General features: G+C 47.2%; 4 protein-coding genes and 1 pseudogene across 10 annotated transcripts; 3 read left to right on the forward strand and 2 right to left on the reverse strand.

Moving 5' to 3' along the window:
* Positions 1 to 7210: 7210 nt before the first annotated feature.
* On the forward strand, positions 7211 to 59929 carry CAPN5 (calpain 5). Of its 3 annotated transcripts, none has more exons than XM_041730212.1 (13): positions 7211 to 7312; positions 23749 to 23972; positions 30485 to 30616; positions 44810 to 45018; positions 48836 to 49028; positions 49821 to 50014; positions 50672 to 50749; positions 52330 to 52525; positions 53149 to 53271; positions 54503 to 54699; positions 55623 to 55738; positions 56291 to 56427; positions 57404 to 59929. In XM_041730212.1, exons 2-13 carry the CDS (start codon positions 23808 to 23810, stop codon positions 57584 to 57586), a joined length of 1923 nt encoding a protein of 640 aa, XP_041586146.1. In that variant the 5' UTR covers positions 7211 to 7312; positions 23749 to 23807; the 3' UTR covers positions 57587 to 59929. The 3 variants fall into 3 exon arrangements, with proteins under 3 accessions (XP_041586146.1, XP_041586144.1, XP_041586145.1); XM_041730210.1 differs by lacking the exon at positions 7211 to 7312 and adding an exon at positions 8314 to 8466; XM_041730211.1 differs by lacking the exon at positions 7211 to 7312 and adding an exon at positions 8476 to 8612.
* Positions 30624 to 38165, forward strand: LOC121476316 (olfactory marker protein). Its single transcript, XM_041730213.1, has one exon. The coding sequence runs from the start codon at positions 35904 to 35906 to the stop codon at positions 36393 to 36395; it is 492 nt and encodes a 163-aa protein (XP_041586147.1). The 5' UTR covers positions 30624 to 35903; the 3' UTR covers positions 36396 to 38165.
* A 1921-nt stretch (positions 59930 to 61850) lies between the features above and the next one.
* MYO7A (myosin VIIA) lies at positions 61851 to 146801 on the forward strand. Of its 5 annotated transcripts, none has more exons than XM_041730369.1 (51): positions 61852 to 62216; positions 64218 to 64281; positions 79448 to 79561; positions 84826 to 84978; positions 92582 to 92599; positions 94012 to 94196; positions 94722 to 94843; positions 94924 to 95066; positions 95338 to 95451; positions 96839 to 96992; positions 97444 to 97520; positions 98138 to 98257; positions 99032 to 99174; positions 99876 to 100086; positions 100590 to 100725; positions 102459 to 102565; positions 108474 to 108611; positions 110321 to 110479; positions 110872 to 110964; positions 113189 to 113283; positions 114491 to 114575; positions 115179 to 115397; positions 115757 to 115864; positions 116708 to 116917; positions 117293 to 117496; positions 117722 to 117910; positions 118389 to 118478; positions 119892 to 120019; positions 122099 to 122225; positions 122912 to 123031; positions 123580 to 123753; positions 124586 to 124813; positions 126153 to 126323; positions 128287 to 128404; positions 129166 to 129292; positions 130430 to 130599; positions 131508 to 131698; positions 132375 to 132499; positions 133106 to 133263; positions 134212 to 134365; positions 135595 to 135750; positions 136491 to 136596; positions 137723 to 137836; positions 139101 to 139188; positions 139371 to 139477; positions 142736 to 142921; positions 143359 to 143475; positions 144540 to 144623; positions 145513 to 145632; positions 146213 to 146350; positions 146438 to 146801. In XM_041730369.1, exons 2-50 carry the CDS (start codon positions 64264 to 64266, stop codon positions 146300 to 146302), a joined length of 6564 nt encoding a protein of 2187 aa, XP_041586303.1. In that variant the 5' UTR covers positions 61852 to 62216; positions 64218 to 64263; the 3' UTR covers positions 146303 to 146350; positions 146438 to 146801. The 5 variants fall into 5 exon arrangements, with proteins under 5 accessions (XP_041586306.1, XP_041586303.1, XP_041586302.1 ...); XM_041730370.1 differs by having other exon boundaries at positions 61853 to 62216; positions 117734 to 117910; XM_041730372.1 differs by lacking the exon at positions 143359 to 143475 and having other exon boundaries at positions 61851 to 62216.
* Positions 146802 to 148191: 1390 nt separating this feature from the next.
* On the reverse strand, positions 148192 to 261329 carry GDPD4 (glycerophosphodiester phosphodiesterase domain containing 4). Its single transcript, XM_041729910.1, has 16 exons — positions 261312 to 261329; positions 259844 to 259947; positions 247685 to 247778; positions 245066 to 245125; positions 237585 to 237683; positions 237420 to 237513; positions 236541 to 236618; positions 235618 to 235763; positions 235150 to 235232; positions 215601 to 215757; positions 206747 to 206968; positions 205656 to 205810; positions 180335 to 180482; positions 175205 to 175287; positions 174421 to 174470; positions 148192 to 149041 (listed from the first exon to the last, which is right to left on the reverse strand). Exons 1-16 carry the CDS (start codon positions 261327 to 261329, stop codon positions 148788 to 148790), a joined length of 1845 nt encoding a protein of 614 aa, XP_041585844.1. The 3' UTR covers positions 148192 to 148787.
* On the reverse strand, positions 224923 to 227947 carry LOC121475932 (annotated as a pseudogene).
* Positions 261330 to 264862: the final 3533 nt, after the last annotated feature.

Consider the following 264862-nt stretch of genomic DNA (forward strand, 5'->3'; position numbering starts at 1 on the left):
GGTGTGGGGCAGGGGCAACAGCCCTCTGAGCAGGAGGGGAGGGTGGAGCTCCACGGTCAGGCCTACCTCAGCTGCCTCACAGTTCCCCTTCCCTGTTCCCTTTCCAGGCCTCCCACCCATTCAATTCCAGAAACCCACCTGGGTGCCCCCGAGCCCCTGGAGGCTGCCAGGGGAAACTGCCAAACTCTCAGCATCACAACCATTCTTAGAGATGTCCCCTCTCCACCCTGGGACGATCATTCACAAAATTCCTCTGTAGTGTTGGTGACCCTCTTCTTCCCTCCTGTCCAGACTCAGCCTGACCTTTGAGTAATGAACAGGCTCATTAACATAGTTTTCCCAGTAGAATAGCAGTCTTTCCACAAGGTTGATTCTGATGCTCCCAAGAACCCAGAAATGACAGTAGCTCAATGTCATCCTTTATTCTTTACTCCTGCTTTCAAGAGTTTGAAGCAATAGAGTAGGAATTTTGATTTGAGTTTTTTTATTAAAGATTTTATTCATTTATTCATGAGAGACACACAGAGAGAGGCAGAGACACAGGCAGAGGGAGAAGCAGGCTCGCCATGGGGAGCCCAATGGGACTCAGTCCTGGGACTCCTGGATCACACCCTGAGCCAAAGACAGATGCTCAACCAAGGAGCCACCCAGGTGCCCCTGGATTTGTATTTCAGACAGTTCATTCAGCTGCAAATGAAGGGATCTGAGGGGCAGGAGTGGAGCCTGGGGAGAGTGAGGAGATGGGGAGCAGGGGAGCAAGAAAGTACCTGACCTGAGAGGAAGAAAGGAGTAGTGAGAGTCCAGAGGTCCTGGCAGGCGGAATGGGCAGGGCTTGGAGGTTTGGAGTCTAGCAGAAGGCATGGAAGGGAGGAAGGCTGGTTCGGGTCTCACCCAGGAACTTCAGCTTCATGGCTTGGTGAGGAGGATCAAGGTTCTTATGAAGATACTCTGGACTTTTTGGGGAAAAGTCTGTCAGTTCCTCAAAAAAAAAAAAAAAATACACCTGGAGTTACTTTATTACCCAATAATTCTATCCCTAGGTATATATCCCAAAGAATGGAAAACATGGGTTCGTACAAATCCTCGTAGGTGAATGTCCATAGCAGCATTATCCACAATAGCCCCAAAGTAGAAAAATGTCAAAGACCCATCAACAGATGAATAGATAAGCAAAAGGCCCTATATACACACAGTGGAATGCTGTCCAGCCATACAGTGGAATGAGTACACTGATCCATGCTACAACATGCATGAGCCATGAATACACCCTGCTGGTGAAAGCAACCAGCCACCAAAGCCACCTAGCCTATGGTTGTATTTATGAAATGTCCAGAAGAACAAATCCATGAGATGGAAAGTGGTTTGGTGGCCACCAGGAGTTAGGGGGAGGCATGGGGAGTGATCACTAACGGGATGATGAAAATAGTCCGGGATTAGATCATGGTGATGGCTGCACCATTTTGCAAATAGACTAAAATCTAATAAATTTTACCCTTCCAAAAGGTGAATTTTGTGGTATGTAAATTATATCTCAATGATACACATTTACGAAGATACATTTGGAAACAAAGCACTGTCTCGAAGTCCCTGCTCTCCTGTTCCCATCCCTGTGCTCCACTCCTTCCCACCTGCCCCTCAGGAACCAGTCTCCACAGACTCATCTGTCCTTCCTGTATTTCCTTTGTCCAAATGAGCAGATCCCCTGTGTGTGTTCTTATATTCTTTTCTTTCTGACATGAAGAGCAGCATACTATACAGACACTCTTTTGGCCTTTGCTTTTTTTTTCACTTAACATGTCATATCATTTCAGAGATCATTTTATTTTATTTTATTTTATTTTATTTTATTTTATTTTATTTTATTTTATTTTAAGTTTTACAACAGCAGGGACTGCTTGATGGCTCAGTGGTTGAGTGTCTGCCTTCTGCTCAGGGCGTGATCCAGGAGTCCTGGGATCAAGTCCCGCATCGGGGTCCCTGCATGGAGCCTGCTTCTCCCTCTGCCTGTGTCTCTGCCTCTCTTTCTGTGTCTCTCATGAATAAATAAATAAAATCTTAAAAAAAATTTTTTTAATGGTAGTGGAAGGGAAGGTGGGTGGGGGGATGGGGTAACGGAGACAGGCACTGAGGAGGGCACTTGATGGATGAACTCTGGGTGTTATATTATATGTTGGGAAATCAAACTTTAATAAAAAATTTTTTTATAACTGCAAACTACTTCTTTGTATGGCTTGGCTATAGTTTATTCAGGAGTCTTCCATGTGTAGTAGATTGTTTCCAAGATTTTGCAACTAAAAGTAACAGCTTCAATGAAAAATATTTTGCATATGGGTTTTCACATGGCTGGAGGCCTGTCTTCAAGGTAGATTTATGGAAGTGGAGTGGCTGGGTGAAAGTGTAAGTGCATATTTAATTTTGTTAGGTATTGCCAAAGTTCTTTCCAGAGGGTTGCATCGATTTGCTTCCCACCAGTGATGGACACAAATGTATTTGAATGCCTGTTTCCCCACAACCTTGCCAACATGATGTGTGCAGTGTTTTTCATTTTTTGTCAGTCTGACAGGTGAGGAGTGGTATCTTTCTCAGAGTTGTTTCAATTTGCCTTTCTCTAATTCTGAGTGTCCTTGAGTATTTTTTTTAAAGATTTTATTTATTTATTCATGAGAGACACAAAGAGAGGCAGAGACACAGGCAGAGGGAGAAGCAGGCTCCTCACAGGGAGCCCCATGCAGGACTCGATTCCAGGACCCCGGGATCACACCCTGAGCCGAAGGCAGGTGCTTAACCACTGAGCCACCCAGGAGTCCCGAGTATTTTTTTCTACATGTTTGAGGGCCATTTTTTCCCCCAAGATTTTATTTATTTATTCAAGAGAGAGAGAGAGAACCCATGAGCAGGAGATGGAGGGGTAGGGGTAGAGGGAGAGGGAGAAGCAGAATCCCCTGAGCAAGAAGCCCAGCTTGGGGCTCAGTCCTGGGACTCCTGGGATCCTGACCTGAGCAAAGGCAGATGCTTAACCGACTGAGCCACCCGGGTGCTCTTATTGGCTATTTTTAATATCTTTTTTGGTGAATTGTCTGTCATGCCTTTCCCCTCATTTTGCTATTGGATTTTTGGGTTTTGTCCCTCAACTTTTAAGAGTTCCTTATGTATTGGGGAGATCTGTCCCTTGTCTGTTGTATAATATTGGAATATTTTCTTCCAGTTTGTCACTTGTCTATGGACTTAGTTTATGGTGATTTGGAAAGTTTTTTTTATTTTCATGTAGTCAAATGTATCAGTCTTTTCTTTTATGGCCTTTGGGCTTTGAATCATCATTAGAAAGCCTTTCCCAAGATGACACTTAAAGAGGAAGTGGCTCATGTTTCCTTCTGGTCCTTGTATGGTTTCAGTTTTAAACTTAGAACCCTAAACCATGTAGTTTATTCTTTTGTTGACTGTAACATATTGATCTATTTGTTTCCTTTTCCTAATGGTTACCCAGGGCCATTTATGACAAGGTCCATCTTTAGTATGTAACAAAGATGCATCTCAAATCACTGGGGTAATGATGTATTGGGGTCTTTTTCTAAATTTTTTAGTCTCTTGCAATTTGTCTATTCACCCACCAGTACCACCCATTTTTAATTACAGAAGCTTTTATTGTTTTAATGTCTGGTAAACATTTTTGTTAAAAAGCTCTATGTCCAGTGTGGGGCTTGAACTCAAAATCCCAAGATCAAGAGTCCCATGCTTGACCAAATGAGCCAGTCAGGTGCCCTGACATTTTTAATGTCTAGTAAACCCTCACAGTTTTTCTTTTCCAGTAGTTTCTTACTTGCATGTTTGTTTTTCATATGCTCTTCGGCATCAACTCATCTATCTTCATTAAACAGCTTGCCATTATTTTTAATGGGCATATTTTTAATTTGCATCGAAGTTGCCAATTCACATAGGGAGAACTAACATCTTTATACTGTTGACTCATCCTATCTAAGAGCAGGGTATGTCTTTTCAATCATTCTTCCTTAGTGTCTTTCAAGAATGTTTCCATTTTTCCTTACGTAGGTTTTATACATTTCTAATTAAATTTGATCCTAAGCAAATAATCTTTTCTGTTGTGATATATCATAAATAGGGTTTTCTCTACCCTTATGTCTTCAGTTTATTATTTGTATATATAAGGGCTATCAAATTTTATATTTTAATCTTGCTACTTTACTGAACTCTTTTACTATTTAAATTAGTTTTATCATTGATTCTCTGGTTTTTCAGGTGTAACATTATGTCATCTGCAAATAGAGATAGTTTTATTTCTTCTTATTGTCAGACCTCCAATTGATTTCTCTTGCCTAAATAGCACTAGCTAATACCTGTGTGGGATAGTGGTGGAGCAAGTGGCCACTCTTGCCTGGTTCCTGATCTTCATGGAAATATTTCCAGTGTTTCTTGATTAAATAAGATGCTGGCTCTACGACTACATTTTATTATTTGAAAAAGTATCCCTCACTTCCTATTTCACTGGGTATTTTTATCATGAAGGGTTTTTTTTTTTTTAACTTTTTTTAAAATTTTATTTATTTATGATAATCACACAGAGAGAGAGAGAGAGGGAGAGAGAGAGGCAGAGACACAGGCAGAGGGAGAAGCAGGCTCCATGCACCGGGAGCCCGATGTGGGATTCGATCCCGGGTCTCCAGGATCGTGCCCTGGGCCAAAGGCAGGCGCCAAACCGCTGCGCCACCCAGGGATCCCCATGAAGGGGGTTTGAATCTTCTTAAAGATTTTCTTGGCATCCATAGAGAATATTATACGGTTTTCCTCTTAGATTCATTAATATGGCACATGCTTATCATGGGTTCACTTATATCCCCCAAATATGTTGAAGTCTAATCCCCCAGTACCTCAGAATGTAACCTTACCTGGAAATAAGGTTTTGAAAGAGGTGATCAAGAAATGAGGTCATTAAGGTCACTAATCCAAAAAGACTGGTGTCTTTACCAAAAGGGGAATTTTTAACACAGAGATGGTTACACACAAAGAGAGAACACATGTGAACATAAAAATACAGATCAAGGTGTTGTGTCTACTAGCCAAGAAATGCCAAAGATTGCCCGCCAACCACCAGAAGCAAGGAAGGAGGCACAGAACAGATTCTGCCTCACAGAAGGACTCAACCCAATGACACCTAACCTTGGATTTCTAGGCTCTGGAACTGTGAGACAATAGATTTCCGTTGTTTAAGCTGCCCAGTTTGGGGTACTTTGTTATGGCAGCCCTAGCAAACCAATGCTATTAATGGATTCTCTAATGTTAAACCAACCTTGTATTCCTGAAATAAATGTCACTTGGTTCTGGCTGGTTCTTAATAATATCCAGGATGCTAACAAAGTATAGGCAATGTGTCAGAGAGGCCTGGAATTCCCAGCAACTGAAAGGTAATCTTGTCCTCTGTGTCTGCTGAAGTCCACTGTGACCCTCTCGTTTCCTGCACTCTCAGGAGACTGCTGTTAGCAACCACTCCCAACCTGAAAGTTCTGAATGTCTGACTCATCTCTCTCCCTACAATCCTTGGCCCATAATCCATCCTACAGCCCCCTGGCTAGATTGGAGTAGGGGAATTGGCTGACAGGGTTATTTGAATATCCGCCCCCTCCCACACCCACTCCTCAAGCCGAGGGGCTTCCTTTAGGTTTCTCAAACAATAGCTAGCCAATTAGATCTGCTGAGATTTGAAATAAATTATTACTGTTGTAAGAGTTTCACCTGGGAAACCTTGTAACACAGAGATAAGGTAACACACAGTCCAGATAAGGATGTTCTGGACTGGGACAGAGTAGATTCTGTGTCTAGCCTCTGGTATGGAGCCTGCAGAACTATGGAGAGGGAAGTGGGTCAGCTTTGGGTGACAAAGGACTCTTCCAAGAGGAGTCGAAAGAGCTGCCCCATGGAGGGAATGAGGTCCCAGTTATAGCGGGATGCAAGCAGAGATTAGTTAGCCAGTCAACAGGTCTACAGAGGTGGCTTTTCCCTGGAGGAGAGAAGAGGAGGAGGTGGAGGAGAAGAGCACAAGAGTGGAGTCAGACAGGGTAGGTGTGGATCCTAGTTCTGCCATTTCCTACCTGTGTGGCTGGGGCATCTCCCTGAGGCTCATTTCTGTCATCTGCAAAATGGGCCTAATGAGGGCTCCTGCAGAGGAGGCAGGCCCAGTGATGGCACCATTCGATGACTCAGTTTATGAAGACTGAGTACCACCAGAGCATCATTGGAGCCGCACCCCTTCCTCAAGCTTGCTGGGAGACCGGGTTCTTCCTGGCTTGTCTGCAGACCATGCACGACTGCCCCCTCAACAAGAGCAGGGCTGTGCTCCCCCTCACCCCCAACCAGGATGGGTGCCCTGGACCGGCCACTGTCTCTCTCTAGGCCTCTTTCCTCATCGGTCAGAGAAGGCAGAAACTGCCAGGGATGGGCTCGGAGTGGGCCCTTGCAATTCTGACCTTCTGGAATGCCTGGGCTTCTAACTAGCCATGTCTCTGCTTCTCAGGACCCAGCGTCTTCACAAAAATTTGGTCTGGATGAGCGTAACATCACCTAAACTGTGCTGAGCACTTACTCTGAGCCAGGGAGCCACTCCAGGGGCTTTACAGGGATGGCCCATGAAATTCCCACAACTCTGTGATATGAAGGCTACTCCACTGATTTTATAGGGAGATGACTGAAGCAGAGAGGTTAGGTGGCTTGCCCAGGGTCACACCGCTGATGTGACAGCCCAGGCAGTGAGTCCAGAGTTCATGCTTGGAATCACCACCTGACACTCTTCTTGTGGTCCCCACACTCTGAAAACAAAAGGGGGACCCAACATCCACTGTTTTTGCAGGCTGAGGCAACAGACATGACCCCACACCCTATATGATGGGGCCGGCTTCCGCCTAACGACTGGCCTTTATCCAGTCCTCACACATTTCTGCCCAAAGCCCAGTGTACAGACAGGAAAAGGGATAGAGGACTGGCCTGGATCACTCAGCCAGAACCCGCAGACTGAGCACCCCGCTTCACCAAGTATGACCGTCATCCCCGCACCTGAACCTCAACCTCACGGGGAGGCCGAGGCTCCACCGCTAGCTCTAAGAGGCCGGGAGAGAGTACAGCAGAGCCAGGAAAGAAGCACAAACAACAGGGTGGGAACGCTCGGGAGGGGGGTGTGGCGTCCAGCGCTGCGGTGGGGGTGGGGCCTGGTGATGGAGGCGCCGGCACTGGAGGCCCGAGTAGCAGCACTTGCCTCCCCGAGAGGGAAGGAAGAGCCTTCAGACGGCCGCAGAGCAGCTCCAGCGAGGTTTGGGGGCGGGGGGGGGCCTCGCGAGGAGCACGGGGTCCCGGCAGGCTGCAGCCAGGGCACGGGCCGAGCCGTGGGGTACTGGGGCACGGGTGAAGGAGTCAGGCACAGGGGCAGTTTGGGAACATTGTTCTGTGGGAGGCCGGTCACGGATGCACATTTGAAAGTCTTCCTAGGCTGGGTCGGGACCGGGGGGTGGGGGACGGACGGGGGTGGGGAGGTGGCGCTGGAGCTTGCCTCCAGGGTGTAACGCCTGGGGAGCCTGGGACCGAGACTGCGAGGTGGTGGTGGCCCCGAGTCGGGGTGCCCGAGAGGTTAATGAGGTGATTAACCGAGACTGAGAACCCGGTGAGTGGGCCGAGTTTCTCCATCTGCACAGTGGGCTGGCACAGGCCTGGGATGCCCAGACCGGGGAGGCGGGTCTCCCCGGAGCCCCTACTGTGCCGGGTGGGTCACTCACACCTTCTCAGCCTTGCTCCAGAAACATGCCCCTGCTGCGGCAGCCCCGTTACACGCGCGGAGGCTCAGTCCGAGCCCGGGGCCAGCTGTCAGGGCCTCTGCGCGAGCCTCCCGGGGCTCTCGGTTCCCCACCCTCGTCCTGAACCTCGGCGGAGGGGAAGGCACAGGCGCTCGCCTCAAGTCCTCTCCCCGGCCCCGCTTCGGCCTGGCACGGCTCGCCCCGCAGGATGCACGGGCACGGCTCGGCGGCCTGCGCGCCTCCCGGGGCTGACACACGACCTCGGGCAGACCTGGCTCGGGCCTGGCGGGGCGCGGAGGGCTCCCCGAGATGCCCCAGGGCGCACGGCCGAGACTGGGAGGGAGGGAGGGCGGGGCCCGATGGAGCCCGGGGGGGCGGGCCGCGCTGGCCCCAGGCCCGGGCCACCCGGCGGGAGCTCGGCGGCTCCCTCCCTGCGGGCTCGCCCGCGGCCCCGCGCCAGTCCGCCTGCGCAGCGATGCCGGCCGCCCGCCCCGCTGCAGACCACGCCTCTGCCCCCGAGTGGGCGGAGGCCGCGGGGCGGGGCGGGGCGGCCGCGGCCCCGGAGTGCGAGCGCGAGCCCCCCGCCCCGGGCCAGCCGCAGCCGATCCCGGCCCGAGCCGGAGGCCGGCAGCTCGGGGTGCGGTGCGCGCGCGGTGCCCTGCGTCCGAGCCGGCAGGTAGGAGGCGCTGCGCGGAGGGAGGCGAGTGCGAGCGCGCGTCCGCGTGTGTCCGGGCGTGTGTGCGGGCGTGTGTGCGGGCCGGTGCGTGCCCGCGGAGACCAGTCGGTGCGCGGGGGCGCACCCCCAGGCGGGGGAGGAAGGAGGTGAGCGCCGGCCTGGAGGCCCGAGGCGGGGCGGGGCGAGGCTCCGACGGTCCCCCCCAACCCCCCCGCGGCCCGGGGCGTCTTCCACCTCCCCTTGGGTGGGCGCTCCGGAGCCCGATTCTTAGTCCCGACGCGCTGAGGTTTACCCCCGGGACCCGACTGTCCCTTCTCTACCTCCGTTCCCCTTTCCTGTTCTCTGCTCAGCCCTCGGCCATCCGCTCAGTTCCACCTCCCCACCTGGATGTGCCCCCCGCCTCCCCCGCCGCGGAAGCTTGGGGAAGCGGCAGGGCCGAGGCCAAGGCCGATTCCCTCACCCACCCTCCTCCCAGGTTGGATAGGGGCCTTTTTTCTGGGCTGCTGAGCTTGGGTGTGTCAGAGGGGGCCGGGGAGATCTGGGAGAGAATGGATCTTGGGCTTCTCTGCCTCCAGCCCTCAGAGCTGGGGACCCGGGGACACCTGCCTGGGGTCCAGAGGTGAAGTAGAACAGAAGATCATGAAGAGGTGCCAAGTCTGCCCAGGTTTCATTTCATGTAGTGGGATTGAGCCCCTCCCAGCCCTCCCTGGGGTGAAGAGGGTGGGGCAGAGGGCTAAGTGAGCTCCCTCCTCTCTCAGGGCTGCTGAGCTAGAATTTGAACCTGGGTTTGGCTCTCAAGTCAGAATCTTCTTCCTGTAGCAGCGTTGGAGAGCAAAGTGTGGAGGTCAGCTATTCCTAATATTCTAGGGAGGGAAAAATCTGGGTGGACTTCCTGGAAGAGAGGGGTTTGTGGGTAGGGCTCAGCCAACCCTGAGTGTGAGGCCTCCTGGGGAAACCACTGTGTTCTCTTGCAAGGATTAAGACCTTTCAGCATCTTTGGGACTGGTCCCTGCTCCGGTCCCCAGAGCCCTGGGGTAGGGGTGGGGAGGCCTGACTGCTTTTCTTGGCTGAGGGGACTGGGCAGGGTGGGGTGGACCCAGCTGCGACTGCTTCAGGCCAGGCCAGAGCTGGGTGCCAGGACAATGAGGTGGGGTCATTGCCCCGGGAACTTCCCTTCTGACTGGTGAGGAGGCAGTTGGGGCCACAGATAAGCCCCTGCGCATGCGCCTAGTGCTGGAGCCCAGGGCAGAGACCTGCCTGGGCGCTGGGGGAGATTTCCCTGCAGATACACCAGTGCTGGGTCTCAGAGGGTGAAAAGTTCGCCAGGCAGAGGAGAAGGGGCAGAGCAGGTCAGGTCTAGGGAAAAGGCATGGAGGTGCGAAGTGGAATGATAGCCCTGTGGGGAGGGGGGACATCAGATGGTCAGATGTGCATCTGACAAGTGTCATCCAACTTTGGCTCTGTGTTCACTGGGTTACTGTGGAGGCCAGTGAGGAGGAGGCCGCAGCCGGGAGAGGCGCTCTCCCCTTTCCCCTGCCTCTCCTCCGCCCAACCCCCCCTCCCAAGGCCTAGGTTTGGTACAGGGAGGAGCACCTGATAGAGATTCCAGAGCAGGGGTGGTGTGCATGGCAAAAGGGTTGCACAGAGACCCCTTTCAGAGGGACCCCGTACAGAGGGAGAGTAGGTCGAGGAGCCCTTTCTGAGATGGGGCCACCACTGGGGGAAGGCAATGAGATGGACAGTTGGCTGTGGGAGGACTGTGGGGCAACATCCAGGACTCTGCTTCCAGGCCTTCTGGCTGCTTCTGCCCTCACCGCAGTCTCTCGGGACAGCCCTGAAGCCCTGGTCCCCAAACAGCAAGCAGGCGCCCTTGAAGCCCTCCGAGGGCACAGGAAAGCCTCTCTCTGCCACTTCTCCTTACCTGCAGGGCCTGTCCTTGTATCCAGGCTTCTTCTCTGAGACTGGCTCTGCCCTTGACTGTGCCCAAGGATAGATCCTGCCTAATGACAGGGACATGGGGGCCGACCACGTTTAAGGTAGACCGTGTCACCGAAAGGGCTATAGTAAGTGCAGGTGTTTGATAGCCATTATAATTAATAGTACAGCTGATCCTTGAACAACATGGGTTCGAACTGCCGGGTCCACTTGTACGTGGATTTTTTTTACAGGATTATACCGTAAATGTATTTTCTCTTCCTTATGGTTTTCTTAATAACACTATCTTTTTTCTAGCTGAGTTTATTGTAAGATTGCAGTATATAATGCATACAGCGAACAAAATATGTGTTAATCAACCGCTTATGTTATTGGTAAGGCTTCCGGTTAACAGTGGGCTCTTAGTAAGGTTTTGCGGGGAGTCAAAAGTTATATGTAGATTTATTTTTTTATTATTTTTTATTATATTATTTTATTTTAAAGATTTTATTTATTTACTCATGAGACACACACACACACACACACACATACACAGAGACAGAGACAGAGACATAGGCAGAGGGAGAAGCAGGCTCCATGTAGGGAGCCCGATGTGGGACTCGATTCCAGGACCCCGGGATCATGACCTGAGCCAAAGGCAGATGCTCAACCACTGAGCAACCCAGGCGGTCCTCCTCAAGTGCTCTGAGTGCCCTTAGGGTCCTTTCTTCCAGCCCTCAAGCCCCGCCTAGAGACCTCTTCTGCCCCTTCCTGCCTTGCCCTTGCTGCTCAGAACAAACAGTTCTTGGCTGGCAGCAGTCCCCCAGGCCTCACCTTTAAGGACCGCCCCCCACCCTAGTTTTGTAGCTTCTCCTCCCTGGGGTGAGGATGAGACCCTGGGATGGCATTTGGCTGGGCCAGGCTACCGACTTCCTTGGCCTCAGGGCCTACTTTTCCCTGCTCACTAAAGGCAAAATGGGTTCAGTCCCTTTGAGATTTTAATCCAGGCTGTTGTAGGAAGGCAGCCCTCATGCTCCAACACAGGAAGCTAACGGAATGTGAGCCTTTGCTTGCCGCAGCTGTCTGAGCTACTGCTCCCCATTCTGCTTGTTCAGAGATGTTTGCTAGGGACCCCAACTTTCTCGGGGCTCTGGGGTGTAAGGGCGCCGGTGGTTGAGGCTGTGGTGGCCTGTGGTTTTCTGCCTCAGTGGGGTCTGTGGTCTTGCAACCAGAGCAGACAAAGCCCATCCATTGGTACTCAGCTAACCTTCCCTGGGGGGGGGGGGGGGCGGTTCAGGGGGTGGCCACAGGGCCTTGCGTCCTGGGGGACCAAATGCAGAGAACCCGCTGACCTGATCTGCCTGCCGCTGCCCAGCCAGCCCCTGCCCCAGTGCCGCCTGCTGCTGGGTGACTTAGGCCAGTTGGGGTGAGGTCGGTCCTGAGTGGCTTGTGACCAGTAGCAGGAACTAAGACACCGAAATTTGGGGTGACTTTGTTTTACATTGAAGTGATTCAGGGTGTCATAACTTCTTCCTCACTTGCTTGCTCACTCATTCACTCCCTTGAACTGGAGAGAGGTGCAAGGCCACACACATGCCTGCCCATGAGCTTCTCCAGGGTTAGCGTTCGTTTTCTCTTGCTGCAGTAACAACGAATGCAAACTTAATGGCTGAAAACACCACCATCTTATTCTCTGACAGTTTGGAGGTCAAAAGTCTGAACTGAGTCTCAATGGGACTAAGATGGTATTCGCAGGGTGGTTCCTTTTGGAGGCTCCAGGAGAGGCTGGTCCTCGTCTCTTCCAGTTTCTGATGGCTGCTGGCATTCTTGTGACCTCAGGACCCCAATCTCTCTCCTTCCGTTGCCCTGTTGCATTGTCCTCTTCTGGGCTCATATCTCCCTCTGCCTCCCTTTTATTTATTTAAGATATTATCTATTTATCTAAGACATGGCGAGAGAGGGAGAAGCAGGCTCCTTGAGATCATGACCTGAGCTGAAGGCAGACACTCAACTGACTGAACCACACAGGTGCCCTCTGCCTCCCTTCTATAAGGACACCTGTGATCACATTTAGGGCCCGCCTGGATGATCCAGGATAATCTCCACAACTTGAGACCCTTAAATACATAAGTGAAGTCTCTTGCTGTAAAAGGTAACATTCTCAGGTTCCAGGGATTAGGACATTGACATTTGGCAGGGGGCATTTATTCAGCCTGCCATAGGGACCAATTGCGGTGTCACTGCAGGCCATTCTGAGAGATCTCCTTCCCAGGTGCCCATTGGCCATTGGCTTCCACCATGTGGCCACACTCAGCATCTGTCTCCCCCCAGCCTAGGAGCTTTTGTGTGCAGAGCCTAGGGTTGTGGCACTTCTGGCCCTAGAGCCCAGCCTGAGACCATAGTAGCCAGAGCTCAAGGATATTTGGAATGTGCTGGCATGCCCCCACAGGTTGCCCCAGTGACCAGATCCCATCCTGCACCCAACAGTAGGTTAGGCCTTTCAGAGAGGTGCACAGCTCATTGCAGACATTCATTCAACAAACCCAGTGCTGTGCATGGTCACTTGATCCCCACCATCATCCTATGAGGGCTGGGTCCTGGTGGGAGCCCCATGTTGCAGATGAGCAGGGTAAGGCCAGTGAGGCTAAGTCCTGCCTCGAGCAGAGGTGTGAGGGGAGCTCGGCCAATAGAGCAGAAGACCTTGGTTTTACAGACGAGAACTGTGAGGCACAAGGAGGTCAACTGTCTCCCCATATGAGGATGAGGATGAGGACCTGGACGGGATGTGCTGAGGCTCTACTTCGTCCTCAGGGTACTGGAGACTGCCATGGGTGGGAACATGACCTGGTGCAAGCAGTGCACCGATGCTGCAGGTGCTGCTTACTCCCTCTGCCTGGAGAGGCAGTTGCCGTCTGAGGAGGTGATGTGGGCCTCCTACTGCCCCCAGGACACCCCCAGTCAGAGAGCCTCTGGCCTGCGTGCTGCGGACCCTGCCTTAGTGTGGGTCACTGTATCCTCCCTACAGCCAAGGCCATGCCATACAGGCCCTGCTTCTCTCTCGGTGGCTGTTTCTGCGCTCTGGCCTGTGTGCCTGCGCCCTGGCCTCCACTCCGCCTTGCCGTGAGCCATGCAGGAGCCCGCCTCAGACCCCGGCACTCTCCCCAGGACTCCGCCTGGCTTTCAGGACTATCATAACCCAGTCTGGCAATGTTTCTATGCTGGTCCCTTCTTCCCTCTTCCTCTCCCCTGCACCCCATCCTCCAGCCTTACCTAAGTGTTTTCTTTTTCCTAGGGTGTCCCATCTTCCTCCTAACCTTCCATTTATACCTCTTGAAATCCCAGCCCCCCACTTTGAGATCCTACTTTGATGCCTCCTCCTCCATGAGCCTTTCATGCTCTGTCTGAAGGAATCAGTGCCCTTTTGGAGCAGATCTCTTGGCTTGGTACTGGGGGCACTGTGTCTCATCCACCAGGCTGACCTCCTGCGTGGAGCTCTGCCTGACGCATCTGCCCCTTGACCAGGCACAGGGCAGGTTTGGGGGCAGGTTGGAAGGGAAACACCCACTGAGCCGAACTCCCAAGGGCTGATGAGCAGGTCACTGTCTTTGTTTGAGGGAGGGATGGAGGGCCTGGCGGAGCGGGACTCTGACATGACACAGGCCCCCGGCTCGGTCTGGAATGCAACCCTTTCCTCTCTGAGCCCCTTGACGTCATCTGCAGTGAAAATAGCACAGCTCATTTGTGAGGCTGAGCAGGAGCTTGAGCTAGGATTGAATGTCCGCTTCCCTGTCTGAGAAATGGGTATCATTTCAGCAGGTTTCCAGCTTGGGCCTTGAGGGGCATGTGGTGCTAGAAGCATAGCCAGCCTGTTCAGGAAGCAGGAAAAGGTGCTGTCCCAGTGACAAACCCAACAGATTGAAAAAGGCAAGGGGTGTCCCCTTCCCCCGCCATTCAACCTACAGGCCAGAGAGGGCAGGGTCACATGGCACAGGGGAGTCAAGGGGGCTTCAATTACCTGATCAATCTCGTTTTGTCAGGTGGTTTCCCTTGTGGGGAGTGGGCAGTGCCTTTGAGCTGCAGCTCCGAGTGTTACCCCCACCTACCCAGGTAGGACAGGAAGCAGCCCCTGTGGGTGGTGCTCAGCTGCACCTGCCCCTCTTTCCAGCACATTCTCCACAGGTTGTGGTTCGGGATTGGGAGCTCCAAGGTAGGGTGACAGCTGCCCTGGTCTCTCAGGATGCAGGACTTTCAGTGCGCAGACCAGGGGGACTAGCTGCTTGCGTGCCTGGAGCCCATCCCCTGCCCAGGGGCTGCTGCCTCCAGGAGTGTGGCTTCTTCTTGTTCCTGCCGTCAGCCTAGCAGGTCCCAGGCTGCGGGGTCCCAGGAACCCCCCTTGTGGAGGGTTCCCCTTTCAGGTCTTCCTGCTTACTGAGATTCCCTGTGGAGGGACCCACGGCCCAGTGAGGACCAGCTGTGGGCAGGGGCCTGGGGACTCAGCCAGGACCACACAGAGAGCCAGCCTCAAAGCTAGCTTTTCCCTCAAAGGCACTGCTGGGGGTTCGTCAGCACCCCGGGCCCAGAGAGACAGAGAGACCCTGTGCCCCAAGTGTGCCCGGCCCTGCCCTCCAGACCCCCCAGTTTGCGAGCATTGGGTGACGTGGTTGGGTTTATGTGTTCGAGAGATCACTGCAGCTGGGTGGGGACTGGATCGGACACGGACACAGTCGGGGGAGGGGAGTGGAGAAGAAAGACAGGATTGCCCAGCCCTGGTGCCAGGCCGCCTGGCGTTGCTGGAGTGACTCACTGCGCCCGGCCCCCGGCCCTGCTGCTGGAGCGGGAGTGTGAACCCGAGCGTGAACCCGAGCGAGCGTGAAGCGGTGGCCCAGCTCCCCTCCCCACGCACTCCCTTCCCGCCCCACCACACTTTCCTCAGCACCTAGTACACGCAGGAGGCCAAAATACAGCCCCTGGAGCACAGAGATAGACTCCTTGAGCTTGCTGGTGATACGGGAGCTTGGAGCTAGAGGACAGTGGGGCGGGCTGTGGGATGAGGGGACGCATACATCGACAAATCCAAAACCATGCAGGGACGCCTGGGTGGTTCAGTGGTTGAGTGTCTGCCTTTGGCTCAGGTCGCGATCCCAGGTCCCGGGATCGAGTCCTACATCGGCTCCCTGCAGGGAGCCTGCTTCTCCCTCTGCCTGTGTCTCTGTCTCTCTCTCTGTGTCTTTCATTAATAAATACATAAAATCTTTAAAAACAAAACCATGCAGGCAATCAGGTGGTCGCCAAAGCCTGGGGCTCTCCCGTTCAGCCCCTCCCCGGCATCTGGCCTGGCCTGGTCCTCGGCCACAGACCCTTTTCTCAGCATCTGCCCCTAGGTCTCACCCCTCCGCCCCACCTGGGCTACCCTCTGCCCTCAGTAGGAGCCCCAGCCTGGCAGCCTGGCATCCCAGCCTGGCAGAGCTGGTCCTGCCAGCTTTCCCCGCCCCCGGCTCCACACCCGGGCCTTCCAGCTGTTCCTCGGTGCTCTCCTGCCTTCCCTCCATCTGGAGTGCGTCCTGGCTGCTCTCCCCCTGCACCACCTGCGGGTCTGGCCTAGCCTTCAAGCCTTGCTCTGGTTCCATCTTGAAGAGACACCACCGTTCTTCCTGTTGCTATAAGCCAGCCTGCAATGTGCCTTCCTCCGGGGAGCACTGACTGCTGAGTGCCTGGCTTCATTCATCGTTTGTGTCATGTCTGTCTGTCTGTGCCTTCCTTGCGACAGCCGTGAGGATCTGACCCTCCTTGTCAGCTCAGGGCCAGCCCAGAATGGGTGTTAGCGAAGATCTGCATGTTGGCATTGTCTGTGTCCCCTGAATTATGAGATGCAGCTGATCGGCCCATCCCTGACTTTGTGGCTGGCAAAGGGGAGGGGGCCCTGTGGCTTGGAGTGGGCTGTAGCAGGAGGTCGAAGATGGGAGATGGGGGGGCTTCGGTTGCTGGGCCATGGGTGTGGGGCATCACTGGCTGACATCAGCTGGCACCGGATGGAGCTCCTCTGCTGGGCCTGTGCTGCATCATGGACACCCACTGTGGCATGTGGGGAATCACAGCTCAGAGGAGGAACCCCCAGCAGGCCTTCCTGTGGGCTCCCTTTAACCCCCACAACTGGCTGCTCACCAAGAGGAGTTGAGTCTCCCTCTCAAGGAGCTCAAGGATCTGCTTGCTTTCCATTTACACGTGAGTCTGTCATTTCGAGTCCCGTGGCCTGCCTTCTGGTTCTTCTGCTTCAGTCTTATACTTTACTAGTGCATTCTCCATGTGGCAGCCAGCTGGGTCTCACATCGTTCACCTGCTCAGCACCCTTCTCACTTCTCCATCACCCAGAAGGGACCCCGGTCTCTCGCTGGTGTTCCAGGACTGGGCTCTGATGAGCCTCACCTATGACCTCTTTCCCACCACCCCCTGCCACCCTGGGTTAGCCCAGCTCCTCGACCTGAGCTCCATGCCTGCGGTCGAGATTGTCTTTTGGGGTCCCCAGCTGGTACCCCCTTCTCAGATAGGAAACCCTGGAGGTGTGTGCCTGGTTGGGGTACCCTTCCCTTGTGGGACCCTCTCTTGGGTTGGAGCACTCCTGGTGTCAAAACCACAGTGCTCTGAAAGGAAGAGGAAGAGGCTTGCAGAAGGGCACACAGCCCGAGTGTAATGAGGCCAGGCCAGGCCCCAGCCCGGGGCTCCTTCCCTGCTCCCCACCCTAGGTTGTCCCACCCTGGTGCCAGGCAGAACCCTCCAGGGCTGTACTGTCCAGCTTGATGGGGGCCCAGGACTGGCAGGATCGGGGGCACTAGCTTCAGCCAGCCCTTCTGCCCAGGGCACTGCACTGGCTTTTCTGTTTAACATTTTATTAAAGCATAACTGCCCCGTGGAACAGTGCATAAATCACAGGCACACAGCCCAGTGACCGCACCCTGGCAGCCACCACCCAGATCAAGAAGTGGTATTAGCAGATCCTGGAAGGCCCCTCGGGGCCCTTGCAGTCACTGCCCCAAACATAACCACTCTCTTTTATTTATTTATTTATTTATTTTCCCCTGTCTCTTGTTTACCATAGATAGGTTAGGCCTGCTTTTCAATTTTATATAAACGGGATTGCTGTATGGCTTCTCTTGCAGATGGTTACGCTTGGGAACTCCACCTGTGGCGTTGTATGGATCAATAATTTGCTCATTTTCATTGCTGGATACTATTCCATCGCAACACCGTATTTATCCTCTTTTGTTGATGGACATTGGGGTTTTTCCTGATTTTCAGCTGTACAAACACTACAGCGATAAACGTTCTTGTATGTGTTTTCTGGTGAATACGTGCATGTGTTTCTATGCAGTATATACTTGGGAGTAGAATTGCTGAATGATGCATTTGTTCAGATTTAATAGGTATGTCAAATGTTTTCACAAAGTGATTGTACCAATTCATAGTTCTACCCCTGGTGTAGAGGAGCTGTAGGAGTGTGTGTGTGTGTGTGTGTGGTGGTTTTCACTGTAGCCATTCTGGTGGGGGCTATAGTGGTATCTCATCAGGGTTTTATTTTATTATTTTATTTTTTTAAGTAGGCTCCATGCCCCTGTGGGGCGTGAACTCAGGACCCTGAGATTAAGGGTCATGTGCTCTACCTGCTGAGCCAGCCAGGTGCCCTTCTTCCTGTGGTTTTAGTTTGCATTTCTTTGACGAATAGTGAATTCAAGGTCTTTTTTTCTTCTTCATTGGCCATTTGGACATGCTCTTTTTCTTATGTTTTCTTTAAAAAAACTTTATCATTTTCCGTTTTGGTTAGATTTGCAATCTATGTCGAATTGGTTTTTGTGTATAGGGGTCAAGACAGATGTTTCCGTATGGATAAACCAGTCAACCCAGCACCATTCAAGGAAAAGACCGTCTTTTCCCCAGTGCACTGTGGCATCATGTTGTCCACCTGGTGGCCTTTTTTCTGGACTTTCTCTCCTGTTCTATTCTGTTTCATTGGTCTGTTTGTCTCCCCTGTGCTAGTACCACACTGTTTAAATTATTAGAGCTTTAAGATGGGTCTCGTTAACTGCCAGTGTGACCCACCCGGGTCCTGGACGGCTGTCCGCCTCCTTCCTCACCTGCAGTCTGCCCCCCCAGGGCTCTGTGTATGGCAGAGGCCCCGCCTACACCACTGGGAACATCATCGCTTTCTTTAAATCAACTTTCTTTTTCCTTAATATTTCTTAAAGGAAACCGTGCATCTATTAAACAGAAAGTCAGCATTACTCTCCACAAGGCAGCTGATAGAATCTTAAAAATAAAGTAAAAACAGCCCAAAAGTCCATTCTCCGCCAGGTGCTGATGTGCTGGACATGAGGCCTCCTTCTCCTTTGTCAGGTGGGTGGGCAGGGGCTGTGAGGAATAGAAGACCCTCTAGACCGAACCGAGGTCCCCTTTGGGAAAGTCCTCGAGAAAGAACTGGGTGGGTAGAGGCTTTCTTACTGACACATTGGAGTACCCCCCGAAGGGATCATGCTGTTGTTCCGGGACCCTGCTTTGGGAAGCCCCGGTGTGATACGGAGTCTAGAAGCTTGGGATCCAGCCAAGAGGCTGCAGAATTAGGACTCGTACCTCGAAGCTCTCATCTATAAAATGGGACTAAACGTCTCTCTCCTGTTCCTCCCTGGCTGTGGTGGCTGCAGCATCCAGGGAAGGCTCAGTGGTGTCAGCCCCCTCCGGCAGTTGGGTCAGTGTGACCTGCTGCAAGATGAGCCCTTACCCCACCCTGTGCACAGCTGGGCGGTCCACACCACCTCCCGCAGGCCCAGGAACAGCAGACTAGGCCACGGCCTCCTAGAAGTGGGTACACAGCATTTCCAAGGTGAGGACAGAGAGTCTTGTAGGGCAGGCCTGGAGCAGATGCCACTTTCTTTCCCTGTCACCTGAGAAGCTACAACCAGGTGGCTGACAGCCACTCAGAGTGGTTAACAGCTCACTTGAGGACACACAGCGTTAAGTGGTGTGGTCAGGGCTCAAGCTCTCATCTGACTCACCTGCCAGATAACTGGTTGCTCTGAGCTTCCTGGTAAGCACTCTCAGGCCCTTGTTCTGAGCCAGGTCAGCAATCCCCTGCTCAGTCTGCAGGCCCCACTGTGCCAGGCTGGGTCTGAATTACCTTGCACTTTCCTGCCTCTGAGACTTTACTGGAGCTGTTCCCAGCTCTGTCTGGAATGGCCTTTCTCTCAAGAACAGCCGGCTTCTGGGACCAGGCCTTTATGGAGGCCTCCTTGCATCCCTCTTGCCGGAGTCTCAGAAATGACATATTCTATGCTGCCTTGTGTCTTTTGGCCACAACAGATCATGGAGTTCCTTGGGGACAGGAACCCAGAATTGTCGTTATCCTCCTGGCAGGGGTGTGGAAACATGACAGGTGGACCCCCGACAGCAGTCCTGACCTCCCTCAGAAGCACAGTGCATTCAAGTATACACTTTTTTTTTTTTTTTTTTAGGATTTTTAAATTTATTTATTCATGAGAGACACAGAGAGGCAGAGACACAGGCAGAGGGAGAAGCAGGCTCCATGCAAGGAGCCCGATTTGGGACTCCAGGATATGCCCTGAGCCAAAGGCAGGCGCTCAACCGCTGAGCCACCCAGGCGTCCCTGTTCAAGTATACAGAACGCGGTTCCATATGGCAGTGTCTCCTTTGATCCTCCCAGAGACCCTGGCATATTAGCTCTTTCTTTCCAGACAAGGACCATGTAGACCAGAGAGGTGATATGGTCTCTCCAGGGTCATACAGCTTAGGAGGACATTGGGAACTAAAGCCAACACATCAAGAGCTGGAGAAAGGGCTGGCTGCTATGAAGAAAGCCTGGGCAGGAGCTGTGATGCCCCCTGGGACAGCAGGGGTATGGGCACCCACTGGTACCCAGCCAGCAGGAGTGGTGGTGGGGAGGCCTGGAGGCCTGGTCCCGCAGGAATGGGCAGCCCTGCCTTCAGGGACGCTGAGAGCTGGTGTGGCTCTGGGCTCTGACACAAAAAAGCTGATCCCTTTGGTGGTCCCTGCCACTCTTTGAGTCTGTCTCCCATCCAGAAAGGGACTCCAACCTCACCTGCGTTGGCTCTTTCAACACAGATTTGCTTCTGCCCCAGTGTTGGACCCTGGGGCCACAGAAAGTAGCTAGAGGGGGCTGGCCAGGTCCTACATGGGTGGGGCACGATGTAATGGGTATCATCACAGGGTTCCAGGACTGGAGGGGGCAGGGGCAGGTGGGAGGGAGTCCTTGGGCTGAGCTTCGAAGGGTGACCAGGAGTTCTCCGGGAATGCATGCACTTGTGGAAGGAACAGTGTGTGCGGAGGCCCTGAGTAAACAGCTGTAGGGAACTGCCAGGGGCTCTTAGCACCAGACCTTGGCAGGGAGAATGATAGGGGTGGGGTGAGCTCGGCAGGGGCCCAGGGAGGAGGCGGGCTGAAAGGCTAGGAAGCTCAGACTTTCCCGTTAATACCCGCTCACTTGCAGTGTACCCTGAAGACGTTCAGAAACAAGAAGCGCCAAGCACGGTGCTCCAAGCTCAGGCCCAGAGAGAAGAGCCCCCGGGTTTGGAGGCTGGGCTCCTGACTCCTGGTTTAGCCACAGCCTTAAGTGGTGATGCCTGCAGCTACTGGGAGAGGGCAAAGCTCAGAGGCTCTTGGCTCTGTGACCCCAGTGGGTGGAGTGGGAGGTGACCCTGGGGCCCTGGGAAGTGAGAGGGCAGTGCAGAGGTGCAGTGTGTGCAAAGGCCCGGGCTGGAAGAGCCTGGCCTCAGTAGGCCAGGGGCAGCCTTGCTGGCAGGGGTGCAGCTGGAGAGGTGGCCAAGCTGGGGCAGACCTTCAGCCAGCCCTGGGTCCAGCCATGCTTTCCTGTCTCTGTCCCCACGTCCCTTCTGTCCGCCTGAGAGCAGAGCCTCTGGAGCGTTCACGGGGTGTGGCCGGGAGGGCTGCGAGAACCCTCCTTCTCCCCTGGTCTGGGTGTGCAACCTTGGCCAGCGTGCTGCCCCTCCCTGGGCCCTCTGCGCTCTGGACAGGGAATTGCTAGAGCTGATTTCTGGGATCCTGCTTTCAGCTTCTTTGATATAATTCCTGCAGCTTTAATTGCTTCCTGAGCAGGCCCTCCCGGAAACTGTGATGCTAATGAAGCTCCCTGGGGGGCTGTGTGCCAGAAGCCCGGGGCTGGCTTTCCAAGCTCTCCTCTTCTTTTTCGATCAGGCCTCCGAAGACTGGAAGGATGGGGGAGAGGGGCAGGGTTCTGGGCCTTCCTGACAGAGGGAGATGGCCAGAGAGGTTAAGCGGTTGGGCTGAGGTCACACAGCAGCAGAGCAGGCCCAATGTGGATGTGGGGCAGAAGGTGAAATGACCGTGTGTCCTGGGCAGGCAGGGACCGTGAGTCCTCCCTGCTCTTCCTGCTACCCATGTGGATTCCAAACTCATCACCCTCCTCACCTCCTTCCCTCCCTGCTTCTCACTTCCTGTTGAATCCCTCATCTTTTCCTTCCCATGAATCTGGACCAGTCAGGGTGTGTGGCATTAGCCACAGGGTCACCGGGCCAAGGTGGAGGCACCAAAGGATGTGTGTTCAATCCTAGACTCTGCCATGGGACGTGGACAAGCCTCCCTTCACTGAGCTTCAGTTTTCTCTTCCAAAAAAATGGAAACAATGAAAGACTTACCCAGGGCCTTTTGCAAATCCTGCACACAAACTTCTTGCCGGCTGCTTTGCATATGGCAGGCGCCAGAGGGATGGAGCTTCTCTCTTGGTAATGAGCGGTGGCCTGTCTCCTCTTCTCCTTCCGCTCCCTCTGGCCTCCTAAGCAGTCTTCTCAACCTTTGGTTCATTATAACGGCGCCTTCCAGTTATTAAAGCAACAGCATTCCCATTGTGGAGCTGAGAAAATGGGGACTCAAGAAAATGGGTGAGTCACTTGTTCAGGGCCACACAGCAGGTGAGAGGTACATTTGGGGTTGGCACCCACATCAGTCTTGCTCTCGGACTTGTGTTCGCCCCAGAAGCTGGCCTACCTTGCCTTCGGGTCCCTCAGGGGGGCTGAGAAGTCAGGGCCTGTGACCTGGTGGGCAGGCCCCAGGGTGAGCTGACCCAGGGGGTGTGGAACTCTGCCAGCACCCAGCTGGGGTCTCAGATACAGCGGCCGTGGGTCCAGATGCATGGCCATCTGAGCATGAGTCAGGGCGACTCCTGTGTCAGGCCCTGCCAGCTGCTGCTCCCCACCCACCCCCTCCTCCCAAGGCCTTCCTGGCCCTCTCGGTCCAGGTCCAGTCGGGCCCAGCCTGAGTCCCTGTGTTTGGTTAGCACAGGGCTACAAGCACAAGGGGGCGCTGCAGAGGGGCTGCTCCTTCTGTGTTGGGCTCTGTCGGGCTGCATGCTCTCGAGGGACGAACCAAGTGGACCCCGCTCTCTGGGGCTTCTGATCTGATGGGTGCTTTACAGCCCCGCTTCCTGGGACAGGAATCCAAGGGAGGTGTGGAGGGAGAGGAGGAGTTCACTTTGGGACTGGGACCCTCACAGGGGTGGGCGGGTCAGGGGCCCAGAAAAGAGGTCCAGGCTGAATACGGGGAGATGGGGTCATCGGGGAGATGGGGTCATCTGGGCAGGGAAGGCGAGCAGAAGGGAGGGAGAGAGGGGTCAGGGATGGGAGATGAGAGTGTTCAGGAGTGAAACTCCGTGAAGTCTGGGAAGCCATCAGGGAGAGTCTGTTGCGGTGAGAGATGGGGAGGCCACCGAGTGAGGGATGGGGCGGGGGGCTCAGGGAAGGTTAGGTCACTAGGATTAAGGAGCCATGAGGAAATGTTTATTCCAGAAACACAGTGAAGCAGGCGGTGCTTAGGGGTGAGGCTTGGAATGAATGTGAACGATGGCCAAAGGGGGGCGCCCTCCACACGGGGCTGAAATGTGCTTTCAGATTAAGTGGGGAGAGTGTGGAGGAAGGAAGCTTGGACGCGCGTGGCACCAGCCAGGGAGCTGCTGAGTGGGCTGCAAGTCCGACCCAGTGCTAGGGGGTCTAGGGAGGGCTGGTGACGAAGGACGGGGTGGGCGGGTGCGGCCAGGCAGCCCTGAGCGCCTTGTGGTTGAGTCCTTGGCCTCTTGGCCTGCGGGCTGGCATCGCGTTCGAGCATCAGAAATGAGAGAGTTCGGGGTGCAAAGTCAGGTCAGTTGGTTCCCGTCCTGGCCGTGCATGGAGCAGCTGCGCCTCTGAGCCTCAATTCCTGGCCTGGGGCAGGGTGAGGGTGGCCACTTCACAGGGCTGCCGGGCAGGGGCACCCATGGGTCACCTGGCTCAGTAGGCCGCAGAAAGTGATGATCTTCTCACCTTCCTGTCCCCCCAGGTGCCCCAGGAGCCACCTGCGTCCCCGCCTAGCTCTCCCCTGCGGGGGCAGCCGCCACCATGTTCTCGTGTGTGAAGGCCTACGAGGACCAGAACTACTCCGCCCTGAAGCGGGCCTGTCTGCGCCGGAAGGTGCTCTTCGAGGATCCCAACTTCCCGGCCACCGATGACTCGCTGTACTATAAGGGCACCCCGGGGCCCACTGTCAGGTGGAAGCGGCCCAAGGTCAGTGTCTGGTCACAAGGGGAGCTGAGGCGAGCAGGTCCAGACCCACTCAGTCTGCAGGGGACAGGGCGGTGGCTGGTCATCCTGAGCTCTGGGGGGCTGCTCGGGGTGGGGGGTCCCCCTAGATAGGGAGCCAGAGAAGGGGGCCCTCATCCTGTGACCACCCCTGCCCGGCCAGGATCTTGCCCTCTGCCTGGGCCTCAACTTCCTCATGGGGAAAATGGGGCCCTCTGCCCTGCCACCCTTCTCCCTGAGTGGTTTTGGGCTAAAAACGAGGCAAATGTTTTACTGTACTGAAATGTAGAGTGACATTTAAGCATAAGCAGTTTGCTTACATATTATCATAATGGTTTTGAAATAGTCATTTGCTGTAAATGAAAAGTATTTATGATAGTTAATCGATAATAATAATAGTAGTAATAAATAATAATGACATAGGGTTGTTGGGAGCATTAAAAGAGATGGCATGTGAACAAGGCTGGCAGCACGCCTGGCTCCCAGTACAGGCAGTGTCACCATTACTCTTGAGAATGGTGACTCCATGACATTTCTTTGGCTGCTTCCCCCCCACCCCCACCCCCTTGACCCCACAATCCCGGCCTTGGTCACCAAGGCTAGACTGTGTTAAACAGAGTTGTTCAGCCTCGTGATATGATTCCAACTTCTTTAACCCCAATTCCCAGGTGTGAGAGTGGGTGCCGCCGGGACCTGGGTGACCGGGTGGCTGCTGGTGCTGAGTTGGTTACACAGGAGGGATGCTGGTGCTGGGTACTGTGCTGTGCCCTGCCACCCAATAGTCAGAGGAGGCATCTCAGGGTCGAAGGGGGAGGAGGCACTGTGTGGAAAAGGCAGGAGACTTTGGGACCTGGAGGGAGCATAGGGAGTGAGGGAGCCTGGGTCCTGGGGTTGGTGGGGCTTGTGTACCCTGGGCAGTGGGAGCCCCAGGGCAGGGGGCATGAGGCTATCGGCAGGGTGTGATGGGCAGATTTGTGTTTTGTGGAATTCCCTGCAGCTTCCTAGACATTTGGGATTCAGTTTTCTTGTTCCTCTCCTAGGCCATGATCCTAGTCTCTTCCAACTCAGTCCTGTGTATTTCCTTGGACCGAGGTACTTGCCCCGATGGCCGAGGGAGCCGGTAACTGAGCCAGGCCGGGACCCCGGAGTCCTGCCTGCCCTGGCCCTCTGCCCGACAGCTCAATTCTCCGGAACTCCCAGGAGCCTCCTGGCCTGGCCACCAGATTCCTGCCTCTCAGGCCCCCTGCCCCCACGCCTTCCTCTGTCTCCTTTGTCTGGCGGGTGGGGAAGGAGGCCAGCCTCAAAGGGCCTTTGTGAGGCCTTGGGTGTGTGCGTGGTGGGGGAGACACTCGAGCTCTCTGCCTCCTGCTCACCCTACCCCCTTGCTGCCCTTGTCCTGCCCTCTTGCCAGCACCCTTTTAGATCTGTGGTTCTGGGAGGAGGCTGGCGAGGCATGGCTGGGGAAGGTTGGGTTTTGTGTGGTGAGAGGAGGAAACACCCCCCTGCCTGGACTCAGTATCTCCCTGCTGTGTGATCCTGGTGGAGTCACCTGCCCTCTCGGGGCCCGTTTCTTTCCTTGCCAGTTCGAGAGTCCTGCCATGTTGCCCGCTCCCTCACGGCCTTCCTCACTGGGTTGTGGTGTCTGGTCCTTTCTGGACCCTGGAAGAGGAGGAGCAGAGCTGCCCCTGCCCTGCATGTGAAGGCGGGTGACAGACAGCTTGTGGTGATTGGTATTGACAGGGAGATGTCTGAGTGCAGCCCAGGGGTGGCAGAGAGGGGTCAGTTCTGGGTTCGGGAGGCAGTTCAAAGCCAGGCCACATGAGTGGGGTGGGGTAAGGAGGTGACAGTGCGGAGCAGGGTGTGATGGTGGGTGGATGTGGACGCAGTGCTTGCTGGGTGGTATGGGGCTCGTGTACAGGGACAGGCCCTCACTCAGCTGTCAGGATGGGAGGGTTCGGGGTGTGGGGGGCAGCTGGTGGAGCAGGAAGTCAGCCCGGCTTGCCTCAGGTGGGTGGGGCGAGGCCAGCCCAGCGGGTGACCATTAACTCCCAGCTGCTTGGTCCTTGGCCAGTGAAATGGAACTTTGTCCTGAGGCAGCTGCGTTTCTATGGAGTCCTTCCTGGGGCCTGTGACCTGCCTGTTTATAAATAGAGCAAAAAGCTCTTTCCGGTCATGCCCTCGAGAAGGCCACCTTCATTTCCATCCCAACTTCAGCCCCTCTTATCAGATTGGTCAGTATCGTGGCCTCTCTGTTCTTGAGGCTCTCCTCCTCGGCCTCTCTCCCTGCTGGCCTCCCTTTGGCTTTCTCCCAAAATGGAATGAGAAGGCTGGTTTTTGAGCCAGATGGACTCGCCCCTACCTCACAGGAGGGTCTGCGGAGGCGTGACCTGGAACAAGCCGCGCCCCCCCTTGGCCTCAGTGGTTGCATCTGTGAATGGGGAGGCTAGCTCTTGCTGACCACGGTTTCTGGAGGTTGAAATGACTTGAGGTGTCTGTGGCGTCACCTATGGGAGGCAGATGACAGACCGGCTCACTCTCTTGCCCACCCACTCCCTGTGAGCCCTGTGGTGGGGACCTGGAGCTGGCCCTGCCTGGAGAGATTCATCTCTTGTGGACTGTGGGTGGGGCTGGGCCTCGTCCACCTCCTTCCCCACCCAGGGCACCTGCCCTAGGCCCACACCCTCCTCCTTCCTCTGGGTTCTTTGTTTTTCTGTTTTTCCAGTTTGGTAAATGCCTGCTGGCCTGAGAGATAAGAGAAGGAGGTTGTCAGCATGACTCAGGGACTCCTGACAGTGTAGACACATGAGGGGCTTCCTCCTCTCTCAAGCCCAGGCCTTGGCAGGGACCCCTTTGCATCTCTGTGGGGACAGGGTACCCACTGCCCCCTCCAACAGGGGGTTCCCTTCTGGGCACATGCTCAGGTCACCTTGTAGACTGGGATTGCTGCGGGATGAGACAGGGAGCACGGGGTGGCCATTAGTCCCAAGAACCTGCCCTTTTTTCCTGTCCCTGGCAAAGGGACTGCCTTCTTTCTGGGCCTTTTGCCAGTGGGTGGTCGATTCCTGCAGTGGTCTTAGATTCCAGGAGGGAGGTGACGGACGAGCAGGGTGGGAGAGGAGGGCAGAAGGTGCCCTGGATCCACTGTCCTGCTGCATGCCTGTTTGTACACCGGGCCTGCAAACCTGAAATTCTTGTTGTGCCCCGGAGGGAGATGGTTCTGGGCTATGTCCTGTGTCTGGTAGAGCTGGTCTGACGGGCTGAGGGGCTGAGGGGTGAGAGGTGATAGCAGGCGTAGAAGGCCGTGCCCCAGAGAGAGGTACCTGGAGCAGAAGAGCTGTCACCTCCCAGCCCTGGGGTGGGGCTTGGTCCAGGGCTCACAGCAGATAGATACTTGTCCGGCCCAATCCTGCATGCCACTTGGCCCTCCCTTGCTCCCAGGGGTCCAGCCCACAGCCTCACAGAACCTGCCAAGCCCTGCTCCCAACACTGGTAGTGGGCAGAGTCGGGCCTGGGCCCTGTGGTGGGGGTGACCGTAGTGTGGACAGAGGTGGAAGGGATCACAGGTGGCCAGGAGCCCAGGGGAGTCAGAGGTGGCATGTGTCTCAGTACTGTGGCTGGATCCCTCTTCAGGTGAAATTTGGGATCCCCATTCTTTCTGGAGACCTCCCTCCCCACCGGCTCTCTCCAGGCCTGCTCTGTTGGCGTCATTACCTCCAGGCAGCCCCCTCTGATCTCTCCCTGGCTTCCTGCTGTCATAGCTGTGCTCACATGGAGGATCACAGTCAGGCTCTTCCTCCTCAAGGGCTGTGCCCTCAGGCTGGGAGCTTCCCTGATTAGCTCTGTGCTCTGTGCCTACTCGATAGCCCAGGAAAGATGATGATGGAAGGACAAACGCAGGTCTTGAGATCCTGGCCCTAATGGTAGGTGAGGGTCTGGGCTGCCCCTGACTCCTCAGTCTTGTTGCTGTGTAGCGAACACCCCTAAGCTGGGCTGAGGACAGGTGCAGGGGGGTTGGAGGAAAGAAGGGTGACTTCATCACTTACAAGTCCTGGCCCACCTGGATGCTGTGGGGCTGACTGCCTGAATTTGAATCTCACTTCACCTCTTCCTCTGTGGCCCTGGGCAAATGTCTTAACCTCTCTGTGCCTTAACCTCTGTGTGCCTTTCCTCATCTATAAAGTGAGGAGACCAACAGTACCCACCTCCCAGGGTGGTTTTGCACAGAGCTAGGCACACAGCACGTGCCCACTCTATGAGCTGTTCCTGGGACTGTTCCATTCAGGGTGTCCCCAGGTGGCTGCTGGACTCTGGGGTAGGCCTAGGTCTCACCAACGTCAGTGCTGGCAGACATTGTCTCTGCTGGCCGTGGCAATACGCCCCAGACCGCCACCTCTCTGCTCAGTCTCCGACTAGAGGCACCTGCATCCCCATGGGGCAATGCCATGCCTGGACCCTGGGACTCCTGACTCCTAAGCTCAGTTTCTCTTTGGGGGCCAGAGAAGTGTCTGGTGCCGGTGTCCTGTTCTGCGTGGCAGGTCCAGGCTGGAATGGTCAGACCTGCCCCATAGGTCTGCCCTGAGAGGGCCTGCTCGGCAGGGAGGAGGAGAGCCCTAGTCAGGGAGCCCGGCAGACCCGGGTTCTATCCTATTGACCATGTGACCTTGGGTGTCACTGCCTCCTCCTGGGCCTCAGCATCCTCCTCTGTGGACCAGTAGACCATCATGGCTCTCCAGCACCTTGGCTGGGAAGATCTGAAGGGGTGGGGTACTAGGGGGTCACCTCTGTGGGCCCTGGTGATGACAGGTGGTGGCTGCCTCTCCTTCCATGGTGGGGGTGCAGCTGGGGTTCTCCAGATACACAGCGCCCCTCCACTCCTGCCCTGCCTGTCCTTCTAGGGAGGCAGATGTCAAGTCATGGTTCTCTTTGGCTCTGGTGCTGGTCTGGGTGCTGGTCTGCGTGTGGGCCAGGGCCAGGGCCAGGGCCAGGGCCTGGGAGAGAAGATAAGGAGGGCGGGAGGGAGGGAGGCCGGCTTCTTCCCTTCCTACTTCCTGATAGCGCGAAGGCCTCTCAGGGTCTCCAGCCTCGCTGGGTTCCTGTGACCTGGGGCCATATTACTCAGACCCGGGGCACGCCACAGTCGGCTATGGCTACGGGAAGCCACCTTGTGGCTTGGCTCTGGGCCACACCCAAGTCCCATCTGGAGCCATTCATGCCCTCCCGGGAGCGATGGCCTTCAGTCTGGCCCCCTCCAACACTGGTTTTCCCAGGCACAGGTGGCAACAGGAGTCCCAGACGCCTTAGTGAGAGCCCATAGCCCTTTGCCATGGTTTCCCTGCTGAGTGCCCTGCTTCCATAACCTGAGTCCTTACACAGCCCTGCAGGGATAATGACCTGCTTCCCTGGCACAGGTAGGGACGGGGAGGCTGAGAGGGGTTGAGCCATTGGCCTGAAGTTGCACAGCCCATAAATGGGAAATGGGACTAATTCAAATTCCATCTTCCTGACTCTACTACCTTCTATTTGGCTGCCTGGGGTAGGACCTCAGGAGCTCTTTGTGGTGGGACCAGCTGATGGGGGAGGCAGACCCAGTTGTGTGGGAGGCGGGCTGCTCAGCCTCTCTGGGCCTCAGTTTGCTCCTCTGTACAGTGGGCACAGTGCCCACCTGTCAGGATCCTGGTGAGGATGGCTCATGGTGCCATGCCTGGCACCTGGAAGGCCTGTCTCAGTGCTTACCACCTTCCACCTCAGGGTGCAGCTCCCTCTCAGCTCTGTGGATGTAGATGCTTTGGGACATGGGTGGACACATGCACACCTCCGGCAGAAGCCCGGACTAGAAAGGGGGAAGGGAGCTTCCCTTATGCCCAGTCCTATCCCCACTGTCCCCATGGGCCACACAAGAGGCACCCTGGGAGCTCTGCTCGGACTTGCTTGCTATGTGCCCTTCATGAGTCACTGCCCTTCTCTGAACCTTCATGGCTTATCTGTAAAATGGAACAACAACCCCACACACCTCAAGTGGGTCGAGGGTCCAATGAGACAGCCTGAGGACGTGCCTCCTTGGGGCCCAGCATGGTCAGCTCCCTGCTTCTCCCCTGCCTTTGCCACTCATTCATCACCTGTGACTTTGTTCTTTCTTTCCTCCCTGCCCCCCACTCCTTGCGACTGGGGACCCCTGAAGGGGGCTGGTGTGGGCACTGCGGGGCTGCTACTGCTGCTGGAGGTTGATGGGCACTGACCTTTTGCTGGTTGGGGAATACCACAGAGGGCAGGAGGAAGGGGGTGCCCCAGGGCCAGTCCCCCAAGCCCTTCCACAGCATCTGTTCATCGTGGAAACTGTGGCAGAATGGCTCTTTAGGGGAAGGGAGCGGGGCCCTCCGGCAGGCAGCACCTGGCAGGGAGCTGGGTTTGGAGAAACCGACTGGCCTCATGGGAGGTGGGCAGCCTGCAGGAGGAGAATCTGCACGCTGACAGTGAGGTTCCCCTCGGCTTCTCCGCAGGACATATGTGAGGACCCCCGCCTCTTTGTGGATGGCATTAGCTCCCATGACCTGCACCAGGGCCAAGTGGGCAACTGTTGGTTCGTGGCGGCCTGCTCTTCGCTCGCCTCCCGGGAGTCACTGTGGCAAAAGGTGAGTCCCGGTGGTACCCTTGCTGCTGGCCGGGGGCCGGGGGTGCAGCCTGAACTTGCAGTTATGGCTTTATGAACACCTGTGCAGGGGTGGGGGGGGCGACACAAGGGCTCCCCGCACTGGCTGGGCAGCAGAATTGCTCCCCTCCCTGAGCTGCCAGCTTAGCATCTCCAGGGCTGGGTGCTGGGCATGTGCATAGCTCCCAAGGGGATTCTGATGTGTCCCCTCCCGAATACTGGGGACTCACAGTATCCCTGGAGCCACTTGGCAGAAGAGGTACCTGTGACATGTGGAAGCTGCCTGAACCATGCAGTGTGAAGACACCACTAATTGGGGCTCAGGAGACCCCGGCAGTACTTGCTGTATAGACTTAGCCAGGCCTCATCCTTAGCTTGGCCTCAGTTTTGTCACTTGTTCAGCGGAAGTGGCCCAGCCGGTTTTGTTTTGTTTCATGATTGGGGGTTCCCAGGGCTAATGTTCTGGACCAGCGCCAAGGCTTTAGGTTGGAAAGAACTGGCTCTGGTCGCAACACTCCGCCCTCCTGTGGCAGCACCCGCGGTGCAGCCCTTTAATCCCACACAGAGCTCCCCTCCTGGGGAGGCGGGGAGGTTGGAGGAGAGGCTGGCCTGCTGGTCTCCAAAGAGTCATCTGTCAGGACTGCTGGGTTCCTGTGCTGGCAGATACCAGTCATTGCCCCCTGCTCTTTCCGTGACGAGCTAGCGGCAGGGTCTACAGACTCTGGGCATCTCAGCCTCATGGCTTAGGTTGAAGCCTCTGCCTCACTATTTGGTAGCTTTTATAATTCGCTCTGGTTACTCATCTGAAAAACCGGGGTAGGAGGGTAGCTCCCTCTCAGGGAGTTTGTTAGGGTAAAACAAGACACTATTCTCGAAGGGCCTTGTGCAATGCAGGGCTCAGTGAATGGTGGCTGCATTACCGGTTAATGATAATTAATATTCATAGAACATAATGAGTATTCCCAGGCAAGCAGGAAGCATCCCTTAGCCATCAGAGGGAGCTGTGCCCTTAGCCGAGGCTGGAACTGTGCTAGGTGCCCTACTCTCCGGTCTTCTGAGCAGGGGTGTGACCTTTCAAAGCCACCCCAGGGTGAGTATCCCTGGGGTCTGGCTGCTGATGGTCCTGTGGGGACGTAGGTGCTGGAGGGCCCTCAGCAAAGATCACTGCTGTGGCCTGTAGACGGGGGTGGTTGTAGGCTGTCCAGGCTGGAAGGGCCTCAGAGAGCTGCACGTGGGATCATTTCACTCATGGGCCTCGAGGGCCAGGGAGGGGTGGGGCCAGTGCTGTTCTCTGTATGTGGGGGTGTCCTTGCCCCCCTGTCTCCAGGCTTCAGCCCCCTTCTCTGAGCCCAAAACAAGGTCCCCCTGCCTTTGTTCCCATCCCCAGCTAGGTCGGGGCTCTGTCTGGGGCAGACAGTGGCACACAGGAATCCTGTGGAGCTGGCCCTGTCCTTCCCACCCTTCCCCCATTTACCTGTGGTCTCTCTTTGTGAGGTGAGCTCCCCATGGGCAAAGCTGGCTCTGTCTTCCCATTGAGCCCAGCAGGATCCTGGCACAGAGAAGGTTTAAGAAAGTTTCGAAGACAGAGCACCTCCCCAAATTGTTGGGCCCAGCCGCTGGCCAGTAGCGCCACCCTGGCCTGGCCCTCCTACCCTATGCCTCTTGGGGCCTTCACTGGGGCCAGAGCCTGGCCCAGCATGTCCCCTCCTGGGGTTGGGCTCTCCCGTCATCTGTGGGAAGGAGCCCCCGCCTGCTGAGTGTCCTGTCCCGGGCCTGGCCTTAGGCAGTGCCCTGCTGCAGCTCCCCATCTGGTGAGTGGAAGAAGGGGTCCATGACCTGCCGGCAGGAGGACCGTCGTTGACGCAGTGGCAGATCTGGGTTTATTTGTCCCTGGGCTCAAGGATGTCCCTGCAGGATGTCAGGGCACCTGGTCTGACTGGTCTGGAAGTTTCAAGGGCCTGGAGGCTGATCTCTGGGAGCCTGGGTCCCCAGGAGGCCTGAGCAGAGCAAGTTACTCTTGGCTAATTGCACCCTGCCTCCCAGAGCTGCTGTGGTGACAGCTCCTGGGTTCTAGAAGGAGGTAGGATGCCCTGGGGAGCTTGTTACTGTGCCTCCTCTCCCCTCCTGTCCCTGCTGACTGAGCCCTGTTTGTTGTCACCCCTCACTTAGGGCCTGTTGCCCTGCAGGGCCTCCCCTGCCCCGCCCTGTTTTCTCCACAGAGTAGGGGTGCTCAGCCTGAGCTGTGCTCCCGCCCACCACCCCCGACCTTACTCCAGGGATGCTGAACCTCAGGATGCTGGTGCATGGTGCCCTCGGCACACATACCCCCTCCTCCAGGAAGCCACCCCTTTCCCTCTAGTTCTTGATGCAGCCTGGGGTTGATGGGCATAGGATTTGAAACCAGCCAGACCTAGGTTTGATTCTGGCCCAGGCCCCTTGTTGTGTGACACTGGGCAGGTCGGGTTCCTTCTCCTGGCCGTGGTGTAGACCTGACTTCTGATCCCCAGAGCTGTAGGAGGATGAACGGAGCCTGTGGTCGGGGAGGGCAAGCCTGTGGCATTTAGTGGCAATAGACTTGTGTCAAATCCCTCTCCCGCCCCACCTCTGTGTTCCCCACCTGTTTCTCTGTTCTACCAGACATCTCTTGGCCGTGGGCACCCGCCTCCTGTGGGACCCCTGGTAGGCCATTAGGGTCTCCCCATCCTGATTGTGCCTTCTCTGAGGGCGGGACCGTGGACTTCAGGTGACCGAGTTTTGTGGACCAGAAATCAGGACGTGACAGTGAAGTGGAGCATTCACCATCAGGCCTGGCTGGCCCAAGCCAGACCCGAGGGCCGCTGTGCGCTCGCTCACCTGCCGCCGAGGCAGATCCCTGCTCCGAGCCCTGGGCGCCCCAGCCGAGCACAGGAGGGGAGCAGAGCGGAAGTGAGTGCGGGGCTGTCTGAGAGGCAGTGTTGGGGGTGGCCGGGCTGGAGGGGCACCCGGTGGCAGGGCTCAGGCTCTTTCTCTTTTTTTTTTTTAACTATTTTTTTAAAATTGGAGTTCGCTTTGCCAACATATAGCATAACACCCAGTGCTCATCCCATCAAGTGCCCCCCTCAGTGCCTGCCACCCAGTCACCCCGTCCCCCTGCCTGCCTCCCCTTCCACCACCCCTTGGTCATTTCCCAGAATTAGGTGTCTCATGCTCTGTCACCAGTTCCATTTAAGATGGTTCCTGTCTGTTAGCTACAGAGCAGTGCATTCTGCCCTGGCCCTGAGCACCAGCTGTGCCCGGCACCATTCCAGACACCGGGGACCCACGATGTGGACGATACTATGTCACGTCAGGCTTTCTTTAGCTGGAAACAACCAGTGTTACGGTGTGCTCTAGCATACCCTTCTAGACTGTTTTTCCAGTTGGGGCTAAAGAGGCATTTGCTTTGCGTTTCAGTACAGTGTTGCAATCACATATGCAAGTTTGGGACCTGCTCTTCTCTATTCATTCCTATGCCAGGCTTTAGGGGGTCTTCCCAAAGTGTCCAGTGGCCAGGAGGAGAGCTGTGGGTGGCAGTGGGCCCAGCCCCTCCTGCAGCCTCCTGCCCCCTCGGGCCTCTCCTGCCCTGCCTACCTGAGCCCCAGGCCCTGGGTGACATCCACCCTCAGCCTCCTCCTGCAGGTTGGCAATGGCCCACGCTGAACCCAGGCTCTCCCCAGGGTCGTACAGCCCCTGGATGTCCCCACGGGTAGAAACCGAATGCCTCCCCAAGTGTCCTGTGGATCCAGAGATGGGGCAGGTGTTCTCGCTTCCCTTCTGGCTGCTTCTGGACCACACCCTCTACTTGGAGACCCCCACGGGCTCATGCCATTGGCTCCCATGATGTCCCCCCCCCAGTCCACCCTATTGCCACCCCCTGTGAACTGGCTCCCACCCAGGCACCAGGGGCTTGGCCCCTCCAGCTGCCCTGCCTTTTCCACCCCTGGTGCAGCTGTATCCCAGGGATGACCATGCCCCTGTGGCTGACATCCTCCCCTCATCATCCTGGCCTCTGTTCCTGTTTGGGTCTCCATTAGCCTTTACCATCAGCTGCCTCGGCCTCCTGCTTCCATGGTGGCCACAGCCTGCGCCTACATCTGCCCTTCCTTCAGTCGTTCCACTGTAAGACAGTTTCCCTGACCTCACCTTCCAGGGGTCTCCCTTATCCTGCACTTTTTTTTTTTTTTATAAAGATTTTATGTATTTATTTGGGAGAAGGAGAGAGGGAGAGAAGCTTGAACAGGGAGTGTGGCAGAGGTAGAGGAGAAGCAGGCTCCCCACTGAGCAGGGAGCCCGATGTAGGGCTCCATCTCAGGACCCTGAGATCATGACCTGAGCCAAAGGCAGACACTCAACCAACTGAGCCACCCAGGTGCCCCCTCATCCTGTGCTTTGACATACACCTGCCTCTTGCATTCATTCATTCAACAGGCATCTTCTGAGGGCCTCCTATATGGCAAGCTCTGTTCTAATGCTGAGTTAATTTAACAGTAATTCCTCAGCCATGTTCTCCTCTCCTCTGCCCCTGCAGCTACAAAGTGAAAGGTTCTGGGAGAGTCAGGCAGCTTGACATCTCTAATCCTCTTGAATGCCCTTGGGGGATTGCCATGAGTGACCCCCCAGAACTGACCTCAGTCAGGGCTTGAGGTGTAACCTTCACAGGAACGGATGCTCTGTTCCCATTGGTGACCCCCTGCTCATCAGGTAGCCCAAGATCCCACTGACTGATTTAGCCTCCATCTAACAGTTGACTGTGCTTGTGGTCCACTAGACCCTTCAGATCGTTTTCAGTTGTTACACTTTGACCTGTGCCTCTGTCCTCTTTTCTGTGTGTGGCGTGTCATGGCAGCTTCCTCTCCCACTCCCAGATACACTCAGATAGTTCAGCTCTTCCACTGACTCCCCTTCTACTGCCCCGGGCAGCTTCCCCTCTTCACAAACAAGCCCTTCCGTGGTAGTCAGGCAGTCAGGTAGCCAGGGCGGTTACCACAGCAGTTGACATCAGCAGAGTGTCCCCGAGGAGCCTGTCACCCTCCTGCCCGCCTGCAGTGCCTCCGTTGCTGCCAGTCGGAGGAGTAGAGAGGAGGCATTTGGGGCCTCCCACCCCCTTCTTGAGGACTGGGCAGGGCTGGGGAGAGCCGGTGGCCAGGAGGGGAGGGGCCAGGAAGGCGGGGCATCCTTGGTGGCCTCTCGCCCCGTGGCCAGGCCCTGGCACACACACTGGGCTGCAGGCAGCGGCGCAGCAGCACCTGGGCATGGCGGAGGACGGGCCGAAGCAGCCGCAGCTCAGCATGCCCCTGGTCCTGGACCACGACCTGACCAAGCAGATGCGGCTGCGCGTGGAGAGCCTGAAGCAGCGCGGGGAGAAGCGCCAGGACGGGGAGAAGCTGCTGCGGCCGGCCGAGGCCGTGTACCGCCTGGACTTCGTCCAGCAGCAGAAGCTGCAGTTCGAGCGCTGGGACGTGGAGCTGGACAAGCCGGGCAAGGTCACCATCACGGGCACCTCGCAGAACTGGACGCCCGACCTCACCAACCTCATGACGCGCCAGCTGCTGGACCCCGCTGCCATCTTCTGGCGCAAGGAGGACGCCGAGGCCATGGATTGGAACGAGGCCGATGCCCTGGAGTTCGGGGAGCGCCTGTCCGACCTGGCCAAGATCCGCAAGGTCATGTACTTCCTCATCACCTTCGGCGAGGGCCTGGAGCCTGCTAACCTCAAGGCGTCCGTGGTCTTTAACCAGCTCTGATGGCAGGTGCTCGCTGCCGCCCCCTCCCCGTGCGTGCCCACCTCGTCCCCTGCCCCAGAGCCCTGTTCCTCCGGGCGTGTGTGTGTGTGTGTGTGTGTGGACATCCTTCAAGCTGCTGGCCTGTACTCAGCTTGCCTGGGACCCCCCGAGCCTCCATCCTTCTTCTCCTCCTTTCCCCGGTGCTGGCGCTCCTGCTCACAGGAGGGGTGTGCAGAGGCCCTGTAGTCTAGAAGCTGCTTCTGCTGGAGACCGTGGAGCCCTGGTCGAAGCTCATATGGGAAGATGAAGGAGCCAGGCGCATCGGCCTTCTCTCTGCTTCTTGTCCAGAGAGAGACTCAAAGAGACCAAGAGAGACAGACACAGAGAAAGAGACATTCAAAGCACCAGCCATTGGGTTTCCTCTGGAGACAGAGATACGGACAACAGAGCAGCCTCCTGGGGAGTCCACAAATAGGCATTTACTGCCCTCCTGGCCACAGCGCCCTTTGCTGAAGTCTTGAGGTGAACAGTGAGCCTGAGAACCCAGGAAGGCTCTGCTCCCGGCCGGGCCTGGAGTGGTTCCATGGTGCCCCAAGGGCCTCAGGACTTCAGGCAGCCACAGGGGTTGAATCGGGCAGTGGGGAATGGCTGGCAGGCTGGAGGCTGTGCTTGCCAACTCTTGCTCTTCTGAGAATGATTTCAGGAGGAAGAAGTGACAGAGAGGGAGGGAACATGTAAAAAAGTTACATAGAGATGTATCTCTCTATACGTGTGCATATATATTGACAGAGAGCCCTATATTCATGCGGCTGTTCTAGAGTCCCTACCTGCCCCGTGAGCAAGTCTGATTTTAAATGATCTGTTATGTAGCTGCCCGGCTGGTTCATGGGTGACCCTAAGTAAGGGCTTGGTCAGGATGGCCTTGGGGAGGAGGTCCTCCTGAGCTGAGAGTCTTTGAAGTTCATACAGCGAAACAGGGAAGAGCATAGTGAAGGGGTTTCCCTCTGCCTAGGGAAAGCTGGGTAGAGGGATCCAGAGCCCTGGAGCTGGAGACAGTAGATTCCTTGGGGCCTCAGGTGTCCCTGCTGGGATGTCAGGTTTTTCCAGCGCCCTGGGTGGGGAAGGCACAGGCCAGGTGAGTCTCTTTTGATGGGGGGAGGAGGGCCCTGGCCTGCCTGGCATGAGCTTCAGGAAGTGCCCCCAACACCCCGTCTTTAGGCCAGCCCTGTTGCTTTTGTCAGGAAGAGGCCCAGGACATTCTCCTCGCAAAGCAGAGCCATCGAGGGCCACAGGCTCCTGTGAACAGACATGCTGAGACAGAGGGTGGGGGCTATCCCCAGGGGCTGGGGCTGCTGGGGGGGTGAGCCCCCACCCTGAAGGCATGAGAACAGGAGTGGGCTGCTGGAGTCGAGATTCTTTAGGTGGGGATTGGCTGTGGTCCTTTCTGACTCTTAGCTCTGGGGCCTGTTTCTGGGATGGGCTTGAGGTCCCAGTGTTGCCTGCCTGCCTTCTCTGCTGACATTGAGGGGAGTCCAGACCCCTGGAGTTGGCCCGGCCCTTCGCCTCTCTACTAGACCTCTCCCTGTGGCTCTGGGGACCCTCTTGGTGCAGACTGCCTGTATCCCCACCCTGCGCCACCACATCCACCCCATGCATTGCGTGTTCCCAATAAAACCTCTGTGCCCCCGCCTCGTGGTGTGCAGTCTCTCACTGTGAGCCACCCTTGCTCCTTCAGGAGTTTTCTCTAATCCCCTCGGAGCCCTGAGCATCCCCTCCTGGGCCGTCTCCTGCATCCGCCCCCCCCCGCCCCCCCGGCTGCTTTCAGAGATGAGGCCTAGAGCAGTCAAGACGGGCTCATGGTCCAGATATCAGGATGGAGTTTATTTTATTTATTTATTTATTTATTTATTTATTTATTTATTTATTTATATTTTATTTATTTATTCATGAGAGAGAGGCAGAGACATAGGCAGAGGGAGAAGCAGGCTCCATTCAGGGAGCCTGATATGGGACTCGATCCTGGGACTATGGGATCATGCCCTGAGCCGAAGGCAAAGGCTCAACCACTGAGCCACCCAGGCGTCCTCCAGGATGGAGTTTAGAACCAGGTCTCTTAACATCCAATCTGGGTACTAACATCCCTGACAGTTTTTTCCCCAGTGGCCCCCAGACCAGCCTCTGTATGGAGTGTGGAGCCATGCCCGAGGCCACAGGGAGATGCCATCTGGTCCTCCTCAGGTGGAGCCCCAAGGGGAAGGGTGAGGAGGTACTGTAGTCTCAGGTCTCCCTCCCTTGTAGGGTGGCTGGGCAGGAGGTGGATGGAACAGGGGAGTGGAGGGGTGAGGTAGGGCTAGGCCTATACCCGGGTTTATCTTAGCCTCTGTTACCAACTTAATACACGTCCTAGGGCAGCCCCAGCCCCGTAGACCAGGTAAGACTGATGTTGCCACATCACCTTCGTGCCCCACTAGACTCTTCTTAGAGCTCTTTCCCCTTGTCATCCCTCTGGAGCTCACTCAGTTTTTGGACAGAGGATGAGGCTATCTGCCTAAGGTGTGGAGTGTGGAAGGACCAAAGGAGTGGGGAGGCGGGAACCAGGCTTTGGATCTGTGGCCCCCTGGGATGAGCAGGGGCAATGTCCCACCTGTCCTGAGGGCCCAGGCCCGAGTAAGGCCAGCTTCTTCCTGGTGACCAAGATCAGGTCCTACTTCAAGGGCCGTGCTTGGGGTTTTGCTTGGGAATGACCCTTGTTTTGAAATGCTCCGTGCAGCCAGGTCTCAGGGTTCCCAGCCTGCACCCCAGAGCCCTTCCCAGGGCGCTGCGGCCACCTTGTTTCCCTTCCCTAAGCCCTGCCCTTCCAGCCACAGACTCCATCCAGTCCTGAAGATGCCTATGGAAGGGGTGGGGGTAACAGAGCCCAGCCCTTCCACCTCTGCTCTCCAGCCCAGACTGGGCCAGGAGGAGTGCAGGGAGTGGGAAAGGAGGACCATTTTCCATGGAACCTACAAGAAGCCAGAGTGAAGAGACCTGTCATCTTCTGAGCTTCTGCCTCCCATGGAGGCAGCATGTGTGGTGGTGAGGGGCCTGCCACTGACCACCCATGTGGCCCAGGGCAGCAGGAGCTAATGATGGTGCCTCCCACAGGGCCTGTGAGAAGTTACGCGAGTTAACATTAGTGAAGCACTCAGAGCCTCAGCACCCTCTCCATTTGCTCGTTGTGACTCTCCCAGTTACCTCAGATACATGGTCTTACTTTCAGTTATTCTGAGAGGAACCTACTCACAGACTAGAAGCACAGGATCCAGAGCGGGGAGTGAACTGCTTGAGGTAGCACAGCAGCCCAGTGCTTCTGGAACAGGCAGTGTCAGGGCCCAGGCCTGGCTCTGGTTGGAGAGTGGAGAAGAGGGCATGGCTTCTCTTCTGCCATCATCACCAGGCTCAAAATGGCCCAGCTAAGGGGATCTTTAGCCCTCACGGTGTAACTGGGGTGCCCAACAGTGGGGGTCCTGCTGCAGGGGTCTCTGAGCATCTGGCTGTGCACTGTGAGCAGGAATCCCCAGGCCCCTGCAGGTGCGTCATGTCCTGCTCTCTGGGTGGTGAGTGACGGGCCTCTGTTCTCTCGAGGGTGCGTGGAGTAGGGGTGGGGGGACCAGGCTTCCTGGCCTCTTCCCGTTGTAGCATCTGAAACCCAGGAATTTGAAGCTCTTGGAATCAGAAGCTAAGAACTGAAAACTTCAGGTGCTTGGAACCAGGGACTCTAGTTGGGGACTCACCTCACCTCCGGGGTAATGCAGGAAAGCGCCCCCCTGCAGCCCTTCAGCCCCCAGCCCTGCTGGCCTTATGCAGAAATGCTTCCAGCTGGCCCTCTGGTGTCCCAGGCAGAAATCTGTGGAAAGCTCCTTCCCTGAGCCACACCTACACACACACTGACACGTACACGATTCCCGTGTGCATACACACATACACTGATGCTCATACACATGCATGTTGTGCACACCCACAGACACTGACATTCATGCACTTGCACACTCACATGAGTGTGTCCCACTGGCTCAGTCCCAGGAGGATTTGTGGTGGGAGCTCTCCAGGCACTGGGGCCCCCCAGCACCCCCCCAGCGCCTGAGGTTTCTGGGCTGATTCTGCAGTGGGTGCCTGGGGCCTCTAAATCCCACACAGTCCTGGCTTTGCTGCGGACCTGCGGACTCAGCCCGAGTAAGTGTCGACTGTTCAGGCCTCTCTTCTCCCATCTGCACAGGGCGCAGTTGTTGAGGCTTCTCCTGGGGAGGGAGGCTGACCAGGTCACCTGAGCTCCCTGTCAGCCCCAGGGTTTGCAGACTTGCGTGAGGGCACGCACGGGTACTGCGTTCCGCAGCGGGGATGACCCCTGACACGTGCACAGCCGTCCACAGCTAGGGCAGCACCCCGAGGCCACGGTCCATCCTGGCCTCAGCGGCCCCGAGCAGGGGAGGCAGATGCCCATGCTGAGGCCCAGAGTGGCGGCCTGGTCAGAAGTTAGGTCCGGGCCATGCAGTGTGGTTGGCCATGTGTCCAGTGGTGGGGACAAGGTCGCCAGCCGGATGGGGCCCCGCGGCGGCTGGCACTTGAAGACTTCCTTCCAGAAAGACTTGGCCTTGGGTGGAGCCGGCCTCCCTGTGCTGGGGGCGGATCTGAGTGTGAGTGGGGGCTCAGCCCCTCCCTCCAGGAGCTCCCCTCAGTGATCAGGGAAAGAGCCTGGGGAGGGACTGCCCCCGGGAGGAGAGCCCTGCAAGCTGCTGCTCCGCTCGCCCTGGAGGGATGAGGAAGGGGACCGTACCCGCTAGGGAGCCACACGTGCAGAGCCGAGGTGGCCTAAAGTGTCAGGGCAGAAGGTTTGCGTGGGGCCTGAGGTGGGAGGCCGTGTCGGAGGGTGAGGCGGAGACAGCAGAGCCCTGGCTGTGAATGCCAGGCTGGTGGCAGTGGGGAGCTGGTGGCTGTGGGGAGGCGCCTCAACTGGAGACTGGATGGGAGGAGAGAGATGGCTTAAGGCCATCCCTCCGCAGCGACTCAGCGACCGAGGCCAATCTGGTTTTCTCATATCCCCCACTACGCCCTCCAGCAACATGTCATTTCATCTGTAAATATTTCTGGACACATCTCTGGATAATAAGCAGTCATCAAAACCAAAAGGAAACAAAAAACAAAATTCTATAACCGGAATCCTATAACATATCTAAAATCGTTTCACGTTTCACAGTAGTTCCCCTATAGCATCATATCCAATAAGAGTTCTGGTTTCCAATTTCTGCCATAAAAGTGCATGTTTTATAGTTTGTTTGAAGGTCCACAATGTGAATAGTTTGTTTCCTTTCACTGTTTGTTTCCTTGGATTTCTTTGCTGAAGACACCCGTCCGTCCCTTGGTGTTTCCAATGATCTGGGTCGTGGGTTGTTCGTGAGTTCTCTGTACCACGCATTTCCTGTAAGCTCGGACTTACCTCCAGAGGCTTCCTAAGGTTCAGATACAAATTTTTTGGCATAACTGCTTCATAGGAGACATTGTGTACTTCTCTCACTGGGTGCATGATGTCTGGTCATCTTTCTTTTTTGTGATGTTAGAAGCCATCTATGACCGTTGGTAAATCCATTATTTGTTGATGGTCATAAAATACCGAGAATCTGATATGCTGGTCTCTTCCTCATATCTTAGCTGCAGCTCATCTCCAGATACAAACCTCCCTTCATCTGCTATTGGTTACCCGCTGGTACAGTTTATAAAGAAAAGGCAGGATAAATCCTGATTCTTTCTCTTAATTTTCCAGTTTTAAAAAAATGAGTTGATTCCCAGCTGTCCTCCAGTAGTGACTGGTTGTTTTTTTAAGTATTGTTGTGGTCTCATAGATTGGAATATATTTGATGTGTTGCCATCCTTTGCAGTAATTATCCTTACAGATGCTGAGCTTAGCCCATCTTTGGCCAGCAGGAGCCTCTTTGGGTTGGTTCTGGAATCCTCTGATGTGGCCCGAGGGTCTGTGGTTGCCTCTTTGCTTCCTGGTATGACTGGATGTAGTGTGGGAAGGTTTGAGTTTGTGTGCCTGTGTGAGCAGGCACACAAACTGTCCTGGACAGTGTCATCCTCACCTAGTACCCTGCTGGCAGCAGAGGGGTTGTGGGGTAAGAAGCTGGCCATGCTGGGCCCTCCAACCACGATGTAGGAGGGAAAATTGGGGCCCATCGGGATCCCTGACTCAGGATCTCCAGGCCCTAGAGCCTCATTAGCTGCTTCCTGAGCCACAGAGGGTGTAGGGGCACACCCTGGGTTTGGCTAATGATCCTCCTGCATCCCCAGCAGTACCTCCCAGAGCCCTAACTATTCTTCCTCCCTGCCCAGTCCCCATGCAGTCCAGAGCTTTCAGAGCAGGAAGGAGCGGAGGAGGGTGCGCTGGCCAGCCCAGTGTGCTGAGCTCGGACTCCCTATCTCTCTGTGCCCTTGGGCAGCTCCCCATTCCTAAACTTTCCCATCTGTGCAGTGGGCATGTTAACCCACCCTACATGTGCCCTGTTTTTGATACAGCCTTTTCTCTAAAAGCAAAGTGGCAGAGGGTGCTAGGGGCTGGGACTTTAGAAAGCCAGCCCGGGGGTTTTAGAAAGGACACTGAAAGTGGACCAGCCAGTGTCAGCCCTTGCTGGGTTCCAGATGCTGTGCTGGGCCCTGAAGCCCTGCGTGTGAATCCAGCAGCTTCCCAGGATTGCCCTGAAAGGCAGTGCCAAGGGGCGGGGGCAGGGGCAGGAGAATCTGTGCCCGGCCCCGGGCAGGCCTCTGCTGCTGGCAGCATGGCCCCCTCTCAGTGGTTAGCATTTTCATTTTCTTGGTCTCTAGTGTCTCACTGGGATCATTTGTCTTTGCTGACATCCTTGTTGATGGTAAGAGGTATGTAAACAAAAGCCTTCTTAATGAGTGTGGTGTTTGGGGAATGGCTTTTGGCTGAAGTATCTGTGCTCGGGCTGGTCTGGGCCTTGGGATTTACGCCTCCTGATGCATCTCTGGCTTCTCAGCCTGGATGCCTGGGTGCACATCCTCATACCTGAGGGTGGTTTTCTCCCAAAGGGAGCTGCCTGTGGCCCCACCGGGTTCAGCCCTACTTGGTCCCATGTTGGGAAGGGCCAGCAAGTCACTCTGACTCTAAAGTGAGGGGCTTTCCCTTCTCTGCCCCCGCCTCCTGTTGCCCAGGTTCTCCTCGTCTGCTTGGGGGATGCCTGCAGCCAGCTCTCAGGACACCTGCTAGGAGGCTGTTGCTTGCCCTCTCTGAGCTTTAGGATTTTTTTTAGCTATAGAGGAGGGATGGATGATAGTAATATATGCATGGGGTTATTGTGTGAATTAAACTGAGATAAACTGTGGCAGTCACCGGCGTGGCACCTGGCGTGTCTGAGATGTTCCATAAATAATACTGTTAGAGACGCAGTCAATGCCTATGAATTTTAACACCTGTTTGTCAAGCTCTGTCTCTGGGCCAGGCCCCAGATTAGGTACTGGGTGTAGAGCAGTGACCAGGCCTGAGGAATCCCTGCCCTCAGAGAGCTAACATTCCAGGGATAATAACAGAATTGAACACAGTGACACACACTTGTTTAATTTTAATTGTGGTAATGGTCCCTGAGGAGAAGTGCCAGGGGATGTGAGTTGGACAGACATGGGTCCTGGCCTAGTCTGAAGGGTCAAGGAGGGCTTCCAGAAGGAGGAGGCATATCCTAAAGGGCAAATGAGAATCAGCTGGGTGAAGAGGCAAAGAGCAGGTCCAAAGTTCCTGAGCAGAGAAAGAGTCTGGAGCAAGGAGCAGGAGGTGAGGGGGCTAGAAAAGCCAGCTTGGGAGCTGGTGGCAGGGAGGCACACATTAAAGGTTTAGGCCTCACTTCCCAGGGAAGTGACATGGTGGGAAAGATCACTGTGCTGCTCTGTGGGGTGAGGGCACATGTGGGGCTGACGCTATTACAGCATTCTGGGGTGAGGAGATGGGGGCTGGGCCAGGCTGGTGCCAGGGGACAGACCGGAGATGGATTTTAGCAGAATGTAGGAGATCAGATTGGCCTGTTAGGATGGAGAGAGGGGTAGGGAAGGGGCCGGTGTGGCTGCCCCGAAGCCAGATGGGAAGTGGGAGGAATGTGATGTATTTCTGAGGGGGAAGGATGCAGAGGGAAGCCTGAGGAAGGGAGCAGGAAGCTCCCAGAATCTTAGAGTGACAGCTGGCAGGAGCCTGAGCCTAACTGCCACAGAGAAGGGAAACTGAGGCCCAGAGATGAGAAGCGTTCGCTCCAGTTCCACGCTCATTCATGGCAGAGATGAGGATTGAACCCAGTATTCCTTTCCATTCTGAGTCCCTCGAGGCATGCGCCCCCATTTCCTCAGGAAGCCAGCTGTGACCCGCCTTGTGTTCCTGTCCTGTTCCCCTCCCCATCCAGGTCATCCCAGACTGGAAGGAGCAGGAGTGGGACCCCGAGAAACCCAATGCCTATGCAGGCATCTTCCACTTCCACTTCTGGCGCTTTGGGGAGTGGGTGGATGTGGTCATTGACGACCGGCTGCCCACAGTCAACAACCAGCTCATCTACTGCCACTCCAGCTCCCGCAACGAGTTCTGGTGTGCCCTGGTGGAGAAGGCCTACGCCAAGTAGGTGCTGGCAGCGGGCCGGCGGGTGGGTGGCCAGACTGGGAGGCTCGGCTTATGGGCTCCGCATGGGTGCTCCTTTAGCCAGGGCTCCTGGCACAGAGCGGGGGGGCTGCCACAAAGTCAAGCAGTATGCTCAGCGCCTGGGAACCCAGGGCCTGGCCTGCTGAGCCGACACTGGGCAGGCGGAGACCTGGACTGAAGTTCTGGTACCTGGTGTCCAGCCCCTCAAACCAACCCACGTAGGGAGGAAGAGTTTGTCCTTGTTCTACCTGAGAGGGCAGAGCCGGCACTCACATTCGGGTCGGTGGTATTTTCCCACAGATCTGAGCTGCCAAGCCCTCCCTGGTGGCCTTGCTGGGGACGTGGCATCTCAGAGTCTGGGCGGGTGGTGCCCGTTGGGCTCCCCCCTTCTTTCACTTATCCATCCGTTCTACATCCCCACCAACTCCCCTCCCGCTGTCTGTCAGGCCCTGGGTCCCCAGCACAGGCATGAGCAAAGGTTTGCTGAGCTAGCTGTGGAGGGCTTTGGGGCAGAGTGACCTGCTCAGGCCCCTGCGGGTCGGGGGCAGGCCCGGCGCAGGAGGGCCAGTGGGGTCAGAGACCAGCCCACCAGCTCTGTGGAACCTCTCCCTTGTTCCTCCCCCCAGGCCCCTCTGTGGGTCTCCTCGGACTGCTGTGTGTGAGTGTGTGCGTGCATGGAAGGGAAAGACCAATTAACTTCCAACATCAAAAACAAATGCAAGACAACTGGACGAAAGCAGATCTCGCCCCCTGGTGGTAACTGAGTGTCCCTTGTCCCGCAGGCCCCTCTTCCAGGAGAGCCACTCGGTAGCCTCTTGGGCACTGATCTCTAGGGATCGGCCGATTCCAGCTAGATCATATAAGCGGACTTGTACAATATCTACCCTTTCATGCCTGGCTTCTTTCACGTAGCATAATGTTTTCAGGACTCATTTATGTTGTAGCATGTGTCCGTGTGTCCTTCCTGTCTAGAGCTGTACGGAATTCCATTGCATGGATATGCCACGTTTTGTTTCTCCATTCATCTGTCGAGGGACTTGGGTTGTTTCCCCCTCGGGCTACTGCGAATGTACTGCTGTGAACATTGGTGTGCAAGTATCCGTTCCGGGTCTCTGCTCTCCGTTCTTTGGAATATACACCTAGGAGTGGATTGGTGGAGCTTAAGGCAGTTCTGTGTTTAAACTTTTGAGTGACCGCCAGACTGTCTTCCACAGCAGCTGTACCATTTATCCTTGCTTGCTTTTTCATTTATTTACTTTTAAAACTGTAAAATGGGTGGCGCCTGGGTGGCTCAGTCGGTTGAGCATCTACCTTTGGCTCAGGTCATGATCCCAGGGTCCTGGGATCGAGCCCCGTATTGGGCTTCCTGCTCAGTGGGGAGCCTGCTTCTCCCTCTGCCTGCTGCTCCCCCTGTTTGTGCACTTGTGCGTTCTCTCTCTGACAAGTAAATGAAATCTTAAAAAATAAAATAAAATAAAATGAATGCATATCTGTTATAGCAAATCTAGAAAATGTAGAAACCCCAGGCAGAAGGTAATAAAGGCGCCTGTCGCCTGTACTCCTGCGTAGTCTTCCAGGCCTCTCCACTCCCCTTCTCTGTTGGGGCCACCTGAGTTAACCAGGCTTCCCCCCTTCAGGAACCTTCGTTGCCCTCCCCTCCGAGGCCCCAGCCCCCACTCCTGTCTCCCTCCCTGTGCTGCCTCTGTTCTCTTCACACCCTCCCCACCACATGCAACTCTTTTAACGTCTTTGGTGGCTCTTTTTGCTTGTAGTTTACCTTGCAAAACCCACGTTGCTGTTTTGTGGGAGACTGCAAGAGACAGATCAGGCATAGATTTTCAGCTTATGTAATCTGTTTTGTTATCTATCCCATTCTGCTGTTCACATTCACATTCAGCACTGCCTTTAAGACCCCAGCCGTTTCCCTAACATTTATAGAAGAAGCCACTGTTGTACCTTTAACACCTGGTGTGTTGCACATAGTAGACAATGGTTTTTATTTTTTGTTTTTTAAATTAATTAATTTTTTTTAGTAATCTTTACACCCAATGCAGGACTCGAATTCATGACCCTGAGATCAAGAGTCCCAAGCTCTACCGACTGAGCCAGCCAACCGAGCTTAATGTTTTTTATTTTTGTATTAATTTAGTATTTATTTATTTATTTATTTATTTATTTATTTATTTATTTAAGATTTTATTTATTTATTTGTGAGAGAAAGAGAGAGCACAAGTGGGGGTGGGGGCAGCAGATGGAGAGGGAGAAGCAGACTCCCCACTGAGCAGGGAGCCTGAGGTGAGACTCGATCCCTGCGATCACTACCTGTGCCAAAGGCAGATGCTCAACCAACTGAGCCACCCAGATGCCCCTATTTTGTATTTGTTTTTAGTGTATTTATTTAATTTTAATTTTTTAAAAAGATTTTATTTATTTATTTGAGAGAGAGTGTGTATGTGCACCCGCACAGGTGGAGGGAGGGGCAGATGGAGAGGGAGAAGCATCACTGCCCACTAAGCAGGGAGCCTGAGGTGGGGCTCGATGCCAGGACCCTGGGATCACTACCTGAGCTGAAAGTAGATGCTTAACCAACTGAACCACCCAGGTGCCCTACTTTGTACTTATTTTTTTTTAAGATTTTATTTATTCATGAGAGACACAGAGAGAGAGAGGCAGAGACACAGGCAGAGGGAGAAGCAGGCTCCATGCAGGGAGCCCAATGTGGGACTTGATCCCAGGACTCCAGGACTTACCCCTGGGCTGAAGGCAGATGCTCAACTGCTGAGCCATCCAGGCATCCCTGTACTTATTTTTATTGTATTTATTTATTTTATCATAATTTTAAACAGATTTTAAGTATTTATTTGAGAGAGAGTGCACATACCCACACAGGCGAGGGGAGGGGCAGAGGGAGAGGGAGCAGCAGACTCCCTGCTGTGCAGGGAACCTGACATGTGGCTCCATCCCAGGACCCTGGGATCATGACCTGAGCTGAAGGCAGACACTTAACCAACTGAGTCATCCAGGCACTCCACTTAATGTTTTTTAAATGTATTATTGCATACATTTTATTTTATTATTATTTTTAAAGGTCCACTTATTTATCTTGAGAGAAAAAGAGAGCGTGTGCTGGGGCAGAGGGGGAGGGAGAGAATCTTCAAGCAGACTCCCTGCTGAGTGCGGAGCCTAACACTGGGCATGATCTCGCAACCCTAAGATCATGAAACCGAGTCAGATGCTCAACCGGCTGAGCCACCCAGGTGCCCCTGCATATATTTCAGACATCACTGGAATCCAACTGTATTGTTTTTTCAAACGTACTGAGTGAACACTAGTGTTTTCTGCCTTAAGCGTTCCTTTACAAGGCTTCATCCAGGGGCTGCCTCACGTCCCAGAGCACAGAGGCAGGATTAGTTTCTAAAGCCAATTCCCTGTTGTTAGACATTTAGGTGATTTCTGGGTTTACATTGTTATAAACAACGTGAATTATTTATAGTTGATATTTCAAAAACTACATGAGCTTTTGACGCTTTTGAGAAGCATTGCTCAATTTCTGGACAGCTAATTTTGAAGACAGGCTGCTAGGTGCTAGGGGCTAAGGGGAATTTGGGTGACTAAATGGTATGGTTCAGCAGGACAGATGTTGGTGCAGGAGCCAGAGACCTGGGTTCCACTGTTGGCTGTGTGACCTTAGCAGTGTGCTTGACCTCTCTGAGTCCCCAGAATGTCCCCGATAAGGGGAGGCATATAGACTGGCTGGGGAGCATGAGCTGGGAATTCTTTCCACGTTGCTCCTCAGGCTGGCAGGCTGTTACCAGGCACTGGATGGAGGCAACACGGCAGATGCGTTGGTGGACTTCACAGGTGGCGTTTCCGAGCCCATCGACCTGACCGAGGGTGGCTTTGCCCACGATGAGGCCAAGAGGAACCAGCTCTTTGAGCGTGTGTTGAAGGTGCACAGCCGGGGGGGTCTCATCAGCGCCTCCATCAAGGTGAGAGTGCAGAGGCGGCCCTCCCCTTCATCAGCCCTTATTGGGGTGGGAGCTGGCAGTGGGGTCACAGGCAAAGCCCCCACCCAGAGGGGCTCATAAATCTGCACCTTCAGCCCGATGGGTGCAGCAGAGCAGCTGGGGGGTGCAACCCCTCCCCAGTGTGAGGCGGCACCAGCCATAGGCCCTTTTGCCCTAACCCCGACGGTGTGAAAGGCCTTCTTGTTGGACCAGCATCCCCCTTGTATGGGATCTTGTACTGGGGCAGTGGGGTGTCTGTGCATCGGAGGGTGTGAGACATCGCATGCTCAAGGAGACTGGAAGGGGGGAGGGACCCTGGTCCTTCAAGAGGACCAGCTTACTTCATTGACTGCTGCTGTTTTGGGTGGAGAAGCTGAGGCTCAGTGCAGACACCAGTGGTGTGGTGATGGACTGGCCCCCTGGAAAAATGAAAAGCCCTGATTTGTAGCATTTGATGATGTCTGTGGTGTAAATATTCCCACTGTGTTGATTTCCAGCTAATATATTCACAGTTGCACAGTTGAGCCAATGCCCCTGAACTCCAGTACACCCCTGGGCCAGCCCCACTTTGGGTCCCTTTCTTGGGGGGTTGCTTTATGAACACTGAGCTCATTGCCCAGGCCTGGCCTCCCTGTGTGGGGCTGCCGTGCCTTCCCTGTCCTCTGGGGGGCGGTGTAGGCACACATTCCCCTCCCGCCGCCCCACCTCGCCGCTGCCGCTCTGGCTGGAGCCTGACCAGGCTCTGCCTCTCTGGGCAACTGTGTCCTCCCGCAGGCGGTGACAGCAGCAGACATGGAGGCCCGCCTTGCGTGTGGCCTGGTGAAGGGCCACGCGTATGCCATCACTGATGTGCGCAAGGTGCGCCTGGGCCACGGCCTGCTGGCCTTCTTCAAGTCGGAGAAGCTGGACATGATCCGCCTGCGCAACCCCTGGGGCGAGCGGGAATGGAACGGGCCCTGGAGTGACACGTGAGGCCTAGGGATGGGGATGTGGGATGGGGACAGACCCCGGGTGGGTGGGGCCCTCGTATGAGAGCTTGGGCAAGGACAAGGGTGGGCTTCCTGGACGAGGTGGCTGGGCCTTGAAGGACTTGGGAGGAGGATGACATTAGGAGACGGACTTTGCAGCCGGCATGTGGGTGGAGGGAAGGGTTGGGGGTGGGTTCTGCAGGGCGGGGACCTGGAGGTGGTGGTAAGCTGATTCCTGCAGGGGACAGAGCGCCCCGCCTGGCGATGAGTAGGGAAGGGAGAGGCCACCGGGGCTGAGAATGGGGGGTCTGCTCTATGTTTGGCTCATGGCCCTGGTGAAGCCAGAACAGCAGCAGAGTTGGGCCCCCAGCAAAGGAGCCCCCTCCCTTGAGGGTCATTCCACCCTTGCCCCCAGCCTGCAGCTTTGCTCTCAGACCTCCGGCCCCTCACATGGTGGCAACCTATGGTTACCTGTGGGAGTGGCAGACAGGCTTTTGGGAGAGGGATTGGGCCTGGCCCTGGTGCCCCCAAGCACACCCACAGTGGGGGAGGCCTGGTGCTGAGCTGTCTCTCATGCCTCCTCTCCTTCCCCAGTGTGGCCTGGTGAGGTCTCTCTTCTTACGTTCCTCCCCTTCCCTCCCCATGCCCACCTTCCAGCTCAGAGGAGTGGCAGAAAGTGAGCAAGAGCGAGCGGGAGAAAATGGGTGTGACCGTGCAGGATGATGGGGAGTTCTGGTGAGTGCGCTCCTGGGCGTCCAGGGCTCTAGCAGGTGCCCCACCATTGACTTGTTCTGTGGCCTTGGACAAGACACGCCATCTTTGTGTACCTCTTTCCTTTTCTGTGAAATGAGTCGGGCAGTTCATCCCCAGTCCTCACTGCCAACCCCAGGGGACCCCGAGCTGCTCTGGCCCCCAGGGTGGACCCTCAGCGAGTAGCCAGGAGGCCAGCAGGTGAGGAATTGACTGAATGGCAGGGGGCATGCTGGCAGCCAGATTTCTGGGAGCAGGGAGGGGACAGGAGAGGCCTCTCGGGGTCACTGCTCCCTAAGTTGGCCTTGGAGTGCAAAGGAGGCCTTGGTGGGCCAGGATAGAGACCCAGCCCCGGGGGTGAGAGGACACGGGGTTTGAGAAGAGGGAGTTTGGGGAGGTGAGGGGTGATTGGGGGTGTGTGGTTTGGGGGTGGGCTGGGAAGATGGCAGTGGGTATTGCTTAAAGAGCCCAATAATGGAGGATCCCTGGGTGGCTCAGCGTTTGGCGCCTGCCTTCAGTCCAGACATGGTCCTGGGGTCCCAGGATCGAGTCCCACGTCGGGCTCCCTGCGTAGAGCCTGCTTTTCCCTCTGCCTATGTCTCTGCCTCTCTCTTTCTCTCTCTCTCTGTCTGTCTATCATGAATAAATAAATTAAAAAAAAAGAGCCCAATAATGATTCCTACATTCGTTTGGCCTACATTTAGTCCTGACTCTGTGCCAAGCAGGACACTTAATTCTGAGACTCAGCTGCTTCCCGGAGGGGCACAGGGTACCCTGTGTGCAGTAGATGCCATGAGGGCCCCAGGCTGGCTCAGAGGTGGGTGGCAGTGGTCCTCCTGCAAGTGTGAGGGTCCCTCCTGCAGGTGTCAGGGGAGCCACTGCGGGAAACCCACCCCTACCTGGGGCCTCCAGTCTGGGATCCTGAGGATGAGATCTGTTTTGCCCACTGTGGCTCAGGGGTCTGTTAAATTAAAACAGAGCACTGGAAAACCATCATCAGTGGAAGGGGCTTCTTCCTAAGGCCTGTCTCATATATGCTCACGCTCAGTGTGTGTATGTGCATGTTCTCATGTATGTGTGCACTTGAAGGGGGGCATGTGTGTCCCCCTCCCCTGCCCAGCTCCCAGAGGTATGCCAGGCAGCACCCCAGCCACCACAGCACATTTACTGAGGGACTCCCACCCCCTGTGGCTTCGGGCCTCACAGCAGCTATGGTCAATAGACGGAAACATGCTTTCTAGACGGTAGAGGGCCGGACACAGTAGTCCTTCACACTATTAATAATGGTAACAGCCAGCCTCTGCCAGCTTCTGTCCACTGGAACTTGTACTACCTGCCTTTATTGCTTTACTGAATTCCTACACTAACTGCGAGATAGGCAGCCGTTGAGAGATTCATTCCCATTGTACAGATCAGGAAACTGAGGCCAGAAGAGATGTGAAACGGCCAAGTGCCACCACGTCCGTACCCACTCCTGTGTGGGTTGGGGTTCAGAGCACACAGGGTGAGTGGGCAGGTGGGCCAGCCGGGGGCCTTGGCCAGCTTAGTCTCTCCATCATGGCCAGGATGACCTTCGAGGACATGTGCCGCTACTTCACCGACATCATCAAGTGCCGTTTGATCAATACATCTTACCTGAGCGTCCATAAGACGTGGGAGGAGGCCCGGCTGCGGGGTGCCTGGACACGGCACGAGGACCCCCAGAAGAACCGCAGTGGAGGCTGCATCAATCACAAGGACACCTTCTTTCAGAATCCACAAGTGAGTGTTTGCAGGGACACCCCCTCTGGCCCTTGCCACTGTCCTGCAGGACCTTGGGTACCTCGCTGTTCCTCTGCGACCTGTCTGTATAGTGAGGGAGGGGTGGGCATGTTCAGGGGGTCCTGGGTGACCTGCAGATAGTAAAGACAAGGAACTAGGGCTCTGAGGACAAATAGGTGTCTTGTCCAGAGTCACAGGGATGTTGCACAGAGGCTGAGCCAAGGGCTTAAACCCCTTGTTTCCACACGCACAGTGCTGCTCCTTCCAGAGGAGCTTGGCCAGGCTGACCCTCCCTCAGGGCGCACGTCTCCCTGGCAGCCCCCAGGGTCATGACCCAGGCAGCTGTTTCGTTCTCACGTTTGGTGTGCCTTCTTTTGGCACCGACTGCTTACAGGCTCAGAGCTGAGCATCTGTGATCTCCCCGAGTCCCCTGCCCCTCCTGCAGGGTAGGCTTTGTAGAGCCTGTGTCACAGATGAGGGACCGAGGCCCAGAGAGGTGCTGTGACTCACCTGGGTGCACACTGTTGAGCCAGGGCCTGGCTCCAGCCTAGCTTCTGGGAGCCAGCAAGCCTGTCTCCGGCACGGTCTTACTGAGTGTCTCTCTTCCTCGGCCATCCCTGTAGTACATCTTTGATGTCAAGAAGCCAGAAGATGAAGTGCTGATCTGCATCCAGCAGCGGCCAAAACAGTCTACCCGCCGGGATGGCAAGGGTGAAAATCTGGCCATTGGCTTTGACATCTACAAGGTGAGGCCAGCTAGTACCCCTGCTATGGGTGAGGAGAGTGAGGGAGCTGGATTTTAGGCCACCTTGGCCAGGGGAAGAACACTCTAGAACCCTCTGGTCCCTGACCTCATCCCTACCATGTGGCCACAGGGGCTGATGCTGTGGGCATGCTGTAGCGTGAGCCCTGTTTGGAACCAAGCCCGCCCCGCGTGGGATTGGCTGCCTTGGGAGCTCTCTGCTGATTCCTTCCTGTCCTGGACCCACAGGCTGTTTGGTGGAGGGAGGGGGAAGGGGAAGGCTGCCGGTGGCCGGGGCAATGCTCTGGGAGGCCCCTGCTGCGCCTTTCCTCAGGGCTCTGGGTCCCCCTGAGCTGGAGGCCTTGCTGGGCCCTGGGAGGAAGCATCCTGGGTAGAGCCAGGCAGGCTTGCCACTGACTGCTCCCGCTGGCCTGGAACCTGAGTCCCTTGTGTTGTGACACGTGATGTGTGATGACACATAGCATAGCAGGACACTAGGCCCACCAGTGTCCCCCACCAGACGCCAAGAACCTCACAAGATCATGTGGATGCACTAGGCACGTGGTCTGAGTTGAGCCTCTGCATTTGACGTGCTTGGTCATGTGACAATTTGTGTGTGTCCTTGTGTCAGTTCGTCCATTGGGTGCTGAAGTGTGGTGGCTTTGACACATCATGACCTAAAGAGGTAGGACTATAGTTTATCATGGCACTCGATCCAGGAATTGTCTAGCACATCCTGGCAGCTGGTGATGTCATTTCACAGACACACACGTGCTGTGATGTGGGCAGATAGCGATACTCGGTCTGTTGTGAGGCAGAAATTCCGTGGACATTGTTACCAGGGGGATTCCTGTTGTCCTCCTACTCTTAACAGCTTTACTGAGATATAATTCACATACCACACAGTTCACTCATTCAGAGTGTACAGTGATTTTTAGTGTATTTGTAGAGTTGTACGACCATCGCTACAATTTTAGAATAGTTTCGTCAGCCCAGAAAGAAACTTCACACCCTTTAGCTGCCACCACTCAGTCCCATCCTCCTTCTTGCATCGCCCAGCCCCGGGCCTTGAGCAAGTACCCGTCTGCCCCTGTCTCTGCAGATTTGCCTTTTCTGGGCATTGCAGGGAAGTGGATTCTCTCCCTCTTTTCACGGTGGCGCTGGTGCGGGAGCCGTGTGCGACGTGGGCGGATGGCGGGTGGGCCCGTGTGGACCAGCCTCCCCTCTCCCCGCAGGTGGAGGAGAACCGCCAGTACCGCATGCACAGCCTGCAGCACCGGGCCGCCAGCTCCATCTACATCAACTCACGCAGTGTCTTCCTACGGACGGACCAGCCCGAGGGCCGCTTTGTCATCATCCCTACCACCTTCGAGCCGGGCCACACTGGAGAGTTCCTGCTTCGAGTCTTCACTGATGTACCCTCCAACTGCCAGTGCGTGGGGGCGGGCTCTGGGCCAAGGGTTGCAGGGTGGGGGTGGGGGTGGGGGGACAGTCAAGTTCCATCCCAGGCTGACCCCAGAATTTGCAGCCAAGAGATGTGAAGAGTCTGCAGCCAAGGCTTGGAGCCCAGACCTCCAGCCACCTTGGGCTGAATTGGCACCCATGGCCTTCCTCCGCTCACTCTCTGTCCCAGCCTCTCTTGGCTACATAAAGGGACAGTGTCTCACACATGCATAGCACTTCATAGTTTACAAACTTTTTCACTTATCTTGTTTGCCCCTCCTGAACCCCAAGTGGAGGGCCTGGCCTTTCCATTTTATAGATTAGAATTGGGGAATCAAGGTTGGGGGGGGGCAGTTTCCAAGGTCCTGACCCCAGTGGTTGAGTTGTGCTAGGCACCCTGCCGGAGCCATCCCATCCCTGCTGGGGTGCAGACCTTGTGAGCCCCACACTACACTCCCACCTTGATAGGCAACCCAGATTCAGTGCTCCTTGCACGAACTGCAGACGTGGGAGGCAGCATGTGTGGTGGGCTCAGTGGACCTGAGTCCTGCCCAGCTGAGTCTACCGCTCTCCTGCTTGTGGGGCAAATCCCTTCTCCTGGTGAGCTCAGTGCTTGTAGTCTGTAAAATGCACATGGTAATAGTCATTATCACTCAGGGCTTTAGGGAGGAATTACAAATAATACCTGTAACATCACAGCAGGTGTTCAGTAAATTGCTTTTGTCTCCGAGAGGATGGGGCACCCTTGCATAGAGACAGAGCAGCAGGAAGCCCATGGTGGTTTGCCCAGGATGAGCAATGTGTGGACTAAATATTGCTCCCCTCCCCTCCCTCCTTCCTGAACCCCCTCCCCTTCCATCTCCCTGTCCCCTGTCCATCGCCTCACCCCTCTCCTCCCCCGCCCTGTACCAGGGAGCTGCGCCTGGATGAACCCCCTCGCACCTGCTGGAGCTCCTTATGTGGCTACCCCCAACAGGTGACTCAGGTGCAAGTCCAAAGGGCTACTGGTCTCAAGGACTCCTCGACAGGTGAGCCCACATAGGGGAAAGCACCAGGACCCACCTCACCAAGGAGGTGCCCCATGCCCTCTCCTGACTACTCAGCAGCAGTCACCCAGCCTCCAGAGTTCTCCTGCTCTTGCTCACTGAATCCTACCATCCAGCCTGGGCCCAGCCTTGGAAGGAAACTGGGTGCATAGAGAGGAACATGCTCTGCCGCTTGCTCTTGGGCAGCTTCCAGTGTGGTGGGGCAGTCAGACATGGGGTCAGACAGCTGGGAGACCTGGCTTATTGAAGGCTTCCCAGAGGAGGTGGCCTTTCTCCAGGCTGAGGAAGCATTAAGATATGCTGATGAAGTGGAAGAGGGAGAAAAATGCTCGGGGCATGGAGACCAGAGATTGCCAGCATGCCCCCTCCTGTTTCTGGAAGTTAGGAAGTAAGTTAGCCTCTGGTCTCCCTTCTCCTGGATATATGAACTCCAGTCTTCTGCTTTGGGGAGGGAAACTCCCCTCCCAGACATCTGTCTCCTCGGGTTCTGCCCCAGCCCCCACCATCACCCCATTGCCCACTCAATTTCTCTAGGGGCCAACTCTTATGTGATCATTAAGTGCGAGGGTGACAAAGTCCGCTCGGCTGTGTGGAAAGGTACCTCGACGCCCGAGTACAACGTGAAAGGCATCTTCTACCGAAAGAAGCCAGGCCAGCCCATCACAGTCCAGGTGACCCTGTCCATCCTGAGGCGCCCCCCCTACTGCCACTCCCTGCCTGATGCTTCCCCCTCACAGGGACGGGGCCCAGAGCTTTTGTTGGAGACGCAGGAACACTAAGTTCTGGTTCTCACTCTGTCCCTGACATGGTTTGGCCCCTCGAGAATTCTCTTGCTGGCCCTTCCTGGTGCCCCAGAGTCCCCACTGTGGGGTGGCTGAGTTGAATGAGCTGGCATGATTTTGAGACACAGCAAGGTCATTCTCCTGGCCAGGGACAGTGGTCACCCCTGCCAGCTTTGTCCCAGTGGTTTGGGAGTTATTTCTTAAATCCCTCTGGAGGTAGATCTACCTGGAGAGCTTGTAGCCAGACGCCGTGTGGCAGGGGTGGCTGTTTCCCGAGGGCGGGGTACCAGGAAGCCAGAGTCCTGGGCACGGGCTTCCTTTCCTTCTCAGGCTAAGGAGGCCAGTGGATGATTCTGGGCTTATTAGCGGAAAGCCCTCTGTCCCCCCACCCAGGCCAGCCCCTCCCTGGTGAGAAACCATCTGTAAAAAGACACCCCATTCCCTTGGGGAAGCCACTATAGGATTTCCAAGTTTTCCTAACACTGGGTCCCACTGAATCAAATCACAGACCCATAGCTGTTGGGGCTGAAAGGACCCATAGGGGCCGTTGATCCAACCCTTGTAGTGAAGATGGGGAAATCAGGGCAGCAGGTGTATCACTTGTACAGTGTCCCCTAAGGTCACCAGCAGAACTAATAACATGCTTATGTGGAAGGGAGTTTGACAGATGGGAGGAGGCCTGAGGCTCCGGAAGGGGTACGGCCTTGCCCTGGGGTCACCGGGAGGCAGAGGCAGTGCGGGGTTCCTTGTCTCTAGCCAGGCTTGCCCCGCAAGAAGGGGCCGCAAGCCCTGTTGCCAGCACCCCCGCAGACCTATGCTCCTGCTCCTGAAGACAGCCCCTTCACGAGCCTCTGCCTCCTCCCAGGTCTGGAAGCACCGGGTCCTGAAGGATGAATTCCTGGGCCAGGTTCACCTGAAGGCTGACCCGGATGACCTCCAGACCCTGCACACCGTCCACCTCCAGGACCGCAGCGGCCGGCAGCCCAGCGACCTGCCTGGCACCGTGACCGTGTGTGTCTTCAGCAGCACCTCCCTCACGGCTGTCTGACACCTGCCTGGCCGCCTGGCCTCCACAGTGTTACCACCATCTGCATGTCCCCAACCTGGCCAGGGACTAGCCGGGAACCAGGACGCTGGGGGCCTTTCCCTAGCTTTTCTACTGACTGGCTGTGTGACCTTGCGAGGCCTCTGTCCGTCTCAGGGCCTCAGTGTCCCAAGGACCCCAAGCGTTCCCTTCTCATGGAGGAGCCTTCCTGCCTGAGATTTACGATAGCTCTCCTTGCCCCAGCTGTCACCACTGCTAAGGGACTCTATCCGTTGAAAATGTTTTCCCAAGGCCCTGCTGTCTGCCGATGGGGTGCCAAGATGTCACTTGTTTACACACGATCTGCCACATTCCCCAACCCCACCCTTGCCCCTTGTGCCCCAGGCCTGCCCCTGTGTCCCAGACCTTGTTCTCTCTGTCACCTACACCTGTTGTTCTAGCCACCTTGAAAGGACTCTTGGCTCTTGCTGGGTTCCTGCTTGGGCTGGAGTCAGAAAAATGGGCAGGTGACATATGTTCATTCTCTGATCCTGTCTACTTGCCCATCCATTTATTCAACAGAGATTAGCTAAATGAATAAATGATGCCCAGAAGACCCCCGGTGGCGCCGGGCACCTCCCTGCCACTCTGGGACCAGCGTCTGTCCTGGGCCTCACCTCTGCTCTCAGGCCCTCTCCTAGGTGGATGCCCAGATGCACAGAGGGGCTATGGCTGCCATCTCACCCCAGGCTCTGGTTTCACTCCTAGCCTCTGGGTGAAGGCCCCTAGTGGGATGATGGCAGTGGGGAGGAGGAGGGACATCTTCCTGCCTCTACTACCTTTATGCCAGAGGAGTGTGCCTGGTTTGATGGGCCAGAGGGTGTGGGGGGCCTGAGGACATCTCTGGGCTCTTCCTGGGAGGAGGGCCCCTGGGAATGGTGGTCTTAGGCCCACTGGGCTCAGGCCACTTAGTGGGCTTGGCAGGAGACAGGTAAATCCATCACCTGACTAGAGGCCCCACACCCAGCATTCCCCCCAGAATGTAGCCAAAGAGGTTATGGCCCTCCTCTTGCTACCCAGACCAAAATGTTCCTTTAGTCCTCAGTGTTTTATATTCTTTATGTGTTATCGATTTTAACCAGGGGCTTTTAAAGGAAAATCGAAAGCCCGAACCCCTTTTTCCATCTTAAACTCTAGTTCCTGTGGTCCTCTGATTTTATTTTGATTGCGCTGGGGAGGGAGGGGGAGGGCTGAGGAGAAATCCTGCCTTCTCAGAGGAGGCCCACAGGTGGCTGAAGAAGAGGATGTCTTCTATTTGGATGTATCACCTGCCAGCACCACCCGTGCTCTTGGCGGGTGTTGGCACCATGACCTGCTTGGGTCTCTGCTCTGCTTTCTCTGGCTCCAGACCAGGCGACATAAATGAAAAGCCCAGCTGGTTTGAGAGCAGGAATTCCGGTGGCCTTGCTGGGAATTCCTTTTGGGCACCTGAATGTCTAGCTCCACATCTGGCTGTTCGGTGCAGTGTCCCGGCGGGAGATGCTGGACTCTTAACTTGCCCTCCCCACTTCGTGGCTGGCTCTGTTCTGTGTCCTGGCCTCTGGCTCCGTGAGGAGCTGGGACTGGACCAAGGAGGACAAGAGGACTCCTCCAAAAGCTGGGACTTCCCTCCAGAACCTGGGCCTGGGGCTGGCACGTGACCACGTGACCGGGAGCAAGTCACTGAAACCTCCTGTGCCTCAATTTCCCTTCTGCAATGTGGGGCCAATGGTTCTTGTTTATCAGCGCTCTTACTAAGAAGTGCCAAATAAGGGCCAAACCACACCCTCTTTGTATCTCCGTATGCGTGCACACTACACACGTTCATGTCATCACTCCTCAGTGTCTTTTCCAAGTGGAGACTCCTGATGGGTGGAGAGGTGTGGGCCCCTGGGGCCGACAGGTCCTGGCTCAGCCATGCCCACCTGGGCTAGGGGCAAACCAGGACCAACTGATGGGCCGGGGCTTCAGTCTGGGGATTGGGCATTGCCTCCCCTCCCCCCAAAAAGGGGTTTGGCAGCCCTGCCCTTGCTTGCTGCCCTTCTGAGTGGGCCAGGCTGGCTCCTGGCTGTGCAAAGATCCCTGGTCCCTGGGCAGGTGAGGATGGAGTTCTTCCAGAATGGGACTAGAGGGTGGGGTGGGGAGAGCAATTGCTCTGCTCACCTGATGCACCCTTTAGCTCAAGGGGGCCTCAGAGTCCCCATTTGCAGCTGGGCAGGGCTTCCGGTCCATACCACTCAGATGTGGACTCCACTCCCCTCAGGGCCTCTTGTGGGGTCAGGACTGGAGACCTGCTATGTTCTCAGAATAAACATTACCACAATCCCAGAAAGCCTTTCTGGTATTTGTCTGTCCCTCTGGGGGTAAGGGACAATGGAGTCCCAGGCTTAGGTGACTGTCCTCTGGTCAAGAGGCATGTGAGGGAGGGCTTGGGAGTTCCAGCTGAGGCTGGGCCCTGCTCCCCACCTGGTGCATCTGTGGGCAGAGGTCATGGGGATCATTCCATCATTCCTTCAGCTGGCCTTGTCCCAAGCCCCGTCTCAGGCACTGGGGGTGCAGGGAGCCAGCCACAGTCACATCTGTGGGGCAGCCCACAAATGGGTTGGAGAGGAGGCAGGGAGGCCAGTGGAAACACTGATCCTAACAAACACCATGCAGGGAGTGGCTGGAAAGCCAGTGTGGGTTCTGGGGGCTTCCAGCCTGCCTGGGAGGGAAGGTCCAGTCCACGTCCTTGGTACAGGTGGGCAGTGGAGGGAGGGAGGCAGCCCAGGAAGAGGAGCTGGGTTTGTGGGGAGGCCAGAGTGGAGGGTGTTGGGAGGAAGATGCTGGCAGCTCCAGTCAGGAAGCTGGGGAGAAAGGGTGCACAGATTTTGGAGGTAGAGTGGACAGACTTCAGTGATGACTGGGTCGGGGTGAGGGATGAGGGAGAAGGGAAAATGAATGAAGGCCAATTTGTAGGTTTCTCCATAGGACCATGAGCAAAGGATGTTCTGAATTGCTGAGCCGTGCTTAGCATAATACATGACTGGATGCTGAGTAAATTGTTGCTATCGCGGCATCCAGAGGTCACTGAGGACCTCTCCACTCCCTACCACTCTAGGGCCATCCTCACAAACCAGGCCCGCATTCCACCTCTGTGTTCCTCTTGGGGTCTCAGTTTTCCAGTCGATGCGGGCCGCCACCAGCCTGGGAGGCTCAGCAAGGGAGGTGATTGGAAGAGTGGTAGGTAGCCAGCCAAGTGTCGGTGGCAGGCACTAGCCCTGAAGGGAGGATGGTGCCCAGGAGCAGCCCCTGGGGGGCTCAGGAAGGTCGAGTCAGAGTCAGGGCACTGTTGCTTCCACCTGCTGCTCCAGGCAGAGGCTGGAGGCTCAGCCTTGCTACTGTGGGGGCTCTGGAGGGCAGCTGTGCTGGTGCCCAGCAGGTGGCACATTTGAGCCTCTTACCCCATTCTTTCGTTGGGGGCGTGGGGCGGGGGGAGGAGAGCAGCTAACCTCTTCCCTGCAGACCCACCTCAGTTCAGAGGTTGGGGATCCAAGTACTCCCCTCTGCTCAGGCCAAAGTTCCCCTAGCGAGGCTTGCACTGATGGCGCAGCTGCCGGGTGGCAGGAGGCAAAGGGTGGTGACAAGAGGTCTCAGCAAGGAGTCTGCAACATTACTGTCTTTGCCAATGCCAAGGACGCTTGGTGTACTCCTCCTGTTTACGCCCCACCCCACACTTTTAAATCACACCATTTCACTTCAATTCGTATGTTTTCCTGGTACAGGCAGGGTTGCTCCAAATCAGTTGGTTTGGGAAAGTTTCCTGGATGATTATGGACAACACCTGTGACCCCCTCCCCCACCCCTGCCCGCGGCAACCCGCAACCAGAACAGTGTTGATAGTGAAGAGCTTCAGAGGCACGTCTGAGGGGAGTTCTTAGGAAGTGGGTCTGGGGAGAGAGGGCGAGCACGTGGGGCTCGCTACCCCCAACCGGCCCTGCCCTGCCAGGTCGTCTCCTCTCAGGAGTGCCAAGCAGGCGTTTACGGAGAACACGGGCTTGGTGGACGGCGGGCAGATGCCGAGACTCAGCAAATCTGTGACCGGGTCAGGATCAGGAGGTTCCCCGCCCACGTGCTGGGAGCAGGTGGCCTTACTACATGTAATAGGCAGCGGAAGCTGGGGGAGGCGGTGTCCAGTCCTGCTGCTCAGCAGCACAGCCCAGGGCCCCCAGGGCCCCTGCCTCCACTGCGGGCCGGCGCCGCACGCACAGGGCCCTGAGCAGCACAGCCGGCCTCCGGCGCTGATGTCACCGCACCCGGACCTTGGAGGCCCCTCTGACTCCGCCTCCTGAGGGAAGGCTCTGGAGTGGGGAGTGAGCGGGGAGGGCAGCGGTGTGGCTGGACAGCTGCCCTGGCCGGGAAAGAGAGGGAGAGGCGGAGAGGGAGACAGTCACACAGGGAAGAAGTGACATCCAAAGAGAGCCCCAGACTGCCGAGCCCGGGAGTGAGACAGAGGAAGAGGGGACGTGTGTCTGCAGACTGTCCCAGACGCGTGACCCCAGCTCTTGAGCCCTTCGTGCAGGTGGCAGCTGCATCCAGTCTGGTGGGCAGCTGAGCGTGGGGAGCTGGGACCCGGGTAAGCACGGGCTGCCCGCTCTCCTGGGCTCTCTGGGAGAAGGGCTGTGGGACGTCTGGGGGTATCAGGGGCTTGGGCCACCTGGGAGCCATGTGCTCCTGGTCAGGGTCCCAGCCACAGCAGCCACTGAATGAAATTGTCCTGAGCCTGGGCAGATGGAGCCTTGTCGCCTGGACAAGAGAAGAGTCAAGGGGCATGGCGTCCATTGAATGGTCTCTGACCAGGCCTGGGGCAGGGGTGCAAACGTGCTGGGCTGGCAACCAGGGGGAGAGAGAGAGAGACAGAGAGAGAGAGAGAGGAGAGAGAGAGAGAGAGAGAGACTCTTTTGGCCTCTGACACTCTTTCTTGATCTCTCTCTCTCTCTCTCTCTCTTTCCTTCTCTTTGGATAAGTGACTTCCTTCCTCTGTGCCTCAAATTTTCCATCTGTGAAATGGGAATAGGAAGCCCCCACCCCAACCCAGGGTTGTTGTGGGGACCAGGTAAAGTCAGGCATGGGCATAGACATGCAAACACATTTTTGCTTTCCCTATTGTCAATTTGAAAAGCAATGGACTTAACAGAGACTAGTTCTCATTTTGAGGAAAAAGTTTATCTTGTAGCTTTTTTCTTACAAGAAAAAAAAAAAAGCTTACAAGAAAAATTTAATGTGGCCATTAAATTCCACACTTTTACCACCCCATCCACCCTCCAGGGCCTTGAAAGCCCTGGCTCTGTGCGGCCTCTGAGGCTCACGCTGGTGCAGGAGGGCAGCACCACCAGCGCTGGTGACTTGCCTTCCCGGCCGGCCAGTCTGGCACAGTCTCCAGAAGAACTGCACGCCTGCTGCGTTCCAGAGCTCCGGGGCAGGGGTCAGGGCTCAGGTGTCAGGCAGCGTCCTGGACAGAGGATCAAATGCCCCGGCGCCTCTGAATGGGCCTTGTGAAAAATTGATGCTCACCCTGGGGGGCAGGTTAGGGGGCATGGGGGCCTCCCACTGGGGCCTGTGGGCTATGGCTACCTTGGATCACTTTGCTCGATTCCCACAGTTCCTTCCTGAGCAATCTCTGGGCCTGGCCCTGTACCGTGTGAGGTAGTGGCTCAGCCCCACCTCCTTGCTCTGGATTAACTCCCCAACTTTGGGGTGGGGGGCAGACATGGGGACAGACCCCAACCTGACAACATAATGCATATAGTCAGGGATGGTAGACAGAAACATCAGGACTCTTGGCAGCCTAGGGGTGGTCAGGGAGGGCTTCCTGGAGAAGGCACTGTCTGAACTGAGCCATAAAGTAGAGGTGGGAATTTGCTAGTCAGCATTCCAGGTGGAAGAGTCAATGTATGCAAATGCCAGGAGGTATGAAAAGAGGTGGCATGTTTCAGGAGTCATGAGTGCTGAGGATGGTGTATGTGCAGGGAGAGGTGAGGAAGGAACCCAGAAAGCAGTGGGAGAAAAGACTAAGACATTAGCAGGAGCCACAAGGTACTGGGCCTTCAAAGCCAGCCTGAAAGCAGATGGTGCTCTGTGGAAGGGTTTGAGGCAGGGCATGCCATGAGCAGGTCCTGCTCAGCCTGTGACCCCTCCTCTTGGGCCTGGCACCCTAACTCCTGGGGCAGACCTGAGCAGGTGGGGGGTGGGGGAGGCCAGAAATCAGGTCCCGATCCTGAACCTGTCTTGCTTTGCTTTGCGACTTTGGCAAGCCTTGGTCCATCTCTGGGTCCCTTTGCCCATATGTCCAGGCGAGGAGGCTGGACTTGCTACTTCCTAGAAGCCGTTTAGAAATCTCTGAATGACCGTAACCAGGAGAAGAGCTCAGCTGCTCTGGGCAGTAGAGCTGGTGATGGTGGCTGAGGCTCAGGTCACGCAGGCTGGGCTGTGGCCAGAGGGAGAGCAGCCAGGGAGGGAGGGTTCCCCAGAGGGAGAAGTGGCTGAGACTTTGGGAAGAGCCCAGGTGACTCCAGCCAGGCTCATGGCTGCCAGGGTGGGCCTGCCCAGAGGCTTCACATGGTCTCTCCCCCTGCAGAACCACATCTGGCCAGGCGGGAAGCAAGAGCCTCTGACGAGGAACAATGGTAATTCTTCAACAGGTGAGTGCTCTCTGCACCCCACTAGCCTTCATCTTTCTATGCCAGGAAGAACTCTGTTGGGTGGCTCATCCTGCCCCATCTCACATTCATCTGGTTAAATCACAGGACACCTGCCCCAGAACTTTTTTTTTTTTTTAATATTTTATTTTATTTATTCATGACAGACAGAGAGAGGGGGGCAGAGACACAGGCAGAGGGAGAAGCAGGCTCCATGCAAGGAGCCCGATGTGGGACTCAATCCTGGGTCTCCAGGATCATACCCCAGGCTGAAGGCAGCACTAAACCGCTGGGCCATCGGGGCTGCCCTGCCCCAGTACTTTTAGAAATCACCTATTTATGCTTAAAGCTTGCTGTGAAAATTTCCCTGTCTCTCTCAGGCCCAGTCTAGAACTGCTCCCTCTGATGTGTCTCCTGGGGCCTTCCTTTTCACTGCACTCATCCCACTGGGTAGAAATTATTTATTTACATACATCTCTGAATCCTCAGGCATTCCACAAAATAGAACACGTGCAAGGCCCCAACGTGGGGCAGCCTTTGGGGACAGGGAATAGGAAGTTGGTCAGTCTAATGAAGCCAGACCAGGACAGGCTTTGAGCCTGGCATGGAAGCAGTGAGTGGCGGATGACCTGGTTGGAGCTGCAGCCTCCTGGGGTAGTATGGGAAAGAAGCAGAGGTACTGGCCCCGGCTGAGTCCTCTAGCTGCCCCCTTCCTTCTTGGGGCCACCATGGCCCCTGACCCTCAGCCCTTCCCCGTGATCAGCCTGAGGCTCTAATGAGCTCCTGGTCTCCAGAGCCAGGAATGTGGGCCCAAAGCCAGGTCAGCTTGGCACCAAGCCCTAGGGCTGGTGGGGGTGTGTGCTGTGGGGACCTTGCCAGCAGCTTCATAGCCTCCAGACCCATCAGAGGCCAGTGGGCAGCCTTGTTCTGCAGCTGTGTGTGTGTGAGAGCCAGAGAGAGACAGAGACAGAGAGACAGAGAGGAGGCAGGCTTCAGGCAGGGCAGGATCAGAATAGACAGTCTTCTATCCGAGAGTGAGGAGACCTTCGGCCTGACACCTTGCTCAAAGCCCCGCCAGAGGCAGCTGAGCCGAGGGAAGGAAAGTCGCTGTCCTGGAGCATCTGCTATGTGTGGGGGCTTCGGCTGCAGGCAGGGCTGGGTGGGTGGGGGCATTCATGGCCCCCAGAGGGGCAGCCTGGGCCACCCATAGCCCCCATGGTGTTTCCCCACAGGAAGCTATGAGGCCTCCCTTGCCCTCTCTGAACCGGCCCTCCTCACCCTGTGGGTAAACGCAGGCTCTGCCCAGCCCTCACACAGCAAGGACACTTCTGTTACTGCTTTGCTCCTGGGAAAGGCCCCAGCTGGGGGGGGGGGGGGGGTGGCAGCCAGCTATGCAGCTCTAAGACAGAGCCCGCACCCCTGGGCTCCGGCTGGGCTTCATTTTTGATGAGTGGGCAGATGTGGGCATGTTCTTCAGCCTTCCTGAGCCTCTGTTTCCTCACCTGTAAGATGAGGGGGGAAATCCCTCTTTCCTGGGTTGTTGTGAAGATAAAATGCCATGAGGGTCAGTCTAGGTGCTGCTGCTTTCTCCTGCCCCTCGAGCCCGCCTCTCCGTCCTGCCCTGAAAGACCCCGGTTCTCCCGCACATCCTGCCCTGGGCACTTGGCTTCCCATTTTCCTGGCGGCCTTCTCCTCAGGCCTTGAGGTGGCCGCTCTTCCCCTGGGGAGCCTTCCCTGCTCTGCCCACGGCAGAGTCGGAGCACATTCCATCTTTGTCCTCAGTTTACCTGAGGCCCCCGGGTGAGCCTGGAAGTGGGGGACAGGCCTCTCCTGCTCCCCACAGTCTCGTCAGCCCCGGCACCCGGTCCACTCAGATGAGGCTCTGTGCTAAAGAAGGAATGACTGTTCTTACACCCTCACTCGGTCTAAGGGGCGAGGCAGACGTTGGCGGCCCCCTCAGAGGATACTTGAGAATGCAATGTCCTAACGCAGATTCGACTCGGAGTCTGATGGAAGACCCAGCTCGGTAATGGTTAGCTGCTGTGACAACTACTACCCGCACGATCCCATTGGTGGTGTTCCTGTGTATGAGCACTCTTCTTTTCTCTCTCTCACCTTATTTGGTGTGAAAATCTCAGGAGTTCTCAAAGGACGTGATGGATCTTTCCCCATGTGGAAAAGATTAGTGGCAGACTTTACTCAGATAGGGTCGTTTAGACCTAAGCTAGAGCAGGTGGAGACGGGAAGGGAGCCATGATGGTGAGGGGGCAGCAGGTGGTGGCGGGGGTGTGTGGCGTCTCAGACGCTGAGAGGGGGCCGGAGGGGGAGTCTCTGCCCTGCCTGGGGTGGCTGGTGCCAGGGACGGCGCCGAGGCTGTTGTGGTAGATGAGGGATTGAGGTCTTCAGAGGAGGGGCTGGCCCTAGTTACAAGGCCAGCTGGTGCTTGCAAAAACCCAGAGATCTGGGGTGCACACGACCCTCTTTAAGGATGTCAGGGCTGCTGTGTTTCAGTAGGCTATGATTTCCGGTTCTGGTGGATCCAGGGTAGGGACTGAATGTACTTAGCTCAAATTCAGGAGCACAGGGAGGTCTGAAGATAAATTTGTGGGCTGTTGATAACAGTTGAATTGATCCTTTTATTAAAATGTCCTCCTTTGTCTCTTATAACAATGTTATAATGATTTCAAGTCTACTTTGTCTGATACTCTAGCCACCCCAGCTCTTTTTTTGGTTACTATTTGCATGGAATATATATTTTTTTTATCTTTTTACTTTCAATCTATCTGTGTCTTTGAATCTAAAGTGAGTCTCCTGTAGATGGCATATATTTGGATCCTGTTTTTTGTTTTTTGTTTTTAAACCTATTTGGCCAACCACTACCTTTTAATTGAAGAGCTTAATTCATTTCCATGTAAAGACTTCTGCCATTTTGCTATGTTTTTCTATATGTGTTTCCACTTCCTCTGCTGAATTCCTCCATTACTGCCTTCTTTTATGTTTGATTTTTCCCTCCAATGTACTTTTTTGATTCCTTTATAATTTCCATATATATATACATATATATGTATATATACACACACACACACATATACACACACACACACTAGTGATTACCCTGGGTTATAATTAATATCTTAAATTTATAACCATCTAGTAGGATTTAATACCAACTTAGTTTTGATGATACATTAAAAAAAATGCTGCTTCTGTACAGCTCTGTCTCCCTTTTATATTGTGCTTGTCAGAAATCACATCTTTATACACAGTGTGCCCATTAACACAGATTCTTAATTATTGTTTTATGCATTTGCATTTTATTTTAAGATTTTATTATTTGAGAGAGAGAGAGAGAGCAAGCATGAGCAGAGGGGAGGGAGTGGAAGAAGCAGGCTCCCTGCTGAGCAGGAAGCGTCATCTAGAGCTTGATCCCTGGACCCTGAGATCACAACTTGAGGTGAAGGCAGGAGCTTCACTGACTGAGCCACCCAGGTGCCCCTGCATTTGCCTTTTAAATCATATAGGAAAAAAAAGAGGAGTTATAAACCAAAATAATAATCGTGCTGGCTTTTATTTTTTCCTATGTAAATATACTTTTAGTAAAATTACCTTTACCAGAGTTCTTTATTTCTTTGTATGGCTTTGAATTACTGTCTAGTGCCCTTTAATTTCAGCCTGAAAGCCTACTTTTAGCATTTCCTGTAGGCAGGTCTACTAGTGACAAAGTCCCTCTCCCTCTGCTTTCAAATGAAAGCTGAGAATGTCTTAGTGTCTGTCATTTCTGAAGGATGGTTTTGCCAGATATTGCATTCTTCTTTTAAAATTTAATTCTAGTGTAGTTAGCACACAGTGTTATATTAGTCTCAGGTGTGCAATATAGTGATTCAACACTTCCATATGTTACTCAGTGCTCATCATGATAAGTGTACTCTTAATCCCCATCACCTATCTCATGCATCTTCCCGACCCCCCCTTCTGGTAACCATCTGTTTGATCTCTATATCTGAGTCTGTTTCTTGGTTTGTCTCCCCCCCCTCTTTGTTCATCTGTTTTATTTCTGAAATTCCACATATGACTGAAATCATATGATATTTGTCTTTCTCTAACTGGCTCATTTCACGTAGCAAGATACTCTCCAGATTCATCCATGTTGCAAATGGCAGGATTTCATTCCTTTTATGGGTGAGTAATATTCCATTCTGTGTATATACATCTTCTTTATCCATTCATCCACTTGATGGACACTTGAGCTGCTTCCATAGTTTGGCTATTATAAATAATACTGCAAGAAACATAGGGTGCATGCATGTAGCCCTTTGAACTAGAGATTTGTATTCTTTGGGTAAATATCCAGTAGATATTATACTATTATCCAGTAGATAGACTGGATCATAAGATCTGTTTTCAACTTTTTTGAGGGGTCTCCATACTGTTTTCCACAGTGGCTGCACCAATGTGCATTTCCACCAACATTGCACAAGGTTTTCTTTTTCTCCATGTCCTTCCAACGTTTGCTATTTCTTATTGATTTTAGCCATTCTGAAAGGTGTGAGATGGTATCTCATTGTGGTTTTGATTTGCACTTCTCTGATGAGGAGTGATGTCGAGCATCTTTTCATGTGTGTATTGGACATCAGTAGGTCTTCTTTAGAGAATTGTCTGTTCATGTCTTCTGCTGATTCTTAAATTGGATTATTTGTTTTTTTGATGTTGAGTTGTATCAGTTTTTTATATATTCTGGATATTAACCCTTTAGTGGATATGTCATTTGCAATTAGCTTCTCCCATTCAGTAGGTTGTCTTTTAGTTGGTTGTTGCTAGATATTGAACTCTTGTCTGACGTTTTCCCCCCTTTCATCACTTTAAATATATCCTCTCATTGCCTTCTGAAATCAGAAGAGAAATCATTGCCATGATTTCTGATGAAAACTCAACTACTAATCATATTGAAGATGCTTTGTATACAATGAGTCTCTCTTTGTCTTTTGACAGTTTGATTTTAATGTGTCTCAATGTGGATCTTTTTTCCCCTTTGCTGTTTAGAGGCTTTTTGTTTTGGTGAAATCCTAATAGTTTTTTGTTTTGGTTTTTTTTTTTTTTTTTGCTTTTGTTTCCCTTGCCTCAGGAGGCTACTGATGTCAGAGAAATTACTGCCTGTGTGCTCTTCTAGGATTTTTATTGTTCCAGGTCTCACATTTAGGGCCTTAATCTATTTTGGTTTCATTTTTGTGTATGATGTAAGAAAGTGGTCCAGATTCATTCTTTTGTATATAGCTGTCCAGTTGTCCCAATACCATTTATTCAAGAAGCCATCTTTTCCCCATTGTATATTCTCTTTCTTTGTCAAAGATTAATTGACCATATAATGAGGGGTTTATTTCTGGGCTTTCTATTCTGTTTTATTGATCTATGTGTCTATTTTTGTGCCAGTATCATACTATTTTGGTCACTACAGCTTTGTAATATAACTTGAATTCTGAATTGTGATGCTTCCAGTTTTTCCTTTTTTCAGAATTGCTGTGGCTATTGGGGCCTTTTGTGGTTCCATACACATTTTTGGATTGTTTGTTCTAGTTATATGAAAAATGTTGTGGGTACTTTGATAGGGATTACATTAAATGTGTAGATTGCTTTGATTAGTATAGACATTTTAACATTTGTTCTTTCAATCCATGAGCATGGAATGGTCTTTCCATTTCTTTGCATAATCTTAATTTCTTTAATCAGTGCTTTTTATAGTTTTCAGTGTACAGGTCTTTTACCATCTTGGTTAAGTTTATTCTTAGGTATTTTATTATTTTGGATGCAATTGTAAATGGATTGTTTTCTTAAATTCTCTTTCTGTTGCTTCATTATTGATGTATAGAGATGCAATAGATTTTTAAAAAATATTTTATTTATTCACGAGAGAATAGGCAGAGTGAGAAGCAGGCTCCCTGGGAGGAGCCTGATGCAGGACTCAATCCCAGGACTCTGGGATCACACCCTGAGCCAAAGGCAGATGCTCAACTGCTGAGCTACCCAGGCATCCCAGAATTGCAATAGATTTCTGTATATTGATTTTGTATCCTGTGACCTTACTGAATTAATTTAACAGTTCTAGTAGTTTTTTTTAGCAGAGTCTTTAGCATTTTCTATATATAGAAACTGCAAAATGTGGCAATTTTACTTCTTCCCTACCAATGTGGATGCCTTTTATTTTGTTATTGTTGTTGTCTGATTGTTATGGCTAAGACTCAATGTGGATCTTTTTGCGTTCACCCTACCTGGAATTTATTGAGCTATTTGCACATGTAGATTTGTGACTTTCATCAAGTTTGGCAAGGTTTTGACTATTATTTCTTCAAATATCTTGTCTGCCCCTTTCTCTTCTCCTATCCTTTGGGATTCCCATTATGCATATGTTGGTCCACCTGACGTCGCGCAGGTTTCTTAGGTTCCGCTCATTTTTTTCTAATTCTTTTTTTTCCTCTTCTTATTCCTCAGACTGTATAATCTCAATTAACCTATCTTCTAGTTTGCTGATTCTTCCTTCTGCCTGTTCAAATTTGCTGTTGAATCCCTTTAGTGAAATTTTCATGTTGGTTATTGTATTTGCCAACTCCTAACATTTTTAAAAATATTTTATTTATTTACTCATGAGACAAAGAGAGAGACACAGAGAGAGAGGCAGAGACATAGGCAAAGGGAGAAGCAGGCTCCCTGCAGGGATCCCGATGTGAGACTTGATCCCAGGACCCTGGGACCATGCCCTGAGCCAAAAGCAGATGCTCGACCACTGAGCTGTGTAGGTGGCCCTCAACTCCTAACATTTTATTAGATCACTTTTAATTATTTCTATCCCTTTATTTATACTCTCTATTTGGTGAAATGTTCTAGTTTTCTCCCATTCTTTGACTATATTTCAGGTAGCTGATAAAAATCCTTGTCTATAAGGTCCAATGTCTGAGCTTCCTCAGGGAAAGTTTCTATTAATTTCTTTTTACCTGTGAATGGGCCTTATTTGTTTCTTTGCATGCCTCATAATTTTTTGTTGAAAATTGGACCTTTTTTTGGAAAATTGGACACTTAAACACGATAAATCTGAAAGTCTGATCTCCTCTCTTCCTCTGGTTTGTTGCTGCTGCTTGTGAGTTGTAGTTTTGTTTAGTGACATTTCTAAACTATCTTTAAGAACACTGTATTCTTTATTGTGCATGGTCATTGAAGTTTTGAAAACCCCTAGAGCCAAAAACAAAACAACTCTCAGTCCTGCAGTTGGGCTCAGTGTGTGTTGGGGCATGCCTTCAATGCTCAGGCCATTTACAACCCTGACTTAACCTTCATTTCCTGTCTACAAAGAACTTGAGGGTCAGTTGAAGGTGCAAGTTTAGGCGAAGGCTTTCTTGGGCTTTTTCTGAACATTCTTCCAACCCTGGGCATGTGAGGTTTTCTAAATTACCTAGTATATGCAGGAGCTTTTCAAAACCCATATTTCCCTGGCTTTCCACCAGGCATTTTGGAGTGGCTACTGTTTTTTCCAACTGATTATTTTTTCCCCAGGTGGCAGTGGGTGGTAGTTCAACTCTCTTTGAATGTTTTTGACCAGAGCAGCTTCTCCATCCTGGGGCAGTCCCAAGTTAGAGAAATAAAGGCAGGCCCTTTGTATTATTCTTTTAGGGAGTTCCCAGATAGGTTAAAACAAGCATAGTTCTTTGATAGTAGGTCTGTTCTATTTCTGGCTCCAAAACCCCACACCAGGGATGTGGGGCCTACATCTTCAAGACTGCTGCAAGATGGGAGGTAGGGGGTAGGTTAAAATACCACAAAGCTCTCCTGCCGGGGTTCAGTCACCTTTCTCTTTATTAAATGTTCCATTGGTTACTATAAACATTTGATTATTTTCTAGAATTCTAGTACAGTTGATTCTGACAGTTTCTACCATATATTCTTAGTGTTTCTGTAAAGATAGATGTCTCTGCCATCTTCCTTGACATCACTTGCTCATGACAGTTGGTGCAGTTAGTAAATGAAAGCTTTTTGTCCCAACTTGGTATGTATCCTTAAGTAAGTCTCTTCAGCTCCTCTGAACCTCCGTCTCCCCATCTGGCCAGAATTGGGCTGGATGGTGGTGTGATGGCATCAGGGCAGCACTGTGAGTTTCTATGAGGCACCAAGGAAGTACAGAAAAGAAGGCAGTGGAGGGGGCTGTGGAGAACAGGTGGCACATGGCCCTGTAGAGCCTTGGTGGCTGGGTGGGGGCAGGGAAGAGGATAGTGGGGTGAAGCATTCTTGGCAGAGGGCCCAGCAGAAGCAAAGGCGAGGTTAGGGAGACCCTATCCTGTATGTTTAAGGCAGCAGGAGATGAGGCTGGAGCAGCAGTGAGCCCTGGCTCTGGGAGAGGATCTGGTGATGCCACAGTGGGTCACAGGAGCATTAGACTTGCCTCCCACACCTGGTGTGCAAGCTGCTTGAAGGGAAAGGGGCCTATTCCCAGGCTTCAGCTCAAGGTGGCCCAGGTGCATGGGGCTGAACAATGGGTCTGGGTCCGGCAGGGTTAGGTTCTTAGTACTGGCTGGGTTTCCCTGAGGGGGCCTCTATCCATATACCAGACCTGTTTGACCATCTCTTCCTTCTTCTTTCCACTTCTCTGTGCTTTGCTTTTCCCTCTTCTGGAGTGCCCTTCCCTCTCCTGTCTGCCTAAAATAAGCACAACACCCAGGTGTCACCCCTAACATAACTTGCTCAGTTAATAATAACCAATGCTCATACAGCCATTTATTCTAACAGGTATGAATCTGAGTGAGTTATACATGTAAATCTTTTTAATCATCACAGGCAACTCATGAGGTACTGTTACCTTGTCATTCCATAGATGCAGAGACAAAGGCACATACAGGTTGAGGAACTTGCCCAAGATGACACAGCTGGAGTGGCCTAGCCAGGATTAAACCTAAGCTGTCCAGGTCCCAAGTCTAACAGCATAGTGGCCATGCAATCCTGTCTCCAGAACGAATTTGTCCCTCATCTGGTGGCACTAGCCTTATTTGGGTCTGGCTGCATCCATTCCTAGGTTGGGAGCTCTGAGGATGGTGTCTCCTAAGCTTTAGTCTGAGCCTCTGAAGGTTAGTTACATGGACAAATGGAAAGATGCCTGGAAGCCCACCCCTGGCACCTTCCTGTGTCTAAAGGTCCTGTTCCCATGGACTCCTATGAGTCGGTGGGTGGGCAGAGGTAGGTGTGCTTGCTCTGTGCTTGGTTGGGGGAAGGACCCCTCCCAAGAGCAGGGTGAGCACAAGAATAGATGGAAATGGCTGCGGTCAGTCGGCTTTGAGCCAGGTGGCAGAAGGCTGGGTCCCTGAGGCCAGGATATGGGACTGGGGTAGAGGGAAGCCCAAGTCCAGTGGGGGTAGCTCTGAGTTCTGTGTAAAGCCTCACTGTCTCCTTCCTTGCCATCCCCTCTACTCTCCATAGTAGTTGGCTTGTTTTTGTGGGACCAATTAGGCCTCCAGGATTCCAGGCAATGCCAAGGGCCAAATATGGAAACAAAAGGCCTTGAAGAGCAAAGGCAAAGGAGGGAAAGGGAAGAAGAAAACATGGGGTTGGGGGAGGGGGGCGGAGCGCCTGGGTGGCTGAGTGGGTTGAGCATCTGCCTTCAGCTCAGGTCATGATTGCAGGGTCCCAGGATTGAGCCCTGCATCGGTCTCCCTCACTGCTTCTCCTCCCTGATGCTCCCCTTGCTCATGCTCTTGCTTGCTCTCTTTCAATGTGTCAAATAAATAAACAAAATCTTTAAAGAAAAAAGAAAAGTAGGGAGTGGGAGGTGAGTCACAGGGCCTGTACTTTCTGGATAGGACTGTGGCCCACGGCCCAGCATGGACTCAAGCCAGGTGCCTAGCCCTGTGTGGCTGTCGGGACACAGAGCCCAGCTTGGTGCCCACTGTCCTGGAGAACCGGGGGACACCCTCCCCCAGGCCTCAGTGCTCCCTCTCCCAGCCGGCCAGCCTCAAGGCTGAGTGAGGAGGCCCAGTCACTGTCACAGCTGTTCTGTTGGGAAGCTTCCTCTCGGCCACCACCCCAACCCCTCATTTTCTCCACCCCCTGAAGATTTTTACCTGCCACCGCTTTCTAGAGGTAGCCAGTGAGCTAGAAGGATCTTTCAGGCACCTTCCCTTAAGTCTTAAAAATTCATGAAGTTTATTGCGTTCCACTCCATGACATCCCCACGGGACTTTCCGTAGAAAAATTTACAGATTTGCTGCAAAACCGCAGCCCAGGCGAGGCCGGGCCGGCCCGCGGGGCTGGGGAGGTGGGGGACCCTCCCCGGCCCGCCCGCGGGCGTCACCTAAGCCGCCGTTGCCATGGGCCCGCGGCAGATGGCGGGGTTTAGGGTTCCCCGCGGGCGGGCGGCGCGCACGGGATTAGGTGAATTAGGGAGCCCGCGCCGCCGAGCCGCCGGCATGGAGCCCCGCGCCCCGACCCCGACCCCGACCCCGCGGACCCCGCGGACCCCGCCGCCGCGCGCGCCAAGTCCCCGGCCAAGTGGGCGCTGGTGCGCAGCCTGAACCACGCGTTGAAGGCGTACGCGGTCCTGCCGGTGAGGCCGCCGGGAGCGGGGTGGGGGGGGGGCACCCGGGCAGCCCGGCCGAGGGCGCCGCAGAGCGCGGGGTGCACGCAGACTGGGCCCCCACCCCCACCCCCACCCCCACCCCCGGCGCCGCAGGGGGTCCCTGGCTCCCCGCGCGACCCTGGCCCCTGCCGCCCCTTCTGGTGCCCGGAGCCTCTGCCTTCACCCAAGGCGGATGGGCCAGGTCCGCCAAGAGCCTTCCCGCGGGTCCGGGCCCCAGGGCAGGGAGGCCCCGGCTGCTCCGAGGGGCTGGGGAGTGCGGTCCGGTTGGCCCACCCGCAGGAGAGCGTGGCCCGGGGCCCCTCCTCCACCTAAAGTTAGCAGCTGGACACCTGGCTCACAGGTGCCCTTGGCAAGTCTCTGGGTCACCTTTCCCACCTGTGAAAATGGGGCTAATAAAACCGGTGTCCCAGAGTGATTATGAGGATGGGACGATGGGGTGGGGGGGGGTGGGGGGACCTGTCCCGCCATTCCTTTCATTCCACAAAGAAGGAAAGAGGCGGAAAAGGCCAAGGCCCAGTCAGGTGGAAGTGAGGTTCATCGCGCACTGGGCTGCAGCTGGGGAGGGCAGGTCGGTAGACACCAAAGACTTGAGTTTGTGGGGTCTCTCATCTTCCCATGCCCCGACTTTGGGTGAGCTCTGAGAACAGAACTCGGAGAGATTGAAAGATGTCCCCAAAGTCACACAGGATTAGGGGCAGAGCTGGGACCTGAACCAAGCTCTCATTAACTCTGTGTTCGCTGTGGCTGGTCCAGCTTCCCTGTGGGGTTTTGGGGTCCTTTTGAGAACTTTTAGATAGATCCATTCTGTGAGACCCTCTGCTCTAGCCACTCTTGTGACAGTGAAGAGCTGGGACTTGCCCCATGTCACACGGCCATATTGAGGCATCTGGCATGTCACAAATGGTATTTTCAATTCAAGATGAAGTCTGTAGTGGGGCATCTGCCCCAACAGAGTGGCATGAATGGGGTCAGAGGCAGGCATGAGTGCCTGCAATCTGGGGATGGGAGAGGCTGGTGGGGTGAGACCCAGTATCCCCTTCTTCTCCCTCCTCCTGCTCCACAAAAAAGTTTCCTGCTCTTTTTTTTTCTTTTAAAGATTTGAGTGAGAGAGCACAAGCAGCAGAGGCAGAGGGAGAGTGAATCTCAAGCAGACTCTACACTGAGTACAGAGCCCAAGAAGGGGCTCAATCCCACAACCATGAGATCATGACCTGAGCTAAAACCAAGAGTTGGATGTTTGACCAACCATGCCACCCAGGCGCCCCAAAACTTTCCTGTTCTTTTCCATTTTCCTTCTGTCACCCAGCCAGCAACTCCCGACTCATCCTGTTTTGGTTCAGGCTCTGGCCTGCAGGTGCTCACGATTTTATCAGTCACCAATTTGATGAGTGACTATGGCCAGATTCCTTTGTCTCTTTGGACCTCAGTCGCCTCATCTGTAAAAATGAAGACGGTTCCATCCCACCTGCATCCTGATGCCTCAAGAACTTTCCCTGGGACCATGAGAACATCTCCCCTCAGAGGTTTTCAGGCCTCATAATTCTCCCTCAGGCCACTCAGCTGCCATTTTAGCCTTTGTCTAAATTAAGACCCGGAGCAGAGAAAGAGAAAATTAAGTCACTGCCCTCCTTGTGACTGTCTTTGATTAGGAGAGTTCTAGTCACTTCTGTTTCTGTACGTCCTGAGCTCCCTGCTCAGCCTCTCCAGGCTCCCATTTCCTGCTCACACAGGTTATCCTCTGTCCTGGAGTGGGATGTATCTTCTGTGTGCCAGGCTCTGTGTTGGGTCAGGGGATACAGGTGACTCAGAGAGACTCCTGCCCTCTAGCTGCCCCCTGTTGAGGCTTCCGGCATGCGCTTCGGCCTGCAAGCCATTTAAGGCCAAGGGTCCTATCAGTGTTTCCTGTTTTGCTCACAGAACTGGGTTCAGAGAGATGTCAGGAAAGAGCACTAGATTTGGAGTTTGTCAGATTTGGGCTCCGTTCCTGGTTTTAGTACAAAACAGCTAGGCGGATTTGGGCAGATTTCTTGACTTCCTTGAGGAGATGAGGTAGAAATAGAACCCTCTGCCTAAGAGCTGTCGATTCCAGTTAATCATCTGGAAGCCTCTACCTACCTGGCCCGAAGTGGGTGTATTGTGAGTTAGCAGGAAGCAGCATCCTGGCCAGCCTGGCCTCCAGCAGTTAGTGTCTGACTCTCTCTCCTCTCATGCTATACAGGCTTCATTCTTGCTCACATCCCCTCTATCACATGTTTTCTCTCTTACACACACTCTCTCTCTCATTAAGAGATGAATTCTGTTTTCCTGTTTGACTCTGAGGAGTCACATATGGGACTCAGACCCAGGCCTGTCCTTGGGGTGTTGCAGGCTAGTGGTGAAGGGTCACATAGATGGTGATCACCCAGCATGGTGCTATCTGGAAGCGGCCAGCCCAGAGGCCCTGGAGCCTGGAGGGATGCCCCCATTCTCCACACAGCAGCCACAGTGAGATTTTGAAAATGTAAATTCATCACGCCATTCTCCTGCTTAAAACCTTCCAAAGTCCAATCTCTCTTGCAACCTGGTACCTGCCCGTGGTCCCCTGCCCCCGCAATGTCCTCCCCTCTTCTGGCTGTAGGCCCTCCGCCTTTCCCATGTGTTTTGGCTCTGTCCCTAGAGCTGGAACAGGACTGGTCCACAGTGGGCTCTCCCTAAATACGTGCTGGATGAGTGAATGAATTCTTCAGGGGTTGGGGAGGAGGAGGTTGCCGTGGGGAGGGGCCAAAGAGCTGGACAGATGGGCGGGCATCCTCTGCGTGGAAAGGTGGGTGGGGGTGGGGTAGTGGGCCCTGGAGAAGAGCAGGCTGAGTCAGGTGGCCTGTGGCCTGGAACTTGGCTGCGTGGCTGAGGGGTGTGTCAGGAAGGACAGTTTGGGTTTGGGACAAAAGGGTTCCCCGGGGCGCCTTACGGGAAGCAGCCCTGCAGCCCAGGCACACCGCAGATGCCCAGGAAACACAGGAGTTCTCCTTGGCTCTCCAATTCTTCCTGCTTTCTCCAGGAGAAAGCTTGGGTTTGGAGCTAGTCTGTTTCTGACGTGCGTAAACTCCCTCCCGTGAAGTGGAAGCTGGGGCCGAACGATAGTTGACTGCAATGGGAAGAGGAGGCTGAGGCAGTGAGGAGTTGGCCTGGGACTCACTGAGCCCACCCTTCGGAGGGAGGCATGTGGAACCGGAGGCTCAAGTCAGCAGCTTGTTCCAGGCCCAGGCGGGACAAGCCTAGAACCCAGGCTCCTGACTCCCAGCCCAGAGCCCCGTCCCTGGGCTTTACCCACAGGGTAACCTCATCACCCTCTGTTTATTCAGCTGTTCTGTTTCTAGCTGCTGCTGGGGAAGTTCTAGTTTTATTAAGCTGTGTTCTCTCACTCTCTGGAGGAGCTCTCTTATTAGGGTTAGGATAAAACCCACCTTTTACCTGCAGGCCAGGGAGAGTCTACGGTGCTGGGTCTTGCCCACCACTGTGAGGGCTGTAGGCTGCCTCAGTCTTCTGCACATCCCTATGCCAGGGCCCTCCACAGTCCTCACCACTCTCCGCAGTGACTGTGTGAATGTATTTGCTCAGGTCTTTGTTTTCTGTCTCCTCTCAGCTGGAACGTAGTAGACCCCATGGTCACTGCTGGATCCCCCGCATTCAGATTGATCAGTGCCTTGTATTCAGTGGGTGCTCAGTAGGTGTTTGTGGAATGCCTCAGTGCTGAAAGCGGTTGTTCTATTATTTATTTATTTTTAAAGATTTTATTTATTTATTCATGAGAGACAGAGGCAGAGGGAGAAGCCAGATGCAGGACTCAATCCCAGGACCCTGGGATCATGACCTGAGCTAAAGGCTGACGCCCAACCACTGAGCCACCCAGGTGCCCCTAAAAGCAGTTGTTTCTAAGTCCATTTCTCTGACTCTATATTTTAGATTTAGCTTCCGTGCGCCTCACTGGGCATGTAGTGAGAGCAGGGGACACAGCAGGACACCCTCCCCCTCAAGGTCGGGGCTCTCTCCACAAGCTGGGAGGCAGTATGGTGGAACTTGTATCAGAGGGCCCAGCACAGAACAGTGTCACTCAGGCATCCCACACCTAGGACTCTGAGACTTGCCTCCAGAGGCGATGGACAGTGTTTGGGTGTCCTGTGGGGATGCCTCCTTTAGGACGGAGAGGAAGTGGTTTGGGTGGCTTGGTGTCTCTGCCTGAACCTCAACAGATTTGCTGTACCTGTATGGGGTGTAGAGCCTTGTGGAAAGCGGGGCACTGGACAGGCCTGAGTTTGAAGCTGCCCAGCTGCATGGTTTCTTCACCCCTCTGAGCCTCTACCTACCTATCTGTGAAATGGGGGCAGCAACAGCTGTTACAGAGGAGGTTTTGAGGACATTGCATAAGTGCCTGGCCCCAGGTCTGACACAGATGGCTCCCAGCAAGTGTGAGCTCCCCCTTCTTCCCTCTCCTGTAGTTGGCACAGGAGCCTCTGGTGGTAGGAGAGCTGGGCCACAGGATCCCCCTCCCTGCTCACCTGGCCTGGGATGTTCTCTCATCCACAGGGGGACTATGTCTGGATGGACCTGAGATCTGGGCAGGAGTTCGATGTGCCCATTGGAGCAGTGGTGAAGCTGTGTGACTCTGGGCAGATCCAGGTGGTGGACGATGAAGGCAATGTGAGTAGCCTCCTACCTCCCCTGCCCCTTAGGCCCTTGGCAAGACACAGGCTGGCAGGCCACCTGAGGCAGGGGCGAGGCAGTCACCTAAAGGGGGTGGAGGCACTACCTGTGCCCCTCCTCCTGCCTCTTAGATGTCCTGTCTTCCACAGAGCTTTCCCACTGCCCCAGCAAGAGGATGCCTCTCCTTCTGCCCAGGCTGCTGGGTTCTATTTCCATAAGCACTCAGTCTGTTCTGCATGGTGTTGGAGATGGGGGGGGGGGGCACCAGGCTGGAAGCTCTACACACACAGGGATTCAGAGAGACTGGATTCAGATTCCCATCCTGCCCATTTATTAGTTATGCAACCATCACCAACTGTCACTTCTGAGCCTAAGTTTCTTCTTCTGTAAAATGGGGATAATAGTAATTATCTCACTGGTTTGTTGACTCATAAGTTGGGTCCTGTGAAGAGAACATCTCAGTAAAGTGAGTTAGTCTAAAAATGACCATAGTCTTGCTCTGTTAGCTTTTGGTGTCTTAGGAATTCATTGTATTCCTTGGCACTGCCCTGGGAATCAGTCTAATGGATTAACCCTTCATTTCTTGTGGCCTTGAAGGAAAGGGACATGGGAGGTGTAAGTTCTGTGGGTAGTGGGAGTGGGGAGGGATGGAAGAGTATAAAGTCAGGGTCCTGCTGTGGAGAAGGCAGGTGCTTGGAGGAGGGCCCAGAGGGGAAACACATGTGTACGTGGCCTGGAGATGTGGGGATGTTGTACTGAGAACAGAGTCCTAGCTTAGCAGGGACAAGAGGGACCCGGGGAGATTCAGTCCCCCCGTTCTTTGGATTGTGCCTGGTGCTGTACCCAGAACTAAGGTTCTGTCTTAGGTTCCTAGATGCTGGTGGCAAAAGAGGGCACAGTGACTGGGAGCAGAGTGCTCTACTGGGGCAAGGGCAGGGCTGGGGGCAGGGGGGGCGGTGCCTAGAGGCAGGAAATGCACACACAGGGGGCAGGGGCGTCACTGTTGTTCCTGCAGGTTTCAGGGACACCCCGCAGAGCCCTTAGACCCAAGCTCTGTCTTTGGGTCCTCACAGCATCTGTGAGAGGCGAATGCTCTGTTCCCTAAGGGGAAACTGAGACAGGGAGGGACCATCAAGTGCAGTCATACAGCTAGTAAGTGATGGTGCTGGGATTAGCACTCAGGACCTTTGGCCTCTGTGTATGTGTTTCCTCACCCAGTATCTTCTTGGCAGTGCCCAGCTTCTGTTAAACCATGCTTTGGTTCCTGGGTTTAGAACCCGAGTGCCTGCAACATCATTCTGGAGGCTCTGGTTCTAGGACCTTCTAGGAAGCTACTATGAGGTTGCAGCCAGAGGAGCGGACACAGTTTCAGCTGGCAGTGCAGACAGGCCTGGTCTGTAGTCCCTTTGAGGGGGTGGGGCAGGGACTCTGCCTGCAGGCTCATGTTTCACCTGGGTCATGTTGCCTGTCAGATGGTGTCCTGTAACTGTGTCACTGGATCCCAGAGCTCCCCTCCCACCCACTCCCACTAAAGCCCTGAGAGTGGGGGCTGCAGGTGGGGAGGGACATGACTGGGTGGCCAGGGCAGGTCAGGGACGTTGCTTTGCTTCAGTGGCATGGGGCCCAGGGCTTCTGGCCTCTTCTTTCCGGGCCTTTCCCACTATTATTCCTTCCTTACCCCCCACCACCCTCCATGTGTTGTCTTTGACCCCTCTGACTTCTAAGATTCCCTTAACTTGAGGGCAGGGACTAGGCAAGTCACATGTGGTTCTTCTGAGACCCCACAATGCATCTGTCTAGACAGGGTTCTCTGTGAAGCCTCACAGGAAGAAGGGAGGAGGAGAGAGAGGGAGGGAAGGAAGGAGAGAAGGAGGGAGGGAGGGAGAGAGGAATGATCCTCACTGGGATCCTAATGTTCTGCTTTTGCCCAAATTGTTCCCATGGCCAGAGGCCCCCTCCTTCCCTTCCCCTACAGAGCACACAGTCCCTGTCTCTCCAAACTCAGTACCAGACCAACTCTTTTCCAGATGTGTCTGTGCTCCCTGGGATTGGCCATGTTCTCTCTCTCTCTCTCTCTCTCTCTCTCTGGCATTCCTTCAGGCCAGGCCTCAGGTTGTGTCTTGGTTATACTTTGGTCTATGCTGTGGGCACCTGTGGCCATTGGCCTGAGGGGTGCTGACCTCAGTTGGGAGTCCTGTGTAGGAAAGAAGTGAGGAGGCTTAGTTCTGTGTAACCAGGCGAGCCACTTTATCACTTGAGTGTGACTCCTCGCTACTAAGTACTAATTCTTTTATGGGATGTTATGAGAAACAAATGAGAACATAGATCTCCTCTGTAAAACCAGAAAGCATTAGAGTAATAATACCCAGCCCTGGTTGAGCAATGACCGGGCACCAACGCATTTTAGAGGTGGTGGGAGTGAAACAAAGGTTGGCTCTTAGTGTATAGATTAATTCCACCACCACCACCACCACCACCACCCCAGCCCCAGTCCCTGCCCCTGCCCCTGCCCCACTGCAAATCCCCAAAAAGAAGGAATACTTCTTCTCATTCCCATTGCATAGATGAGGTCATGGAAGCTCAGGGAAGCCAGGTGGTGAGCACAGGGCTACAGGGTCACATGGTAGCTGAGCTGCTTCGTACCTCTGTGCTGAACTGTTGGAGGGATTCTGGGGACCAGAGGCTGGACGTGAGTGGGGCAGGCACATAGCTTGCCCAGGCATCCTCTTCCCTCTGGCCCGTGCTGGAGCCTAACACCGAGTCATGGAGCAGGGACCAGGCAGAGGGAACTTTCCAACTGGATCAATTTTTATCAAGAAATAGGATAAAATGGGAGCTAGGAATGTTCCACTCAGGACTGGAAAGTCCGGGCGGGTTCTTCCATCTTCCCATCCGGCCCATTCATGCCTGGGGGAGGTCTGTGGGAGGGCCTGGGCTGGACAGAAGTACTCCTGGCCCGGGAGGTGCCATGAAATGCCAGGGAGGTTGGAGTTGTGGGCTCTGGCTCACCCTTCCCTGACCCCTCTGAGGACCTGCGGCAGGCCACCATCCTCCTCTGATACTGTTTTCTCAGGTGCAGTGAGATGGTGGGAATCAGGGACTACAGGGGTCTCTCCAAAACTAGGACTTCTGCTTCTTTTTTTTTTTTTTTTTTAAGACATGAGAGGCACAGAGAGAGAGGCAGAGACATAGGTAGAAGGAGAAGGAAGCTTCAGGACTCGATCCCAAGACCCTAGGATCACACCCTGAACCAAAGGCAGATGCTCAACCACTGAGCCACCCAAGCGTCCCAAGGCCTTCTGCTTCTAATTCAGAACTGTTCCTCAGTAGTCACCAGCTGGCCATCTATCCCGTCAGATTCCCTGCCACACCATTTGTGTGTGGCCCACTATGGACCAAGGATATAGAAGACATAGCATTGGCCTCCAGGAGTCCCCAGCCTTGGGGCACATTGGGAGGTCAGAACCACATTTAGGCAATGGCAGCCCAGTGTGACCACTGCTTTACAATGGGAGACCCAGGGAACGTGGGGGCCCAGAGGAGGCCCTGCCACAGCCTGTGGTCAAGGTGGGGGGAAAGCACATGTGACAGTGGGCAGCATGGTCAGCAGAGGCTTTAGAAACTGGGATACCCTTGAGCTGGGCCTCGAAGGCTGAGTGGAAAGGAAGTAAAAGGAACAGCATAAGCAAGGCCATGCTGGCTTGGAAGTACAGAGGATTACTGGAGCAAAGGCCTAAGGTCCCTGTATCTACCTCAGTTGGCCTTTGAAAGCCAGGCTGAAGTATAGGGGAGCAGGGAAAGGCTCCAAGCTCCAGAGCGATGGGATCAAATAGGTGCTGAGGAGTGCTGGAGGGGAGATGGAGCACTGCAAGGGCCAGGGGGCCGGGTAGAGACAGTGGTCTGGATCAGGGTAGGGGCTTGAAGTTTGGTGAGGAGAGTACCACTCAATCAGCAGAACCCTTCAGAGGGTTGAATGAGTAGGACTGGGTGACCACTTAGATTGGGGATGGGATGAATGAGGGGCCGATGCCCCAGATTCTTGCTAGTGTCCAGTTGTTGGAGTTGGTTATCCCAGAGGGAACCTGAGGAGAAGCAGCTGTGGGAGGACATGTCATATGCATCACACCTACCTACCCACCAAGTCTTACGGCTGGAGCTGGGAGGTGGCAGAGGGGTCCTCTTCTCATCACCTGTTCCCAAAAGTCAAGCTCCTGTCTGGTCCTGAGGATCCCAGGGTTCTGGCATTTGGGAACAGGCAGGGGCCCCCAGAGGGCTATGGGGTCTCACTCAGGCTGCAGCCATACCCCAGAGCACAGTTCACTCTCACCTCACTGAGAAGCTAGATCGTGAGAAGGTGCTGCAGACCCCCTTGGGAAAGGAAGGAGAGATTTGCAGGTTTGTTGAAACTGCCAGTGCTATCAGCTAGATGTACAGCTGGAAGCCACCCCCATCCCCTGCAGCAGAAGATATTGCAGGGGAGAGTAGCAGAGCCATGGAACAACCCCTCTCCTAGTTTCTGCATCAGCTCACAAGCACTTAGTTTCCTGCTACTCCACATTCATCATCAAGCCCCGTGAGACCTATCCTAAACAGATCACGTCTCTTCATCTCCACTGCCATTGCCTGGTTTCAACAGCCTCAGGTTTTGCTTTTGCTGTTCCCTAAGCCTGGAATTCCCTCTCCCCACGTCTTACAGGGGTCTCTTCCCCATCATTCAGAAGCTCTGCCCAAACGTCCCCTGTTTGGAGAGGTAGTTCCTGACCACCTGAAGGTAGTAGTTCCCTCCTCGATCGCTATCCCATATGCACATTGGTTTGTTCTTGGCACTGTCTGAAATTACTTTTTATACTTTTGTTTACCAGAGCCTGTATCTGAAGTCAAGTCTAATTCCAAAGATTACATTTTGCACTCCACCCTGCAAAGTGCCTGGGGTTGGGGGAACTCTAATTGCCTTTATGAGAATCCTAGGTGGGGCCGGAGTCCCTGCCTTGCTGCTCTTTTAGGTCTGTAGAAAGAATTCCCTAAGAGGAAGAGGAGTGGTCCATAGAGTAGGGGGGGGGGAGGGGGAACTGGGGTGGGGTGGGGAGTACCATCCTCATAGACTCAAACTTGATATTGACAGTGTTTGGTCACGAAAGGAGGAGGCCTTTACCAGGGTTACACAGACTCAGGGTCTCTGTCCCTCCTGGGCCCCCTGCCCAGCAGAGCACAGCCTGGGTCCCAGGAGTGCGGCCTGACAATAGCCACGGTGCTCCTCGCAGGAACACTGGATCTCCCCGCAGAACGCAACGCACATCAAGCCCATGCACCCCACGTCAGTCCACGGCGTGGAGGACATGATCCGCCTGGGAGACCTCAACGAGGCTGGCATCCTGCGCAACCTGCTCATCCGCTACCGGGACCACCTCATCTACGTGAGTGCCGCCCCGCCCACTCCCCCAGGGCCACATCTCTAGAGGCATCCAGGGACTCCCCCGCCTGCAGCCGCTTGGTCTGAACCACCCTTTCTTTTGGACCTCAGCTTGCGTGGTCTGTGATTAGAGGGAGTCCTGTGTCTCCCCAGGCCTTGAAACCAGTGAGAGGCCTGGGCGGAGCTGCCCTCTCTGGGTTCGCTGCGGGGTCAGAGCCTGCCATTCATTGGGCAAGGTGAAGAGAGGATGGGTCAGAGTCTATCCTCAGAAGGGGATGGGGATCCCTGGGTGGCGCAGCGGTTTGGCGCTTGCCTTTGGCCCAGGGCGCGATCCTAGAGATCCAGGATCAAATCCCACATCAGGCTCCTGGTGCATGGAGCCTGCTTCTCCCTCTGCCTGTGTCTCTGCCTCTCTCTCTCTGTATGACTATCATAAATTAAAAAAAATTTTTTTTTTTTAAAAAAGAAGGGGATGGAAGAGGGAGCGTGCTCCTCGACTCACCCCCCCCCCTGTTTTTTTAACAGGGGTTCTAAAAAAGATTTATTTATTTATTTATTTATTTATTTATTTATTTATTTATTTATTTTATTTTAGAGGTGGAGAGGGGCATAGAGAGAAGGAGAGAGTCTTAGGCAGACTGTGCTTAGTGTGGAGTCCAACTTGGGGCTCAATCTCATGACGTTGAGATCAAAATCCTAAGACCACTCACTGAGTTGAAACCAAGAGTGGGGTGATCAGCTGACTGTGCCACTGTGACTATGCTCAGCTGGCTGTGCAACCCATTTTAATCTATAGTGTTAAAAGATCTTATCAACTGACCCCACTTATTTTCTGAACTAATCCAGACAGAAACAGGGCTGAAATATTATTTTTCAGAGTCTATGACAAAAGATTTTACAGTGAAAATTAATGACATTACCAACATGCCCAGAAAAGTGGTTTATATTCTTTTTAAAAAAAAAAAAAGATTTTATTTATTTATTTATTGATTTATTTATTTATATATTTTTAATAATAAATTTATTTTTGATTGGTGTTCAATTTGCCAACATACAGAATAACACCCAGTGCTCATCCCATCAAGTGCCCCCCTCAGTGCCCATCACCCATTCTCCCCCACCCCCCACCCTCCTCCCCTTCCACCACCCCTAGTTTGTTTCCCAGAGTTAGGAGTCTTTATGTTCTGTCTCCCTGTCTGATATTTCCCACACATTTCTTCTCCCTTCCCTTATATTCCCTTTCACTATTATTTATATCCCCCAAATGAATGAGAACATATGTTTGTCCTTCTCCGATTGACTTATTTCACTCAGCATAATACCCTCCAGTTCCATCCACGTCAAACCCTTGATTTAAGAATCAGTCGTACACACGCTCCATACTCCTAAACCTTGAAATTCAACAGGACAATTAGTCTCACTTAGCCAGGACTGAACTGATCCCAGGAGGTGGATTCAGAGACCATCAGAACACAGATGGCCCGTGGAGATTACATTCTAGAGGTTCTCACCCTGTCTGGCCTCGGGAACCTTTTATGCCCTTGAAATTATTGAGGACTCCCAAGAGCATTTGTTAATGTAGGCTATATCTATTGATATTTACTACATTAGAAATTAAAACTGAGAAACCATGAAATGTATTAATTCATTTAAAAAGAACCATAAAGGGGATCCTTGGGTGGCTCAGCGGTTGAGCGTCTGCCTTCAGCTCAGGGCTTGGTCCTGGGGTTCTGGGATCGAGTCCCACGTCAGGCTCCCTGCGTGGAGCCTGCTCCTCCCTCTGCCTGGTTTCTGCCTCTGGCACTCTCTCTCTGTCTCTCATGAATAAATAAATAAAATCTTTAAAAGAAGAAAAGAAAAAAGAAAAAAAGAACCATAAAAATCTATTATAGGAAAATATTTTTGTGAAAAATACCTATAAATATGCCCCCCCCAAATTAACTAGAAGAATTATAATTTTTTGAAATATCTTTAATGTCTGGCTTATTAGAAGACAGCTAATTCTCATCTAAACTGTTGTGAGGTTATTTGGTTGAAGTGTATGAGGAAAAGCTGGCTTCACAGATATGGAGATGAAAAGGCATTTGCGGACTTCTTGAAAGGGCCTTTGGGACCTTCAGGGGTCTCCAGACCACACTCTGAGAACCGCTGAGCTAATCCCATAGTCCCATTTTATAGACAGGAAAACTGAGCCTCCACAAGGTTTAGCCAGGCCCAGCGCTGTGTGCTGGGCTCACTGAATGTCTCTGACTCAGCCTGTTCCTCAAGCAGCTCGGGGTGAAGGAAACTAGGGCTGTGTGATTAAAGGAGAAGCAGGAGGGAGCCCCGTCCCTTGAAAGGCAGGGCCCCAGGCCACCAGTATCCAGGGTGCACCAGTATCCAGAGTGACAAGTGTTGAGAGAAGTGCTTGAGACTAGTGAAGACAGAGCAGGTTCTGCATGGTGTAGTAGTGAGGCCTACACTCCCAGCTCAGGAAGAGCGGTGGGGTTCCCGGAGGTGGGTGATACAGCATCTGGGAAGGGGTGCTGCATGGATAGGAGGCTGGAGGCAGGACAGTGCCTGGTGAGGGAGCAGCAGAGTGTCACTCAGGTTGTTAGGACTGTGAGGAGGAGCCAGGGAGAGGGGGCCTGAAGCCCTGAAGTTGTCCCTGAGTAGTCCCAGCCAGGAGCTGTGTCAAGGTCAGGGATCCATCCTCTTAGAAGCCCTGGAATTGTGGCCACTCAGCTGCCAGGGAAGCCCTCTGCTACCCTTCCCACTCTGGGACCCTCTGCTATTTAGGCTCCCAAGGGGAGGCGGCTGTGCCCAGGCCCTTCACATCTGTCCACTGAGTAAGCACAAGTGGCTTTTACAGAGTGCCCTTCAGCATTGATAAAGCCCCTGTCACTCTTTCCCTCACCTAGGGGAGGGGAGGCAGGGCAGAGATGGCACCTCCAGACATGAGCAGCAGCACCCACATGGGAGGATGGGGCTGGAGCAACCCCATGGGGACTCACTGGTATCTGCCCCCCAGTTCTTGGCTGTTCCCTACTGACTCTTCTCTCTAGATGGCAGGTGGACACAAAGGGTCCTAGGGCGCCCTGTGACTGCTTCCCAGGCCTGGGTGGAGTCTGACACTTGGGTCTGGAGGCAGGCGAGGGAGGAGTCTGCCCCTCCCCCCAAGGGAGCCCACCATCAGAGCTGATGTCTGCCCCAGTCTCCTGTCAGGAGAAGGCCGAGAGGCCCCTACATGGAGGAGGTGGGTTAGATGGGAACTGTCCCCACCAGAGACCCCCCAGACCATGTCCACTAAGAATAGCTCAGAGGCATGGCATTGGTTATTTTGCACACAGTTTGTTGATTTTTTAAAAAAATATTTATGGGGATCCCTGGGTGGCACAGTGGTTTAGTGCCTGCCTTTGGCCCAGGGCGCAATCCTGGAGACCCGGGATCGAATCCCACGTCGGGCTCCCGGTGCATGGAGCCTGCTTCTCCCTCTGCCTATGTCTCTGCCTCTCTCTCTCTCTCTGTGTGTGACTATCATAAATAAATAAAAATTAAAAAAAAATTTATGTATTCATGAGAGACAGAGAAAGGAAGAGAGACAGGCAGAGGGAGAGGCAGGCTCCCTGCGGGGAGCCTGATGCGGGATGTGATCCCAGACTCAATCCCAGACTCCAGGATCACAACCGGAGCCAAAGGCAGATGCTCACACACTGAGCCACCCAGGTGCCCCACCAGGTTCATTGATTTTTGCAGGCAAGCTGGTTCCTCACACGTGAGGGACGGTTGGCGGACTGGATAAAGGAACAAAGGCAGACACAGGATCCTTAAAGGAGAGGGGAGGAAAGACTGCAGGAAGAGCAAATCTTCTTTGTGAAACTGAGGGGGATGGACTAGGGGGCAGCTAGCAGAGAAATCGGCTTCACGTCCTTGAGTAGGCTAACTAGGGGAGCAAAGGAGAGAATTCCAGAGACTTATGGATTCTCCAAAAAGCCCTAAGATCTGTGCCATTTGCCTCATTAGAAGTTGTCACCAGTATCCTTTCTGGTGGCCTCTTTCCTGGAGGAGGGAGGGGACAAGTGAGGAGGGGACAGGACACTGCGTGGAGAGGAGTGGCTTAAGTGGCCCTCTTATTCACGGGGCCCTTGAGGGGTCCCAAGCTTGGTTGGTCCATGGGTTTGGATTCTGGGTGTCTGTTGGTCTGGGGAGCCCTTCTGTTCAAGGATCGTCCTGTTCAAGGTTTCAACTCGCTCACTCTTTGAATCTGTGATGGGGTAGATGGGGTAGGAACAGAGCTTTGAAGAAGTAGCTGGGCTATTATCCCACCCAGAAACCATACCTGTCCCTAACCATGGCAACCCCTGGTCACTTCGTGGCTTGGGTTACCCTGGGCACAGCCCCACGTGCCCAGGATTTCCTCAGATTACCATGACCGCTCACAGCCCTGGGCTGGGCAATGCTCTGTCCCTGACTGTATGTCTTGGGCTTGCCCGCTCCAGTTAGCCTCCCCCAGGAGCCTGAGGGACAGCATGCCAGGCCCACAAATCAGCCCTGGACACCCCCAGTGGGGGAGGACCCTCAGAGCAACCCCTGGTTGGGTGGTCTCAGAGGCCAGGTGTCCTCCCTGGATCCTGCAGGGAGCAAGTGGCAGGGCTGGTGGGGATCCAGGGCTTCCTGCTGCTGAACATGGACTGGAGCCCCTGTGTGGGAGGCCAGGGTCCAAGTCTTGGCAAGGGCATCTGGGGAGTTCCTGCTCTTCCCTGGTCTCAGCCTCCCTCTGGTACCAGAGCAGACTTCCTGGGTGAGCACATCTGTGCCTATGGGAAGGTGTGTGTGCCCAGGGTGTGTCTTGGTCTCCATGGCCTGCTAAAGGAGAGGTTCCCGGGCTGACAGGCGGGGAGCTTCTTAGGAGAGGTGGAGCCATTCCTGTCACATCTCCAAGAGTGTGTCTCTGGCTCCAGAGAGGTCCTAAGGACTCTGCCTGGAGACTTGGGGCCCCTGGGGACCATGTATGCTATGTCCTTGGCTTATCTCCCCCTGCCCCAGCCTATGATCCTTTATCTCTTCCCCTCCCAGCCTGTGGCCCCAAAGGCAGACTTTCTTCCTGGAGGCTTGAGCAGGAGGCCTGCTGGGCAGCTGGGCAATAACCCAGGACTGACCATGGACCTTGGAGAGGGGGCAGGCCAGAGGGGAGCACGGAGCCTTGGGGGTGGACACGTACTGAGGCCCAGACAGGGCAGGACGAGCCTGGGTCTGGTTGCCAGCAGTGGCCAAGCCCATCCCTTCTTCACTCTCTGGCTGCCAGCTCTACAGTCCTGTGGGCATGTTCCTGGGATGGGTTAGCCCAGGTGGGGAGGTGAGGCTGGGCTCCGGTGCCAGCAGCCCCCCTTCATTCAGCCCCTGCCTCCCTGGTGTATGATCTTGAAGTCCCTCTGCCTCCCAGAGGCGCAAGTTCTCCCATCTGGAAAGGGGTGTGCAACCCCTCACAGTGGCCTTCTGAGGGGCACAGCAACACTGGATTGACGGCGGCACCGTCCTGCGCCCAGGAGGGAGCCAGGTGACGGCTGTGCGTTCTTTCCCTGCTGGGGAGGGTCCTCCTCACTGACAAAGAGGTCTCCGTTATATAAGTTATTTTGAAGTGGGCACATGTGCTGTAATTAGAAGGTTCGCCTTTTGCCACAGAGAAAATCACTGCTAAGTTCATATCTGTCTCCAGAGAGAAAGACTATATATGATATATAGCAAATATAATGTAATGTTATATATAAAATACCTTATTTTTTCTACACAAATGGAGCATTGCTCCCTGCACTGTTCTGTGTGTTTTCCATGAGCCACGTCCCCAGACCATCCTTCCTGTCACTGTCACTGCAGGCGGGGTGCCTCGGGGCTGCTGACAGGCTGTCCCCTCAGCTCCCTTCTCTGCGCTTTCCTGTGAGCAGCAGTTAATGCGGTCTACTCCATTTCTTCTCCACCTGTTAATTTAGTCATTCTTTTGATCACTCGATCATTCTTTCAATTTGCTGGGCACATCCTGTGTGCTGTGTATGGTGCTGGGCCCAGGCAGAGAGGACAGCGCGACTAGAGGGAGGAGGCCCTGAAATTACACAGGAGTCAGGTGGGCCAAGTGACAGGGACTGTGCAGATCACGTAGGAGGTTGCCTGGCTTCTTGTAGGGGAATCGTCTCAGCTTGGACCTGAGGAATTAGCTGGGTGAGAGGGCATGGGATGGAGTTTGGTGTTTTTAGCTGAAGGGTTAATAAGGAGGGGGCCTCCTGGCTGTGGGATGCTGCTGGTGAGGGCCAGGGCTCTGGTATCTTGCATCCAGGGAACTTGCCTGAGGGTTTTCAGCCAGGGGATGCTGCAGTCACATTTTTGAAAAGCTGGTCCTGGCTCAGAGTGAAGTGAATTGTAGCGGGGCACCTGCAGCAGCCCGCTGAGAGCCCATGGTGGCCGGGGCCAGGGGGCGGAGAGAGGTGGGCTGGGATGAAAAAGAGGGAGGCAATGAAGGGCCTCCCATGCCACCCCCACCCAGGGCGAAGGATGGTGGGGCCCTGTTGGCCAAGCTGGGCAGTGTGAGAAGGAGCAGAGTTGGAGGGGAGGGTGGGGTCTGGACAGGTGGGTGAATGGAAGGGAGGACATCCAGGTGGCAGGGGGCTCAGGGCCTGGTGCTCCAGGGGGCCCCCCTGTGCTGTGGGGGGAGGTGGAGAGAGTCCTGGAGGCTTTGTGGGGGAGAGGAAGATCCGGGCCCTGCCCCAGGAAGGCTTCTGGCAGTTTTCATCACTGCGTCCTCTCTGGCATTGGCCGGCCCTGCACTTGGTCACCCAGCCTGCTCCCAGGGCCACCTCTGTCCAGCTCCCACTGCCACGCTGACTGGTTCATTAGGTCTGAAACAGTGTTTCTGCCTCCAGCCTCTGGGACAATCCTTCATCCTCCCACGGCTGCCAAGGTAACCTTTCTCCAGCAGGCCTTCCAAATGCCATGCCCTTTCATGCCTCTGTGCTTAATTCCCACTGCCTAGCCCTCACTCTCCCCTCCCTCTCCCCCCACCCCCACCTCACCCACCAGAGAAATCTGCTGCCACACACAGGCCCAAGCTTTCCCTCCCTGGCCCCCAGGATATGGCTGTCAGCCTCCTCGTGAGTCTTGAATGACTGCATGGAGCCAGCCTCATGCCACGTGGTGATCACAGACCAGGTGGTTCAGTGCCACTTTATTAAGGAAGTATCAAGAAGAAAGGAAGGTGGCACGTAAGGATGGCTACTCTGTAGCCAGGCACAGGCACATGTCAAAGGTTATGACCTTCGGGCTTTACATAGTCCTGGGAATACATACATTCCCCTTTTACAGAGGAACAAACTGAGGTTGTTGAGAGGCAAGGCGATCTGCCAAAAAGATGGTCTTTGTGGCTGACTCCCTTTCTTGGGGATGGGGACCAGCTGGTTCCTATAGGCAGGGCTGAGCTGGATGTGATGAGCTGAGGAGCCCTGGGCTAGAGGTTTATGGGTTCTGATCTGAGAAATTAGCCTGTCCCTGGGCTGTGTGGGGTAGCTGAGGGAGAATGCCTCTATATCCCACTCCCCACTGACCAGTTCCCTTTTTTCCTGTTCCCCACCTTCCAACCTCAGACCAACTGTGGAGGGCGGGTGAGTGTGGCAGAGAGCTGGCTCCAGCTCTCAGGGTGTGCTTGGCCTGGCAGCTCCCTCCCCGCAGGCTGCGTCCCCATCCCACTGCATCTCTTCCTGCTTGGGCTCTTGCATACAGTCAGGTCTTGCACACGGTGTGCGTCGTCATCAGGCTCAGCTGCTTCTGGCAGGGCTGCTTGGAGGAAGACCAGAGCCCAGGTGGGAGGGGAATGTCCTCTGGGGCCCAGAAAAGGGTGGTAAGTGGCCAGGTGTCCTGACCCCGGGCGGGCAGAGCCAGGACGGGAACCCAGGTCTGGGCTGCCCAGCCCCAGCTGCTTTGCCTGGCCACACCTGGCCCTGGTTTGGGCATGTCCCCTGGAAAGCGGTGCTGGCAGTGGCACTTTTCCCCGGCATGGCTATCGTGGGCTGGGGCTGCTGGGGCATGGCTTTGGCTCTGGGGTGATGCATTAAGCCCTTGGTGGGAGGTGACAGACCAGGCTGTCACATCCTCTTTGTGGTCACATGTTTTTTTTTAGTCTCTCCAGGCCCAGATGTCAATACATCCATCACCAATTACAGGCTGAGCCTGACCTTTTCAAGCTGGGGTGGGGAGGGGCTGGTGGAGGGAGCGGTAACCCCTGGGTATCTTATTCTGCCCTGGTAGCAGGGGGGCCAGGCCATGTTGTCCCCTGTGTGGCAATGTCCCAGGCTCACAGCAGGAAATTTTGTGCACAGGTGGCCAATCTGCATCAACAGAGGAGCCCAAGGAGAGAAAGCCCACTAGAGGCTTATCTGAGGTGCACTGGGCCCCTGCACCTTTGCTGACCAGGGTGGCTAGAGGTTCCCTGTCCCCCAGAGCACAGGGTCTCCTTTGCCCTGGGGCTGAGCTGCAGAGACTGGGGCCTACCCAGCCCCCAAACCACATCCCCCAGCCCTTTCAGCACGTTACAGCATGGTTCCAGTCCCCATGGACCAGCCCAGCCTCTGTTCTGGAATGGTCTGGTTTATTATGATTGTCACTCCAAATCTTTGGGATGCAGGGCTTAGAGGCCAAAGTGGGAGCCACTGAGGAGTACCTACAGGGTGCTATGACTTTTAAAGTACACCATCTCCTCATCTTTATAAATAGTTATGTTATGCTTATTTTACAGATAAAGATAAGGAAATGGAGGCTTAGAGACCCTCCCTCCTTCCCTACTCCCTTCCTCCCTTCATTAAACCTCACTGAGCACCTACTCCAACCCAGACCCCATGCTAGTTAGAAGGCCCCACCGCCAGCTCACAGAGAGGGAGGACTCTGACCCCAGGTCCGTGTGACTCCAAAGCCAGTGCTGTACCTTCCAGAGGAATGGAGCAGGGAGAGCCTGAGAACTTTCTAGAGTCAGAACCTCCACATGGGAAGTGGCAAGTTCCTCATCCCTTTTTGCCCACAGACGTACACAGGCTCCATCTTGGTGGCTGTGAACCCCTACCAGCTGCTCTCCATCTACTCACCAGAGCATATCCGCCAGTATACCAACAAGAAGATTGGGGAGATGCCCCCCCACATCTTTGCCATTGCCGATAATTGCTATTTCAACATGAAGCGCAACAGCCGTGACCAGTGCTGCATTATCAGGTGGGTGGCCTGGCACCAGATTGGAGCTCTAGGCTTAGCTCCTAGAGCTCTAGCTTTGTGTTCTTGCTAATACCTCAATGTAGAGAATCACCTCCCCTTTCCTAGGCCTTACATCTCTATTAATGCTGCCAAAGTTTTTGTTAAGTTTTGAGGCCAACCTTGTTTAATACTGGCTCCTGTTAAGTTAGAGTCAGGTGAAATTTCAGGCTCCTATTCTCTTTTGGGCAGAGGGCAATGGGACAAAGCACTGATCTAGCTAGCATGCCATGCTCTATGGCAGGTATGGACAGAGGGGTATATGTGTATCTAAATGAAGGGGAAAGAAAGTACTTTGAGCCATGGCAGAGCACTGAGCTCTGGAGCCTTTCCCATCCCTGAAAGGTCCATACTGTCAGCCTATTTTACAGGCTGGGGCAGGGAGACGAGGGAGGTGTAGGTGGGGGAAGCAGCTGGGGCTGAAGACCCGTAGGCAGAGACCCATGCAGACTGTGATGGGTCCTGCCTCTCTCTGGGTCTCCTCTGCAGCGGGGAGTCTGGGGCAGGGAAGACGGAGAGCACCAAGCTGATCCTGCAGTTCCTGGCAGCCATCAGTGGGCAGCACTCATGGATCGAGCAGCAGGTGCTGGAAGCCACCCCCATCCTGGAAGGTAGGGCCAGGGCTCTCAGAGTGGGGCTGGGTGGCTGGGTGGGTGCTGACCTTGCCCATGACCCTCTCCCCACCCTGAAGCATTTGGGAATGCCAAGACCATCCGCAACGACAACTCCAGCCGCTTTGGGAAGTACATCGATATTCACTTCAACAAGCGGGGTGCCATCGAGGGCGCCAAGATCGAGCAGTACCTGCTGGAGAAGTCCCGTGTCTGTCGCCAGGTGGGCCGGAGTGGAGGGCAGAGCTGCACCAACACAGGACCCCCAGCCTCGAGGGGTAGGGGAGGAGGAGGGAGAGGGCCCCATGGTCTGGATCGTCCCTATGCTGCTGCCCCCTTACTGTGGTGCCGGAATTCCCGCCATGAAACCTGCCCACAGGGGCTTTTTGCCAAAGTCATCTGTTAAAATAGTAAATCATGTTTCATCTTGATCCTCTGGTTTCTGATGCCTCCCCCTGCCTCTATCCCCCAACACCTTGTGCCCACATTTTCAGGCCCCTGATGAAAGAAATTACCATGTGTTCTATTGCATGCTGGAGGGCATGAGTGCGGATCAGAAGAAGAAGCTGGGCCTCGGCCAGGCCACAGACTATAACTACTTGGCTATGGTGAGACCCGGGCAGGGCGTCCAGGGAGGGGGACCCCCATCCCAGCGAGGCCGGGGACAGCCCCCTGGCTGCTCGCCAGCTCCAGACCTGGTGGGTGGGAACCTCTGAGTGGGCTTTCCCTGTCCCCAGGCCTACCCCAGGGACTTGTATGTGCCCTAGGGCTTGTCCCCCACTTGGGCACAATCCACCTGCACATGCACCTAGATGAATTATACCCCTAGATACACATGTTCCTAAATGTATGTAGGCATCCTAGACCTGGGGACATGTAGACACACGTGCCGGACCTGCCAGCATACCCACACTGTTAGTTCGGTCTTTGAGGGCATGAAGACTAGGACCTCTGCTGGGCCCCCTAGGACTGGAGGACACAGGCTGTTGCAGCTTCAGCCTCGGGGGCTCACTGGTCACAGGGCCCAGGTGCCAGCCTCTTGCTGCTGTCTAGCCACCAAGAAGTGGAATCTGGGGCCATTGCTGCCACCCAGCAGCAGTTGGGTGGGGATGTGTGTACATGGCCGGCTGGCTCAGTGGGGTGGTGGGGATAACCAGCTTCCTTAGCCCTGGGGAGAATCCCTGCCCAGTTGTCTGGGGCTGGGCCACACCAGGCCACAGGGACACAAGGGAGGGATGTAGGACAACAAAGGAGTATGTGTTGTAGGTTTGCAGGCCTCCCCAGACACTTCCTATAGCTGCATGGGAAGCTACACACACACACACACACACACACACACACGCACGCTTGTGGGCACATGTCATCGGGCAGACCCCTATCAGTGCCCTGCCTGTGTGCAGTCACCTCCTTCTGCTCCTCCTGCACTGGGCGGCACTGGTGTGGCCTTTACGTCCCTGAGGGATAGGGTCCAGTGAAGGTGGGAGATGCTAGGGCCTTACTGCTGGGACCACCAGGCTAGAGGACAGGGCAGGACCGGTCTCAGTGATCCAGCTCCTCTCACTCTTGGGAAGAAGGGGCACCCAGGTCCCCTGGGAGTGGTTGTGTTCCCAAAAAGCTCTAGCCAAGGGGCGCCTGAGTAGCTCAGTCTGTTAAGTGTCTGCCTTCAGCTCAGGTCATGATCCCAGAGTCCTGGGATCAAGCCCCACATCGGGCTCCCTGCTCAGCGAGAAGTCTGCTTCTCCCTCTCCCTCTGCCTCTCCCCCTGCTGGTGCTCTCTCTTTCTCTCAAATCTTAAAAAAAAAAAAAAAAAAAAAAAAAAAAAAAAAAGCCCTAGCCAAGAGCTTTCTGGATTTTCTGGAGAGGTCATGGTGCTCACGAGATGAGGTCAGCGCCTGACACCCCAGACTGGCCTGGCCTTCAGCTCAGGCACTGCCCCTCCGGCGGTCCCCACAGCCTTGCTGATGTCCTCCTGGGCCCCCCACCTGTGCCCTGCAGGGTAACTGTACTGTCTGCGAGGGCCGGGAGGACAGCCAGGAGTACGCCAGCATCCGCTCGGCCATGAAGGTGCTCATGTTCACTGACACGGAGAACTGGGAGATCTCCAAGCTCCTGGCTGCCATCCTGCATCTGGGCAACCTGCAGTATGAGGGTGAGGCCCCGACGCACACCCCCGCCCCACCCCTGCACCAGGGCCAAGGGCAGCACAGCGCCTAGCCGTCTGCCGGCTACGGCAGCCCACTTTCTGTCCCAGCAGGCACGAACCCTGCCTCACAGGAGCCACGGCTGCCACCAGGAGCTCTGGGAGTCCGGGCTGGAGGAGCATGAGGGGAGGGGGGGTGTGACTGCCAGTGTCTCTACCTGGATGTCTGGCATGGTGCCAGGTGCAGGGCATACGTGGTTCCTACCCTCACGGTGCTTGTAGTTCCTGGTGAGGACATTCATTAAACATCCACTGACCCAGAAAGGCACTTAATCACTGTGTTGGTGGCCTCCGTGTAGAGGGCAGCCCCCCGCCACCCTGAGAGCCTGGCCCTCCTAGCCTGCCCCTCCCCCGACACCCACCCTCATTTGCCTGACCCTGCACCCACTTGCTGTGACAGCCCGGACATTTGAAAACCTGGATGCCTGTGAGGTCCTCTTCTCTCCGTCCCTGGCTACAGCAGCATCCCTGCTCGAGGTCAGTATCTGGCCTTCAGTCCCCAGAGCTGCTTCGGTTTCTCTGAGAGGGGTGGTTGTGGCTCAGGTTGAGGGGAATGAGCACGTGGGAACTTGGCAGCTAGGGCCCTCTGGGAGAGTTCTAGAAGTTCAATATAGAGAACCAACTGTGTGCAGGATCTGTGCTGGACATGGGTCTCAGAGGAGGAGTGGAGCCCAGTGCCTGGGAACCTCGCTGCCGTAGCCCCCCTCCCACTCACCCCTACCCCCTGGGGGTGGTGTGGGGCACAAGGGACCCTGGGTAAGTCAGTCTGTCAGTAGAGGCTTTCTAGGCTCTGCCCTGAGTTGGAAAACTGGGATGAATAAAGCCAGAGTCTGGGCCAGTCCTGAGAGGACCAGGTAACATGCTGGGGGGTGAGGAGGCTGTCAAGGAGAGAGCAGTCCTTCCAGGCAGCATTTGGGTGGGGGCTGATGGCTGTGGGGCTGTGGGGCTGTGGGGCTGTGGGGAAGGGCATTCGCAGTGGAGGGAATGGTCTGAGCAAGGCCTGGTTGGACAGCGGGTAGGGAGTTCTCGGGTGTGGGTGGAGGGAGGGATGGGCCATGGGTGGTTGGGCAAACACCTGGATGTTGTTCCATCAGGTGAACCCCCCAGACCTGATGAACTGCCTGACTAGCCGTACACTCATCACCCGTGGGGAGACCGTGTCCACCCCACTCAGCAGGGAGCAGGCGCTGGATGTGCGAGATGCCTTTGTCAAGGTGGGCCTTTGTGGCGTGGCGCTGGCTCTCTCTGCCCCTTGTGTTAGGTTGTTGATCTGCGCAGGAGTTGAGTAGTGCATGGAATCAGAAGGACATCTGGGCCTTGAGGCCTGCCTGAGTTGGGTCCAGGCTCTGGCCACTGGCTTTCTGGGGGGCCTGAACGAGAGTCTGCCTCTTCCTGAGCTCTGTTCATCCTACAAGGGGCTGCGTCTTGTGTCCCTCAGAAGCCCTGCCAGCCTTGGTCCCCTTATGTCCTCTATCCTGGCCTGCTCTGCTCTCTAGCCCCATGGGCCTCATGCTGAGTTGTATTCTTTGGCTACTAAGTCTGCTGTGCTATTCCTAGCCCAGAGGATGCCCTCTCTGGTCTTTCCAAAGAAGACACTGAAGATGGGGTGGGTCGGGTAGAGAGGGCCCCCAGTCCTTCCTGTTCCCACACTCACGAGTTTGCTAGCCATTGAGCCCCTGCCATGCACCAGATTCTGTGCTGGGTTCTGGGACCCTTGAGATGTTCAGAGCTGATAGGGAGACAGAGGTGGATGGAAAGATGGGCCTTTGGGCTGCAAGGTTAGGGAAGGCTTCTTGGCAGAGCTTTGAGAAGGAATAAGAATTGTTCCAGCAGGAAACGGGCTCCAAGGCAGAGGGAACAGCTTGAGTAAAGGCTGGGTGGTTTCAAACAGCAGGGCAGGGGCTGACGAGGCAGTGACGGCCTGGGAGCCCGGGGCCCTGTCCTTGGGAGGGCATGTGCGCCCAGGGGCTGACACAGCCACCTCTCAGGGCATCTACGGGCGGCTCTTCGTGTGGATTGTGGACAAGATCAATGCGGCAATTTACAAGCCCCCCTCCCAGGAAGTGAAGAGCTCTCGCAGGTCCATCGGCCTCCTGGACATCTTTGGCTTCGAGAACTTTGCTGTGAACAGGTACCATGAGCAACTCTACTCTGTGGGAGTTTTTTTTCCACAACAGGGACAGAACAGGTGTCACATCTCTGCCTTCAGACTACACATAGTGAGCGGCGAGCGCGCTCTCCCGGGCTGCTGGAGAGTTTGCGTCTGGTCATCTCTCACCCTGCTTCCTGTGTGTCCCCTCCAGTGCCGGGGTCAGCTGAGGCCAGCTGGGGTGGTGGGCAGAAGGCTCCTACACCGTAGGGACACTCCAGGCCCTGCTGTAATCTGCCTAGGTCCAAGCTGCAAGGTGCCTTGAAGCAGTTGAGGCCGAGCCACATTCGGGGTCCCACACTTCCTTGAAGGGCCATTCTTGGGGGCCGTGTCAGGGGCAGAGGGACAGAGCAGCCCCAGGGTGATCCTGGGGCTGGCAGCAGCCGCTCTGCTTGCCTTGCCCACCCCCCCCCCCCGTCCCCCTCACCACCTGTGTGACCCCTGGCAAGTCACTTCAGTTCCTGTAACATTTGGACATCTCAAAGCTCCCCGTAACCCCTCCATCCCTTCTGACTCCTTCTGACTCAGTGTCCCCTTCTGTAGCTGCGGGGCAGGGGACTGGGCCACGCTGCCAGCCTCAGAGGCTGGGGAGGGTGTGCTGGGAACACAGCGTGGCCAAGGGCATGCCAAGCAAAGGGCCCAGGCCTGCTCAGCCCCTCCCCCGTCCCCTGCATGCCCCGCAGCTTCGAGCAGCTCTGCATCAACTTCGCCAATGAGCACCTGCAGCAGTTCTTCGTGCGGCACGTGTTCAAGCTGGAGCAGGAGGAGTACGACCTGGAGAGCATCGACTGGCTGCACATCGAGTTTACCGACAACCAGGACGCCCTGGACATGATCGCCAACAAGCCCATGAACATCATCTCCCTCATCGATGAGGAGAGCAAGTTCCCCAAGGTGCACCTGCCCCCTGTTGGGAGCCTGTGCAAAACCTCCCCTCTCTCTGAGCCTTGGCTTCACTCATCAGTAAAATGGACCCAATGATCTGTGCCTGCCAGCATGGCTCTGAGGCCAGTGCAGGTGCATTATTTGACATTTGGGGATCACCTGTGGTCCACGGGGTCCTGGACCTGAACGGTGAAGATCTCAGCACATAGCTGGCCCAGAACAGGTGCTGCAGACATGGGATGTGTCTCGCAATGGGGGAGGGACTGCTCCCATGATCTTCGGTGTGGGAAAGAGATTTTTCTAAACTGGACTGCATGCTGATCTACCCACTTAATAGATGGCAAAGTGGAGGCCCAGGGTGCTCCTGTGTGGCATACAAATAAAGGGGGGAGCTCTGAGAAAGACAGAAGAGGAGGTGCACAGGCCTAGGCAACAAAGGCAGGAGGAGCTGGGGGAGAGTGGAGGAGGGGTGGGGAGAGAGGAGTGCTGACCATGGCTGTCGGTTCCTGCAGGGGACAGACACCACCATGTTGCATAAGTTGAACTCCCAACACAAGCTGAACTCCAACTACATCCCCCCCAAGAACAACCACGAGACTCAGTTCGGGATCAACCACTTTGCAGGCGTCGTCTACTATGAGAGCCAAGGTATAAGCACGCTGGCGGGGGCTGGCGTCTCCTGGCCTGGGCCCTCTCCGACCCTCGCCCGTCTCCCACCCAGGATGGGGTAGGGGCTGAAGTCCAGAGCGGGAAAGGGTCTTAGGGAACACTGGGCCCAGTGCTCTTTCTTTCTCTTAGAAATTTTAATAAATGGTGGCTAAGTATATGTGATACAAGATGTACTGTTGTAACAGTATTTAAGGCTACATTGGTATTAAGTATATTCATAATGTGCCACCATCCCCACTGTCCATCTCCAGATGGACATATTTTATTTATTTATTCATTCATCTCTCGATGCACATTTGGGTTGTTTCCACGTTTTAGCTCCCATGAATTGTGCTGCTACAAATATGGGTTTACAAGTATCTGTCCAAGACCCTGCGTTCCATTCTTTTGGATGGGCTCAGTGCTCCTTTGTGCAGATGGGGAAGCTGAGGCTCACAAGGCAAAGTTACCTGTCTTCCCATGACCTTGCCCATTAGGTGCCATGCCAGGCCTAGAACCAGCCCCAGGACCCACTAAACCTCTTTCATCAGCAAGACCAAGCGTGAACTTTGGAGGGGATGCATCCTCTGTGCTGCTGGGACAAGCAGGTCATTTAAAAGCTAGAGGTGAAGCAGCGAGTCAGGTCACAGTCAGGGTTACCCCACTTGGAATCTTGCAGACTGTCTTTGCCACTCGGCCCCCACCACCCTGCTCTAACGGGCTGCCTTGGATGAGCCTCAGCTGCTGTGTGCGTCTATACTGAGCTCTTGTGTTCAGCCTCCAAGGGTTCCACCTGCAGTCAAAGGCCAGTGAAATTCAAAACAAACAAGCAAAGAGCCACTGGTTTCATACTTCCTTGTTGAATTGTCCAGAAGGCTGACAAGTGTATCAGTGAGCCATGCTGCAGGGATGGACTCTGAAGCCTGCCCAGCCCTCCCTCAAATAGTAGACTGGGAGATCCAAATTTGCTGTTAAAAAAGAGGAGGCTGGGGATCCCTGGGTGGCGCAGCGGTTTGGCGCCTGCCTTTGGCCCAGGGCGCGATCCTGGAGACCCGGGATCGAATCCCATGTCGGGCTCCCGGTGCATGGAGCCTGCTTCTCCCTCTGCCTGTGTCTCTGCCTCTCTCTCTCTGTGACTAAAATAGATAGATAGATAGATAGATAGATAGATAGATAGATAGATAGATAGATAGGAGGCCAACATTAAGTTTGAAGGATTGGGGAGCAAACAAATGTCTGTTGTTAGGAGTAACAGAGGATCGTGTTTTTCAATTCAACCAACCTTCCCTGAGATCTGTTGTGTATCAGGCTTCATGCTGTTGCTGAGGACACAGATGGGAAAATTGAGTGGACTCTGCACAGTTACAAAATTATAGAATGTTAGATCTGGGGGGACGTAAGGTTTATCTACTTTATGGACTTAAAAATGGGGACTGGAGAGGGAAATGACTTGCCTAAGGTCTCTGAACACTTCTGTCCACAAGCCAGGGCAGCCTGAGTCCTATGGGGGAAGGGGTGCTGCTTCCCTGCGGCGCTCTCCATCAGGCATCCCCAGCCCTCGGCCAGTCTGTCTTCCACCACCACCACCACCCCCAGCAAGACCTCCCCGCTGCCATTAACCAGTTCCTAACTCCTCAGGCTCTCACACTGTGGGTTTGAGGAGTGGCTGGGTTTTGTCAGGTGGAGGCTGGCAGGTGTCACGGTGTGACCGACCTCTTCTTGGCACTGCCCAGGCTTCCTGGAGAAGAACCGGGACACCCTGCATGGAGACATCATCCAGCTGGTCCACTCCTCCAGAAACAAGTTCATCAAGCAGATCTTCCAGGCTGATGTCGCCATGGTAATGTTGGGGTGGGGTCCCTATGGGGCAGGAAGGGCCCCCAGAGGCCAGGCTGGCACCCAGGCCCACCCTTGTCCGACAGCCTCAGCTGAGCTCTTCTGGTCGCAGAGTAGGGGCAGTGCTTTGCTGTGGCTCCAGGAGGTGCCTGGGGGCCTCTGCCATCGTCCCATCTGGTCCTCCTGCTTTACTGACTGGGGGGTGTGGGGGGACAAGGCCCGAAGAAGGGTGACACGAGAGGTCACAGAGCACAGCCTGATCAGGACATGGGTCACCATGGAGGGCCCCCCAGCTGGACCTCCAGCAGCTCTCAGGGAGCCTGGAGGAGGGAGCCCATCCAGCGTTGAGGACGCGGATAGATGTGGTTATTCAGGGAGACATGCACAGAGGGCGAGGGCGAGGGCGAGGGCGCCCCAGCCCTGGGCCCGTGCAGGGGTGCAGCACGTCCCACCCTCGGCTTGTCCTCCGTCCCTCGAGGGGTGGCCTGGCAGCCTTGCTTCCCGCGTGGTGGTGTGCCTTTGTATCTCGGACTTTCCTCCTGTCCCGTGGCCTCCTGAGGGGGCGCAGAGGGACTCACGGGGAGGGCAGCGCGGCTGCCCCGGGGCTCCTGCTCTCTCCCTGCTGGATTTTGCTCTGTTTTCTGACCCGCCACGTTCTCCTTGCCCCCGACCCCGTCTGGGCCCGCACTGTGGTTCCTGCTGTAGTTTCTCTGTGGTTACTCATCGGGCACTCTTCGCCAGTCGGCAGCTTCCGGGAAGGTAAAAGACCCTGCCAGGCCTCAGTGGCCCCCGGGGCTGGGTGTGGCCTCCGGCCCCGGGGCACTGAGGCTTGGAGAAAGGCCGGCTTTTTCTTTTCTTTTTTTCTTCTTTTGTGTTTTTTCTTTTTTCTTTTTGTGTTTTTTCTTTTCTTTTTTCTTTTGTGTTTTTTTCTTTTTTCCTTTTGTGTTTTTTTTTTGTGTTTTTTCTTTTTCTTTCTTTTGTGCTTTTTGTGGAGTGGTTTGTGGAGTGGTTTTGTTGCTTTGTTTCTTGAGTTGTGTGAACTGTGAGCATCTCAGTTTCTTAAAGGAAGAAACTGAGTCCTAGAAAAAGAGGCGAGACTTGCAGAGTGAGCCAGGGGCAGAGCCAGGGCTTTGTTCCAGGTCTCCTTAGTCTCTCTGCGGTGTCAGGACCTGCTGCTTCCTCCAGGCCCCGCTGAGTGCCTCTGTGTCCATGGCTTGGTCAGATCCCCCGATAACCTTGCAGAGCTGGAGGGGCAGGTGATATTTTCTGCATTTTGCAGATGGGGGACTGAAGCTCTGAGATAGGAGGTGACATCCCGAGGCTCAGTATCCCGGGGAAGTCATCACCCCTAGACCTCCGTAGGCCCTGGAATGGCATCCGGGATGTGTCTACCCACCACCTTCGGGTCATGCTCCCAAGATGCTTTAGACCTCAAGGGTGCCGGTTACCCCCCCAGCAGCACCTTGGCTTTGCCATCCCTTTGCATTTCTCCCTCTTCTCAGCCCTCCTTTTCCTCTCTGCCCAGTACCGATGTCTTCTCACATGTGGTCTTAACTCTGAGTCTCCCTTCCTTCCTGCATGTCTGGCATCCCCCTGCTGCCCAGGGCCTCACGGAGTTCCACAACAGTCCACTAAAGCCGCAGCTGCAGAGCAGGGTACCTGCAATGTCCAGAGCAGGGAGTGTGACTGGATGGTAGCCTCTGTCCTTGGCCCATGGCCTGGCCCTGGGACCCCACCTCTCAGGCCAACACTTTGACCTCTCTGAACCCCAGGTCCTCTACCTGTAATGTGGGGATGATACTAACTACTCACGAGGGTGCAGTGAGCAGGGAATGAGGTGAGAAATGTAGGTGGCTGGCTCACAGCCTGGCCCAGAAAAGAAAATTATAATCAAGATCAAACGTGTCACTGTTGTGTCCTAACTCTGTGTTCCAAAACTCCCTCCAGAGTGAGCCATTTCTGGAGACCCTGGGGTCTTTCACTTGGACCTCTCCATGGTTCCTCAATAAGTGGGTTCTAGTCCCAGGGTCCAGGGGAAGAAGCCTCAGAACAGGAAAGTTCGTGGAGAGGTCCCACCTCCAGGTGCTTTGGAAGGAGAGGAGAGGGGGCAGGGAGAGAAGATGAGGTTCAGTGATCTTCCAGGACTGCCTACAATCAGGAGGAATGGCTCAGCTTGGAGGGGGTGGGCTGGAGACCAGAGAAAAGAGGAAAGAGTGGGAAAGAGCCCAGGGACACACCTGTCTCACCAGTGCCGCCACCCTGTCATATGTGGGCCTTGGTGGGGACTGCTGGGTGCGGGAGCTTCTGGCCTCTGGAGCCCCCCATGGCAGGGGCCTCACACTCGCCCTATCAGCAGCTAGGCCACAGTGTTGGCCTGAGAGGTGGGGTCCCAGGGCCAGGCCATGGGCCAAGGACAGAGGCTACCATCCAGTCACACTCCCTGCTCTGGACATTGCAGGTACCCTGCTCTGCAGCTGCGGCTTTAGTGGACTGTTATGGAACTCCGTGAGGCCCTGGGCAGCAGGGGGATGCCAGACATGCAGGAAGGAAGGGAGACTCAGAGTTAAGACCACATGTGGTCTCCAAGTCCTGTGACACAGGAGACTTTGATCCGGTCTGTGTCAGAGAAGCATGGGAACTCATCCAGAGTCACACACAAGTGAGGGCTAAGGGGAAGCTTTGCAAGTCCCTGCTCTTTGTCACCGTACAATGCTGTCATCCCTTGGAAAGAACCCATGTTCTGTGACTGCTGGAAGCCTGATGGCTCTGTTAGAGGAACATAGAAATCGATTTGGTGAAGTGTGAAGTATTAAGTCACAGTTTATCGATGACAGTGCTTTCCTCGGGGTGGAAGCCCATACCACCTCCTACCAGTAATCCAAACCTGCGTCCTATGCTCATCTCCAAGCCCCAAATTTCCATCTTTTGACTCTTGCGTCTGCCTCCCCAAGTGGCCCTGGGCGGCCCCAGCCCAGCCAGTGCTGCTGGAGGGACCAGCCAAGCCACGAGGACAGTGGTTCTTCCAGGCCATCAAGCACCCTGATCAGTGTCTAATGCCAGTCACATGTCCCCAGGCCCGGAGTCCACAGGACTCTTATTCATGCTTTATGCAGGTGGCTTCCTCTGCCTGCGTCTCCTAGCCCCGTGCACAGCACGCTCAGGTGTCTGCCCCTCAGGCCTCCCTGGAGAGTCATTTAACACTGAGCTTTGGACTTTCCACTCTTGCCTTTACCCTATTTCCAAATGCCTGCAGATAATCCCAGCAAACAATGAATATCATAAAGGACCACCATTCCGCTCAGTGAAATAAAACGGAATCAGAAACCCTGGTAGCCAGGAAGTGAGAGTGGACTGTGCACTCAGCTCCCCTTCACACGGGCCTGCCCTCCGGCACAAATGGTAACGGAGTGCCCACTCTATGCCAGACCTCGTCCTGCGTCCTCAGGACAGAGTAGTGAGCAGAACAGAAAAATACCCTCTGTCCTCATGAAACATTCTTACTTTCTGGCAGAAGGGAGAAATAGCTAATAAGCAGGTAAATAAGTACATATATATAGTGTGTCAGTGGTGATACAGAAGATGGAGAAAAATTGAGGAGGGAGAAGTGCTGGAGGTGGGGCTTTGCCATGTTGAGTAGGGGGGAGCAGGAAAGGCCTTACTGGGAAGTTGATGAGGAGGTGACCGTGCCAGCCATGTGCATTTGGAGGAGAAGCACGGTGGGGAGAAGAAAGAGCAAGTGCAAAGCCATTGGGCCTGCCTCACGTGCCCAACATTCATAGGAGAGCATGGAGGTGGGCTGGCTGGAAGGGTGGAGGGACCAGAGGTAAAAAGGCCCAGACCCCGCAGGACATCATCCGTCCTTGCAAGGACCTCGGTGTTCACACGGAGTGAAAGTGGGAGCCATTGCAGGGCTTCAAGTGTGGGGGGTGGGTATGAGTGGATTTGCATTCGAATGGCCTTTCCTGGGCTGCTGTGTCAAGAGTGGAGTGGGGGGGGGGGGGGTGCGGGGTAGTAGGAGGTACAGAAGCAGGGAATCCAGCCTGGAGTTTGCTGCAATAATCTGAGGGAACCATGCTGGTGGCCTGGACAGATGGCAATGGAAAAAGAGGAAAGAAGGTCAGATTCTGCATCTATTTTGGAAATAGAGCCAATAAGATTTCTGACATATTGGATGTAAAAGAAGAGGAATTGGGGCCAGTTCTTAGATTTTGGCCTGAGCAATTGGAAGATATATGTTTTTAGGAGCCTGTAGGCACCAGGAGCCAGTTCAGGAAAGGGTTGCTGGTAGTTACTTGTGCCAGGCTCTGGGCCACAGCAGAAAACAAAGCAGACCTGCCTGTCCTCACTAGGCTCACAGCCCAGCGGGGAAGACACAAGTAGTGCGGGGGTGATGTTAGAAACCAAGAAAGGTTTGTACTGTGTGCGCTGTATGGGTGTGCGTGTGTGCGGGTGTGCTCCGCGCTCACTGCGTGTAGAGTGTGTGTCCGTGTCTGGGCTGTGTGTGTGCTCAGGGCAGGGCTCTAACGCAGGCTGGGTAAGGCCAGGACCGGAGTTGTGGCTCATGCGGTGCTGTGGCTGGATCGGGTTCTGGGACCAAAAGGAACCCCTGAAAAAAGACCAGTGGTTGACAAAGGTTAGGGGCCAGGAAGAGTTGATTCAAAGGAGCAGCGCAAGGGCGTGCTGGGGTCACAGACCTGACATTCACCCTATGCCAATGCAGAGACCGCCCTGCTTCCCTTTGCAAAATCCTAGAATAGGTTCCAAATGACATTAAAACAGAAACCTGACAAATTTTAGAATAGCAAGTATCTGCTGTTTCCCAGCAAGTTCCATGTCTGTCTGGGGCATATGGTCCAACTGTGGTATGTGTTAGATACCTCGGCCTCCCCACACACACCTCACACATCTACACCTGCACCCCTGGCTGTCAGTGCTACAGGATATCAGATAAAGTTAGGTCTCATTTAAAATATAAAATCTTACAATAATAATTCAATTCACTAATAAGAAATTCTCACACAAATGAAGCTGCCAAGGAAATTAACAACATTAAAATACTATGGAGTTGAGTCTGATTTCTAGGTGCAGTCTCATAGGGTTGGTCTGAGATGTTCTACTTCCTTGACCAGGTACCTCCCCCAGCACCCCCATGTCATTTCATGGTATGCTGAGAGGGGGACCCCAACAGGGGAGGGGGTCCTAGCCAGCTCACCCAGATAGCAGCCAGGGGAGCTCAGAGCCTCTGGGCCTTAGGGCCATGTGGTGGGAGGCCAGCTGCCTGCCTTCTTAGGAGGCTTATCTGGGCCTGCTGCTGACGGGCTAATCCTGCAGGGAAGGGAGAGGGCACAAGGCCCTACACCCCTGCCCCCCAACACACACAGCTTCCCAGGCTGCTGCTTCCTGAGACATGCTCTGCGCCCACCCTCGTTGCAGCCCTGTCAGCTAGTTAGGTGACACTATTCCCATTTAGGAAACCGGCTCAGTGCTGTTTAGTGATCTGTGCAAGGTCACACAGGAGGTGGAGGAGGGGCTGGGGTCTGAATGTAGGCCTGTGTGACCATCTCTAGAGAGGACTCAGAGTCCTGAAGTGATCAAGTTCGGCTGCTCATTTATTCCCGGCAAGGCAGGATGGAGACTGCGAGGGGCTGGGCCTTGGGAGAGTCATCCAGCCACCACAGGGGGAACTCACCCCCCCAGTAGCACTCCTCCAGACCCAGGTCCCAGGAGTGCCCCAGGGGGTACACCTGAGGTCGAGCGTCAGCCCAGATGAGGCCAGTCACAGGAAAGCCCCAAGTGCCCTGCTAGCCTACTTCCCTGGGGCCCTGAGCCTGCTGACCTCCCCTCCTGCTTCCCTTCCCAGAGGGGGGGTGGCATGGGTCAGCCCCTCCCATCACCGTGGTCCGTCCCCCCAGGGCGCCGAGACAAGGAAGCGCTCGCCCACACTCAGCAGCCAGTTCAAGCGGTCGCTGGAGCTGCTGATGCGCACCCTGGGTGCCTGCCAGCCCTTCTTCGTGCGCTGCATCAAGCCCAATGAGTTCAAGAAGCCCATGGTGAGTGGCCTGTTCCCCGGAGCAGCCGGCGGGGGACCAGCCTGCGGCAGGTGGAGGCCCTGGGCAGGGCGCAGGGTGGGAGCTGGGCTGAGACTCTGTTTTCTTTGGGAAACAGCAAGGCACCTAAGGGGCTCCTAGAACAAGTTCTGACTTCACTGGAGTAGCAGGTCCCCCAGAAGAGCCTGGACTCCACTGTGTGCTCAGTGCGGTTTCAAATCCTGATTCTGCCTGTTTCAGCTGGACTTACCTCCTGAGGGCGGTTCATGTCCTCTGCGTACAGTCAGCCTGGGTTCCTGCCACGGCCCTGACCCTGAAAGCCCCCTCTCCTTTGGTCCAGCTAACCACCACCTCCTCCTTGAAGCCTTCCCAGATTCCTCTGACTGGTTGGAGATGTTTTCATTTTTTGACTCCGCCAAATCACATTTATTGAGCCTTTACTGTGTGTCCAGATTCTCTCACAGCCCTACTCAACCTTCCCAACAGCCTGGGAAGGAGGGACCTTCATGGTCCTACATTTGAGATGTGTGACTGCAGACTCAGGGAGGTTAAGGGGCTTCAGCCTATAAGCTGGGAGCCTGGGCCACCCCTCATTCAAGCCCTTTCTTTCCACAGCTCTGGGAAGTGTTGTTTACCATAAAGCTCTTTCCAGAGGCCCAGGGGGAAGCTGGGGCCCTGAGGTGTCTGGGGAGGGATGGAGGGAGGGACGGAGGGAGGCCAGGGCTGGGCCAGGGAAAGTGCCTGGAGGAGAGGAAACAGGTGGCGGAAGTCAGCCAGCTGTGTGCTGGCCCTGCCCCCAGCCTGAAAACATTTCCCAGGGTGGACTGGCCTGTCCCCCATGAGGACTGGGTCTGCAGGGGCATGAGGGTTACAGAGGGCTCTAGCTCCCCATCTAGGGCAGGAGGTCTGGGGGGATGAGGCCAGGGCCCTGCCAAGGTAGTTGGCTACCCTCTTTCTTGTTCTCAGATGCTTCTAGAACTTTCTCTGGGCCCAGACCTCAGCATCTGTTGCCTCAACCTCATTGGTCTCCTGTCTCTTTGTTCCAGTCACCCTCCCAACTGCAGTGAGAGCAGTAGGTCTCAAATGTAACTCTGACCTGGTCACTCCCTGCTGCCTCCCTAGCCTGGCCTCTGAGGCTCTCTCCAGTCCCTCTCCGACCTACTGCCCTCACAAAAATGACTTTGTGCCCATGAGGAAAAAAATGTCTTTTCTTTAAGGTGTCTTACTGCCAGCAGCCAGAAATTGTCTGAAGAGCTACAGATCTACGTGGCTGTGATATGAAAGGCATGCCCTGGGGTTGTACAGGCACCCATCACGGGCACAACCGTGATCTTGGCACGTGTTAGCCTCCTCAGTCCCCGTGAAGTCCCTGAACAGGCCCTGTGCTTTTAGGCTTCCACACCTTTGCCCATGTTCACCCTGCCGCCTCCAGTGCCCTTTCTCCTGACAGGGTTAGAGCAAAGACCGCCTCCTCCATGAAGCCCCCTCTAGGTATCCCAGGGGGAGTTAAGCTGCTTCTCCTCTGTGTCCCCAGAGCGTGCAGCTTGCCCCATGTGAGGGTTCCATTTTGTGCTGCTAAGTAAGTTCTATATGGGTTCAGTCTGCCTTGGTCCTCGTCTGCTGTGTGGCTGGGGAAATAATGCAGAGCAGGGCTGAGCTCCAGCAGGAGCCTCCAGCGCTGATGCCCTTGGCTCCGGCCGGCCGTCCCACAGCTGTTCGACCGGCACCTGTGTGTGCGCCAGCTGCGGTACTCAGGGATGATGGAGACCATCCGGATCCGCCGGGCTGGCTACCCCATCCGCTACAGCTTCGTGGAGTTTGTAGAGCGGTACCGCGTGCTGCTGCCCGGAGTGAAGCCCGCCTACAAGCAGGTACGGGGCTGGGGACAGAGCTGAGCCCTTCTTATTGGGACAGTGTGCTGGGCTCGACGAGAGCTCGGCCACCTCACGTATGGCTGGGAAGATCGGGGATGAGCCAATAGAGGGCTTCCAAGGGCTTGGGTCACCATGCTCAACTGGCATGGACTTCACACACATGGCGTAGTGGACAAGATCAGCGCCACCAAGTGGCTCCTAGATGTTAGACACGAGAGGGTTTTACAATCATCAGGCTCAGCTAAGGGTCAGAGAAGGCGGGACTCAGCCAGGGACACACAGCGGGTCGGGGCAGAGCTAGAGGAAGAGTCCTGCCTCCTGGCCTTGGGACGGACACTCAGGCGGCCTTCTCCCTGGTCGGGCTGCCCATTCCCTTGTGTACCTCCTAGGACGACCTTCGGGGGACATGCCAACGCATGGCTGAGGCTGTGCTGGGCACCCACGATGACTGGCAGATTGGCAAAACCAAGATCTTCTTGAAGGTGAGCATAGCCTCTGTCTCTAGCGGCCTTGTGGATCTGTGAAATCCCCATGACAGTGGGGACAGGGTCCTAGGGACTTCTGTAGAGAAGCTGCACATCAGGTGGGTCAGTGTGTGTGTGTGTGTGCGCACATGCGCGTGTGCCGGGGTGGGGGGCTTCGTGATCTTCCTGCCCTGCTGTCTGTGAGAGGGAGGGGGGATTAGGCCTCCTCCGTGGGGGAGGGGAAATTGGTTTTAAGACCAATTTAAAGTCTGGTTGGGGGGTGATGTGAGGCCAGAGGTGGTTCACCAGGGATCCAATCAAGACCCTGCCCTTGGACTTTGGGCAGCTCGTTGGCCCTTTCTGAGCCTCATTGTCCCCTCTGTGAAATGGGATGTGTTTGGGGCTCTTGAGTATACCTTTAGGCCCCCTCCTGGGATTTTCTGCCTGGCAGGTTCATCTGGAGCTGCCCCCTCCCTCTATCCTCTGCAGGGGCCTGTTCCCACCCTCCCTGAGCAGCCCCTGGAGCTCAATGGGGCTGGACTTCAGGATGGGGCAGTTGGAAAGGGGGTAGGGCTGGAAGCAGGAAGCTGGGCCATGCGGCGTCTTGGCCTTGGAGTAGAGTTTGCTGGGAGTTGGCGGTGGCCCTGGCAGCTGCAGCAGGGACAGCGTGACCTCCCAGCCCGCCTTCTTCCCCTTTTCCATTTCTGCTGTGCTAGATTTCTGTCTGTCCTGGGCGATGGACGGCTCCTTCCTCTAGTGGGTGGGTGGGGCCCCAGCACTGGGGATAGCTGGAGGGAAGGAAGGAGCCAGCCCAGAGCTGGAGGGAATCTGGAGTCTGGTCTAAATCTTCCTGGCTCGGGGATTGTGGGCCACTCCCTTCGTTTCCCCAGGCCTTCATTTCTTCATCAGAAAAATATGTCAGCCATTCCCTGCCTGCACAAATCACTACTATCATATGCAAAGCGTGTTCTTTGTGCTAGGCCCAGGTGGGGCTTTTTGTCCAGGATCCTTTTTTTTTTTTTTTTTTAAGATTTTATTTATTAATTCATGAGACAGAGAAAAAGGCAGAGACATAGAGGGAGAAGCAGGCTCCCTGCAGGGAGCCTGATGCAGGACTCAAACCTAGGACCCCAAGATCACACCCTGAGTGGAAGGCAGATGCTCAACCACTGAGCCACCCAGGTGCCCCCAGGATCTTATTTAGTCTTCACAGTGGCCCTGGGACATAGGACTGTCACACCCATTTCCGAGGCTCAGCGAGAAGTCAGTTGCCCAGCAGGTGCACCGACCTGGGGTGGAGAGCAGGGCTTCTAGCCTGTGTGGGGAAGGGAGGAAAGGTGGGGAGCACGATGGTGTCCAGGGCCAGACAGTTCTGAGGACTCTCTTCATCCTCACCCTCATCTCCCTGGGCTCTCCAGAAGATTGCTGTCTTTCGAGAGCCCCACACATCTACTTCACATTCATTCATTCATTCATTCATTCAGACAGCCTGGGCTGGCTACTCCTCTGCTAGGTCACATCCACAGTGATGTGGTCCGGGGTATTTGATGATGTGGCTGCCCTGTGAGACTCAGCCACTCCAGGGCAGGGCCCCTGCCTGCTTGGTTCACTGCAGCCCCATCCCAGCACCCAGCACAGTGGTGGCACACGGAGACCTTCCCTTCATCCACACTGAATGCATGAGGAAGTTTTGTCTAATCAAAGTGAGGGTTGGAGGCCCAGAGCTGAGAAGAAGGGAGACCTAGGGAAGTCAGCAGGGCCTAGATTATGGAGGAGACCAGGCTTGAACCCAGGAACCAAGGGTGTCACTTGAAGGTCATGATCAGATTTGTGTTTTAGGAGGACCAGAGCAGGAACGACAGAGGCCAGCAGAGGAATGGCAGTGACCTGGCCTAGATCAGGGATCCATGTGACAGAGACATTTGGAAGAGTGGGGGCTTGGGCAGAGTTGGCCACAGGGATGAAGCCAGTGTGTGCATGGTGGGCTCTCTGACCCCATCCAGTCAGATTAGCCTCCTCCTGCTCCATTTGTGTCACTTCGGCCTCCAAGAAACTGCCACGAGCTGGGTCTGTCCCTGGCACCGTGGGAGGCTATCCCATGGCCAGAGCAGGGCAGGGAGCCCTTGGCCTGGGCTCCAAAGGGAGGAAGAGGGGGACGCTGAGTGGGGCAGCCTCAGCTCTGGACTGAGCTGGGGGCCCTGTGAAGAGGGTGAGGGTGCTGCTCAGGAGCCCTGCACTCCAGGACCACCACGACATGCTGTTGGAGGTGGAGCGGGACAAGGCCATCACCGACAGAGTCATCCTCCTCCAGAAGGTCATCCGGGGGTTCAAAGACAGGTGTGTATCGGGATCAGCTCCCCCACCTCAGCCACATACAGAATTGTGTGCGTGTGCTTGGCTTGCTTCTGTCCCCCTGTGTGAACATTGGGAATGACCACGTACACCTTTGGGCACACATAGGAGCAAGCGCACCTGTGCACAGCATGCACACATGATCATGTGGACACTGACAGGCGCACAGACATGTGACTCACAGACCCACCGTGCTGTGTATGCCCAGTAACGCAACGCACTCCCCTCCATACAAGCACGCACACAGATATATGAGGCACACAGGTGGACGCTCCTGTGTCTCAGATGCCTGATGAAATTTCCCAAGGAGGAAATTTGAGATTTTGTAAATCACAGAACATGTTCTGGATTCCATGTAAGGGGCATGTGTATAGCTGTGACAGTTCATAATTAGGAGTGACTCAGGAATGTGATTTAGGCACCACAAAACTCTACAATCTGCCTCTGTAGCAGTACATCTGGTCACTCTCTCCCTCCCTCCATCTACCATCTGTCCATCCATCCATTAGTTCTTTTGTCCGTTCATCTGTCCATCCATCTGTCCATCCCCTCCCACAGCTGCTCGCTCACTTATGTGTGCCCACGCACCAGCTCGCCGGCTCCGTCACACCTTCACTCCTGAAGTGTACACACGGTGTACTTCTACATTCAGCAGACATCTGCTGTTTGATGTGTGGTCTCTTTGTCCTCTATCAGGTCACAGGTGACTGTCGTCCCAGATGAGCTGCCTCTTGTGTGAAAGGGAACAGCACTGTGCTCACTTGGAGTGCAGCAGAAGACAAGGGCTCTAGTCCCCAACTCATCTGAGTGTCACTTTCCTCATCTATAAAATGGGGAAGTTAGCAATAAGTGACGTTCACAGTGTTCAAAGCTTCTAATCTTTATAGTAGTTCATTTACTTATAATCCATACATTTACTCATTCAGTAAATGCCTTCTGAATACTGACCTTAATGGGCTTGTGTGACAAGCCTGTGAGGCAGATGGGGCAGGTCTTATTGTACCCACTTTACAGATGAGGAAGCGGAGGCATAGAGAGAGTTACGTATGCCTTTGCCCAAGGTCCCATAGCTGGGAGCCGCCGAGCTGGGACTCAGCCCTACCCTCCTGATTCCAAACCCCACCAGTACCCTGGCTGCCTCGGGGGCTGTTTCTCTGCTCTGAGGTCCTCCTGTATCATGCCGCTGTTTCAGATCCAACTTCCTGAAGCTGAAGAATGCTGCCACAGTGATCCAGAGGCACTGGCGAGGCCACAACTGCCGGAGGAACTATGAGCTGGTGAGCCTCTGGGGGGGGGGGGGGGGCGGGGTGCTCCTTGCCCTGCAAGGCCTTTGAACTGGCCAAGTTACGGTTGCCGTAGCAGCAGGATGTGCCTGTGCCCAGGCCTGGTCGGCCCCCTGCCCCAGCTAGTCCCTACTGTTCCTCCAGCCCAAAGTCCACGTCTGTTGCTTGTGGCTTTTCCCATCTGGTCAGCAAAGTTTGTTGCTTTTCTTCTGGAATGTTTTGGTGGGATGTGAGCACCTGGGCTGTTAGAGACCGTGGAGGCGGCTGGGAGCAGGCACCAGGCAGACCTTTGCCGAGTAACTGGGCTGCAGCCTGCACTCGGGGCTGGGCAGACAGGCAGGAAGGAGACTGGCTCCTGGGCTGAGAACAGGGGTCCATCGTGGGGGGGCCCCCTTCCCCTCAAGGGAAGCCAAGGCCACTCCCTAGAAAGTTTGTCTGAGAGGAGACAGAGCTTGACTCTGGAGAGCCCTAGTCTGAGAGAAGACGGAGCCATGTCTTCGGGGATGCCAGTGAGAGTGGAGCCCCAAGCCGGGCCCACCCGTGTTCAGGGCCAGCCTGGCGCGGGGGCGCAGGCTGAGCTGGTCGGTGTCCTCGCAGATGCGGCTGGGCTTCCTGCGGCTGCAGGCCCTGCACCGGTCCCGGAAGCTGCAGCAGCAGTACCGCCTGGCCCGCCGGCACATCATCGAGTTCCAGGCCCGCTGCCGCGCCTACCTGGTGCGCAAGGCCTTCCGCCACCGCCTCTGGGCCGTGCTCACCGTGCAGGCCTACGCCCGGGGCATGATCGCACGCAGGCTGCATCGGCGCCTCAGGGCCGAGGTGAGGGGTTCGGAGTCCCCCAGGTGTGGGGTGTACCCTCTGAGGGGCGCTCTCCGCCTCAGGCAGGCAGGTCATCCCTACCTGTCAGTGGAGGCCCACACCTACAGAGGGGATCTGGGACTGTGCCTCCTCTGGGGAGGGCACAAAACTGGGATCAGACCCCTTATTTCCGTCCTCCCGGTCGCTCTCGTGAAGCTGCTTTGGCTTTGGGAATCAACAATGCCCCCACCTGCTGTGTGACCTGGAGAAATTCTCAGATGCCTCAGTTTCCCTATCTGCCAAATCATTAGTCAGGGTGGGGTGGGCCAGAGCCGGCAGGAAGCCCCGTGATGGTGCCCATGGGCTGCCCCTGCCCTCAGTACCTGCGGCGTCTGGAGGCTGAGAAAATGCGGCTGGCAGAGGAGGAGAAGCTCCGGAAGGAGATGAGTGCCAAGAAAGCCAAGGAGGAGGCCGAACGAAAGCATCAGGTGAGCCGCGTGGCCCAGCGCCTCGGACGCTGCTCGCTGGCGGGTCATGATCTGTCTGTGCAGCCGCCTTTGCCTGCGTGTTGGGCGCTTGGTCCTGTCCTGGGGCCGAGGGGCTGTGGCTCCAGAGCAAGAGGGCCAAGCCCTCAGGCACACGCTTCCTAGCTGGGAGATGACACATGGATAGAAAGCCCGAGCTGGGGGGACACTACCCAGTGTGGGAGCCCCCGGCCACATGTGGCGGCTGAGTGCTTGACATGGCAGGGGGCTCTAAGTGTAAAATAAACTCTAGGTTTTGAAGACAGTACAGAAAGCAGGAATACAAAAATATCTCAGCACCATTTAAAAAATGTTAATTACACGTTGACCTGATATTTCAGAACTATCGGGTTAAATAAAATATATCATTAAAATAAATGTCCCTATTTCTTTTTACTGTTTTAAACGAAGCCGCAACATACGTGGCTTGCCTTATATTTCTACCGGATGGCGCTGGGCCAGAGTCACCCCCCCCAGCCAACGGCCGTGGATTTCTGGGTTGGGGTGGTCCCCTCCAGCTGCGGGGCCAGAGCAGGCTCTCCCGGGCAGAGGGGGTTCCCAGCTACGCCCTGAAGGGCAGGCGGCATTACTCCGGGCTTGTCTGGAGGCTCCTCTGTCTGCCCTGGACGGCGAGGGCTGGTTGCGGGGCGCCGAGGATGGAGAAGGGTGAGGCGCAGTCCTTCCCAGCTGTCGGGACACCCCGCGGAGGTTGGGACGAGGGCCTGGCCACCACAGGGGTTCTCTTGGGCCCCTTGAGGAGGGCTTGCTCCCTGAGCCTGCGTCTCCTATGTCACTCCAACCTCTCAGGAGCGCCTGGCACAATTGGCTCGTGAGGATGCAGAGCGGGAGCTGAAGGAGAAGGAGGAGGCCCGGCGGAAGAAGGAGCTCCTGGAGCAGATGGAGAGGGCCCGCCATGAGCCCATCAACCACTCGGACATGGTGGACAAGATGTTTGGCTTTTTGGGGACTTCAGGCGGCCTGCCAGGCCAGGAGGGCCAAGCACCTAGTGGCTTTGAGGTATCAAGCTGGGGACAGGGGCTGGGGACAGGACAGTGAGATAGCCCTCCCTCCTTTGTGCCTCTTTTCATTAAAGTCCACCTTGTCCCCTCTGAGCAAAGGGCAGCAGTGATGACATGCGGCCCCTGCGGCCCCTGACCCTGTCCAGCTGTCAGTTTGCCATGTGACCTTGGGCCAGTCACATCTCTCCAGGGCAGTTCACAAACTTTTCTTCATGTGTATTGAGGGCCTACCGTGTGCCAGGCTCTGGGCACTAAACAGGGTGACATACAGTCTCCCCCCATGTGGAGGAAGAGCTGGCCCCACAGGGACAGCTCTGGGGGGGCTTTGGCCCAAGTCTGCTCCCACGGCAGGGAACCCCTCTGGCCTCCTCAGGACCTGGAGCGTGGGCGCAGGGAAATGGTGGAGGAGGACCTGGACGCAGCCCTTCCCTTGCCTGATGAAGATGAGGAGGACCTCTCGGAGTATAAATTTGCCAAGTTCGCTGCCACCTACTTCCAGGGCACAACCACACATACCTATACCCGGCGGCCACTCAAGCAGCCGCTGTTGTACCATGACGATGAGGGCGACCAGCTGGTGAGGGCTGGGCTGCATGGGTGCCTGGGTGGTGGGTCCCCAGTGGACAGGTGGGACTGGGGCTGACTTCACTCTGGTACCCAGCCTGGCCCCAGGCCACATGGGCCAATCTCCAGGAGCAGCAGAACACCGTGAGCCCTGTGGCCCTCTCCGGCCCTCTCCCCAGACCCCCAGGCTATTTTGATGGTTCTGCAATACATTGCGCTTATGCCCTCTGATGCCCAGCTCTGCCTCCAGGCAGCCCTGGCGGTTTGGATCACCATCCTGCGCTTCATGGGGGACCTCCCTGAGCCCAAGTACCACACGGCCATGAGTGATGGCAGTGAGAAGATCCCTGTGATGACCAAGATTTACGAGACCCTGGGCAAGAAGACCTACAAGAGGGAGCTGCAGGCCCTGCAGGGTGAGGGTGAGGTGAGGCTCAGCTGCCACCCACCCACCCTGGTCCCTCCGTGTCTTCCCAGGCCAGTCAGAAGGGCTGCCTGGCATCCCCAGGGGCCTCAGCAGAAGGAGCATCCTGAAGATTGCCTTTGCCTCACCTCCCTGACCCCCACTCTCCTCTGTCTACTTGTGGGAACAAACGTGTACACGCTGTATAAACTGCAAAGTGCAGATTGTGATTGGGTGAGGCCTTTGCGGTCAGAGCCAGTGGCAACACTGACTCACTGGGAGGCACTGGGCCGCATACTACACTTTTCTGAGTCTCTGTTTTCCCATCCATCACCTGGCAGGTAGAGGGTAGTGGGGGATGAGAGGGTGGCTGTGTGGGGTGTCCCTCATAAATGTTAGCATGGAGGTGAGTTCACCCTCTAGTTGTAGCTCCATTGGCAATTGCCCTTGTCATCATTTTTGGGGCCCAGTCACTTGGCCCTGACCCCTGTTTGGTCCACAGGCCCAGCTACCGGAGGGGCAGAAGAAGAGCAGCATGAGGCACAAGCTGGTGCACTTGACCCTGAAGAAGAAGTCCAAACTGACAGAGGAGGTTAGAGCAGACCCTGGGCTGCCTTAGGAGACCCAGGCTGGGGCCAGGTTGAGCTCAGGGACCCAGGGAGTTGGGAACAAGAGCAACCACTGCCTGTTGTCAGGGGCTTGGGCTGGGCCGTGTGAGGAGGGACTGGGCAGGCAGGAGTACAAAGAGGAGGGCCATGAGCTCAGGCTGGGGCCACATCAGGGAGGGTTTCCCAGAAGAGGGGACTGGAGAGCTGGAGAGGACTGCAGTTGGCACATGGTGAAAGAGGGGACACTTCCTGCCAGGGCAGGGAAACCATTGCATTTGATCAAAGGACCTTTTAGACACTGCGAACTTTCTGTGGGTAAGAGAGCCCATGGGGCATTCATTAACCCTACTAATTTGTTTGAACTCTCATTTAGTCACCTTGGCTTTTCTGAGCACCATCCTGTGCTCTAGGACTGTGCAGGCTGGGAGGACAGCAGACACTAACCAAGGCATTTACAGTGCATGGGACCGGCTCCCCCACCCCCTACATTCCTACACATCCATCCCTCTGCTTAAAATTCCTCCTTCTCTGCCTGAGGTCCTCTCCTCCAGGAAGCCTGCCCAGACCCCTTTACAGTAGAGTCAGGCTCCTCCTCAGGGTTCCCGCAGCCTGCTTTGCCTCTCCCATTGTCCTCTTCCCCTCCTGAGGTTCAAATCCAGTTCTGCAGCCACGTAGCCCCAGGTTTGAATGCTGGCTCTGCCGCTGGTTATCTGAAGGGGCCCTGGGGTGGGGAGGCAATGCCCCCTGGTGGGCTCCTGGGAGGATGGCGTGAGAGCAGAGCTGTGGGTGTTCCACAGGGGTGAGGGCCTCCTACACCCCTCCCGCCTGCAGGGGTACCCTCTCACTCTGGGGTTCCAGGCAGGGTGCAGGTTGGCGCTGGTGTGGAACCAGAGAGGAGAAACGCAACTGTAAGAACCCAGGCCCGGGGCTGTTCACACGGAGGCGGAGGCACTGGGGATTGGTGTTGGTGACTGGGTAGTTGGACCCTCGGTATAAATTGGGTGTCAGGGTTGCCTGTGGAGTTGTGGCCCACCAGGGAGAGGTAGCGGCCCCACCAGGAGCCAGAAGGGCAGGTCCCGGTCCTGGCTGAAAGGGCTCCCCTGGGGTAGGGAGTAGAGGGTAGGGTCAGGGAGACTGCAGAGGAATCTTGTCCATAGTGGGTGGCACCGGGCCGGTGCTGCCCAGCTGTCTGGGCCAGTAATGGACCCAACGTCAGTTCTGCACACAAGGTGGAAGTAGGACAGGGCCAGGGCTGTGACAGTGGTGGGGAGCCAGCTCTCCGGCCATTCTCAAGATCTGCTCTCCAGTGGAGTGGGTAGCCTCAGACATGAAGCAAGGCCCTTCACTTTACCCTGCCTGGTCCAAGCCTTGTGCCCCTCCCCCAACCCCCGGCCCAGGTGACCAAGAGGCTGCATGATGGGGAGTCCACAGTACAGGGCAATAGCATGCTGGAGGACCGGCCCACGTCCAACCTGGAGAAGCTGCACTTCGTCATTGGCAATGGCATCCTGCGGCCTGCGCTCAGGTCAGTGCCTGAGGGGCCGCTGGCTAGGGGGGCGCCCAGCACTTCCCAGTGTGGCCCTGAAGGGCTTCTGGTGGTGGGAGTTGTGGCCTTGTCACCTTGGTGGCAGATGAAGCAAACAGGCCTGGATTTAGCTCCGCTGCCTACTAGTCATGTGACCTTGGTAGAGTTATTTCATTCCTGTGAGCCTTAGCTCCTTCATCTGTAAGGGGGAATAATAATAGCACCTACCTCATTGGTGGGCAGATCACATGATGGAGAGTGTGGAAGACAGGACCCACATGGCGGGCACTATCGCTCTCATTATCCAGTGCATCTCCTGCTTGAAGCCCATTCTGGCCAGCTTACCTTTGGTGCACCCAACCCAGGCCCATGGGCAGAGTCACTGTGTTTAGCGTGCCTGGGAACCCTGCATTTGGGTTCCCCATCTGGGCCCAGCAAAGGCCTTTGTTCAGGTCTCTGGGGTGTTGGAGAGGGGATGGAATGATCTAAGAGTCACCAGGAGCAAGAAAGGAATCAACTGAGCTAGGTCAGTGGAGGGAAGACAGACAGGACTTTTTTGAGGACTCTATCTGCCCAAGATGGTGGGTTAGGAGAGCTGATCCCACAAACTTGTATATATTGGCTGGGAGGACAGCAGGATGGGGTTGGGGCAGGGTAATGAGCCCATTTTACCAATGGAAAAAACTGAGATCGGGGAGGGGAAGAGACTTGCCCCGGGACCCTAGCCTCCCAGACCTCCTGCTTTCCAGTCAGGCCCCCTTTTGTTGTTGCCTGAGGCCAGTTACTACCTCACTGGAGATGGTCAGGTACCCAGGGTCACCTGCCTCTCAGAAGAAAAGGTAGCTGCCCAAGGTGTGCTGAAGGGGCAAGAATTTGCCTCCAGCTATCTCACCGTCAGACCTAAAGCGGGCAGTCCTAGAGAGCGTCATGCCAGGAGCCCCGGGCGGAGTCAGAAGGCCGGGTGTTGAGTCTCTGAGGGACCGTGGCTAATCCCTCCCTTCGCTTGGCCTTAGCTCCCAAGTGTAGGTGAGAAGCTTTAATTGGGCCATGATGAGATGGGGAAAATATAAGGTTGTTTCTCAAGCTAAATTTCATTTATCGAAAGAACTGTTCTTTGTTCTGAGATATTAAAGTTACATTTGTTTTATGAAACGACTGTGGTACAGATAGTGGGCAGATCGTACGTGTACGGTATGTTTTAATTGACCTTATTTGTTATGATAAAAAGTGAGCAACCTCAGAATTAATTTCGAAGTTGTGCTGGCCCCTGAACCCTGGATATTGGGGTGCCACTGACTCGATCATCCCTCCTTCCTGCCCAGGCCAGCCCCTCTTCTGGTGGTCACTTGGTCACGGAGGTCCTGACCTTGGCCCTCACCAGGCGGGCAGTTAGTGTTTACTGAGGATTTCCTAGGCTAGGTGCTTTATAAGCCGTGGCTCATTTTTCTTCACAGAAAGCCTATAAGGAAGATATTATCATTTCCCTTTAAAGTGAAAGCAAAACAAAACCAAAAACTAGCTTCATTGCTTTGATCTGATTACAAAAGTAATGCACGGCCACTTAAATACCGTATTTAAACATTATGGAAATATATCAAGTGAAAGTCAAAGCTCCAACCCACTCCATCTCCCAGAGAAGCTCCCCAGATGTGGTTGCTGTTTGTGCCCTTCCGTTGCCGTCAGCAGAAATTGTACCTGCTGGGCTCCGAGACTATGGCCTGGGCTCCGAGAGGGGAACTCACCTGCCCAGGCCACCCAGCTGGTGAGGGACAAGGAAGGGACAGTGCTTCTCATCAAAGTGCTCACCAGTAGCTGTGGCCACTGTGCCCCAAGCAGGAGGTACCCCCCTCTCTGGATCATGGGGACCTGGCTGTGGATCTGGATTGGAGTCAGGAACATGCTCCGTGCCTGATGAGCCTGCCTCCTGGGTGGCTCCGCAGCCTTCCCCAGCCAGCCCCACGGCCCCTGCCCCGGGTGGTCTTGGGCAAGTTGGAGAGAAGAGCTGGTGTCCCATCTGTGGCCGCCCTGTGGGAGCTCCGGATTGGCTCCCCCCGCTCCCTCACTTCCCCACCTGCCTAGGGATGAGATCTACTGCCAGATCAGCAAGCAGCTTACTCACAACCCCTCCAAGAGCAGCTATGCCCGGGGCTGGATCCTCGTGTCTCTCTGCGTGGGCTGCTTCGCCCCCTCCGAGAAGTTCGTTAAGGTAGGGGGGCTTGGCCTCCTGTGGCGGGAAGGGCATCAGAGGAGGGAGCAAGGGGAGTAAGCTCGGGGACTTGGCAGTGAGGCCTGGCCTGGGCCATCTCCTCTGGGCCTGCACTTCCCGCTGCCTTGTCTCCACCTTCCTCCCGGGCTCCCAGCCCTCCACTCTCTTCTCCCTTCAGCCTCTCTTTATTAATGAGGAGACTGAATTTGACAGCATTCCCTGGACCCTCCCCTCACAGTCCTGGAGCAGGCATTTCGGTTGGTCTCAGGCCACTCTCTTGACTGTGCCTCAGTGCCAGGCCCTGAGCGCTGGGGACACAGAGACAGGGCAGGTCACAGCAGAGCCAACCCAACCTGCCAGCGCTGTGAGGGGGAAAGTGCTCACCCAGTCAGGAGTCAGGGAGGTGGGCCCTAAAGAAGAAGGAGCAGTTAGGCTAGGTAAAGAGAGGGGGAATGGTAGGTGGGGCAAGGTAGGTAGGGGTGGCCTTGCTCCACCTGAGATGCATGGACTTGATCCCAAAGGCAACAGCGTGGAGCCCAGGGAGCAGGGGAGAGGCGTGGGTGGCTGGGCCTGGAGCAGGTCCGCAGTGTGGTAGGAGGGCTGGAAGTAGGAGACCTGCTGAGGCTGCTGTGATGGTCTCCGGGGGAGGCTGGAGAGGAGGCCCCTCAGCTGGTCTCTGTCTGTAGTACCTGCGCAACTTCATCCACGGGGGACCACCTGGCTACGCACCGTACTGCGAGGAGCGGCTCAGAAGGACCTTCGTCAACGGGACACGGACACAGCCACCCAGCTGGTTGGAGCTGCAGGTATGGCCCATGGCCCCACCCAGGCATGCGAGCATGTGTGTGTGTGTGTGTGTGTGTGTGTGTGTGTGTAGTGCGCTTCAGTGCCCCAGAAACATTCCCTGCCTTAGGATTCTATGGTTCTTCAAATTCTGGGATCCCAGGCTGTTGGAACAGAAAAGCACCCAATGGACTCCCATCTGTTTTATAATCAGAGTGACTTGGGCAGGGGGTTCCCGCTGTGTCTTAATAGCTTTCTCTGTAACAGCAATAATGCTACTCATTTCACAGGGTCTTGTGATGGTTGCACAATGTGAGGGCAGAAGCCCCTGGCCTGTGGCAGTGCCCAGCCTCCTGGCCCCAGTGCCCAGGCTCAGGTCTGTCAGGGCGGGGAACACCGTGGGGCCCCCTGGGTGCCTGCGACCAGCCACAGGTGGCGTCTTGGTGAGATGCTGGGGTCCAAGGCTGTGGGGCAGCTCTGCCTCCTTGGGGAGCAGGGAGCCAGGAACCTGCAGGGTATGAACTGATCTGAAGTGAAAAGATCCCCATAGACCCTCTTTGGTCATTTTCAGGCCACCAAGTCCAAGAAGCCCATCATGTTGCCTGTGACATTCATGGATGGGACCACCAAGACGCTGCTGACCGACTCGGCAACCACGGCCAAGGAGCTCTGCAATGCACTGGCTGACAAGATCTCGCTCAAGGACCGCTTTGGCTTCTCCCTCTACATTGCCCTGTTTGATAAGGTACGGCCACCCTGCAGCGCCCCCTCCGGGCACCGCCCTGGCTCCTCTTCCGTCTGTCTGCCACGCATTGATTCCAGACAATCTTGGGCAGTTGCCTATCTTCCAGAGCCTTCATTTCCTTTCAGCCACTGGTAACTCTGCCTCTGCCCAACTCATTAGGACTGTGGAGAGCACCTAGAAGCCTGCCAGCACAGTGTAGATGGAGACCTAGGGCTCCCTTCTGTCAGTGTACCTGGGCTGAGTCAACTCTTCCTTGGTACCAGAGAAATAACATGACAGAGACCGGGGGAGCATGCAGCTACCTGGCTCTCTGAGATTCAGTTTTCTCATTTGCAAATGGGAATATAAGTTACTGTCAGGTTTCTATGGTGGTTTCTGTTCACTTGTTAGTGACCACCTGGAGTGTCTGCAACCCTGGGCACACCTGGGCCAGGGGATGTGTGATTTTGCTTCTACACTCAGCAACATCACATGCAGCAGAGGTGTCTGCCCTCCACTCCCCACTCAGGCAGGTCCAGGGACAGAACCATGTTGTCCGACAGAGTGCCTGAATTTTTCTCACTTACAGATGCCTCTTGTGTTTTCAGTGACCATTTGTCCATCATTTCACACAAGGCTTACACTAGGAAATGGGAATGCCCATTTGGCTGTGCTGACTCAGAGCCCACGGCTGGGGTCCAGAGGTCTGGTCTGGTTCTTGGGTCATCTGGACATGTCCCTGCCTTTCTGAGTCTCAGTTTTCCACTTGCTCCAGGAGAGTCGGTGGCTCTTTCTAAGTCCTTCCCTGCCTGCTCACCTTTCTGCTCGCTGACCTCCAGCCCTGTGCCCTCAGGTGTCCTCCCTGGGCAGTGGAAGTGACCACGTCATGGATGCCATCTCCCAGTGTGAACAGTATGCCAAGGAGCAGGGTGCCCAGGAACGCAATGCCCCCTGGAGGCTCTTCTTTCGCAAAGAGGTCTTCACGCCCTGGCACAACCCCTCCGAAGACAATGTGGCCACCAACCTCATCTACCAGCAGGTGGTGCGAGGGGTCAAGTTTGGGGAGTACAGGTGTGAGAAGGTGAGTGACTGCGGGGCGAGTCTCCTGCCTGAGCCTGTTTAGCTCACAGCCCTCCGTTTTCCAAATTTGGGCTGAATGTTACTGTCTATGACCCACCATTAGCGTATGTGGAGGTTAGCCTGGTTGAGGCTTCCTCTAGAGCAACACTGCCTTGGGGAGCAAGGGCTTTGAAGACTAGTGGGAACTCTGCTGGTGGAAGGTCTTCTACTCTGCTGCAGGGCTTGTGCATGGTACAGCCTCTGTGCTTCAGAACATGCTGTATTGTTCTGCTTTCATCCAGAAAACCTTGTTCTAAAGGAGTAAGAGATCTACTCGTTTAGACCAGAGTTTGTAAATGTGTACTCTGTTAGTCTCCTTCTAAGGACAGGAGTGATATGGAGTAACTCGTATTGTGTTATTTTATTTTTGATGGTAGTGATGATGGTTCTTATGGTGCCTATGATTCTACTGGTGATTGTGATGGGGGGATAAGGATGGAGGTGATGGAAATGAAGGTGGTGGTTGTTGGTGGCAGTGGTGGTGATGGTGGAGCTGATGGTGGCAAGGGCAGTGGTGATAATCATGGTGTTGGTGATGGGGGGGACAGTTAGTGGCCCAGGATGGTACCAAGTTGGTGATGGTGGCAATGGTGTTGGTGATCATGGTGGTGGTGAGCTAATACCTTCACAGAATGCATGAGTACAGCCATGTCAGTTATTAAAATTCTGAAATGCTTTGAACTGGCTGGGAAACATCTACTGCCTTCAAGATACCCAAGAGCCTTTCTCTTTGGCCTCTTCTGCCAAAACCCCAATGAGCCCCAAGCATATATCACCAGGGCTGCCTGCTGTGGCATTCTAGGCAGGGAAGGGGCAAATGCCCAGTACCCATCATCTGGTCCTCTGAAGCCTCTGTAGCATAACCTCCTTGCCATTCACTACTTGGACCATCCCAGGGTGGGGGGGTGATGGTGATGGAGATGGTAATGGGATGCCCCCCTTCCCTTTGACAGTACCAGCAGTACCCAGGTACCCCCCCTTCTCCAGGGAAGCCTGTCAGCCCCAGATGCTGTCTCTGGGTCAACCACCACATTCCCAGCGGACTGGCTGACCTCTCAGGGTCAGCTCATGTGCATCTGTGCTGGTGCTGAGGTGACGCGGGAGAAGGCAGAGGTGTGGCTCTGCCCTCAGGGATCTCATGGTTCCACCAAGCAGACAAGAACTTCTGGGGAGTCCGTGAGTGCACGGTTTCCCAAAGGCTGGTCGACAGCTGTAGGAGGCAGGGCCCTGGGGGCCTCAGTGGTCTGGAAGGGCTTCCCAGAGGGTGTGTGAATAGCACCCTCCCCACTCTCTCCACCTAGGAGGATGATCTGGCCGAGCTGGCCTCCCAGCAGTACTTTGTGGACTATGGCTCCGAGATGATCCTGGAGCGCCTCCTAAACCTTGTGCCCACCTATATCCCGGATCGCGAGATCACGCCCCTGAAGACGCTTGAGAAGTGGGCCCAGCTGGCCATTGCTGCCCACAAGAAGGTAGGAGGGTGGGGCAGGGTCTTGAAGGAGGGGCTCTCTGGTGACCTGGGCTGAGAGGCAAGGACCCAGCCAATCAAAAGGGTCACAGCCCTCACTGTCTGCAGGGTTGCTGGGAGACAGGATGGCACCCTTTACCTCCCGCCTCCTAAGCAGCCTTCCTCCACCATGGATATCAGTTCACTTGTGTCTTATGCTGTCTACTCTGGGCTGGTGCCAGGGACACTGAGACGGATCAGATCCAACCCTGTAGCCTCATAAGAGAAACCATGGGTCCAAGGATATTGGGGGCCCCGCTCCTCCTGGCCTGGCAGCAGCCACTTGCTAGACCTACGGCTCGGGGGTGTTGGTGCATGCTGGAAGAGCTTCTAGGAAATGCACCCTCTTTTCTGTCTAAAAGAGCTCGGGCCCAGCTTCCTGCCTGGGGAACTTTAGGTACAGACCCCGTCGGCCTCCTTGTTTGAGTCCCCAGGTAACGAGCCCTGGGTAGCTCCCTTCCAAGCTAAGGGGCCTGCCCAACTAGTAGAGGAGGGGTGGTGTGGCTGCTCGAGGGGACCTGCAGGCTCCTCACCTCCTGGCCCTCATTGTGTAAGACCAGAGTCATCTCTGCACACAAGTTGCCGAGGAGCTCTGCAGACCAGCAGTCTTTCACCCTTCTACACTGCACGCCCTCTTCCCTAACCCTCTGTGCCTTTCCTGGTGAGCTGCCCACAAGCCTCCACTCTTCCCTGAACCTGCCCTGCACCCTCTCTACCTCTGGGCCTGGCTCCCCCACCAGGTCCTCCTCCACCTCCCGTCCCTTCCAGAGGAAATACATGTTTTCCCTCCACCCCTCTGTCTCTCTGTCCAGGCAATGTCTTGTCCCTCACTTGTCCCACCTTGTCAGCCACTGAAGCCCATCCATTCCACCTCCCAAACAGCTTCTGTCCCTCTGACTTCCCCCAGGGCCTCCTCTGTGTTCACTGCCATCATGCACATGGCACATGGAACATTCCAGACTAGGTACCATTGCTCATTAATTTGTTCTGTTTGGGGTGCTCACCATGGGGACACAAATGTGAAGAGGACAGAGGTGGTCTCTGCCCTTCAGAGCCCACAGCTGAGCTTGCCATGTCTCCCCCTTGGACCAGAGCCTGTTGGCCTGTGGGAGTCACATCCCTGGACCTGTCTTCTCGTGGAGTATACAAGTTAGCTGTAGAGCTGTGAGTTAGCATGGTTTTTAGGGTCAGAGGGGTAGAAACATTTTCATCTGGAACAATTTTGAACTTATGGAGAAATTACAAGTTCAAAAACCTAGAAGCATATACCCCTCCACTTCACCCAGACTCACCAGGTGTTAACGTGCTGCATTTGCTTTATGATCCTCTCTCTCCGAGTAGGCACGTGCCATTTCTTCTGACCCTTGTCCCCTCCTGGAAGAGCACTGCTCCGGGCCCTCCCAGCACACGGCATGCACATGTGTCTTTGTCCATGTTTGAGTCCATAGACGATAAACACTATGGAGTTCATTTTGATACATCCCTTCAATTCTGCTCCAACACCACCAAGTTCTTAATAGGGCTCCGAGGGATATCTTTAGATAATGAAATGCTAGTGCTTTAGTTTCTTGCCAGCAGCTTTGCATTATCTCCTGGCTGCTCCATCCCTTCCCTGTGCTGCAACTTTCCTCACTCCCTCCTCCTGGTCTGGCACACGTGTCCCAGGTGCTTTCCACCCACCCACAACTTCGGGGTTGCACACATGCTGGCTGCAACTGTGGGCTTTTCCGTCCCAGCTGCACTGGGAGCTCCCTGCAGGTGGGACCTGTGGAGTGATGGAGGTGACTGTGGGCTGATGGCTCAGGACAAGGCCATGAGCACAGGAGGGTACCATGATTCCAGGGCTACTCCTGGCTTGGGGGCACAGACACTGGATTTCCAGACAGAGCTTCTATGAAGTCTTTCTTCCCCTGTCCATGCCCCTCCAGGGGATTTATGCCCAGAGGAGGACTGATGCCCAGAAGGTCAAAGAGGATGTGGTCAATTATGCCCGTTTCAAGTGGCCTTTGCTCTTCTCCAGGTTTTATGAAGCCTACAAATTTTCAGGTACTCCCTCAGTCCTCCTGCCTCCCCATCTTCCTCCATGCCCTCTCCCACCCCTCACCCCATGGCTCTAGCCCACAGTGGAAGGAAGGGATGGCCTGAGCCAATGTCCCCAGCCATCTGGGTTCCTGCCGGGAGGGTTGCTCATCTTTCCAGGTCAATGCACAGAGGGGGTCCTGCCTCCCCATAGTCCAGATACTCAGCAACACTCTGCATTAAACAACTGAATGACTGCTAGGATAATTAAGCACCTACTATATACGGAAGCAGGCAGTCCAGAGTATAGGCTGGGCTGACTCTGAAGCAGGGCGTGGATGTAATGGAAACAAATCCACACCAGGCCATTGGCTCAGCCATCCTTGGGTCCGAATTACTGGGCATCAGCTCCATGCCAGGCTCCGTGCTGGTGCTGGGCTTCGTAGAATCACCAAATATCTAGCTGGAGGGAACCTTGGGGCTCAGTCGACCCTCTCTCTATAGTCCACCTCACTCCAGGGCAGGGACCTGTCCAGAGCTGCAGAAAGACCGGAGGCAGGGCTAGCTCTTTCAGGGCTAGGTGAATTTCCTGATTTCAGGGCTCTCTTCCCACTGCCCTTTGAATTTTGACTTCTAGGGAGGTTGTGCTCTCTGAGGCTCAGTTTCCCCATTTGTAAATGAAAGTCAGTATGTTCCCCCTCGCTACCTCCCTAGTGGGTATGAGGACTGGGGAGGGCTGGGCTGTGAGCGGGGCCACCTGCCTTTCACTGCCATGGTCTCTGCCGCAGGCCCCAGCCTCCCCAAGAACGACGTTATCGTGGCGGTCAACTGGACAGGCGTCTACTTTGTGGATGAGCAGGAGCAGGTGCTCCTGGAGCTGTCCTTCCCCGAGATCATGGCCGTGTCCAGCAGTAGGTTAGTCTGACCCCTCCTACACTGCACTTTAGTGCAGAGCAGGGATTTGTCCAAAGCTGTACAAAGACCAGTGGCAGAGGGGTGTCAAACCCTGTGTCCTGATTCAGTGCTGTCTGAAGCAAAGAGAGGCAGTTGGACACACAGATAGAAGGGAAAGGAGAGGGCTCCTGGAGCTTTCCTGGGGGTCACAGGGGCCTCTGAGGGGGAGCCATGGCCTCATACAGGAATATCACTGTGGTGCAGAGACATGCAGGGAGCTGTCGTGGTCACATGTGCTGGAGCAGCTTGTGCTGTACTGTTTCAGGCGCCTCCCTGCTGATCGGGGCAGTGGGTCTTTATGGGGTGTTAATGGTCATTCAGAAATGGGTGTGGGTGGCTAGGACAGTCAGGGGCAGTCAACTGTGTACAGAAAGAGCCTTGCCTGGGATTCAGGGGCCCAAGTGGGACTCCCCTCCATGCCCTTTGTCCCTCAAACAGCTGTTAGTACTTCCCTACAGTGGTGAGATCAATGGGAGAATTCTTTATAAACTGAAAGCTGTAGACACACTAGAGCAGTGCAGGGGTAGGGGATATCTTGGAATAAACTGCTGTTCTCAGCAGGCCCTCCCCCAGTGATCCGAGGCTTACTGGAGTGCCTCTGGGCAGTGTCTGATGTGTGCTGGGGCCGGGCATGTCCAACTCTGACCAGGCATGTGCTAGGCACAGGGGATGAAGATAGGCCTTGCCTTCTTGCAGCTTCCTTCAGTTGAGAGATGAGATAGACATGGAACAGGCTATTTTAAAGCAAGGACCAATGTGATGAGGGCTGTGGGAGGGCAAGGAGGACTTCCTGGAGGAAGCAATATCTAGGCTGAGATCTAAAGGGTGAGTAGGAATTAGACAGCAAAGGGGAACAAGGCTGGGCTCTTGCAGGCCTTGCTCCGGACTGTGTGTGACTTCGGCAGGGCCATGTCTGACTCAGGCCGAGCTGCGTCTGACCCTGGCTGGGCTGTGTCTGACTGGGCTGGCCTTGGTCTCCTTCAGGGAGTGCCGTGTCTTGCTCTCGCTGGGCTGCTCTGATCTGGGCTGTGCTGCACCTCACTCGGGCTGGGCAGGACTGACCCCGGCTGGGCCCTGTTCTCCGTGTTGGTCCTGCAGGGGAGCAAAACTGGTAGCTCCCAGCTTCACGCTGGCTACCATCAAGGGGGATGAATACACCTTTACCTCCAGCAACGCTGAGGACATCCGTGACCTAGTGGTCACCTTCCTGGAAGGACTCCGGAAGAGGTCTAAGTACGTGGTGGCCCTGCAGGACAACCCCAACCCTGGTGAGTGGCTCCTGGCACAGGCCGCCAGGTACCGGGGTCAGGGGCACCAAGCAGATCACCAGGCACTCAGGACTGACAGTGCCTGTTACCACCCTTCCCCAGATGCCCTCGGCTCCACCTGGTCAGACTCTGTACCTTCCACCTGTACCCCATGGGGCATTGTCCTCTCCTGGTCCTTTCATGCTTATCACCTGTCACCTTCTCCAGGTGATGTCAGGGGTTCCTCCTCAGTCTCCAAATACCCACCAACTGTAGATGAGAACAGCAGTAACCGCCCCCTGACTGAGCACACCCCAGGTCTCCTAATCTCTGGGCAGAGGAGAGGACAGAAATAAATTCTGGAAAGGACAGAAATAAAATGGACCCTGGCCGTACTCTCAGTGGGTAGAGGGGCTGGAAAGTGACAGTCCCTGGGACAGGGCAGTGACCAGGGAAGCCCAGAGATGCTGGGAATCTGGAGGGGAGGCCCCCACATAGCCTGGGGTTCGGGGAGGAGGTATGTGTGGGCAGAGTGAGGCAGGGAGGAGAGCACAAACCGAGTACAGAGGCTGGAGAAAGCAGGTGTGTCTGGGAAGCGCAGATGGTATGGTTTGGCTGGAAGGGGTGAGGTTAGGGAGGAAGGGCAAGAAGTGAAGTGGAAGAAGTCAGGAAATCCAGCCCACAATAGCCTTGTGAGCATGCTGAGGATGGTGGGCTTTCGAGCAGAGGAGTGGCCCGTGCCAATGGCCATGTCTGGTGAAGGGCTATGGCAGGGTAGAGGCAGGGTGACCAGTGAGCACGCATGAGAGGGATAGGGCCTCAGTTATTCAGTGCGGGAGGAACAGCTTATAGGTCATCAACCCAAATAAAGATGTTCCAATCCAGCCTCTCTCTGCCCCCACATGGCCCTGCTCACCTCCACCTCCCAGCGGGGGAGGAGTCAGGTTTCCTCAGCTTTGCCAAGGGAGACCTCATCATCCTGGACCATGACACAGGGGAGCAGGTCATGAACTCAGGCTGGGCCAACGGCATCAATGAGAGAACCAAGCAGCGTGGGGACTTCCCCACTGATTGCGTGTATGTCATGCCCACTGTCACCCTGCCACCGCGGGAAATTGTGGTATGTGGCTTGGGGGTGGCAGATGGATGGGAGTCTCCTCTGGGCCTCTCTCTGTCTTCTCCCTGTATCTGTAAAATGGAGTGAGGAATTAAAATAGATTCAGTTCTGCAGTTCTGTGAAGATGATCTGGGGGTCTCACAGGACCACCAACTTCAAGTTGGGGAAGCTGTCAAACCGGTGCTGGATGGGGAGTGGCCTAGAAACTGCATCAAATGAGGAACTGCCGAGGGCGAGGGCTGGGAGGAGAGTGGGTAGGGAGACATCACCTCGCACTATCTGAAAAGGCAGTGCGGGCAGAGCAGGGAGGGGAGGCCGTGGTTCTTCTGGATCACAGCACTGAAGACTTAAGCCTGGCTTTCCAGGCAGCTGCTGAGCTAGACTGTTGACTGGGCAGTTCTCACACTACACATCCCCCTGCTTCATCCAGGCTTTCTGACTGACCCAACCTGGTTCAGACACGGAGTGTTAAGGAAAGGATCCTGAGTGCAGCATGATGGAGACAGCAGTAACCTCAGAGATCACAATCAGCCAAAGGGCTCCCAGGGTCACCATGGGGTGAGGGTCATCCCCATGGCAGGCAATCTTCCCCACTCCAGAAAGCTCTGGGCTTGACTGTGTTGATCTTGGGGGCCACACATGAAGAGCTGACCTCAGACCCTTGTCTCTTGGTCTCTAGGCCCTGGTCACCATGACCCCTGACCAGAGACAGGACGTCATCCGGCTCTTGCAGCTGCGCACAGCAGAGCCTGAGGTCCGCGCCAAGCCCTACACGCTGGAGGAATTCTCCTATGACTATTTCAGGTGATGGGGAAAGGATAGCGGGGGACCCAGAAAGTGAGCTCTAGGCTTCTGCTACTCCAGTCGGTGTGTTGGGGTTGCCCTGTGATGCTCCTGTCTATGAGCAGGGCCTGGGTCAGAGGGAGCAGGAGGGCAGTTTCTGTCTATTGAGATGACCCTTCTTTATGTCATTTTATCCTTCCTTTATTTAAGATATCGGGTCCTGGGCACTCATGCCTGCACCTTCCTCACTGACTCACAGCCCTGGTGGGGAGATAGGCTCGAAACTGGGCAGCTGTGATTCCGTGTGCCCAGTGTTGTGATGGGGAGGCTGGGGTTGGGGTGGAGACAGAGGACAGGCTTCCTGGAGGAGGTGGCGGCTGAGCTGGGCAGGGGATGCCCCAGGTGGAGGAATGCTGTAGGTGGCACATGCCAAGGCTGGAGCAGAGAGGAACAGAGGGGAGGAGGCTGTGGAGGTGGGCCAGGCTGTCTTTCCAGGGAGGCCAGGTGACCCACCCCAGGTCACCCAGTGTATCAGGGAGGAGTGGGGCCTTCAGCCTCCATTTACAAGTGGGTTAGGAGTGGGTCTTACAACTTGGGGGTCAGTCAGTGCTGACTGTGCTGCATCAGGCCCCCACCCAAGCACACGCTGAGCCGGGTGATGGTGTCCAAAGCCCGTGGCAAGGACCGGCTGTGGAGTCACACACGGGAGCCGCTCAAGCAGGCTCTGCTCAAGAAGATCCTGGGTAGTGAGGAGCTCTCGCAGGAGGCCTGTATGGCCTTCATAGATATCCACACCTGCAGGGGTGGTCACCGTGGAAGGGCAGGGCAGGAGCCACAAGGAGGGGGAAACCCCAAGGTCGGTGGGTGGTGCTGGGCCCCTGCCTCTAGGGTTTTTATCCAGATACCTACTTCCTTCTGACGGAAGGGCCAGTTGGGTCCTGGACAGTGTGGAGGGATGTGGATCCATTTGCCTGGCACCTTACAGCGTGCAAGGGGATGCCTCATCCATTATCTCCTCTGACTCTGTTATTCCATCCATAGACATGTCCATCGTCATGTGCTAGGCCAGGCATGGAGACATAGTTGTGAGCAGACCCAGGCCCTGGCCTCATGGTACTTACAGCTGAAAGGGCACACCGATGGGGGCCAGGCCACAGTGAACTGATGTGGGCCTGGAGGAGGCCAGGATGGCCTCCTTGGAAGAAGGGGTATCTGGGCTGAGACCTGAAGACTGAGTAGGCCCTAGTCAGTCAAAGGGGAGGTAGATGGGGAGTGTTCCAGTCAGAATGAGCATGCCCAAAGGCCCAGGATCACAAAATGATTCAGCACAGGTGGAGAGCAGAGGTATAGAAGGAAATCTGAAGATGTGGGCTGACTAACAAAGGGTTCCCAAGCTCTGTTGAGAAGCTTGGACTGTAGCCCAAGGCCATGAGGAGCCCCTAAGCAGTGAGGTGGCACCGTCAAGGCTATGATCTGGAACATTCACCTGGTTGCTGTGAGGACTTTGGATGTGGATGAGGACCTGGGCTGATGTGGGATCAGTGGTGAAGAGGTGGCCAGAGAAGTTGAGGAGAGGGAGGGCAGTAGGCATGGAGAGCAGGGTGGGAGGGTTGAGTGAGTGGTCAGAGGCCCAGGGCCACACAGTTGGGTAGGGGCAGACCCTATTAGAGAGTGTGGCCTCTTGGGCCAGTGTTCCCCCATTGGTCACAAGCCTTTCCTTGACGGCTCCTCACCCATGCTCAAGTACATGGGCGACTACCCATCCAAGAGGATGCGCTCTGTCAATGAGCTCACCGACCAGATCTTTGAGGGTTCCCTAAAGGCTGAGCCTCTCAAGGATGAGGTGTATGTGCAGATCCTGAAGCAGCTGACTGACAACCACATCAGGTGGGTTGTGGGGGCAGGTGAGGGAGAGGGGCGGGCTCCCCTCTAGTGCTCACAGCTGAAGGGCATCTGAAAGGTCCTCTACCCACCATGACAGGGAGCTCTCTCCCTCCCCAGGCAGCAGCTGGCCCTGCCTGGCAGCAGTCCTTCCTTGCTCAGGGCTGGGATTTGCCCTCAGGGCCCCCTTACATCCCACCTCTGCTTCAAGGCCCAAGGGAGTCTGGTCAAGAACCCAGAGGTGGTGGCTGTGTCCTCTGAAGCTGTCTCCAAATTTAACAGCACCAGCTCCTCCTAAACTTCTTGCCACTCCCTGCCTGAACCTCCTCTGGACACCCCTCCCCAGCCCAGACTCCACTGTCTGCCTGCAGACTCTGTTCTTGAGCAAGTGTCCCCAACTTGGCATGGGCTGTGCTGTGCTGGCTGGCAGTTGGAAGCTCTGGCTGAAAATGCTCATGGGCTGACAGCATTGAGTCCCAGAGTGTGTCACTTCCTCCCTGCTGGGCTGGATGGCAGCAGGAACGGGAGGGCAGGCCCAGGTTAAGTCTCAGAACCTGAGAGAAACCCCACCGTCTCCCCTTACACTAGATCCTCAACTCCCTCCTCAGCTTTGCCATTTTCTGCACCTCTTACAAAATCCACCATTGAACCACATATTGGGTCTTTTCACGCTGCCAAACCTTCATGCATGCTATGCCCACAGCCAGCAGTTATCTCCTTTCTTGCATATCCGAATTTGCCTCAGCCTTCAAAACCTAGATCAAATGCCACCTCCTTCTAGAAGTCCTCTATGCTTCGTTCCTGTCAGGCCCAAGGAGCTCAGAGTGGTGCCCGAGGAGCCCAGGGACCCGTCTAACTGTGCCACTCAAAGAATGAGCTAAAGAGCTTCTGCCAGAATACAAATCTCACACTGCTTCCTTCATAGGAAGGAAGTCTTGCTAAGAAAAAAAATCTTAGCTGAACCAAGAGTGTTTGGTTGACATTCTGGCATGAGCACCTTACTTCCATGTTGCTGCTGTGTGGCCCGGTGTGGGTTGGCCAGCCACACTTTGAGTAGCACTGACCATCCGGCTGTCAGGGAGGTGGGTCTGTGTTGGGTCTTCAGAAAAGTGGTGGGGGTCACGGCAGACATGTGCTGCCATGGTGAGGTGCCGAGGGATGTGCAGCCCCTTGGGGGACTCAGACCCATGACTGGCCTGTGGTACCCCCACTGGACCCCACCCCTCTTCCTGCAGGTATAGTGAGGAGCGAGGCTGGGAGCTGCTCTGGCTGTGCACGGGCCTCTTCCCGCCCAGCAACATCCTCCTGCCCCACGTGCAGCGCTTCCTGCAGTCCCGCAAGCACTGCCCTCTCGCCATCGACTGCCTGCAGCGCCTCCAGAAAGCCCTGAGGTACGGCAGCCCATGAGAGCAGAGGGAATGGGCAAAGAGCCTGGGGCAGGTGCTGGGATGTGTTCCCAGCCAACCTGAGCTTGCGGGTGTCCCTTGGGAATGAGGATGTGCCCACAGAGCAGGTGGGACCTGTCCCTGGGGTCCCACGGCTGTCAGCCCGCCAAAGGTTGCACACAGTGCCCATGCTGGACGCTGTTTGCGTCTGGCTGCTCAGAGGGGCTGGTGCATACCTTCCAGCCTATTGGGGAGGCAGGCTCCTGGGCTGCACTTCATATTCGGCAAAGGCCACTTGCATCCTTCACTTCCTTCCGTTCCCTCCACAGCCCTGGGGGTGGGTACTATTCTCCTCTCATTCTATGGCTGAGGAACTGGAAACCTTGAGATGTTAAGTGACCATCACCTGGTAGGAAGTGGTGGACAGGAATTAGAAGTGGGGTCAGGGATCCCTGGGTGGCGCAGCGGTTTGGCGCCTGCCTTTGGCCCAGGGCGCGATCCTGGAGACCCGGGATCGAATCCCATGTCGGGCTCCCGGTGCATGGAGCCTGCTTCTCCTTCTCCCTCTGCCTTTATCTCTGCCTTGTCTCTGCCTCTCTCTCTATATATGACTATCATAAATAAATAATAATAAAAAAATTAGAAGTGGGGTCAATCTCCAAAGTTCCCTCTATTCCCTGCTCCCCATGGCCCCATGAACCCAACAGGCTCCTGACAGCCCCCCCCACCCCTCTCCTGGTTTTCAGAAATGGGTCCCGAAAGTACCCCCCACACCTGGTGGAAGTGGAGGCCATCCAGCACAAAACCACCCAGATTTTCCACAAGGTCTACTTTCCTGATGATACCGATGAGGTGAGGGCTGCAGGCTTCTTGGTCACTGGCACTCCTGAAGGACCAGGCTCCCTGAGGACACAGGGACCCGCACATTTGCTCCCACCCTCCTGCTCCTCAGTAGTGTCAGGGCTCAGTTGAGAGAAACTCTCTGGGTCAGGAGATCTTGGCTTCCGGGTCTGACCTTCTATTGTCTCCAGCAGCTTCCTTGAAAAAATCATTCTTCCCTGTCTCTGAGGAGGCTCTGGCTCAGAGAAGATTGCTCCCTCCCTCTGAGCTGTGCTCTGTGCTGATGCTGCCTTCCTGCTGCAAGCCCTGTACCTGGGCACAGGCCCACCTGCCTCCACCCCTCCAAGCCTCCCTATTGCCCTGAGCCCACTTTCCTGCACGCCCCTTTCTTCCTCCTCACCTGACCTGATTGTAGGTCTCCTTGTCCAAAGGTCCTATTTGTCTTCCCATCATGCCCAGTAGGTCAGGCTGCTTTGTGACCTCCACTCCCTGCCCCACCTCAGCACAGGGGCTCATTCACATAAATGATTCCAGAAATGAAACTTTTAGTTTCAAAAGCAGTTTTAAAATTTGTCTAGAGGCTAGAGGCTTGGAAATGCCATGATCGTATTCTAGTGATAAGGACAAGAAACTAACACATCCTTCCCATCCCTCCAGTGGAAGCTTACATGGAGCAGTGCCTCCCCACCCCTACCCCAGACTATTTCTCCTCTCTCTTCTTTCCTCCCCTTTCTGGAATTTGCTTTTTTCTTCCTCCAGCCTCTTCTCTCCTCCCAATCACCTCCCCATCTGGGCTCCCCTGGCCTCTCAACCCCCCTTCTGCCTCCCCCCCTCCCCCCGCCCGCCACCACCACCATGCTTGTATGGGCCAGAACCCTGGAACCCTGGAAGCAGAGGCCAAGTCCACTTGGAGGGTTGGGGAGGACACAATCTGGAAAGATCTGGACAGGAGTTAGCTTTTTCCTTTTCTTAGAGGCCATGCCCAGCTCTAGACCCATAGGGAAGCCCCTCACATGGAGGGTTCCCTCCGGGAGGGGAGGGTGCTCAATCTTGTTGCAGGCACAGACAAAGGGGTGCAAGAAGCCCCAGCAGAGGCCTTGCCAGAGCCAAGTATCCCTCCCTACCCCCCACTCCCCAGGCCTTTGAGGTGGAGTCCAGCACTAGGGCCAAAGACTTTTGCCAGAACATTGCAGCCCGGCTGCTCCTCAAGTCCTCAGAGGGATTCAGTCTCTTTGTCAAAATTGCGGACAAGGTAGGTCATGGGTCACTGGCTTCCTATCTGACCACTGTTGGTCTGTGTGTTGGAACATTTGCTTGGTCGTGGGGCAGTAGGGAGGGGAGAGAGAATGAGGGAGGGAGAGAGGGGAAGAGAGAGATGTGCTTGCATGTGGCATCTGACCGTGCCCCTCTCCTCCTTACATCCCTGCAGGGACCCCCTTACTTGTAGCAGCTTCCCCTAAATCTCTTCTGAGTCATGACAGAGCATGGCTCCAAACCTCTTGGGTGGTTTATGTTCTGGACACACCAGGCTCATCACTCTGCTGCAACACGCATGTACTTTCCAGATTTGATTTGACTGGTCCCTCAGCTGCCTTGGGGAGGCCAATTGATCCTTGAAATAATCCTTGAAATAGCCCTTGAAAGGAGGGTGATTATCCCCACCTAACAGATCACAAAACCTGGACTTAGGAAGGTTAAGTAACACATTCAAAGTCACACAACAGGGATCCCTGGGTGGCGCAGCGGTTTGGCGCCTGCCTTTGGCCCAGGGCGCGATCCTGGAGACCCGGGATCGAATCCCACATCAGGCTCCCGGTGCATGGAGCCTGCTTCTCCCTCCGCCTGTGTCTCTGCCTCTCTCTCTCTCTCTGTGACTATCATAAATAAATAAAAAATTAAAAAAAAAAAATTAAAAAAAAAAAAAAAAAACAAAGTCACACAACAAGGACACAGATGCACATAGGTCTGACTCCAGAGCACAGGTCCCTACCACCATTCCATAGTACTCTCCACCACTTCTGTGTCCATGGAGGTCAAGGGCCCAGCTTTTGAGCCTCTTCCTGTGGGAAGGCTTCCCTGATCGTGTCAGGTAGATCAGGTGCTCTCTCATAGTTCCCTGTGCATCCATGTCTGTCTCCTCATCAGCTGTCCTTGTGCCAAACACTGGGGATCCAGAGGTGATCACAGGGAGGTCCTGGACCCAGAGGAGCTTGAAGCCTGTGGGAGGAGCAGGTCACGATGCTGGAGAATGTCCCAGGAATGGACTGGGTCTCATCCTTGGCCTTCTCCCCACAGTCTAGGATAGCGTGCAGTAGGTCTTTGCTGAATGGCAAGTGGAATGACCATCACTCTGGGCAGGAAGTAGTCTGTGCTCTGGCACAACAGGTAGTCAGGGCAGAGTGGGACACCCCTTCTGGCTCCAAGAAAGGACCACCAGGAGGGCCTTGGGTGGGAAAATGAGAAAACTCAATATTGCTGGAACTAAAATGCGTGGACCCGAATGCCCACATCCCTAGGTCATCAGTGTCCCTGAGAATGACTTCTTCTTCGACTTTGTTCGACACCTGACAGACTGGATAAAGAAAGCACGGCCTGTCAAGGATGGTAATGTGAGGCCGGCACCTGGGATCATCTGAGGCCCGGAGCAGGGCGGGTGCTGGCTCAGAGCCATACTGCGAGGCCCACCTGGGTGGGACCTAAGCTCCAGCCTCTTCCGGGGCTAGTGCTCAGCATGGGTGGCCCTCTGTGCTGGGACCCTCTGGGTGATCGACTGCCCTCTGCCACAGGAATCGTGCCCTCGCTTACCTACCAGGTGTTCTTCATGAAAAAGCTGTGGACCACCACAGTGCCAGGGAAGGACCCAATGGCTGATTCCATCTTCCACTATTACCAGGTGAGCTGCCTAGCACTTCTCTGCTGTTACTGCCTCCGTGTGCTGTTAGCCTTGCTATACTTTGGGAAAGCGGAAACCTTCTGTCCTTGCAAGGACAAGATGGAGATGGCAAGGCCTCTGAGAGTCCTGCTGGGATTTGGGGAGTGGCTCAGCCTCACACTCTTCTCCTTCCTCAGAGCCTTGTTGTTTCTTCTGAGCTCTTAATCCCCACCTGTTCATGTCCTTCCGTGGCTATCCTCTGAACTGGAGATTCTGCTGTAATACCTGGGTGTATCCGGATGTATCCGAGGCCTCAGTGTGAATCTGCAAACACTTTCCAGCACAAGCATGTGTCTGCAGAAAGCCGAGGTTGTGGGGTGCCTTCATGTTGAACCTCTATTCTGTGTCTGGCACTTTTCACTCATTTTGCCCTCCCAGAAAATCCCAACAAGTAGGCATGGTGTTCCCATTTTATAGAGGGATAAACTGAAACTCAGAGACATCAATTGATATGATTAGGATTGCCGGGCAGGTGGAACTGGGGTTTGATTCCATGTCTTCACAGCTGCAGATTAAGTGATATTTTCTGGGCCCACTTACCTTTACCATTTACCTAAGGGGCAGGCAGACCAGGATTCTGGGAAGGATGGGGGACAGGGATGGTGGCTACCATGGTAAAGAGAATGCTAGCTTGGGAGTCAGCAGGGCTCATTCACCCATGAGCTCTGCTTCTCTCCATGGTGCCATGCAATGAATGGCAACTACCAATTTCCCCAAGGCAGAAACCCAAGTCAGTCTTGACATCTCCCTCTCCCATTTCCCATGTCCCAAATCATTCACCTGATGACTTCACCTCCCAAATCTCTCTAAAATCCATCCACATCTCTCCCCTACCTATACCAGCTCAGGTCAGTCCCTCATCTTCTCTCATCTGGTGAAGCTGGTAACCTTCCCCTGAGCTCCCCTGTCCATTGTTCCCCCCTTTGAATTCATTCTCCACAGGGTGGTCATCATGCTTTTGGGACCCTCTCAGTGCTTCCTTTGCTCTCAAGGTAGAACCTCAAATCCTGACTGCAGCCCTGCATGGAGAGTGCCATTAGCTACTTCTCCTGCCTTGTCTTGTACCCAGTTCTCCTTTGTTCACTTCACTCCAACTACATTTTTTCAAATTCTCAGGTATTCTAAGGAACCTCTGTAACATTCTCTCTTCTGGGAAACTCTTGCCTAGGTTCCCTACTTCACCTACTGAGTTTTAAATGTCATTTCAATCATCATAAGGGAAGTCTTCCCTGTTCCCAAGACTAGATCAAGTCAACTAGATATATCCTGTGATAGCACTGAGAACAATTCCTTCAAAGATTGTAATTATACATTGATTTGGGTGTTGGTTGTTCTTGCCTTGACTATAAGTTTTATGAGAGTAGGGAGGGTTTATGTTATTTAAGGCCTGGCTCATAGTGACAATGAATATATGTTGGCTTGGTGGATGGGTGAATAGGAAGTGACTCAGTGAATGAATGGGTGGAAGGATGGATGGTGAATGAACTTACGGGTGGATATTGGTGGGTGGATGGACAAATGGGAAATGGATGTGGGTGGGTAGAACCATATGGATGGGTAGGTGGATGGATGGAGGGATGGGTATGGATAGGTGGATAGGTGGGTGAGTAGTTTAAAAGGTGGATGGATGGATGGATGGATAACAATTGACTCAGGTTTCTAATCTGCAGTGTGTGGGTGAAGGGAAGGGCTTTTTGCTAGTATCTCCACATCTAGAAGACAGTTTTAGGTTATAACCATAGATCTATACGTATGTCTTTATGAAGTACCTGTGTGTGTTGTGGAAAGGTTCATTATTTTGTAACATCTAAGCTTTTTGGATATCCTGAGGTGACAATGTGTGATAAAATGTACAGCTAGTGAATTAACCAATTTATAAGTTTCTCTTTGTTATCATTGATAGGAAAGAAGCATCTTGGACATGAGATTGTTAAGCTGTCTCTGAGAAATGTCAGAACTTACTAGGTTGGCAGCAGAGGGACAGAAGGAAGTATAGAGGGAGAGTTGTATGCGGATGTTTTCGTATTTACATTTTAACAATAACTCTTAACATGTATTAGTCTCTTTGGCTGTACTATAGGAATACATTAAGTGATTCAATGGAAACATACCTCCTTGCTAATTGAATATTATAGATTGGATGATGAATTCTTTTAGAAGCATTATATGTTGTGTACTGTTACTTTATGTCTCAGTTTTAATTGAACATTAAGGGAATGCAGTATTTTAATTGTAACTCTGCCAGTATCTTTATCTAGAGGCCTGTTGCCATTTTTGTCTTTTATATTTTTGTCGCCAAGAAAGGCAGGATTATATATTTTTTTCAGATGGAGTTCGTGTAGTGTATTCTTGGTTAACAAAATACTCATAGTTTGGGGACTTTGACATGATAAATATTCATGGTGTGTAAAAGCATGATGCATAACTCTACGATCTTACATTAAAATGCTTACTGTATTGTATTCCGTGTAGATACACACACGGAACCTAGAAGTCAAACTGTAAACTGCTTGTGATTATGGATGACTTTGTTCTTTGCTGCTTGTGTTTTTCAGTTTCCTTTTATGCACATATTAACTTTTAAAAAATAAATTTTTACAAGTTAAAAAAAATAATAATCTGCAGTGTGTCCTCAGGCCAGCATGTTTCCCTGTTTCAAAGACTGGGTAAGACAGTTGTAAGGTTGGGGGTGGTGTTGGCCCTTTAGAGGCTTCATCTTTGCTTTTGGTCCACTCCTCATTCTCAGTTACTCTGTTTCTGGGTCTGGAAGTTCCAAGTGGAGAAGAGGCTGGTGCTGCAGATGAAACCAGCCAATCTCAGGGGAACCAATGGGAGGAGGCCAGCCTGAGAGGTTTTTCCCAATGAAGGACAGCCTCAGAAGGTTAGGGTTGTGGAATAGTCTCAGGCTCCTCAGCTGGTCACTCTGAGTCCCTTCGTCTTTGAAATGGGGCTGCTCAGCTCACCAGACTATTATGAGGGGAGATGAAATAGTATGCATACATGGCTTTGCTTTCCAACTCTAATGTGCTGGATCTGTGCAAGCGCAATTGCCATTCCCTGTGCTGTGCTTTGTCCCCTTGGGGCACAGTGTCAGATGAGGCTGGAGAAGCAGGCAAGCCTGAATGCAGGGTAAGCAGTAGACCTCACATCAGGCTGGTAGGGAAGGAAACCACTTCCTCCCATTCTCTCCATGCCTATGACCTGCTCTGCCTTTGGCAGGAGTTGCCCAAATATCTCCGGGGCTACCACAAGTGCACACGGGAGGAGGTGCTGCAGCTGGGGGCACTGATCTACAGGGTCAAATTCGAGGAGGACAAGTCCTACTTCCCCAGTATCCCCAAGCTTCTGCGGGAGCTGGTGCCCCAGGACCTCATCCGGCAGATCTCACCTGATGACTGGAAGCGGGTGAGTACAGAGGTGGCGGTAGGACTCGGGACACTGCCAAATGGGTCTCTGGGCACCCTATGGGTCAGGTGCTGGGCAGAAGCCCAGGGAAGTCTCTCTTGTGGAAGTCTCCCTGTGTATGATAAAGTCCCATTTTCCCTTCCACTTGCTTTAGTATCCAGTCCTCCAGGCAAAGGCCTCACCTGGCTGCTTGGTAGCAATCTGCCCTGTCCTGGTTACCATGGTGACCTGATTTTACTTGACACTTTTTGGCCTGCTTGCTTAGGGGAGAGGAGAGAGGGAAGGGAGATCAGTGGGATAAACAAGGGGAGGGGAGCCTTCATGGCCTCTGGGACCCTCGCCCTATGCCTGGACCCCCCAGGGCCCGGGAGAGCTGGACAATGCAGGTGGGGCAGGAGTGGCAGGAGAGAGGCCTCTGACCTGTGCTTCCCCCACAGTCTATTGTTGCCTACTTCAATAAGCATGCAGGGAAGTCCAAGGAGGAAGCCAAGCTAGCCTTCCTAAAGCTCATCTTCAAGTGGCCCACCTTTGGTTCAGCTTTCTTCGAGGTGAAGGTACATTATGGGTGGCTTCTTGCCTCAAGGGGTGGGGGCAAGAAGGCACAGGAACTCCTCTCCAGGACTGTGGGTGACAGCGATAGCCTCTGCCACCTGTACTGGCAAGGGAAGGATGGAAGCACCCTCAGCTTTGTACCACCTGGGTGTCTCAGTCCTGGGATCCGAGGGCCTACCCGAAGCTCAGCCTAGCAGGGGAGGCAGATGTGTAAACAAGCCAGAGTACTGGAGAATGAACTGGGCCATGTGTGACAAGGGGGAGCCCTCATCAAGGTGCTAGAACCTGGGAGGCCTACCCAGACTATGAAGGCTGAGGAGGCAACAGCTGAGCTTTCCAGGAAGACTCTGGGGAGAGTGTTCCTGGCAGAGGGCCTGGCATGAACACAGGAAGTATGAGAGATTGAGTATGGATGGCCACAGGGTAAGAGATCAGCAGACTGTGCTGAGGCAGCCTGGCAAGCAGGCGAGGGGGTGGGGTTTCCTCCTGCAGGTGGTGGCCGACACTGGAGGGTTCTGAACAGGGATGATGGGGTGAGAAATGCACTCTGACCACAGGGTGGGGGTGGGCCTAAGGGGCACGAGCAGAGGCAGGAGGATGATGAACAGGACGGCAAGAGAACTGTGGGAATGGCACAAGATGGAGAAGAGAGGGGATGGCCTCGTTACATACCTTGAATGGGGGCCTTTGGAGAAGTCTGGCTGTGCAAGAGACGGAGGTAAAGAGATAAGCTGGAGGCAGGGGTAGAGCTCAGGATTTTTAAATATGAAAGACATTTGGGCTGAGAGAGGAGATAGCCCAGACTCCTAGAGAAGCAGGAGAGAAGGGATGAAACTGCCACTGGGGAGGGTGAGAAATGAGATCATTTGGGGACCCATGAGGGGATCTGGGTGGCACTGAGGGCCTAGTAGAGATGGAGACCATGAGCTTGCGGCAGGGCCGCCAGCCCTGCTGTAGCCCTGGCATTGAGCAGGCAGCAGGAGAGGGCAACTTAATCCTGGCACCCAGCTTTCCCTGCTCTGGGTTCCCCCAGCTGTATCTGATGGTTTCTGGCTCTCTTTGCTAGCAAACTACAGAGCCAAACTTCCCCGAGATCCTCTTAATCGCCATCAATAAGTATGGGGTCAGCCTCATCGATCCCAGAAGCAAGGTGAGCAGTAAAGGGGCAGGGGTGGGGAGGTATACTTCTCTGTGTGCACCTCTAACAATGGCCCCCAAACCCAAGCCTCAAAGAGCCCCTGCTGGCCACCATCCTCACTTCATCTGCCCTCTTGGCCACACATCTTGAGATGCTTTGTCTACTTTCTTACCTGCTCCATCAAAATTGCTCTCCTAGAGTCACTAGCCACCACCTTGCTACTGAATCCAATGAACTTATCAGTACTTGGCCTATCGGCATCACTGGACCCCCTACCAACCATTCCTTCCTTCCACAATGTTCTCTGTCCATATTGGTCAGGATGGCAGACTGCATGGGGTGGAGGTGGATAACTATTGTTCATATTTATGGGCCAGAGTTGTCCTTACTCAGCAAACCAGGAAGCACAGTCCTACTACATACCCAGGAGGGGTACAACCTGGACAATTGGTAGAGTGCCAAGGACCACCATCTTCCCCTTGTGCTCATGTGCCCCACTTCCCTGGTTTTCCTCTTATCTCTCTTGGTTATTCTTCTCCACGCACACACATTGTGCTCCCCAGGGCTGTCCTTGTCATCTTGTCTTCCTCCTCAGGACCATCTCACTTAGGATCAGAGTTTGTTTCTTTGGGCCTCTCAAATTTCCAGTTCCAGCCCCACATACCCCACAGCCTCTCAGACTTCCTTGGGTGGCCTACCATGTGGTCCCAAATGAGGCGTGGATGGAGGGAAGGCACCTGCCTCCCCCAGCAGCTCCATGGCAGAGCTGGCTTGTCTTCTTGCTCCTTCTCTTGTCTGACAGCTGGAGGCCTTTTCAGTGTGTGGTGTCTATGGGTTGCAACTGAGGGAAGTGAGGCCACAGGGCTCACTGCGTAGCTTCAGACTGTGTCTGCTTCCCTAGGACATCTTGACTACTCATCCCTTCACAAAGATCTCCAACTGGAGCAGTGGCAACACCTACTTCCACATCACCATTGGGAACCTGGTGCGCGGGAGCAAACTGCTCTGTGAGACGTCACTGGTGAGAGCTCTTCTATTCAGGCCTGCCTGCAGCTTCAGCTAGCATCCCAGGCCCCAGGACAAACATGAGTGCACAGATTGGCCTGAGACTGGGATCTAGGGTCAGACTGGACCAAGGTCAGGTTGGTTTGAGACTCAGCTTAGGTCTGGGAGAGGGGCTTAATTTGGTGCTGAGAAACAGACACCTCAATTAATAACTATTGCTTGAATAACTTCAGTATCTGGGAACTGAGCCTTTAGCCTCTAAGTTCAACAGTTGGACCCATTAGCAATGAGGCTTCTTGGACTGAGCTGAACTTCAGAAGTATGACTCAACTGGTAGAACCTTTAGTGTCACCAGTATGTTAGGGACCTACAAACTGGGGCCTTTATGTGGGGTCGTAACAACTTAGAATCTTAGATATCTGGCTGGATGAGTCTAACTCTTCAAGTGTACAGCTGGGGAGACTGGATCCAGAGCAGGACAGGATTCTCCTTTGTCAAGGGCTCTGCTCTCTACAGTTTCCTAGGAGAGTTCTGCATCTGAGTGGGCTGGCCCTGTCCCACTTTTTGTTCTGTTCTCTTCTTGCTGTTGTTTCCAGGGCTACAAGATGGATGACCTCCTGACTTCCTATATTAGCCAGATGCTCACGGCCATGAGTAAACAGCGGGGCTCCAGGAGTGGCAAGTGAACAGTGGGAGAGGTGGTGCTGGCTCAAGCCCATCAGCTACCTCTGCAGGTGGGGGAGGACTTTTGCCATCTGGGCAGGGAGGCTGGGCCAGCTGGCCATCATTGATTGCACCAACTTGGCTTCCTATCCTTCCAGCGAGGCAGCCTTGCTGGGATGCAGAACTCCCCTCTATCCACTCCTGAGGGCTGGTTCTAGCCCTGGCTTGCTGTGGCCTTCCCAGTTATAAGAGCCTGTGCTCCTTGGATGCCTTTCTTAGACCAGTCCTACCATGTGACCTCCTTTGACTTCAAGAGGACAACCTAGTTCTCCGCACCAGGACCAACCAAACCAAACCCAGAATATTTTGAAACCTAAGGGACTGGCTTAATTCCTGTTAAGACCAGGATTCTCAGCTGGGATGAGGGAGATAGATCACTTTTATATATTGCAATGTGAGTTCTGAGCCCCTGTGCTAGTTCCCCCTGTTCGCCTCAGGGTATAAAGTATGTGTTTAATCTTTTGGTCCTATAGTGTCTTTGCTGTGGGAAGGGGAGAGAGTGGGGGAATGTGTGGGGGACAAAGACAGGGCTATGTGCGAGTGGCCTGTATATCTTTTGTCTATGTGTACAGGGCTAAGCTGGTCTGAGTTTGGGGGTTGGGATGCCTGAGCCCAAGGTGTGCTTGAAAGGGACTGGCTGGGACCAGGGTGGGTTGTGGGGTAAATGTTGGGACATTAGTCTGGGAGGTAGTAGCCTAAGTGTGCAGGGGCTGGGGACTAGAGAAGGAACCAGCTTCTGGGACTTGACTACGGCCAGTGGAGCCAGAATAGCTCTTGCATCCTGTCAGAAATATCTCCTTGGTTCACCAACAACTCCAAGAAGGATGCTGCTTTGGGTCAAATCCTTATGTCCTGAGAGTGCCTATAAAATGTTACTTTGGGGGCAGCCCCGGTGGTGCAGTGGCTTAGCGCCACCTGCAGCCTGAAGTGTGATCCTGGAGACCCAGGATCGAGTCCCATGTCGAGCTCCCTGCATGGAGCCTGCTTCTCCCTCTGCCTGTGTCTCTGCCTCTCTTTCTCTCTGTGTCTCTCATGAATAAATAAATAAAATCTTAAAAAAAATAAAATAAAAAGAACTTTGCTAAAAAAAAATAAAAAATAAATAATAAAATGTTACTTTGTGATCAGGATGAAAGGACCAAGTTAGGCCATGATCTGGGCAGGTATGTGGGTGGGGGCTTTAGACAGGGAAGGTGTGACGTGGAGGTGGGGCATCCTCCGAGGCCATGATTAGGAGGAACACCTAGAAAAGTGACGATGGAGAATCCCCTGGAGGAGGCATGTTGATGATCAGCCCCGAGTCCCCCAATACTGCCACAGAGTCAGTCCTTAAGTGTCTTAGGTCATCTGCATCTGGATGCCCAAACATTCCACAGAAAGTTCTCCCCAGCTTCCTGGGTGGGAGGGGCTGCTAGTAAAAATAGAGGCCCCAAGACAGCACTGCTCCCTGCGATGACCATGTGCTGAGACAGCTTTGCCCCACTAGTGTTTACTTGGCTCAACGGGTAGCCCAGATTCAATCTGAGCCAGAAGGAAGGTGCTGTGGTGATCTGCCCCGACACCATCATACTGATGGAGATAGGGAGACTCAGGAGGAGTGTGGATAGGTGGAAGTCACACAGAACCCAGTTCACTGCTTCTAACATTTAGCTCCTAGACACAAGGGGCTCCAGATGTTTGTTCTATACTCTAGTTCCCCTTAAAGGCCTAGGGCTGGTGGGGGGGGGGCACAGAATTATGCCCATCATCCCATTGCACAGATCACAGAGTGTGTGTGTGGGATGAGATCTTTTTCCCAACTCATGCCCGTGCCACTTCTCATTCACTCAGGATGGCATCACCTTTTGAAGTCCTCCCCTAGTCTCTGCCAGCCTGAGTGATCACAGAAGAGTCCAGATAATACATCATTTACTTTCTAGGTTCCTGAGAGGTTGCCTTTATTCCCATGCTGATTGCACAAAGCCATTCCTTTAGCAGGGAGTGCTATGAAGGGTTAGGGTGAGAAACCCTGTAATATTACAGAACAACTAGCTTCAGCTCCAAGACCACACACAACTCCCTTGCCCATCCCCTTAAGGCGCATTCTTTATGGAAAGCGCTAGACCACAGTGATCCTCCTGAGAGCCTCAATGGCCCTTCTGCACTCCTTCCTTGATTACCCATCACCACCCTTATGCAGAGAGGAAGAGGTGGGAGAAGGCAAGGTATGACCAAATTTTCTCCAAGGACATCCTGTAGGAGAAGGACATACTAGAGAAGGAATGCACTGTATGAAAGGATTCCTGGGAGGAGGATTAAACAATGGAGGTCTCCTGGGATTTTCAGATGGGCACTCTTTGATGGGCACAGTGAATCCCAGGGTTTCTGTGGCAGGAGAGTCAATGTGATTCAGTAGGGAGGGTCTGTCTGATGACTCCCCTGGGGAAGAACATTGGTAATTTGTTCTTCTTAGGGGACGCTGCTGGTTTGACCTTCCCCTTGGGGGATACTGGTGGCTTCACTTTCCCCTTGCACTGGTGGTTTCACATTCTCCTGGGGGGGATACTGCTGGACTGAGGACCTCATGCTTGGGGGCTTCTGTGACACAGAGGAAGCTTGGACATCTGAAAATTCTGGGGGGTTAGGCTGGCTGGAAGGTGGCCCCTGTTCAGGGGTTTTCCATGACTCATTTTCTATGTCAGGGGCTGCTGGTTCCTGAATATCTGTAGGGGATAGAAAAGACATAAAGAGACTCCTTTAGTGTCACTTACCCAATCTGTGTTTGCTGTGTGGTGAACTTACAGTCATCTCTTAAATGTCAGAACCACCCTCACTCCCTCAGGCTTATTCTTCTAAACTTCCTCCCCCCAAGATTTTGGGCAAAAACTTGTAAGTGACCCTCCAATTTTGCTTGGCATAAAAACAAGTCCATTATGTGAAGTTATGGAAACCCCAAAGGGAGTCTCAAAAAGGAGCATTTGCTTAAAGATTATATATTTTACAGTGTTTCCCCACTAGAATATGAACTTGAGCCCAGGAACCTTTGACTTGATTGATTCTCTATCCCTGGTACCCAGAAAAATGTCACATAACTAGGTGCTTGATAAATATTTTTTTGACTAATTGACTGATGGAAAAATTGGTTATAGACAGCTAGAGAGTCGAGATCTACTCTCCTACTCAGGGCAAATTTTTTAAATGGATAAAATACAAAGGAACATTAAAATTATTTAACAATATAGTGAGGAATGAAATGTGCAAATCCAAAAAGGTAAGCCCAGACCCAATTATACACTGTCTATAAGGAATTCACTTTAGATACAAAGACATAAATAGATTGAAATAAAAGAATGGAGAAACAAATACTTTGTTAACACTACTGGAAAGATGACGGTATTAATATCACACAAAGTATACTTCAGAGAAAGAATATTACCAGGAATAAAGAAGTTCATTGCCTAATGATAAAGAATTCATTTCATCAAGAAGACCTAACTCTAAATGTTTACACACCTATTAACAGTGTTTCAAAACACATGAAACAAAGACAAGACTGCAAATACAAATCTATAATTATACTTGAAGACTTCAATACCCCATTCTCAAAAACTAATACAACAACTGGGTAGAAAATCAGTAAGGTGTAGAACACCTGAAAAACACTGCTAGTTCTGGTCCAAGAGGGTGATGTAGGAAGATGCTGAACTCACCTCCTCCATGGACACCTATTTTATGGAGCAATTTCTCTTGAAGATGATCTGAGGGGTGACTGAACAGCCTCTTCACCACAAAAGAAACCACAAATGTAGTGATCTGAAGGGTCACCACACTTCAATGTTGACAGCAATATCCACAACAGACAAATTATGGAAAGAGCCCAGGTGTCCATTGGCAGATGAATGGATAAAGATGTGGTAGATATATACAATGAAATACTACTCAGCCATCAAAAAAATGAAATCTCGCCATTTGCAATGACATGAATGGAACTAGAGGATATTATGCTAAACGAAATAAGTCAATCAGAGAAAGACAATTATATGATCTCACACATGTGGAATTGAAGAAACAAAACAGGATCATTAGGAATAGAGGAAAAAATAAGACAAAATCAAAGAGGGAGACAAACCATAAAAGACTCTTAATCATAGGAAACAAACTGAGGCTCACTGGAGGAGAGTGGGGTGAAGGGGTATGGGGTAACTTAATGATGAACATTAAGGATGTAATGAGCACTGGGTGTTATATAAGACTGATGAATCACTGACCTCTACCTTTGAAGCCAATAATACTTTATATGCTAATTAACTGAATTTAAAGAAGAAAAAAAATCACACAGAGAATGGCAAGAAAGACACAAGAAGGGCAGCCTGAGTGGCTCAGTGGTTTAGTGCCGCCTTCAGCCCAGGGCGTGATCCTGGAGACCCAGGATCGAGTCCCGCATCGGGCTCCCAGCATGGAGCCTGCTTCTCCCTCTACCTGTGCCTCTGCCTCTCTCTGTTTCTCATGAATAAATAAATAAAATCTTAAAAAAAAAAAAAAAGACACGAGAAGGAAGGGAACCTCCACCAACTCTGCAAACTGCAGTAGGGGGTGGGGTGGATAGTACTGAGGGGTGGTGAACAGATTTGTCTGTCTAAAGCACAGAAAAAAAAAAAAAGCTTTGGCTTAAAAGGGCAACTAGGATATAAAGGAAGCAGCCCCAGAAACCTGCCAAATAGCAGGGGAGCTGGCTGGAACCCTCTCTGGTAATAGGAGCTGGCAAGTGCCCTGATAGTGTGGATGGAAACAAGGTCTGGGCATCCCAGCTGGCTTACTGCCTCAGTGAGCTCCAGGCTCCTAGCCCACATCACCCTAAGCCATCCCTCTAAGGCAGCCGCAGTGTAGCACATACTGGTACGATCCTGGTCAGTGCTTGTTACAACTACAGTCATCTTACCAAGGTAATGTAGATGTAAAACACCATGGAACATTCTAGGTCCAAACCACTCTGGCTCCAGACAACTTGCTAAGGTATAGGCACAGATGCACACCTCAGCTCTAGCTGTCCTACCAGAGTTCCCCCTGCGTTAAGTACCCTGGAACACCCTGGCTTGCACCCACTTCAGCTTCAGTAGTACTACCAGGGCACTGACTACATGAAGAATCCCAAGACTACCTCCACCTCTACCCATTTTAGCTTTGGCCATCCAGAGTGCCCTAGGAACCCCAACCTATAACCAGCCACAGCTTTAGACAGCCAAAGTCACCAGACACATACAATATACACAAGGGATGACCATAGGCAAGACCACTTCTCTTAGTTTATAAGAAGTAGCTGTTCTGCCTAATTCATAGAAACAGACACAGAAAGTCAAGCCAAATAAAGAGACAAAGGAATATGCTGCAAATGAAAAATAAGACAAAACCTCAGAAAAAGAACTAAATGAAATGTAGATAACCAACTTATCTAATAAAGAGTCCAGAGTGATGGTCATAAAAATGTTCAACAGACTGGAGAGAATAGTAGATGAACTTAGGATTTCAACAAAGAGAAAACATGAAAAATGGCCAGAATTTAAGAACACAATAAATGAAATGAAAAATACACTAGAAGGAAGGAACAGGTTAGAGGATGCAGAAGAACAGAGATCTGGAAGACAGGGTAAAGGAGAACACCTGAGCTGAATAGCAAAAAGAAAAAAAATTCCAAGAATTTTTTTAAAAAGTAATCTCTGTACTCAATGTAGGGCTTGATCTCATCCCTGAGATCAAGAGTCACACACTCTACCAACTAAGCCAGCCAAATGTATTGAATATTAAATATTATAATAGTTTAATATTAAGTATTAATAATTCCAGAGCACTCTGGAAAAAATAATTTTAAAAAATGAGCATAGGATAAGAGGTCTCTTGGGCAACATCAAATGAACAAATGTTTGCATTATAGGCATTCCAGAAGAAGAGAGAGAGAGAAAGGGAGAAAACTTAGTTGAAGAAACAGCTGTAAACTTCCATATGCTGCCTACAAGAGACTCACTAAAGACCTAAAGACACACACAGATTAAAAGTGAAGGGATGGAAAGACATATTCCATGCAAACACAAGGGGGGAAAAAAGCCAGAGTACTAATCCTTTTATTAGACAAAACAGCCTTTAAAACAAAGACTGTAACAAGACACAAAGAAGGGCATTACATAATGATAAAGGGCTCAATCCAGAAACAGGATACAACAATGTAAATATCAATGCATCCAAAATGGGAGCACCTGACATACATAGATATTAACATTCATAAGGGGAGGAATTAACAGGGAACAATAATAGAAGGGAACTTTAACACCCTACTTACATCAATGGATAGATCTTCCAGACAGAAAACCAACAAGGAAACTGGCTTTGAACAACACATTAGATCAGATGGACTTAAGAGATATATACAGAACATTCCATCCAAAAGCAGAATATACATTCTTTTCAAGTGCACATGGAACATTCTTTTCAAGTGCACATGGAACATTCTCCAGACAGATGTGTTAGGCCACAAAATAAGTCTTAATAAATTTAGGAAGACTAATCAAGTCATCCATATTTTCTGACCACAACAGCATGGAATTAAAAATCAATTACAAGAATCAAAAAAAAAAAACAGGGGCAGCCCGGGTGGCTCAGTGGTTTAACGCCTGCCTTCCGCCCAGGGCATGATCCTGCAGTCCAGGGATCGAGTCCCACATCAGGCTCCCTGCATGGAGCCTGCTTCTCCCTCTGCCTGTGTCTCTGCCTCTCTCTCTATCTCTCTGTCTCTCATTAATAAATAAATAAAATCTTAAAAAAAACAATAAAAAAAAAACCAGAAAAGCACAAACATATAAAGGCTAAGCAACATGCTACTAAACAACGAATGGATCAGTGAAGAAATCAAAGAGGAAATTTAAAAAAATACATGGAGACAAATAAAAATGTAAATACAACAGTCCAAAATCTTTGGGATGCAGCAGAAGCAGTCCTAAGAGGACAGTACATAGCAACACAGGCCTTCCTCAAGAAACAAGAAAAGTCCCAAATACACAACCTAATCTTACGCCTAAAAGAAGTGGAAAAAGAACAGCAAATAAAGCCTAAATCCAGGAGGAGAAGGGAAATAATAAAAATTAGAGCAGAAATCAATGACATATAATTAAAAAGAAAAACCCTGGTAGAACAGATCAACAAAACTAGTAGCTGATTCTTTGAAAGAATAAACAAATTGGAAACACTCTAGCCAGACTAGTCAAAAAGAAAAGAGAAAGGACACAAATAAAATCATGAATGAAAGAGGAGAGATCACAACCAACACCACAGAAATACAATTTTAAGAGGATATTATGACCAATTATATGCCAACAAATTAGGCAATCTGGAAGAAATGGATAAATTCCTAGAAACATGTAAGTTGCCAAAACAGAAACAGAAAGTAGAAGAAAATCTGAACAGACCCATAACCAGCAAAGACATTTAATAAGAATAAACAATCTCCCAACAAACAACAGTCCAGGGATGGATGGCTTCCCAAGGGAATTCTACCAAACATTTAAAGAATTAATATCTATTCTTCTGAAACTCTTCCAAAAAATAGAAATGGAAGGAAAACTCCCAAACTATTTCTATGAGGCCAGGATTATCTTGATCCCCAAACCAGACAAAGACCCCACTAAAAAGAATTACAGGCCAATATCACTGATGAACATAGATGCCAAATCCTCACCAAGATACTAGCAAATCAGATTGAACAGTGTATTAAAAGGATTATTTACCATGACCAAGTGGAATTTATTCCTGGGCTGCGGCAGGGGAGGGCAGGAGGGAGTTCAACATTAGCAAATCAACAACATGTTATGCCACATTAATAAAAAAAAGGGTAAGAATCATATGATCCTTTCAATAGATGCAGAAAAAGCATTTCACAAAATACAGCATTGTTTCTTGATAAAAACCCTCAAGGAAGTAGGTATAGAATGAACATATCGCAATATCATAAAGGTCATATATGAAAGACCCACAGTTAATCATCCTCAATGAGGAAAAACTGAGAGCGTTCCCCCTAAGGTCAGGAACACAACAGGAATGTCCACTCTCATCACTGCTGTTCAACATAGTACTGGAAGTCCTAGCCTCAGAAATCAGACAACAAAAAGAAATAAAAGGCATCTGAATCAGAAAAGAAGTCAAACTTCATTTGTTAAAATGTCTATACTACCCAAAGCAATTTACATGTTCAATGCAATCCCTATCAAAATAACACCAGCATTATTCACAGAGCTGGAACAAAATATTCTAAAATTTGTATGGAACCATAGAAGACCCTAAATAGCTAAAGCAATCCTGAATAAGAAAACCAAAGCTAGAGCCATCAAAATTCCGGACTTCAAACTCTATTATAAAGCTGTAGTCATCAAGACAGTATGGTACTGGCATAAAAATAGACACCGAGGACAGTGGAAAAGAATAGAAAACCCAGAAATGGACCCTCAATTCTATGGCCAACTAATCTTTCACAAAGGAGGAAAGAATATCCAGTGGAAAGAAGACAGTCTCTTGAATAAATGGTGTTGGGAAAACTGGACAGCAACATGCAGAAGAATGAAACCGGACCACTTTCTTACACCATAGACAAAAATAGACTCAAAATGGACGAAAGAACTAAATGTGAGAAAGGATTCCATCAAAATCCTAGAGAAGACAGGCAGCAACCTCTCTGACCTTGGCCACAGCAACTTCTTGTTAGACATGTCTCCGGAGGCAAGGGAAACAAAAGCAAAAATGAACTATTGGGACCTCATCAAGATAAAAAGCTTCTGCACAGCAAAGAAACAATCAACAAAACCAAAAGATCCCAGTGGCATTGTTTACATCTTAAAATTCATATGAATCTCAAGGGGCCCTGGAAATCCAGAACAATCTTGAAAAAGAATAATAAAGTTGGAAGACTCACATGCCTCCTGATTTCAAAAAAAGCTACAGTAACCAAAATAGTGGGGTATAAGCATAAAGACAAACCTATAGACCAATGGAATAGGCTAGAGAACACAGCAATAAATGACTTTATATATGGCTAATTGATTTCAGGAATCATTTCAAGACCATTCAATGGGAAAAGGACAATCTTTTCAAAAAATGATGCTAGGAAAACTAGATATCCATACACAAAAGAATGAAGTTGGACACTTAACTTGCACCATATATGAAAATGAACTAGAAACAGGGTCAAAGACCTAAAGGTATGAAATAAAACTATAAAACTCTTTGAAGGAAACATGAGGGAAATCTTCATGACAATGGGTTTGGCAATGTTTTCTTGGATATAACATGAAAGAGTCAACAAAAGACAAAATGGACATATTGGACTTTATGAAAATTAAAAACTTTTGTGTATCAAATGACACAAATCAAGAACAAAAAAGGCAAACCACAGAATAGGAGAAAGTATTTTTAAATCATTTATCTGATAAGAGATTAATACCGAGAACATATTATTGTACATATTAACATATATATAATATATATTATATATTCTCTCTCTATATATATATTATGCTCATTTGACAGAGGTGGCAAGTGAGGCTCAATGAAATTGAGGAGATGCATAAAATGCAGAGATAGTAAATGTGTTAGTCAGATTCCAACTTAAGACCAAAAATAGGGATCCCTGGGTGGCGCAGCGGTTTGGCGCCTGCCTTTGGCCCAGGGCGCGATCCTGGAGACCCGGGATCGAATCCCACGTCGGGCTCCCTGCATGGAGCCTGCTTCTCCCTCTGCTTGTGTCTCTGCCTCTCTCTCTCTCTCTCTCTCTCTCTCTCTGTGACTATCATAAATAAATAAAAATTAAAAAAAAAAAAAGACCAAAAATACATGTTCCTTCCATTATAAGATTCCCTCAGAGTCTTGTGGACTACTAAAACTGAACAACAAAATGAACAACCAGATTTAAAAATAGCCCAAGGACATAAACAGATATTTTCCCAGAGATATACCAATTGCCAATAAGAACATTAAAAGAGGGGCACCTGGGTGGCTTGGTTGGTTGAGCATCTGACTCTTGATTTTGGCTCAGGTCATGACCTCAGGGTTGTGTGACTGAACCTCATGCTAGTTGTGGAGACTGCTTGAGATTCTCTCTCCTTTTCTTTGCCCATCCCCCGTGTGTGCATGTGCTCTCTCTCTCAAAAAAACAAGCTCATGAAAAGATAGTCATCATCACTATTTATTAGGGAAATACAAACCTAAACCACAATAAGATACCACCTCACACCTACTAGGATGGCTATTATTAAAAAGAAAATAATAGAAGTTGGGGAGAACGTGGAGAAATTAGAACTCTTGTACAGGGCTGTGGGAATGAAAAATGGTGCAGCCACTGTGAAAAGTGGTATGGCAGTTCCTCAAAAAATTAAAAATAAAGGGGCGCCTGGGTGGCTCAGTCGGTTAAGTGTCTGCCTTTGGCTCAGGTCATGATCCCAGGGTCCTGGGATCAAGTCTTGCATAGGGCTCTCCGCTCAGTGGGGAGCCTGCTTTTCCCTCTTCCACTCTCCCTGCTGGTAGGCTGTCAAATAAATAAACTAAATATTAAAAAAAATAGAATTTCTGTACTATTCCACAGTTATACTTCTAGATATATACTTTAAAAAATTAAAAACAGGGACACTAATAGATGTTTGTGTGTCCATGTTTATAGCCAAAAGGTGGAAACAACCCAAATGTCCATGAATTGATAGGTAAACAAAACATAGTCTACACACATAATGGAGCATTATTCAGTTTTAAAAAGGAAGGAAATTCTGATACATTTTACAATATGGATGAGCCTAGAATGGATGAACCTTGAAGTCATTATGCTAAGCAAAATAAGCCAACCATAATAGGACAAATACTGTATGATTCCATTCGTATCAAGTCCTTACAGTAACCAAATCACAGAAACAAAAAATAGAATGGTAGTTGCCAGGGACTTGGGGGAGAAATGAGGAGTTATGCTTAATGGGTACAGAGTTTCAAGGGTTTACTTTCAGCTTTCTTGGGGTATAATCAGCAAATAAAAATTGTATATATTTAAGGTATATCACTCGATGTTTTGATATACCTCTATATTGTGAAATTATCATCACTAACTAATCTCATTTTATTTTTTGTTTCTTTTTGTGTTAAGAACATGTAAGATTTGTCCTGTTAGCAAATTTCAAGTATATAACAGTATTGGTAACTATAGTTACATTGCTATATATTTGATCAACATCTCTCCATTTCTTTCTCACCTTAGCAACCACCATTCTATTCTCAGCTTATTGAAGTTTGACTATTTTAGATCCCACATGTAAGTGAGATCACGGACTATTTGTCTTTCTATGTCTGCCTTATTTAACTCAGCATAATGTCCTCTAATTTCATTCATGGTGTTCCAAATGGCAGAATTTCCTTCTTTTTAAAAGCTAGAAGCCAGCCAAGCTACTTCTACCCACTGAATTAACAAGAAAAAAGCTACAGTGAAACAAGGAGGAAAGGCTGAGACACAATCTTGCCATAAACCTCATCCCCAGCATGGCAATGCACAACCAGAAGGAAACTCCCTTTGGCTTCTCTCTGAGAAGCAGAGTTTGGACACTGCATCTGGTGCCCCAACTTTTAAGACTTCTGTCTGAAAGATAAGCTCCCAAAACATCTTGCTTTGAATGTCAGTGGGGCTTGTAGCTACCAAATCTGTAAGGCTGTAACAAACTCAGAAACCATTCTTAAAGGACTCATTTGGATTCACCATGGTAAACACCCAGGACCCAGTGCAGAGGCAGAAGAATAAAACACTCTATCTTTCCATGAAAGGGGGGACAGGCTTCAAATTTAACATATATCTAGGGGCCAACTCCAATATTCTCCAGAGACTACAGTGGCTGGTGAGGGCCATGTTTATATGTTCTCTTTCTGCCTTGCTCCAGGTCAACAGTATTTTCCAGAAGGGAGGCTGAGCACATGTCTGCTGCCCTGATTTTTGTAGTTGCTACCCAGAGCATGCCCCTTGATCACCTGGCTAATGGGGCCTAAATTAATGAGTTTCACAGGACTATAACAGAGAAGCAATTCTTAACTGGCTATTCCCCCCAAAACCCAGCACAGAATCAGCAGCCAGAAACACCTAGTCTTTCTGTGAAAGAGGCCTATTTGCTTATTTTAAAAGTTGTAGCCCAAGAGGCAGGCTTTTAATTTAACCTACATCTAGAGGTCAACTGTAATCCTCTCCAGAGACCAGGAAGGCCAGTGGGTACCATCTTTATGCTCTCCTTCAACCCTGACCCAGGTTGCTATTGTCTCCAAGAAAGGGGTCTGTACACACATCTGATAACCTGGTTTTTGTGGCTGCCACCTAGAAGACATCTTCTTTAATAGCCTGGCTCTGGTAACTAGCAAGTTAGTATTTACAGGTTCAACAAAATGGTAGCAAAGAAACAGTTTAGAATTGGCTAAACTCTCAGGGCTCAGTGCTGAGGGAGCAGACAGAAACACCCATTTTCCAGACTTCCCTTGAAAGAGGCCTATTTGCATACTTTAAAAGCTGCTAATGGGATGCCTGGGTGGCTCAGCGGTTGAGCATCTGCCTTTAGCTCAGGGAGTGATCCAGAGATCAAGTCCCACATCAGGCTCCATGCTTGGAGCCTGCTTCTCCCTCTGCCTGTATCTCTGCCTCTGTGTCTCATGAATAAATAAATAAAATCTTAAAAAAAAAAAAAAGCTGCTGAGGATCTGACTTTAAAAAACCTGCATCTAGGTGCTGAGATCCTTCCCTGTTTTGGACACAAAAGGTCTTGGCAAACTCTCACCTACTGGAGCTACTAAGAACAAACAAGCATGCGCAGACAATCATAAAGTTTTGAGAAACAACAAGAGCTGGAGCAGGGTTGAATAATAAGGTTCATCTCTTACACCAGACCACTCTTCCAAGACTCAGAGAGATGGCTGTTTTACCTAAGGCATGGAAATCAACACAGTCAAGGAAAATGAAGAAATAGAGGAATGTGTTCGAAATGCCAGAACAAGATAAAACCTCAGAAAAAGACCCTAATGAAAAAGAGATAAGTGATTTACCTACCAAAGAGTTGAAAATTATGGCAATAAGTATGTTCACCAAGGTCAGGAAACAATGAATAAACAAAGTTAAGAATTTCAACAAAGAGACAGAAAATACAAGAAAGTACCAAGCAAAAATTACAGACCTGAATAATACAATAAATGAACTGGAAAAATTCAACAGAGGGATTCAACAGCATACTAGATAAAGCTAAAACAGGACAAGCAAACTTGAAGGCAGCAGTGGAATTCATCCAATCAGAAGAATAAAAAGAATAAAAAATAGTGATGATTGCTTAAGGACCTTATTGGGCCACATCAAGTGGACTAATATGCACTTTATAGGGGTTCCAGAAAAAGAAAAGAGAGGGAAAGGGGTAGAAAAGTTATTTGGAAAAATAATGGTTGAAAACTTTCCTAACCTGGGGAATGAAGCTGATATCCAGGTCCAGAAAATCTTAAAAGTGGCAAGAGGAAAACAATTTGTTACATACAAGGGAACCCCATAAGATTATAAGCAGATTTTTCAGCAGAAACTTTGCAGGCCAAGAGAAAGTGGCACCATGTATTCAAAGTACTTAAAAAAAAAAAAAAGCATTACCAAGAATATTCTATCCAGCAAAGTTAGCCTTTGGAGCTGAGAGAGTTAAAGAGTTTTACAGATGAGCAACAACTGAAGGAGTTTAGCACCACTAGACCAGCCTTAAATGTTAAAGGGACTTCTTTAAGCTGATATGAAAGAGTGTTACTTAGTAACAGGAAAATACATGAAAGTACCAATCTCATTGATAAAAGTAAATATACAATTAAATTCAGAATAATCTAATGTAATGCTGGTGTGATCCAGTATAAAGGCTAAAAAACACAATAAAAATAACTATATAATAATTTGTTAATGGATATACAAGATAAAGAGATTTAAATTGTGACATCAAAAACAAAATGTGGGGGTGTAAGAGTAAAAATGTATAGCTTTAGTATGTGTTCAATCGCAAGTTGCTGGGGGATCTCTGGATGGCTCAGCGGTTTGGTGCCTGCCTTCGGCCCCGGGGCGTGGTCCTGGAGTCCCAGGATCAAGTCCACTTGGGGCTCCCTGCATGGGGCCTGCTTCTCCCTCTGCCTGTGTTTTTGCCTCTCTCTCTCTCTATGTCTCTCATGAATAAATAAAAAAAAAAAACCTCAAGTTGTTATTAAATTAAAGTAGATTATTGTGTTATACATAAACTTCATGGTAAACACAAAGCAAAGTCTTATGGAATATACACAAAAATAAAGAGAAAAGAGCCCGGGATCCCTGGGTGGCGCAGCGGTTTGGCGCCTATCTTTGGCCCAGGGCACGATCCTGGAGACCCGGGATTGAGTCCCACATCGGGCTCCCGGTGCATGGAGCCTGCTTCTCCCTCTGCCTGTGTCTCTGCCTCTCTCTCTCTCTCTCTGTGACTATCATAAATTAAAAAAAAAAAAAAAAAAAGAGAGAGAAAAGAGCCCAAGTATGCCACTACAGAAAATTTTCAAATCACAAAGGGAAGGAGCAAGAGAAAAAGAAAGGAACAGAAGAATTACAAAACAGCTATAAAACAATTAACAAAATGGCAATAAGCCCATACCTATAAATAATTACTTTAAATGCAAATGGACTAAGTTCTCCAACCAAAGGAGAATAATAGCTGAACGTATAAAAAACAAGACCCAACTATATGCTACCTATAAGAGACTCACTTCAACTTTAAGGATACACAGACTGAAAGTGAAAGGATTGAAAAAGATATTCCATGCACATGGAAACCAAAAGAGAAATTCCACTGGGCAGTCAGGGTGGCTCAGCAGTTTAGCACCACCTTCAGCCAGGGTCTGATCCTGGAGACACGGGATCAAGTTTCATGTCCCTGCATGGAGCTTGCATCTCCCTCTGCCTGTGTCTCTGCCTCTCTCTCTCTCTCATGAATAAATAAATAAAATCTTAAAAAGAAAAAAAATCCATTACTACATTTCCTTTATCCATTCCTCCATCAACAAACATTTAGGTTGTTCCTGTATCTTGGCTATTGTGAATAGTGCTGTGCTGCAATAAACATGGGAGTACAGATATCTCTTAATGGTACTGGTTTCATTTCCTTTGGATGTGTTCCCAACAATAGCGGAATTGCTGGATCATATGGTAGTTCTATTTTCTTATTTTTTGAAGCACCTCTCTACAGTTTTCCATAGTGGCTCTAACAATTTACATTCTCATCAGCAGTGTGTAAGAGTTCCCTTTTCTTGCCATCCTCACTAACATACGTTATCTTTTGTCTTTTTGATAATAACCATTCTAACAGGTGTGAGGTGATTTCTCTTTGTGGTTTTGATTTTAATTTTCCTGATAATTAATGATGTTTTCATGTGCTTATTGGCCATTTGCATATCTTCTTTTGAGTAATATCTACTCAGGTCTTGTTCCCACTTTTTACCCAGGTATGTATGTTTGTGTGTGTGTGTGTGTGTGTGTGTGTGTGTGTGTGTGTATTTGCTGTTGAATTGTAGGAGGTCCTTATATATTTTGGATTTAACCTTTTATATGAAATAGGGTTGCAACCATTTTTCCCTTCTGTAGGTTGCCCTTTCCCTCTGTTGTTTCCTTTGCTTTGCAGAAGCTTTTTATTTTTACTTTTTAAAAAAGGCTTATTTGAGAGAGAGAGAGAGAGAGAGAGAGAGAGAGAGAGGAGGAGGAGGAACAGAGGGAAAGGGAGAGAAGAGAGAGAATTCCAAGTAGACTCCTTGCTGAACATAGAGCTGGATGTGGGGCTCAATCCTGCAACCCTGAGATCATGACCTGAGCTGAAATTAAGAATCAGATGTTTAACTGACTGAGCCACCCAGGTACCCCTTTACTACAATTTTTTTAAAAGGACAAATATAGAATTTAAGATTGATTTAAAGTTTTGTTGGACTAATGTTGTCTAGAGCATGCCTGGTGATAGTTCTTCCACTGTCACCTTGAAGAATTACTTAAATATTTATAAATAATTACATTTAGGGCAGCCCTGGTGGCGCAGCGGTTTGGCACCGCCTGCAGCCTGGGGTGTGATCCTGGAGACCCAGGATCAGGTCCCACATCGGGCTCCCTGCATGGAGCCTGCTTCTCCCTCTCCCTGTGTCTCTGCCTCTGTGTGTGTCTATGAATAAACGAATAAAATCTTAAAAAAAAAATTACATTTAGTTTTTTACTATAGTTCTGTTTAACTTGATTCATCCACTAGATTAACTTTTATCTGAGAGAAGTGGTAATACCCTAACCTTAGTGTCAAGAGGATAAAGCTCTAAGTATCTAAAAATATTCCACTTTTATCTCATTGCATTGCCTCTTTCACTTGGTAGATCCATGCTTGCCTTCTTTGGAATCTTCCAAATCAGTAAGTCTCCAGACACTTGCTGTGGCTCTGATTTTTGCTCAAGGTCTAGGGCCATTGGGTGGGCATGGGATTATGCCCATCATCCCACTGGAGAATCAGCCATCAACAAGCTATTAGGAAGCATCTCACTACATGCTAGATCACAGAATGTGCATGTAATGTGCATGATCTTTCCTCCAACTCATGCCCATGCCTATCCCGTTTCTCATTCTCTGACTTAGGATGGCATCACTTTTGAACTCATCCCCTAGTTTCTGTCAACCTGAGTGATCACAGAAGGGTTCAAAGAATACACCATTTCTCTTCTGGGTTCCTGAGAGGTTGTCTTTATTCCCATGCTGATATGCACAAAGCCATTCCTTTAGCAGGGAGTGTTATGAAGAGTTAAGATGAGAAACCCTGTAACATCAGAGAACAACCAGCTCCAGCTCCAAGACCACAACAACTCCCTTGCCCATACCTTTGAGATGCATTCTTTATGGAAAATGCTAGACCAGAGTGATCCTCCTGAGAGCCTCAATGGCCCTTCTGCACTCCTTTCTTGACCACTATCCACCATCACCACTCTTACGCACAGAAACAAAAAGGAAGAAGAAGGCAAGATGTAGCTAATTCTTCTTTGAAAGCAGCCCAGAGGAGAATATGCTGGATGTGGTAGAAAACATGATAAGAGAGGATTCTTGGGAGGGCTCACTACTGGAGGTATGTTCAGGTTCTGTTTCAGATTCAAGGATCTCTAAGGAAGAAATTATTGGTTTATTCATCTTCGGGGAAGGTAATGCAGTTTGGAAGGTAGCCTTTCTGGTAGCATCCCACGTGGGTTCAAATGACTTCTCGGTGGATGCCAGCTGTCTAACAGCATCCTTCTGAGGCATCAGTGGTTTTATGGTTTTCTTGACTTGCTCTGGTTCACTGGCTTTCTTCTTGGGGACTACTAAAAAATGACGAGTGCCTGGGTGTTTCTTTGTGTTCTTGGTTAAAGTTGGGTAGAGGGCTGCTAGAGTCCAAGGACTTTCCATAACTCGGAAGGGAGCCTTTGTGGATACATTTGAAGATCTTTGACTTCCCTGTTCTCTCTTTTGGAGGCTTATACTTTTAGGATCTGTGGGATAAAACAACAAAAACACAGATTCCTCAAATGTCACTTCTCCAATCTTTGCCAGTCATGTGGTGAAATTTTATCTTTAAAACATTAGTCCCTCTCGTACCATCTCACATTCTTTCCCCCCTTAGTTTTCCCTACCCCAAATTTTGTGCAGCTTTTATTATGGTCTTCCAATTCAGCATGGTGCTGGAGTTTAAGAGTCTAGTGTATGAGATTTTAGGTCACCATGGAAGCCGTCAGAAGGCAGGAAGTGACATCTACTTAAAATTCAGGCATTTCACAACCTTTGCTTCCACATCAATTTGAAGAGACAAATGAATACATCCTTAATTAGAATGGGAGCTTTTTAAGGGCAGAGACTTTATCTTGCTTGACACTATATACACAGTACTCAGAAGTGTCCTAAGTGCTCAAAAAATAATTTTAATCTAATTGATAGAAAAATAAATGATGGAGACTACATTTACTAATGGAGCTAGGAAACTGAATCTTACAAAAGACAAATTAAAAACTGGGTAATAATTAAAACTAAGAAAACAGCTTAAAATCATCTAAGGTTTTACCACATGGTCATGAACTGTGGGGCTAAAATCTACAAGATAATGAGAATCCAAAGTAAACCAAGAACTCAATTGTTTTTGCCCTGAGTGTAATGTCAATCTTGAAGAAATGGCTGTGTACATGAACTTCATTTCTGTCAGCTTCACAGGAAGAAGAGGATTACAACAGCACTCTTTAACGGAATTTGTAGGTCAATTCCATGACAACTAGTATTTATTAGGTTTTCTAATTCATAAATGTGGCATATTGGTCCATTTATGTATGCCTTCTCTCAGTAAACTTTTGTAGCTTTCAGTGGCCAACCATATCTTCTTTGTGAGAGCTTGCAACATTTTCCTTAAATTTATTCCTATTTTGTTTTTATGGTGTTGTAAATGATGTTATTTAAGATTTTGGCTTCATTTTTGAGTATGGTGTAAGAAAGTGGTCCAGTTTCATTCTTTTGCATGTGGCCGTCCAGTTTTCCCAGCACCCCTTGTTGAAGAGACTTTTTCTCATTGCATATTCTTTCCTTCACTGTCAAAGATCAACTGACCATATAGTTGTGGTTTATTTCTGAGGTTTTTTTTTGTTCTATTGATCTATGTGCCTATTTTTGTGCAAGTACCATACTGTTTTAATTACAAGTTTGTAATATAACTTTAAGTCCAGACTCATGGTGCCTCTAGTTTTGCTTTTCAAGATTATTTTGGCTACTTGTGGTCTTTTTTGGTACCATACAAATTCTAGAATTGTTTGTTCTAGTTGTGAAAAATGCTGTTGGTATTTTGATAGGAATTGCATTAAGTGTGTAGATTGCTTTGGGTAGTATAGACATCTTAACAATACTTTTTCTTCCAATCCATGAGCATGAAATGTCTTTTCGTTTCTTTTTGTCAACTTTGATTTCTTTCATCAGCATTTTATATAGTTTTCAGAGTACACGTCTTTTATCTCTTTGGCTAGGTTTATTCCTAGGTATTCTATTATTTTTTTTAAATTTTTATTTATTTATGATAGTCACAGAGAGAGAGAGAGAGAGAGAGAGAGAGAGGCAGAGACACAGGCAGAGGGAGAAGCAGGCTCCATGCACCAGGAGCCCGATGTGGGATTCGATCCCCGGTCTTCAGGATCGCGCCCGGGGCCAAAGGCAGGCGCCAAACTGCTGCGCCACCCAGGGATCCCCGTATTCTATTATTTTTGGTACAATTGTAAACGGGATTGTTTTCTTGATTTCTTTTCCTGCTGCTTCATAATTAGTGTATAGAAATGCAAGATTTCTGTGCATTGATTCTGTACCCCATGATTTTACTGAATTTTCAGTTCTAGCAGTTATTAGAATCTAGAGATTCTAATAGAATCTTTCAGCTTTTCTATATATAGAAATGTCATCTGAAAAATTCTTCCTTACTGATTTAGATGACTTTTATTTTTTTGCTCAGTATTGTTATGGCTAGGACTTCCAATATTATGTTGAATAAAAGTGGTGAGAGTGGACACCTTGTTTTATTCCTGACCTTAGGGGGAAAGCTCTCAGTTTTTCCTCATTAAGGATGATGTTAGCTGTGGGTTTTCCACATATGGATTTTATTATGTTGAGGTATGCTCCCTCTAAACCTATTTCATTGAGGTGTATTTTTTTTTATCACGTATGAATGTTGTGCTTTGTCAAATGCTTTTTCTGCATCTATTGAAATGATCACATGGTTTCTATCCTCTTATTGATGTGATGTACTGATTGATTTGTGCAAATTCTGAACCACCCTTGCAAACCAGAAATAAATCCCACTTGATCATAGTGAATGATTTTTTAAAAATGTATTCCTGGATTCAGTTTGCTATGTTGAGGATTTTTGCATCTGTCATTCAAAGCCAGTTTCCTTGTTGATTTTCTGTTTAGATGACCTGGCCATTGATGTAAGTGGAGTGTTAAAGTCCCCTACTATTACTGTATTACTATAGATTCGTTCCTTTATATTTGCTATTAACTGGTTTATGTATTTGGATGTTCCCATGTTGAGTGCATAAATATTTACAACTGTTATGTCTTCTTGTTGTATTGTCCCCTTAATGATTATACAGTGCCCTTCTTCATCTCTTGTTACAGTCTTTGTTTTAAAGTCGATTTTGTCTAAGTATTGCTACCTCAGCTTATCATTTGCATGATAAATGTTTCTCTATCTTCTCACTTTCAATCTGTATGTGTCTAGGTCTGAAGTGAGGCTCTTGTAGGCAGCATATAGATAAAGTTTTTTAATCCACTCTATCAACCTGTGTCTTTTAATTGTGGTATTTAGTCCATTTACATTCCATGTAATTATTGATAGGTATGTATTTATTACCATTTTGTTATTTGTTGTGTATTTGGTTTTGTGGATTTTTCCCTCACCTTAAGTTGGCTTTCTTTAGTGAGGTACTTTGCTTCCTTTTTATTTTTTGCGTATCTATTATTTGTTTTTGATTTGTTGTTCCCATTAGGTTTGTAGATAACACCTTTGTATATGGCAGTCTATATGTTGATGGTCACTTAAGGTTGAACCCATTTTTTACTCCTCTCCTCCCCGCATTATAGATATATGGTATTACACTTCACATCATTTCATTTTGTGAGTTCCTTGACCGATTTCTACAGATTTACTCTTTTTTTTTTTTTTTTTTTTTTACTGGTTTTGTGCTTCCTACTTACTCTTACTTTTGGTCTTTCCTTTCCAGTCAGTCCTCTTTAAAATTTCTTATAGGGTTGGTTTAGTGGTCATTAACTCCTTTAACTTTTGTCTGTCTGGGAAACTCTTTCTCTCTCCTTCTATTCTGAATGCTAGCCTTATTGGATATACTATTCTTGACTGCAGATTTTTCTCTTTCAGCATTTTGAATATATTATGCCACTCCCTTCTGGCCAGCATAGTTTCTGCCAAAAAAATCCACCAACAGCCTTGAGGAGTTTCCCTTGTAACATTCTCTTTTCTCTTGCATTTAAAATTTGTTATCCCTGCTTTTTGCTATTTTAATTACTATGTGTCTTGGTATGGATTTCCTTGGGTTGATTTTTGTTGGAAGGTCTCTGTGCCTCCTGGATCTGAATTTGTTTCCTTCCTCAAATTCAGAAAGTTTTCAGCTCTTATTTCCCCAACACTTTTCTGCCCACTTTGTTCTTTTTCTTCTGAGATCCCTATAATGTGAATGTTATTACACCTGATGGGAGTCACCGAGTTCTCTAAGTCTATTCTCATTTTGCATGTTTTTTTTTTTCTCTCACCTGTTCAGCATGATTACTTTCCATTACTCTCTATCCTCCAGGTGGCTGATCCATCCTTCTGATGCTTCTAGCTTGGTATTTTTCCCACCTAGTATATTTTTAATTTCAGTGACTGTGGTTCATCTCTGATTGTTTTCTTTCATATCTTTGTTAAGGGTCTCACTGATGTCACCCACTCTTTTCTCAAGTCCAGTATATTTATGATCATTACTTTAAATTTTTTATCAGGCATATTACTTACCTCTGTTTCCCTTAGGTCTCTTGCTATGATTCTGTCCTGTTCTTTCATTTGGGACATATTCCCCAGTGTCATTTTGACACTCTCTGTGTCTGTTTCTGTGCATTAGCAAAGTCAACTACATCTTTTGTTCTTCAAAGTAGTGGGTGGGGGACACATTTTTAACAAGATGGCACTGGTCCTCTTCCATAGAGGAAGCACAGCCACTGCAAAAATAGGAACCGGCCAGAAACAGGAAACACCGCAAAGGACACATGGGCTGGACACACAGTTTTAACAACGTGTGACCATTATCCATGGGAAATGACCAGTTGCCACTGGATGTAGGCCCTGCAAACTACAGTTAAGAGATGTGGTATTGACAAGATTTGTGCTGGTTTTCTTGGCAAGGGGACCCGCAGCACCAGTACTGAGGCAAGCCTGGCTTAAGGGTGTGGGGTGGAGTATAAGCAAGTTAGGTAGTGAATGTTAGTGCCACACTGGTTCCCCCAAAGGACCATGTGTTTATATGCAGTGGGGCAAGGGAGATAAATGGTGCCTGCCAGCTTCTTTGGTCCTGAAGAAGCCCTCAGTGAACTCTGAGATTAGTAAATAACCCTCCCTCCTCTATGCCCCAGGAGGTTTTCAAACTGCTTCCGTGCTGTATCTCTGTGGGCTATTTGTTGCACTGTCTCTTTAAGGGTGTCTCTTTAAGAGTTTCCTATTGCCCTCCTGACACTCCTAAAGACAAGCCTACTGATTTTTAAAGTTCCAGGGTTTAAGTCCCACTGGTGGTAAGAACTCATGAAATTTAGCCCCTGTGGCTTTTTTCTTTTCTTTCTTTCTGATTTTATTTCTTTCACAGAGAGAACACAAGCAGGGAGAGAGGGAGAAGGAGGGGCAGGTTCCCTGCTGAGCAGAGGGCGTGAGTCAGGGCTCAAACCCAGGACCCTGGGATCATGACCTGAGCCAAAGGCAGACACTTAACCAACCGCACCACCCAGGCACTCCAACCCTCATCCCTCTGGTTCTCAAAGCCAAATATTACAGGGATTCATCTTCCCTGTCCATGCTTCCAGGTGTGATGGTCTGTTTTCCCTCCCCTCTCCACAGCCATAGCTCCGTCCCTCAAGTGGCCAAACCTGTGAGGTTCAGTTCCGCATTGTGTATCTGTCCTTCTATTCTCTTTGATGTGGCCTCTTCTCTACATTTAGTTATGAAGTTCTACCAGTCTCTGGGACATTTTCTGGGTCATTTACACTGACATGAGGGTTAACTATCTGCATCCATGGGATGAAGGGAGCTTATCAGAGTCCTCTCTTACTCTGCTGTCTGTCCTGGGAAGTCTAGAATTTTTAAAATGTAATTAATAATATCTGCATATGAGGAGTGTTTTCTCCCCTTCCTTTATGCTTGTTATTTATCTTACTAACTTGGCTGGGATCTCCAGCACAATGCTGAATACAAGTGCTGAGAGCAGATATACTTGCCTTATTTCTGATCTTAGAGGGAAAACATTCATTGTTTCACCATTAAAAATGATATTGGCTGTCGGTTTTTGAAGATATTTTTCATTAGATTGAGGAAGTTTCATTCTACTAGTTTTCCCAGAGATTTTTATCATATATGGGTATTGAATTTTGTCAAATATACTTTTTCTTTATTAATTCACTGAATTATATTAATTTTCAAATGATATGTCCATCGTTTTTTTTTTTATATGTCCATCTTACACTACTGGGATAAACCCCACTTGCTCATGACTTATTATCTTTTTTATATACTGATGAATTCAATTTGCTAATATTTTGTTTGAGATTTTTAGTTCTAAGTTCATAATAATATTGATCTATAAATTTAGTTATTGTAATATCTCTGTCACAAGGCTTTATATGAGGGTAGTGGAGGCCTCAAAAACTGCTGGAAAATGCTGCTTCTTTTTTTCTGAGTTGGTATAAAATCAGCATTATTTCTTAAATATTTGATTAACCAGTGAAACTCCTTGGGCCTGGACTTTTGGTGAGGTTTTTGGGATACACATTTGATTCTCATAGTGAATTATTAAAATTTTCTATTTCTTCTCTCAGTTCTGGTAAGCCACGTACTTCAAGGAATTTATCTATTTCACTTAAGTTTAAACTTTAATGGCACAAAAAATATTCCTAATTTTCCTTTTTATGTTTAGGATCTGGATAATCTGTTTTTCATTCATATCTGGAGTCAATCTCTCTCTCTCTTCCTCCTCCCTCCCTCTCTCATCTTGCTAAGGGTTTATCAATTTTATTAATCTTCTCCAAAAATCAACTTTTCACTTTTTTCATTTTCTCTATTTTTTTTTTCAGTGTCTTTTATTTTACTGATTCCTGCTATTGTTATTATTTCCTTCCTTTCACTTGGGGGAAAATGTAGTCTTTTTTTCCTAGATTCTTGAGGTAGAAACTTCATCAATATTAAACTTTCTTCCTTCCAAAATTTAAAGTTACAAATTTCCAAGTCCTGCTTTAGGTTTATCCCACAAATTTCATTGTTGTAGATGCATCATCATTTAATTTCAAATATTTTCTAATTTCTCTTGTGATTTATCCCTTGATCAATGAGATGTTTAGAAATACATTAATTTCCAGCACTTAGAAACTTATCTAGATACTTCATGAATGTTAATCTCCAGTTTAATTTTGTTGTGGTCACAGAACATACTTTAAGATTTTAGTCTTTTGAAATTTATTGAGACTTGTTTTTTAGCTTGTCAGTCTATTTTGGCAAATATGCCACATGCATTTGAAAATATTATATATTCTTCAGTTGTTCTGTATATTTTATCTCACTTAGATCAAGGTGTTGTTCAGACTTCTATATTCCTGATTTGATTTTTTGTGTGTTTTGTTGTTCTTGTAGGTACTGAGAGAGGAAGTTAACATGCCTAAGTATGACTTCTCTCAGTTTTGTTTCATGTGTTTATAGAGTTCTAATTATAATGCCTTCTTGATATACTGACCTTTTCATCATTACCAAATCCTTGTTTCCAGTAATGCTCCAAGTTTTGAAGTAATTTTTTTCAGGTATTATTTATTATGCTTATTGTTTGCATGGCATATCATTTTCCCAATCTTTTACTTTTGATCTTCTGTTGACTTTGTATTTAACTATTCTGTAGACAATATATGATTGGGTCCAGCTTTTTTCTATTTTCTATCCAGTCTGACAATCTCTACTTTTGAATATTTGGTCCATTTATATTTGATGTGATTAATAAAATGGCTAGATTTATGACAATCATGCTTCAACTTGGTTTCTGTTTTATCTGTTATTTTCTTCCTTTGGTGTCTTGTTCCTGAACCTAACTGCTATAAGACATTCTCCTGCTTTGAAGAAGTAAACTGCCTTGTGAGAGAGCCATATGACTGGGACCTAAAGTTAGGCTTTAGGAACTCAGAGAAAACCCTGGCAACAGTGATCAAGAAAACAGATAAAAACTTCAGTCCTACAATTTTAAGGAACTAAATTCTTCTAACAATGAGTGATCTTGGAGGAGGATTTAAAAGTGTCAGATGGGATTGCAGTCTAGGCATATACCTTGATTTTAGCCTGGTGAGACTTTATTTAGTTTAGATTTTATGTATGTGAGAGAGAGAGAGAGAGAGAGAGAGAGAGAGAGAGAGAGAGAACAGATGCAAGAGAGAGCAAGGGAGGGAGAGGGAGAAATCCCAAGCAGATTCCATGCTGAACATGGAGCCCATCATGGGGCTTGAACCTATAATCCCAAGATCACGACCCAAGCTGAAACCAAGAGTTGAATACTCAACCAACTGAGCTACCCCGGTGATCCAGCCTGGTGAGTCTCTTAAGTAGAAGACCTGGTTAACCCATGCCTGAACCTATGGCCCATAGAAATTGTGAGATGATAAATCTGTATTATTTTAAGCTGCTAAGTTTATAATAATTTGTTACACAGCAATAAAAAACTAATACAGAAATAGAGTCTACTCAAGATGAAGCACAGAAATTAAATAGTACAAAAATAACAATGAACAGAGTCTCAGCAACCTATGGGATAGTATTGAACTTTCTAATATCCATGTAATTGGAATCTCAGAAGAGGGTAGGAACAGGAAATATTTGAAAAAATGAAGACTAAAAATTTATCCAATTTGATGAAAATTATACTGACTGATCTAAGAGTTCAGCAAACCCTAAGCAGGATACACACATGCACACACACACATATCCAAGGTAAACCATAATCAAATTACTGAAGACCAGTAACAAAAGGAACAATCTTAAAAAGCAGCTAGAGAAAAAAAGGACATGTTACAAGTAGAACAACAGATAAAATGGGCTTTTTTTTTTTTTTTTTTTGCAAGACTTTCCATAAGAAACTAAACAAGGCAGAAGACAAAGGACTGATTACTTTACAGTGCTGAAAAATACATCCTGAAGCTAGAAAGTTGATGTATGCCTTATGGTGGCAGCAGCAGCTGCAGCAGTACTTGCCCATCCTGGAGGCTGTTGTGGTGCAAGATGTGAGTGACACTGTGCTTAGTGTCTGAGGCTCTATTCTCTTGAGTCTCAATGGATCTGGGCTGTGGTTTTAGCTTCAGTCTTCCTTGTTCCTTCCCTGATTCTAAACTTGGTCCTGTACCTTCTAGATATCTCTTAGGGGCACTCAAACAGCCTTTTAATACATTTTCTTTCTGCTTAGATCAGGCAAAACTGGTTTCTGTAACAGGCAACTAAAAAATATTTTTAAAAAAAAGGAAAAATTCTTAATTCATTTTCTATTCATCTTATTTTCTCATCATTTCAACATAGTGGATAGGTGTGGTCCAGTTAACCAAGTACTTTTTCCTTCATCCGTTATTTATACACTTCTTTGAATTTTCCTTCAAAACTTCTCCTATACATACTTTCATCACCATTTCCATGTTTGTTTGTTTGTTTGTTTTCTTATTTCCTGGCTCTATTACTATTATGGGCTGAATTTTGGGCCCCCCAAGTTCACATGCTGAAGTGCCAACCCCCAGTACTTCACATCTGACTAGACATGGAAATAAGGCCTTTAAAAAAGTGCTTAAAATGAGACCTAATACAATCTAATTGGAGAAAAGAAAATCTAAACACACTGGTATGTGTGTATGCACAGAGGAAAGGCTATATGAGGAAACAGAAGAAAGTGGCCATCTGCAAGCCAATGAGAGAGGCCTTAGAAGAAACCAAACCTGCTGACACATTGATTGGTCTTGGACTTTCTGCATCTAGAACAGAGAATATAAATTTCTGTTGTCTAAGCTATCTAAACTGTGGTATTCAGTTATAGCAGCTTTGGTCTACTAATACAACTACTGAAAATCATAAGGTTAAAGCCTTCAGACTTCTTAACAGCCAGTAAAGCAATCTTTAAAATCCATATAACACAGAGTTACTTGAGATCTTTCTGCTCTGTGAGATTTGAGTGAGCTTAGTCTGAACCTTCAGTTTCATAGTATGCAAGACTATTGCTCTCCATTTAATTTATTCATATTTCTGTACTTATTTTTTTTCATGGTCCCTATGGATCCATTCCTGCAACACTTAAGTATTTTATCAGTTCAACCCTCTGCCAGTTGGTGTATGGCATTTCAGGATCTTCACCACTATCCACAAGAAATTACAATAATTCATGATTCTATGATGGTACCAACTTTACCTAAGGCTCCAGGAGCTGTGGAAGAAATCTATCAAGTATTGCCCAGTTTTTTGCCTCATAATTGGTTTTCCTTTGACATTGCACTGGCTTCCCAACTAGTCACTCACCGTGTGATTATCCCCACAGCCTCCTGAAAAATAAAATCCAGCTCTCCTTCCCTTTACTGGGCCTATCTCACTTCCTCAGCCCCTGAGTTACTCTGCTAAATAATGTTACTCTGTTATACACAGAATTCTAAACATATAGCTCCCTTGAAGAAGCTCATTTGCCATCTCTTCATTGCTTATGTGCAGAGCCTAGACTCTAGTAAAGTCTTTCAGGATCTCTACAGTTTTCTCCCTCCACCCTCCAACATACATCACCCCATAGAGCTCTACTGGGCATGACAGCTACTTTGGTAGCTGGACCTTGGTGCCTAGCTCAATGGCATCAACTGTCTACTTTTGCCACCTTCCTTGCTGCTCTTTGCGGGCCAGGCCCTCTCTCTCTTGCACCACCCTGCATGATAGCTTTCAATTATTTTCAGTCTTTCTTAGAGTGCCTGGCACAAAGAGGGTACTCAATAACTAACTATGTGATGAATTAAGATATGAACAAGTGAACAAATAAACACCCATGCTCAAAATCTTCAAGAGGTCTCACTGCCAACATTTGAGAAAGTCCAAAATGAAGCCTATGTCAAGGACTCTCCAGCTGACAATTCTCAACTTTTCCCTGATCCCCAATCCCATTTTCCCCAGACTCCCTCAGCTCTTCTCAGAAGCATGAAAAGCAGGCTTCATGTCCTGGAGGCAGTGGGTAGGGATGAAGAGATAGGATCAGGGTAGACCTCTGACTTTACCTGTGTAAATGCTGGCATTATCGAACATTTCTTTTTTCCGCTCTCTCCACCTGGAAGGAAAGAGACTATCCATGAGCCTCATAGATCTCTTCCAAAAAAGACAATAATCCAAGGCAGTGGTCAGAAAAGAAACATCATCCAGTCAAATTCTCACTTAAGTACAGGGTTTATACTTTCCTCTTTAAAGAATAACTCACAAATAAATGATGGGTGTGATGAGGCCTAAACAACTATGGTCTCCTCTACCTAAAATTCTTCTACCTGGGTGTTCCCTTTCCCACCTTGAATCCTGCAATCCATAACATCTGCCTTGCAGGATTCTAAATGTCATCTTTTTGGACAGATAATAAGCCTATAGCCTAGAAAGAGGCAGTGATTTTCCAGGGTCCCCCAGCTACTAAAAGACAAAGCCAGGACTAAAGCCCAGGCTTCCCAGTTTGTGAACTTGCTTTGTTTCATGGAAGCAGGAAGATGAGGCACTTGTTCTGTACAACCTTCAACCTTTGTCCTTTTACAACTGGTCCACAATGAATCTGTAGTAACAGGATTTGACTAGGCTTAAGTGAGAGTCCTTATTCTTAGAATATTGTTCTGTGTTGAATAGAAAGGACGTGAGGAGGTACAAGCAGCATGAGAAGTAATGAGATTTTAAACCCTGTCTTCCTGAGAGTTTGCCATGTGGGATTACAGGAAGAGTCTAAGCATTTTTTCTGAACTTTCCATAAGAACCACTTACACTTTAATCTTGGGAAATATTCATTTAAAATTACAAATATAGGCTTACCAATGAAAATAAAATATGGTAACGATGAGAACCGCAGAAACACTATCCATGAAAAGCCACATGAACATATAGTAACCTGGTGTCTGCAAAACAGAAAACAAAACAATTTTAAAAGACTACAGTTGGAAGGGATTTTTAGCTCACAAAAGCCAAGTCCTTTGCTCTCCTGCCAGGGCTGAGGGAAGAGCAGGGGGAGACGGGGCAGGCAAAGCAGATGGAAGAACTCTGATGTGCTCTCAAACACAGTGTGTACCTGCTCATAACCTAACAATCACCCCTTATACGTGCAGGGGACTCTACAAGGGACAGAACACTTCATAACCTTCATTCCCCTTAACCCTCAAAGACAGACGAGTCCCAGAGAAGTCACATAGCAAGGCTAATCTAGGCCCTTGACTATAGCCCAAGTTTCTTGAGTTCTACTGCTCCATGTTTCCATAGTATGGCTTCCCAAACCTGGCTGGACATCCAAATCTACCTGGGCAGCTTTTAGTAATACAAGGTCACAGGTCTCACTAAATCCCTCAGGAATTAGAATTTATGCATTTTGAATAAGCTTCCCTGGTAATGCTAAAGCAACTAGTCTGTGAACCAGCATCCAGGAATTTTTCTTCTAAATCATCATGCTTCACGGACACCTGGGTGGCTCAGTGGTTGAGCATCTGCCTTCGGCTCAGGGCGTGATCCCGGGATCCAGGGTCAAGTCCTGCATCGGACACCTTGCAGAGAGCCTGCTTCTCTCTCTGTCTCTCATGAATAAATAAATAAAATATTTTTAAAAATCATCATGCTTCAAATAAGCATGTTGAAATTATAACTCCTCCTTAACTAACAGATTGCCTTCTCCATGCTCTTTGCCTGAATCACCCATTTCCCAGAGCTCCATCTCCTGGGTCCTCTTAATGTGAGTTTTATAATTACCTGATTTGATCCTCCTTTTTCACTTCATTGCTCCCTGACCAATTTTACTTGATGATGCCCCTGAGGGTGACACTTTTTACTTTTCCTTGAACTTTTCCTCACCCTATCCTAAGGTCGTTCTGTGAACTGAATAATAACCATAATAACAATAATAATAACAACAGTCATGATGACAACAATTAATAATTAATGAGCAGCCACAAGAGCTAAGGAAGCATTCCAAGCACTTTAAGGGTGTTTTCACATATCATCCTCACAACAGCCCGCTAAGCATGTATAGTAGAAGTCCTTAAATAACTTCCACTAAAACCCTTAAAAAAAAAAGACATTTATTTATTTACTTGAGAGAGAGAGAGAAAGAGAGAGAGAGAGAGAGAATGAGCAGGGAGAGGGGCGGAAGGGCAGAGAGAAGCAGACTCCCTTGGGCAGGGAACCCATTGGGCAGGGCTCAATCCCAGGACCCTGGCGGGGATCATGAAATGAGCCAAAGGCAGATGCTTAACTGACTGAGCCACCCAGGCACCCCTAAACCCAGGCTCTTAATCCCCTCTGGGAAAGAGTGACAAATAGCTTGGTCTACTCCAGGTTTCCCATCAGGTGAGCTGTCCATTTACTAAGAATCAGTCATTCTTCCTCCCTAAATGGCTTAGAACAGTGTACTTATTATAACTGTGCAGTGTAATTAAATGTTACTCAAATCTATAAATCTAAGTGATATGCCATTTTCAAGAAAACTAAGCCAATGCTTTGAAAATCTCAGTGAAGACAGAACAGGTTATTAAACTACAACGGAATGAAGTATGAGTGAAACACTGTTAAGAGATTGGGATAAGAGCATTATGAAAATCTGGGTGAATCCCTCATTCAGACAGCTTCTTTCAGTGATTTTATGTTCTTGTTATGCTTTAAGGAAACAAAACTTAGAAATCATAGCTGGTTCATTTGGGTGTTTAAATAAGCAAATGTAATATAGAATTCCACCCACTGAAGTAACCTCAAAAACTTTGACTCTGTGTTACAAAGTAAATGAATATTCTAAATTAAAATGTATGAGGTATGTATGTGACAGATCATTTACAAAAATGACAATATTTCACCCAAAATGTAGGAATGTATATAGTATGACTTTGCTGTTCCTCTCCATCAGTAAATGAAGTCTATTTCTCCCCTACCCTACCTTGATTCTGGACTTGGCCATGTAATTGTCTTTGGCCCACAGACTACACACCAGGAAAGCCTTAAAAACTGTATGTGCACTGGGGCTTGACCTTTCTTATTGCTGGGAACCCACAGCCACCAGTTGAACTTGCTCAAACTGGCCTCCTTGAGGATGAGTGATCACATGAAGAAAGATCCCAGGCATTCCAGGTAAGACCTGAGACATATGGGGATCCCTGGGTGGCGCAGCGGTTTGGCGCCTGCCTTTGGCCCAGGGCGCGATCCTGGAGACCCAGGATCGAATCCCACATCAGGCTCCCGGTGCATGGAGCCTGCTTCTCCCTCTGCCTGTGTCTCTGCCTCTCTCTCTCTCTCTCTCTCTCTGTGACTATCATAAATAAATAAAAATTAAAAAAAAAAAAGACCTGAGACATATGGATGCACTCATCCTACTCTTACACCAAGCTGGCTCAGACCAGAGGACCACTTAGCCATCACAAAAAATGTGACAAATAAATATTTGTCTTAAGGCACTACACTTGAGGTGTTTCTTTTTTTTTTTTTAAGTAGTAAAAGCTGACAGACTGTAAATACACACATGCACACACACACATACATTTATAATTCCCCACTTTAACCTCTTCAGTTAACAGACCAATGATCAGAGTAGATCGTGATGGATAAAAGTAATTCTGTTGTACTATCATTATCCTCAATTTCCTAATAAACAAAAAGCACAGACAAGCTAACTAATGTTTCCAAGTGTGGTAGTGCCAAGACTTAAAACTGCATATTCTAACTCCAGAGTGTGAGCTGTTTGAGAAAACTCAGGTGATACTGGTCCCACTTTCCTGAACAAAGTGACATTGGAGTCTTTAAAAAAGCCAAAGCCACATATAGAAAAAAGTTTCTTTTTAAACTTTATATCCTTTTGTACTCTTTGAATTTTGAATCACATGAATTTATTGTCAATTCAAATAGTATCAATCCAAGTATTAAAATAAAAAGATTTAATAAAGCTTCATTTAATATATACAAAGGGTCCTGGGATTGAGCCCTGCCCAATGGGTTCCCTGCCCAAGGGAGTCTGCTTCTCTCTGCCCTTCCGCCCCTCTCCCTGCTCATTCTCTCTCTCTCTCTCTTTCTCTCTCTCTCTCAAGTAAATAAATAAATGTCTTTTTTTTTTAAGGGTTTTAGTGGAAGTTATTTAAGGACTTCTACTATACATGCTTAGCGGGCTGTTGTGAGGATGATATGTGAAAACACCCTTAAAGTGCTTGGAATGCTTCCTTAGCTCTTGTGGCTGCTCATTAATTATTAATTGTTGTCATCATGACTGTTGTTATTATTATTGTTATTATGGTTATTATTCAGTTCACAGAACGACCTTAGGATAGGGTGAGGAAAAGTTCAAGGAAAAGTAAAAAGTGTCACCCTCAGGGGCATCATCAAGTAAAATTGGTCAGGGAGCAATGAAGTGAAAAGGGAGGATCAAATCAGGTATACAACTCTGATACATTACTGATTTAGGGGACAGAATGATAGAGTGGTGTGTTGCTTTCAGATATATGTATTTTTATAATGACCGAATTTCATATAATGAACAGGCTTACTTTGTAATCAATTTTTAAAAACAAAATGTTAGAAAAATATCAGGGAAGGAAAGGAAAATTATATGAGGACAGACAAATAGAAAGGCTTCACCTAGTGAAGGGACCTGCCATTCAAGGTTTTTTTCAAGGTCATTCCCAGAAAGTTACCCAAGCCACTGAGAACAAAGGTATCAGTAATTTTACACTGCCACCAGACCTCAATGCAGTACTGGCTCTATGAGACTGTGTCCTGACCCTGATTCTTTTTCTCCTGGTCCTGACCCTAAGCAAGGGCTAGTGACGCCCTGGTCCTGACTCTAAACAAGGGCTAGTGATGCCCAGAGGGACGGCGAAGGCAACCGAAATTTATGCTTCTCATTTGGGCTTCTCTGCTTAACCGCGTACCTTTTTAAGACAGCTTGGAGTTTGGGTTTTTACTCTCAACTAGACACTTCTCTGAATTGAGGCTCTTTGGTGACTAGGAAGTGAAATTTTAAAATTACCTAAAAGTGACTAGAAAAGTTATGGGACCTGAGTAGGATTTCATTCAGGAGCAGGGAAAGGCTAACTCACAGAGTAGTTTAAACAATGAAGAGAAATTAACCTCATTTCTGTTGTACACTATTGTGTCCAGCTCAGTCAAGCTACTTTAACAGATAAGAGCTTGGTAGCAGTTAACTGGTTATCCAGGGCTGCTTCCACAGATAACAAATTATAGGATTTTAGCTGTGATTATAACCCAAGTGTTCAAGGTTATAATAAGCCTGACAATAAGCAGTATCAGGGAGAGGAGGGCAATCAAGTTAGGTGGCTGGACACTAGCTCTCTCTTTTCCTTTTTAAAAATTTTATGTACCTATTTTGAGAGAGAGGATGCAAGTTGGGGGAGGAGCAGAAGGAGAGGGAGAATCTCAATCACACTTCACACTGAGCTCAGGCCCTGAGACTGACTCTTCTTTTCAAAAGCATTTTGTTCAGGACACAGTTTTCACTTTGGAGTCAAATATACTTGGTTTTCTCCACACAACCCAGGTCATCGTCATCATTGCCATGCGTCTAGGAAGGTGGGGCTACCGTAACAAAACTCTGGAATCAAACCTCATTCTGAATGTGGCATCATATGACTATGTCCAAGAATCTTAATATCTTCAAACTTCACTTTCTTCATGGGGATAATAAGAATGTGTAACTGAGAGGGTCAAATTACATAGTACATGAAAAACATATTGTGAAGACTCAATAAATGGCAGTTATTGTAACAATATTAATTTCTCTCTGCAAATCACAGAAGGATGTGGGTGAGAGAAGGGAGAAGAATGCCTTATTTCCAATATCACAGAGGTCTCTGCTATTAAGTAGCTCCCCAGGGGGTCTGCACAGTGGACAACGTAGGGGTGGGATAAAGGACTTTGATTCCTACTATACCAGACTTGAAAGAACAATCTGGACAACCAGCTCACCATGAAGAAGTAAGGGTGATTTATCTGCCTCAGGATCTGAATGTTGTCTGTGGTCACTGAATGAATCCTGGAGCACCAGGCCAGTGAGTAGAGCCAAGGTTCATTGACGATGTATAAATTGATTGTGATGTTAGCTGCTTTATAATCTCTGGAATAAAAACAGAACCCACACGGAATTTAGACTTAATCTCACTTTCCTCATCTAAAAGGGTAACAAACCACCATGTTTGGAAGAGGCCGCTGCTTAAATCACTAGAAGCAGCTGGTCCTGTGACAACTTATGATAATGCAGAACGGGTTTATGTTGCAATGAGGTAAAGGACTGGATTTAATACCTAACCAACATGATACGTTAGTAAAGTAGATGTCCTGAGGAGGAAAAAAAAAACAAAGTAGGAAAAAAAGACAAAGCACTATTTGTAGCATTCGCCAATTTCCATGGTGTAAATACTTCTACCTTGGCCAATTTTAAGCTACCACTGGTGAAACAGATCTGCAAAGCTTCTGAATATTTAATAAATGACTCCCATGTGCTGGCATGAACCAGCTCCAGCATACTATTGTGTAGCAACTACACATACTTTCATCAGAGCACTTAACACCCTCTACTAAATTTATCTGCTTTCTTATTAGTCTTCTTTATTTGACTATAATCAAATTAAAAGTAGAGACTGTGTATTATTCATCTCTGCATATCTAATACCTAGCATAATACCTGCCCTCATAAATGATAAATGAAGGAATGAATAAATGAATACCAATCTGATAAATATTTAAATTTCAAATATAAAATTTATTTACAAGCACTGAGTAGGGACAATGAAACCAAACGTTTCCCAATGCACAAAATATCAGCAGACACTTGTACATTCTCTATAGAGAAAAGAAGAAAATAAGTATTGAAATACTTAGCAAGTCTAGTCAAGTTGTCATTTTCAGGAATTAAATTTCTTACAAAAAATAAAAAATAAAAAAAATTTCTTACAAAATACATCATGTAAATGTCTTCAAAAACATTTTTTTAAACAGCTCTGTACAAGCTTGGCTTTGAATTCTAGCTCTATCATACTCTAACCTGGCAAACTGTTAGGCTCAATGTATAACTATAAACTATATAGCATTGCCTTTGCATGAGTGTTTGCAATTATCCAGTATGTTAGAATTATCTCTAAAACAATTCTACAAATTACCCACAGATAAATAAAAAAAAATAGGAATAAGGTAATAGTAGTAAGAGCTACTTATACTTTTGAAACCAATACACAAAAATCAATCACATTTACATATATTACTAATGAATACATAGAAACTATCAAAAACACAATACCGTTAACAATTAACAAAGAAAGTAAAATACTGTGGTATAAACTCAACAAAACAAGTGCAAAATCTACAAGCTGAAAAGTACAAAGTACTGATGAAAGTAATCAAAGAATATTTTTTTTTTAAATAGACAATGTGTTCATAGACTGGAAGACTCAATGCTATAAAGATGTTAATTCTGAAACTGATCCATAGCCTTAATGCAACTCCTATCAAAATCCCAAAGTGTTTTGTACAACCAGGTCAATTGATTCTAAAATTATATGGAGAGGCACCTGGGTGGCTCAGCTGGTTAAGTTTTTGCCTCCGGCTCAGGTCATGATTCCAGGGTCCTTGGTTTGAGCCCCAAGTCAGGCTCCCTGCCAGCAAGGAGTCTGCTGTTCCCTCTGCCCCTCCCCTGCGCTCCTCCCCGCCCCCCGATCACGCTCTCTAAATAAATATTTAAAAATAAAACAAAATTATATGGAAAGACACAGCCCCAAAATAAATCAATCCTTAAAAAGGAGAATAAAGTGAAAGGGGGTCAGTCTATCTAATATTAAGGTTTATTAGTAATCAAGCTACAGTAATCAAGAACGTGTAATATTAGAGAAGAGAGAAGCACACAGTTCAATGGAATATAATTTATTTATTTATTTTTTAATGGAACATAATTTAAAACCCAGAAACAAACCCACACAAAGATTCCCAAATGATTTTTTTTTTTTTTTTTTACAAAGGTGCAGAAGCAATTCAATGGAATAAGGACAATTTTTCCAACAAATGGTGGCAGAACAATTGGACAGGCAGAGACCAAAAAAAAAAACAAGGACCTTAAGATATACCACACAGACTTAAATATATAAAACTACATAAAATATATAAGATATGTAAAACTCACTTTCAGGGAAATACTATGAAAGAAAATTTCTGAGATCTAAGGGTTAGACAAAGAGCTCTTAGACTTGAGCTACAAACATGACTCCTAAAAGGGAAAACTGATATGCTTAGGCTTCATCAAAATTAAAAACCTTTTGGGGGTGCCTGGATGACTCGGTTGGTTAAGCATTTGCTTTTGGCTCAGGTCATGATCCTGGGGGCCTGGAATTGAGCCCTCACATTGGGCTCCCTGCTTGGTGGGGAGTCTGCTTCTTCTTCTCACTCTCCCTCTGTGCTCTACCCCACCCCTCAAATAAATAAATAAAAATCTTAAAAAAAAAAAAAAAAGACTTGAGCCTTGGGAAGAATTAAAAAAAAAAATTAAAAAACTTTTGCTCTATGGAAGACCCCCATAAGAGGATACTATAGACTAGCCATAGACTAGGACAAAATATTTGCAAAACACAGTTCCAACAAGGGACTAGTATTTATAACATTCAAAGAACTACAAGTATGATGAACTCAAAGAGACACACAGTGAGACACACTATAATCAAATTTTCAAAAGGCAAAGACAAAGAAAGAATCCTGAAAGCACTAAAACAAAAGCAACTTGTCCTTTCCAAGGAACCCTCAATGAAGTTATCCCCAGATTTCACATCAGAAACTTTAGAGGCCAGGAAGCAATGGGCCCACATATTCCAAATGTTAAGAGAAAAAAATATATAAACCAAGACTACTGGGGATCCCTGGGTGGCTCAGCGGTTTGGCACCTGCCTTTGGCCCAGGGCGTGATCCTGGAGTCCTGGGATCGAGTCCCACGTCAGGCTCCCGGCATGGAGCCTGCTTCTCCCTCCTTCAGTGTCTCTGCCTCTCTCTCGCTCTCTCTCTCTGTGTCTATCATAAATAAATAAATAAATCTTTAAAACACACACACACAAAAAACCAAGACTACTATCGCAAACAAACAAACAAACAAACCAAAAGCTGTCCTTGAATAGTGAGGGGGAAAATTAAGGCATTCCCAGATAAACTGAGGGAGTTCATGGCCACTAAACCTGCCCTTTAAGAGAAGCTCAAAGGAGTCCTGCAAGGTGAAAGGATTGAGTACTAGAGAGTAATTCACAGCTGTATGGAGAAAGATCTCAATAAAAATAAATGGGCAACCATAAAAGTTAGTATTATTGTAAGAATAATTTGAAAGACTAATATATCTAAAGAAAAAACAATTAGTCTGCAAGACAGTATCCCTGTAATTTTGGTTTATAATTCCACACATAGTTTCCTATGTAAATTAAGAGACTAATGAGTTTAAAAGAATTACTAGCTTACGTTCTGGAGTACACCACATACAAAGATGTAGTTTTCTGATATCAACAACCAGATGAGGTAGGAAAGAGATTGTAAAGGAGCAGAGTTTTTGTATGTTACTAAAATTAAGCTGGTATAAATTCATATTAGAATCTTATGGATTTAGGATGGTTTTTTTTTTTTAGATTTTATTTATTTATTCATGATAGAGAGAGAAAGAGAGAGAGAGAGTCAGAGACACAGGCAGAGGGAGAAGCAGGCTCCATGCAGGGAGCCCCACGCGGGCCCCCATCCCGGGACTCCAGCATAACGCCCTGGGCCGAAGGCAGGCGCCAAACCGCTGAGCCACCAAGGGATCCCCTAGGATGTTAAATATAATTTCCATGGTAACCACAAAGAAAATAGGTATGGAATATATCCAAAAAGAAATAAGAAAAGGATTTAAGCATTTCACTACAAAAAAATCAACTAAACACATATACATAAAACAATACTACAGGAAATAAGGGACAAAAAAGCTATAAAGGCATTATAGAAATAACAGTAAGAGATGACAGAAACAAAATGAATATTTACAGAAATGACCCAAGTCACAAAATGACCTAAGTCCCTCCTTCTCAGTAGTTATTCTAAATGTAAATGGATTTGGGCTTGGCAGTTTAGCGCCGCCTTCCGCCCAAGGTGTAATCCTGGAGACTGGAGATGTCCGGCTCCCTTTGTGGAGCCTGCTTCTCCCTCTGCCTGTGTCTCTGCCTCTCTCTCTCTCTGTGTCTCTCATTTTATTCATAAATAAAAATCTTAAAAAAATGTAAATGGATTAAACTCTACAACAGACATTGGCAGAATGACCCAACTATATGCTCTCTTCAAGAAACTCATTTCAGATTCAAAGACAGATTACAAATGAAGAATGGAAAAAAGATATTCTGTACAAATAGTAACCCAAATCAGCAGAGGTGGCTATACTGATATCAGACAAAATAGACTTATATCAAAAATGGTAACAAGAGGCAAGGAAAGACACATACATTAATAAATGGTTCAATATGGCAAGAAAATATAACAATTATAAACATTTATGCACCTAATGACAGACCAAGAAAATGTGTACAGCAAAACTTGATGGAATTGAAGGGAGAAACAGACAGATGTATAGTAATAGTTTGATACGTCAATACTCTATTAACAATGGATAGAACAACCAGATCAAAGATAAGTAAGGAAATAGATGACTTAACACAAGAAACTAAGTATATCTAACAGACATATACAGAATACTTAACAATAACTGCATACAAACATTATTCTCGAGGGCACACAGGACATTTTACAGGATAGACCAATATGTTAGGTCACAGATAAAGTCACAATACATTTTAAAAGATAGTTATCATACAAAGTATCTTCTAACCACATGAGGATGAAGCTAGAAGTCAGTAACATAAAACTGAAAAATTCACATATTTGTGAAAAATTAAACCACATACTTTTAAACAATCAACAAGGGAAATTAGAAAATACTTAGAGATTAATGGAAACAAAATCATAACACGGGAAAATTCATGGGATGCAGCAAAAGTGGTGCTAAAGGTGAAATTTATAGCTAAATTTGCTTATATTTAAAAAACAAGAAAAATCTCAGGGTGCCTGGGTGGCTCAGTTGGTTCGGCAGCTACCTTCAGCTTGGGCCATGATCTCATGGTCCTGGGATCAAGTTCTACATTGGGCTCCCTGCTGAGTGGGGGGGTCTGTTTCTCCCTTTCCCTATGTCCCTCCCCACCATTCAGGCTCTCTCAAATAAATAAATAAAATCTTTTAACAAAAACAAGAAAAATCTCAAATCAACGACCTATTTTTATATCTCAAGGTCCTAGAGAGTAAATTGACCCAACATAGCAAAAGAAAGAATACAATAAAGATGACAGCATACATAAATTAGAGAAAAGAAGACCTATAGGGAAAATCAATGAAATCAAAAGTTAATTCCTTGAATAAAATCAACAAAATTAATAAACCTTTAGCTTGATGGACTAATAAGAAAAAAAAGACTCAAATTACAGAAATCAGAAGTGAAAGGACATTACTACCAATTTTATAGAGATTAAAAGAATGATAAGAAAGTACTATGAACTTTCAGTACTATGAACAGATGTACATCAACAAATTTGATAACCTAGATAAAATGGACAAATTCCTAAGAACACAGAACCTACCAAGACTGAATCATGAAGAATTAGAAGATGTGAATGGATCTATAATGAGTAAGGAAACTGAATCATCACTAAAAATATCCCAACAAAGAAAGTCCTAGACCCAATGATTTCACTGGTCAATTTCACCAAACATTTAAAGAACTAATACCAAACCATTAGGATGGCTACATCAAAAAAACAGAAAATAATGATATGGAGGATATGGAAAACTGGAACTTTTGTGCAATGCTAGTTCAGCTGCTATGGAAAACAGCATGACAGTTCTTCAAAAATATTAAAAATAGAATTACTACTTGTTTCAGAAAGATGAGAGTAGGAAGATCTCGAACTCATCTTGTCCCAGGGACACACAGAGATAACAGCAACATTCTATGTGACTAACTGTAAATGACCTGAAGACTGGCAAAACAGATCTGCCATAGCTAAGGATAGAGAGAAGGCCACACTGAAAATGGTGAAAATGGTAAAAATGGTAGGGAGGGACAGAGACTTTTCTTAGAACCAAATTCCTGCTGTGACTAACTACAAACAGGAGGCATATCACAAGCACAGAGAAGCAAGAGTATCAGACTCCACCACAGGCATCCCTGGCAGGGGGACCCACACTGGAAGATAATGTCTGGCTTTGAAAATTGGCAGGGCTTAACTCCAAGAACTTTAATAATCAGCAGGGTTTAACTCTGTGAGCTTTAAGAATCCATGAGACTTAATTCTGGGAGAGCTGGGGGTGACAGGAAACTGAGTCTCTGAGCATAAAGAACCAGCATACCAAATAATTAGACTAAGAAACAGCAAAAAAGCAGCAGTTTGTAAAGCACCTAAGGTATATGTGAAGGAGATTCATTGACCCTTCTTAGAATATGTATAGGAGGAGCAAGAATCTACAGGAAATTTCTCAGGGAACAAAAGTACTGGCAGACAGCATTTGCCTTTCACTTCCCCAGCCTAGACAGCCAGCGCTAACACTATCTATCTTGCTAGTAGTACCACATGTCCTGCCATGGTGTTCCCCTGCAGATCTACCTCATCCAACTCAGATGCAAGAGTCCCTCCAAAGTGGCTGCTGCCCACCACACTCTGAAGTCGGCCCCAGCTGGACCAGTCCACTCCAAAGTGACTCCTGCTCTGGGGAAGTGGAAAAATAACCCCCCCACACCAGGGTGCCCATACTCCTTGCAGCTAGGCCTCTTAGAACAGGGAGCAAGCACTGCCTTTTGGTATGCCTACAGCTGTGGCAGAGAGGCTAACTGCAGACAGCTAGGCCCCATACACCAACAAGCCAGTGGCTGCTGCGGGTAGACTTCTCAATAATGTGGAGACCAAACCCTGCCTAGTGTATCCACAGAAAGCAAAGCAGGTCATCGCAGCCAGCTGGGTTGAAGGCAATCACAGTTCAGCTACAATAGGAGGGTGCATGCAGCCCACACAGGGGACACTCCCAGAGCACCTGGTTCTGGTAACCAGAGGGGATTGTGCCAGAAGGCAATATAGGACTACAAAAGGCCACCATATTCAAGACCAGCAGATATAACTGCTAAAGCTAATACACAGAAACGAACACAGAGAGAAGAAATGAAAAGACAGAGTAACATGTCCCATGGGAAACAAAAAGTCAAAATCACAGTAAAAGAGCTAAATGAAATGGAGATAAGCAATATGCCTGATAAAGAATTCCAAGTAATATTCACAGAGATACTCCATAAATGTGAGAAAAGAGTAGAGAACTTATTGAGAACTTCAACAAAAAGATAGAAACTATAGAAAATAACCAGTCAGAGCTGAAGAATCCAATAACCAAAATAAAAAATATACTAGCAGATTAGAGGCCGAAGAAGGGGTCAGCAATCTGGAAGACAGGGTAATGGAAATCAACCAAGCTGAACAGCAAAAAGAAAAAAGAATAAAATAAATAAATAAAACTAGGTTAAGGGAAGTCAGTGACATCAAGTGTAACAACATTTACATTACAGGGATCCCAGAAGGAAAAGAAAAAGAGAAAGCAGAAAAATTATGTAAAGAAAAGATAACCGAAAACTTCCCTAATCTGGGGAAGGAAACACATCCAGGTCCAGGTAGCACAGAAAGTCTTAAAAAGATAAACCCAAGGAGGTCCACACCAAAGCATATAAAGTAAAATGGCAGAGTGCCTGGCTGACTCAGTCAGTAAAGCAAGTGACTCTCAATCTCCAGGTCGTTAGTTCAAGCCCCACACTGAGCATGGAGCCTACTTTAAAAAGAAAAAAAACAGAAAAAGAAAGAAAAATAGCAAAAAGTAATGACAAAGAGAAACAAAGTGTTTCTCAGATATAAAAAAGTTGAAGGAGTTCATTACCACTAATCCAGATTTATGATAAAGGTTAAGGAGAATTCTTTAAGTAAAAAGAAAAGGCTATAATTAGAAGAAAATTATGAAAGGGAAAAAGTTCACAGGTAAAAACAACCATAAATTAAAGCTCATAGATTAATCACTTATAAAGACAGTAATAGAGGTTAAATAACAAGAGTAGTAAAATGAATCATATCTATAAAAATTTTGTATATTAAATATACACAAAATAAAAAGATATAAAACATGACATCATATGGATAAAATGGGGAGGGGAAGTAAAAATTACTGCTGTTTAGAATGTGTTCAAACTTAAGTCACCATAAACTTAATGTAGACAGCTACGTGTTTATATATAAACTCAATGATAAACACAAATAAAAAAAAAAACCTGTGATAGATACACAAAAATTAGAGAGAGAAAATAATCTAACATATCACAAAAGAAAGCCATCAAAGTACAGGGAAGAGAGCAAAGGAAGAAAAAAGGAACAGAGAAGAACTACAAAAATAACCAAAAAACAAATAATAAGATGGCAATAACTACATATATATCAGTAATTACTTTAAATGTAAATGGACTAAATAATCTAATCAAAATACATAAGGTGACAGAATGGCTAAAAAAGACAAGACCAAATCTTATGCTGCCTACAGGAGATTCACTTCAGGCCTGAAAACACATACAGACTGAAAGTGAATGGATGGAAAAACTTGTTCCATGCAAATAGAAGTGAAAAAAAAAAATGTAAAAGGCCAGGGTAGCAACACTTATATCAGACAAAATGGACTTTAAAACACAAATTATAAGAAGAAACAAAGAACTATACTACATGATAATAAAGAAATTAATTCAACAAGAGGATATAACAGTTATAAATATTTACACATCCAACAGTGGAGCACCTATATATTATATATATATATATAGGAGCACCTATATATATATATATATATATATATATATATATATGGCAATATATATATTATATATATATATATATGAGGCAAAAATTAACAGTTATAAAGGGAGAAATTGACAGTAATACAATAATAATAGGGGATTTTAATTCTCTTCTTAAAAATCAATGCGTAGATCACCCAGATAGAAAATCAACAAAGGTACAATGGCTTTGTTTGTTTTTTTTTTTTTAAGATTTTATTTATTAATGAGAGACACAAAGAGAGACAGACACATAGGCAGAGGGGAGAAGCAGGCTCCATGCAGGGAGCCCGATGTGGAGCTTGATGTGTGATCCCAGGACTCTAGGATCATGCCCTGGGCCAAAGGCAGGCACTAAACCATTGAGCTACCCAGGGATCCCCAGGAACAATGGCTTTGAATGATACAGTAGACCTAAGAGATATACACAGAACATTCCAACCAAAACAGCAGAATACATATTCTTTTCAATTGCACAGGGAACATTCTCCAGGACAGATCATGTTCGGCTGCAAAACAAGTATCAATATATTTAAATAGATTGAAATGATACCACATATCTTTTCTAACCATTGATATGTAGCATGAAACTACACATCAATTACAAAAAAAAAAAATTGGAAAAACCACAAACACACGGAGGCTAAACAACATGCTACTAAACAACCAATGGGTCAATGAAGAAATCAAAGAGGAAATAAAATTTAAATAAACACAAATGAAAAGGAAAGCACAATGATCTACAATCTTTGGGACAAAGCAAAAGCAGTTCAAAGAGGGAAGTTTATAGCAATAAAGGCCTACCTCAAGAAACAAGAAAAACCTCAAATATAAAACCTAATCTTATATCTAAAGTAGTTAGAAAAAGAAGAACAAACAAAACCCCAAACCAATAGAAGGAAGGAAAGAATAGATATCAGAGCAGAAATAAATGAAATACAAACTAAAAAAACAATAGAACCGATCAATAAAGCCAGGAGCTGTTTTTGTTTTGTTTTTTTTTTTGTAAAGGTCAACACAGGTGAAAAACCTTTAGTCAGACTTATCAAAAAAAAAAAAAAAAGAATTAACAAAATTGGAAATAAAGGAAGAGAAATAGCTAATATCACAGAAATACAAAGAATTATAAGAGAATATAATGAATTATATTCCAACAAATTGGACAACCTAGAAGAAATGGATAAATTCCAAGAAACATACAAAAAATCAGGAAGAAATAGAAAATCTGAACATACCAATCACCAGTAATGAGATTGTATCAGTAATCAGAAAACTTCCAAACAAAAGTACAGAACCAGAAGGCTTTATGGTTGAAGTCTACCAAATATTTAAATAAGTGTTAATACTATTAATCCCAAATTTTTCCAAAAAAAAATAAAAGAGGAAGGAAAACTTCCAAATTCACTCATGAAGCCAGGATTACCCTGATAACAAATCCTGATAAGGACACAATAAAAGAGAACTACAGGCCAATATCTCTGATGCACATAGATGCAAAAACCTTCAACAAAATATTAGCAAACCAAATTCAATAATACAATGAAAAAATTATTCACCACAATGAAGTCAGATTTATTACAGGGACACAAGAGTAGTCCAATATTAGCAAATCAACCATGAGATATACCACATTAACAAGAAGAAGGATAAAAAACACATGATATCTCAAAAGATGCAGTAAAAGCATCTGAAAAATATGTCTGTTCACGATAAAAACTTTCAACAAAGTAGGTTTAGAGAGAACATACTCTAATATTATAAGGGCCAAATATGAAAAACTCAGAGCTAACATCATACTAACGTCATCAAAAACTGAGAGCTATTCCTTTAAGATCAGGAACAAGACAAGGATGTTTACCACTTTTACTTAATTACCACTTTTACTTAATTAACACAATACTGGACATCCTATTTCAGTAATCAGATAAGAAAAAGGAATAAAAGGCATTAAAATTCATAAGGAAGAAGTAAAACCATCATAATCTCCAGATTACATACTATATATAGAAAACCCTAAGGAGTCCACCAAAAAACATTAGAACTGATAAATTAATTCAGTCAACTGGCAGGATATAAAATTAATACACAGAAATCTGTTGTGTTTCTCTATACTAATAATGAAGTAGTATAGAGAGAAATTAAGAAAACAATCCCATTTACAATTATTCCAAAAAAAATAAAATACTTAGAAATAAATTTAATCAAGGAGGTGAACAATCTGTACTCTAAAACTACAAAACAACTGGTAAAAGAAATTGAAGATGACACAAAGAAATGGAAAGAATTCTATGCTCTTTGATTTAAAGAATTAATATTGTTAGAATGTCCATACTACCCAAAGTAATCTACAGATTCAAACAATCCCTATCAAAATACCAAGAGTATTTTTCACAGAACTAGAACACATATTCCTAAAATTTGTATGTGACCTCAAAACACCCCAAATAGCCAAAGCAATCTTAAGTAAGAACAACAAAGCTGGAGATATCACAATCTCAGATTTCATAATATACTACGAAGCCGTAATAATTAAAAGAGTATGGTACAGACAAAACATAGACACATAGATCAATAGAACAGAGAGCTCAGAAATAAACCCATGTGCATCCAGTCAATTTAGGACAAAAGAAGCAAGAATGGGGAAAAGACAATTACTTCAATAAATGGTGCTAGGAAATTGGACAGCTACATGTAAAAGAATTAAAGTGAACCACTTTCTTACACCATACACAAAAATAAACTCAAAAAGAATTAAAGACCTACATGTGAGACCTGAAACCATAATACTCTTAGAAGAAAACATAGGCATTAGGCCTCAGAAACATTTTTCTAGGTATGTCTCTAGACATAGGGGAAGAGAAATAAAAGTAAAAATAAACTATTGGGACTGCATTGAAATGAAGAGCTTTTGCATAGCAAAGGAAACTATCAACAAAATGAAAAGGCAACCAATACCAACTGAATGGGAGAGGATATTTGTAAATGATACATCCAATAAGGGCTTAATATAAAAAAAACATATAAGTATCTTATATAACTCAACAATATAAAAAAATCTGATTTTAGGGATCCCTGGGTGGCGCAGCGGTTTGGCGCCTGCCTTTGGCCCAGGGCGCGATCCTGGAGACCCGGGATCGAATCCCACGTCAGGCTCCCGGTGCATGGAGCCTGCTTCTCCCTCTGCCTGTATCTCTGCCTCTCTCTCTCTCTCTGTGACTATCATAAATTAAAAAATAAATAAAAAAAAAAATAAAAAAAAAATCTGATTTTAAAAATTGGCAGAGGATCTGAACAGATGTATTTCCAGAGAAGACATACAGATGGCCAAAAGACACATGAAAAGATGTTCAATCTCACTCTTCATTAGAGAAATGCAGATCAAAATCACAATGAGACATCACCTTACACCTGTCAGAATGGCTAGCTAGTATCAATAAGGCAAGAAGTAACAAGAGCCGGTGAGGATGTGGAGAAAAAGGAACCCTTATACACTGTTGGTGGAAACGTAAATTATACATACCTCTATGTTTATTGCAGCTTTATTTACAATAAGCCAAGATATAGAAGCAGCCCAAATGTCCACCAAAATGAAGATGTGGTATATTTATATACAATGAAATATTACTCAACCATAAAAAGAAAGAGGTCTCACCATTTGCCATAATATAAATGGACCTAGAAAATATTATGCTAACTTAAGTTAGACAAAAAAAGACAAATTCTATATGATTTCAATTAAATGTGGAATCTTAAAGACAAAGTAAATGAATAACCAACAAACCAACCACATAGTAACAGATTCACAAACAGAACAAACTGCTGGTTGCCAGATGGAATGGGGTTGGAGGGCATAGGCAAAATAGGTAAAGGGGAGTGGGAAATACAGGTTTCCAGGGCAGCCCCGGTGGCCCAGCAGTTTGGCGCTGCCTTCGGCCCGGGGTGTGATCCCTGGAGATCCAGGATCAAGTCCCGCATTGGGCTCCCTGCATGGAGCCTGCTTCTCCCTATGCCTGTGTCTCTGCCTCTCTCTCTGTCTGTCATGAATAAATAAAGTCTTAAAAAAAAAAAAGAAATACAGGCTTCCAGTTACGGAATGAATAAGTCCATAAAGGGATAAAAGGTACAGCATAGGGAATAAAGCCAATGGTATTGTAATAGCCTTATATGGTGACAGGTGGTAGCTATACTTGTGGTAAGCATAGCACAGAGTTGTTGTACACCTGAAACTAATGTAACATTGTGTCAACTATACCTCAATAAAAAATGAAGTGTTTTGGGTAACCCAGGTGGCTCAGCGGTTTAGTGCCACCTTCAGCCCAGGGCCTGATCCTGGAGGCCCGGGATTAAGTCCCGTGTCAGACTCTGGCATGGAATCTGCTCTCCCTCTGCCCATGTCTCTGCATCTCTCTGTGTCTCTCATGAATAAATAAATAAAAGCTTTTAAAAAAAACGAAGTGTTTTGAGAAAAGTAAATTATGAGAGCAGATATATACCATCTATTCTACACTTTAAGATTTAAAAAACTAAAGTATGTTTTTCTTAGAGTATTATTATACAGTATGGATTTTATTTTAAAGATTTTTCTATTATTTTTTAAAAGATTGTTTTAGATAGAGAGCACAAATGACCACAAGAATGAATGAGGGGAGGGGGCAGAGAGAGAGGGAGAATCTCAAGGATACTCCCTGCTGAGTAAGGAACCCAACGCAGGGCTTGATCTCATGAAACTAAGATTGTGACCAAAGCCGAAATTAAGAGTCGGATGCTCAACTGACTAAGCCATCCAGACGGCCCAGTGTGTATTTTAAATTTGGAATTATCCACTAATAGAATTGCCATTTAAAACTCCATATCTAATTCCAGCCTTCCATAAAAAGGTTTTTGCTCCTGTTGTCATATCTAAAACTCAAACATAAAGTTTCTACAAACAAAAAAATGAAGAGCAAATTAAACTTTAAGTAAAAGAAAATAAAGAACAGGAATCAATGAAATGAGAAAGTAAATTTGCAACAGATAAAGGGTAACAAAGCCAAAACTGGGTGTTTTGAAAGGATTAATAAAATTCATTAACTCCTAGCAAGACTGACCAAGGAAGAGAAGGAAAATAAAAATTTCTACTATTAAAATGCATTGGCAAATGACGTATCTGATTAAGGGTAAGTCTCAAAATCTATACAGAATTTATGAAACTCAAAGCCCCCAAAATAAATAACCCAGCTAAGAAATGGGCAGAAGACATGAATAGACATTTTCCAAAGAAGATATCCAGATGGTTAACTGACAGATGAAAAGATGTTCAACATCATTCTTCATCAGGGAAATACAAATCAAACCACAATGAGATACAACCTCAAATCATTTTAGTCAGAATGTCTAAAATAACAACACATTTTAGTCAGAATGGCTAAAATAACAACACTTTTTAGTCAGAATGGCTAAAATAACAACACAAGAAACAAGAGGTGTTGGCAAGGATGTGGAGAAAGGGGAACCCTCTCATACTGTTGGTGGGAATGCAATCTATTGCAGCCACTCTAGAGAACAGTTTGGAGGTTCCTCAAAAAGTTAAAAATAAAAATACCCTATGACCCAGCAATTGCACCACTAAGTATTCAACCAAAGCATACATAAATACAGATTCAAAGGGGTACATGTACTCTAATGTTTATAGCAGCATTACCAACAATAGCCAAACTACAGAGAGAGCCCAAATATCCATCAACTGATAAGTAATATGGATACAGAAGAAGAGTGGAATATTATTTAGCCACCAAAAAGAATGAAGTCTTGCCATTTGCAGTGACACATACGGAGCTAGAGTGTATTATGCTAAGTGAAATAAGTTAGTCAGAGAAAGACAAATTCCATATGACTTCACTCATATGTGGAATTTAAGAAATAAAACAGATAAACATAGAGGAAGGGGAAAAAAGAGAGGAAGCAAACCACAGGGATTCTTAACTAGAGAGAACAAACTGAGGCTTGATGGAGGGAGGGGGGTGGAGGATGAGCTAAGAGGTTGATAGGTATTATGGAGGACACTTGTGATGAGCACTAGGTATTATATGTAAGTGCTGGATCACTAAGTTCTACTCCTGACACCAATATTACCCTATATGTTAACTACCTAGAATTTAAATAAAAACATCAAACAAAGGGAAAAAAAGTATTGGATGGAACGAGAAGTAAATGAACTAAATGCTAACAAACTGTTCACTTTAAAATGGTTAATTTCAAGGACAGACTCGAAGGTGGTGGAGGAATAGGAGACCTTAGTTTCATCTAGACCCAGGAATTCATCTAGATAGCTATCAATTCATTCTGAATACCTGCAAACTTAATCAGAGAGCTAAGAAAAGAATAGCTGCAACTCTACAAATAGAAAAGCAACCACTTTCAGCAAGAATGACAAGACAGAAAAACTCACCTAAAAAAAGAGAACAGGAGGCAGTACTGACAGGGACCTAATCTGTATGGGGCATAAGTAAAATGTTGGAACTAGAGTTCAGAAGAACGATTATAAAGATACTAGCTGGGTTTGAAAAAAGCACAGAAGACACTAGAGAATCCTTTTCTGAAGAAATAAAAGAACTAAAATCTAATGAAGTCAAAATAAAAAAGGTTATTAATGAGATGCAATAAAAAATGGGAGACTCTAACTGCCAGGATAAATAGGCAGAAGAGAATTTGTGATCTAGAAGACAAAATGATAGAGAATAAAGAAGTTCAGAAAAAAAAAGAGATAAACAACTACTGGATGATGAGGAGGGAATTCAAGAAATAAGTGATACCATGGAGCAAAACAATATTAGAATAATTGGGATTCCAGAAGAGGAGGAAGAGGGGTGGAGTAGAAGGTATACTGGAGCAAATTATAATGGAGAACTTCCCTAATCTGGGGAAAGAAATAGGCATCCAAGTCCAGGAGGCACAGAGAACCCCCCTAAAAATCAATAAAAATAGGTCAACACCCTGACATACAATTGTGAAACTGGCAAACCTCAGAGACAAAGAGAAAATCCGGAAAGCAGCCCAGGACAATAGGTCTGTAACCTAAAATGGCAGAAACACTAGACTGGCATCAGACCTTTCCACAGAGGCCTGGCAGGCCAGAAAGGACTGGCATCACATATTCAGAATGCTAAATGTGAAAAATATGCAGCTACGAGTGCTTTACCCATCTAGAATGTCATTCAAAATAGGAAAGATAAAAAGCTTCCAGACAAAGAGAAACTAAAACAATTTGTGATCACCAAACCAGCCCTACAAGAAATATTAAAAGGGATCCTTTAAGTGAAGAGAGAGCCTCTCTCTCTCTCTCTCTCTGTGTGACTATCATAAATTAAAAAAAAAAAAAAAAAGTAAAATCTTTAAAAAAAAAAGTAACATAGACTAGAAAGGAACAGAGACAACATACAGAAATACTGACTCTCCAGGTAATACAAGGGCACTAAATTCATGTCTTTCAACAATTACTCTGAATGTAAATGGGTTAAATGCCAAAGTCAAAAGACATGGGGTATCAGACTGGATAACAAAGCAAGACCCATGGATATGCTATCTGCAAGAGGCTCATTTTAGACCCAAAGACACCTCAAGATTTAAAGTCGGGGGTGAGGGATCCCTGGGTGGCGCAGCGGTTTGGCGCCTGCCTTTGGCCCAGGGCGCGATCCTGGAGACCCGGGATCGAATCCCACATCAGGCTCCCGGTGCATGGAGCCTGCTTCTCCCTCCGCCTGTGTCTCTGCCTCTCTCTCTCTCTCTGTGACTATCATAAATAAATAAAAATAAAAATAAAAAAAAAAATAAAAAAAAAAAATAAAGTCGGGGGTGAAAAACCATTTATCATGCTAACAGACATCAAAAGAAAGCTGAAGTGGTGATCCTTATATCAGACAAATTAGATTTCAAACCAAAGACTGTATTAAGAAATGAGTAAGGACACTATATCATAATTAAAAAGTTTATCCAATAAGAGGACCTAACAATTGTAAATATTTATGTCCCTAACCTGGGAACATCCAATTTTATTAGCCAATTAATAACAAAATTAAAGAAACACATCAATAATAATACAATAATAGTAGGATATTTTAACACTCTACTCAAGCAATGGATAGATCACTTAAGCAGAAGATCAACAAGGAAACAAGGGCTTTGAATGACACACTGGACCAGACAGATTGCACAGATATATTCAGAGCATTCCATCCTAAAGCAACAGAATACACATTCTTCTCAAGGGGGCACATGGAACATTTTCCAGAAGAGATCACATACTAGGTCACAAATCAGGTCTCAACGGGTACCAAAAGACTGGGATAATTCCCTGGATATTTTCAGACTGTAATGCTTTGAAACTGGAATTCAATTACAAGAGGAAATTTGGAAAGAACTCAAACACATGGAGGTTAAAGAGCATCCTATAAAGAATGAAGGACTCAATCAGGAAATTAAAGATGAATTTTTATTTATTTTTAATTTTTTTATTGGAGTTCAACTTGCCAACATATAGCATAACACCCAGTGCTCATCCTGCCAAGCACCCCCCTCAGTGCCCATCACCCAGTCACCCCAACCCCCCACCCACCTCCCCTTCTACCACCCCTTGTTCATTTCCCAGAGTTAGGTGTCTCATGGAAACAAATGAAAATGAAAATACAACTGTTCAAAAACCTTTGGGATGCAGCAAAGTCAGTCCTAAGAGGAAAGTATATAGCACCACCAGCCTTTCTCAAGAAACAAGAAAGGTCTCAAATAGACACCCTAACCTTACACCTAAAGGAGCTGGAGAAATAACAGTAAATAAAGCCTAAAACTAGCAGGAGATGAGAAATAATAAAGGTTAGAGTAGAAATCAATGAAATAGAAACCAAAAGAACAGTAGAACACATCATCGAGATTAGGAGCTGGTTCTCTGAAAGAATTAATAAGATTGATAAACTCCTGGACAGACTTCTCAAAAAGAAAAAAGGACTCCAATAAATAAAATCATGAATAAAAGAAGAGAGATCACAACTAACATCAAAGAAATACAAACAGGGATGCCTGGGTGGCTCAACAGTTGAGCATCTGCCTTTGGCTCAGGGCATAGTCCCGGGATCTGGGATCAAGTCTGGCATTGGGCTCCTTGCAGGGAGCCTGCTTCTCCCTCTGCCTGTTTCTCTGCCTTTCTCTCTCTGTGTCTCTTGTGAATAAATAAATAAAATTTAAAAAAAAAGAAATACAAATAATTATAAGAACATATTATGAACAACTATATGATAACAAATTGGGCAACCTGGAAGAAATGGGTACATTCCTAGAAATGTATAAACTACCAAAACTGAAACAGGAAGAAATAGAAAACCTGAACAGACCCATAACCAGCAAGGAAGTTGAAGCAGTCATCAAAAGTCTCCCAACAAATAAAGAGTCTAGGGCTGGATGGCTTCCCAGAGGAATTCTACCAAACATTTAAAGAAGAATTAATACCTATTCTTCTGAAACTCTTTCAAAAAATAGAAACGGAAGGAAAACTGCCAAATTCATTCTATGAGGCCAGCATTACCTTGATCCCAAAACCAGACAAAGACCCTATCAAAAAAGGAGAATTACAGATCAATATCCATGATGAACATGGATGCAAAAATGCTCACCAAGATACTAGCCAATGGGATCCAAAAGGATTATTTACCACGACCAAGTGGGATCTATTCCTGGGCTGCAAATGTGGTTCAACATCTTCACATCAATCAATGTGATACACTACATTAATAAAAGAAAGGACAAGAATCATATGATCCCTTCAATAGGTGTAGAAAAACATTTGACAAAATACAGCATCATTTCTTAATAAAAACCCTCAAGAAAGTAGGGCTAGAAGGAACCTACTTCAATATCATAAAGACCATATGTGAAAGACCCACAGTTAATATCATCCTCAATGGGGAAAAACAGAGCTTTTCCCCTAAGGTAAGGAACACTACAAGGATGTCCACTATCACCACTGTTGTTCAACATAGTACTGGACATCCTAGCCTCAGAAATCAGACAACAAAAAGAAATAAGAGGCATCTGAATCAGTAAAGAAGTCAAACTTTCACTCTTCACAGATGACATGATACTCTATGTAGAAAACCGATAGGACTTATTCACAAAATTGCTAGAACTGATACAGGAATTCAGCAAAGTCACAGGATGTAAAATCAATGCACAGAAGTTTACTGCATTTCTATACACCAATACTAAAGGAACACAAAGAGAAAACAAGAAATTGGTCCCATTTACGATTGCACCAAAACCCGTAAGATATCTAGGAAAAACCTAACAAAAGTGGTAAAAGATCTGTACTCTTAAAACTATAGAATACTTATGAAAGAAACTGAGGAAGACACAAAGAAATGGAAAAAGATTCCATGCTCATGTACTGGAAGAACAACATGTTCTATAATTAAAATGTCTACAGTACCCAAAGCAATCTACACATTTAATGCAATCAAATGGACTCTCAACTATATGGTCAACTAATCTTTGACAAAGGAGGAAAGAATAGCCAATGGAAAAAACAGTCTTCAACAAATGGTATTGGGAAAACTGGACAGTGACATGCAAAAGAATGATACTAGACCACTTCCTATAACATACACAAAAATAAACTCCAAATGGATGAAAGACCTAAATGTGAGACAGGAATCCATCAAAATCCTAAAGGAGAACACGGACAGCAACTTCTCTGACTTAGGCCATAGCAACTGTTTTCTAGAAATGACAAAGACACAAAAGGAAATGGAAAAAGATTCCATGCTCACGGATTGGAAGAACAAATATTGTTAAAATGTCTGTGTTACCTAGAGCAATCTATACACTCAACACAATCCTTATCAAAATACCATCAACCTATTTCAGAGTTGGAACAAATAATCCTAAAATTTGTATGGAACCAGAAAAGACCTCGCATAACCAAAGGAATATTGAAAAAGAAAACCAAAACCGGTGGCATCACAATTCTGACTTCAAGCTCTATTACAAAGCTGTAATCATCAAGACAGTATGGTAATCGCACAAAACCAGACACCTAGATCAATGGAACAGAACAAAGAATCCAGAAATGGACCCTCAATTCTATGGTCAACTGATCTTTGACAAAGCAGGAAAAGAATATCCAATGGAAAAAAGACAGTCTCTTCAACAAATGGTATTGGGAAAACTGGACAGCTAAATGCAAAGAATGAAACTGGAGCAGTTTCCATTTCATGGTTCCTCACACCATACACAAAAATAGACTCAAATAGATGAAAGGCCTAAGTCTGAGACAGGAATCCATCAAAATCCTAAAGGAGAACACAGGCAGCAACCTCTGTGACCTTGGCTACAGCAACTTCTTGCTAGACACATCTCCAAAGGCAAGGGAAACAAATGCAAAAATGAACTACTGGGACTTCATCAAAATAAAAAGCTTTTGCACAGCAAAGGAAACAATCAACAAAACTAAAGGGCAACGATGAAATGGGAGAATATATTTGCAAATGACATATTTGATAAAAGATTAGTATCCAAAATCTATAAAGAACTTAAACTCAATACTCAAAAAACAAAAAATCCAATTAAAACATGGGCAGAAGATGTGAATAGACATTTTTCCAAAGAAGACATCCAGATGGGTAATAGACACATGAAAATATGAGCAACAGATGCTCATCATCAGGGAAATACAAATCAAAACCACAATGATGGGCAGCCCCAGTGGCTCAGCAGTTTAGTGCCACCTTCAGCCCAGGGCGTGATCCTGGAGACCCGGGATCGAGTCCCACATCGGGCTCCCTGCATGGAGCCTGCTTCTCCCTCTGCCTGTGTCTCTGCCTCTCTCTCTCTCTCTCTGTCTCTCATGAATAAATAAATAAAATCTTTTAAAAAAACCACACACACAATGAACTATCACCTCACACCAGGCAAGATGGCTAAAATGAACAGGTCAGGAAATGACAGATGTTGATGAGGATGTGGAGAAAGGGGAACCTTATTGTACTCTTATGTACTCTTACATTACTCTGATGTAAGCTGGTGCAGCCACTCTGGAGAACAGTATGAAGGTTCCTCAAAAAATAGAAAAAAAAAAGAATGAAAATAGAGGTACCCTATGACCCAGCAATGACTACTGGGTATTTACCCTAAAGATACAAATGTAGTGATCTGAAGGGGCACCTGCACCCCATTGTTTATAGCAAGAGTGTCCACAATAGCCAAACTACAGAAAAGCCCAGATGTCCATCGACAGATGAATGGATAAAGAAGATGTGGTGTGTATATATATATATATATATATATATATATATATATACACATACATACACAATGGAGTACTGCTCAGCCATAAAAAGGAATTCTTGCCATTTGCAATGACATGGATGGAACTAGAGGGTATTATGCTAAGCAAAATAAGTCAATCAGAGAGAATTATATGATCTCACTCACGTCTGGAACTGAAGAAACAAAACAGAGGATCATAACAGAAGAAAAAATAAAACAAGATGAAATCAGAGAGGGAGACAAACCATATGGCCCTTAATCATAAGAAACAAACTGAAGGTTCCTGGAGGGAAAGGATAACTGGGTGATGGGCATTAAGAAGGGCACATGATGGGATCCCTGGGTGGCGCAGTGGTTTGGCGCTTGCCTTTGGCCCAGGGCGCGATCCTGGAGACCCGGGATCGAATCCCACATCAGGCTCCCGGTGCATGGAGCCTGCTTCTCCCTCTGCCTATGTCTCTGTCTCTCTCTCTCTCTCTGTGACTATCATAAATAAATAAAAATTAAAAAAAAAATTTAAAAAAAAAAAAAAAGAAGGGCACATGATATAATGAGTATTGGGTGTTATAGGTGACTGATGATCACTGACCTCTATCTGAAGCCAATAATACATTATGTTAATTCATTTAATTTAAATTAAAAAAAAACGGAAGTGAAAAAATTTGTTTAAATGGCAGAATTCACATGTGGGGCAGAATAAAATAAAATGGTAAGGTAGATCTGCATTTATTAACATGGGAAGATATTTAGGATATATTGTTGAACTTGGAAAAAGTATTATCTCAATTTTGTGAAAATATAAATCCACACATGCATGTGTGAATCTGTGTGAATCTGTGTGCATTCAAATATGCACACAGTCACATGGAGAAAATACAAGTTACCTTTGGATGAAAAGATAAGGATATTTTCACTGCCTTTACATCTTTCTGAACAGCATGAATGTTTTCACAAGCATGAATTGCTTTTACAATCATAAAAAAAATAAAGCCATATTCATTTTGATAGATAGATAGATAGATAGATAGATAGATAAATAAATAAGGTTAATTTTAAGTTCTCACTTAGGTCAGTCAGTAGAGCATGAGACTCTTAAAATGGTTAATTTTATGTTATATGAATTTCACCTCAATAAATCAGGGTTTAAAATTAAGAGAGAGAGAGAGCACAAGCAGGGGGAGTGGCAGATTCCCTGCTGAGCAGGGAGCCAAGCACAGGGCTTGATTCCAGGATCCCAGGATTGTGATCTGAGCTGAAGGCAGACACTTAACTGACTGAGCCACCCAGGCTTTTAAAAAATGCTGTAAAAATTTCCACATTAGAAATAAAGCAGAGGACATCTCTATGTTAATATAAATTGATTAAAATAATATATTTAGGGATCCCTGGGTGGCTCAGCGGTTTGGCGCCTGCCTTCGGCCCAGGGCGTGATCCTGGAGACCCGGGATCGAGTCCCACGTCGGGCTCCCGGTGCATGGAGCCTGCTTCTCCCTCTGCCTGTGTCTCTGCGTCTCTCTCTGTGTCTCTCATGAATAAATAAAATATTAAAAAAAAAAAGATGACAAAAAAAAAATAAATAAAATAATGTATTTAAAGCATTCTTAGTCAAAAATGGCAAGGTCATAATGTCTTGTGAACATGGTCAGATAAACTATGAAGTGAGCATAATAATCACAGGGAATATACTGGATATGTGATCATAATTACAAATATTCTGGTCATAAACATTACACAAGTAACTTAAGGTACAACTGCTTAATTTCTTAAAATGCAGTGGTCCTTGAGGAGAAAGACTTGGAATAATGTACAGCACAGGAATTTATCACGATCAGCTCTGCAGTATAGTTATATGGAAAAACCTCTTTTGTTCTTATTAGAATACATGGTTTCCCTAAGGAAAAGGATAGTGCCTTGCTTTGGACTTTTCATATAAAACTAGCATGATACACTTGTACATACTAGTACTCAGTAAATACTTGCTGAGCTAAATTAAACTGCTTAGCTTTATAATAGGATTCAGGACATGATCCCTCTCAAATCTGATGCCAGTTGAAACTGTGCCCATATAACTACAGCCAAGGAATAACCTTATACCTAGGGTGAAAAAATTTGTACTTCTGGACTCTGTCAGACCTATATTTAAATCTCAGTTTGGTCCCCTACTGATTAAGTATATTAATTTTGGTGAATTATCTAGCCTATCTGAACTTTTCCTCTTTAGAAACAAGTTTCCTCATTTGAAAAAATGGGGATGATGATCATTTCTAGGGCACAGCATGTAAGGATGGTGATGATAAAAGCAGCAGCTGATGCTTGTGTTCTTACACTTGCCCAGTATTTTGCATGCACATTATATAAAGAATATTATCATCTAATCTTTTAACCAGTTCATCATGTTATTGTTATTCTTTTTTTCCTCCTTAGGTTGTTGCTATCTTAATTTACAAATGAGAAAACAAATGATCAGAAATTTATCTAAAGTCCTATGTGTAGATGATGAGGAGGGCAGAAACTGAGAAAGAGCCTGTGGTCTAACAACCACAGAACCTGACACATAGTAAATGCTCAATAAATGGAAGCTATTATAATTATTTTTCAAGTACTAGATTGATCTAAATAATGAGTAGGAGATAAGGACACCATCATAGAGCTATTTTCTATTTGAAAACATGTAAAAGGAAAGAAAAATACACTCAAAATAGTAGTAGTTGAGCAAAGAGAAATCTGATTAGGAAATAGAGGTAAAACATTGCTAAAAGAAAAAAGATAGTATTTCATGATCAACCACCAAAAGGCCAGAGAGGCAGAAGAAGCAAGAGCAGGAGCAGAGGTAAATCCAACAGCTTAGTTCAAGGCTTGAGTTGCAGAAAAACAGCAAGAATTTTTAAAAGATTAATGCATTTATTTATTCATGAGAGAGATAGAGAAAGAGGCAGAGACATGTGCAGAGGGAGAAGCAGGCTTCTTGCAGGGAGCCTGATGGGGGACTTGATCCCCCAGACCCAGGATCATGCCCTGAGCTGAAGGCAGGTGCTCAAAAGCTGAGCCACCCAGGCATCTAGTGGGAATTTTTATTAAGCCCAAGGAGATTTTGTATATCTCTGCAGGGAAAACTTTGTTGTTGTTGTTTTTTGTTGTTGTTGTTGTTGTTTTTGTTTTTAAAGATTTTATTTTTATTTATTGAGACAGAGAGAGAGAGAGAGAGAGAGAGGCAGAGACACAGGCAGAGGGAGAAGCAGGCTCCATGTTGGGAGCCCGATGTGGGACTCGATCCAGCGTCTCCAGGATCACACCCCTGGCTGCAGGCGGCGCTAAACCTCTGCACCACCAGGGCTGCCCAAAAACTGTTTTTGAACATTTAAAATCATCTGAAAAATTTTACTTTCAAATATAAGAGAAAGGAAACGTGGATTAAATCAAGGAGTGATTAATAACAGTTAAGTCTGAAAAAGGTACCATTTTATTCCCTGGTGCTTTTAATTTGAAAAATCTGTCACTAATTACATATTTATAAACATAGCTAATAATTTGTTTCTTCTTGTCCTTGGTTGTTTTAAGGTTGTTTTTTAAAAATAATTATTAAAAAAATAAAAAATAAAAATAATTATTTAGTTATGAGTAGGAGAGAAGGACACCATCTTAATTATACCTATAAAAAATCTGGCTATCTGGACCACAAAGCTATTTATGAGGAACTGCAATCCATCTGGTAATGGCAGGAGGAATAAACAACTTCCTGATTTCTGACTGTTCAATCACCTTACATAAGAACAAAACCACTAAGCATACAAAAAAGTGTGCTGAATGATAACACATTGGAGATAAAGGAGAAGGGGCTGAAGACTGTGTTCAAGGGACACAGTCTACACTTGAAAGTTTGCTGGCAGAGGGAGGAAGAAAGATAGCGTGGGATGGGGAAGAGGGGAAAATAGGGGATTCCAAAAAGAACCACACAAAGAAACTCTGAGATGAGACAGAGAAGCCAAAGCACTTGGTAGGAGTACTGATTTTATGCAAGTAAGGCAATACCTGCCGAGAGAGGTATGGTCAAACTCTTACCTCAACCCACTGTAGAATAACCTCTTGTAGTCAACATTTATTATACTGATATTTTCTTTTGTAAGACGTTCAATGGAAAATAACCGGCCCACTTGCTGAAAACCAGGAGCTGCATTTCTGACATACTGCCTATCAAAACTTGACAACCAAAAAATCTGTAAGGATAAAAAGGAAGTCTTTCAGTGGATAATCAGCTCTCCAGGTACAAAGAGTTCCATGTAGAAGAGAGAGAGCAGGGAGTCCCAGGGAGCAGAGTCCCAGGGAGAGAGATCTAGCCCTTAGTGAAAAGAGTCACCTTGGCCTCATACTGTCTAATGAACTCTTATAATGTGGCTTTCACCAGGATTGTTCTGGAGCTGAGATTTCTCAGAGTTAACATCCTGAGTCAAAGGCCCATTGGTGTTCCAATAGCCTCACACTAGCCAAAGTGGATAAGGAGTTGGTAGGTGCGGGTTAAAGGCAGGAATCATATTTCCTCTGGCTGAGGACACTAAAAATCATCTTTGAAAGGGGTTATTTCCTGTCAGTGGAGAATGCTTATATGATTCATCCGTGGAAATAGTTTTATTTGCAGGAAAACACATATTGGTTTCAGTCAGTAATCTACCATATTCTGAGAATTTAAGAGATTTGGAATGACTGTTCAAGTGCAGAGAATTGCTTCTGAAAAACATGATGAACAAATCCCTGCTTGAATAAGAACCAGCTGTTTCTTCTGTATCATTGGTTAAAGCCAAATCTTCAAAGCCTCAGTGCTGCCCAGGCCCCTTATAATAGTTCTATGCTAGTGATGGTGTAAGTCACATCACATAGTCTTTACACACATGCCTTTTAACAGAGTGCTGTTACATCATTTGGTTTGGAGTAGCAAACAGCTACTGTTTTTCTCCCCTGAGATAAATGTAACTGGGTCATTCTTAGATTCCCACATGTGGCTACATAAGTAACCACCTCTATATCTACAGAGAGCAAAATTATTTGAGCATCCCAGGGAAGTTCTACAAGGTGGGTCAGGTTCAACTGCTATACTCCTGGGACATGCTACCCACCTCCCAAACTAAATTCTACTGTAAATAATGAGGTAGACATACCAGATGTTGCTCAATTTTAGAGGCAAGGATCACGCTTACTACATGGCGAACATATGTGTTTCTGAGAGGATGTTTTTGTGTAGGGCCATTAAGATCAAATATCACAAATTTTTGTTCCTTCTGTGCAAGTTCCAATAAATCAGTTAGTCTTGGAATTGTCTGATTTTCTGCTTTTTCACGATCAGCCTTTGATAGGCGTTTCATTTTGTAAAATGGTTTGAACTAAAAACAAATATATCAGAGAATACATGGACTCTTATCAAAAGCAATTTCCAATTTTCCTGCTCTATAGCCCTACACCCAGCCCTACCTCCATTTTGCTCCATTACCATTCAACCCACCAGACCCTCTGAAATACTGGTCCTGAGATAAGAGTTGCCAAGGAGAGAAATTCAATGCAATCTTCATATACATAATTATGGTATTTGGAATGATTTCTTCTATACTGTAGAACATGTGTTTGCACTGAAGGTCCTTAATAATTTTGTCTTGACCTTTTCAGCTTTTTTTCTATAAGTTGAGGTAATAAAATCTCTCTTCATAAAAGTCACACCGGCTTCCCACATTTGCTTTCACTATTCTAATTTATGTAATGGGAAGAAAATAGGCGTTGGCTTTAGATAAAATTGGATTCAATTCCAGCTCCATCGCTCGTTGGCTTTCCTTGCTTAATCTACCTGTTAAAAATCTTATCCTAAACCTATAAAGCCCAGCTTAAATGTTACCTCCTTCACGAAGCCTTCCTTAAATATTCCTGAACTAACGAGATTCTGATGGTATTAAACTCCAGAGGCTCATTTTTACACCTCAGTTGTATGTTTCATTCTGCCTTCTATTTGTTTACATCTTAAATCAGATTCAAATCCTTGTTTTGTATGTGTCTTGCTGTGTAATCTTGGTAAAACTGTTTAAATTCTCAAAGTCTTCATTGCCCAAATTATAAAATGGGTGAAGGGAGAGGCAATCTATGTATTTCTCAGGATTATTTTGAATATTAAATATGATAAAATATTTACAGGGTCTACAAGCATGTCTAGTACATAGAAAAGTACACAATTCACATTGTTCCCTCACTCCCTACTGCCTCTACGGGAATGTACCTCCCTTATGGCAGGAACTGTCCTGTTTTCTTTGCAATACACAGCGTTTCATTTTACACCATACATTTATTAGCCATATTACATTTAACAGATGACTACTTTTATAGTCATTTGCCCATTTTAAATAATTTGTGGGTGAAGTAAGTGATAAAAGGCTATGCCTAAGAAGGAAACAGGACATGGGTCCTTTTCTCAAGAGGCAAGTAATCTTTTTTTTCTACACGACTTTATCTTTGTTCTCATCTTATCCTATTTCTTCCTTCTTCTGGTCTCCTTCTTGGCAAAGAAACAGTCATGTTATACAGTATCCTCATGCCAGAACAGAAGTCAGACCATAGAAATAAAGTCAAACTATGGTCTAGATCTGAGTTGAGGTCTGTTATTAAGGGTTTTATTAATTCTCAGGAAAATAGAAAATTTGCTTCAGAATTCAATATTCTGTTATATTCCACCAGATCAAGGCCAACTAATTCTCTTATTAGACCTTCATTTGGGGAAAACTGTTAAAAGAACACAATGGGAAAGACCAAGACAGAACTTAAATAACTCAGCTGTGCACAATTTTTAAAAAGTCCCTGAATGGGCGTAAATAAGAATGTACTGTGCAAGGACTTTTATAAAGCCTTTCCTTTAAAGATAAATTAAACAAAAAATGTTTTTAAAGGTTAAACAATATGAGAGCTTAAAACTAGATTCCAGGGACGCCTCAGTGGCTCAGTGAGTGGCTGGGCATCTGCCTTGGGCTCAGGTTGTGATCCCAGGTCCCGGGATCGAGTCCTACATCAGGCTCCCCGGAGGGAGCCTGCCTCTCCCTCTGCCTGTATTCTGCCTCTCTCTGTGTGTCTCTCATGAATACATAAAATCTTTAAGATAAAATAAAATAAAACTAGATTCCAGTAAGCTTTAAATACTATTATGGGTTAGATCTAATGGCAGAAGTTAATTGAGCATCTTTTTTGGTATATAAAATCAGGGACTTAGTGAGAAAGATAAACTGGAATGGGACACAGCCAGTTTAGAGAATCTCCAACATATGGTTAAACATTTTCAAAAAAGCACTAGGAAGTAATGAGCTAGAAATGAAAACCAACCTCTGGTTCTCCACATAAGACACCTGGTTCATCAAATAAAAACAACACTAAAAAGTCCTTAGTTCTTTGTGCTTATGCTTAGAGAAATTACAAGTAGGATGATCCAATGTATCATACTGGTAAGAAAAAGAACAATTATCCAAAATCTGCCCAATAATCCCACTTAAAGGGAAACATTACCATTCAACATACAATTCTGAAGAGAGCTATCTGTAAATATAGATGAACAACAATACAACTTCTTGTTGATATAGGTGCCACTATCTTTACTATTAATTCTAACACCATGGAAATTCAGGTTGCTCAAAGTACTAAAAACCATTTAAGTAGTGGGAATTTCTAATAATCTTAAATCATTTTCCACGTCCCAATCCATAACTATTATTATTATTATTATTGTCAGAAGAACATTCCTTTCTGTTCTATGGCACATTCCTATAAATTTCATCATTAGGAATCTATTCTGCAAAAATAATCTACCAAAAGAAAAAACACCACAGACAAAATATTTTCAGGAGTTGCAGAAAGTTCTACTGCACATTATCAAATTATGGCTATATTCATTATCCAGAGTTCAGTAAACTTACTCTGTGAAGGCCAAATACAAAATGTTTTTGATTCTGTGAGACACAGTCTCTGTTGTCACAACTACTGAACTCTGCTATACAGTGCAAAAAACAGCAACACACAATTTATAAGTGATTAAGCATGGTTATGTTCCAGTAAATATTTATGGATCCTGAAATTTTGAGTTTTATATCATTTTTTATAGGTCATGGGACATTTTTCTTTTGATTTTTTTCAACCATGTAGAAATGTAAAAACCACTCTTATTAGCTCACAAGCTGTATAAAAATAGCCAGTAGCTGGATCTGGACAGCAAGCCACCATTTGCCAACATCTGATCTAGGCCATGATATATTGACTAAGGAAGGGCATAATCCAATTCCAGATCACAAATTATCCAAAATCCAAGGCCAAACACTAAGGACAATTAAATAATTCCTGGGATTATTTGGATGTCATAGAGTATACACAGCAAGCTCTTTTGAAAATAGGCCTCTGTATGATTTAAGTTAATCAAACATTGTGGGAACCATTCTCACAAAACACAAAAAGCAAAAACACCTTCAATAATCTCAAAATATTTCTTCAACAATCATCTTTGCTGATCTTCCAAGTCATAATAAAACTTTCTTTTTGAAAGTACATAAAAGGAGAGGCCATGGTCTAAAAGTATTAGCAACCTGGCACACATCAAAGACTGATTGCCTAGTAATCCCTATTCTTTGATCCAGTGGCAAAGCTTTTTATCTTTGCCTCAGAAGAATATGCAAACTGGTGCAGCCATTCTAGAGTACAGTTTGGAGGTTTCTTATAAAGTTAAAAATAGAACTACTCTACAATCCAGCAACTGAACTACTAGGTATTTACCCAAAGCATACAAAAATATAGATTCAAGGGGGTACATGCATCCAGATGTTTATATAGCAGTATTATCAACAACAGCAAAACTATGGAGAGTATCCAAATGTCCACTGACTGATGAATGGATAAAGAAGAGGCAGTACACACACATGTAGAATATTACCCAATCATCAAAAAGAAAAATCTTGCCATTTGCAATGACATGGAGAGAGCTAACATGTATTACAGTAAGGAAATAAGTCAGTCAGAGAAAGATAAATACCCTACAATCTCACTCATGTGTAGAATTTAGGAAAGAAAACCAACGAACATATGGGAAGGGAGAAAAATAAAAGGAGAGAGAGAAACACGCCTTAAGTGACTCTTACCTATGGAGAACCAGCTGAGGGTTGATGGAGGAGGTGGATGGAGGGTGGGCTAGATGGGTGATGAGTATTAAGGAGTGCACTGTTATGATAAGCACTGGGTGTTGTATATAAGTGATGAACCACTGAATTCTACTTCAGAAACCAATATTGCACTATATGTTAACAAAAAATGTTTTAAAAGGGTGAAATGAAAAAAATAAAAATAAATTTAAAAAAATTTTAAAAGGGTGAAATGTAGCTAACCATTACAAAAACTACCAATTTTAAAAGCTAGACAAAAACACAAGGGAAAAGAAATAATGGAGATACAAAATAACCAGAAAACAAAAGATAAAATGTTGGTGGTAAATAATTAACTTACTTAAAGTAATAAGTAAGTCCTTACTTATTAGTAATCACTCTGAATGTAAATGGATTGAATTAATCAATCAAAAGACACAGAGAGGCCAGATGGACTAAAATGCAGCCCCTAACTATACGCTGCCTTCTGGACACTCATTTTGGCTATAAAGACACAAACAGGATCAAAGTGATGGGGTAGAAGATGATACTCCAAGCAAATAACCAAAGGAAAGCAGGTGTAGCTATATTTATATCAAAGTAGACTTCAAGCCAAAAATGTTAACAAGAGACAGAGAAGGTCATTATATAGTGAGAAATGGGTAAATACACCAAGAATACAAAATAATCATAAACATGTATACTCCCAACACTTGAGCACTATTTTTAAAATTCCAGTATAGTTAACATGCAGTATTATACTAGTTTCAGTTGTACAATGTAGTGATTCAACAATTCTGTGAATTAGTGCTCATCAGGGTAAGTGTACTCTTAATCTTCCTCACATATTCCACTCATCCCCCCGACCAACCTTGTCGGCTTCTAGAAGCCTGTTGGCTCTACATTTGCTGATTATACAAGGAACCTTATGTATGTTGACCTTTCTTACTGAATGTATATAAATCCATATAACACATAATTACACTCAGATTAGCCTCTAAGTAATCCATAAAAGTTAATTATGACTACAAAAGGAGACTGTTAAACTATTCACTCAGAAATAAGGCAAAAAGTTGATTGTTGGACTATGCAATATCATGCTAGCATAGTCTTTAACAAACCCATGTAAGGGTCATCTGACTCTTAGGGGAAGGTATCTTTGTTTGGATTACTATTTACTATTGATTAGGGCAAAACTATGTAAAAGTTAGATGTTAATTTGTAGAAAACTGATAAAAATGGAAATGATTTCTGTCCAGTAGAGATGCAAATGACTTTTTCTGGTAGAGAAGTCCAAAGGTATATATAGCTTTATTGTCATATAGTATATTAACTGAGTTTGTATTTAATCTAGCAATCTGATTTCAGCATTTCTTTGTTGCACTGACTATATGCATGCTGGTTTCTCACTTTTCTTTTGAGTGGGTTTTGTCATTCTGCTTTGTTCTCTCATTAATGTGCTAAATAAAACTTATATTCATCCTCACTAGTTGCAGGAGAATTTTATTTTTTTTTAAAGATTTTATTTATTTGAGAGAGAGCACATGCACACATGCACAAGTCAGGAGGAGCAGCAGAGGGGAAGGGAGAATCAGACTCTCCACTAAGCAGGAAATCTGATGCAGGGCTCAATCCCAGGACCCTGAGATCATGACCTGAGCCAAAGGCAGAAGCTTAATTGACTGAGCCACCCAGGCACCCCTGCATAAGAATTATATTTTCTTTTATCACTTTGAGAATTATACTTTAACAAAAAGATATAAGAAAGCTCTACAGAAATGCTGGTTTCTGGACAAACAGGAATTCAGCTGAACTTCCAGGAACAACAATCTTTTGATGGCTGAGTAGTAGTCCATTGTATGTGTATGTGTGTGTGTACACATACACCACATCTTCTCTATTCATTCATCTCTTGATGGACATCTGTACTCTTTCCATAGTTTGGCTTTTGTGGACATTGCTGCCATGAACATTAGGGTGCAAGTACCCCTTTGGACCACTACATCTGTATCTTTGGGGTAAATACCCAGTAGTGCAATTGCTAGGTTATACGGTAGCTCTATTTTCTACTTTTTGAGGAACCTCTATACTGTTCTCCAGAGTGGCTGCACTAGCTTACATTCCTACCAACAGTGCAATAGAGTTATCCTTTTTCTGTATTCTTGTCAACATGTTATTTCCTGACTTGTTAATTTTAGCCATCCTGACTGATGTGAGGTGATATCTCATTGTGGTTTTGATTTGTATTTTCTTGACCTGGGGGGATGTTGAGCATCTTCTCACGTGTCTGTTGGACATTTGCATGTCTTTCTTTGAGAAGTATCTGTTCATGTCTTCTGCCCATTTCTTTACTGGATATTTGTTCTTTGGGTATTGAGTCTGATTAAGTTTTTTATAGATTTTGGAGATTAGCTCATAAAGATGTGTCATTTGCAAATATCTTCTATTGGTTGTCTTTTGGTTTTGTCAACATTTTAACAGTATTTGTTCTATTATTTTTATTTCATTATCAATCAGATTAACGATTTAATTTTCACCAATAATCTCAGGAATAAATATACTAACAAATAATGATCAACTCACCACCATCATAAATCCATCCAAAGAAGAGTGACCCAAATAATCTTCACAAAACCATTTCTTTGCTGTCAAAAAGTATCCAAATATCCAAATCTTTTAAATCACATGTCAACATCACTTCAGCTACTCCTGACTGCACAGCATCCAAGCAAAGAAACTCCACAATTAAACCTAAAAATAAAGCCCCCTACATAACCATATCTGCAACTCCAGGATCCAGGATACTCATCAGTAGTCATAGTATACTATTAGCTAAATACTGCAAGCATGCCACCTAAATATGCTAAAATAAAACTATTAATTCTTTAAAAATCCACCAAAATGTATTACAATGACATACCCAACCCTATCACTTACAATAATATTTTAGGAGTCATACACTATCCATCAGACAGAGTATCAGCTCTTTCATCTGGTACACACATTTGTTAAAACATTACCTATGGCTAACTTAATATATACATTCTAATGGAACATCTCTAGTTCATATATGTATTTATTCATGTATGATGAAACATATACAGAGCCTATATATACACAGAAACCTGGAATATCAGAGTAATTTTCATTGATGGAAAGAGTATTTATAGGCTATATACTCCTGTAAGAACAAGTTTTCTTATTTTTTTCCAGTCTGGCAAGAAATTTTTTATTATTTTTTTTTATTGGGAGTTCAATTTGCCAACATACAGCATATCACCCAGTGCTCATCCCATCAAGTGCCCCTCTCAGTGTCCATCACCCAGTCACCCCAACCCCCCACCCACCTCCCTTTCCACTACCCCTTAAGAACAAGTTTTCTAAGAAGATTCAGTAGTTATAAATCTCCGTTCAGCTATCTCTTATATCAACACTAGTTAATAAAATGAAATTAAAGTGGAGTAGTTCATTTTAACATAACGTATTACTTAACACTTTTTTTACATGAGGAAAGATAAAAAAAACTTCTCAGAGTTAATATCAAATATAAATAAAACTCCATTACATCCTTAGTATACAATTAAAAATACCTTAAGACTTATTTTCCTAATTACCTGATAAGAGAGCTATTATTACAGCTGATGTCAATACCATGCTATCTCTGGTGATACAGGTGCTAGCAGTATGAATGCCCGCTGTCTGTTGTGCTCAGATGTTTATTCCCAAAATTGAAGTCTCAAATGAGTACATCTGATCAGTATAAGCTAGGTCATGTGGATCTTCCCCTAGACATATGATAAGCTGGAAACTGTAAATTGTTTTGTTTTCTTTAATCTATCCTGGGAAAGCAGGTTTAACTTGTATCAAATGCAAATGTGACCTTTTATTTTAGATACTTTAAAATACTCAGAATAATTCTAAACTCTCTAACTTGTTAAGCATTGCTATAATCTCCTCTCAATGTTTTCCCAGGTTTTCCTCCAAATCTATCTCCCATCTCCTCCTTACCCACCCTTCTCTTTCCTTCCCTCCATTCTTTTCTTCCTCTTTTACACATGCATGCATACACACACACCATATCCACTCTTGCACCAGCATATTGCAATCTTTGAAACACACGATCATTGCCCATGGTTCCCATTAATGATCGCCTGCAGCTCAAATGATATTTTTGCATGAAGTATTCTCCAACTCTCTCAATTAGAAACATTCACTCTTGCCTGTGAATTACATGTACACAGCAACACTTTTTATTTTACCACACCTTTATTGGCTTATTTATCTCCTCCTTCCAGAATCCTCCATCTCCATCCCTCAGACTAAGTTAGAAGTTGCTCTGTGTGCTCCTAAGCAACCTGAAATTCTGGTTTAGCACTTATTACAGTGTATTGTAATTATCTTTTCTAGCCTGTGAACTCCATTAGGCTGAGTGTGTGTTTATTCACCATTGTATTCCACGTGCCTAGTACCCAAAAGGTACTCAGTAAATATGTATTGAATGATAAGAAAAGGAGGCAAAAATAAACTTATTTCCCAGTATGGCTCATCTATAACTGTGAACTACTCAAAATGCCTAGGAAAATGCTGTGTACATGGTAGACACAATATAAGTTTATGAAATTCTTGGATAAAAAGGAATTAAATGACAAAAGTCAGTTTATGAGTTCATCTTCAGAAATTTCCAGTGAATGTAAAAAGCAACAATTTGACTACATTCCTGGAAAAGTCCTCCTGTCAATGCCACAGTTCTCCTACCAAAATGGGATGAAATTGTGTGTATGTTTGTCTTTATTTCTAGGAGCAGCACATTACTTCCTACAGAAGAGAGATTTGATGCAGGTTTGTTGAGTTGGAAAATGTATCTTACCCGTGATCGTACAAACCATTTGCCTGCATTCAGAGTCGACAGGAAACTCCACGTGAAGAGGCTACTGTGTGTGAAGGAGGCATTTGGCATGACCTCCCTAATATTGGTTGTTCTTCTCAGGTCACTGTCATGCATAAGAAAAGGCACAAGATCATAACTGCAAGCAGAAAGGGAAAAGAAGAGGGAGAAAGGCTGAACTCAGCTACCTTGGCAGATAAGGTAGATTCTTAGAAAGCCCATCAAGGTCACAAGTCTTACTAGGGTTTCTTATTCCCTCCAAATCTTAGCAAAGGAATAAGGACTAGTCACTCACGCTTTGATTTCAATATTTTTATGCCAAGAATTCAGTATCAAGTAACATATAATCATATTAGTAATGGTGAAAAAGTAGCTTCCCTATCTAGAGGCTTTCTGGCATCAAGAAAACAGTAGGTACAGTAATGACCTGAGTAAGGTGAGTGAGGGTAGGGATGGGGCAAAGCCCTGTGGTCCTGGAATCACACTAAGCTAGCATCTACACAATCTCCCTGTTCTGACCAATCTCCCTGGTAGGTTCTGAACTGTGTATTTCTGGCCCTAGACCCTTCACATTAGATGCTATTATTAGGAAAGTTCCTTGTTCTCTTATCTGCTTTTTGCCTTGAAGTATCTCTGGTTTTATGAAAATCTCTCCTTTCTCATTAAAATACCTCTGAAGAGATCTCTGTAATGGCCATGAGGCAATGTAACAGAGCTGAGACTTAGCCTCCTGGCCATAAACAACTAGAAAATTGGAAAAAATAAGGAAAATAATTCTTTTCACCTCATTTCACAGTATGATTTTATCTCTAGGAAAAGGTAAACAGATGAAATTAGTTCTTCGATTACCCAGGCTTCCCTCTTGTAGTGTAGGTGAATACTAGACTATGGCACAGAGAGAGAGAACCTAAAATGAACCCAACTATCATGCTGATTTGAGTAGAAGAGAACAGATTAAAAAGAGGTCAAGAGAACTAGAATTTGCAGAATAGAGTCTCATAAAGGATGGAGCTATGAAAAAGAAAAGAAAGAATTCTAGGGAAATATGTAGAGGCACTTTGAGCATATGGCTAAATATCAATTAGTATATGTGCAGAGTAAAACTCTATTAAGCTTGCCAAGAACAACTTCCAAGAAAAGAAAAATTACCAGAAAGTTCTAAGACAGTGTGCAGAGCTCACACAGGGGTATATGAATCTTTCAAGTTCCATCCAGCAAGAGCAGAGACTTCAGTAATTACAAAGGCATTCCTCAGAGACTCCAGAGGGCCATGCCCTAGAGTGGGGATAATTTAGAACTAAAATGATACATTAAAGAACTTAAATACTTCCTTCAAAGGAACAAACTTACTCTAAGTATTTAACTGCTTGCTAGAAAAGTCTAAAATTCTTTAAAGGAATACAACAAAATATAGCACCTAGCCTGGTAAAATCACAATGTCCAGCATGTAACCCAAATTTATCAGACATATGAAGAATCAGGAAAATATAACCAGAACCAGAAGAAATTACTCAATAAAGACAAATTCAGATATGAAAGAGATGAATCAACAAGGGCATTAAAACATAAATATAAAACAAAAATACAGATGTGTATTTATTTTTAAAATTTTTTAATTGGAGTTCAATTTGCCAACATATAGCATAACACCCAGTGCTCATCCCGCCAAGTGCCCCCTTCAGTGCCCATCACCCAGTCACCCCAACCCCCGCCCACCTCCCCTTCCACAACCCCTTGTTCATTTCCCAGTTAGGTATCTCTCATGTTTTGTCATCTTCACTGATATGTTCACTCATTTTCTCTCCTTTCCTTTATTACCTTTCATTAATTTTTATATTACCCAAATGGATGAGACCATATAATGTTTGTCCTTTTCTGGGTTTTTTTTTTTTTTTTGTCCTTTTCTGATTGACTTATTTCACTCAGCATAATACCCTCCAGGTCCCTCCACATCGAAACAAATGGTGGGTATTTGTCGTTTCTAATGGCTGAGTAATATTCCATTGTACACATAGACCACAGCTTCTTTATCCATTCATCTTTCGATGGACACCAAGGCTCCTTCCACAGTTTGGCTATTGTGGACACTGCTGCTATCAACATTGGGCTGCAGGTGTCCCGGCATTTCACTGCATCTGTATCTTTGAGGTAAATCCCCAGCAGTGCAATTGCTGGGTCGTAGGGCAAATCTATTTTTAACTCTTTGAGGAACCTCCACACAGTTTTCCAGAGTGGCTGCACCAGTTCACATTCCCACCAACAGTGCAAGAGGGTTCCCCTTTCTCCACATCCTCTCCAACATTTGTTGTTTCCCGTCTTGTTGATTTTCCCCATTCTCACTGGTGTGAGGTGGTATCTCATTGTGGTTTTGATTTGTATTACCCTGATGGCCAGTGATGCAGAGCATTTTCTCATGTCCTTGTTGGCCACGACTATGTCTTCCTCTGTGAAATTTCTGTGCATGTCTTTTGCCCATTTCATGATTGGATTGTTTAGATGTGTATGTAAATAATGTCAAGAAAACATGAACATAATAAAAACACAACTGTAAGTCACAAAAAAGAAGAAAACGGAAACTCTAAACCTAAAAAATATAATAATTAAAGTGAAAATTTCACTAGATGACATTAACATCAGATTAGATATTACTAGAAATTACTAGAAATAAAAAAAAAAAATTAAAAAAAAAAAAGAAATTACTAGAAATATTATTAGAAAAAAACGGAAACTCTAAACCTGAAAAATATATTAAAGTGAAAATTTCACTAGATGACATTAACATCATGTACAGATCAGAGAATTTGAAGAGGTAGCAATACAATCTATCCAAATGATCTACTGAGACTACTAGACAAGTAATATATATGTATGATTGGAGTCCTAAAAAGGGAGAAACAAAAAAATCTAAGAAAATAAAAACCAAAAATCTTAAAAAATTGATAATCAGCAAATCCAAGAGTCTTAATTAAGACCAAGAAGGATAAATATAAAAGTACATATATACACACCATCTTAAGGATTATCACATCCAAATTGGTGAAAAACAGCCAAAAACTGATGAGGAAAAGAAAACTGGTAAAGGTAGGCGGGGGGGGAGGGGGAGGACATATTTAGAGAGAAACAAAAGTAAGCATAAAGCAGCAGACTTCTCATCAAAAAATATGAGATAAAAAACAGTGAAACAGGTTTTAAATGATGAAGAAAAATAAATATCAATTTAAAATCTTTCAAAAATGAAAGAAAAGAGGATTGTGGAAAAATGGCAAAGTTGGAAGCACCAAGAATCTGTCTCTCAACTTAGACAACAACTGCACTGGCAGACTTTGTCTATGTAACTATTTTGGAACTCCAGAGTATATTAAAAAGCTAGCAATGTCCAGGGGAAGGCTTGCACATAAACTGAGGTTAATTTTGGTCAATTTCAGCTTTTAGCACATTAGCAGCTACCAATAACCCACCCCAGCCACATAGGAAACAACTGTGTACAGTTCCAAGGGTAGCTTACCCTGTAGTCCCAAAGGTAGTTTACATAAGCCATGATGGCAAAAACAACCCTATGCTCTAAATATAGGGGATGGTGTGCTCTGGTCACTGTTTGCTGCTTTTTGCCACAGAAGGACAGAGAGACAAGCAACCACTGTTGCACCTATTCCCACTGTTACAAAATTCTCCAGTTCAGGCTAAAGTGACTGCCAGGAACTTTAGAGGACTAGCACATAACCCAGTGTCATGACCTGAGCTGAAATCAAGAGTCAGACACTTCACCAACTGAGCCACCCAGGCACCCCTATAAATTTAATGCTTTAACCTGATGGTTAAAAAAAAAAGCCCTCAAAAAAGCCTTTTGAGGGCTTTAGAATAATACTTAATTCAATTTAATTTTTACCTTTATTCATTTTTCTCCTTTTCCCAGACATTAAAGGCCAGCACATTAGAAACAGATGCATATATGGGGAAAATTATAAAGTGACTGAGCATTCCCAAGGAAAGGATCAGAAAAACCTAAGACCCTGATTTTATACCTCAGGCTGACCCACAGCAGAGACATCCTACATGATGTAAAAATAATAATAATAAAAACCCCAGCAAACCCTGAGGAAGGAGGAGAATTTGATTTCCAGTGTTACCACATTATTAGACTCAAATGTCCAGTTTTCAATTAAAAAAATCACAAAGAAACAGGAAGTATGGCCCATTCACAGGAAAAAATAAATCAACAGATACTGTTCCTGTAAAGAGCTGATGGCAGATATACTACAGAAAGACTTTAAAACAATCATCTTAAAAATACTCAGAGAACTAAAAGAGGATGTGGACAAAGTAAACAATGTATGAACACAATGGAAATATCAATAAAAAGATTTTAAAAATCTAAAACCAAAAAAGAAATTATGGAGTTGAAAAGTACAATAACTGAAAAAAAAGAAAGAAAGAAAGAAAGAAAGAAAGAAAGAAAGAAAGAAAGAAAGAAAGAAAGAAAGAAAAGTACAATAACTGAAATGAAGAAGTGACTAGAAGGATTTGAAGGTAGATTTAGGCAGGCAAAAGGATTCAGTGAACTTGAAGAGAGGACAATAGAAGTTATTGAGTCTGAGGAAAAGAAACAAAAAAACACTAAAAGAAACTAAAGGATACCCTCATACTAAAGCCAAACAAACCACTACAAGAAAAGAAAACCATAGACCAATATACCTAATGAACACTGACACAAGAATCCTCAACAAAATACTAGAAATTGAATTCAGCAATATATTAACAGCATTATAGCCCATGATCAAGGAGGATTTATTCCTGGAAGGCAAAGATGGTTCAACAACCAAAAATCAATCAATGTAATATACTACATTAATAGAAAAGTGGGGAAAAAAAACCATGATTACCTCAATCGATGCCAAAAAAGCATCTAACAGTATCAAATATCTATCATGATAAAAGACACTCAATAAACTAGGAGTAGAAGGAAATAACCTCAACATAATAAAAGATATAAATGAAAACCCACAATAAGCATTATATTCAATAGTGAAAGATTGAAAACTTTTCCTCTAAGATTAAGAATAAAGCAAGAAGTCTGCTTTTGGTACTTCTATTCTTTGTAATTTCAATTTAAAATAGGAAATTGAGTAACTGATCTAGATTTGTGATTATAAGTTCATATCTCACTACAGTTATGGATTTGAAAGATATAAGAGCACATAAGGTCTATATAGTTAAAAATTTAATGTATTAGATAAGAATTCCTTAAGTATTCTGAATATATTTCAGACAACTGCAATACCAAAACAATATATTAAATGCACAAATGCAATTTAAAACATCTAAATTAAATAGAATTAAGTATTATTCAAAAGCCCTCAAAAATGATGGTTAAAACATTAAACTTATAGGGGTGCCTGGGTGGCTCAGTTGGTGAAGTGTCTGACTCTTGATTTCAGCTCAGGTCATGACTGACACTGGGTTATGAGATTGAGCCTCACATTGGGCTCTTTGTTGGGCATAGAGATTCTCTCTCTCTCTCTCCCCCTGTCCCTCCCCCCCCCCTCTCACTAATAAAAAAAATAAGTAAATAAAACATTAGACTTATAGTTGCAGGATATAAAATCAATGTACAGAAATCCATTGCATCTCTATATAGTGATAATGAAGCAACAAAGAGAAGTTAAGAAAACAATCCCATTCACAATTGCACCCAAAAATATAAAATACCTAGGAATAAACTTAACTAAGTAAGTGAAAGACCCATACTTGATAAAACATTGATGAAAGAAATAGAAGATGACACAAATGGAAAGAATTTCATGCTCATGGATTGGAAGAACAAATATTATTAAAATGTCTATCCTACCCAAAGCAATCTGCACATTTAATGCACTCTTTATCAAAATATCAATAGCATTTTGCACAGAACTAAAACAAACAATCCTAGAATTTACATGCAATCACGAAAGACCCTACTAAATAAGCAATCTTAAAAAAGAAAAACAGAATTGGACATTATCACAATTCCAGACTTCAAGTTATATTACAAAGCTGCAGTAATCAGAACAGTATGATCTTGGCACAAAAATAGACACACAGATCAACAGAACAGAATAAAGACAGAAATAAACCCACAATTATACAGTCAGTTCATCTTCAATAAAGCAGGAAAGAGTATCTGCTGGGAAAAAGTCTCTTCAACAAATGGTGCTGGGAAAATTGGTCAGCCTACATGCAAAAGAATGAAACTGGACCATTTTTTTACACTCACAAAAATGCATTCAAAATGGATTAGAGACCTAAATGTGAGACCTGAAATCATAAAAATCCTAGAAGACAGCACAGGCAGTAACTTCTCTAGATATGTCTCCTGAGGCAAAGAAAACAAAAGCAAAAATAAACTACAGAATCTACATCAAAATAAAAGCTTCTGGGCAGTGAAGGAAACCATCAACAAAACTAAGAGTCAGCTACCGAATGGGAGAAGACAGATGCAAATGACATATCTGCTAAGAGGTTAGTATCCAAAATATATAAAAAAAACTTAACTCAACCTGACAAAAATAATCCAATTAAAAAATAGGTAGAAGACATGAATACATTTCTCCAAAAATATCCAGATGGCCAAGAGACACATGAAAAAATGTTCAACATCACTCACCATCAGGCAAATGCAAATCCAAATCACAATGAGATATCACCTCATACCTGACAGAATGGCTAAAATTAACAACACAGAAAACAAAAGATGTTGGTGAGGATGTAAAGCAAAAGGAACCATTGTGTACTGTTAGTGGGAATGCAAACTGGCACAGCCACTGTGGAAAACAGTATAGAGACTCCTCAGCAAGTTAAAAATAGAACTACCCTATGATTCAGTAATGGCACTACTGGGCACTTATCTCCCAAAACAAAAACACTAATTCAAAGGGATACGTGCACCCTTATGATTACAGCAACATTATTTAGAATCGCCAACTTATGGAAGCAGCTCAAGTGTCCATGGACAGATGAATGGATAAAGATGATGTGATGTGTGTGTGTGTGTGTGTATACACACACACACACACACAATGGAATATTATTCAGCCACAAAAAGGAATGAAATCTTGCCATTTGCAACAACATGGACAGAGCTTGAGAGTATTACACTAAGTGAAATAAGTCAGTCAGAGAAAGACAAATACCACTTGGTTCCACTCATAGGTGCAATTTAAGAAATAAAACAGGGACGCCTGGGTGGCTCAGTGGTTGAGCACCTGCCTTCAGCTTAGGGCATGATCCCAGGGTCCCAGTATCAAGTTTCATGTTGGGCTCCTTGCATGGAGCCTGCTTCTCCTGTCTCTGCCTCTCTCTGTCTCTCATGAATAAGTAAATAAAATCTTAAAAAAAAAAAAAAAGGAAAACAAATAAGCAAAGGAAAAGGGGAGAGAGAGAGAGAGAGAGAGAGAGAGAGATACCAAGAAACAAACTCTTAATTTAGAGAGAAAACAGATGGTTACCAGAAGGGCGGTAAGGCAGGGGACAGGTGAAACAGGAGATGGGGATTAAGAGTACACTTATCATGAGCATTGAGTAATATACAGAATTGTTGAATCATGACACTGTTCAGCTGAAACTAATGTAACACATATGTCAACTATACTGGAATTAAAATTTTTTAAATCTAATAAATAAGTTAGACTTATAACTGGAATAAGGTTTATAAGCTAAACTTATAAGCTTAATAAACTAAATACTTATTTTAATTTCAATCAAAGTAAAATGTTTCTAACATACAAACATCACCTTAAGGCACAAAATAAACATATTTAAAAGAAATAAAGGGGAAATAAGAATGTTTTCATACAAATAAGAGACAGAATTCTTTTTCCACCAGATCTGTACTCTAAGAAAAATTAAAAGATATTCTTAGGCAAAAAGTAAATACGTACTGGAAACTTGGATCTACCCAAAAGAATGAACAGTACCAGAAAAGTTAAATACATAAGTAAATATTCAAAACTTTTTTCCTCATTTTCAATCTTTCAAAAAGACTATGACAGGGATCCCTGGGTGGCGCAGCGGTTTGGCACCTGCCTTTGGCCCAGGGCGTGATCCTGGAGACCTGGGATCGAATCCTATGTCAGGCTCCTGGTGCTTGGAGCCTGCTTCTCCCTCTGCCTATGTCTCTGCCTCTCTCTCTCTCTGTGTGACTATCATAAATTAAATAAATAAATAAATAGACTATGACTTAAAGCGAAAATTAATAACAATGTATTGAGGGATTCATGACAGAAACAGTCAAATGATGGGAGAGGTGAAATGGAAGTATATTGTTTTTTTGTTTTTTAAGACTTTTAAAATTTTATTTATTCATGAGAGACACAGAGACAGAGGCAGAGACATAGGCAGAGGGAGAAGCAGGCTCCTCATGGGAAGCCCAATGCAGGACTCAATCCCCCGACCCATGATCACATCATGAGCCTAAGGCAGATGCTCAACTGCTGAGCCCCCTGGGCATCTGTGAAGTACACTGTTAAAAGATTTGTCTTTTACACACAAAAGATGTATAATATTTAAGGAAGAGGTGATAGGTTAAACATAATATTGTAACTCTAGCACAACCACTACAAAAAAAAAAAAGTACAGCTAATAAGCCAGAGGCAGAAATAAAGTCCTAAAAAGTATTCCATTCATCTAAAGTAAAATGGGAAAAGAAAAAACAGTAGCAAAACTGTTGCACTCATGTCAGGTGAGAAATGTAAGGAAGGTGCCAAAAATTCAGTAGTCAAGATAAATAGTTTTGATGCAACGTTTTTAAAAAGCTAAATTAATGATGGGACACCTGGGTGGCTCAGTTGGTTGAGCTCCAACTTAATTTGGCTCAGGTCATGATTTCCGTCTCCTGGGATTGAGCCCCACCCAACCCCACCCCCACTGGACTCTGCACTCTGGGGAGTCTGCTTGAGGTTCTCTTTCTCTCTCCTCCTGCCCCTTCCCCTGCTCATTCTTAGCCATGCATGCTCTCTCTCTCAAATAAATAAATAAATAGATCTTGTAAAATATATATAAATTAATGAAAAATCCATGACAAACAAAATACTAAATTTCAAATACAGAATTACTGACTCTACCTTTCGCCTCAGGCTTTATTATAGTTTGGCATGGCACATCCATACTGAAATATCTGACATTTTGTTCAATATGGATGTTAGAGGGTAGGCGATATTGAGAGAAATTACCACTCTCTCTCTCATATACATATACACACACAAATGCGTGCACACACACAAAGTACAACATTTATGCTTCTTTTTTTGATTCATTCAAATATTTATTGAGCAGCTAGGGAGACACAAAGGTGATTAAAACATGGTCAAAAAAACCCAAAACCAAACCAAAACAAAAAAAAAAACCATGGTCAAAGAGGTGAGGCAAATGCACAAATCATAGAAAGCAAAATTTAAGGGGTTACTGAATCACAGCAGTCAAAAGAAAAATGCTTTAGCATATCAAGAGTAAGATTGCTTCCAGCCTGGAAGGGGGTGTGGGTGGGTGGCAAATCAGGACAGGGGATTTGAGACTTCAGTCCGGATTGTTGATGACAGTCAGTATATGGACTATATTTGTCTCTCCTTTTCCTCTCTCCTCAGCTTTGGGTTTAATTTACCAGTAGCGCCCAGGACTGTTCAATTCGCTTTTTCTATACTTGTTTGCATTTTCGCTTTAATGTCTTCTACGGAACTAGGTCCTTTCGGTATTTTGGGAGTCTTTTCCTGTTTTTGAAAGATTCTTGACCTTCTGACCTTGGTGTTGATGGTTTTGAATCTTTTCCATTCTGGTTTGATTTTTGTGCATTTTTGGCTGGAGTATCTCATATAGATTTTTTTACTGGAGCCTTTTCTTCAGCTTCCTCATCATCAAAATCATCATCATCATCATCTTCATCAGCAGCAAGTTTTACTTTTTTCTGTGGAACCTTGCTACCACTTCCAGTGGCAAAACGCTTTCCAGATATACTAAGGAGTTTCACATCCTCTTCTGCATCTTCTGACTCTGCATCTTCCTCCAAGCTAAATGCTGTCCACTAATATGCACAGGCCCCAAACCACATTTCAACCATAAGACCACAGGTGGTGTTATTTCAAAGCCCCCAAGGGACACCATTGGCTGTACATTTTCAAAGTTGCCCGTGTGACTTTAATTGGACTGCCTTCATAATTGCCTCTGCTTCAACAATGTGCAATTCATCCTTTGCACCACCAGCTCCCAAACTGACCATTCTTAAGATAACTGGAGCTTATTTTCATCATTATCCACCTTAAAGTGGTAATCTTTGTCAGCCTTTAGTTCACAACCAAAAAGATAGTTCTGGGGCCTCAGGGGGCTCATGTCCATGTCAAATCTTCCAAGGGGTGGTGGCACACACTTAGGTGGGAGAGAAGGCAGATGGAGATATAGGACTACTGTTTCACAGAACAGCCGCACAGGACAGAATCACACCAGGGACTATGCTTATTTCTCCTAAAAAGTTAAGTAAAAACTGAGTTGGTGGGGAAGAAATGGGGCAGCAAAGCCCACATAAGCTTACTGCAATCTTTCAGTCTCTATGCTCAGCTTCCTTTGAGTCCCAGGAAGTCAACATTTCTCCTTTTGGCTTAGACAAGATCATTGCTTCAGAAAACATGATTCAGTGTTCTCTGAGAGGTGTTGTTCCACACTTAGTGAGGTTATCTAGCTGGGCCTTGATACTATAAATCTCAGCAACCAAAAGTCTTTGTATAGATTCTTATCATAAGCTTTCTCTCAGATGCTAAATACCAGTTTATATTACTTGCTTTTGATGTATAGAAATGCCTTCTTTTCAAATGTGTCTTAAAAATATAATATTCAAATGAAAGTTTCATTTAAACATGTTTGACATATCATTAAAATGTGTTTGCAATTTTACAAAATGAGGTGAACACTGTCAAAAAAAGTTACTTTGGGGGTAGGATGAGACTTCCTTTATATTTTATCACAAATCTCAAAAATTCCACCATTTTGAGAGTAAGAAGAAATGGTAGGAATGAGGGGAAAAAAAAAAACCCCAACATATAGGAAACAGTCCAGGAAGGAAGAAAATCAAGACAGTATGATACCCTGGAAGCCAAATTAAAAGTGTTTTTTAAATGAGGGAGTAGGGCAGCCCCGGTGGTGAAGTGGTTTAGCGTCACCTGCAGGCCAGGGTGTGATCCTGGGTACCCGGGATCGAGTCCCACGTCAGGCTGCTTGCATGGAGCCTGCTTCTCCCTCTGCCTGTGTCTCTGCCTTTCTCTCTAAATAAATAAATAAATAAAACTTTAAAAAATAAAATAAAATAAATGAGGGAGTAATTCAAATGCTAAGAGGTTAACTCTTCTCATGTTACTGAGATATAACTGACATGACATTGTATTTGTTTGGGGTATATAACATAATCATGATTTGAGGTTGATTTTTTAAATCATTTTCTTTTCTCTAAAGAAATTTTATTTCCATATGGTTCTTTATTCCTTCTTTTTCTTTGCTAATACAACCTGTTTAATGAGTGTCCACAATTGTTTGAGATACTTTATGATAGCTGCCTTAACATCTGTTTCTTTTGGGGGTAACATCTATTAATTACCTTTTCTCATTCAAGCTGAGATTTTTTTTGTAGGTTTTGGTATGATGAAAACTTTGGATTGTACCCTTGGCATTTTGATGAGCTCCTCACTGCTATTTAAATTTATTTTAGCAGTCAATGTACTTAGGCACACATGTTCTGGCCATTTATGTGGGCCATGGTTTCAAAGCCAGTTTAGTTTTCAAAGGTTTTGCTGTGCTTTTCTGGCCTTTCCCACCATATGCTAGCCAGAAGTAAATCTAAACCTGGATGGTATTCCAGACCATCGTTCAGTTATCAAATCTTCTGCTGTGTTGTTTCTGTAGGGTTTCATGTATGGGTTACATAAAGGTCTGCCCAGGATTTTATACACAGGTTTTAAAAATCCCTTTCTCCAGAATAGCAGTTCCTCAGATAACGGAACACAGAATTACCATATGCCTCAGCAATTCTACTTCTGAGTATATACCCGAAAGAATTTAAAGCTAGGTCTAAAAAATGTATTTGTAGACTCATGTTCATAGCAGCATTAGTCCAGATAGCAAGATATGGAAGTAATCCAAATGTCCATCAGCATACGGATAAGTAAAATTTGTTATATACATATAATGGAATATTATTCAGCCTGAAAAGGGAAATTATGTCATATGCTTTAACATGGATGAAACTTGGGATCCCTGGGTGGCGCAGCGGTTTGGCGCCTGCCTTTGGCCCAGGGCACGATCCTGGAGACCCGGGATCGAATCCCACATCGGGCTCCTGGTGCATGGAGCCTGCTTCTCCCTCTGACTGTGTCTCTGCCTCTCTCTCTGTGTGTGACTATCATAAAACAAACAAACAAACAAACAAACAAAAAAAAAACATGGATGAAACTTGAGGGCATTATGCTAAGTGAACAGTCACAAAAAAGAAAAATACTAAATGATTCCACTCATAAGTGGTATCTATGGTAGTCAAAGTCACGGAAACAGAAAACAAAATGGTGGTTACCAGGGGCTGAGGGGAGAGAGAAAAGAGGAGTTTTTTTTCCCTTTAATCCCAAAATAGTTAACATACAGTGTAATATTAGTCTCAGGCATACAGTATAGTGATTTAGCAATTCCATACATCACCCAGTGCTCATCACAAGTGCACTCCTTTGTCCTCATCACCTGTTTTACCCATCCTTCCACTCACCTCCTCTTTGGTAGCCAGAAGTCTATTCTCTATGGTTAAGAGTCTCTTTCTTGGTTTGTCTCATTTTTCCCCCTTTGCTCATTTGGCTTTTTCCTCTAAATTCTATCTATGACTGAGACCATATGGTGTTTGTCTTTCTCTGACTCACTTACTTCACATAGTATTATTCCTTATAACTCCGGCCTTATCATTGTAAATGGTAAGATTTAATTCTTTTTTGAGGCTGAATAATATTCCATTGGATACTTATACCACATCTTCTTTATCCATTCATCTATTAATGGTCACTTGGGCTGCTTCCGTAAGTTGGCTACTTTAAATAATGCTGCTATAAACACAGGGGTGCACATATCCCTTTGAATTAGTGGTTTCTTTTTTGTATTTTGGAGGTAAACACTCATTAGTGCCATTACTGGATCATAGGGTTGTTCTAGTTTTAAGTTTTTGAGGAACCTCCATACTGTTTTTCGCTGTGGCTCCATCACTTTGCATTCCCACTAATAATGCACAAGTGTGGGGCAGCCTGGGTGGCTCAGTGGTTTAGCGCCACCTTTGGCCCAGGGCGTGATCCTGGAGTCCTGGGATCGAGCCCCACATCGGGCTCCCTGCATGGAGCCTGCTTCTCCCTGTGTCTCTGCCTCTCTCTCTCTCTGTCTCTCATGAATGAATGAATGAATGAATGAATGAATGAATAAATAAATAAATAAATAAATATCTTTAAAAAAATAATAATGCACAAATGTCACTTCTTTATATACTTTCCAGCACCTGTTGTTTCTTGTGGTTTTGAGTTTAGCCATTCTGACAGGTGTGAGGTATTATCTCATTGTAGTTTTGATATGCATTTCCCTGGTGGTGAGTGATGTTGAGCATCTTTTCATGTGTCTCTTTGCCATCTGGACATCTTTGGAGAAATGTCTGTTCATGTCTTCTGCTCATTCTTTAATTGGATTGTTTTTTGATGCTGAGTTTGCTGGTATTTTTTGAGAATTTTTGCATCTATGTTCATCAGAGATATTGGCCTGTAGTTCTCCTTTTTTTGTGGTCTCTTTATCTGGTTTTGGTGTCAGGGTGATACTGTCCTCATAGAACGAGTTTAGGTTTCCTTCTATTTTTTGAAATAGTTTAAGAAGAACAGGCATTAAGTCTTCTTTAAATGTTTGGTAGAATTCACCTGTGAAGCCATCTGGTCCTGGACTTTTGTTTTCTGGGAGTTTTGATTACAGATTCAATGTCCTTGGTAATCAGTTCAAATTTTCTATTTCTTCCTGTTTCACTTTTGGTACACTATATGTTTCTAGGAATTTCTCAATTTGGGGGAGTTTGTCTTATTTGTTAGCATATAGTTTTCCATGATATTCTCTCAAAGCTGTTTGTATTTCATGTTGTTGGATATTTCTCCTCCTTCATTGTTGATTTTGTTTGAGTCTCCCCCTACCCTGCCACCATTTTTTTTTTTGGATGAGACCAGTTAGAGGTATTTCAATTTTTTTTTATTTTTTTCAAAAACAAGCTCCTGGTTTCATTGAATTGTTTTATTGTTTTTTAAGTTTCGATATCATTATTTCTGCTACAATCTTTTATCATTTCCTTCTCTGCTGGTTTTAGGTTTTGTTTGTTGTTCTTCTAGCTCCTTTAGATATAAAGTTAGGTTGTTTATTGGAGATTTTTCTTCCTTCTTGAGGTAGACCTGTATTGCTATAAATTTCCCTCTTAGAACGGACTTTGCTGCATCCCAAGGATTTTGGACCATTGTGTTTTCATTTTCCTTTGTTTCCATGTGTATTTTTTACTTCCTCTTTGATTTCTTGGCTGACCCATTCATTGTTTACTAGCATGTTATTTAACTCCCACGTATTTGTGTTCTTTCCAACTTCTTTCTTGTGGTTGATTTCTAGTTTCATAGTACTGTGGTCAGAAAAGATCCATGGTATGACTTTGTCTCTGAAATCGTTGGGGCTTGTTTTTTGGCCCAGCATGTTATCTATTCTGGACACTGTTCCATGTGCACTTGAAATGAATGTGCATTCTTCTGTTTTAGGATGGAATATTTCTTTTTTTTTTTTTAAGATTTATTTATTTATTCATTCAGAGAGAGCGAGAGAGAGGCAGAGACACGGGCAGAGGGAGAAGCAGGCCCCATGCAGGGAGCCTGATGTGGGACTCGATCCCGGGTCTCCAGGATCACACCCCGGGCTGAAGGCAGCGCTAAACCGCTGCGCCACCGGGGCTGCCCAGGATGGAATATTTCAACTATATCTGTTAAATCCATCTGGTCCAGTGTGTCAATATGAAGCCACTATTTCCTTGTTGATTTTTTGTTTGGACGATCTATGCATCAATGTAAGCAGGGTGTTAAAGTCCCCTACTATTATTGTATTACTATCAATTAATTTATGTTTGTTATTATCTCTTTTATATATCTGGGTGATCCTATGTTGGGTACATAAATACTTAAAATTGTTGTATCATCCTCTCAAATTGTCCCCTCTATTATTACATAATGTCCTTCTTTGTCTCTTGTTACACTCTTTGTTTTAAAGTTTGTTTTGCCTGATATAAGTAACAAGCCATAAAAGACTCTTAAGGATAGAGAACAAACTGAGGGTTGATGGAGGGAGTTGGGGGGGTGGGGATGAGCTAGATGGGAGAGGAGTATTAAGGAGGGCACTTGTTAGGATGAGCACTGGGTGTTATATTTAAGTGATGAATCACTGAATACTACTCCAGAAACCAATATTGCACTGTATGTTAACTATCTAAAATTTAAATTAAGAAAAAAAACAGTAATTTTTTAAAAAGAAACAAAACAGGGATCCCTGGGTGGCGCAGCGGTTTAGTGCCTGCCTTTGGCCCAGGGCGCGATCCTGGAGACCCGAGATCGAATCCCACGTCGGGCTCCCAGCGCATGGAGCCTGCTTCTCTTTCTGCCTCTCTCTCTCTCTCTCTATCATAAAAAAACAAACAAACAAAAAAAGAAACAAAACAAATGAACAGAGAGGAAAAAAAAAGAGACAAACCAAGAATCAAATTCTTAACTATAGAGAACAAACAGAAGGTTACCAGAGAGGAAGTGGGTGAGGAGATAAGTGAAGCAGGTGAAGAAGATTAAGAGTACATTTAACACAATGAGCATGGAGTAATATATAAAATTATATATATTACTGAATCACTACATTGTACACCTGAAACTAATATTGTATGTTAACTACACTAGAATGAAAATAAAACGATTTTTAAAACATAAAAGAAAATTGATTTTGTCTAAGTATTGCTCCTCTGGCATTCTTTTGACATCCATTTGCATGATAAATGTTTTTCCATCCGCTCACTTTCAATTAGCAGGTGTCTTTAGGTCTGAAATGGGTTCTGTGTAGGCAGCATATAGGTCTTTCTTTTTGTTTTCAATCCATTTCGTTACCCTATGTCTTTTGATTGGAGCATTTAACCTATTTACATTCAAAGTAATTATTGATAGATATGTATTTGATTTTTTGTTACTGGTTGTTTTTGTAGTTTTTCTGATTCTTCTCTTAGGCTTTCTTTGCTGGTTTTCTTAGTGACATATTTGGACTCCTTTCTCTTTATTCTTTGCATATCTATAGTGGTTTTTGATTTGGGGTTACCATTAGATTTGTATATAACATCTTCACCATATAGCAATCTATACTAAGTTGACTGTCACTTAAATTCAAACTCATTCTTTATTCCTTTTTTCCCATTTTAGGTGTATGGTACCATATTTTACATCCTTTCATTTTGTAAATCCCTTGACTAGTTTTTTATGGAAATACGTTTACTGTTTTTGTATTTCCTACTTTCCATTCTCTTACAGTAAAGGGTCCCCTTTAATATTTCTTGTAGGGCTAGTTTAGTGGTTATGAACTTCTTTAGTTTTTTCTTTTGAGGAACTTTTTCCTCCATTATGAATGATAGGGAAGAGTGTTCTTGGCTGTTGATTATTCCCTTTCAGCACTTGGAAGAGATCATGACACACTCTTCTGGCTTGCAAAGCTTCTGCTTAAAAATCTCATAAACTTACAGGGTTTCTTTTGTATGTAACTGTTTTCTTTTGCTATTTTCAAGACTTTTTTCTTTATCATTACTTTATGCCATTTTGATTACTATGTGTCTTGGGATGGGTACTTTGGTTGATTTTGTTGAGGGATCTCTGTGCCTCCTGGATCTGAATACCGGTTTCCTTCCCCAGATTAGGTAAATTTTCAGCTCTTAATTCTTCAAATAAATTTTCCACCCCCTTTTCTCTCCTCCTTCTGGGAACCCTATAATGTGAATGTTATCGTGCTTTTTTTTTTTTTTTGTTATCGTGCTTGATGGAGTCACTGAGTTCCATAAGTTTATTTTTGTTTTCATAATTATTTTTTCCTTTGCTTTCTATTACTGTCTTCTAATTTATTAAATTGTCCCTCTGCTTCTTTCAAGCTGCTATTTATTGTGTTCTTCAACTCTAAATGGTTCTTTGTTTTCTATCTGTCTTCAGGGTCTCACTGATACCTTCCATTCTTTTCTGAAGTCCAGTAAGCATTTTTATGATCATTACTTTAAATTCTCTATCAGGGGATGCCTGGGTGGCTCAGCAGTTGAGTGTCTGCCTCCACACACGGGGCATGATCCTGGGGTCCCAGAATCGAGTCCCATATTGGGCTCCCTGCGTGGAGCCTGCTTCTCCCTCTGTCTGTCTCTGCTTTTCTCTTTCTGTCTCTCATGAACAATAATGTCTTTAAAAATAAATTAATTAATTAATCAATTAATTAATTCTCTATCAGGCATGTTACTTATAGGTGTTTCGCTAGGTCTCTTCCTGTGACTTTTGTCCTGTTCTTTCATTTGTGACATATTCTTCTGTCTCCTCATTTTTCCTAGCTCTGTTTCTGTGGGTTAAGAAAGTCAACTACATCTCTTATTCTTCAAAGGAGTGGGCAGGATGTGCACTTGTAAATGAATTTTGTCCAGTTTTTTGGGGAGGTACTTTTTTGTAATTCTTGGGGGAAAAAAGGGTGATTTGTGCTTACTTCATTTCATCTGGAACAGAAGTTCCAGTAGCTGTACTTGATACTTTTGAACTCTCAGGATCCTCTTACCTCTTCGTAGTTAACCACATTTTAACACTTAGTAATTCTGGATATTACATTTTTCTGTTAAAATTACTGATATGGTATTTGTGTCCTGACTGGACTCTAACTGATACTCAATTTTTGGTAATGATAAAGCTTAGGGTATGACCTATTCATGAATGTGGATAGTGCCGGTATAAGCAAAGAAACTGAGGGGTTGGAAGGATCACCTACATCAAAGTTGAGGTCACAGAAGTAACAGAAGAGAGAAAGGCAGTATGCCAGGACCTCACTGACTCAGCACCTTTACCACATTATGCCATGACCACAAGGCATTTCAACAAATGAACCCAGGTGCTCTGATAGAAATATCCACAATATTCAAACATTCTGCATCAAACAATTGTCATTGTTGGGTAACATCAAAAACCCCAGTCAGGAGTCAGGAAATCTAGTTCTAATTCTGGATTGATCATGTAAATTCTAGCCTTATGACTTTAGTAATACATTTCCCTTATTTGAATCTAGGTTCAAAACACATTTCCTCATCTGTGAAATATAAGGTTCATTTTTCTTGTTTCCCCCTTAGAAGGGCTGTGAAGACAGTTTATACACACCACATTATCTAATTATGCCCATGCTACAGATTAAGCCTTTCCACTTCCAGTTGCTGAGGTATACAGGTTCTACAGCAAAGCATGTCTTTGTGTCCTCACCCCTGCTCTGATCCAAATTTTCTTTTGTTTTCCCTTGGACACTGCTATAGTCCACCACCCAACTCCCTGACATTTCTCCCTCATACATTTCCTGATGAGCCTTTCTAAAACAATATGGTAATATGTTCTCTAAAATCTACCGCAGCTGCCCATTACACATTTAGGGATCTCCATGATCAAGCCTCAGTGAGCTTTACAGCCATACTTCTTCTTCACATAGCCCTCTCCTGTCCCCAAAGCATATCACTTTAGGAATCCATACAGGAGAAAAAAAAAAAAAAGGAATCCATACAGGTTATTGATGATCTACAAACTTATTTCTCATTTAGATGCCTTTGAATAAACTGCTGCCTCTGCCCAGCATACCTTCCTTCTCCATCTCTGTTAAAATATTTTTCTCTCAAGGCAATTTAAACACATTTCTGAGGACATAGATCTTTTTCACACAATAGGTTGTGAAAAAGTGGAGGCCTTTTCCTCCACTGAGGTTCAACTGCATCAGACTTACTCTTCCCTGGAAGGAACTCACCACAAATGGTTTTATACTGTGCTTGTAAACATGCCATGCCTCCTTCACTGGCTGGGAACATCTCTTAGGCAGGGCTACATCTTATTTGCCTCTCTCTAGCACTTAACAAGAAGGCCTGGAATATAATAGGTGCCCAGGGAATGTTAAGTAGATTGCTAAGATTATACATGGGGTTAAAATGTCAACATGGTTTGCGATGAAGACAAACCTGAATTATGTATGGAGACCATATAGTACATGTTATGATTTATGAGACTATGTTTGAGAATGTAGGGGTACAGATGTATGGTTTGTAAAGAAGTGGTGTGTGTATGTGCTTTGTGGATATGTGCCACATAAACACAGTAGAAACTTCCCAGGGCCTGCCCTCTCTACAACTTGGGCCATGCTGGTTGTCTTCCACAGCATTGGTCTTATCTCCTCCCCACCTCTGCCCATGCTTTCCTACCTTAAATGTACATCACTCTCCAGCCCATAGGCCCCTTGTTCAACAGCTTTCTCAAAGGCCATCATGGTATTCTCAGGCCCCAGCTGTGAAAGAAAAGAACATTAGTCCCTATACCTCAGTATCTCTCATCCTAATATCCCTTTTATGGCTGGGAGAGAGCCCAGTAATGAAAAGGCTTTAGGAAGATAAGTTTGGATCTCTCAGCTCTTTTTTCAAAGAGCCTGCCTATATTCTCCTCTACCCAATCTGATTCCAGGACTTTGCTCATGTGAGGCAATACACTGGGCACAGTACATAAAAATAAATTAAGTCAGGTGACTTGGGTTCAAATACAACCTCTATAATTAACTTCTTATTCTTGTCATTTCAAGCTAACCCTTTTTCCTTTCCATGGGTTCCCAGGGTTTTGAGGTCCCATTCTCATCCCCACACCCCATGCATACCTTTACTCACCATGTTCAGACCTACCATGGGTGCACCTCTATGTCCAAAGAAGTCTGGCTTGGGTCCCAATTTACCCTCCTCCTGAATGCAGGGAGAATGAATCCCCAATGGCACAACATAGAGACATAAAAGGATGAAGAAAAAAGGCAATCCAATAGCCACCTGTAGAGCTGAAAAAGTCGGGGGAGAAGTGAGAACAAAGCAGAAGAGGAATGGAGAACCATCTCAAGCAACCAACTATCACAGCAGCAGTCAGTAAGTACCCAGTCTATTGGTTTAATTAACTCTGTGGACTGGCTGATTTACTATTTCTGTCACACCCTTATTTATTTTCAGTGATTTGAAAGTATAGGATTATCCAAATACAAGCATTATTGTTAAGAAAAGATTATTGGAACTGCAAATTTATAAGGGAATAAACTGTACAGGAGGTAGGATGAAGATAAAATATTAAGGAATACCCTCTCAGGAGGATGAGTAGTTTGGCTGCTTCTAAGAAAGCCCTGAAATCTGGAAAGCCTAAAATGTCCATATTTAAGGCAGTGCAATATAGTGGAAGGAGCCCTAGATGACAGAAATCTTAGTTCAAAGCCAGAGTCTACCACTTTCTAATTGTGTAACTAAGAACATATTGCTTAACCTCTCTGGGTTTTCATTTTCTTCATTCTTAAAAATGGGGCTATCTTGCTACTAAAATCTACCTCATAGAATTGATAGGACAGTGATGAGTTATACTAAGTAATCAATAAATATGAGGTACTCATTCTTCTCTCTCCTATACACACACACACAACACACACACACACACACACACACACACACAATATCTGCTGTCACTGGCCATTTCAACACTATTTTAGACCTCTGAGAATTTTACCCATTTGCACATTTTTAAAAGTTATCACTTAGGCTCCAATCACTTGCAAATCAAGATCTCCAGCTCTAACCTCTCAACTTTGTGATTATATTACATCTCTTGGTTCTTTCTCTGTTATTGTGTGCCATCTTGTATCTTCTTACTCTAGCTAAAATTCAGGAAATGAAAAAGAGGTCATTATCAACCCTTTAAGATCCTGCCCCAGAAATATTGCCTAAAATTCACTTCCACCTACTCATACACACATGTACAACTATCAATGGCAAAAGTAGTCAAGCTAGTCTTTCTTTTGCCTGCATCCTTCCACAAGTCAGGAACCAAACACTCCTTATTTAACTAAGAGTAAAAAGAGAGATGTATAGAAAGGAAGATTCTAGTTTTTTAGTAAAGATGCTGCAAGATAACTTCAGTCTCAAAACAATTCAGTAAACAGCTGATTCTCTTTTGTTTCCATATTAGGAATGGAGAGGAAATCAGTGGCAAAAGCAGACATTTCTGTCAGTCAGGGACTCACAGGAGACTGCTTTGAATTACTAGGAAGTAACCAGGGACATCTGGACCTATCGTAAGTTCATTCCTTGAAACTAGTAATACTTGATATAAACTAAAGGAATTGTGACTTGTACAAACATTCTGGTCAAATAAAATGTACCTCTATTCTCACCCCACCCTCAATCCATTCCCAGACAATCTGTAACAACATGGAGAAAATTCTTATTATTCTAGAAGAATCCCTCTTTAGAAGGAGACTTGTTAAGTTAGAGAAATGCTGTGACAGACCACAAATCGTTATTAAGTTCAACCACAAAGAGCATGTAGAAGTAACAAGCTAAACAAATTTCAAAAAGGTATAGTGGTGGCTATCTGCCAAACTTGCATTTTGCTAAGTGTAGAAAACAAGCTAAAGTCAGAGCTGAAAGAATCAGGCAAGGTTCCACCCACGACATACCTTCTTCTTCCAAATGGATCAAGTAGAAGGCCACAGGCCAGGAAAGGATAACCATCACAGTTATGCTGCTCAGGTGTATGTAAGGAGCAAAGACCTGGGAGATAGCCAAAAGTTAGGCTGAACACATCTAGACAGACAGTGCTAGACCTATAGGATGATGCTTACCTGAAGTGACAGCCCAGCTGTCAGCCACCTGTCTCGCCAGAACTTGCATAAAATCCAGAGAAAAAATGAGCCTATCATAATCACTATCAGAATCACGATCTGGAGAAACAGAAAGAATTTCTTGACTTCCAGACACTAGAACTGAATCAGAACTGTTGTTGGGAATTTTATGTGTGTCTCAACAATATCAGGGATCTCATTTCCTCATCCTTTTAATCTAACAACCTCGCAAATCTCCAATATGGAATGGATCCAATCACTTACCTTCTTTGTGTATAAGTCTTTGCTGGACAGCATGGCTGGAAAAAAATCACTCAGCTCTGTAGTTTGACGCCTTTACTGCCTCAGCTGAGCCCTCAATATTGCTAAGCATCTCTCAGCTTCAACAATGGCCATACAATGGCTCACTACATTTTTTGTAAGAATCAACAAAATCACAAGTAAATCGTACTTTCTAATTACCTTTTCCATGTATGTCTTCCCCAAAGACTGTAACATTCATGGTATCAAGGACACTGTTTATGATTATATCCTTACTGCCTTGCAGAATGTTAGGCACATGGTAGGCATCCAATAAATATTTGTTGGACAAAGGGAAACAAAATCTGCTTGCCAGAACACTACACACTTCACAAAGAAAAAAGACTGAGACCAAGAAAACTCAACTGAGATTTTCTCCTTTATTTTTTTAAAGATTTTATTATTCATTTGAGAGAGACAAAGAGAGCACACAAGCAGTGGGGAGGGGTAGAGAGAGAAGCAGACTCCCTGCTGAACAGGAAGCCCAGAGCAGGACTCAATCCTAGGCCCCTGAGATGATGATCTGAGCCAAAGGCAGACACTTAACCAAATGAGCTACCCAAGTGCCCCAAGTTTTTCTCCTCTAAATGTATAATTTTTCTACATCTGTGTTGCCCTCTAAAGAGTACTTAGTTACCGCCTTTCCATTATCCATTAAAGTAATTGAATCCATAATTAAACCTTCTCATAAAATACCTCCAGGCTTTGCTGGCTTAAATGGCTAATTTATCAAACATTTAAGGAATAAATATTTCCAATCTTTAACAAACTCTTCCAGAGAATAGAAAAAGAGGGAACACATTCTAACTTGTCTTACACAGCCAACAAAACATTCACACCCAAACTCAACAAGGACAGGACAAAAAAGAAAAAGTACAAGCATACCTCAGACATAACTGCAGGGTGAGTTCCAGACCACCACAGTAATTACAATAAAGCAAGCCAGATGAATTTTCTGCTTTCCCAGTGCATTTAAAGTTATGTTTATACTATACTGTAGTCAATTAGTGTGCAATAGCATCATATCTTTAAAAGCAACGTACATACCTTAATTCAAAAATACTTAATTGCTGAAAATGTTAACCATTATCTGAACTTTCAGTGAGTCATAATGTTTTTGCCAGTGTAAGGCCTCAGTGTTGATGGCTGCTGACTCATCAGGGTGGTGGTTGCTGAAGGCTGGGGTGACTGTGGTAATTTCTTAAAATAGGATAACAATGAAGTCTGCTGCATTGGTTGACTGTTCCTTTCATGAATGATTTCTCTGTAGCATGTGATGCTGTTTGACAGCATTTTACTCACAGTAAAACTTCTTTCCAAATTGCAGTCAATCTTCTCAAACCCTGCCACTGCTTTACCAACTAAGTTTACATAATATTCTAAATCCTTTGTGTCACTTCAACCATTCTCACAGCATCTTCACCAGCAGATTTCATCTTAAGAAAACATTTTGCTCATCCATAAGAACTGCTCATTCAAGTTTTATCATAAGATTACAGCAATTGAGTCACATCCTCAAGCTCCATTTCTATTTATTTATTTATTTATCTATTTATTTATTTATTTATGATAGTCACACAAAGAGAGAGAGAGAGAGAGAGAAAGAGAGAGGCAGAGACATAGGCAGAGGGAGAAGCAGGCTCCATGCACCAGGAGCCCGACGTGGGATTCGATCCCGGGTCTCCAGGATCGCGCCCTGGGCCAAAGGCAGGCACTAAACCGCTGCGCCACCCAGGGATCCCTCAAGCTCCATTTCTAATTATAGTTCTCTTGCTATTTCCACTATGTCTTCAGTTACTCACTCAAGTATTGAACCCTTCAGTCTTCCCTGAGAATTGGAATCCACTTCTTCCAAACTCCTGTTCATGTTGATATTTTGACTGCTTCCCACGAACCACAAATGTTCTTCAGGACATCTTGAATGTTGAACCTTTCCAGAAGCTTTTCAATTTACTTTGCTCAGATCTATCAGAGAAATCACTATCTGTGGCAGCTATCACCTTATAAAATGTACTTCTTAAATAATAATAAGGCTTGATAGTCAAAATGACTTCTTAATCTATGTGCTACAAAATGGATGTTGTATTAGCATGCATGAAAACAACATTCATTTTGCTGTACATCTCCAGCAGAGCTCTTGTGTGATCAGGTATATTGTCAATAAGCGGGAGAAAATTTTTTTCTGAGCAGGTTGTCTCAATAGTGGGCTTAAAATATTAAGTAAACCATGGGGATCCCTGGGTGGTTCAGCGGTTTAGTGCCTGCGTTCAGCCTGGGGCATGATCCTGGGGTCCCAGGATGGAGTCCCGCATTGGGCTCGCTGAATAGAGCCTGCTTCTCCCTCTGCCTCTCTGCCTTTCTCTCTGTGTGTGTGTGTTTATCATAAATAAATAAATAAATAAATAATAAATAAATAAATAAATAAAATCTTTAAAATATATTCAGTAAACCATATTACCATTCAAGCTTTGTTGTTGCATTTATAGAGCACAGGCAGAGTAGATTTTGTGTAATTCCTCAGGACCCTTGGATTTTTGGAATGGTAAATGAGCACTGGCTTCAACTTAAAATCACCAGCTGCATTAGCCCCTAACAAGAGAGTCAGCCTGTCCTTTGAAGCCCGGCACTGACTTCTCTCTAGCCATTGAAGTCTTAGATGCCATCTTTTTCCAATACAAGGATATTTTGTCTATATTGAACATCTGTTGTCAAGTGTAGCCACCATCATGAATTAGCAAGATCTCCTGGATAACCTGCTGCAGCTTCTATATCAGCACTTGTTGCTCCACCCGGCACTTTAATATTATGGAGAGAGCTTCTTTCCTAAACCTCATGAACCATTTCCGCTGGCTTCCGAATTCTCTTCTGCAACTTCCTCACCTTCTCTTAGCCTTCAGAGAATTGAAGAGAGTTAGGGCCTTCCTCTGGATTAGGCTTTGACTTAAGGGAATGCTTTGGCTGGTTTGATTTTCTATTCAGACCACCAAAGCTTTCTTCTTATCAGCAATGCTTTCTTGCCATTCTTGTGTTTGTCGGAATAGCACTTTTGATTTCTTTCAAGGACTTTTTCTTTGCATTCACAGCATGGCTGTTTGGTGCAAGAATGCCTAGTCTTTAGCCTATCTCGGCTTTTGATATGCCTTCCTCACTGAGCTTCATCATTTCTAGCTGGTGATTTAGCATAGAGATGTAACTCTTCCTTTCACTGGAACACTCAGAGGCCACTGTAGGGCTATTAAGTGGTCTAATTCCAATATTGTCTAATTCCAGTGTTGTCTCAGAAAATAGGGAGGTTTGAGGAAAGGGAGAAAGAAAACAGGGTACGACCAGTGGGTGGAGCAGTCAGAATATACACATTTATCAATTAAGTTCACCATCTGACATGGTGGTGGTTCATGGTAACCCAAAACATTTACAACAGTAACACAAAGATTCTTGATCACAGATCATCATAACAAATATAATGACAATGAGAAAGTCTGAAATACTGTGAGAATTACAGAAATGTGATACAGGACACAACGTGAGTAAATGCTGTTGGAAAAATGGCACCAATGACTTGCCGGACACAGGGCTGTCACAAGCCTTCAATTTGTAAAAAACAGTATCTGCAAACTGCAATAAAGTGAAGTACAGTGACATAAGGTATGCCCGTATATGCCAATCTCTCCTATGTACACAGATGCAAAAATTTTAAGTAGCTTATTAACAAAACAGAAGCGTCCCAACATAAAGGTTTAATTGTCAAATCAAGCTCACATGAATCTCAAACTGTTCTATAATCTACCCAACACCAAACTTAATAATGATTCAAAGGATTCGGGCAATTAGAAGGTACATGTAAAACATTTTCTCTTGGAGAAATGTCAACCCGTCATATGCAGTTACTCATAAAAAAGTCTTTCCCCTTCTATATTAGGATACATTTGGGTCTTGGGACTTAAAACATGAGGTGTGTTTTCTTTTAATTGAAATATAGTTGACTCACAATGTTGCAAAAGTCTTAGGTGTACAACACAGTGATTGGGCAAGTCTATACATAATGTTATGCTCACCTCACATATAGCTACTATCTATCACCAAACAACACTGTCACAATACCATTGACTATATTCCCTGTGCTGTACCACCTTTCACCTCTGTGACTTATTTATTCCATAACTGGGAGATATACTTTCCACTCCCCACTTCCTTCTCCTCTTTATGCTTCTTTCCTACCCCTTCCCCTCTGGCAACGATCAGTTTGTTTGTATTTATAGGTCTGTTTCCACTTTTTGCCTGTTCATTTTGGTTTTTAGAGTTCACATACAAATGAAATCATATATTTGTTTCTTTGACTTATTTTACTTAGCATAACATCTTTATCTTTAAGAAGGACTGATGGACACAGGCTGCTTCCATATGTTAGCGACTGTAAATAATGCTGCAATACACACAGGGGTTCATATATCTTTTCAAATCAGTATTTTCATTTTCTTTGAGTGTGAGATGTGTTTTGAGCAAAGTTATAGGAAAACATTACTTCAAAGAAGGAGCCTTTTTGGTTATGGAGCATCCTTAGCTTACATCCCACTAATCATACAACTCCAGCCAGCCATGTCTCTCACCTAACATATAAATTCCAGTATTATTTACAATAATATGATTTATATTTAGCAAGTTATATCGTGCTAGAAATTTTCATTGACAAGGATTCTTTATTATCTTTTGACTAAAAAACATCTTAAGTGTTTATCAGGAGGTTGGGTTGTTATTAAGTTTTGATTGAGGTCAGTCATTCCTCCCGAAGCATCCCTAGGTAGAAGAGGAATGGGTTAAAAGCTTAGTGCTAATCCTTTCCTTCTGGGTTTACTCTGAATACATGACAACTAACACTTCAAGTCCTACAGAATCTCCCTTTCTAATAGAAGCAGTTTTTCCTCTCAAGTCTGCTAGGCCTAATCTTTCATGGTTTGAAGACCCAATCAAGGTAATTACCTTCCAAGGGGATGCCTACTCTTCCCATACCCTACTTCCATTATTTCTCATCTCCTAGAGACTCATAACTGGAATTAGATCCCAGAATGCCTCAAAAGAAAAAGGATTTGTTAATTTATATTGGCCAAAACCCCTGCAGACTATGTATGGGAATGAATCATAAGGGTGCTGGACAAGGAGAAAAGAACACTATTTTAGATCAGGCTAAATTTATTGAGTGTACTTACTAGAGATTCTGAATTGAATACACTAGAATCCAGGTATTACACATCTCAAAGTTGTTCTGTTTGATTATTCGAAACCTTGGTTCAATAGCTGCCTATGCTTAACAAAATTGGGATACCAGCAATTTCTTGGTATAATATAGAAAAAAGAATCCAAAGATGTATTGAGAAAAGTTTGCTGAAATGCTATCACCTATGAGCAGCTAACCCATTCCCTTATTATATTTTATGGGAGGTCTCAGAGGACACTGAAAAATACACTAGTAAGGAGAGTGTCAGTATCCTTGAAAAGCACAGTGGTGGCTAAACCTCTTATGACTGAATAAAGGTGAGATACCACCAATGAAATTAGTTTCCTGATTTCAAAGGCAATAATGAGATCCTGCTGTGGCAGAGGTCAAGTAGCAGCATTAACTGCCAGAGACAAAGTAGGCATGATTTCTAAAAAAGGCATAAGCCTGAATGGTAATAAGAATGGTTTCAATAAGAGGGATTTCTTTTTCATTCCTTTTTAAAAAACATTTTGAGTATATTTGACACACAATGTTACATTAGTTTCAGATGTACAACATAGTGATTTGACAACTGTCTATGTTATGTTATGCTCACCTCAAGTGTAATTACCATCTGTCACCTGCAACAATATTAGAATACTGCAGACTACATTCCCTGTGCTGTGCCTTTTATTCCTGTGACTTACTTATTCCATAACTGGAACCCTGTATTTCCTACTCCCCTCCACCCATTTTGTCCAACACTCCCCCACACACTCCCATGCAACCATCAGTTTGTTCTTTGTATTTATTGGTCTGATTTTGCTTTTTGTCTACTCATTTTTTTTTTTTTTTAGAATCCACACGATTCTTGGTAGAGACTAACCAATCAGTGTCCAACCCCAAAACACACGGTGATCTCAATAAGGCCTATTTTTTCACTTCTCAATCTACATTCTTTCCCTGTAAGATCTTATGACTTCAATTTTGACCTATTCTAATAACCCTTTTACATTTCCAGTTCATTCTTCTCATTTGAGTATGAAGAAATTTTAAGGGGACCACTCAGAATTTGGTATGTTCCTGGGTTTAAGGAAAAACAAAATATGGTGTCAAATCAAGCCTGAAAAAAGTTTATAAAAGGCAAGAGGCTGCGGCTGGAGCTGCTCAAGCAAGCCCATGACAAAACAAAATGAGGGAGGCTATTGGAAATGAGCTGCATGTCCACAGATGTTGGGGAAGAGATGCTGCTTTCCGTAGAACAAATATAGGTCCTTTGAGAGACATTTTAAAGGGCTCCAAACTAAGGGTGAGTCAAAAAGACTTCAACAAATTTCTGAGAGTATAGGAAGACAGACACACACTTGAGCACAGACAAGATTTTAGCAGAGGGGTCTCTGAAAATACACACAGAAAAACCCTGTGGGATAAAAACAACTGAATATTTACCTGGTCCTGACAGCATCAACCCCAGATGACATTCTTGCCCCTCTATGTGCCACTATTTCTTTTATCCTAGCCCCTCTTCCCCTAGCCCTATTCTGGTGAAAGAGGTAGAAGGACATCATGCTCTATCATGCAGGCTTCCAGGCCTGGGTCAGGCCCAAATAAGGAGAGGAAAAATCTTATATTGTGGAAGTTTGGGTTATTACAATGAACTGAAATTTTTATTGACTGAGATGAGAATGTTCCTATGACTATAAAGGACTGAGAAAGTAATGGAGCTTGCCTATGATGTTATTGGGATGGGAAGAACAGGGTCACAGAGGGGTTTAATAAGGAGTGGTGAAAAAAAAGTTTGAGTTCAGCTCCATCAGTAAATCAGTTACAACTGTTAGAAATTTAAGGCTTTCAGTTCCAACAGTGTAAATAGATCTCTTCTTAGAAGGAACAATGAAAGAAAGGGTCACTCTGTTCTTAACACTGAGTGCCTAAGAGGCACATTCAGTCCTGGCCCAAGGTCTCCTACAAAGATTCAGTGTCCTACCTTATGACACCAGTGCAGGTATAGTTCATACCCTTCCCAAACTAACAAAAATGCAAGTACCTGGAAAAGCAAAGAAGAAAAAGGAGGTTATTTTGAAATCACCAAGTTGCTGCCCAAAGCACTGTTCTATATCTCAGAATTCCCTTCACAGTCTGGCACTATATTCACTTCTTGCTATACCTGTACTTTGCAGCCTCTGGTAGTTTGCCATGCTGCTCCTCTGCCTGAAAAGCTCTCCCTCCCCATGCCACTGGTTCCAAGGTAGTTAAAATGCCACCTTCTATGTGTAATGTTCACTAGCACCTCCAGGAAGAATTCTTTGCATCTCTGGAATTTCCTAACAGTTGCCATACTGATACTCTTCCTGAGTTCCTAACAATTTCTTTTCCCTGTGATGAACTGTATTCTGGTTATTACTTAGACCCACTTGTGACAGAAGAGAAGGCAGAGGCCAGCCCTTCCAAGAGTTATTTAAAAGCTCTTGAGGAATCAGTGCCATTGTTACAACAGTTAACCACTGCTGTTAATCTGATATTTAGTCAACAAGTCTTAATTAGATTTTAATCTAAATCTAACTAGCCTCCAAGTCAGCAGGGAATATATAAAGCTCTTAACTATTTTATCAAAATAATTTTATATATCTGATTTCATTTGCATTTTATCCAGCCCCATAAAATGCCAATTAAATATTATTCTCATTTGAAAAAAAAAGAAATTGAGAGTCAAAGAGGTTACAAAGTAACCTAACAACAGAAACAGAACTCTGATTTTCCTTTGTGCACTGTTATTGCCACTGCATGTATCCAAAAAGAGGTACCATAGAGTAGGAAGTTTGTGATAGTTATAATATATTGCCTTATTGGACACTAGAACTCATTTCTGCCTTAGAAGCTAACTATACCATTTAATGTGCACTGTGTATAAAAGCAGTACAAGTCAGTGGCCAGAGTTTGGCCCAGAGCACATTCTTCATCTGCATTTTCCCCATTAAAAAGAAAAGCCACCCTCCACATCAAAACTTCCAGGATGGTTTTCCTGAAATAGAAATTTATGATTTATGCCAAATGTCTTAGCTTTACTTTCCAGACCTTTCAAAATCTGTCACAAGCCTATCTTTTTAGCCATGCTCCCATTATTCTCCATTATGCTCTATATGCTAACAGAAACTGACCTTTCCCTCCTATCTACCCACACTCCATATTTCTATCGTGCCAACTTTGTCATAATGTTCCCACAGCCTGGAAATGTTCTTCCCCCATCTGCATATTATACACATGCCCAAATCCAACATCCCTTCAAGAACACACATCAGTGCCACCTCTTCCAAGAAGTCTTCCTTCTTGGCTGAAAGTCACCTCTTCCTTCTCAGAACCCATGCAGAACTTTTTTTTAGGTCTCTCTAATGACAAATATAATATTCTGTCTGGGTTAGCTATTTTTGTCTAAGAGTTAGCTGTCCTACTAGAATCTAAACTCAGCGAACTATGACACTTTTATAACTTTACATCTCATACCTATCTCTTTGAAGTGTCTTGCATGAAAACAGAAACTGCATGTTTTGTTGATCACTGTATACTCAATACTTATCACTCATATAGTGATTAACAAATTTTATTGAAAAAATGCAAATTGCAATGGATTTGGTGGGTTGGGGTTTTCTGTATCAGAAAGGAAATCAGTAAGGTCAGGGAATTGTGAAATCTGGGGAATATATATATGTCCTTTAAAAAAAAAAAGATTTTATTTATTTATTCATGAGAGACACAGAGAGAGAGAGAAAGAGAGAGAGGCACAGACACAGGCAGAGGGAGAAGCAGGCTCCATGCAGCAAGCCTGACATGGGACTAGATCCCGGGTCTCCAGGATCACACCCTGGGCCGAAGGCGGTGCTAAACCGCTGAGCCACCTGGGCTGCCCAAGATATATATGTCCTATGTGTAAGTGGGCACTGAAATACTCCCATTACCTGAAAGTTAATCTCCCCTAGCTTTACACTTCTAAAGACTTTTCTCTTGCTTGGCCTGAATTTCTCATGTCACACTACACTACTATGTCAGGAAACAGAAATGGGGTCACTATTTTCCAAAGGTCTTACATATTACTACTCTGCACCTGGACTAGAGGACTAATGTACATTTGCATATTAGAATAGGTCTGAAAAACTAGCTAATTTGTAAGGCCCAGAAATACTGATTCTCAGGAGACAGGATATGGAATGCGGTAGTTCAATATGTAATGTGAATCTGGGGTGTTTAAAATAACAACACTGGGTGAACCATAAAAATAATTGGCTATGAAACAAGATTAGAAAAAGGATGTTCTGGAAAAAAAAAAGAAAAAAGAAAAAGGATGTTCTGGTATCTTTTAAAAGAGGAGGTTGTAAGACAGATCCTCTAATAGCACAAACCTTTTTTCCTCCATCCATCCCTTGCGCCTAAGATTCAAGTAGCTGATGTAAACCCCAACTCTGCTAAGACAAGCATGATCTTAGGTTCTGAAGGCTCCCAGCACCTACTAGATACCATCTCAGATGGGAGCACCTCATGAGGCTTCTCAGGAAGAGAATAGGAGAAATGTGAAACATTACTCACCAACCGCAATGAAACATTCATTACTCACCACCAGCAATGAAGAGTAGGCAGCCAGGATCCCAAATAAACTGAGCAAAACAATGGACCAAAAGAACCAGTATCCTGTACCTAGAAAAACGACCCTGCAAAAATGTGTTTCAATCCTTTAAACATAGCAGAAATTAGCAGTGTCTGTGTCAAGGGTGAGGAACAAGACTGGACTAAATGAAGCATAAGAAAATGAAAGGAGTTAAGAGAAGCAATCTGAGAAGAGATCTTTGAAAAGCTGTGGAGATACTTAGTTGAGAAGTTTGACTTTACCCTACAGGCAACTTGGTATTTTAATGGAGGGGCGGAGGTCTATATAAGTGGTATGATTTTTAAAAGTTATCTAGAATATATACTCAAAAATTATGCCCTCTTTATATAATACAAAAATTCTGGAATGTCAAAAGAGAAAAAGTCATCCATAAGTTCACCATCTTAATAAAATTAGTATTTTCCATTCTGGCAAGTTCCTTGTCCATTTGCATATGTTTTCTAATATAACTGCAATCATAGCTACCATATTAATTGCTCTATGCTAGAGCTAAGAGATTTGGGCCCTTGTAAAGCAGATGGAACATATTCTGTTCCAAGAGTAGGTTATGAAAGAAACTTGCTAATTATTTGCTAAGAAAAATAGTGTTATTTTTCTTAGCAAAAATAACACCAACATAACTTAGTTATGTTAGTCTACATATTATATGTCAAATAATTTAGACTCACTTCCAGATAACAGAAATTACCTTCTCTCAATATAAAACCTGGAGAAATTACATTTTAATAATTTAAAATATACATCAACTAACATATAACCACATGAAAAAAAAGAAAGGAAATTCTCTTTGGTCAGGGGCTATAAAACACATCAAGAAGAAAGAAACAGGCAAGCAGTCACCCTATCGAGAGCTATCACTAATCAAAACACAAGGAACAGTATTCTGCAGAAGATGAACTTACACCCAGAAATTAGAAATCATAAAAAAAAATGTCAACAAATGAATTCAATAAAGCTGACACATGGAATAATTTGCATCCAAGAAAATAGAGCAATCAGAAAAGAATCACAAAACAAATATATTTAAGATGTTTAAAGAAATAAATGAGGACTAATATCCATGTAACAAGAATATTTTTTTGCTTTAAAAAAAAAAGGATTTTAAGTAATCTCTACACCCAACACAGGGACTGAATTTACAACCCAAGAGTAAGAGTTGCATGTTCTACTGACTGAGCCAGTCTGGGGCCCCAAGAATATAGTGGTGGGTTTTTTGTTTTTGTTTTTTGTTTTTTTTTTGTAAGATTTTATTTATTCACGACAGACACACACAGAGAGGGAGAGAGGCAGAGACACAGGCAGAGGAAGAAGCAGGCTCCATGCAGGGAGCCTGATGTGGGACTAGATCCCGCGTCTCCAGGATCACACCCCAGGGCTGAAGGAGGCACTAAACCGCTGAGCCACCAGGGCTGCTCAAATATAGTGTTTTAATACAAAGTTCTTGAAAGAAAATGAACAATGGACTTAATATCAGTGTAGATATAGCCAAAGGACTAATCAAACAGCTTAACCAAGAAATGGTTTTGGCTTTGTTTTCAAGTAAGAATGGAAAACTAAGGTTTGCCATTTAATTGTGCCCCTTGTCTTTTCTAATCATTTTTCTGACCACACTAGATTTTTTTCACTTCCTTTAACATTCTTTTTTTTTTTTTTTTTTAAGGCTTTATTTATTTATTCACGAGAGGCAGAGACATAGGCAGAGAGAGAAGCAGGCTCCCTCTGGGGAGCCCTAAGCCAAGGGTAGATGCTCAACCACTGAGCCATCCAAGTGTCCCTTCTTTCAAACTTCTTTTATATATTCAATCACATGTAAGTATTATTAATAGTTTAGTTCAGCTCAAAACTCTCTCGCCAAACTCAAGTGAAGTTCTTATCTACTTGCTATGAACTTCAGGCAAAGGAAAAGCTGTGATTTTTTTCTCTCTCCTTTTTCTACCTCTTCCTATGCATTCATCTGGCTAGTGGTGTGGGCAGGGGGTAGGTAACAAATGGGAGTGAGAAGAATGAACAGGAGTTAGCTTTAGTGACTACCTACACATCAGCGAGAATCAAAAGAAAAGGAAGTCTTTCTTGGCTATCATCCCTCTAATCTGAGAATATACCACTGCTGATGAATATATAGGAGGCTCACTCTACATGGATTGTCCAATTTAGGCTTCTTGACTTAGTATTTTCAAGAGGCTTCCTCTCTGCTTTGGGCCATTTGTTTTATATCCCCCTAGTTCCATAATCACATCCCCCTTTTAGAAGAAGGCCTTCTCATTCAATACAGAGAGCCTTTTTAGGACAGCCTAGTCAATGCAACCTCCTCATCTAAACCGACATTTGCTGTACTAGTGCTTAAGAAATCTTCAGGACCTCATCCTTGCTTTCCTATAGCTGCAAGATGCAGCTTTCTTGCATCTTCCCCCAATACATATATTATATACCACAGTTATATTAGAACCACCAATCATTTCTGAAAAAAAAAAAAAAGGCACATCATTGTGAGGCATTGAGAACTTTCACATACCATAAGGAATAGGGAGACAAGTCCAACCCCACAACACACACAGAGGGTGTGTGGGGGGAAGGAAAGTGACAATTGTCCCATCAAAAATTCTGCTTTACCTCTTTCTAGCTAAAGATAACAATTTAAAAAGCTGGATGATATGTTTTTTAAAATCTAAATGAAGGCATCAGGGAACCAATAAGCAGTGAAAAACTATGGAACCATGATACGATTAAGGGAGTAAATCCACAGATATAACTTGGCATTCGGGTGATTTTTCTCCAGAAGTGGCTGAGATAAAGGAGGGCTTTCTATACATTGCAGGGCTAGGAGGACAAAAAGGTGACAAGGGTAATCTGATAAACACTATACACTTTGATCTGGAACCTTCCAAGGTTACATCCTAGGAATAAGCACAAACCAGAAATAGACGCTTTTGGGGGTACTAAATCCTAGCTTTGAACCATTTAAGTGTATCAAACTGGATTAAGGTGAATAGGATTTGCTAATACACCTAGTTACTTGTCAGAGTAACTGAGAGGACATAACATAATTCAAGGCCTCAAGTTACTTTTACAAACTCTTTATACATAATGTCTGGCATTCAAGAAAAACACAAGAATGAAACAGAGACACGTGAACAAACAGATGAAAAATACAGAAGATTAAGGCACTTGGGGATAAAGAAAGAAGGTCTAATATACATAAAATTAAAGTTCCAAAAGTAGAGATGATAAAAAATGGGGTAAAAACAACATTTGAAAAGACAGTGGCTAAGAACTTTTCCAAAACGATTAAAATATTTTATTGCTCTGGGATCAGTCAGTAAAGATTTATTGTAGGGATCAGATACCTTATGCTAATATAGAAGCCATTAGAGAAGTCTATATAAGGCTGTTACATTTGTTCTGATATTTGGCCTAAAGTTGCTAGAAGTCAGGCTAGCAATTGGGAAGGAAAACTGAACACAACATATGAGAGAATGAAAACCCATAATGAGCCACTAGAACCCACAAGAACAAACTGAAACACTATGAGGACAGACTGTAACCCATGAGGATACATATAGACAATGGAACATGTGTCTATTACTGTGTCAAGGATTTAGCTAAGCTATCCATGGTATTGCTGCTTCAACATTCATTTTGTTTGGCCAAGTGGCCTGCAGGGACCTTTTTTTTTTTTTTAATTTTTTATTTATTTTATGATAGTCACAGAAAGAGAGAGATGCAGAGACATAGGCAGAGGGAGAAGCAGGCTCCATGCACCGGGAGCCCGATGTGGGATTCGATCCCGGGTCTCCAGGATCGCGCCCTGGGCCTAAGGCAGGCGCCAAACCGCTGCGCCACCCAGGGATCTCCCTGCAGGGACCTTAAACTGACACTAAGCTGCCTCAGGGAAGCACATGACTTATAGAGCATCCCACAATGTCACCAGCGAATATAAGTTCCCAATAGGACTCTCCCAACAGCCCTTAGGATCAAGTTTCCTCTGCATTCTAGTGCCTATATGCCTTATATGCCCCTTAGGTAAGACTCCCATGGCACTTACTAAATTCCTGCTCTTTTTTTTTTTTTTAAAGTTCTTTTTTTTTTATAATTTTTTATTTATCTATGATAGTCACACACAGAGAGAGAGAGAGAGAGGCAGAGACACAGGCAGAGGGAGAAGCAGGCTCCATGCACCGGGAGCCTGACGTGGGATTCGATCCCAGGTCTCCAGGATCGCGCCCTGGGCTAAAGGCAGGCGCCAAACCGCTGCGCCACCCAGGGATCCCAAATTCCTGCTCTTTTAGTTTGACCTGACCAATTTGGTCCTAGCCCAGAAACCCCAAAACACTCCACCCAGGGACCCTAATAAAGGCATTTGCCCCAGGTCCTGCCTCTCTTTCTGTCTATACTCTGCCTTGACCTTCTGCGTGCCCCTTGAATGTGCCATGTACTTTCTCCAGTACCTCTAAGTAATAAACTTTTCTTTTTTGACTTATCTTGTGGTCACTGAACCACCACTCCATCACTATTGTTGCCCTGACTCATCATCTAGCACCCTGTGCTCCATGTAACAAATGTTAGTTTAACAAAGTTGTAACATACTGCCTCCAAACTTGATGATAAAGGAGACCTTCAGAAATAGTTGGTGCCTTTTACTACTATGACCTAGGACATGGAGAAACTAAAAAAGATCTGGCAGGATCAGAGTATATGTGGGCCGAGGTGCCACTCCATGTCAGCTAAGTGAACTACCAGACAGTGATATTGCATGAAGGCTGCCATAATGCCTGAGCACATTGCTGACCTTCAGAGTATAAAACAGTGGCTGCTGATTCACTTCCTACATCCAAATTTTATGCAAATTTCTCGTGACTAATCCTAACTCAATCCTATATTGGGAATGTAATTCTCAGAAATGAAGTTTTAGTTTAGCTGGCCCAGAAAGTATATTATCACAGTCCACTCAAGGTCAATTTGGTATCCATACACACTTCTACTAACTACCCTTATTTTCTAACATGATGCAATTATCTCTCATGCAACCAAAAATGCACCAATCCTCTCTCCACAAGAGGTCAGAGTTCTCACCACTGGGTAATGGTTATACCTCTAATTTAAATACTGATATATATGGTTAATTACTCTCAACACACCCTATTTTGAATGATAGAAGGATGGGAGAAGACAAAATTAGATAAAGATAGATAAACAGACAGACACACATATAAAGAAGGGAGGGAAGGAGGGATGGGCAAGCACAATTCTGACCCCCACGACCTTTGTCCTCTTGGTGTCACACCAGTGATGATGTTATGTTAGATAGTAAAAGGAACTTTGCAGATGTAATTAAGGTTACTAATCAGTCAACTTTAAAATAAGGAGATTAACCTGAATTATCTGGGTAAATCCAGTGTAATTACATGAACTCTTAAAATCAGAAGAGGAGAGCATAAGAGGAATTCAGAGAGATGAAAAAGAACTCAGAGAAATACATAGTGTGAGAAGGATTTGACACCGAGTTGCTAGCTCTGAAGATAGAGAAAGCCACAAGCCAAAGAATGCACTGGCCTCTAGAAGGTGAGAACAACTTCCATCTGATAACTGCCAAAGAAAGGACACTTCATTTCTACAGTCAGAAATACATGGATTCTGCCAACAACTTGAATAAATCTGGAAGTGGATTCTCACCCAGAGACTACAGATAAAAGCTCAGGCCAGCTGGCACCTTGAATTTAGCATTATGCGATCCGAAGCAGAGTACCCAGTTGAGCATGCTTGACTTCTGACCTATAGAACTGTGAGATAATAAATGGGTATTGTTTCAGGCCACTGAATTTGTAGTAATTTGCTATAGCAGCAATAGAAAACTGCCCATGAAACTTATTTGTGGCATTAGAACCTGTGGGAATATATTCATACATACAATTTCTATTTGATGATGGAGTATTTACTGGGAATTCTGCTTGCTGCCAAGTATGTTTATTCCAATTATGCATTCCAGAACTAGAGAAATAACCACAGAGTGGGTTTGGGGACCCACTAGACCCACTGTAGAAATGGACCTGAGCCAAAGTGCCATCTATTACCTATCATCTGAAAGCCTTATTCTGACTAGTGAATCACATCTCCAGAAATTCCTATCAGTTCAGTGTCAGTGTCCATTAGTTCCTGTAAAAGTATAACCCCCATGCACAACCACCTTGGTAAATGGCTAGATAGTCTTTGGGGGGAAACTAGGAGGAAGACTGACAGTATATACTTTTGATTGTGTTGTAAGGTCCTTCTGCAGAGTCTTACTTTCATTTAAGAGCAAATTTATTTGGTAAATGAGTAAAACAGAGAGCAGGCAAATAACAGAAAAGATTAACAAACTTTAAAAGTTGAATTTTTGAAAAGGTAAATAAAATAAACAAACCTATAGCAAGACTAACCAAAGAAGAAAGAGAGGACCCAAATAAATAAAATTATAAATGAAAGGGGGGACGCTCCAACTGATACCACAGAAATAAAAGGGATCATAAACAACTGCTATGTCCAACTATATGCCCACAAACTAGACAACCTAGAAGAAATGGGTAAGTTCCTAGAAACATACAACCTACCAAGAATGAATTATGAAGAAATAGAAAATCTGAACAGACCTATACTGAGAAGACTGACTCAGAAATCAAAAACCTTCCAGCGAGAAAATCCCAGGACCAGATTGTTTAACTGGTGAATTTTACCAAATATTTAAAGAATTAACACAATTCTTTCTCAAACTCTTCTAAAAACCAAAGAGGAAAGAACACTCCCAAACTCATTTTACAAAACCAGAATTACCCTGATACCAAAGCTGGATAAGGACACTACAAGAAAAGAAAACCACAGGCCCTGGGTGTTATATGCAACTAATGAATCACTAATTTCTATACCTGAAACTAATAATATATGTTAACTAAATAGAATTTGAATAAAGAATATTTTAAATAAGATAAAAAAAGAATTTAAAAAAAACTATAGACCAATATCCCAGATGAATATAGATGCAGAAATTTACAACAAAATATTAGGAAGCCGGATTTAACAGCACATTAAAAAGATCATACACCATGATCAAGTGGTTCATCCCAGTAATGTAAGGATGGCTGAACATACACAAACCAGTAAGTGTGATACACTACATTAATATGATGAAACACAAAAATCATATGATCATCTCCATAGATGAAAAAAGAGCATTTGACAGAATTCAATATCTATTCATGATAAAAACTCTCAACAGGAAAACCAAGAAACAGACTCCTAACTATAGAGGACAAACTGATGGTTAATAGAGGGGAAGTTGGAGAGGAATGGGTTAAGTGGGTGATGGGGATTAAGGAGGGCACTCTTAAAAAAAAAAAAAAAAAAAGGAGGGCACTCCTTGTGATGAGCATTTGGTATAATATGCAAGTGCTGAATCACTAAATTCTATATCCGAAACTAAATTTACACTGCATGTTAAGTGGAATTAATTAATTAATTTTTAAGATATTATTTATTTATGAGAGATACAGAAGGAAAGCCAGAGGCAGAGAGATAAGCAGATTCCTCATAGGGTGCCCGATGTGGGACTCGATCCAGGAACCCAGGATCACAGGCTGAGCCAAAGGCGTCTAGACACTCAACCACTGAACCACCCAGGTGCCCCTGATAACTGGAATTTAAACAAAAATTTGGAAAGAAAAAAACTCAATAAATAAAATACATACATAATAACATAATATAATAAAGGACATAATAACAGGACACATAATAACATAATAAAGGACACATATGACAAGTCTACAGTGAATATCTTAATTGTGAAAGGTTGAAAGCTTTTCCTCTAAGATCAAGAACAAGACAAGGGTGCACACTCTCTCACCACTCTTATTCACCATAGTACTGGAAATCCCAGACAAAGCAATCAGGCAAGAAAAAAAAAAGCATCAGAATTGGAAAGGAAGAAGTACAAATGTCTCTATTTGCAGATTATATGATTTTATATACAGAAAATATAGACTTCACCAAAAAACAATTAAATCTAATTTAGCAAATTCAGTTAAGTTGCAGGAGACAGAATCAACACCCAAAAATAGTAGCATTACTGTACATTACTAATGAATTATATGAAAAAGAAATTTAAAAATTCCATTTACATTAGCATCAACAACAATAAAATACCTAGGCATAGATTTAACCAAGGAAGTTAAAGACCTACATACTGGAAAATAAAAGACACTGAGGAAAGAGATTGAAGACACAAATGACTGGAAAGATATCCTACATTCATGACTGAAAGAATATTATTAAAATTCCCATATTACCCAAAGCCATCTGTAGATTCGGTTCAATTCCTACCAAAATTCCAAAGGCATTTTTCACAGAAATAGAACAATCTTAAAATTTTTATGGAACCACAAAAGACCTTGAACAGCCAAAGCAATATGGAAAAAGAACAAAGCTGGAGCCATGATACGCCCTGATTTCAGACTATATTACAATGCCATTGTAATCAAAACAGTATGGTGTGGGCATTAAAAACAGACATATAGATCAATGGAACAGAATAAAGAGCCCAGGTGTATATATGGTCAATAAATTTACAGCAAAGAAGCCAAAAACCAAGAATATACAATAGGGAAAGGGCAGTCTCCTCAATAACCTGGACAGCCACATGCAAAAGAATGAAACTGGACCACTGTGTAATACCATACACAAAATGGATTATTAAAGTCTGAATGTAAAATTTGAAATAATAAAACTCCTAGAAGAAAACATAAGCAAAGAGTTTCTTGACATCCATGTTGGTGATGATTTTTTTGGATTTGACACCAAAAGCAAAGGCAACAAAATAAACAAGTGGGACTATATCAAACTAAAAAGCTTCTGCACAGGAAAGCATCCACAAAATGAATGGCAACCTACTTAAAGGGAGAAAATATCTGCAAAACGTGTTTGAGTGAGTGGTTAATATCAAATATACATCAAGAACTCATACATTTCAATAGCAAATAAATAACCCAATTAGAATTGAGAAAGAGATGTAAACAGACATTTTTCCAAAGAAGACATATACACCAAGAGGTACATGATAAAGTATATAAAAGTTACAGCATAGGGCATACAGTCAATGGTATCGTAATAGCATTGTATGGTGACAGCTGTACTTGCGGTGAGCACAGCATACAGAGTTGTGGAAAATAAAAGCACAAGACCTTTAAAATAAGTTATAGTGAAAAAAATTAATAAAAAAAATCAAGGACAGTTTCTTCAATAAATGGTGCTGGGAAAACTGGACAGCCACATGTAGAAGAATGAAACTAGACCATTTTTTTATACAAAGATAAACTCAAAATGAACGAAAGGCCTAAAAAATGGACAGACGACCTGACCATTTTTCCAAAGACATCAGGCCAACAGGTACAGGAAAAGGTGCTCAGTATCACTAATCATCAGGCAAATGCAAATCAAAACTCACAATGAGATATCACCTGACACCTGTTAGAATAGCTATTATCAAAAAGCCAAGAAATAACAAATGTTGGTGAGGATGTGGAAAAAAGGGTACCTTTGAGCACTGTTGGTGGGAATGCAAAATGGTACAGCCACTTGGAAAACAGTATGGAGGTTCCTCAAAAAATTTAAAATGGAACTACCATGTGACCCTACCAATTCCACTTCGGGATATCCAAAAGAAATAAAAACAGTAACTCAAGAAGATATATGCACCCCCATCTTTAGTGCAGCAGTATTTATAATAGCCAAGATATGGAAACAACCTAAATGTCTGTCAATGGATTAATAAAGAAAAATATGGTACAAATACACAATGGAATATTATTCAGCCATAAAAAAGAATGAGATCTTGCTGCTATGTGCAACAGCATGGATGGACCCTGAGAGTATTATGCTAAGTGAAATAAATCAAAGAAAGGTAAGATATCATATGATCTCACTTATAGGAAATCTTAAAAAAAAAATTAAACTCACAGATACAGAAAACAGATTGGTGGTTTCTAGGGGCAAGGAGTGAGGGGTAGGTAAAATGGGTGAAGATAGAAAAAAAGGTACAAAATTCCAGTTAGAAAGTAAGTCCTGAGCATGTAATATACAGCATAGTGGCGTAATATTATATATTTGAAAGTTGCTGAAGAGAGATCTTAAAAGTTATCACAAGAAAAAAAAAATTGTAACAATGAATGGTGATGGATGTTAACTAAAATGGTGATCATTTTGCAATATATACGATACCAAATCATTATGTTGTACACCTGAAACTAATAAATTATATCTCAATAAAAAGTTTTCCAAAATTGGGAAATTCTAAATATAAGAAATGAAACATTTTTGTATTTCAAGTGCTTTGTAGTAACTTAGAACTGATGCATAAAGACTGCATATAAGCTGACAAGAAAAATCACTAAAAATCCCACAAGATAATGGGCAAAGAAGAAAACTAAAAAGAAAATGAACTATTTTTAACACTTAATGATTAAATTAAAACAAAACAAATTCTATCTATAAAATTAATAAAAATTATTCAAAATAGGAATAATTAATGCTGTCAATAACAGGTTAAAATAGAAACTCTCGGGGCACTTGGGTGGCTCAGCTGATTGAGCATCCAACTCTTGATATCGGCTCAGGTCATAATATCAGGGTGGTTAAAACTGAGCCCCAAGTTGGCTCCATGCTGGGTGTGGAAACTGCTTAAGATTCTCTCCCTTTCCCTCTTCCTCTGCCCCTTTCCCCCAGCTCAGGCAAATACATGCACATGTGTGCTCTCTTTCTCTATAAAACTAAAACAAAAACAAAGAAACTCTCATATACCTCTGTTGCGAATGAAAATCACTACAATCTTTTGAGAAAGTACTTCAGCAATAGGCATAATGAATATTACAAATGTTTATTCTTCTTGGCTCAATAATGCTACTTGTGAGAATCTATTCTAAGACCTAAGTCAGAATACAAACTCTTATTCTCTGCAGTCTTATTTCATAAAAACAAGAAAATTAGAAACATTCATAACGCACAATACAAAGTGGTTAAGTATTTTACAGCATCTTCATATCATGAAATATTTTGAAACTATTTTAAATGATGTTCAGTTTTTAACAATTTTTTCAAAATGTTTATTATTATTTTAAGTGAAAAGGAAAAATAAAATTATATATATGTATGGTATGAGTGCAATAATATAAAAAAATAAGTGTAGAAAAAAAGGCTGGGAAATATACCAACAAGTGATTGTCACTTAAGAATAAGACTAAGCTGATTTTTATATTTTTCAAGTTTTTATATTTAAAATAACAAACCAGGGGTGCCTAGACGGCTCAGCTGGTTAACTGTCCAACTCTTGATTTTGGCTCAGGTCATGACCTCAGGGTCACAAGACTGAGTCCCACCTCTGGCTCCATGCTGTACAGAGCCTACTTAAGATTCTCTCTCTCTCTGACCCTCTCTGCCTCCCCCTCCCTCTTTCTTCTCTCCCCTCCTCCCTTGAAAAAAAAAAAAAAAGAAAACACACTTTACTTCTATAAAAGTAAAATTCAACTATATTCCATTTTTTTTAAAGTCTCGTATTCAAACATACCTCTTTCTCCCCCAAATACCAAATAATGAGTAAGATTTGCAACCACCAGACCAAAGAAACTGGAATTGCTGTAAGCAATCCAGTATGAAGAGTGTGGCCATGAAAGGATGCCAAGGACACCCATTTCTGTGTTCAGAGCCTTGGAAGCTCCCTAGGTACAGAAGGAAGAGGGGGAGGCTAGAGGTGAGGCAGAGACAGGAGGGTTCGTGGACAGAGAACACAAAGACCAACTAGTATAAGGCATCAGTAGCCCAGACAAAAAGACTGAGGAACAAGGTTTCAGGGAGTCATCTGAATAGCTTCCCACTGAGCCAGATTTGGACTAAATGTGGAAGGTAAGTGTAATAGGTGAGGGTGCTGAGCATCCTTCCTCCACCCCAGAGTTAGGCCTCTCATCCACTGTGGAAAAGACCAATTTTGTGACCCTTCCTCTTATGCCACCAGATCTTTTCAGCCTGAAGTACAATTCAGTGGCCAGCAAACCAAAGAGCCCCTATACAAATGAAAATACAAAAAGTGAAACTCACCAGTCAAAGCCAAAGTATTCATTTGAAGTTTCTATCCACACGAACAGCAAAATCACAGACAAGAAAAATGAAATAATCACAAATGGGTAAAATAATCGCTCTCTCTGGGAAGAGAAAAAAGTATAAATCAGCTCAATTTATCCATGTCACTTCAGCAATATCTGTATAAACTTGTCAAAGTTCTGTATAGTTGCAATGCCGTGCATTATCCTCTGGAGACTGGAGTGACCACTGTATTCTCCTTACCCCTATGGAATTTTGTATAAGCCTATTTATAACATTTATTACATTTAATTGCAATTACATGTTTATCTTTTTGTATTTGGTGAGAAAGTTTCTTCTCTAAGAAACTGTTACACACCTCCATCCTGGCAATATCCAGCAGAGTTCCTTAAATGGAGCTAGCTCTTAACAACCCTCTGTTGCATTAATCCACCTCTTCATCTATCAAATGTTTGTTCGCTGACTCAATCTTTGAGTAATTCATCCAATCCAGTCATCACTCATCAGTTCATTTAGTCACTTACCTACCCAAATTTGGGGGATGGAGGACAGGTTAAGGAATAAAGCTTTTTTTGAGTAGCTACCTTGTGCCAGTACAATGCTAGAAATTGCAAAAACTACTTTCATTTGCTTCATTTTTCAATATGGCCATATAAATTAGGTATTGTTATCCTTAACTTTGCAGAAGAACTAAAGCTCAGAAAAGTGAAATAATTGACTCAAAGCCACACAGCCAAGAAGTAGCAGGGACACTGCCCAGATCTCTGAGCCTAAAGCCAGGATGGAGTACATCTTTACGGAGGTGTTCAAACAGCCTTGAAGGCAACCTCCTTCACTGAAAGTCACATCACAAGCCAGTCATGCTAGAGGTTGCCAAATCCTTCTCGGGAACATTAGGTTTGTATTGCTACCTGAGTTATAATCTTAACACTTCTGTATCACCTAAATAAGAATTCTGCCTCTTTAGGGCAGCCCGGGTGGCTCAGCGGTTTAACAACGCCTTCAGCCCAGGGTGTGATCCTGGAGACCCGGGATCGAGTCCCACGTCAGGCTCCCTGCGTGGAGCCTGCTTCTCCCTCTGCCTGTGTCTCTGCCCCCACCCCCCATGAATAAATAAATAAAATCTTAAAAAAAAAAAAAGAATTCTGCCTCTTTAGAATAGTGCATTTAATCTGTTAACACTGGACAGATAATCCTTGCCCTGTCTAAACTATGGCATTACTGTGAAAAATAAAAATAAAGAAATAAAATGGAAAATGTAGGAACTCTATTCCAAAAAGATGAGGGACATTACAGCTATCAAGGTGCACTTTCTGGGTGTAGGAGGATGAAGAGCACAAAATCTTTGATTCAGATTTTACACTCCTACTCTATCTTCTAAATCTCATGTGGATGTTAGAAACATGTATCAGATGTCATTCCCCTGCTCAAAACCCTGCCAGAGCTTCCTGTTGTATTAACATACCATCAAACTGCCTGCCATGGCCCACAAGGTCCTCAATGATCAATCTTTGTCCATCCCTGACCTCATTTTATTCTACACATTCCATTTCTGAACTCCAGACTGGCCTTCTTTCTGTTTCTATAATATGACCAAATTCCTTTCTACTTCAAAACTTTTGAACTTTCTGGTTCCTCTGCCTGGAATACTTTTGCCCCCAGCTGCACACATGGCTGACTCCACATCTCCATTTAGGAGACAGTTCACATGATGCTTTTGCAAAGAGATCTTCTCCAACCACTCTCCCACCCCAGGTTCTAACACAGCTCCTATCACTATCTGAAATAATCTCTCTTCATTTATGGTCTATTAACTAACTCATCCCACTAGATTCGTAAGCTGCAGGAAGGCTGAGGCCTTAGTTGTCTTATTCACTGTGGAACAGAAGTGTTCCACTAACTTGTTTTTGTTGAATAGATCCATTTCCTTGTTTTGATTCTCACTGTTGCCCCTCTCCCTCAATCATTTTCAAAGGCTCCCCGCTATTTACAAGGGAAAATTCAAATACTTTAGCTTGACACAAAGATGCTTCATAATTTGAGCAAAATATTACTTTACAACCCTATTGCTTACCATTGCTTTACATGTCCTTAATTCAACATTGGAAATTTATTTTTCCCTAAACACACCACTGTTTCTCTATTCCTCGACCTCTGACCACCTCATTCCCTCTACCCACAATCCCTTATACCAATATTTCTGTATGTGAAAGATCACTTCCAAGAGTCAGTGACTCCAAGAGTAACAAAATAGCTAATATTTATTAAGGGCTAATTGTGTGCCAAGCCAAATTCTAAGTGTTTTCCATATATTACTTCTTCCATTCCCACAACAAATCCTATTGGTAGGTACTATTATAACCATCTCCATTTTTCTTCCTTTTTTCTTTTTTAAGATTTTGTCTATTTATGAGAGACACAAAGAGAGGCAGAGACATAGGCAGAGGGAGATGCAGGCTCCCTGCTGGGAATCCAAAGCGAGACTCAATCCCAGGACTCCAGGATCATGCCCTGAGTTGAAGGCAGAAGCTCAACCACTGAGCCACCCAGGCATATCTACCATCTCCATTATTCTAATGAGGCATCTAAAGCACTAGCTGTCAAGTAACCTGAGCAAGTGGTAAAACTCTAATTTGGAGATAGTCCGTGGTAAAGCCATAAACTGAATCCATGCAGTCTTTTCTCAAAACACAAGATTTTAGTTCTTATGCTACATGCTTTGCTCCTTCCCCTGAGCAAAAATGGGGCCTTGAGAATTATCTAGGGACCTTAGGAATTATCTCGTTCAATTCTCTAACTATAGAGAGGCTCAGAGATCTCACATCATCAGCCAAAGGCAGAGTGGGAATTAGTACTCAAACATTCTCCCAGGCTCTAGTCCAAGGATTTTTCCATTACACTACACTGCCTCAAATGTCACCCTGCCCATGAAGCCTCCCTTTTCTTTCTTATTACATAGTAACTCTCATGTAACTTACTTCCTCAATCCTAAGTAATAAATTTCTGTTGAATCAGTTCACTCTTCTCCATATTTACCATCACTATCTAATCTAGACCACCAACATCTCTTACCTTAATTAAATACTGCTATCATTTTCTCTTTGAAGGCAAAGACATCTCCTTCCTTGTTTGTACCTTTCAATCCATCCCCCACGTGATCAAACAATCATTCCAAAACATAGATCAGGAACATCAGTTTAAAATCTTTAGGGACTCTCCATCATCTACATGGTAGAAGTCAAATTCTTAAAACCACACAACAGGGATCCCTGGGTGGCGCAGCGGTTTGGCGCCTGCCTTTGGCCCAGGGCACGATCCTGGAGACCCGGGATTGAATCCCACGTCGGGCTCCCGGTGCATGGAGCCTGCTTCTCCCTCTGCCTGTGTCTCTGCCTCTCTCTCTCTCTCTCTCTGTGACTATCATAAATAAATAAAAATTAAAAAAAAATAAAAAATAAAAACTGCACATAATTAAAAAATATTAAAAAAAAAAAAAAACACACAACATTGGTCCCATCTCCCTCTCTGGCTTCACTTCCCATCACTTCTCCATTTGTAACTTCCTTTCCACCTAAAATAAACCTTATACCAATGCCCCTTGACAACTCCAATAATATTTCTTCTGCCATCCCCTAATGCTTAGCTACCCAGTTCTTAATCACCTCTTGCCTTCTATATGTAGTTGTTTTCAGCCTCTCCCTTGGCACATGGAAGCATGTATGTATATATACACATACACACACACAAATACTCTTAGTATTTAAGATTGCATCATGCTGGTCTCTTCCTCCAATAGACTATGAATTGCTTGAGAGCAGGAACCATATCTAAGGCAGTTCTGTCATTCCTAGACATTAGTATATAAACTAGTCCGTATAAACTATAAACTAATAGACTGTCTAGGAAGGTAAGATATAGGAAAGAGTAGAACACGTCTCCTAATCTAGGCAAGCTTCCCATTACTACCCCTTTGCTTGTGCTCTCCACTTTACATATAAGAAACTAGTGATCTAAATGGTCAGAATCTCAGACTTTGGCTGGACTGCGTTTACAAGTACATGAAGGTACATGATGTGGCCCTCCTCTTATCACTTTAGTGTGCTCATCACTTGGTCTCTTATATCAAATAGTCCGATCCTGGAGACCCGGGATCGAATCCCACATCAGGCTCACGGGGCATGGAGCCTGCTTCTCCCTCTGCCTGTCTCTCTCTCTCTGTCTCTCTCTCTCTGAGTATCATAAATAAATAAAAAAATTTAAAAAAAAAATAATAAAAAAAATTAATAAAATAAAATAAAATAAGAGGCCTTCAATAAGATTAGGTCACATGCCACAACTCAGCCTTACTAAAGTTTTTCATTAGGGAAAATAGGCATTAGCCTGACCAATAATAAAGGAATACCTTGTTTCCTACTTGCTATTATTTTTCTCATAAACATAACTCCTTTGGGAAACTCACAATGAAGAGAGAATTTAAGATTCAAGCATTCCTGTAATTCCTAGTCAAAAACATCTAACTACACCTAAACTTTTTCTTCAAAATTTACTAAATGAATACAAGCAAAAGTAAATCAATGAGTAAATAAATGACATAAAAGATTTAGTAAGAAAAAGGAGAAGAATAAAAGTGAAAGAAAATGAAGAAAACAAACATGTGTTTCTGTAAGGTTAATTTTGGCTCCAGACTTGTAGCAGGCTTTTCATCAGAGAACTAGAGTTCTACTATGCCCAGGCCTGAGGACTCCAATGATCCCTCATAGGGCCAGGAACCAGCCCATGTTCCCCACATTTGAGAAAGTATGGTCCAACTCCTTCCCATCTCTCTGTACCCAAGAGCAGCAGCAGGGTCCAGGTCTAGACATTTTCTCCTGTTTGACTTGCCACTCGCAGGTATAGCAACCAGTAATCAAGGTGATGTAGCATTGTCGGTTGCAGGTGCACAGGACACATGGATTACGCTCTTTCAGACTTCTATTCGTCTGGCTGCTCCCAGGCTCAACCCTGTTGGCCTTAAGC

This window comes from Vulpes lagopus, chromosome 15 (assembly GCF_018345385.1).
Source record: "Vulpes lagopus strain Blue_001 chromosome 15, ASM1834538v1, whole genome shotgun sequence".
Classification (NCBI taxonomy): Eukaryota; Metazoa; Chordata; class Mammalia; order Carnivora; family Canidae; genus Vulpes; species Vulpes lagopus.

Bases quoted from the DNA above. Each gene is read 5' to 3' on its own strand.
- CAPN5 (XM_041730212.1), top strand. From the start codon at position 23,808: ATGTTCTCGTGTGTGAAGGCCTACGAGGACCAGAACTACTCCGCCCTG. The intron at 23,973-30,484 runs GTCAGTGTCTGG...GCTTCTCCGCAG, and splicing joins TCAGGTGGAAGCGGCCCAAG to GACATATGTGAGGACCCCCG. The intron at 53,272-54,502 runs GTGAGGCCAGCT...CTCTCCCCGCAG, and splicing joins TTGGCTTTGACATCTACAAG to GTGGAGGAGAACCGCCAGTA.
- LOC121476316 (XM_041730213.1), top strand. From the start codon at position 35,904: ATGGCGGAGGACGGGCCGAAGCAGCCGCAGCTCAGCATGCCCCTGGTC.
- MYO7A (XM_041730368.1), top strand. The intron at 124,814-126,152 runs GTGAGTGACTGC...CTCTCCACCTAG, and splicing joins GGGAGTACAGGTGTGAGAAG to GAGGATGATCTGGCCGAGCT. The intron at 135,751-136,490 runs GTACGGCAGCCC...CCTGGTTTTCAG, and splicing joins CGCCTCCAGAAAGCCCTGAG to AAATGGGTCCCGAAAGTACC.
- GDPD4 (XM_041729910.1), bottom strand. The intron at 245,126-247,684 runs GTGAGTAATGAA...TTGCTTTTCCAG, and splicing joins CCTACTCTTCATTGCTGGTG to GTACTTGCATTTTTGTTAGT. The intron at 237,684-245,065 runs GTAGGACACTGA...CTGTTTCTCCAG, and splicing joins ACCTGCACTGGTGTCATAAG to ATCGTGATTCTGATAGTGAT.